This window comes from Podarcis pityusensis, assembly GCF_964106645.2.
Source record: "Podarcis pityusensis genome assembly, chromosome: 16".
In the NCBI taxonomy this organism is placed as follows: Eukaryota; Metazoa; Chordata; class Lepidosauria; order Squamata; family Lacertidae; genus Podarcis; species Podarcis pityusensis.
In genome coordinates this window covers 25,432,417-25,699,293 of record NC_138041.1, presented here as the reverse complement: position 1 = coordinate 25,699,293, position 266,877 = coordinate 25,432,417, and the positions used below count along the sequence as shown (strand labels likewise).

The following is a 266,877-nucleotide window of genomic DNA, read 5'->3' as shown; positions in this document are numbered from 1 at the left end:
TTGAGAACACTGTCTAACCATCTCGTCCGCTGTCGCCCCCTTCTCCTTGTGCCCTCCATCTTTCCCAACATCAGGATTTTTTCCAGGGAGTCTTCTCTTCTCATGAGGTGGCCAAAGTATTGGAGCCTTAGCTTCAGGATCTGTCCTTCCAGTGAGCACTCAGGGCTGATTTCCTTAAGAATGGAGAGGTTTGATCTTCTTGCAGTCCATGGGACTCTCAAGAGTCTCTTCCAGCATCATAATTCAAAAGCATCAATTCTTCGGCGATCAGCCTTCTTTATGGTCCAGCTCTCACTTCCATACATCACTACTGGGAAAACCATAGCTTTAACTATATGGACCTTTGTTGGCAAGGTGATGTCTCTGCTTTTTAAGATGCTGTCTAGGTTTGTCATTGCTTTTACCTATTTATCTTTCACTTGACGTGCTTTCGAACTGCTAGGTTGGCAGGAGCAGGGACCAAGCAACGGGAGCTCACCCTGTCGTGGGGATTCGAACCGCCGACCTTCTGATTGGCAAGTCCTAGGCTCAGTGGTTTAACCCACAGCGCCACCTGTGTCCTGTGCATGGTTCTACCCCCTCCTTATTTAATCTCCACAACGACCCTGTGGGGTAGGTTAGGTTGGGATGGACTAAGGGAGACCAAGGTTCAAATCCCTGTTCAGCCAGGAAGCTCACTGGGTGACCTTGTGGGCCAGTCACTGCCTGTCAGCCTAACCTACCTCTCAGGGGTGCGAACTTAAATAAAATATGGTGGGCCCCCACATAATTGCCCCGCGCCACATAATTGATCACAAGACTCTTCGCAGACACACCATTTGAATGGCAAAGCCCATCAACTTTGGTGGGTTTGGCCCTCTCAAATATTTTATTGAGGGGCAGCTGAAGAAGGGACCTTGGCCCCTAGGAGTTGGCTCCTGTGCTACCTCACAGGGTTGCTGTGAAAATGAAATGCAAACAGGATGGGATGGCGGAAGGCAGAGAACTGTGTACGCTCATCGGAGGAAAGAGGGGAGATGGAATGAAAAACCAGCTCATTAAAAATATAGGAGAGACACTGGCCTTGGAGGGTGCCAATGTTTGTGTGGGGTGTCTGAGAGAGCTACGATACACCACTTTGGGGAGCCCAAGTGCACTGACTGGAGGCAACCCAGAGGGCATTTTTGGGGTACATCAAAGGCAAATCAGCAAGGGATCAGAGCACAGCTTTGGGGACTGGCTCTGTTTTATATATACGTATATATATATATAATTTTTAATCAAATTTTCTGTTTTACAATTTCAAATACTCATTTTACCTCCTTAAGATATCCATGACTTCCCTTCTCCTCTCTCCATGGTTCATTTTACATATCTTAAATCCCTGCATATTTTACAAAAAACTATACCAATCAATATTCCATTATTGCATCCATCAAAACTTATTTACACCGTTGAATTTATCTTAATGCTGCCAATTATTTTCCGCATATTCAATAAACGTTTTCCAATCTTCTTTAAACGTGTGTTCTTCTTGTTCTCTTATTCTATATGTTAAGTCTGCAAGTTGTGCATATTTGGTCAACTTAAGTTGCCTTTCTTCTTTGGGACCTCGCTTGTTTTCCATTTTTGGGCTAAAGGACTGGCTCTGTTTATTTTAGGTGTGCTCTAAGCCTGAGGAAGAAGCTGTAGCTAAGTGACAGAACAGCTGCTTTGCATGCACAATGTCTCAGGTTCAACCCCAAGCAGCGTCTCCATGGAGGGATGGGAGAGGGAGGATCCCTCTCCAAAATCCTGGAGAGCTGCTGTCAGTCAGTGTAGACAGTGCTAAGCTAGATGGACCAGTGATCAGACTCAGTATAAGGCTGCTTCCTGTTTAATTCAGCTCTGGGTTTTTTGTTATAACCATAAGGACTAGAATCTTAATTTATTTTAGGGGAAGGGCTGTAGCAGCACAGACAACACTTCCGTTCAAAGGATCAGTGGTCTGATTCAGCCTGGGATAGGTTCCTATTTAAATCAGCACTTTGTAAGAACATAGGAAGAGCCTGCTGGATCAGGCCAATGGCCCAACTAGTCCAGCATCCTGTTCTCACAGTGGCCAACCACATGCTTGTGGGAATCTGGCAAGCAGGATTCTAGCACAAGAGCATTCTGCCCTCTGGTGACTGGGAGCGGCCGCCGAGACCACATAATACTGGTCTTGAAAGACCTACATTGGCTGCCAGCATGTTTCCGAGCACCATTCAAAGTGTTGGTGCTGACCTTGAAAGCCCTAAATGGCCTCGGTCCAGTGTACCTGAAGGAGCATCTCCACCCCCATCGTTCAGCCCGGACACTGAGGTCCAGCTCTGAGGGCCTTCTGGTGGCTCCCTCACTGCGAGAAGCCAAGTTACAAGGAACCAGGCAGAGGGCCTTCACGGTAGTGGCACCCACCCTGTGGAACACCCTCCCACCAGATGTCAAAGAGAAGAACAACTACCAGACTTTTAGAAGGCATCTGAAGGCAGCCCTGTTTCGGGAAGCTTTTAATGTTTAACAGACCACTGTATTTTAATACTCTGTTGGAAGCCGCCCAGAGTGGCTGGGGAAACCCAGCCAGATGGGCGGGGTATAAATTATAAATTCTATTCTATTCTATTCTGTTCTATTCTATTCTATTCTATTCTATTCTATTCTATTCTATTCTATTCTCCTGCAGTTCCCAGCAACTGGTATTCAGAAGCATTGCTGCCTCTGACGGTGGAGGCAGAGCCTGGCCATCTTAGCTAGTAGGGATTAATAGCCTTCATCTCAATGAATTTCTCCAATCCTCTTTAAAAGCCATCTAGATTGGTGGCCATCACTGCCTCCTGTGGAAGAGAGTTCCGAAGTTCAGAACCATGAGGACTAGAGTCTTGGTTTATCTTTACGAAAAGGACAACTGTTCTATAACAGACTGCCTACTCTGCATGGAGAAGGTCTCAGGTTCGATCCCTGCCATTTCCAGACTGCGGGGGACCTACATTTTTGGGGCCCCTGAAGCTTAAACCGTCATGGGGGCCCCCTTAGCAACCAGCAACGATGTCTGGGTAGCTGCTGTTATCTTCTTCAGTGGGGTTCTTCCACGACAGATCACCCCACCTTTGCAACATCTGTGCTACCATAGGAAGCAACTCCTAGGGTCCATGGTCCCTTCCTCCCCCCATAAAATATTTGAGGGCCCCGGGCCCCCCCAATTTGATGGGCATTTCCATCAAATGGTGTGTCGTGTCTTGTGATTGATCATGTGGGGCGGAGCTTACCTGAGCGCCCCCCCCCCAATGTTTTATTCAAGTTGGCACCCTTGTGTGCTACTGACTCACAGACTTTGGGATTGCTGAAATATACGGTATACAACAACAAAATTAATCAATATGAGTTGTGCGACTCCAGTTGAGTCTACTAGACCCAGTGCTTTTTTTCTATATAAAAAAGAAAATGTTTAGGTGTACTCTCATTTTTCTACTCAAATTGAAATAATGCTCCTGGATGAGGCCCAACTTAGATTCACAAAATGTTTAGGGGTTTGCATCCCCCTGCGTCCCACCCCCCCAGAAAAAAAGCACTGACTAGACCCAAAAATGTTAAGCCATGTGGACTTAAGTTGCTTCTGGGGGTCCTCTGGGATCGGGGCCCTCAAGATTAAGATTCATTAAAGGTAAAGGTAAAGGGACCCCTGACCATTAGGTCCAGTCGTGACCGACTGGGGTTGCGGCACTCATCTCGCTTTACTGGCCGAGGGAGCCGGTGTACAGCTTCCGGGTCATGTGGCCACCATGACTAAGCCGCTTCTGGCGAACCAGAGCAGCGCACGGAAACGCTGTTTACCTTCCCGCCGGAGCAGTACCTATTTATCTACTTGCACTTTGACGTGCTTTCGAACTGCTAGGTTGGCAGGAGCTGGGACCGAGCAACGGGAGTTCACCCCGTCGCAGGGATTCGAACCGCCGACCTTCTGATCGGCATTCATTAGATTCATTAGTTTCCTAGTAAAACTGCCCCTGTCTCCAGGAGACTCCCGAAATCGCCGGACCAGTCAGCACAGACTATTTTGAGCCCAATGGACCAGGGTTGTGACTCAGGCAGCTTCCTGTGGCCTTATGTAACCTCTTGTCTCCCTCTCTCTCTGTGTCCTGTGTTCCTCTTACGATCTGATCTTCCTTGCCAAGCACCAAGGGATGCTCCCTCGCTCCCTGACTGTCCCGCTGCAGCGGTGAAGCGGTTAAGTCCCAGAGAGCACTCCTGGGTCCGCTTCTGACCCTGGAGCCTAGGGCTGTCTTCTCAGCCACCGCCAGGGGGGCTCTGAGCTGTCAGCAGCCTCTCTCTCTCCCTCTCCCTTTCTCTCTCTGCCTGCAGGTGCCTTGGAAGTTTCATGCAGGACCCGGAGTCTCCCTCCGTCTTTCCCCAGCCTAAAGTTTTCGGGGGCTGCAGATGAGCAGCAGCTGCTGGCGCCGGAAGGAAGCCTTGCGGGACTCCGGCCAAGTTGGCACCTCCTTGGCCCATTTGGATCAATACTGCAGGGCTGGGGCGGGGGGGGGGGGGAGAGAGGAAACCCGGCCTCCCTCTCTGCAAAGACCCAGAAGTCCAGGCAGGAGCGAAAGCAGCCTCTTCCACAGCCTCTGCCTCCATCCGGCAGCTGATGCCAAGGCTGATGCCCAGTTCCTTGCGCGCCTCACTGCTCTCCCTGCCCAGGTAAGGCGAAACCCTCCCAGCTGGAGGAAGCAGGAATTAAGCGGGTAGGTGGGAAGGATGCAACCAAGAGGCTTTTCCTTTGCACCCCGGATTCTTAGTGTGTGTGTGGGGAGCGGGGGAAGGTGGAATCTAAGAAAATGATTCATTTCTTTTTGGAAATCTCAGCTAAAACACAGCTTCTGTGGTGCATATGATGAGAGATGCCTTGATTGAAATCTTCAGCTGCTGGTTGGGAGGGATAATCCAGCCTTTCTCTGTGTGCGCTCCCAAAAAGCTGCAGTGGTCCCCCCTCCCGTTGTTTGGGCTCAAAACCTCCCCTGCGCTGCAAACAGCTGTGCTGCAACAAGGACAACATTTTAATTGCTTCTCCCACCCCCCGCCACTTTCCCCCTTTTCTTTTAGTCCTCTTGCTCTCTGCTTTCCCTCTGACGGACTGGCAGGGACTCTGACCCGTCCGCTTCCAGCCGGGTAATAAACAGGATCCCTTGAAAGGATCTCTCTCTCTCGCCTGCGGTTCATGATGGACTCCGCTCCTGCGTAAATCATCCTTGGTGTGTGTCACCAAGTAGGAGCACAGGAAAGCTGTCTTGTACGGACTCAGAGCGCTGGTCTATCTAGCTCAGTATTGTCTACACTGACTGGCAGCAGCTCTCCAGGGGTTTTTTTGGGGGGGGGTCATTACCTGGAGATGCTGCCGGGGGTTGAACCAGAGCAGTGGCGTAGCGTGGGGGGTGCAGGGGGGGCCGGCCGCACCGGGCGCAACATCTGGGGGGGGTGCGCTCGCACTCGCAGCTCTCTGCCCCCTGCTAAAATCCACGGGTTAGGGGGCGCAAATTACTTGCCTTGCCCCGCTGACAACCCACGCTACGCCACTGAACCAGAGACATTTTGCATGCAATCAGATGCTCTTCCGTTGAGCTACAGCCCTTCCCGTGATGCACAGATGCATAGGAACCTGCTTTGTACTGAGTCAGAGAGTGGTGATCCTTCCAGCTCAATGTTGTCTGCACTAACTGGCAGCAGCTCTCCAGGGTTTCAGGCATCCCTACCTGGGGATGCTACTAGGGATAGAACCTGGTTCCTTCTGCTCAAAAGGCAGATGCTCTACCAAGGAGCTACAGCCCTTTCCTTAAAGACAAATCAAGATTCTAGTCCTTATTCTTCTTTTTTTTTTTTAAAGAGCTGAATTAAATAGGAAGCTGCCTTATATTGAGGCAGACCATTGGTCCATCTAGTTCAACACTGTTTACTCTGTCTGGCAGTGGCTCTCGAGCGTTTCAGGCAAGGTACCCTGCCCTGGGGATGGGACCTGGGACCTTTTGCATGCCAAGCAGGTGCTCTGTAAAGCCTTTGCCCAGAAAAAAAGGTCAGGAAGGGAAAAGTGAATTAAAAAGTCTTCTTTTTCTCCTGCCCGCCTCCATCATCATAAATTATTACAGTGGTACCTCGGGTTAAGTACTTAATTCGTTCCGGAGGTCCATTCTTAACCTGAAACTGTTCTTAACCTGAAGCACCACTTTAGCTAATGGGGCCTCCTGCCGCCGCCGCGCCGCCTGAGCACGATTTCTGTTCTCAACCTGAAGCTAAGTTCTTAACCTGAAGCACTATTTCTGGGTTAGCGGAGTCTGTAACCTGAAGTGTATGTAACCTGAAGCGTATATAACCTGAGGTACCACTGTATTCTTATTACTGTTAATAATAATAATAATAATAATAATAATAATAATAATAATAATTTAACAGCCCACTCCATGGAATTGCAAAGTCTTGTATTCTTAAACATCTATGCATCAGCCCAAAATACATGACCCAATTTTAGAAAGATGCTGAGCATTCTTCTGCGTGTTTCCTTGACTCAATGATGCCTCTGGGTGTGCCAGACTTTAAGGAGGGCAGTGTGTATTTGTGTGTGTGTGTAGATTCTGGCTGAGTATTGAAAGGACTCGTGGATTTGTTTGCTGGGGATCCCACCACTCCACAAATAAGACCACTTTGCTTGCTTCAGCCTCAAATATGCTTCCATTACCAGAGGATAAGCCTGATCCTTTAATGTACAAATGATGTTCTGGCTAGTGATGGGGGTGAAACTAGATTTAGTTTGCTTTTTGGAGGTAAAGTTTTTAATTATTATTCCATTTTACAACGTATATAAAACTGAGAGAAAGTTTAATTTGCACTGAAATATGAACTTTCCTAAGTCACGCCTCAGGACTGCAATACCTCAAGGACCACCTCTCCCCTTATGAACCAACCCGGACCCTGAAAACATCTTCTGAGGTTCTTCTTTGTGTGCCTCCTCCATGAGAGGTCTGGAGGGTGGCAACATGAGAACGGCCTTTTCTGTGGTGGCTCCCCATTTGTGGAATGTTCTCCTCAGGAAGCCTTTGTTACATATCTTTAGATGCCAGGCAAAAACATTTGTCTTCTCCCAGGCTAATTAAACAATCTATGACCTGTGTGTGTGTAGATTATTGTTTTTGTTTACTATGCATGTGCACGGGTGCCAACTTGAATCAAATATTTGGTGGGCAGGTAAGCCCTGCCCCACATAATCAATCACATGATGTGTTGCAAACACAAACACCATTTAAATGGCAATGCCCATCAACTTTGGGGGAGCCCAGCCCCCTCAAATATTTTATTGGGGAGGGGGCAAAGGCATCTTGGCCACAGGAGTTGGCTCCTATGTGTACGTTTGTGATTTTATATTGTAAACTGCCCTGTGATAGTTGGATGAAGGGTGCTATAGGAATTTAAATAATAATCTTGATATTTCTTCATATTTGGTATTTGATACTTTGATACTTGATCAAGTAATATCAAGTAAATATTAAGTACAGTGGTACCTCGGGTTACATACACTTCAGGTTACATACGCTTCAGGTTACAGACTCCGCTAACCCAGAAATAATACCTCAGGTTAAGAACTTTGCTTCAGGATGAGAACAGAAATCGTGCTCCGGCAGCACGGCAGCAGCAGGAGGCCCCATTAGCTAAAGTGGTGCTTCAGGTTAAGAACAGTTTCAGGTTAAGAACAGACCTCCGGAACGAAGTATCCGAGGTACTACTGTAAAAGTATCGGAGAGGAGATCTGTGTAAATGAAAACATGAGACTTATGGTTTGTTACATATGATTTTATTTTGGAGTTGTCTGCTTATTTTGGAGTTGTTTGCTGTGAAGAATGTATATTATGTGAATAAAATAAGAAAGGATTTGAGAGACAAAAAAAAGGAATTTAAATAATAATCATGTGCTATAATTGTGGTGGTCAGTCCCATGCAAGACTTCAGAGGGCCCACATTGCCTCTGCCGCCACTCAAAATAGCAGCAACTCATGCTGAGCTGCTTCAGGCAGCCTCCCTGAGGGCAGCGAATGCTTCTGAGTCCCTGTCTGGAAAGAGATGGCTTAGAGGCCCTGAAGGACTGCCCACCTCTGGAGGATCCCAGCGGAAAGGAGGTGGTCTCCGCAGGCCAGTGACTCATGCAGGAGGACTCCTCCTTGCCAGTCACAACCTCTGGGGTCTGCAAATGCTTTGGAGCTCACAGGAGGAGCCTTTAATTATTCAGCTTCGTTCAGCACATGACATATTCTCTCCAGGTGCACCATTAGGGTATCACGAAGGAAAGCAGGATTTATTTTCTCTTAATTGAGAAAAGTAGCGTTAAAAATGACAATGTGTAAAGCCAAAGTCAAGGTAAGAGGGATGAGGGATCTAATAAGGTTTCAAATATGTTTTTAAACATAGAGGGTTTTTTATATTAAAAAAGTACAAAACCTCTCCGACAGAAATCCAATGTTTTGGGAAGGGTGCTCCATGTGAAATGGGTGCCTGATGTAGAATCATAGAATTGTAGAGTTGGCAGGGACCCCAAGGGTCATCTAGTCCAACCCCCTGCAATGCAGGAATCTCAGCTAAAGCATCCATGACAGATGGCCATCCAGCCTCTACTTGAAAACCTCCAATGAAGGATAGTCTACAATAGGCATAGGCAAACTCCGGCCCTCCAGATGTTTGGGACTACAGTTCCCATCACCCCTAGCTAACAGGACCAGTGGTCAGGGATGATGGGAATTGTAGTCCCAAACATCTGGAGGGCCAGAGTTTGCCTATGCCTGGACAAATTCCCAAGGGAGACCATTCCACTGTCGAACAGCTCTGTCAGAAAGTTTTTCTGATGTTTAGTCGGAATCTCCTTTCTTGTAACTTGAAGTCATTGGTTTGAGTCCTACCCTCCAGAGCAGGAGAAAACAAGCTTGCTCTATCTTCCATGTCAGGGGTGCTGATGTGGCCCCAGGTCACGACATCATGTGCCCCACAGCCTCAGAACCTGACTTCTGGTGCCACAGGAAGTCAGGTTATGAGGTTTTCGCAAGGCCTCAGGCAGCATCTCTGAGGTCTCATGAGACCTTGGATGTGACCTCTGGCATGTGGGGGGCCCTGCGGTGTGGGTGCTGAGCACCCACAACAAAAACTTTGTGGATGCTTGGGCCTCTAGGGCCCCCTATAGTTGGTGCCCCTGTTCCATGTGACAGCCCTTGAGATATCTCAGTCTCCTCTTTTCCAGGCTAAACATACCCAACTCCCTCCACTGTTCCTCATATGGCTTGGCTTCCAGACCCTTGATCAACTTGGCCGCCCTCCTCTGCACTCATTCCAGCTTGTCAGCATTCTTCCTAAATTGTGGTGCCCAGAATTGGACACGGTATTCCAGGTGTAGTCTGACCAAAGCAGAATAGAGCAGTGTGGCGATCACACAGGATCCCCGGACGTTTGACGGTCTATTGATCCCTGTGCCACCACTATGATCACTTCCCCGCTGCCACCAACCCGTTTCTCTCGGGTACACACTGAGTCCAGACAGTTGCTAACATTAAAAACAAATAATCAAGTTTATTTTATAAGCATGAACAAGTTTATGGTTTCAGATAATTTTTCTTGTCAGTTTCTTATCCTTAGTTTCTATACCGGCCTATACCTTTCTAATAACTTCTAACTAATTATCCCAGCTGTCTATCTGACTCCTCCTAACAGTTTCTCTCACTCCCTCACAACAGAACTCGACCAACCCACAGACTTATCCTCCCTCTTCCTTCTCCAACTCCCAACTGACTTCCACACAACTCCAACTCTAACTCCTCCCCTTGGGTTCCCACTGGCCAATCACTTCACACTCATTTAACGATGGGATTTTGCTTCCTGAATGGAAATGGAGAGTGAGGCAACAGCAGCAGCAGCAGCAGCAACTGATAAGCAGAACCTAAGAAGACAGAAAGAGCCTGCTCGATCCGGCTGGTCTGTCCAAGAACGTGTCCTCTTCTCACAGTGGCTGCCCAGATGCCCCAGAAGGAAACCCACAAGCAAGACCCAATAATAAGAGAATTCTCTGCTCCTGTGGTTGCCGGCAATTGGTATTCAGAATCGTTGCTGCCACCAGCTGTGCGGGCAGAGCACAGCCATTGTTGCTAGTAGCATCAGACAGTTCAAGAGAACTGGAAGAGAATGAGGCAGCTTCTTTTCCTCCTGGTGGGGCTGCCTCAGGACAGTGTAAGAGAGGTCATAGCACCACAAGGCCAAAGGCACTGAGAGACTGTATACAAGTGTTTATGCACCAATGCTAAGAGCCTCTGAGGGAAGATGGCTGAACTGGAGCGCTTGGTCTTAGCAGATGGCATTGATAGGTAAAAGAAAACTGGTGGGACAGAAAGTACCCAGCAGTACACAGTTATCTCTGGAGATAAACTCTAGAAGAAGGACAGAGAAGGCTGTCCCGGAGGTGGTGTCTCTCTGTACATCAAAGACAACACTGAGTCCATCAAGTTTGACATTCCCAAAGGGGTGCACCCCTACAAAGGATCGTCGTGGGTGGTGATACTAGGCCCCAATAGTAATTTAGTGCTGAGGATGTGATATTGTCACCTCCCCCCCCCCAATCAAAACACTCAGGGAGATCTTGAGACGAAGACGGAAACCAAGGAAGCACCCAAAAGAGAAGGAGGTGTTATAGCAATGGGTGACTTCAACCAGTGGCATAGCGTGGGTTGCCAGTGCCCAGGGCTGCATGGAGGGGGGTGGGGGGCGTGAGAGGGAGGGAATGACAGAATATGCATATGCAACCCGCTGCCTAACAGCTTCCATGTCACCCAGGAGATCGCAGCCACAGAGATAAGAAAAGAAGAGTTGTTCTGTTGTCTGGAGAGGTCGTTTCTTGGTTCTCTCTCTTCTTTGTAATAATTTTTATTGAGATTTTACAATTTTTTTAACATCAAAATATCACAACATATAACAAAAATACCACCCCCCAATTTGCCCCTCCCCTCCACGACTTCCCTCAGCTCCCTCTTCTGATTTTTTGGCATATTATCTTTCCCTGCTTCTTGGTTATTTCTTATTCTCGAACTCTTTCAACATAATTATTCTTCTTCTCTCATCATTTTAACATCCTCATTCTATTTCCTACATTTATTTTATTAATTGCAAGTGTTTAAACAAACCCTGCAAGTGAGTCCATTTCTTTACATTGATTCTGTAAAAATAACATGAATGGTTCCCAGTCTTTCCTAAAGTCTCTATTGTCCTTGTCTCGAAGTCTTTCTGTTAGTTTTGCCATTTCAGCGTATTCCATCAATTTTCCTTGCCATTCTTCTTTGGCTGGTATTTCAACACTTTCCCATCTTTGTGCTAGCAATATTCTAGCTGCAGTTGTAGCATACATGAAATGCCTTTTCTTCTCTTTTGGTAAATCTTGACCTGAAATGCCTAGCAGAAAAGCTTCTGGACTTTTTACAAAGGTTATCTTAAACATTTTTTTCAGTTCATTCTAAATCATTTCCCAATACTTTTTGATCAATTTAAAATTCCACCACATTTTCCCTTACATTTCCAACCCTTATTGGAGCCTGTTTTAAACATTTTGCCATCTTTTCCTGGTTCTCATGGAGAAGCTGTTTTCAAAGGAGCCCAGCGACGGAAGCACATGGCTGTGTTGAGGCAGCACTGGGTGTTGAAATTTTGCACCTCCGAACAATTTTATGCCCAGGGCAATCGCCCCTGTGTCGGTCCCCCGCCCCCCATCCCCCCACTCTATGCCACTGACTTCAACTATCTTCACATAAGGTAAAGGGACCCCTGACCATTAGGTCCAGTCATGACCGACTCTGGGGTTGCGGTGCTCATCTCGCTTTACTGGCCGAGGGAGCCAGCGTACAGCTTCCGGGTCATGTGGCCAGCATGACTGAGCCACTTCTGGCGAACCAGTGCAGAGCACGGAAACTCCATTTACCTTCCCGCCGGAGCGGTACCTATTTATCTACTTGCACTTTGATGTGCTTTCAAACTGCTAGGTTGGCAGGAGCAGGGACCGAACAACGGGGGCTTACCCCGTCGCGGGGATTCGAACTGCTGACCTTCTGATCAGCAAGTCCTAGGCTCTGTGGTTTAACCCACAGCGCCACCCGCGTCCCTATCTTCACATAGACTGGCTAAATATGTGTTCCAGTCAGGACAAAGAGGCAAGATTTCTTGATACCCTTAATGGTGTCGTTTAGAACAGCTGATGTTTGAACCGAACAGAGAGGCGTTGACCTTGGACCTTCTGGGTAGATGGTGCCTGTTTAGCTTTGGCTGCTAGCCTGTGACCTGCACAGTCTTGGATTTCACAGCTCCTCAGATAAGTGCACCATAACACTCTGCACTTGTGAAAAGCCCTTTAGCTATAATTCCTGCATCACAGAGGGTTGAACTAGATGACTCATTGGGTCCCTTCTGACCCTGCAGTTCTTTGATAGGATGCTGAGAGAGGATTTTACTCAGAGGCTTCTATCAAAATATCCCCACTGCAATATTCAAAATGGTTTCCCCCCCTTTAAAAACATCCTTGGGATAAATATTTGATTTTTTTAAAAAATAAAAAATATAGCATGAAAAATCAAATATTTAGGGTCATAAGAATTGCCCTGATGGCTAGGGACCCTTGCAAGTCCTTGGCCAATGCGATCCCTCTTGGAAATGCATATTTATTTATTTATTGAACTTATATCTGGCCCTTCCACCCCAAGGAGCCCAGGGCAGCAAACAGATACGCAGTTTAGAAAAGAAAGCAGAAACATTCCGAAACAGATTTAAAACATTCTAAAAGTGCTAACAGTTAAAAACATCTAAAAGCAGCTTCTATTAAAAACATTCTAAAAGCCATTATAGTGGTACCTCGGGTTAAGTACTTAATTCGTTCCGGAGGTCCGTACTTAACCTGAAACTGTTCTTAACCTGAAGCACCACTTTAGCTAATGGGGCCTCCTGCTGCTGCCGCGCTACCGGAGCCCGATTTCTGTTCTCATCCTGGAGAAAAGTTCTTAACCCGAGGTACTATTTCTGGGTTAGCGGAGTCTGTAACCTGAAGCGTATGTAACCTGAAGCGTATGTAACCCGAAGTACCACTGTACAGTTAACAGTGTTCTTCCACCCACTGATCAACAGATTGCCAGGAATAGTCTTCTTCAGCCACCCAATGTCTGGGTGGACGGGAATGTTTTCAAATTCCTCTGGAAAGTTAATGGGGAGAGTGTTCCACAACTGGAGAACCACCACTGAAAAGTCCCCGTTGTGGTTCAGTACCAACCAGGCAGCCCCTGGCAGCAGCACTACCAGCAAGTCCTCACCCACTTTTTGTAGTGTCGTGTAAGCAAAGTTTGAGAGCCACAGTATACTGCTGTTGAACATGGGGGTTCAACTTGGCTATCATGAACGACCCATCCTTCTCACTGAGCTTGTTTAAGCATCTTAAACATCTGATGGCTAGCACTACATCTTGAGTGGAAGGGATTCCTATAACTTGTTCTGAACGAACCGTTCATCAGTTTTGTCAGGTGATCCCTGAATCCCTCTGTTTATATGGATGATAATAATAATAATAATGATAATGATGATGATAATAATGATAATGATAATAATAATAATAATAATAATAATAATAATAATAATAATACTTTATTATTTATACCCTGCCCATCTGGCTGGGTTTCCCCAGCCACTCTGGGCGGCTTCCAACAGAATATTAAAATACAATAGTCTAGTAAACATTAAAAGCTTCCCTAAAGAGGGCTACCTTCAGATGTCTTCTGAAAGTCTGGTAGTTGTTTTTCTCTTTGACATCTGGTGGGAGGGCGTTCCACAGGGTGGGCGCCACTACCGAGAAGGCCCTCTGCCTGGTTCCCTGTAACTTGGCTTCTCGCAGTGAGGGAACTGCCAGAAGGCCCTTGGCGCTGGACCTCAGTGTCTGGGCAGAACGAGGGGGCTGGAGATGCTCCTTCAGGATAAAGTTATCTCCAAACCAGCCTTCGCTAATCTGTTCAGATGTTGTGGACTACAACTCCCATCAGCCCCGGCATCAGCCAGCCCAAAACATTTGGAGGGGTTGGCAGGGACCTGGCGGGGGAAGGACGTCTCACACTGTGTGTGTGTGTGTGTGTGTGTGTGTGTGTGTGTGTGTCCTTATCAAGTCTTCTTGCTTTCTTCTCCATGTCACCTGCATTTATCTTGGCTCACCTGTTTCCGTTCAGAGTACTGGAGAAGTGCGTTTTATTGATGTACCTTGGACATCTCAATTGCATCTCTTGTTTAATGTTTAATTCGGGGAGATTGTTTCTAACTTGGGAAAGGAGATAAAGAGTTATCCTGACAGCACTTGCTGCTGTGCTGACCAGATCCAATCTGGAGGCTGCAATTTGCTGAAACAGCAGGCCAGGAGGAGCTGAGTGTGCAGGCAATATCTGTCCTCCAGCGGCCTCCTTGCCTCCTCTGCCAGCTGTCCCATGGCACTCTGGAGCCTGCAAGGCAGACATCCCAACCGCTTGAGATGCAATTAGGGATGAAGAAGAGGGGAATCTGTCAATTCCACTTTATCTCCATCTCTTATTTTGCCCATCTAAAGTGCCACATAAAAATTCACCGGCAGGTTTCTCCTAGTAATATGCATTTTTATATGGAAATTGCTCTAACATACACATTTTTGCAAGAACTTTTCACAAATTGATGCATCTTTCTTGCAAAATCCGGAGAAGGGCAAATTTTGACAGATGGCTCTCCAACATCTCTAATGCAGTCGTACCTTGGAAGTCGAACAGAATCCATTCTGGAAGTCCGCCTGACTTCCAAAATGTTCGGAAACCAAAGCACGGCTTCTGATTGGCTGCAGGCAATCAAAGCACGGCTTCTGATTGGCTTCCGAAAATCGTTTGAAAACTGGAACACTCACTTCCGGGTTTCGATCGTTCGGGAGCTGATTTGTTTGGGATCCAAGGCGTTTGAGATCCAAGGTACCATGCAGTTAACATCAACTGAGGAGCGATTCTGTCTGAATCAGCTCTGAGTGATGCTCATACATGATCAGGACTAGCTAGAAATTCTGAATCAACAAACACAAACCATTTCACTGTCTTTCTACTCATCCATCACCAATGTATACAGAGGCATCTGCTTCTGAACATGGGGGTTCCATTTATTGGTACAATTCCTGGTTTGGGAGGCCAGTGGGCTCAATGGGTCCCTGCCCTCAATGAGGTCATCTCCTTGCTGCAGCTTTTTGCTCACTGCTGCCTATGGGCTTAGGTGGTGCCACCTCCCAGAGGGAGTGAAGACAGAAGGTCCTTCTCCTTGCGCCTCTGCCTGCTCACACACTTGGAGTGGGCAGGTGAGGAAGAAGAAGAGGAACAGGACCACCGGGCTCTAAGGGTTAAAAGGGAAAGCTGTGTTTTGGGGGAGTCTGCCCAGCCTTCTTCCTCTTCCTATCCAGGAACTCCTGATGAACTTCCAAGGGACCGCAAGGTTCCTTCATTAGGATGGTTTGAAAGTCACTGGACCAGTCTTCCTCAACCTGGTGCCCTCCAGATGTTTTCAACTGCATCGCCCATCAGCATGGTTGTGTGCACATCTGCCCCAGCGTCATATGGCTGCTCTGGCTGGGGCCAGAGGGAATTGGGAGTCCAAAACATCTGAAAGGTGCCAGATTTTGGGGAAGGCTAGCCACACACTAAGGGACGCGGGTGGCACTGTGGGTTGAACCACAGAGCCTAGGACTTGCTGATCAGAAGGTCGGCGGTTCGAATCCCCGCAACGGGGTGAGCTCCTGTTGCTCGGTCCCTGCTCCTGCCAACCTAGCAGTTCAAAAGCACATCAATGTGCAAGTAGATAAATAGGTACCGCTCCGGCGGGAAGGTAAATGGCGTTTCCGTGTGCTGCTCTGGTTCGCCAGAAGTGGCTTAGTCCTGCTGGCCACATGACCCGGAAGCTGTACGCCGGCTCCCTCGGCCAGTAAAGCGAGATGAGCGCTAATGGTCAGGGGTCCCTTTACCCCTTTACCTTTTAGCCACATACTGGAGGGCAGGCAGACCCACACACCATACACCAAAACACACATTTAAATCACACGACTTCCCCCAAGGAATCGTGGGACCTGCCGTTTCCCCCAGGCGGAGTTAACGTTCCCAGGAATCCCGAAGAACGTTTAACTTTTCTGCTGAGATTTTTCTTTATTTTTAATTGCCCCTTCTGTTTGTTCTCTGCAAAGGGAAAGGGTATAAAAAGTGTGCGCTTCGTTTGACGATTGCTCAGGCTGCACCTGGGATACGGAGGTGAACTTTTGAGAAGTGCACTTGTTAGTTTTACCGCTCGCTAAATAGAACTTTTTGTTTGATTCAGGTCATGAGGGAAGGCCGAGCCTGGCGATGACCGGCGTAGACCGAAGGGACCAGCTGGAGAAGAGGTTCCTGTACCATGGTGGGGATGAATTGTGGCTCCTGATCTCTCCCTTGCTGGCTCGGGCACCCATGTCTGCCAAAGACACCGCTTTCTGACCCGCTTCTTCTTCTGGGACCTCTCTCTGCGTGGCTCACGATGGGAGGATGCTTCTCCAAACCGAAACCAGGTGAACTCTCCTGAATCGTCCCTCTGCTCAAGCCCTTCCACCTTTCCTTCTCTGTGCGGAACTGGGAATTAAACTAGGTCATGCACGCAGCAGGGCCACTCCGCGGAGAGAACTCTGCGGAGAATGTTAATTCTCTGGGCTTCTACGCGGAGGGATTATTAAAGCGATTGGCTAATCCTCCAAAAAAACCGAGCACAATGCACAGCGGTGACTTTAATGAAACATTTGGGGCTTGGAAAAGCAGCAGGAGGCATTGCTAAACAAAGAACTGGGACCTTGACTATGGGGTTGGGCAGCAGGGAAGGAATCTTTTGCCAAGAAGTTGCCATAGTCAAGGGCAAAATATGGGATCTGGGGTTCCTCCAGGCTCTTTCTGTTCCCAGGTGGGATCCAATCGCATCCCAGAAAATTCAGGTTGCGCAATTATAGTCGGTTGGGAGGTCTCAGCAAAAACAAGAGCCAGTGTTGTAAACAAAAATTGCCCTTTTCCCTTATGGGGTATCCAAGAGCCCATATAGAGTCCTTAAATAGGTTCCGTATTGGTAGGAGAGAATAACAGAGGCCAACCAGAGAATATCAAGAAGCAAAGCAGCTAGTAAGCTTGATCTTTATTGAACTGTTGCAACAGGGTGCTCCCCTCACCCGCAGGAGAGGAGGAGGAACAATGGCGCGTAAGGCCTTATAAAGACTTTTAAAATTGCCACCCTGTAGATCAAGACCACCCCCAGAAACATCATACATACATCACAGAAGAGGTGTAACCTAAGACCACCCCTCAGATACATCATACCTACATCACAAAATAGGCGGTCTAAACAGAAATTTGAATGTTGTTTTTCTCCTGTCCTTGTTTATCTCCTGTCTGGCAGGTCACTTGATTGGATTGCCTGGGTAGCCTGGCCAGTCTTTTGTAACGATAAATACTTAGTTCCAGGGCCATGTCACAGGCTCACACCCTATTCAAACACAGATATACCCTGAAGACAGGATTTGTGAAGGAAAAGACAATGGGGAAGCTTTTCCATTTTCTTTTGACCTTGCAGAGAAAACATATGGTCAGTTTGGGACAGTTTGGGAATCAAAATGGTTCCAGGTCGGTCTTCCTGTGCTGATCTATGTATGTGCTTGGTTGGTACACTTATGAACATTTAACATATATCTAAGACCTCAAAATTCCTATCACACCAGTGGCGGTGCAATGGTTAGAGTGCCAGGCTAGGACCCAGGAGACCAGGGTTCAAATCCCACTCAACCATGAAACTCACTGGGTGGTTTTGAGGGCCAGTCACTGCCTCTCTGACCTACCTCACAGGGTTGTTGTGGGGATTAAATGAGGAGGGGGAGAACTGTTTATGCTGCCATGAGCTCCTTGGAGGAAAAGCGGGATAGAAATGCAATAAATAAACAAACCAACTATGGTCAACCGATCACTACAAAACCTTTTTAAAACACACATTCTCCATCACAATGGCTGGCTGTTAACCAGAAGTTTGGAGATTTGAGCGGGTTGGACTAGATGACCCTCAGGATCCCTTCCGACACTACAGTTCTGTGATCTCTAGTAACCTTAGCTGTGCCAAAAAGCAACAAAGACCTGAAATTCCTCAAGCCGTAAGGGGTATGTCCACAATCATTTATGTCGCTTGTTAGTGGCCAAGAACAAACACCCAGCTGGCTTTGACTCTGGATTCCGTCAAATTAAGCTTCCTTAATTTAGCCCCGCATCGCCCGCAGCAATTATATGCCCCCTATGGAGTCAGCTGGCCCATGCCCTCATGTAGTCTCTCACTGGCATGTCAGACCGGAAAAGGATTTTCGTTACAAATATCCACAGTTTGGGGGTGGGCTGCATTTCCTAATGGGGAACTTCCCAGCGGTCGCATGGTGCCGATAGCTGGGAAAAGATACAAAGATGGTTTTGGGCATGGGTGAAAACTGGCGGGGCAGAGGGCAGGATCCTGTCTTAGTGCAATTGTAGGCAACAGCTCTGCAAAAGGCAGGGATTTCTGTACACAGGCACACACAAATCTCCATCCAGACAAGGAAGTGGCATTATCACAGGCATAGAATCGCAGGATTGTAGAGATGGAAGGGACCTGCGAGGGTCATCTAGTCCAACCCCCTTTCATGCAGGAACCACAGGTTCTCTGCCTTCCCATTGGATCCTCACCACAACCCTGCAAGGTGGGTAAGGCTGGGATTAAAACCGCCCTGCTCAAGAAACATCAACGCTCTAAGTCCTTTGACTTGAAAGGTGCTGGTTGGACCATTTTCGGCTTTTACCTTTTTTTTTTATAAAGATGTTTTTTAATTTGCAGGCTTCCCCCAAGTATGTAGAAACTACTCCCTTCTTCAAAGTGGCCCCCTTTTGTCACTTAAATGATTGTCACACCGCCACTGGAGTTTCCTGTTAGAAGGAATGATGTGGCAAGGAGAGAAAGCGTGTTGCTGTGTAATGATCTTTACTTCCCTTTCATTCATATATACATGGGACGCGGGTGGTGCTGTGGTCTAAACCACTGAGCCTAGGGCTTGCCGATCAGAAGGTCAGCGTTTCGAATCCCTGTGACGGGGTGAGCTCCCATTGCTCTGTCCCTGCTCCTGCCAACCTAGCAGCTCGAAAGCACGTCAAAGTGCAAGTAGATAAATAGGTACTGCTCTGGCAGGAATGTAAACGGCGTTTCCGTGCGCTGCTCTGGTTCGCCAGAAGCGGCTTAGTCATGCTGGCCACATGACCTGGAAGCTGTCTGTTGACAAATGCCGGCTCCCTTGGCTAGTAAAGCGAGATGAGCGCCGCAACCTCAGAGTCATCCACGACTGGACTTAACGGTCAGGGGTCCATACACACACACACACACACACACACACACACACACACAAATGTAAAATTATATTTTATTATATTTTCATCCTGCCATTCCTCCAAGGAACTCCTGCCATTCCTCCAAGGCTGCCCCCAACCATCCAACAGTGGAATGGACTCCCTCAGAAGGTGGGGAACTCTCTGGAGGTTTTAAAACAGGGTTTGGACAGCCTTCTGTGAGGGATTCTTCAGCCGTGATTCCTGGGTTGGAATTGATGACCTTTGAGGGTCCCTTCCAACTCTGCAATTCTTCACATGGCTGAGTCCTAGCCCAAACCTCTAACCACTGCAGCACGCTGCCTGTGCTCCCCCCCGTCTCAAGGTTGCTGCATTTCCCCCAAACGCCTAGGAGACGTGGCCTTGCGTGGGAAGGAATTGTGTGCTGCAGGGAGAGCTCTTGGTAAACGAGCCTTGCGTGTAAGGTTGCAGCCTTAGCTGCCTGGAATCGAGTTGGCAAGGCCGGTGCCGTTACTTATTCATCTTGGCCGTCTTTACTTATTTATCTCCATATTTTCTTAGCTCCAGTGGCGCTCTGCAGAAATGCAAAGGCCACCGGATGTCGCAGGTGTGACTCCAGCATCGAGGTTGCCTTGCGTTTTGGGCGTTCCTGTCCTTAATGCATTCTGAACGTGCCATTCCTCATCACATCATGGCAACTTAGCTTTAAAAGAGGACTAGGCAAGTTCATGGAGGAGAGGGATTTTGATAGCTACAGGCCATGATGGCTTTCAGTAATCCGGTTGCTGGAAACTACAGGAGGGAAAAGTGTTCAGGGCCTGCTTGTGGCATATGAGTGGCAACTGGGAGGACAGGATGCTGGACTAGGTGGGTCATTATTCTGACCCAGCAAGCTCTTCTTATGAGACAGACAGACAGACAGACAGACAGACAGAGACCACCTCTTAGGGGTTAGTGGAGGGGTGATATCAGCCAGATTTCAGAAACGCTGGATGAAGCCTGTTAAGTTGTGGGTGAACATATCAGACGACACAGCGATTCTTCAAACAGCTCTTGTTTATTCACAGGCCAGAACAGAACTGAACTGAAGGGTTCAGCCAGCCTGCTTATATAGAGCTCCAGTACAACGTAACTGTAACAATTTTCTAAAACTATCCAATCACTGAACGTCACTTTCGATCCGTTATTTGCATAACTATCTACAGTATCCCCCTGCTGGCCCAGGGTGAGAACTTCAGTACATAACAATAGTCCTGCTCTCTTCTCCCAGCTGGAGTCTGCCACAGTTTAAGAAGGATCTTGACAAGTAGGGATGTGTGCAGAGGAGGGCAACCAAGATGATCAAGGGTCTGGAAACCAAACCAAACAGTTGAGGGAGTTGGGTCTGTTTAGCCTGGAGAAGAGAAGACTGAGAGATGATATGAGAGCCATCTTCAGATATCTAAATGGCTCTCTTATGGAACATAGGGAAAGCTTGTTTTCTGCTGCTCCAGAGAGGCAGACCCAAACCAACGGATTCGGAGATTCCGACTAAACATTAGGAAGAACTGTCTGACGGTAAGAGCTATTTGACAGTGCAGCAGACGTTGGATGGGCCTTTCTCAGGGACATAGCTGTCAACTTTCAGATTTGAAAATAAGGGATCAGCAGCCTCAAAAATAAGGGATCAGCAGCCTCACCTGTCCCGGGGACAGTCTACGGGATATCTAACAATCCGGGATAGCAGTGGGAAGCAGCAGGAAACGGCGCTGGAATAAGGGAATTTCCCACAAAAAAAGGGAAGGTTGACAGCTATGCTCAGGGATTCTTCAGCCGTGCTTCCTGCCTTGCAGGGGGGTTGAACTAGATGACCCTTGGCGTCCCTTCCAATTCTACAATTCTCTGCGGCCTTTTGCTTTGCTTCATCTGTTGTTTTGCAGTTGGGCCTGCTTTGAGGGTAATAAAAAACACTTGCATCACAACTTTAACGTCAAGAGATTACAGCTGACTTGGACTCTGTGCTCATGAATCCAAATTCACACCTATAAAGTTCTGATGAGGCCCATTCTAAAGAATCACTGCCTTTAACTTTCCCTTGAATTGCTTTGACATTTTTTTTTTTTTTTTTAAACTCGTATTTCTACTTCCATTTTAGATCACTTTCCTTAAGGTGGGGTAAGAGCATTACGGCACTTAAGCCTGTGTGTGGGGAGGTTGTCCCATCAGGTGCTGCTACAATCCTGCTCTTGACACCGGAGAATAAATTTCTAAGAAGTAAGAGGTTTACCAAAACCACGTTCTTTAACTTTTCTTCAATCCGATTGGCAGGGCAGAGTTGTCCTTGGACTCTGTTCTGAGAGGTAAAGCCCTCTTTGGAGTTACTAGGGGAAAACGTTGGCTATGGGAACACAGCTGGCAAGTGTTTAATCCATGGCATGTGACTGTGTTTCTTTTTTTGCTTATTGGCCCATTGGCTGGCTTCTTTGAGGCCTCACAGGATTTAACTGGAGCCAGGGCTCACTCAGCCCTGCAATGCATAAACCAGCATTGCAGGGGATTGGACTGGATATTACCTTTGCGGGTCCCTTCCAACTCTCCAATTCTATAATTCCCATCTTACCCATACATGCAGATTTTGTACAAATTGGTGTCCTCTTCCAGCCTCTTTTTAAAGGGGTGGGGATGCATAAATGGCTACCCTACTGAGAGCAATGTGGCCCCTCTGCTCCCAGTCCTAAGGCCTTGGCCCAGCATACCTAAAGGAGCGTCTCCATTCCCATCATTGTTCCCGGACACTGAGGTCCAGTTCTGAGGGCCGTCTGGCAGTTCCCTCCCTGCAAGAAGTGAGGTTACAGGGAACCAGGCAGAGGGCCTTCTTGGTGGTGGCGCCTGCCCTGTGGAACGCCCTCCCATCAGATGTCAAGGAAATAAACAACTATCTGATTTTTAGAAGACATTTGCAGGCAGCCCTGTATAGGGAAGTTTTTAATGTTTGATGTTTTATCGTGTTCTTAATATTCTGTTGGGACCCACCCAGAGTGGCTGGGGAAACCCAGCCAGATGGGCGGGGCATAGATAATTAATTATTATTATGGTTATTATTACAAAAGAGGTGTCCTGTATCCCTGCACCTCAAATTGCTCCACCCAACTCCCTTGCAGCAGACTGCGGTCAGGCCCCTTCACACATTCAATGGGACACACGTTCGGGGCTGGTGAGGAGGATTGTGGGAACTTGTACCTGCAACTCAAATGTGTGTCTTAGCAAATGGTGTGAAATATTCCTGCTTTTTCTTTTTTTAAAAGGCTTATTCAAAGGAGGGGTGCATCACAATATATACACAAAGCCCCTTTCCAAGAGAAGGTGTGCTGAATCACCAGTTCACATTGCTAGCGAAAGAGATAAGCACTGAAGTACCCTACTCAATGTGGGGACACGGGTGGCGCTGTGGGTTAAACCACAGAGCCTAGGACTTGCTGATCAAAAGGTTGGCAGTTCGAATCCCCACGACGGGGTGAGTTCCCGTTGCTCGGTCCCTGCTTCTGCCAACCTAGCAGTTCGAAAGCACGTCAAAGTGCAAGTAGATAAATAGGTACCGCTCCAGCAGGAAGATAAACGGCGTTTCCATGTGCTGCTCTGGTTCGCCAGAAGCGGCTTAGTCATGCTGGCCACATGACCCGGAAACTGTACACCGGCTCCCTCGTGATGTTGTGACATTGCATGTGTGAGCCTCACACCTCCTTCCCTAAGCTGGGCAGAAGCTTCGCGGGCTTTGGGAAGGCTGTGCCAGGCCATAATACTTTAACTTACCCAGAACATTTAGGGGATTAGCCTAGTCCCCCTAGTCCACTGAATGCAAGGTAAAGGACCCCTGGACAGTTAAGTCCAGTCAAAGGCGACTATGGGGTTGTGGTGCGCATCTCTCTTCAGGCAAGGGGAGCTGGCGTTTGTCCACAGACAGCTTTCCGGGTCATGTGGCCAGCAGGACTATACCACTTCTGGCACAATGGAACACTGTGACAGAAACCAGAGCGCACAGAAACGCAGTCTACCTTCCTGCCGCAGTGGTACCTATTTATCTGCTTGCACTGGTGTGCTTTCAAACTGCTAGGTTGGCAGGAGCTGGGACAGAGCAACAGGAGCTCACCCTGTCGCGGGGATTTGAACTGCCGACCTTCTGATCAGCAAGCCCAAGAGACTCAGTGGTTTAGACAGAATGCACAACACTGCTACTCAAGCATCAAAACGTTCCTATCCCCGTTGTGAGATCCTTTTAGTTCGGGACCGGGAAAAGGGCAGAATGCAATGTTATGTTTTTAAGCTGCCTTATACTGAGTCAGACCGTTGGTCCATCTAGCTTAGTATTGTCAACACTGACTGGCAGCAGCGGGTTTCAGACAGGGAACATTCCCAACCCTTCCTGAAGATGCTGGGAGCTGAACCAAGTTCTGCATGCAAGCCAGCTGCTTTGCCTCTGAGCTACATCCCTTTTATGCCACATGGAGTATGTTCACTGTGTGCATACGGGAGCATCAGGCCAAAAGCCATTCTAGTCCAGCATCTTGCTCTCACAGTGGCCACCTAGATGCCCGTGGGAAGCCCACAAGCAGAACCTGAGCACAAGAGCCCTCTCCCCTCTTGTAGTTTCCAGCAACTGGCATTCAGAAGCATCAATTCCTCTTACTGCAGAGGCAGAGTATAGTCACCATGGCTAAGAGCCATCGTTTCCTACCAGGAAGCCAGCCAAGTTGGTGGCCATCTCTGCCTTCAGTGGGAGTGAGTTCCACAGGTTAATTACACGCTACACAGTTGGGCAAAAGGGACGTGGGTTGCGCTGTGGGTTAAACAACAGAGCCTAGGACTTGCCGATCAGAAGGTCGGCGGTTCGAATCCCCGCGACGGGGTGAGCTCCCGTTGCTCGATCCCTGCTCCTGCCAACCTTGCAGTTCGAAAGCATGTCAAAGTGCAAGTAGATAAATAGGTACCACTCCGGCGGGAAGGTAAACAGCATTTCTGTGCGCTGCTCTGGTTCGCCAGAAGCGGCTTAGTAATGCTGGCCACATGACCCGGAAGCTGTACGCCGGCTCCCTCAGCCAATAAAGCGAGATGAGCGCCGCAACCCCAGAGTCGGCCATGACTAGACCTAATAGTTAGGGGTCCCTTTACCTTTACCTTTACACAGCTGGGCAACTGAGAACTGCAGACCTTTTCTTATTGATTGTCCTCAGATAATCTTCAGGGGGGAACCTGGGTCAGCGTGTACTTTACTTACGTGGTAATCGGAAAAACAAAGATTGAAGTCAAGACACTCGCTCAGATCTCCACGGTGTCTAAAGTTTACTTTAGACTTAAGTGCAGCACCCTTTCACACCTCTTGTATTCTTAGCTGTTAATGTTTTATCTGTCTGCCAACCTGGTTACATCTGAAATGGAGAAATAGAAATGCAAGGTGGAAAGTCAAGGCAGTGATTTATTTGTTTGTTTAGAAGGGGGAACACCAGAACTTTACAGCCCGGGGTGGGGAAATTTGGATTCAAGGGTACAGAGTCTGATCCAGCAGAGTTCTTTTGTTCCATCATCGTATGATTCATTTGCTTCCTTGTAGAGACACGGGTGGCGCTGTGGGTTAAACCACAGAGTCTAGGGCTTGCCGATCATAAGGTTGGCGGTTCAAATCCCCACAACGGGGTGAACTCCCATTGCTCGGTCCCTGCTCCTGCCAACCTAGCAGTTCGAAAGCACGTCAAAGTGCAAATAGATAAATAGGTACTGCTCCGGCGGGAAGGTAAACGGCGTTTCCGTGCGCTGCTCTGGTTTCGCCAGAAGCGGCTTAGTCATGCTGGCCACATGACCCAGAAGCTGTACGCCGGCTCCCTCGGCCAATAAAGCAAGATGAGCACCGCAACTCCAGAGTCGGTCACGACTGGACCTAATGGTCAGGGGTCCCTTTACCTTTCCTTAGAGAAATCAGGGCCTTTGGAATTATACTTGTTCCGCATTTGTAAGAACTCAATCTTTTAGTGTTGAACTTTGGAACTCTCTGCTTATTGATATCAGGCAGGTGTTTTTGATGTACTCTTTTTGGTGCCTGCTAAAAGCAATTTCACTTAGACAAGTCTACCTACATGTTTAGAAAGTTGACGCGAATCTTACTCTGCTTTGAGTCTACCGCTTTTTAAAAACTTTATGAAAGTTTTATTTTATTTTTAAAATAATTTTTTATTGGTTTTACATATAATCACATTACGTAACATCATATCCTCTTATTTTATCTCTTTGGCTCAACTGAGCCTAACGGCTTCCCTCCCTCCCGTCTGATGGTTTACAAAATTTAAATTTGCATCTTTACATTTCGCTCCATTTCCTATCCTTGTTATATCATTACCTAAAATATTGTATTACTTACTTTATGAAAGTTTTAAATTAATGTTGTTAATTTTTCTTAGTGATAATGTTACTGTTTTTCAAAAATCACTTGAGGATTATTATTATTATTATTATTAATTATTACTGCCCTATACCCAGAGGTCTCAGGGCGGTTCACATAATAAAATCAAGATATAAAACCACAAAATACATAATAAAAATAAAAACAACAACCCAATAGCCCCCCTTTACCATGAAGTGGTGTGTAATTCTGTTAACCCAACAAAAGGTGTTGATGGGCCATCTGAAAGGACATAGGTGCTAACTTTCTGGGGGCCTGGGTGTGGTAGCACCCACAAAATTCCCCATGAAGGGGCCGGGCACCCACAAATTTTGGTGCCAGGGCCATGCACGCTGCATGGGACCCATGGCCCTGGGTACCTACAGCCAGGAGCCCAAGCTGACACTCCTTTGGCCCTTAGCTGTCAACCGTCCCTTATTTGGCGGGAAACTCCCTTATCCCAGCGCCGTGTCCCACTGCTGTCCCTTATTGATGATGTCCCTTAAATTTCCCAGGTTTCATGCTCGCCCGGCTCGTGGTCCTCCGCCGCGAGAGATCATGCGCTGTCACGAGCTGCCGCGTCTCCGTTTTCCCCCTCAGGGTGGCGGTGGGCGGGCGGACGGGCACCCCCTCTCTTGTGAGACTTCCGCTGCGTTGCCAGGGGAAGCCGAAGGCGGCAGCGGCGGTGGCAGCTGAGGAGGCGGCCTGAGGGAGGAGGAAGAGGAGGAGATGGGGAGGGATGCAGAAGGGCGGCACTTCAGGGCCACCGTGGCACCGCAACCGCCTCATGCCCGGCTCGCGGGCGGCGTGGGCGACAGTCTCCCTCCCTCCCTCTCGGGCGGGGAAGGGCCGATGGAACTCCTTGCGCCAGGACGACGGCAGCCCCGACGTGCTGCTTAGTATACCCTCCAACCAGTGCAGCATCTTAATGTAGTGATTTCCCCCTCTGCATCCCTTTCATAACTCTATTTTTATAAATCATTTGTCCATCCATAGTTCAAATTTTTACTACAAGTTTTCTGTCAATCCTACCAATGTATGTAACGTTTGACAATAGCTTTTCAAATAAATTATAAACTTTCCCCATTTTTTATTAAAGAGGTCCCCTTCCTGGTTTCTAGTTCTGCCTGTAAGCTTTGCCATCTGGACGTCGTTCATCAGTTTTGTCTGCCACTCTTCTTTAGTCGGAGTTGTAGACCCTTAGGATCATCTAGTCCAACCCCCTGCAAAACACAGTCAGTCGCAGCCAAAGCAGCATGGCTTCATCAGTGCCGGATTTATGTATAAGCTAAGCCAAAATCCCTTATTTTGGCTGCTTATCCCTTATTTTCGAGGCTGCTGGTCCCTTATTTTCAAATCTGTAAGTTGACAGCTATGCTTTGGCCTGGAGAGACAGATGTTGCCAAGTGATGGGGGTGTTTAAGGTGATGAAAAGGGAGTCTGGTAGAAGGGGTTCTGGGAAGAAGAACCAGAGAGAGAGGCTGGGATCCATCTTTTGGGCAGGCTGGCTGCAGAGCTGACTGGGAAAGATGCCTTGGAGAGTTCCTTAGCAGGGTGTGCTGGGAAGAAGAAGGAAGAAGATAGACTGGGATCCATCTTGGGCAGGCTGGCTGAAGGCTGGCTCCTGGCTGCACTGCTATAGGGGACAAACCCCTCTTGAAAGGACCATGCTGTAAGATCTGGACTCCCTCCATACAGATTGCAGGTGTAAATAGGTGAATAAACTCTCTGAAGCTGCGACAGTCTCCGCCGTGTCTCAATTCTCCAAAGGAACACAGATCCTGAGCGGCAGGCACCTGACTTTTGTAACAGCATTCTCATTTCAGCAGCGCCTCCGTAACATTCCTGCCCCAGAGGATATGAAACCGCAATCTACTAAAGCTGACCATTTTTAAATCCGCAGGACCGGATAACTCGCGCCCAAATGTTTTAAAAGAATTGGCTGAGGAGCTCTCTGAACCGCTGAGGCTGATTTTAAGTAAATCATGGAATACTGAGGATATTTCAGAGGACTGGAAAAAGGCTGATGTCAGTGTTCCAGTGTTTAAAAAAAGTAAACGAAATGAACTCGGTAACTATAAGTCAGGCACTGTTAACATCAATCCTGGGTGGAAATAATTAATGCATTAAAATGAGGATCCACTTAATCAAATAATTACAGGGTCTTAATACCAATAATTAGGGCTGGCAAGTGATTAAAGCCCTCTCCCATTGATTAATAATTTGCGTTTCATCCAATTCATTATTTGATTAAATCTAGATTTTTGCATATCAGCAAAACCTCAGCAGAAGTGCCTGTTTGAGTTCCTGGAGAATTTAGTTTAACAATTCATAGTTCAAAGGAATATCTAGAATTGATATGGCTTTTTATCATCCAGTACCTCGGGACCAAAAAAGGTTTGGAAAAGGTTTGTTTTTAATCGAAATTGCTCATTAAAATTGGCACCATCGTTGAATCAACCCAGTGGACTGATCAGCCACTGATTAATATCTCCATCACTGATGATCATGAAAATCAATAAGGTTTTAGTGGGGTGTTTTGCCCCTCCCAAGCAAATTTGATACACACTTTGAAATTGGAGTACAAACGTGATTGATGGAAGTTGCTGCTTTAACATTATACACCTCTGTAAAGGGTCTGAAACAACTCAGCATCCCATTCAGTTTGGTCCATCTAAGGGATAATATACCGTATTTTTTGCTCTATAAGACTCACTTTTTCCCTCCTAAAAAGTTAGGGGAAATGTGCGTGCGTCTTATGGAGCAAATGCAGGCTGCGCAGCTATCCCAGAAGCCAGAACAGCAAGAGGGATTGCTGCTTTCACTGTGCAGTGATCCCTCTTGCTGTTCTGGCTTCTGAGATTCAGAATATTTTTTCTTGTTTTCCTCCTCCAAAAACTAGGTGCGTCTTGTGGTCTGGTGCGTCTTATAGAGCGAAAAATACGGTAATTCAGTGCTTTATAATTCTGGATTCATAGAATTGTGGAGTTGGAAGGGACCCTGTGGCATAGCTGTCACCTTTTCCCTTTTCTTGCGAGGAATCCTATTCGGAATAAGGGAATTTCCCTTACAAAAAGGAAAACGTTGACAGCTATGCCCTGTGGGTCATCTAGTCCAACCCCCTGCAATGCAGGAATCTTTTGCCCAACATGGGGCTCAAACCCACAACCCTGAGATTAAGAGTCTCATGCTCTACCAACTGAGCTATCCCAGTTATAAATGTCAAGGTTGCCACTTTTTTTTATAGCATCCATGGGAGCCATTTAAAGCATGGATGGACTGAGAGTTGCTAGGAGACTCCTATTCATTTCCCAGTTGCTGGAAATCACGGGAGGGAAGAGTGCTCCTGTGTTCGAATCCTGCTTGCAGGTTCCAACAGGCATCTGGTTGGCCACTATGAGAACTCTTCTTAAGTTCTTATGCAAAAGCACCTAGCCATGGCAGTGAATCATTTCACCTGTTGTGTCTGAATAAGCAAAGGCTTTCTCCTTTCAGTTTTGTGTGTGTGTCCTCTCACCAGTTATGTGTGTGTGTTTCTGCTTGTCCCTTGGAGCAAAACATCAAACATCCTCAAAATAGCTTAAATTGCAGAGGATCTCCCTAAGTATTTTTTGTCTTACAGCCGAATCTCTCTCTCTCTCTCTCTCTCTCTCTCTGCCCTCACACACAAATTCATGTCAGAAAACTGTGCAAGGGTTATTCTGAGATGGAGCCAATATTTGAAATCAGTCCCCCCTTCTGTCTCTATTCCTCTCCCTCCTCCCTACCTCTTCAAGAAGCCCGTTTGTTTATAAGACCGTGATGTCAGGCTCTGGTTTAGTTTAATTTCCTGCTTGGGGTGTCACCCCCCTCCACCGCATTTCTCCCTTTTCCAGTCATAATTACTGGCATTTATCCAGCAATCTGTGATTTATTTCCCACCACAACTCCCAAACTTGACAGCATTTCAGTGTAAACTTCTCCTGATAAACACATTTTTGTATGCAGCCTTGGCTGAAAATATGCACATTTTTGCAAGCTATTTCCCTTAGTAATATGATGCATATTTTGTATGTTAATTTTCACTCATTTTTAATGCACATTTCCCACTGATACATGTATTAATTGGTTGGTTGCTGGAAACCTCAAGAGGAAAGAGTGCTGTTGTGCTTAGATCCTGCTTGTGGGATTTTTGTTTGGCCACTGTGAAAACAGGAGGCTAGACTGGACGGGCCGTGGGTCTGATCCAGCAGGCCTGAAACTGGTGAATGTTAAGACACTTTGCAAATTATCAGTTGAAATGGTAATTTTTTTGTTTATTTTTTTAAAAAACAAACAAACCCAATACTGCTTAATATCATTAAAAAATCTCTAAAGTGCTTTACAGGAAAAACAAACAAGCAACAATAATAACAATTAAAACAGCAACGATTTCACTTAATATTTTGAGCTGCTAATCTCGTTCAAAAAGAATTACTGCACTGTTCTGAGTTGAAAAGCTTTTGTGCCCAGGCTAATTCTGGGGAATAATTTTCTCCAATTCATTGGCGCTAATTGATATTGATATGGATAGATATAAAATATAGACCATGATATAATGTGCAGTTGGAAACATTGACATTAGGACCCATGGAGGGGATGGCAGGAGGTCTCGAGATTCAGAGAAAGCTCTTTATATGGAAATGTATTTGGTTTTGTTATAAATTTATATTTGGAAAATCAAATAAAAACGATTAAAAAAAAGATATTGTAACCCCATTTGCACAGGCAGTTAAACTTATTTAGTTGTAGTAATTTGGTATAAAGCTTATATGATCATTAAATGACAAAAAAGGCAAACATTCAATAAGATCACCATATATATATACACACCGTATTTTTCGCTCTATAAGACACACTTTTCCCCTCCTAAAAAGTAAGGGGAAATGCGTGTGTGTGTCTTATGGAACGAATGCAGGCGGGAGGCTCTGCTCAGCGCTCCCTTTAAAGAGCCACGTGGAGCATGTGTGCGACTCTTGGGGGGCTTTTCCCCGAGAGCCGCACACACGCTCCGCAAGCTATTTAAAGGGAGCTCAACTCTTGGGGGAGCCTTCATCCCCCTGCCCGGGAGAGGCTGTGCACGGCTATCCCATAAACCAAGACAGTAAGAGGCTATCCCAGAAGCCAGATCCCTCTTGCTGTTCTGGCTTCTGGGATTCAGAATATATTTTTTTCTTGTTTTCCTCCTCCAAAAACTAGGTGCGTCTTACGGTCTGGTGCATCTTATAGAGCAAAAAATACAGTATACTTGGTCCACCCAGCTCCATATTGCCTACGCGGAGTAGCAGCAACTTTCCAGGGTTTCAGGCAGGGAGTCTTTTCCCAAAGACGCCAGGGAATGTGTATCTGGGACTTTCTGCATGCAAAGCAGTTGCTCTACCACTGAGATGACCTACCGATGGGCAGAGCCCAGTGCCGGGAGGGACATTTGACCATGAAATATAACGGAGAGGGTTTCTCTTTGCTTCCGCAGTTGAAGTGAAAATCGAAGTGGTGCTGCCAGAGAAAGAGAGAGCCAAGGAGGAGATGTCGTCCAATGGGAAAGCCAGCCCCATCATCTACAAAGCCAATGGCACTTCTCGCCATTTCCAGCTCGAGGAATACCCGGTCGCCATCAACCCCTACCGGAACCTGAAGGATGTGGTTGAAGCATCTGTTTGTTATGTGAAGGACCTCGACAATGGACAGTGAGTGTAAAGCGACAACGTATCTTAGGCACATTGCGACTGTTACCATACCCTCCGAGATTTCACTGATGGAAATAGGGAAGTCCTATTCAACAACAGCAACAATATTCTAAATTGCAACCCAGCCAAGATGTGTGGGGTATAAATGATAAATTTATGATTATGATTATTAAATCAGGACACTTCCAATATTTTTATCTTTGCAAAATCCTTCAATCCAGTTGTTGTTTGCTTAAATTTGGACCTAAAAGTCCAGTGGGGTGTGTGTGTGTGTGTGTGTGTGTGTGTGTGTGTAAACTTAGCCAACAGATTCCTGTCCCATGCCACAATCTGCATTTTGAAAGTCCTCTCATCTTCAAAACTGGGTTGCTATCTGATGTGAGGTGCTGGTGTTTGATAAGCCCAAGCCCAATGCTTCCCTGGGTATTCAGAGCTACCTGTGTGGGTTTTTGTTCCAGACTTCCTTCAAATATCAGTGGTCAGTTTTTTGTTGGTTTTTTGTTTACCATTTGTCTGTGTTGTCTGTGTTGTCAAACACACTGTGGTTTTTTGTCTTGAATTGTAGCAGGGTCTCCTGTATGCCCCCCTTTCCTGGTGCGGGTTCTTTGTATAATTCTTAACACTATTTCTACAAGGTGCATTTATTTTCGTGTGTGTGTGTCTTTGTGTTATATATATATATATATAAAACATTAAACATTTAAAAAACCTCCCTATACAGGGCTGCCTTCAGACACCATCTAACGATTGTATAGTTACTTATTTCCTTGGCTTGGGGGTCGTGTAACTCCATACCCTCCAGCATTTCTTTGATGAAAATAGGGACATCCTAAGGAAAAGTAGGGCATTTCGGGATCAATTCAGAAACTGGGACGGCTTTTGTAAATCTGTAAACACTTGGAGGGTCCATGTTACATACCACCTGTCCCTCCTTATTTGCAAGTTAGCACATGAGATTTTCATTTAAATCAGCGCCTTCTTTTTCATTTCTTTCTTTTCTTTTTCCTTCTCTTTCTTTTGGCGATATCTCCAGCTTAGGTGGTTTACATGCAGTTTCTCACTTGAAGATACACCAGTATTTATAGTCCCATTTTGCAGATCAGGAGACTGAGGGATCATCCTGTCTTCACATTTCTAGGCACAGGTCTGGGCTTTCCAGATCTGGGTCCAAGCACTTTCTTTTTTTGCCCCCGCAAAAACCTGCTAAATCGGAACAAACAGCAGTCCCTGGGAAACCTAAATTGCCATTTGCTCCGATTCAGCAGTAAAGACTGAGTTTTCCTGTGGAAAGCGGCAGACCAAAAGAAAAGAAAAAAGTCCTTGGATACGGACCAGGAAAATGCAGACTTGTGCCCAGAAAGTGTGGGGCAAAAGGAAAATGTGGATAAGCTCCGAGACTGAAAGAGAGAAGCCTGAAGCCATCTCACAAGATCTGAGGCAAGATTTGAACTGTGGGCCTTCCTGGTTCCTGCTCCATTGCTTAGCCACAGAAGAGCTCCATGTGACTCTCATTCTCAGCAGAACATCCTTGACTTTGCTAGGCTCCCTGTTAATCGTGCACATGTAAAACTCAGGTTTCCTTTGAGAAAATATTGACGCTGTTTTAATTCTGCCTATCCAGGATGCGAGAGGTGGATCTGGGCTGCGGGAAAGCGCTTCTGGTCAAAGAAAACGGGGAGTTCTATGCCATGGGCCACAAATGTCCTCACTATGGTGCTCCGTTGGTGAAAGGTCAGTTTGCCCTATTATGAAAATGACACGTGTTCATTAAAAAAAACAAAACCTTTTCCTAAAACTGCAGTCTTGGGGAGTCCTTGTGCTTTCTGCGATTCTGTCACGGCAGTGCTGGGAAAGGTCGGAATGTGACTTGGTTGCGGAATGCAGAATCTTGGCTTTCGTTTTTAAAAATAAACATGCAAGTTTCTAGCCCTCAAGATGTGCTTGAAAGTGTTTGGGCAACAGCTGTTGAAGGCTTGGATGGGTGGCTGAAAAGAGTATTGTGAAGGCTTGATATCAGTAAGCAGGGAGATGCTGCCACACTAAAATATTGGGTTCTTACAAATGTGGGTGTTCTTTGGCACCTCCAGCAGTTCCGGTTCCATAGGGCTGGGAATGTCCCCTGCCTGAAACCCCGGAGAGCTGCTGCCAGTCAGTGTAGACAACACTGAAGAAAATGGACCAGTGACAGCTTCCTATGTTCCCATGTAGACTCATTTCGACTTGTGTTCCTCACCTTCTTCCTGCAGGGGTTTTGTCCAAAGGACGCATACGCTGTCCCTGGCACGGGGCTTGCTTTAACATCGGCACAGGTGACATTGAAGACTATCCAGGCTTGGACAGCTTGCCGAAATTTCAGGTAAGACCTCCAACTCAAGGGTTAACTGTTAGCATTGAAGTCAGTCAGCCAAGAGGGAGAGAGGGATGGAGATATTATTTGGCTTAGCAACCAGGCAGAGTGGCATGATGTTCCCTGAGATAACACTCTGATTGGCTATGTGGTACTGAGGGAGTTTCTCCTCTGTATGTTAGGTTGAATGTCTCTCTGCTCCGTAGAAGACCTGAAGTAAGAAAGATAAAAACCACTCTTTTCATTTCTCTTCAACTTATACACCATTTTGTTCACGTTCTTTGGGGCGCTTTTATATGACAGTTTGCAGGTGTGAATTGCTTTTGGTGGGGGAATGTGTGTGAGGTATTTTGCCAGTCTGTCTGAATCTCATTTGACATTATTATTATTATTATTATTATTATTATTATTATTATTATCATACCGCCCTTCATCATAAGATCTCAGGGTGGTTCACAGGAAAAAAATACAGGATAAAAACCAATAAATAATAAAAACAAATATGAAAAACTTTGATTATAAAACCATTTTTAAAAAGAAATAAATTTATATTCCTAGGTGAAAATCGAGAAGGAGAAAGTGTACATCAGAGCAAGCAAACAGGTGAGATGACCTTTGAGATCCCTGTAAGGTGAAACCTTACAGCATGTGCCTAAGCCTCTTTTGTTGTTGTTTAGTCGTATCTGACTCTTCGTGACCCCATGGACCAGAGCACGCCAGGCACTCCTGTCTTCCACTGCCTCCCGCAGTTTGGTCAAACTCATGCTGGTAGCTTCGAGAACACTGTCCAACCATCTCGTCCTCCGTCGTCCCCTTCTCCTTGTGCCCTCCATCTTTCCCAACATCAGGGTCTTTTCCAGGGAGTCTTCTCTTCTCATGAGGTGGCCAAAGTATTGGAGCCTCAGCTTCAGGATCTGTCCTTCCAGTGAGCACTCAGGGCTGATTTCCTTCAGAATGGAGAGGTTTGATCTTCTTGCAGTCCATGGGACTCTCAAGAGTCTCTTCCAGCATCATAATTCAAAAGCATCAATTCTTCGGCGATCAGCCTTCTTTATGGTCCAGCTCTCACTTCCATACATCACTACTGGGAAAACCATGGCTTTAACTATATGGACCTTTGTTGGCAAGGTGATGTCTCTGCTTTTTAAGATGCTGTCTAGGTTTGTCATTGCTTTTCTCCCAAGAAGCAGGCGCCTTTTAATTTCGTGGCTGCTGTCACCATCTGCAGTGATCATGGTGGACCAAGTAAAGCCTCTTTACTCAGAAGTAAATCCCACTGAGTCCAATGGATCTTGCTGCTAAGTAAGAACAAATGGGTTGTGCCAGTACAGAGCGCTGCCCAAAGCCAAAACTTTCTCAGGTTTGCTTTTCCTGACCAAAAACAATGTGTGTGTGAGTTGGCAGAGGAGTCGCAGAACTGTAGATTTGGAAGGGACCTTGTGAGTCATCTAGTCCAACCCCCTGCAATGAGGGGAATCACAGAAGTGTGAAAGGTTTTCGCTGACACCGTCTTCTTAATGGCCCCCTTCAGGCTCTTCAGACACAGAGGAGGACCAAGGTGATGGCCAAATGCATCTCCCTCAGCAACTACAACATCAGCAGCACAAATGTACTCATCATTGGGGCAGGTACCGTGAGCCAGAGTTGGGCTCCAAAAGCAGCCTGGGGTGGGATGGGGGGCAGGTGTTGGGTAAGGGGTGGCTTCACTGAAGAGACGGCACCCCCTTCAGGTCAGTTGCTGTACTGCAGGGAGGTTGGACCTTTTCCAGCTCGAGGGCCACATTGGCTATTGGGAAACATTCCGGGGGCCAGAAGTCAGTGGTGGGCAGGGCCAGAGGCAAAACTGGGCGGAGCATTAGATGTGAATTTTGCCATTATTGTTGCTGCTGTTGTTATCATTATTTTATCTTATATACCGCTCACGTTGCAAAATGGTTTGCAACTATACATTTAATCCATAATTAAAACACCAGGCGATCCTCGTTTTGTACGGGGGGACCGTTCTGGACCCCCACACATGTCCATGGGGCCTGCATATTACCCCACTCCACCCCCCATTCTGGCATTTTAGTGATATTTTAGGGGTGTTTTAGCCATGTTTTGGGGTCACTTCCGGGTTCGGAGCCATGCACACGTGTGTGATCGCGCATCAGTCGGACGCGCATCAATTGGCCGTTGCCTGTACACAATATTATCAAGGCATTCTAAATCAAAATATACAATTTATTATTTTATGTCGTGGTTAGAGTGTCAGGCTTGGACCTGGGAGACCAGGGTTCGAATGCCGCCACTCAACTAATGAAACTCACTGGGTGTGACCAGGGACCAGTCTAATCAACCTCACAGGGTTGCTGTGAGGAATAAAAATGAGGAGGGGAGAACGACATACAACACCTTGCTCTCTTTGGAGAAAAAAGGTGGTAATAATAATAATAATAATAATAATAATACACGAACAAATATACTTCTTTCACAGGCCCTGCAGGACTGGTGTGTGCAGAGACGTTACGGCAAGAAGGCTTCTCGGATAGGATTGTGATGTGCACGATGGACAGGAACTTGCCCTATGACAGACCCAAACTAAGTAAGGTTGGTATTCTCCAGTTCGTTCTCCTTGTATCCTAAACTTGGTGGAGGGCAAATCCTAATCGAGGGAGAGCTAACTTGGTGCCATCTAGAAATTGTTGGACTACAAATCCCATCAGCCAGCGTGGCCGATGGTCAGGGATGATGGGAGTTGTAGTCCAGCAATATCTGGAAATCCCCACATCAGCTACCACTGGCATAAGCTCTTGTAGACTACAGTCCTCTCCAGCAGATGCACGAAGTGTTATCTCGAGTTACTGGACTATAATAAGATGATATCGAATTATAAAGAGGTGAAGGAAGAAGTGGGACATTTGTCCTGCGATTTGCAGGCACGGGTCTGAGAGCTTCTTCTTTTGTCCTGCCGTTTTTCCTGGGAAAACTCTCTTGTTTACTGCTGAATCGGAACAAACATGAACCGGGTTTTCTGCAGATGGACGTTTGTTCTAATTCAGCACTAAACAGCAGAGACTCAGCTATGCAGTTGCAAATATAACATTTTAAGTGGGTTTTAAGTACAGTGGTACCTCGGGTTAAGATCTTAATTCGTTCTGGAGGTCCGTTCTTAATCTGAAACTGTTCTTAACCTGAGGTACCACTTTAGCTAATGGGGCCTATTGCTGCCGCTGCGCTGCCGCCGCGCGATTTCTGTTCTAATCCTGAAGCAAAGTTCTTAACCCAAGGTACTATTTCTGGGTTAGCAGAGTCTGTAACCTGAAGTGTCTGTAACCTGAAGTGTCTGTAACCCGAGCTACCACTGCACATTATACAAATGGGGCACTAGATGGCGCTGGTGAGCTTATGGCAAATTCATTTTTTCCCCCAAGACACTAAAAAAAAGCATTTTCACAGAGTATATATATATATATATATATATATATATATATGCGTCTAGATTCCACCCAGGTTTTCCTGGGGAAAGCAGTGAGACAAAATAAAAACCTGTGTCTTGAAATCAGGCACTCTTCCAACTTCCTCCCTCAGCTCTGGTAAGGAGGAAGTTGGAGCAAGGATGCTCTCAGTGGTGGAATTTGGGCTCTCAGATTTCAGCGATGCCCTGTGCGGTGCTAAAATTTGGTGCCCCCACCTCTTGCGCGCCATCTCACAGCATTGTTGTGGGGCCCAGTTCAGCCAAACTAGTTGCATCTATCTGCTCTCAGTTCTTTTTGAGGCTCAGATGAATACCATTGGATCTGACTGTTGAAGTTTGTATGTTCACATGTTCTTTCTTTCAGTCTCTTGAGGGGTGGGCTATGGGGGGGCTGATCTGGTGCGGGGTGGGGGTGGGGGTGGGGAGAGGGAGAGAAGTGATCAGAGGGGGTGGGCAGTCATTCAAATATCTAAAAGTGCCCTCTGGGTCAAAAAATAATAACCAGCAACCCCTGCTTTTGCTAAGGACAAAAATGGGTTTTCTTTTCAGTCGATGGATTCTCACCCCGATCAGATTGCCTTGCGACCGAAGGAATTCTTTCGTACGTATGACATCGAGGTCCTGACAGAAATGCAGGTTTGTGTGTGTGTGTGTGTGTGTGTGTGTGTGTACAAGGGGTGGAAGTTTTGCATCAGTGATATTCTATACTCCCAGTTTGAATTCTCAGCTTTCCTTGAGAGCTGCCTCATACTGTGTAAAACCATTGCTTCCATCTAGCTCAGTGTTGTTTACACTGGCCGGCAGCAACCCTTCCAGGGTTTTTTCAGGTGGAGGACTCTCCCAACCCTAACCCTAGAGATGTTGGTGGGAATTGAACCCAGGACCTTCTGCAAAAGTTTGGTCCTTAGCTTATTACGCTTTTGGATGTTCCTTAAGATGTTCCGTTGAATGATCCTTTGGAAATTGTTTCAGGTGGTGGCTGTGGACGTCAAGAACAAGACAGCCATATTCAAGGACGGGTTTAAAATGGAGTATAACAAACTGCTACTTGCCACTGGGAGCACGTAAGTGACGAGCAGGAAGTTTTTGGGCACCCAAAGTTTTGACCTTAAGAGAAAGGTCATGGATGGTTATTAATTTATTATGTATTATTTACTTCATTTATATACCACCTTTATCTCCCAAGGCCTCAAGGTGGTGTATATAGTTCTCCTCCCCGCATTCCATCCTCACAACAACCCTGTGAGGTAATAATAATCATAATAATAATTTATTATTTATACCCCACCCATCTGGCTGGGTTTCCCCAGCCACTCTGGGTGGCTACAAACAAAATATTAAAACACAATAAAACATCAAACATTAAAAACTTCCCGATACAGGACTGCCTTCAGATGTCTTCTAAAGGTCAGATAGTTGTTTATTTCCTTGACATCTGATGGGAGGGCGTTCCACAGGGTGGGTGCCACTACCGAGAAGGCCTGGTTCCCTGTAACCTTGCTGTGAGGGATCCGCCAGAAGACCCTCAGAGGAGGACCTCAGTGTCTCGGGCTGAACGATGGGGGTGGAGACGCTCCTTCAAGTAGGTTAGGCTAAGAGATGGTGACTGGCCCAAGGTCACCCAGTGAGCTTCGTGACTTGAGAGGGAATTCGAACCCTGCTCTCCCAGTCCAGCACTCTAACCATTAACAGCACATTGGTTGTGAGCTCTCTTTCCGTGATGCATTGAATGCAGCACAAGAAAGTATGAGACTGCCATATACCATATTTTTTGCTCTATAAGACTCACTTTTTCCCTCCTAAAAAGTAAGGGGAAATGTGTGTGCTTCTTATGGAGCGAATGCAGGCTGCACAGCTATCCCAGAAGCTAGAACAGCAAGAGGGATTGCTGCTTTCACTGCGCAGCAATTCCTCTTGCTGTTCTGGCTTCTGAGATTCAGAATATTTTTTTTCTTGTTTTCCTCCTCCAAAAACTAGGTGCGTCTTGTGGTCTGGTGTGTCTTATAGAGCGAAAAATACGGTACTTAGATCATTGGCCCATGTAGCTCAGTATTGTCCACACTGACTGGCAGCAGCAACCGTCAAGCGTTTCAGGCTTGGAGTCTTTCCCAGCCCTACCTGGAGATGCCATTAGGGGTTGGAACTGGACCTTCTGCATTCCAAGCAAGTGCTCTACCTATGTGGAACGACCAGTACTTTGTGGCCACCTTGGAGTGGCTGTGTATTTTGAGGATGTTTTTTCTGTGATCGGTATCTACATTATAAAATCTGGACGTCTGCCAGACTTTGATCTTGTAGAATTCTGTTTTGGCTACAGTCTTGCTCTGCCGTTCCATCTTTCCAGGCCCAAAACCCTTAGCTGCAAAGGCAAGGAAGTGGAGAACGTTTTTAACATCCGGACGGTGGAGGACGCCAACCGAGTGGTGAAGCTGGCCACCAGCAAGAACGCTGTGGTTGTCGGAGCCTCTTTCCTGGGTGAGCCTCTCTCTGCAAGGAAGGACTGTCAGATCAAAGAATTTACGTACCCGGGATAAGGCTTGGCCTGCCTACATTTTTGACTAGTTGCACAAAACAAATGAATTGCCGTGAAAATCCCTGAAACGAGAAGTAATCGACTAGAAATTTTATCTTATGGAAATAAACGAAATAATAAAAATCAAAAAGTTTAAGGAAAAAATTAGAAAAACCTAAAATTGAATAAAGCCTTAATGGGATGCCGGCTACAAACCGAATTTACAAAAAAGGGTTTGAAAACCTAAATGGCAAGTTTTAGACAAGTTTTAGAAATGCTCCCATGGTCTAGATGTTACTGCTGATGTTAAAGATCAGTCTTTACCCCTTTTTTGTAAATTCAGTATTAGAAACTGTACCTTTGAGTCCTCAATCCTTTATTACTGCGCTTTGCTTCAGCTAGGTCGAGCTAGAATTATAATACTTCAGAATTTTTGGGAGTTCTACCCCCTTTTTTTGAATTTTGGTCATTTAAGGTTTATGATTTTTCTATTGCCTTCTGAGGAAACTGAATAGTTCAGTGAAACAGGGTAAGGCTTTGTTCAATTTTAGGTTTTTCTAATTTTTTCCTTAAACTTTTTGATTTTTATTATTTAGTTTATTTCCATAAGATAATATTTCTAGTCGATTACTTCTCGTTTCAGGGATTTTCACGGTATTTCATTTGTTTTGCGCAATTTCTCGGTTCCATGACTGTCTTTTTTCTACTACATTTTTGACTAGGGCTTTTCATATTTCTTGTAGCTGTTGGAACATAACCTGTTGGTCCCTATAGCATAAAATGTGCTGCTTTTAGGTGTTTTAAACTGTGGCAGGGTGAGGTGGGAATCGAACCCTAGTCCACACACTCTAACCACTAATTGTACTGGTTCTTAAATCCAGTTTAATACATTTATAGACCTGACTGTGGATTATTACCATTATTATTTCAAGTCCTCGTGAAAATTCATCGGCGTTTTTATTGCACTTTCTCCTGCTTATTCTCCTACACAATTTGGTGTAATATATATGGGTGTTTTTTGTTTTGTGAAACAATATATCCTTATGTAAAGCATGTTAGTATTATATTTTCACAAATATATGCATTTCTTTCATGCTTTCCCCTAATACAGTGGTACCTTGGGTTACATACGCTTCAGGTTACATATGCTTCAGGTTACAGAATCTGCTAACCCAGAAATAGTGCTTCAGGTTAAGAACTTTGCTTCAGGATGAGAACAGAAATTGTGCTCTGGCGGTGCGGCGGCAGCAGGAGACCCCATTAGCTAAAGTGGTGCTTCAGGTTAAGAACAGTTTCAGGTTAAGAATGGACCTCCAGAACGAATTAAGTACTTAACCCGAGGTACCACTGTATATGCTTTGCTTATGCATAGTTGAAGAACTGCATCGTAAAATTCAGGGAAGTGAGAATTTTCAATGGATAGTTGCCCTTCACTTCATTGTTTCGGGAAGTGCATTCCTTGACATGGTTTCCTCCATGGAAAATTTTACTTTTTCTTGTTTCCGTTTCCCAGGCATGGAGGTTGCTGCTTACCTCACGGAGAAGGCGCATTCCGTCTCTGTGGTGGAGCTGGAGGAAGTTCCCTTCAAGAAGTTCTTTGGGGAGAAGGTTGGCCGAGCCATCATGAAGGTAGCAACAGATACGGAAAGTTAACCTGTGAGAGCTCCTAGAATCATAGAATTGTAAAGGTGGAAGGGACCCTGAGTGGTTATTAAACCACTTCTTTTAAAAAAAAATACATCTTTGGACCCGGCCGATACGGCCAACTATCTCCCAGTCTCAAATCTTCCATTCTTGGAGATTCCATTCATATGTCAAGGAAATAAGCAACTATCTGACTTTTAGAAGACATCTGAAGGCAGCCCTATTTAGGGAACTTTTTTAAGGCTTGATTTTTTTATTATGTTTTTAGATATGCTGTAAGTCACCCAGTGTGGCTGGGGAAACTCAGTCAGATGGGCAGGGTATAATAATAATAATAATAATTGTCAGAGTTGCTTCCAGATCCTAGCTCACAGAGGATCACGCTAGCCAGCGATCATTAAATAAAAGTCTTTATTGAGTTACAGTTTCCATTCTCAAGCTGCTGCGTGCAACCCTACGTCTAATGGTTAGATCGGCGAAGCTCCGTCTGAGTCTCCGCCCCTTGTACACCAACTTAATATCCTAGCCCTGCTCCACCTTTTCCGCCTGACTGTTCTTCTCTGGGTCCCTCTGCCCCCCGGGGTCTCTTCCTTCCGGGATTCCTCTGACGCTGACGCTGACGCTGACCCCCCTGACTCTTCTCCCTCCTTTCGGCGGGCTTTAGGACCTGGCTCCCTTTCCGGGCTGCCTACTGCGCCACCTTCCTGTGCATTTGAACTTGGCACGCGCGCCCAACCTTCCACCTTCCGTCTGACCGTTTCTTCGCTCCCCGATGGAGGTGTGGCCACTCCTGACTCGTGCCCTCCCCCCTGTTGTGAGCTGCCAGCGCTTCATCCCTGGCGCCCTTCCTCTTCCCTGCTCTCTGGCGGTGACGCTGGTCCCGATTTCCAACTGCTCCCCTCTGAGTCCCCTCTGGCTCTATCTTCCTGGGGTGTCCCCCTAGGCTCCCCCCTTGCCCTGGCCACTGGTGCTCCTTTCTGTGAATCTTCTGATTCACTGGAAAGACTCGGAGATCTCGGGTCGTCGTCATCACTCATCTTTTCTTCTGCCTCCTCCCCCTCGCTCTCTGTTTCCTCCCTTGCCCTTGCCTCTGCTCCTGAACCCCTGACAATAATAATAATAATAATAATAATAATAATAATAATAATAATAATGTCCAACCACCTTCAAGGCAGGAATATGTAGCTGTCCCATGCAGGGATCAAACCGGCATTATCAGAACTATTCTTTGGCCAACTGAGCTATTCAGGCTGACTGTGGCCCTCTTTTTGAAAAATGTCTGTGAGGAAGGGAAGTTTTGACCAACTGTTTGATAATTCGAGGCTCCATTATAGAATCTAGTATAGGGGGAATTTATGATTATTTTATTATCTTTATTTAATTTTATTCTGTAATATTTATATGCTACTTTTTATTTATTACAAACTTCTGATTTTTTTTTAAAAAAACCAATTACTAAGCATAAAGTGTTGTCTTCCAGGACAAATGCATGTACAAGTGTTAAGTCTTGTATGCAGTCATGCATATAAACATCAAAACAGACTTGGAAAATCTTCTACTTTACAGACTGAGCTCACATCCACACAACTTGATTGTAAAAAAACAACATCTGTGTGGTTGACATAGAGAATAAAACAATAACGTAATCAGTAAATACATTGAAAAGCAACTATTTTTTATTTTGTATACTTCTTAATGCCCAAAAATAGACTTCTAAGTGGTACAAAGTATAGAAGCAATAAATATATTAACAAGGCATAAAACCAGTTAGCTACACAAATTATTCAAATATAGAATCACATATTTGTGGAGTTGGAAGGAACCCTCAAGGTCATTGATCCAACTCCATGCAATGCAGGAATCACAGTTAGATAATCTCTGACAGATGCCCCCCCACATCTGTTTAAAAACCTCCAAGGAAGGAGAGCCCATAATTAAAATATGCAGGGAAGAGGGCTTTAACCCTTTGTTTCCCACTGTAGTCCTGATCTGTTGGGGGGGCAGCAATTTTATGTAACTGTGTGATTTGCTGCCACTATGTGACCATAGTTGTGTGAATGGTTAAAATCCCTCCACCTGCCATGCTAGGGTTCCGATCTGGATTGGGGCCCCAACTGCTGGCCATTTATCTTTGAAAAGAAAATCCTATGCTTAAGAGCACCAGTACAGAGCTAATGTATAATCTTCCCCCTCCCTCTCCTTCTCTGTCTGTCTGTCTGTCTGTCTGTCTGTCTGTCTTGCTTCCTTTCTCTTGGACAGATGTTTGAAAACAATCGGGTGAAATTCTACATGCAGACAGAAGTCTCGGAACTGCGGGAACAGGAGGGCAAGGTAGGTTTGTGTGCAATGACCTTTGAGCACCATCTGTTGGATTTCCAAGGGGAGAGATTGTGTAGGCACTGCTGTCTAAGTTTGCTTGTGGAGGTCTTCTTTTTTCTTCCTATATACATAGAAACGTAATGGTGTCGTCACGCTCAGCATTTTGCAGAGCGGCCGGTGGGCAGCCAATCCAACTGCAGCAAGGGTTAGCTGCAGAGATTGGGGAGGGGGGCTTCTCACACAGTGGTTGAGCCAGCTGTTGCATGAAGACCCTGCTTCCTTTAAGTTAGGGACGGGGTAGAGGAGGAATGGTGGCGGCTGTCACAAATTCTTTGCAGCGCTTTAGCAGAAATGCTCAGAGTTCCAGGTTCTTCAGCGCAGTATATTTATTGTGAGATATACCGTATTTTTCGCCCTATAGGACACACCGGCCCATAGGACGCACCTAGATTTTTTTGGGGGGGGGAATAAAGGGGGAAAAATTATTTCCCCCCCCCAGGCGCGGGGCTGGGGCGGGGGAAGCCCGAGCTTCCCCCACCCCCAGCCCCCAGAACGGGTCCCAGAACGATGCCGAAGCTGCGTTCAGCTTTAGCATCGCTCTGGGAGCTTGCGTGGCTGGGGGCGGGGGAAGCCCGAGCTTCCCCCGACCCCAGCCCCCAGAAAGGGTCCCAGAGCGATGCCGAAGCTGCGCGCAGCTTCGGCATCGCTCTGGGAGCTTGTTGGGCTGGGGGGATAGCTTCCTGAAGCCTGGAGAGCAAGAGGGGTCGGTGCGCACCGACCCCTCTTGCTCTCCAGGCTTCAGTGAAAGCCTGCATTCGCCCCATAGGACGCACACACATTTCCCCTTCATTTTTGGAGGGGAAAAAGTGCGTCCTATAGGGCGAAAAATACGGTATATATATAGGCTATAATTAACTAGCAATTCATACAATCAAACAGGGTACCTGACTGCACCTTAAGGCAAATATCTAGATATCTCTATCTCTCTGACCACACTCTCCTACACCACCACAACTACTGCTGGACAGGTTTCCTTTTTAAACTGATGACAGCCAATCAACTGATATCGCCCAGTCCTAGTGCAGGCACAGCCACATTTCTCACTAGATCCACGAATGGTATAACCGACAGCAGCCTTCCCAACCTGGCACCCTCCAAAGGTTTTGGACTACAACTCCCATCAGCACTACACAGCCATGCATCCAAAACACTTGGAGGGCACCAGGTTGGGGAATGGTTCATTGGACAACTTCTCCATTCTTTATTTCCTGGTTTCGCAGTGTGGGGTGGACTACCCTGTGAATGAAATAAAAGGGTGTAAGATCTGGGCAAAATGGGCTGCGGCTCGTCTTTCCAATTACTACCATTTCCTACTTTTTTCTCCCTCCCTTGAAGCTAAAGGAGGTTGTATTGAAAAGTGGCAAAGTCCTCCGAGCCGATGTCTGCGTCATAGGCATAGGTAGGTGGCCATGCAAAACTTTACTTCTCTGGAATCCTTCATATCGGGGTATGTGTGTGTGTGTGTGTGTGTGTGTGTGCTTGTGTGTGTGCGTGCGTGCGTCATGGGCTGCTATGCACCCTACCTGTGGACCATCCATTGCAATGATATCTTTTGCAACAAAACACTTTCACATTTCCCTTTCTCATTCATTGATGGAGAATGGTCGGAGCGGGGAACACAGCGGGAAATTTTGGCGCACCGCTGCTGTAAATTCCTAATCAACTAGGTTGCTTATCTATTTCGTAAAATTCATATTCCGATGGATTGTAAAATGGCGACAACAACGCCTCAAAGCGGTTTGCAAAAGGAAGAAAACGATAAAATGATCAGTAAAAACATTCAAAAAAAATAAAATCAGCAATAAACTAAAAGCAGATGAAAATATACAGCAATATTCTACATGTCTGGGTAGGTTTGCCTAGATGTTGGGGGTTTTTTTAAGCAGGTGCTGAAAAGAGTACAGTCAAGATGCCGGCTTTTGGCCAAGAAGCCGAGAACTGATGTTGGAGACAGGGGGCGGTCAGACTCTGGGACTTAGGGCCAGGCTGGTGGTGCTCATGTCAGCCTGGATAGCTCAGTTAATTAGAGCATGGTGCTGATCTTGCCAAAGCTGCAAGTTCGATTCCCGTTTGGGACAGCTGCATATTCCCGTGGGTTGGACTAGGTCATGGGTAGGCAAACTAAGGCCTGGGGTCCAGATCCGGCCCAATCCCCTTCTAAATCTGGCCCACAGACGGTCTCGGAATCAGCTTGTTTTTACATGAGTAGAATGTGTGCTTTTATTTAAAATGCATCTCTGGGTTATTTGTGGGGCATAGGAATTTGTTCATTCCCACCCCCAAAAAATATAGTCTGACCCCCCACAAGGTCTGAGGGACAGTGGACCGGCCCCCTGCTGAAAAAGTTTGCTGACCCCTGGACTAGGTGATTCAGAGAGTCCCTACCGACTCTAGAATTCTGTGATTCTATGGAGAAGTTGCTTAGGCACAGCCCTCCCACTGACAACATTCCGGTCTCCCTTTCTGGGCAGGTGCAACCCCAGCGACGGGCTTCTTGAAGCAGAGTGGCATTAACGTGGACTCCAAAGGTTTCATCGTGGTGAACAAGGTAAAACCGGGGCACGGAAGGCAGGCTGGAGCCCAGTGCAAGTGCTCTGGTATACGCAACAGATGTGCCGTCAACCCACGAGGTTCTTTCCTCCTCCCTTCCAGATGATGCAGACCAACATCCCAGGAGTTTCTGCAGCTGGTGACGCTGTTGCCTTTCCACTGGTGCTGAGGAACAACAAGAAGGTGAACATCCCTCATTGGCAGATGGCTCACATGCACGGTGGGTGACGCTCAGTTTCTTGTTTCTTCTTTTGTCATTTAAATTTTTCATTTTATAACGTATACAAAGCAGAGAGAACGGTTATAGCAACCGGTGGAAATTAAAAGATGAGAAATACGTAGTTGTGTCATTCAATTCTACTCAGTATTGATTCAGAGCAGATTCCAACATATAGTTAGCAGAGTAAAAACTTAAAACATGTTGCAAGATTCCCAAAAAATAGACCAGAGGCAATTGTATTTCATCCAGCAGAGCTTTATTGCTGCTGAAGGCAAATGAGCATAATGGTCGCAAATCCAATACATTCAGGATTGGCGCTGTCCATAAGAAATCCAGTTGCAGCAGACTTAACTTAAACTTACAATAACATATAATAAGTCTAAACCTTAACACTAAGCATACTATGTACAGAACACCACACCAGAAGGAAGAGAGATAGAAAGACTCCTTCTATCCTTATTTTTTATAGTCATCATAACCTTGAAAGAACGAGATAAGAGAACCAGTTTAAACCAGCTGTACTCAGCTTCTCTGAAGGGATAACCCAGACATCACGAACCTTCTGCTTGTTTCTTTCACACAGAGAAGCTTCCAGAACCCTCTTTAATTAATTAGAATAGGAAATGTGAGATAGTGGGTGGACATAGCAGACGACACAGCGATTTCTCCAAAGCAGCTCTTTATTTGTATGCTGGAACAGAACTGAACTGCAAACAGCTCAGCCGGCCTGCTTTTATAGGCAGCCGGCTGTCAACATTGTAGCAACAACAACCCAGGGTTTCCCCGCCTAAAGTAACTGACGTGGACCTGAGTGAAAACTATATACATGATACTCCTGGTGGCCAGGGTGAGAACTTCAATACATAACACCCCTCCCCACCGAGATAAGGCATTAGTTACAATCATAGTGGTTCCATTACATACAGCAATACTCTTATTGGTTTCAGTAAGGCACATAAGCATATTAATTGACCCTATTCACGAAACAGCTTTACATGTGCAGTTTGTCCAGTGAACATAGTCTTTTAAATACGGGCTACTGGCCTTGCGGATTTCCTGGGCGGAGAGTTCAGCAGCTTCTGAGGCCACGGCCTCCTCAATGGCTTTCTGCAGCGTGAGGTCTGCCTTGGCGAGGAGATGCCGTTGCAGACGGATGTCCCGGACCCTGCAGACGATTTGATCCATCAGGGCATCGTCTAAGTCTCGGAACTCGCAGTGCATTGCAGCCTGTCGGAGGGCGCACATCAGATCAATACTTTCTGTACTAAGAAATGCAAAATGACAAGTTACACACGGGTTAAAATAGCAAAGTCCAAGACTAACAGCTGGCCTAAACCACCCCTAAAAGAGAGGGCGATTTCAGATTCCAGGAGGATCTACACAGCTGGTTAGGGGAATCAGGGAGAGCTGGATTGCTGGGTGGCTGGTGCTGTAGATATCAACTGCATGGAGCATTGGGCAATGTGCTCTTCCTCCACATTCCAGGACGCATTGCCGCGCTGAACATGTTGGCACATGGGACCGAAATCAGCACAGTCCCTTATCTGTGGACAGCCATGTTTGGCAAGAGCATCCGCTATGCAGGTGAGTGAATGGCCCACCCACTTCTGACGGTAAGAGCAAGGCCAAGTCTTCTTCTCTGCAAGACTTTGGAGGAAGATCTATCCCTGGCCATTGGCTGTCATTGCTAGGGCGGTTGTACAAGTTCCTCACCCTTGCAATAAATCAGTGTTATTTCTCTTTTCATTTCCCAGGCCATGGAGAGGGGTTTGATGATGTCATCATTCAGGGGGACTTGGATGAACTGAAGTTTGTGGCGTTTTACACCAAGTAAGTGCTGCTTTGTCTTTCCAAAGATGCAACTGCACCCACGTTAAGTGAGGATGGGCATTTGCAAAAAGTGCTGGCTGTGCTCCACTTAATGGCATTCCGTGCATCCGCAACACGAGTCAGCAGTGTGATGCAGCGGGGGGAAAAGCTAATGCAGTTCTAGGTTGCATCAACAGAAATCTAACGTCCAGATCAAGGGAAGTAATAGTACTGCTCTGTTCTGCCCAGGTGAGACCCTAGCTGGAGTCTTGTGTCCAGTTCTGGGAACCCCAGTTTCAGAAAAATATTGACAAATTGGAGTGTGTCTTGATAAGAGTGACCAAGATGATCAAAGGGTTTGGAAACCAAGCCTTATGAGGAACGGCTGAGGGAGTTGGGTAGGTTTAGCCCGGAAAAGAGAAGACAGAGAGCCATCTTCAAATATCTGAAGGGCTGTCATATGGAGAAAGCTTGTTTTTTGCTTTTCCAGGGAGTAGGACCAATGGATTCAAATGACAAGAAAGGAGACTCCAACAGGGGTCAGCAACCTTTTTCAGCTGTGGGCCTGTCCACCATCCCTCAGACCATGTGGTGGGCCGGACTATATTTTGGAAAAAAATATGAGCAAATTCCTATGCCCCACAAATAACCCAGAGATGCATTTTAAATAAAAGGACACATTCTACTCATGTAAAAACACGCTGATTCCCGGACCGTCCGTGGGCCAGATTGAGAAGGCGATTGGGCCTTAGTTTGCCTACCCCTGAACTGAACATTAGGAACAAAGGTGCCAGCTTGCCTCCCACATTGGGGGGGGGGGCGCATCACATGACACGTCATGTGATGTCGCGTGACGCATCCACCCTAGTGGGTCGTGTGGCGGGGAGATGGAGGCGGAACCATCGGATGCTCCACCTCCCCACCTAATATCATGTGAGGAGAAGGGGGCGGAGCTCAGAGCTTAGCTTTGCCGCTGGGCCTCCTTCTCCCCATGGCATATGGGGGGTGGCATCACGGGGGGTGGGACATACGGAGGGCAATCTTCACCCTCGCTCATCCCAGCTCCCTCCTGGCTCCCAGGTGGAGGCTGGGGTGCACAGAGGGCACCAAACGGTGACAGAGGATGTCAGCCCCTCAATATTGGGAGGGCTGGGTTCCCTGATTCAAAATATTGAGGGGGCTAGAGCCCCCAGCGCCCCCTATACCTCGCACTGGCGATTAGGAAGACCTTTCTGATGGTAAGAACTGTTCAGCAGTGGAATGGACTCCTTCAGAAGGCTCTCCTTCATTGGAGATTTTTTTAAAGATTTTTTTTAAAGATTTTCTTGATTTACAGAAGTATGTGTAATGTCTCTCTCTTGTATTTTTTCCATGTAACATTTTTACAAATCAGTTTCATTTGTTGAGACATTAGGAAGAAAAGGGGAAAAGGGGGGAGGAAGATGGTTGGGGGTGGGTTCAGGTGGCGATGTTTCTATTTTACTTACTATATGTAGGGTTTGGTGTCAGCGTTGCTTGTGCAGGTTCTCTGCTGTTCACTTGTGTTCCTTTGGTGGTGAGAGAGGTTGGGGTTGGCCTTGTTTGTTTGTGATTGGCTGTGGTGATGTTTGTTTTCATCTGTGAGTGGGGTGGGTGGATGTTTTGGATCAGGTTAGCCATATTGATTTGTATGCTCTTGGTGGATTGTTGTCATTGTCTTGTTGGGCTGTGTATGTGATAAAGGGGAGCCATACGGGGTGAAGGCGTCTTCTTCTGTTTGTCCCCCTTCATTGGAGATTTTAAGGAGAGGCTGGGTGGCCATCTGTCAGGGATTCTATGATCTCAACCTCTCCTCCGTCAGCTTCCAAATCCTCAGATCTTTTGTTGCAGGAATGAAGAGGTGCTTGCCGTGGCAAGCATGAACTACGACCCTCTGGTCTCCAAGGTTGCAGATGTCATGGGAGCCGGCAGGGCCATCCGGAAAAGAGATGTGGAGTAAGTTGCAACCGCCGGTTTGAGACCGACCTTTCCCTCAAAGCACCCACTGGTTGGTTTCCTTTCTTTCCTCATTGCAAAGTTGATTGACAGCCCAAAAAGTAAAAGGGGGTTTCAACTGCTGATCCACCCCCAAGTTTTAAAGGGCATCAATCTGGCCTGGGCTGTCTGTGTCCCACAACTGCCCCACAAACAGAGCATAATGTGGGGTACAGATCTGGTGGATCTTGCCATTCATTTTAAACGCAAGGTTCTAGTCCTCAAGCTTGTGAGTATCAGACGAAAAGTTTACCTGCCGCTTCTTTGTTTTTCTTTTCTGGCAGAGCTCTTGTCCATTTCCCACTTGTGAGGCAGGTGAATCCACCCCCCCCCCCAAGGAAATGGATGTAGTGATATTGGTTGGGGGGAGCTCACTTCCTTGATCAGCATTGGGCCAGCACTGAGTGAAAAATCAGGAGCTAGGTTGGCTGATTTTCCGGTAGGAAGAGGTGTGAGCAACTTCCTGTCATAGCTGTCAACTTACAGATTTGAAAATAAGGGACCGGCAGCCTCGAAAATAAGGGATCAGCAGCCAAAATAAGGGATTTTAGTCAACCAGCAGCCAAACGAAGCCTCAAGTGGTGGTTCCCATAGCTCAGCAACCCAGTAAAGGGGATGCAGCAAGGAAAACCACGTCACCTCTCCGCTGGGAAGCGCTGAGCAAAGGCGAGTCCCCAGCAACGCGGCCGATTTGATCAGCACAAGGCATGCAAGTTCCACCCCCCAGTCGTTCTTAGACTCCTTATTGGGTGAGCAACACAGCCAAGCAGCACAGTTGGAGCCTCCCTCCTCCCTGGCCGGCAGGGAGGGAGGGAGAGGAGTTGCTTCCTTTGAAACCCGGGAAATTTAAGAGACATCATCAATAAGGGACAGCAGCGGGACATGGTGCTGGGATAAGGGACTGTCCCACCAAATAAGGGACGCTTGACAGCTATGCTTCCTGTGAGCAACGGTTATTGAATAAACTTTGGGGAAACACCCCCCACCAATATGTATCCTGCAAAACTTTTAAAGTGGAAGCAGAGATTATCAATATTATAAGCTCAGAATTTGGCCTATAATGTTGATAATTTCCATTTGAAAAACAAAGCCAAGTTTCTAGCCATTACGGTTGTAGAGGGAAGCCAGAGAAGTGGACTAGCTCTGTGCAGGGCTTTAAATTTTTTAGAACTGAGGAAGAATATGTAGTCCTGAGTGTGAGCTGTGAAGCCGGTCAGTCCCACTGGTAGCAAATATTGAGTCTCTTCTTCTCTCCTTTCTTACTTTCTTTTTCTTTCTCTTTCTTCACTGCTGCAATTTAAGGCTCTTCATCCGCTATGGCAAGTAGGTATATTTTAGTCAGTGTCTCTTCAGCTTGCTAGTTTGGGGGAGTTGTTCTCTTCCCCCAACCCAACTTTCACTTTTTAATCTGTTTAAATCAGTGGTTTTCAAACTTTGGGGGGTCGCTGCTCCCTTGCTTCCACAAGCTCACCCCCAGTGCCCCCTACCATGCCCTATAAAAAGAATTATTCACAACAGCAGTTTGGATGACCCACTGAGGAAAATAATGATAGAATAAAATTCAAAATGGTAAGGATTAAGTGCATGTTCATTCAAGATTCAATTAAAACTATTTGGTTTAATTCATAAAATAGATGAATTTGATCCAATGATATATTAGTAGGAACTTTCTGGCACTAAGAGCCGTTGGACAATGAAACGGATGACATCAGAAGGTGGTGGACTCTCTTTCACTGGAGAGGAACTTTAAAAACACTCTGCAGCAGCAGAGTGTGGATTATAGGTTGTTAAACCCTTTTGCTTATCCTGATTCATCTGCCTTAAAACTCTTGCCCCTCCCTCTACCTCTCTAGCAATGAACAGACCACACACTCTTAAGTAAGTTTAAAAGTTTTACTTACTAAATCCAAAGGTCTGATTCATGCATTGTTCCATGCAGCACCCAAGTTACTTTTGGGCACAAAATACACAATATAGTTTCAGATATGCTGTCTGAACTTGGATCAAGTTCAGACATGTCCGCCCTGGTCCATGGCTGGAAGAGAAGTAAGAGAAAGGAAGAGAAAACAGCTTTACTTCCTCCTTCATGGAGGAGAGGGGTCATGACCTAGCTGAGTCTAGGAACAGAACTCTGTGATCTTAACCCCTTCATGCACTAACTAGCGCTCGTGTGTAGTTATGTTTGACTGCAATTTCCCACACCTTCCAACTCGACAGTTCTATTTCTATGATTCTTTGCTCTTTGTGCTTTCAGTCAGCTTCAAAAACATTGCCTTCCTCCACTCCAGGGTTTGTGTAGCTGGTTTGGGAGTTGAGGAAGTATTCCTACAATAATCCTGCTTTGTTTGTTGGTTTTGTCTTTCCTGTAGAACTGGAGACATGTCCTGGCTAACCGGAAAGGGCTCCTAACATCCCCAGAAATCACTTGGCTTCCTACAGACCCTGCAGTCACCAAGGGCAAGATGCCACACACCTTTCTCCAGTGACTTTGACAAACCTGGCACTGTTTCCATAACCATTCTCTTCCTACGCCTTCCAAGGGCCCCATTCATGCTGAGATCAACTTCTGTAGCCTCAGAGTGGCTTAAACACACCCTCTCCCTGGAGCAACCGGAAGGAAAAGGGGCCACTTAGGGGTTCATTGAGTTGCCACGGCTATCTAGGGCCAAGTCAGATAAGTGCCGTGAAGTCAGCGGAGCCGTGGGGTGGGGGAGAGGAAAATGTGGGTCACACCTGCACGCTTGCTTGGGAGCAGTGGAGAGCTGGTGGACCTCAAAGACTTCCCTTTCTACAGGGAGAAATCTCCACGGATTGGTGTTGGCCGCATCCCACAGTGGCTGGCTGCGCTGCTCGCCGTCCACATTCCAACCGCCCTTCCAGTCTACTCCATTGCTGCTGCGGTTCTTTTGAACCACGTCCTTGAGGCGCTTCCTGCAGGCCCGTTAAGCCGTCTTCCTTTATGCAAGCCACAAACCTCTGTGTGTGTGTGTGTGTGTGTGTGTGTGTGAGAGAGAGAGAGAGAGAGAGAGAGAGAGAGCAGTGATCAAAGGGAAACTAATATGGAGGATTGGCTCACCTTTCTATGTTCCCTTTGGAACAGCTTTGCCCAAGCCTGCTGTGCCAAAGATCTGTTGGTCTTTTGCATAGGGATTGGGGGGGGGGGAGGGTGTCTGATTCAGTTCATGTTTCAAGGCGAACATACCCAATTGGCACATTCTGAAAACGGCAGGTGAACTGAACCACAGCCATCTTTCAAAATTTGTCCATCTCTGAATTTTGCAATGCAGTTCTCTGGTCAAGCACAGAAATCCATAGCTGTGCATAAATATACATATATATTAGAGGAAATAACACACAAGAATGCATTGTGTTGCAAAAACCAAACACATGAATCTTTGCAAAAACCGGACGCATGAAGCAAAATTGCAGAATAGAATGTTGCGTGAAAATGCTGGCAAATTTTCACAAGGACTTAAGGAACAGCAACACAACCACTTGTGGTGTGGAGATATGGTTAACTCCACTCAAGACTGGAAAATGAGGAACTGAAATGGATTCACCTATCCTTAGTGGGATCCATGTTTCCCCCCACATTTCCTTCCCCTGCAGCAAGCCCTCTCTTGCCAAGCCTAGCTGCGCCCGCTCTCTGCCTTTCTTCCGGAATGCAGAAGAGGCACAGGACCCGGCTTCCAGATCACTGCAACTTTTTCTTTCCTTTTGTTTTGCCTTAACCAGGTTTCTAGCCCCTAAGGATTGCCAAGATGTGCTTGAAAGAGTGCCAGAAGTCAGAGAGGTTGGAGGAGCAAGTGAGGGGAAGGGTCAGCAGCCTTGGTCACCCTCCAAATTAGTACGCCAGAATAAATTCTGCAATGCACTAATGCACGTGTTCCTCTGGCATGGTTTATTCAGACTGCAGAACTGTCTCTTCTCCTCGGCACGGGGTGTCGATTTTCTTTTTTGCAACGGGCAAAACAAACCCCTGAGTTATCACCTTGCTCATCAAGGGACAAGGGGACCCGAGGGTGATAGAGGCAGGCTGCACCTCTCCTAATAATCCAGCCCATCGAACCCTAGAATTGTAGAGCTGGAAGGGAACTTGAGGGTCATTTAGCCCAGCCCCCTGGAATGCAATTTCCTAATTCAGGGCAATCAGCTGTATTTTCTAGGAACCAGCAGCCACCATTTTCTTGCAACTCAGGGGCCGTGGAGGAGAACGTCACAACAGAAATGAGAGGGCCGTCATGGGTGTCAACACTAAAGTGGAAACACTTTGAAACCTGAAACTCCAGCTTCTCTTCGTGTGGCTGGAACATGCTAAATTTCTCTCCCCAAGCACAAGTCCCCTGGTGAAGTTGCAGCCGAAGCTCCTCCTCTAACAGGACTAGCCCCTTGCCAGACTTTGATGTTCCTCGCCACTAACAGGGTTGCCAATCATAGGCCTGCCATCTTCCACCTTCCTGACAGAGGCCTGGGGGTGCTTTAGAAATGCTTGCAGGCAGAAATTCTGCCATTGTGATGGGGTTTTTTGTTTTGTTTTTGGCGCTGTGGGGCTGGAGGAACAGGAAGCACCTGTTGAGTTCATGCGGGTGTTTTCTGAAGGGTGAAAAGAAATGCTGACTGGATTTTGCCCGCCCTGTGTTTCAACTGCCCACATTCGCTTGCGTTTCACTTGCTTTGCCACAGGATGTCATGCAAAATAAATTAGCCATCTCATGTTTTGCCCTCTTCCCCCACCCTCCTAGGTTATTAATAAACTCATGTATTAAACCACCAGGCTTGTGTGATAACTGCTCTGGATTGTGTGTGGATGCTTCGGCCAAAAATAGCCCCCTCCTAGGGTTGCTACCGTATTTTTTTGCTCTATAAGATGCACCAGACCACAAGACACACCTAGTTTTTGGAGGAGGAAAACAAGAAAAAAAATATTCTGAATCTCAGAAGCCAGAACAGCAAGAGGGATCGCTGCGCAGTGAAAGCAGCAATCCCTCTTGCAGTTCTAGCTTCTGGGATAGCCGCGCAGCCTGCATTCGCTCCATAAGACGCACACGCATTTCCACTTACTTTTTAGGAGGGAAAAGTGAGTCTTCTAGAGCAAAAAATACGGTACCTTTCTTTTTACTTGCCCTGTTCTTCTGCCTTTAAATTCTGCCTGATTTAACCAGGGCAAATGTCTTTCCCTGTAATTTAATGCTGGGGGCGGGGCAGGGAAAAGCTTTCTGAATTATTTCCTATAGGGAGAGTGTGGGTCCCCCCCCCCTTCAGTTTGCTTTTTGATGTGAACATAAATCTCACATCCCAAAACACTTTATAAAATGACACACAGATCTTCTTCCAACGTTGCACCTCTCTGAATTTTTTGCGATGCAGTTCTCTGGGGGAAAATGCCTGTTGTTTTTTTTTAAAGGAAATGGCTGTGTTGTTTTTATTACCAGTATTTTTTAAAATATTGCTTTAATTCTATTAGAGTTTATTTCCATTTTTAATGATCATCTTTGATATGTTTTTAGCATTTTGTATTTTATCTGTGTTCTTTTAATTTGTGTAAGCTGCCTGGAGTCCTCAGCTGGGGAAAAGGCTGGGTATAAATAAATATAATAATGGTGATGGTGATGATAACCCATAAATGTTCACAAATATGCATGTACTAGGGGGAAGCATGCCACAAGTTGCATACGTCAGTGAAACCAACAATACAAAAATGCATTATATCAGAGAAAAAAGCTTGCAAAGAAGTATTTATTAGAAGAAAATGTGCAGTAATGTGCTGATGAATTTTCTTGAGAACTTTTTTTTTCTTTAGCAAAAAAGTTGCAACCGAATGCAGAAATGTGGTGAACTGAATGCAAGACTGGGAAACTGAGAAAAATCTGAAACTGAGAGAATCACCTATCCCTACTGGGTTGATCCAATACAATTAAGAAAGTAAGAAGAGCCCTGCTGGATCAGGTCCATGGCCTATCTGGTCCAGCATTCCGTTCTCACTTTGGCCAGCCTGATATCTGTGAAAAACTGGCAAGCAAAATTTGAGCCCTCCTGTGGTTTCCAGCAGCTGGAATTCAGAAGCATTGCTGCCCCAACTGTGGAGGCAGAGCAAAGCCATCATGTTTAGTAACCACTGATAGCCTTATACTCGAAAGAATTTGTCCCATCCTCTTTTAAAGTCACCCAAGCGGGTGGCTGTCGCTGTCTACTGCGGGAAGCGAGTTCCTCAGTTTAACTCTGTCCCACATGTAGGACTTCCTTCCTTTCAGATAAACAGCTATCTGACTTTTAGAAGACACCTGAAGGCAACCCTGTTTAGGGAATTTTTTAGCGTTTGAAGTTTTATTGTGTTTTTAGTATTCTGTTGGAAGCCAGCCATATGGGCAGGGTATGTATAAACAAACAAACAAACAAACAAACAAACAAACAAACAAACAAACAAACAATTATTATACACAGCCACCTTCAGATGTTTTCGGAAAGTCATGCAAATTGGTTATCTGCTGGGAAGGGATTCCACAGGGTGGGTGCCACTACCGAGAAGGCCCTCTGCCTGGTTCCTGTAACTTCACAACTTGCAGAGGGAACCGCCAGAAGGCCCTCGGAGCTGGACCCCAGTGTCCGGGCTGAATGGTGGAGGTGGAGACTCCTTCAGGTTTACAGGACTGAAGCCATTTAGGGCAGTCTTTCTCAACCTGTGGGTCCCCAGATGTTGTTGACCTACAACTCCCATCCCCCCTAGCTAGCAAGGACAGAGCTCAGGGATGATGGGAGTTGTAGTCCAACAACATCTGGGCACCCACAGGTTGAGAACCGCTGATTTAGGGCTTTATAGGTCAGCACCAACACTTTGAATTGTGCTCAGAAACATACTGGGACCCAATGTAGATCTTTCAGGACTGGTGTTATGTGGTCTCGGTGGCCACTCCCAGTCACCAGTCTGGCGCCTGCATTCTGGATTAGGTGTAGTTTCTGAGTCATCTTCAAAGTTAGCCCCATATATGGCACATTGGTGTAGTCCAAATGGGAGATAACCAGAGCATATGCCTTTCCTTCAGTTTTTTCCCCCCCAAATGATATTTATTAAAGTTTCCGATAAAAAAGACACATCAGTAAAAAAGAATTTAAAAGTAAAAATATATATATATATATATACACAATACAAAAATAGACAATACAAAATACAAAAAAAAAGACAAAAGAAAAAACAGTTAAAAACAATACCATCTTTTCATCACCACTTTTGAATTTACTTATTTTCTGGACCTCCTCATACCTCCCTCTTTTGTATTCCAGTTCAATTTGTTTGTCCAGCAATTTCTTTCCCTCTTTTTTAATCCCAATTCTTAATCTTAATATGGTATAACATTAAATTCTTATCTATTAATAGCCAGTTTTCCGTTCTTTTAACCTTTTTATGCCTAATCCTTAATCTTAGTCTGTATATAACTTTAACGCCTGTACAGCTAGAAACCACTTAATTTCAATCCATCATCACTCTAACATTCTTTAATTTTGCAATGTTTCTGTAGGTAATCTTTAAATTTCTTCCAATCTTCTTCCACTGACTCTTCTCCCTGGTCACGGATTCTACCAGTCATTTCCACCAGTTCCATATAGTCCATCAGTTTCATCTGCCATTCCTCCAGTGTGGGTAGTTCTTGTGTCTTCCAATACTTTGCGATGAGTATTCTTGCTGCTGTTGTTGCGTACATAAAGAAAGTTCTATCCTTTTTTAACACCGATTGGACGACTATGCCCAGGAGAAAGGCCTCTGGTTTCTTCAAGAAGGTATATTTAAATACCTTTTTTAATTCATTATATATCATTTCCCAGAAAGCCTTAATCTTTGGGCACGTCCACCAAAGGTGAAAAAATGTACCTTCAGTTTCTTTACATTTCCAACATTTATTATCGGGCAAATGGTAGATTTTTGCAAGCTTGACTGGGGTTATGTACCACCTGTATATCATTTTCATAATATTCTCTCTTAAGGCATTACATGCCGTAAATTTCATACCTGTGGTCCATAACTGCTCCCAGTCAGCAAACATGATGTTGTGTCCAACGTCTTGTGCCCATTTAATCATAACAGATTTCACTGTTTCATCCTGAGTGTTCCATTTCAACAGCAAGTTATACATCTTTGACAAATTCATATGCCTTTCCTTCTGGATCCTTGTTAAAATCTGGGATCTGCCCTTTACCAGGGATCTGCCCTTTACCAGCAGCTGGAACATGCTGATGTGAGCAGATTGGCTGTGTTTATCTCTGCGCTGTGAAAATCTTCGTGGGCTCATCGCTGCAGATCTAGCTGTTCTTAAAGACTCAAGAGCAGAGCGGGCTTTCTGGGTGTTGAGATCCACAATTTCATCACAAGAGGCTTACAGCTGGGCTGGGCAGACTTCTGGGTCCCAGAATCCACTTGTTTTTGGTTATGCTAGCATCCTGGAATCTATCAACTGGAGTCATATTCAAGGCAAGCAGTTTGGAGGGAGGATGTCAGCATACTGGCAGAACGGAGGAATGGGGTGCCTCTGAGCATGCACTGAGCACAGGAATTTGTTGTCAGTTCCAAAACTGGGTTCAGAGTCCTATCACTCAAAAAGACATTCCTGGTTTCAAGCATTCTTCATCTCAGCAGCCTGATTTGGGAGAAGAAAAAAGTCTTTTTGGGGGGGTCAAGTTTATTGTTGAAAAGTTATTATTGCACATCCACCCAAGATAGACCAGTAGGTCAGTAGATCCCAATCTACTTCTGTCATGGCCTTGTTTTACACATTGCAGAAGGTCCCTGCTCTGAGGAGCTGGCACACTAAAATTTAAAGCAGAAGATCACCTTAAACTACAACTACCAACAACCCCAGCCAGCCCTACCCAGGAAAGAATTGCACTAGGTACCAATTACCTGCCAGGCTAAGGTGTTGGATTCTGGTTTATAAAGGCCTGTACAGCTCAGGACCAAGATACCTGAAATATCACCTCAGCCCTTATATACCCAGTCGATCGCTGCTCTGCTGGTGAGGGGCTCCTGCTGACAACATCTTATCAGGAGGTTTTCTCCTCACTGAAACAGGGCTTTTAGTGTGGTGGCACCAACCCTTTGAAATTCCCTTCCAATAAATATTAGGCCTCCTTTGTCTTCTCAGTGCCAGCTTGAAAGCATTCCTCTTCCAACAAGGCTTTTCAGTCGAGATCTCTCCCCTGTCAGCATCTGTGGTGGAGTTTTTAGATGTTTTAATTACTTTGTGTGCTTGAAAACCTGGGCTCCTTTGGGAGGAAGGTCGAGGAAGTAAACAACTACAGTCATACCTCAGGTTACAGATGCTTCAGGTTACGGATGCTTCAGGTTACAGACTCCTCAAACCCTGAAATAGTACCTCGGGTTAAGAACTTTGCTTCAGGATGAGAACAGAAATTGCACGACCCCGGCGCAGCGGCAGTGGGAGGCCCCATTAGCTAAAGTGGTACCTCAGGTTAAGAACAGTTTCAGGTTAAGAATGGACCTCCAGAACGAATTAAGTTCTTAACCCGAGGTACCACTGTATCTGACTTTTAGAAGACACCTGAAGGCAGCCCTGTTTAGGGAAGTTTTTAATGACTGATGTTTTAATGTATTTTTAAAGTTTTGTTGGAAGCCCAGCCTGGTGGGCGGGGTATAAGTAATAAATTGTTGTTGTTACTGTTATTGTTATTATTAAATAAATAACAGCCCGGGAGACTTTTGCATCCCTTGCTAAGATCCATAGGCAGAAAGTGCTCATAAAGGCATAGGAGCAGCGAAAAGTTGGCAACATCTCTCCAAAAATGCACTAGAAAAGGGGCAAAGAAAGATGTGATAACCTTACCCAGGAAACTTTTGGGTTTTTCCCCCTCACAGCACAGCCGGATTAACCTCCTCCAGCCATATGTCTGAGTGACAGCTGTGCTGCCCGATCTCTTAATGCAATTAGCAGATCTTCTTTCCCAGCGCTTCCTGATTCAGGTCAAGAGCAGCAGGGTGGGTGGGGGAACAGAAGGTGACCCCCCACACATTGGGGGTGATGGCCCTGCAGACTCCGCTGCCTCCCAACCTGCGGAGGGGGCTGACAACTTTCAGTGGGTCCCTCTTCATCAACAACAAGACTGGTGACTGCGGCCTGGCACAGAGCTACCACCCAGGTATGATGAGATTTGAGGAGTGGGCTTTAATAAGATCTGGGAAAGCTTTTAACCATGGGTAGGCAAACTAAGGCCCGGGGGCCGGATGCGGCCCAATCGCCTCAATCTGGCCCGCAGATGGTCCGGGAATCAGCGTGTTTTTACATGAGTAGAATGTGTCCTTTTATTTAAAATGCATCTCTGGGTTATTTGTGGGGCCTGCCTGGTGTTTTCACATGAGTAGAATGTGTGCTTTTATTTAAAATGCATTTCTGGGTTATTTGTGGGGCATAGGAATTCGTTCATTCCCCCCCCCCTTCAAAATATAGTCCAGCCCATAGCTGTCAACTTTCAGATTTGAAAATAAGGGATCAGCAGCCTTGAAAATAAGGGATCAGCAGCCTCACCTGTCCCGGGGACAGTCCAAGGGCTATCTAACAATCCGGGATAGCAGTGGGAAGCAGCGGGAAATGGCGCTGGAATAAGGGAATTTCCCGCAAAAAAAGGGAAGGTTGACAGCTATGGTCCGGCCCCCCACAAGGTCTGAGGGACGGTGGACTGGCCCCCTGCTGAAAAAGTTTGCTGGCCCCTGCTTAACATTCAACTGGGGCAAACAAGGATTCCGACGCAAGCCCTTCCCAAGGGGGTGGTCTCCATGGCTGTAGATCAGTGGCAGAGCATCTATTTACAATTTTATGATTCTACCATTCTGTGGTTCTATAGTTTATTTGATCTGATTTAATATTTGGAATAATCAAATCGTAAGAGTTGGATGGGACCACAAGGGCCATCTAATTCCAGCCCCCCCCCCCAATGCAGGAATCTTTTGCCCAACATGGGGCTTGAACCCATGGTCCTGAGATTAAGCATCTCATGCTCTACCGGCAGAGCTATCTCAGGAATGAGATTTCCAGCAACAAATGTTGAGCTCAAAGCGGCTCACAACAGCATTGAGAACAACAAACACTGCAATTGCTATAGCAGCAAAATGAGGCAGCATATTACGAAAGCAAAGAGCAGAAGCAAATTAAACTGTTGGGACTATGCCAAAATGGCAAAAACTGACCGGAAAGCTCAGGAACCAAGAAGACCAAAACTTTAACAAAGAATCGGGGAATTTTTTACAATTTTTCTTGGAGACCACTGTAAGCAGATGAAAACATTAGCAGGATTACAATAACACTTGTAAGGTAGCAAGAGAAAATGGAGTTATATAAAGTATGGACTATTGAAAAAGATGCAGTAGAAAAGGTTTAAAAATAGGACCCACTGAAGGGAAGGTGGGAAGTTCAGAGATCTGGAGGAATCTTTAAATGTGTATGTGTATGGTTGTATTATAATTTTATATTTGTAAAATCAAATAAAAATGATTTTAAGAAAAAAAGAAGAAAAGAAAGCAAAGAGCAAAAGCAAATTCATCAAAACAATTAATATGATTTAATAAAGTGGTTGTGATTCAGTTCAGTTGAATAAAATTCCTATATACCGCTTGATATACAACACTTCAAAGCGGTTTCCGAAAAGAATGAAATTACCAGTTAGAAGCAGCTGTTTAAAACATTCAAAAATAACAATAATAAGTCAACAATAAGTGACAACTCAGAGTAAAACACAGGTCAGCATTCTACATTTCTGGGTAGGCTTGCCTAAACCAAAGTGCTTCCCCCCCCCAATAATTTTTATTAAGTTTTAAACAATTATACAATTATAACACATACTGCAACAAACGTTGCACAACAAAAAAAACAACCCCAAAACAAAACAAAAACTAACAAAGGAAAAAGAAAAGAGGAAAAAAAACCACATCTGAAAAACAACAACAAACAGCTAAACAACACAAACAAACTTAGTTATTTAAAAATCCAACCTTATAAACATGTTACTTGACTTCCTATAGTCCCTCCCTTCTGAATTCCCTTGTATATGAATGTAACAGTTTTCCAATATCATTATTAAAACATAATATTCCAGTTATAATCAAATTTCTTCACTTTTCTTAATGTTCTACATCCCGGCGCGGCAGCAGCAGGAGGCCCCATTAGCTAAAGTGGTGCTTCAGGTTAAGAACAGTTTCAGGTTAAGTACGGACCTCTGGAACAAATTAAGTACTTAACCCGAGGTACCACAGTCCTGGGAAGATGCCTTCTTGATGTCAATCGGCAGGGAGTTCCGAAGTGCGGTTATCACTTAAAAACCTGTAAAAGTGCTAGTTCTGCAGATCAGAGCAGTTGAGGGGGAATGCAGGGGGCAAGATGGTCTCGTAGGGAAGCTGTAATCCAAACCAAGTTGACGTTTATAAGGGTGGGATATAAATTCAACAAGTTAAAAGCTATGCAAGAGCCCCTGTTTGTTTCACAGTCATTTTGAATGGTATTAACTGCCGACCTTGTATTCAACCTTTGGGCAATCCCTTGGCAAGCTGCCTTATCCAAAGCTCTAATGACAAAAAACACAACGCCATTGGCAAACGGGTCCAGAGGAGGCTGTTTTCTCCCTGAGATGCTGCTGCTGCAAACTTTTGGCATCTTTTCCAGACCACACGGTGCTTTCCAGTCTGCCGTTACAGATGATGTTGTACTTCAATGCCTTCTTCTCCCCGTTCTGGTGCCTGTCGGAGGGGGTCATGCTGGAACTGAAGGTAGTCAGGGTCCCCCCCCCTTTTCTTTGTACGTTTCCGAGCACAATTCAAAGTGCTGGTGCTGACCTTTAAAGCCCTAAACGGCCTCGGTCCAGTATATCTGAAGGAGCGTCTCCACCCCCATCGTTCTGCCCCGACACTGAGGTCCAGCGCCGAGGGCCTTCTGGCGGTCCCCTCACTGTGAGAAGCCAAGTTACAGGGAACCAGGCAGAGGGCCTTCTCGGTGGTGGCACCCGCCCTGTGGAATGCCCTCCCACCAGATGTCAAAGAGAACAACAACTACCAGACTTTTAGATGACATCTGAAGGCAGCCCTGTTTAGGGAAGCCTTTGATGTTTGATGCATTACTGTGTTTTAATATTGTGTTGGAAGGCGCCCATAGTGGCTGGGGAAACCCAGCCAGATGGGCGGGGTATAAATAAATTATTATTATTATTATTATTATTATTATTAACCGGAGCTGTAGTTCGGTGGAAAAACATCTGCCCTACATGTGGAAGGAGGAGACCCCAGATTCAATTCCTGGCATCTCCAGGTGGGGAGGGACAGACCAGCCTGAAACCCCAAAGCTGTTGGGATCAAGTCTTTTTTGGGGGGGGGGGGCGTCATCTGCTGAAGATTCTTTAGCTGTGATTCCCTGCATTGCAGGGGGTTGGGATAGATGACCCTAGGGTCCCCTTCCTACGCTACAATCCCATTCTTCTAAGTTAGAGAAAACACGATAGTCCTTTTCAACTAGTTCTCTCTCTTTCTACCCTCCTTCCAGTATAGCCTACTGCCCGCTTACTATCAGTTCCTGCTGGTCAGTGCATACCTGATGATCATCTCAGCCGAAGGCCTGCGGCTCTACCTGGGGTTTATCGGAAATCTGCAGGAGAAGGTAAGGCCTCAAGGCAGGGAGGACAAACCTTAGGGCTGAGAGCCAAGTGTGGCCCTCCATACCTCTTTGCCTGGCCCCCAGGATTTTCTCCAAGCCACTCCCCTCTCTTCTTCGCACCCTCCTTCTTCTTTTTTTTTAAAAAGGGGTTTTTTATTAATAATTTCAACATATCAAAAGATCAAAACATATCATATTCATTATTTCCCCCCTTTCTGCCCCCACCTCTCCATCAAGCCCTCCCCCCTCCCTCCCAGACTTCCCTCAGCTCCTCTCTCTGATTTTTCAACACATAGTATTCTCTGCATACTGTGAAATTGTAGAAATCCTTATATTATCTATCTGCTATGTTAACAATCAATAAATGTGTGTATGTTTGTTCAAAACCTGCCAAGGAGTCCAATTCATTTTGTTGTCTTTTTAAGTAATTGTAAAAAGTTCCCATTCTTCTTTGAAGGCACAGTTGTCCTTATCTCGCAGTTTATATGTTAGTTTAGCCAGCTTTGCATAGTTCATCACTCTTGTCCCTGTTCCTTTCTTCGCACCCTCCTTCAATGTGTTTTGCGCTGCCAGTCAGTGTAGACCATTACAGAAAACAAAAGAATTGCCGTGAAAATCCCTGAAACGAGAGGTAATCGACTATAGAATTGAATAACAAAAATCAAAAAATTTAAGGAAAAATTAACCTAGAATTAAACAAAGACTTAACGAGATGCCGGCTACAAAACTCTTTTCACTGAACTAATCAGTTTCCTCAGAAGGAAATAAAGAATTTTAAACCTTAAATGATTTTAAGCGATATCAAACAAACTCAAGAGTAGGTCTGAGATGCTTCCTTGAGTTTACAAAAAAGGTATAAAAACCTCAATGACAAGTTTTAAACATAGCCCTATTTAAGAGAACATTATAAACCTTAAATGGTTTTCAGTGATTTCCAGCAAACTCAAGAGCAGGGCTGAAACGCATCCCTGAGTTTACAAAAAAGGTTTTAAGAAAAACTTACTGTTATGTACTGAGTTGAATAGGATCCAAACTGCAGCAGTCTGATTGGGCCTAGAACAATAGGATCCAAAATGCAGCAGTCTGATTAGTCCTAGAACAATAGGATTCAGAATGCAGCAGTCTGATTGGTCCTAGAACAATGCAGCAGTATGATTGGTTGGCAGGAACCACCCAATCCTGCTCCAGATAGAAGTGAATCCACAACTTGATTGGCTTACAGTAGAATTCCGGAATTAGCCAATCATGTGCAGCCCATTGTGTAAATAATGTATATAAAGCAGATACTGTGAGGGGACTTTCATTCATTCCTCCTCACCACTATGAGCTGAATAAAGAGCATGAAATCACTTTGTGACTCTGAGTATATTTCACTTACAAAGGAATACGAGATAAGCTGTTTACGTTTCAAACAAACTCAAAAACAGGGCTGAAGCGCTCCTGACTGCTGATGTTAAAAACTGATACAGAGTGTTTCCAATCACAGGTTTTTATACAGTGGTACCTCAGGTTAAGTACTTAATTTGTTCCGGAGGTCCGTACTTAACCTGAAACTGTTCTTAACCTGAAGCACCACTTTAGCTAATGGGGGCTTCTGCTGCTGCCGCACCGCCGGAGCACGATTTCTGTTCTTATCCTGAAGCAAAGTTCTTAACCTGAAGCACTATTTCTGGGTTAGCGGAGTCTGTAACCTGAAGCGTATGTAACCTGAGGTTCCACTGTACTGTAAGGTGAAGGAATTTTTAAAGGGACAGAACATGATAAAGTTTGCAAAGAATAACAAGAATAATATTAAATAGAGTTGTAAGAAATTATAAGAAGGAACTGAAGTCAATATAAGAATTGAGACATATGGAGGGCCGAGGTTGAGGAAGTCTGGTGTAGGCAATACTGGGCTGGATGGATGGGTAAAAGGCAGCTTCCTCTGTTCCTTGGCTCCTGCAGGTCCCCGAACTGGCCGGCTTTGTCCTCCTCTCCTTCCTGATTGAGACGCCCGTCCTGTTGTTCATCCTGACCGACGAACACATCATCCGCCTGCCGCTGGAGACGGCCGTCCACCTGGTCCTCCTCCTCTTCCTTGCCTCCGAGATCACGGCGGCCGTCTTTGCTCTCAAGGGGATGACCAGGCAGCTAGCCAGGCAGTTCTACCTGAAGCAATTTGAGGAGGGGCCCGGCGGGCTGGGCCCGGGTGCGAGGGGCAGCCAGCAGGGGGCTCGGCTCTCCGTCAGCCCTGACTCCCCCCTGCTTTCTGCACAGGGGCGCTAAATGAGCGACGGGCGGGGGGTGTCTTCCCTTTGAGGTGGTGGTCCTCACTGAGGGCCAGCGTGCTGTCGTCGAGTAACATCTGAGAGACCAGAGTTCAAATCCTCACTCGGCCATACGAAGCTCCCTGGGAGACCCCAGGCGAGGCACTATCTCTCAGGCCAACCTGAGAGCCTCACAGGGTTGTTGTAGGGACTGAACTGAGAAGGGGGAGGGCTGTGTATGCTGCCTGGAGCTCCTTGGAGAAAAAGGTGAGATATAAATGCAATAATTATGTTATGTACTGAGTTGAATAGGATCCAAAAGGCAGCAGTCTGATTGGTCCTAGAACAATAGGATTCAGAATGCAGCAGTCTGATTGGTCCTAGAACAATAGGATTCAGAATGCAGCAGCCTGATTGGTCCTAGAACAATAGGATCCAGAATGCAGCAGTCTGATTGGTCCTAGAACAATAGGATCCAGAATGCAGCAGTCTGATTGGTCCTAGAACAATAGGATCCAGAATGCAGTAGTCTGATTGGTCCTAGAACAATAGGATCCAGAATGCAGCAGTCTGATTGGTCCTAGAACAATAGGATCCAGAATGCAGCAGTCTGATTGGTCCTAGAACAATAGGATTCAGAATGCAGCAGTCTGATTGGTCCTAGAACAATAGGATCCAGAATGCAGCAGTCTGATTGGTCCTCGGAAGCCACCCAATCCAGCTCCAGGTGAAAGTGAATCTGCAACCTGATTGGCCTACAGGAGAATCCCAGAATTAGCCAATCACATGGGGCCCATTGTGTAAATAATGTATATAAAGCAGACATTTTGGGGGAACTGGCATTCCTCACTACTATGAGCTGAATAAAGAGCATGAAATCCACACTCGACTCCGAGTATATTTCAAATAAAATAAGAAATAAATATGCAGGCAAATCCTAAAGATGTGGCACTCCCTCCTTACAGAGCTGCATCAGGCATCATCATTGCACATGGTTCATCGTATATCAAAGATGCTCCTCTTTATCCTGGCCTTTACACAGCATGGCTACATTTGAAGCTGTTTCATACTTCCACCAAAGTATCCTGGGACATGTTTGCTTGTTAAGGGTGCTGAGAGTTATGAGGCGAGCCCCCTTTCCCCCTCCCAGAGCTGCAATTCCCAGAGTTCCTTAGGAAGAGGGATTGATTGCTAAACCACTATGGAAATATGTGTGTGTGTGTGTGTGTGTGTGTTTTAAACTGTTTTTATTATTATTATTATTATTGTATATCGCCCTGAGAGGACTGTGTAGAAGGTGATTAATAAACTGATGGTGGTGATAATAATAATAATATATTAATTTTATTAATTGACCTGGGACCTGAGTACGTGATGGAGCACCTGTCGTCACATGGCCCAATACACAGTTTACAGTCAGAGAAAGAGAGAGAGAGACCCTTACAGAATCATAGAACTGGAAAGGGTGCCGAGGGTCATCTAGTCCAACCCCCTGCAATGCAGGGACCTTCTCGTCGTATATGCTGATCACCTTTTCGGGGAGGCATGGTGGTCTATAAAGGTAAATAAACGCCAGGAAAATGCACCAGTTCCCCACGGTAAGTAAAGAAAACCTGCAAGTCCCATAGCAAAGGGTGAAAAAAGCAGGTTTCATCTAAAAGTGATCTTTAGGCAGAAGCAGGAAGATAAACTAATGTGGGGAGGTTTTGATTCCCTCGACAGAAGTGTGGCTGAGAATTATTCCAATGGAATCTCTATATCTGAGAGAGGAAGAGAGAGGGGTAGGTTTGATGGGCTTCCCCCACCCTGGTATCTGAGACCCTTTATACCAGCTCTCCCCAAACTACAACTCCCAGGGTTGTTGGGAATTGTAGTCCCAAACCTCTGCAAGGCATCTATATCTACCTCTGTGTTGTTGCTACCCTCTGAAGGTTTTGGACTACAACTCCCATCAACCCCAGACAGCCCAGCCCTGGGGCTGATGGGAGTTGTAATCCAAACCACCTGGTTGGAGGAGTCTGTTTTCAAGCGATACCCCAGTTGGACACCAAATGCATCCAAAGCAGGGAGGAGAGATCTTGCCCGGCTGCTTGAGCATCTATCCCACATTAGGTCTCTCCTGAGATTTCTTGCCTGTGGTCTGTAGGGCTAGTTGGCTGCGTCAACTTTGGTTTTCGGTGGCTTTGCCTGGAAAAGCAGAACAGGGAACATATTAGAAAGATACTGTGGGCATTGCAAAAGGTTCAGAAAAGGGCAAGCAAAATGAAGAAGGGGACTAAAGAAAGGTTGCAGTGTTTGGGACTTTTTAGTTTAGAGAAAAGGCACACGAGACATGATAGAAGGGGACCAAAGCAGAGAAAAGTTTTTCTTCCTCTCTCAGAACACCAGAACTCATGGAGTGCCAATGAAGGTGAATTTTGGACGATTTAGGACAGAGAAGAAGAAGAAGAGTTTGGACTGTGATATGATTTTATGAAATAATGATATTGGAAACTGCTATATATAATTACTAAGAAACTCAGATGGAAGAGATTTGAGGAAGTCAAATAATATGTTTATGAAGATGGATTTAAATTAATTAATTAAGTTTTAGTTTATGTGGTGATTTGTTGTATTTTATGTTTTATATTCTTTTTTCTTTTTCTTTTTTCTGTTTCATTCTTTTTCCTTTATTATTGTTAACTTTTTCTTGTGTTATGTTTATGTATGGAAAATAATAAATATTATTGTGAAAAAGAAGACGAGTTTGTACTTGATATCCCGCCTTTCACTCTCCTTAAGGCAGGCATGTCCATAGTCCATTTCAGGGGCCTAATCTGGCCCTCTGGTCGGTTTAATCCGGCCTCTGTGGCAGTTTATTTCCTGGGGTAAAATCCCCCCAAAACCTCAACAACGTCAATCCTAAAAGAAGCTCAACAACTTTGGTTGGCCCTTTGGTCAGCCCCCACGGCCCTTCACTTTGTCAAATCTGGCCCTCTTTGAAAAAAGTTTGGACACCACTGCCTTAAGGAGTCTCAAAGTGGCTAACAATCTCCTTTTCCTTCCTCCCCCACAACAAACACTCTGTGAGGTGAGTGGGGCTGAGAGACTTCAGAGAAGTGTGACTGGCCCAAGGTCACCCAGCAGCTGCAGGTGGAGGAGCGGCGAAGCGAACCCGGTTCACCAGATTACGAGTCCACCGCTCTTAACCACTACACCACACAGAACAGGTTAAACTGTGGAACTGTCTCCCGTAAGGACCTCCAACTTGGATGGCTTTTAAGCATGATTACACAAATGCATGGGAGATCAGGCTATCAATGGCTCAGTGGAGGCACTGTGTGGCTGGAGGCAGCAATGCTTCTGGATTCCAGTTGCTGGAAACAGCAGGAGAGAGAGGGCTCTTCTGCTCAAATCCTGCTTGTGGATTTCCCATGGAGGCATCTGGTTGGCCACTGTGAGAACAGGATGCTGGACTAAAGGGGCCATTGGACTGATCCAGCAGGCTCTCCTTGTGTTCTTTTACTTTTAATATGCCCTCACGATCTGAGGGCTGTGTTACAGGGAACGAGGCAGAGGGCCTTCTTGGTAGTGGCACCCGCCCTCTGGAACGCCCTCCCACCAGATATCAAAGAGGAAAACAACTACCAGACTTTTAGAAGACATCTGAAGGCAGCCTTGTTTAGGGAAGCTTTTCATGTTTAATGGATTATTGTATTTTAATATTCTGTTGGAAGCCGCCCAGAGTGGCCAGATGGGTGGGGTACAAATAAATTATTATTATTATTATTATTATTATTATTATTATTATTATTATCATCATTGCATGCAGAAAAGCCTGCTTTTACCAGGTAAAAGGTAAAGGTAAAGGACCCCTGGATGGTTAAGTCCAGTCAAAGGTAACTGTGGGGTTGTGGCGCTCATCTCGCTTTCAGGCTGAAGGAGCCGGCGTTTGTCCACAGACAGCTTTCCGGGTCATGTGGCCAGCAGGACTAAACCACTTCTGGCGCAACGGAACACCGTGATGGAAACCAGAGCGCACCGAAACACCGTTTACCTTCCCACCGCAGCAGTACCTATTTATCTACTTGCACTGGTGTGCTTTCGAACTGCTAGGTTGGCAGGTCCTGGGACAGAACAACAGGAGCTCACTCCGTCACGGGGATTCGAACCGCCGACCTTCCAATCAACAGGCCCAAGAGGCTCAGTGGTTTAGACCACAGCACCACCCATGTCCCTCTGCTTTTAGAAGGGACACCCCCTTCTAAAAAAATGCCATGATGCCATAAAAAAATTTAAGTAAAGCCTTGGGGAGCCAGACACCTTCAGACACACAATCCCTCTCAAGATCCCTCTCAAGATCCCTGACCAGTCGCTGCCAGTCCCCATGGAGCACGAGGGGCTGCTGAGGTTGCGATTCCCCACAGCGGGACAATGGGGCGTGACAGCGAGTGCTAAATGGGACGGAACCGGAGCATGCAGGCAAGGCAGCAGCAAAGGGATGTTTACAGCAAAGGGCATGGTGGAGAGAGAGGGACTTCAAAGGCAGCCGCATCCACATAAACAAAGCAAGAGGCCAGATCAGCCCACATCCGATCACTGTTACCTCCTCGTATTTCTCGCTCCGATAAAATTCGGCTTTCGTATCGAGATACAGCAGGACGAGGTCACAAACCACGGCAGCCTAGGATGGCAAGAGTCAAGTACGACATCATTCAGCATCCAGACCAGCCTTGGCCAACACGGTGCTCTCTGTTTGTTTGGATCTACAACTCCCATCAGCCCCAGGGACATCGTACAGCTGCAAGGCCAGGGGCTGATGGGAGTTGTAGTCCAAAAGGGCCTTTTTTATTCTACTGGTCGTACTTACAGCTCCAAGGAAGGCAGCTCCTGTTCCCAAGTTGACAGCGGTGGGAATGATGCTGAACTTCCCAGCCTGAGTAATAAAAAGAGTGTAAGGTATTAGGGGAGGGGTAGTAACTTGGGGGGGGGTGGACACATGCTGCACTCCTTCTGGGGTTTTTTGTCTGTCTTTCATCCCCACCCTGCACTCAGCTCTCATCTGTGGCTCTTAGAAGCTGTCAGCACATGACAGAAACCACACCCTGGGAACGGCTTCGACTGGCTGGCTAAACCAGGTAAGGGTAGCCAACATATCTCAAATACTTGGTGAGTTAGGGATTTCCCCTGTATTATATAGAAAGCTATCACCTACAGTCAGGGAACTGCCATCAGTGCCGGAGGGAGAGAGCAAAAGCCAGAGGGATTCCAGAGAGCGTCCAGGGATTGGGAGAAGCAGCCCATCTTCTGGGGAAGAGAATCAGCGTAGCACCAGTGGAGAAGGGGGGCAGATGGGGGAAGCGGGGAGGCGGTCCCATGACTCCTTGCCGGGGACCAGCGGGGAGAGTAGGGGTCCTCCGCTGCCCACGCCCTCCTTGCACAGAAGGCTTTCGCGCAGAGAGAGTAGGAGGAGACTAGGCGTCAAAGAGCTTCTTTGCTGGAAGAAGTTTAAGAAATGCCCACTGACGGATTCTGCCAGCGGTTGAGTCAGCCACGGGTGAGTGGCTGTCCGGACAGAAAAGGTTCACTTAGGCAACCCAGCCAGGTGTTTGCACCCAGCCGGGGAGATAAGCACCGGCTTACACACGAGCAACCCCTAGAACCATTACACCTACTAAGTCAGGCCACTGGTGCACTGAGCTTCTGTGGTAAATAAAAGACACAAATAACTGGGAATATAAGCTCCCCCCCCCCCTTTCTGCCTGTGGTGCAACAGAATATTAAGGAGGTGGGCAGGGGAAGGACTAGACCATGTGAGAAATGAACATAATATTTTAGCTGCAGTTCACTCATTTTCAGCTATGTATTCTTGCTATTAAAAAAGCGTGCCTAGACATTCCGTTGTTGAGCCCATAATCTCGGTTTAAGGTGCCCTTTAGCTCCTAGCTTTCATATCTTAGTTTCTAACACTTGGGGGGCAATGAATGGGATCCCTGCAGAGCAACTCCTCCCCTAGGGATCCGCTGCACATGGGGCCTCAGAGGTCCTTACCTGGCCGTGGACCGAAATATCAAAGCGGATACCATAGAGTTTCAACAGGCTCCGAGACTGCTGGTTCAGGGGGTCCCGATAATAGGAGGCGGTTCTGAAGAAAGAAAGCAGGCAGATGAGCAGCGTACTTGCAGAAGCTGTGGCTTGGCCCACATGCTACTGGACCACGTTTGAGGTTCTTGTATCGACTGGCAGGGCCCTTGACAACTTGGGTTCAAGATACTGCGAGGAGTGCCTGACCTCTCATATTATTTATTTAGTTTTTTAATATATTCATATCCCTCCTTTCTGCCAAGTTGGGGTGCAAGTTGGCTTAAAAGCAACATAACGAAATGCAAAGTGATATCAATGAACTAGCTAAAACAACCATCAAAATACATCAGAACACATGCGGAACCAGCTATTTAAAACACCGTTTGCCCTGACAGCATCACCTGCGCTTCAGATTCCAAAGGCTTGTCTGAATAGGAAGGTATAGGAGCGCGGGTGGCGCTGTGGTCTAAACCACTGAGCCTCAGTTTTTTAGCGCAGCTCTTTCCCAATACATATGCAATTTCCCCCAATATACAAATTATTGCGAAGTAGTTTCCCCTGGTGCATTTGCGTATGTTCTTTTCTTTTGCTAACATATACATTTTTCTGCACATTTCTCGGCATTGCAAAATTCAGAGAAGTGTAGATTCCGAAGGGTTGCTGTGTTTCGTTTCACGTACTGTTTCACTAAGTGTGAATTGGGCATGTTCGCCTTTATATGCAAGCAGAATTGAATCCTCCCCCTGCCCCGCATCCCTACTTAAGACAGAACGGCTGGCTTGCGCACTGCTTCCTTCGCACCCTCCTGCCTGCTGCCCACCTGAAGTTGAATTTCTTTTCCAGCAGAGTGAAGGAATAGCAGGGCCTGCATCTGGAAGGAGGCTGGTCCAAGTCACAATCCCAGTCGATCCGCAGGCCGATAGCGCCCCCCTGTGTGGGATCCACCAAATGCCACAAGATTAATGGGGGAGATGAACAGAGGGCACTGGGATCTATTAGTACTGAGCAAATAATAAAAATAAAAATAAAAATAAATTATTTATACCCCGCCCTTCCCAGCCAGAGCTGGGCTCAGGGCGGCTAACACCAATAAAATCACAGTAAAAACATAATGGGGGGAAAGGGGGGGGGAGGAAAAGGGGAAAAAAACAATTTAAAATACAGGTTAAAATGCAATTTAAAATACGGCCTCATTTTAAAGTAGCTGATAAATCAAGACCATAAGGGGAGGGAAACATAAGGGTCAGACTGAGTCCAAACCAAAGGCCAGGTGGAACAGCTCTGTTTTGCAGGCCCTGCGGAAAGATGTGGAAAGTCCCGCAGGGCCCTAGTCTCTTGTAACTGGCCCTCCGCGCTTGCATTTGTGGGATGGGTTGCTGAAGCAAAAGGGGAGACCTACCTGGTGAGCCAGCTCCTCAAAGCTCTCCCCAGCTGCCTCGACCATGTCACGAATGCGAAAAACGGGGCAATAAGGGTCATCCACGGCATCATATCGACAACCCTTGAAGTAAGAGCCATCCGTCGTCTCCAGCGTGTTTGTCCTGAACGAAAGCATGAGAAAAATTAAAGTCTTTCGGAAACCTGTTGTAATAGCAGCTTGGGAGAAAGAGCCTTGGTGGCACCTTTATTTGCAATTGAATTGTTTCCTTTATTTATATGCCACTTAATGCTAAAATAGGGACGCGGGTGGCGCTGTGGGTTAAACCACAGAGCCTAGGACTTGCCAATCAGAAGGTCGGCGGTTCGAATCCCCGCGATGGGGTGAGCTCCCGTTGCTCAGTCCCTGCTCCTGCCAACCTAGCAGCTCAAAAGCACCTCAAAGTGCAAGTAGATAAATAGGTACCGCTCCGGCGGGAAGGTAAACGGCGTTTCCGTGCACTGCTCTGGTTCGCCAGAAGCGGTTTAGTCATGCTGGCCACATGACCCGGAAGCTTTACGCCGGCTCCCTTGGCCAATAAAGCGAGATGAGCGCCACAACCCCAGAATCTGCCACGACTGGACCTCTAATGGTCAGGGGTCCCTTTACCTAATACTAAAATAGTCACCAAACAGATGACAAAAACAGCAAATACCATGCGCACGGAGACACACCCCATGAAGTTGAAATGCTGCCATATCATACAGTGCACAAAACTGGGAATTATAGTGACAGAACTACTTAAATGGTATAGAAATTAATTTATGTATGCTACTACAGCAGCAAGAATGCTACTCGCTCCAAAATGGAAAGAAACAGAAGTCCCAGCAAAGGAAGAATGGATACAAAAACGTATGGAAAATGCAGAAATGGTGAAACTTACCGGAAGAATAAGAAATCAAGATAAAGTTTTTTTTTATTATAAAGGAACGGAAATGGTTTGTTGAATATTTACAGATAAAAACATTGGCAGTATTATTGTAATAACCTGCAGTTTCCAAAGAGTATATATTTAATGTAGATAATTAAATGAGCAAATTAAATGAATTTGGATATGCAGAAGATATTAAAAAATAAATTTAAGGAACCGCAGAAGGAGGGGGAAGGAAGTCAAACTTTGATATATTAAAATGATTGTAAAATTATTGAAATATATAAACCTGAAAAGTATAAATAAAAACTTTTTTAAAAAAACAAAAACATCTGCAGTACAATATAAAACAATAACATCCCCAAAAAGCAAGAACCTGAAGAGATTTTTTGTGGCACTGTTACAAACTTTGCAGAGTTTCTAGACCATACAGAAACCTGCACAACCTATCTAACCTGTGTCAAGAGTGGGCTGTGTGTTGGTGCCATGACTGACACTCCTGTTTGCAAACAGTATCCCAAACCCTCTGTGAAAACCGTCCCCACCCTGCTTTAAAGATCTCAGCCCTTACCTGGTAAAGTTAAACCTGGTAAAGTTGACAGTGTTTTTAATAAAGAGAGTGAAATTCTCCGCTTCAGCCAAGAGTGGTTTCCTAGGTGGAAAACAGAATAGGTGGGCCTATGAATGCATTCATGGAAGGAACAGGACCATTTGGTTTTTACAACCTGTAGGCTGTTGAAGAATAAGTTAAACTACCTTTTCATGAGAAATTGAAGTTTCTGGTGGATGTCTGATAATACGTGGTGGCTGATTTTTTATTTACTTACACATACATCATGGCATTTATATGTTGCTTGGTTGTAAGAAGTAGAAAAAAAAAACCCTCAAAGCAGTTTAGAAAAGAACGAATGAATGAATAAATAAAACAGTTAAAAGCAGCTATCTAAAACATTCAAAAAGTAATTAAAATCAAAGATTAGCTAAAAACAATGGCACCAGCCTACATATTTGTTAGGCTTAGCTAAACAAGTATTTAATTTGGTGTGGTTTTTTTAATAATTTGGGCAAAGTTCTCTCTTGGAGACCAAAAATAGTGTTAATTCCCCCCGCCCTTGAAGGTGGTTTGAAAGAGGAGTTGGTACCAAGTGCGATGTAGTTGCCTTACTTTTCCCTCTGACTAAACAGGTTCTCAAGGCTTTTGGTATCATCTGGGGGGGGGGGGGGACCTGCAATGCCTATTTGACCAGCAATTCACCTTGTGGGAGGGGCCACCTCTCTCAACCAAATGTCTTCTTTGGTTAGCAGCTACTGCCTGTTCCCCAGCTGAAGATGTCTGGCTGGCTTGCGGTGGGTTTGGGGGACAGAGATACAGGTAGCCGTTGAAACAGGATCAAAGAGGACAACTTGCATACCTGGACAAGGTCTTGTTTTCCACCGGACACCACCCATAGATCTCACAGGTATTATGGGATGCATCAAACGGGACACACTTCCCTGTTTTTACTCCTGCAAGAGAACCAAACCACATATCAGTTATGTCTTCTTTTTACTGAAGCCCTTTATTCCTTTCAAGGTGCACTGCAGCCCAACTCCCCCATGTAAAGCATGGCTTTAGCCTATATTTTTGGAAACCACTTAGAGGTTTTCTGACACTCAAGCTGTATGTGCATGCTGTTAAATAAATGAAATTGGGAAAAGCAGAAACTGAGAGATACTGAGATGGACGTATTTGCCCATTAGACCCCGGAAAGCTCAGATAATCCTGAGCTAGATGGGCAAATGGTTTAATTCAGTATGAGGTGGCTTCATCTGCTATATGTTTTAGAAAATATTCGCTATGCATTCCGACACCTCTTGGAATAATGTGGCCAAATTTTGCCTGCTGGTTCCTGAGATACAACTGGGTGCTGTTTAAATCAAGGTGGCTGACTGAACTTTTCCAAACTGCACTGATTTCCTTTTCCGACAAAATTGTATTAAATTTTCTGTTTTACATTTTAGAATATTCGTTTAAACAACCTTAAAATATCAATGACTTCTTCTCTTTCCATGATTCATTTTGCATAACATAAATCCCTGCATATTTTACATAAACTAAACCATTCAATATTCCATTATTACATCCATCAAAACTTATTTACACTGTTGAATTTATCTTAATGCTTGCCAACGTTTTCAAGTGTACATAATTTCCCCCATATAGTCAATAAACATTTTCCAATCTTCTTTAAACATTATGTTCTTCTTGTTCTCCTGTTCTATATGTTAGGTCCACAAGCTGTGCATATTTCATCAATTTAAGTTGCCATTCTTCTTTAGTTGGGACCTCACTCGCTTTCCATTTTTGGGCTAACAAAACACGGGCCGCAGTAGTGGCATACATAAATAACCTTTTTTGACACCTGGGAATTTCTGTCTGAATTATCCCCAACATAAACTGCACTGATTTCCAATTGGCATCGATGGTTTGGAATCCTTCAGCAACAACAGCTAACAAGGCTGCTAGTAAGAAATTGAGAGGTTTTTGTAACTTGTGGCACGGCTGGCTGCTTTTGGGGAATGGAGGAAAGGATGCAGAGGAGAAATGTAAAAACAAGCGGGAAGCTTCCCCCAACCCAGTGCCCTTCAGATATTCTTGGATTGCAACTTCCATCGGCAGGGCCGGCCCCGTACATTTTGCCGCCTGAGGCGAAACAGAAAATAGCTCCCCCTGCTGCTGGTTGTGGAAGGCTGCAAGAGGGAGCCTTGCAAGCTGTAACTGCTGAGAAACTGGTGCTAAATTCGGCGTTCAGATGTGGGTGATGTAGAGAGCAGGGGGTAGGGACCAGGACTGAAACAGACCTCCTTACCGTTTCCGTGGACCACCGGCTGTCCTGGCGAACAGTCCTCATCTCTCCTGCAATTCCCATCGGGGATGGAAGGATGCTGGAGGAGGAGAAGACAATTGTTGAGTAGGAAAAGCATCCGCAGAGGACCCCTGTGAGAGGGTCCGCTTGGCATGCCTTTATAAAGCGCTAGCAGGAAGGGACACCCACAGACCTGACCCAGGGTCTCAGGGCAAGTTGGCCGGCCCCTTGCTGCTGCGATGATGTTGGACAGGCATCCCCAAACCCGGCCCTCCAGCTATTTTGGGACTACAATTCCCATCATCCCTGACCACAGGTCCTGTTAGTTAGGGATGATGGGAGTTGTAGTCCCAAAAGAGCTGGAGGGCCGAGTTTGGGGATGCCTGATGTTAGAGTATCTGAACCGACACAGAATAAACTGCTGTGATGCCTAAAGGTAAAGGGACCCCTTATCATTAGCTCCAGTCGTGACCGACTCTGGGGTTGCAACGCTCATCTCGCTTTCCTGGCTGAGGGAGCTGGCATACAGCTTCCGGGTCATGTGGCCAGCATGACTAAGCCGCTTCTGGCGAACCACAGCAGCACACAGAAATGCCGTTTACCTTCCCGCCAGAGCGGTACCTATTTATCTACTTGCACTTTGACGTGATTTCGAACTGCTAGGTTGGCAGGAGCTGGGACCGAGCAACGGGAGCTCTCCCCGTCACGGGGATTCGAACCGCCGACCTTCTGATCGGCAAGCCCTAGGCTCTGTGATGCCTACAGTGATGCAATCTGGTCTATGATTTGGGCTGAGAGCAGGTGAATGTTTGAGAGGTGCTTCTGCGGGCTCGGGCAGAACTGCACAGCAGGGGTGAGGGAGCTCCAGACTGAATGCGGCCCCCAGAACTCTCCACCTGGCCCTCCTGAAGCCACACAATCCCTTCCAGGCCACGTCTCTCCCAGGCCCTGCCTTACACTCTCCTCAAGAGTTTTAGTCTAGCTGGGACATATCATTTTTTAAAAACAATAAAGGTTTGTTTTCATTTCGTTTAATACTGTATATAAAGAAGAGGACAATTATAATAACTGATGGCGATCAAAAGATGAAAAACAATACTTTAAAGTAGGGACACAGAATGTATACTGTTGCACGTGGGTTAAAATAACAAAGTCCAAGTAAAATCATGTATGAGCTAGCTGAGATTCCTGAATTGCCTGGGGTTGGACTAGATGACCCTCGGGTTCCCTTCCAACTACTGCAACCCCTCCAACAATTAAATGATATTTTTTACATTTGCAAAAGAGTGCAATACTACCTGTGTAGTAATTTCAATGAGTTTCAATGATTTTTCTGCAAGAAAACTGAAAGCAGATTTTGTTATGTACTGAAGTTAACCCTGGGCCAGCAGGGGGATACTGTAGATAGTTTTCACTCAGGTCCACATATGCAAATAAGGGATTGAAAGTGACATTCAGTGATTGGATAGTTACAGAAAATGGTTACTGTTGCGTTCTAGTGGAGCTCTATATAAGCAGGCTGGCTGAACCCTTCAGTTCTGATCTGGCCTGTAAATAAACAAGAGCTGTTTGAAGAATCGCTGTGTCGTCTGATATGTTCACCCACAACTTAACAGATTTTAAGGGTTGTGATTCCCAAATTCTAGTCCAATCCTTGGGAAGAATTTGTGTGTCAATTCTAATAATTTTTCTATTTGTGTATTAATCTAGTTCCCATATCTTTTAAAGGGGAGGGGTGTGTCCTTGAACCCTTGCTTGCCTGGATAGAGAACGGCATCGGATGTGATCTCTGCCTTGCATGTTACCTCTGCACTGGCACCAATTTGTTGTACAATGGTAAAATTTATGTTTGTTGCTCCACACACTTTTGCCTCTGGCCCCGCCCACCAGTCGTACCTGGCTCCAAAAGGTTCCTGCCTCCAGCAACTGTAGAGGAAGCAAAAAATTACCGATAAAGAAAAGCCAGCGACGTACCTCTGGACATGATCCTTGCACTTGCTTCGGAGTAGCAATGAAATTGGTCACCACAAAGAACACGTTTTCGCCCTATGAAATGTTTCAAAACACATACATTCAGTTGTTGGTTGTTGTTGTTTTTTAATGCCCCATATTATTTGTTTTGATATGCATCTTATTGGTTTTATTTTTGGTTTAATGCTCTTGTTTGTTCTTATATGGTACACTGCTGAATTTTTAAGAAACAAAGTGGTGTATAAAAGATTTAAAATAAATAAACAACACAACTTTCCCAGTATTAGTAACTTTACCACTACTTTACTATTGTTTGTAACTTTACTCCTAGTAGTAGTATTACTACCACAAACTTCTCCGTCTCAATTTTTCATATGGCCTGATCCAGATGGGTAATTCTTTTGTGGCCACAAGGCCAAAGAAAGGATACCTGAGGGGGTTTCACGTAATCTGCCACATCCCAGATTCGGTCCCCAAGCTCTCGGATGCGTGTGACCGAAATTCCTTTCAGTTTGGTGATCACTGAGATGTGAGGGTCAGTATCTTTCTCCTGGTAGCCCTTTTTGGCTAGAAACACCCACCTGCGAGGCAGCAGAAAGAACAGGGATCCAAGATGCTTAACATGCACACTTAAAAGAACCCTCCTTCCATGCTCCAGATATGTTGCCCCACCCTTGGAGATCATCTGCTACAATTGCCTCAGCATTTCCAGATGGCTACAAGGAGCGGGGCCTTTTTCTGTGGTGGCACCCCTGCAGTGGAACACCCTGACCAAGAAGCTCCTCAACCTTACTCATTTTCATCCCTTCAGAGATTAGACTGTTATTTAGTGTTCGACTATGTGTACAAAGGAGTCTGCCCTTTTGAAGGCCTTTTCCAACTTTACAATACCATAAATAAGCATGGATTTGAGCCTGCCTGTTCATTAAGGTCCTCTGCAGCAGGGAACCCCGGGAATGAATGCGGCCCTCCACTCCTCTCTATCTGGCCCTCGGAAGTCTCCCCAGCCACATCTCTCCCCAGCCCTGACTCATGCACTGCTTGGACTCTGCTACGTTAGTCAGAAAACAGCATCTTGAATGCATTATAAACATGCAACACCAGATGGCGCCAGAGAGCAAAAAAAATCTATGCGATTTTCTATAGCGGTTTTTTTCCTTTTGTTATAACAATTTAATTTCTGACTTCTTTATAGCATTTCCCCCCTGTGTGTAGATCCATCCCTTGAGTGTGTTTTGCCTGTCTTGAACACTGATCATGCCCCTTGTTTAGGAGGAAGGTCGTGAGAGCTGCACAAGTGTGTGTTGAAACTAACCTACTGGGAAAAGGGGAAATTTGCATTCGTTGCTCCACCCACTTTCACCTCTGGCCCCGCCCACCACTTTCATGTGGCCCTCAGTCATGTGGCCCCCATCCCTGAGCCTCAGCATGCACGATTGCAATAACTCATATCAGCTGGATGGGCGGGGTATAAATAATAAAATTATTATTAATAAGCCCGGAACTATTTCCCTTTGCAGCCTTTCTTGAACTCGGTGCCTCACAGTTGTTTTGGACTGGGGTTGCCATCTTCACTCAGCGCTGGCTGTGCTGGCAGAGGCTCATGCAAGCTGAAGGCAGCACACATTCCTGCCATGCACTTAAAGCCCAACCCTAAAAGACCCTGGGAGCTGTAGTTTGTTGAGGGTGTTGGGAATTGTAGCGCTGGGATGGGTAAACTGCAGTTCCCAATATGCTTGGGGGCGAGAGAGGGAGGCGTTAAATGTATGGTGTGTACCCAGCCTGAGTCCAAAAACTGCTTTGAGGTTTTGTTTTGTTTGACAGTCCAGGGTATATGAATGTTATGAAATAAATAAATAAACTTATTTACTCATTTCATAACATTTATACACTGCTTGACTGTAAAAAAACCCCTCAAAGAGGTTTATAAAAAAGATAAAACAATAAAATTATCACTAAGAATAATAAGATTTCCAAAAAGTTAAAATAACAAAAGACTAAAAGCAAATTGAAACTTTCACCAGCCTTCTAAGCACCTGGGTCAGCTTGTCTAAACAGGATTTATTTTATTAATAGCAGACATTGAAAAGAATACAGTACAGAGAAGGTGCCTGCCTTATGTCAATAGGCAGGGAGTTCCAAAGTTCCAGGGTGGAGAAGACTGTGTGTTGCTTCCCATTCAGCGAATTGGGGACTGCGAGCAATCTACCTGCTTTTACCACCGTGATTCATTTGGGCAAAAACTCCGACGTTGGCGTTAAAAGGCAGAGGAGCAGGGCTAGCTGGAGGAATGTGGCAACCCCAGGCATAGGTGGAACAAGGGTGGGATGTGTGAGGAAGCTGGATTCCTGCATGGCTGCAGTTCCTCCTGCAAAAGAGGCTGCTTCTAGGGCACTTAAAAAAGAGAGCCAGAAATCAGGCTTGAGGACCGTAAATCCACCCAATGCAGCAATTCACCAGCTCACCAGCAACGTCTCAGAAACGTCAGTGACTTGCGATTTCGAAGGCTTCTCAACACCCGTCTCGCTGCTTCCGCAGCTCTTACCCGAGGATGTAGCCCATGATCCCGAGCTGGATCAGGCGGTGCAAGACTCCGACCTTCCTATTCCTGGTGAGCGCAAACTTCTCGGTCTTATAATCCAGAAAGCCGAAGCAGGAATGGCTCCAGGAATCCCCCATGGCCGGCTGGCTGGCTGTGAAATCCCGGCAGCAGAAGCTGACGGAGGACGCCACATCCTCCTGGCCTGCTGCCCAGGTGGAGAAGAGCAGGCAAAGAGGCAACTTTTCAGAAAACGCCAAAGATGTGAGGATCTGTGTCAGCATCTTCCAAAGCAGCAAGGAGGGGAGGGTAAAATAAAGCTGGCCTGATAATGGGCGACTAAAATTGGAAAGGAGGGTCAACAAGGACGTGGCTGTTGTCTCCATGGGCTAACTGGAATCAGAACTGTAGAGCTGGAAGGGATCCAAGGGTCATCTAGTCCAACCCCCTGCAATGCAGGAATTTCAACTAAAAAACAACCTCTGCTGAAAAACTTCCAATGAAGGAGAGTCCTCCACCTTCTGAGGTACTCCGTCCAGTCCCCAGACACTGAGATCCAGCGCCGAGGGCCTTCTGGCGGTTCCCTCACTATGAGAAGCCAAGTTACAGGGAACCAGGCAGAGGGCCTTTTCGGTAGTGGCACCCACCCTGTGGAACGCCATCCCATTAGATGTCAAAGAGAAAAATAACTACTAAACTTTTAGAAGACATCTGAAGGGAGCACTGTTTAGGGAAGCTTTTAATGTTTAATAGGTTATTGTATTTTAGTGTTTTGTTGGAAGCCGCCCAGAGTGGCTGGGGAAATCCAGCCAGATGAGCGGGGTATAAATAATAAATAATAATTATTATTATTATTATTATTATTATTTAGGTTTGATGAGGCCCTTAGCTACTGAAGGTAATGGGGCCCTTTATATGTCCAGCTGCCCTTTGTCAACAACAAATTGTTGCTGTTTTTTATGTTGAATACAGTGGTACCTCGGGTTAAGTACTTAATTTGTTCCGGAGGTCCATTCTTAACCTGAAACTGTTCTTAACCTGAAGCACCACTTTAGCTAATGGGGCCTCCTGCAGCTGCTGCGCCGCAGGAGCACAATTTCAGTTCTCAACCTGAAGCAAAGTTCTTAACCCGAGGTACTATTTCTGGGTTAGCGGAGTCTGTAACCTGAAGTGTATGTAACCTGAGGTACCACTGTATATGCTGTATGGTAATTTATGGACTTAATATGTATCTAAAGCCCTTTGCACATGTTGCCATGCAACCAGTCCATGCGGAATGTAGGCACCCTATATATATAAAGGTAAAGGGACCCCTGACCATTAGGTCGAGTTGTGGCCGACTCTGGGGTTGTGGTGCTCATCTCACTTTATTGGCCGAGGGAGCCGGCGTTCAGCTTCCGGGTCATGTGGCCAGCATGACTAAGCCGCTTCTGTCAAAGAGAAAAATAAATACCAGACTTCCAGAAGACATCTGAAGGCAGCCCTGTTTAGGGAAGCTTTTAATTTTTAATAGACTTTTGTATTTTAATATTCTGTTGGAAGCCGCCCAGAGTGGCTGGGGAAACCCAGGTAGACCGGCGGGGTATAAATAAATTATTATTATTATTATTATTATTGCAAAATAAAATAGGAAATATCACCACAAATTAAAATGACCGCACTTTTCCTGGTGTTTTGGATTTCTGGGGGCAGGGGCATCCTGGCATATGAAATGTAATGGTAACATTTATTTCCCTTTATTGAAAACATATTCACAGTAATATTATACTGGGGGGGGGGGGCTATTGGGCTGTTGCTTTTATTTTTATTAGGCATTTTGTAGTTTTATATCTTCATTTTATTCTGTGACCCGCCCTGAGACCCCTGGGGTATAAGGCGGTATATAAATTCAATAAATAAAATTAATAAATAATAAATAAAATACTGTAATAATAACATAAAAGTGCTTTGTAACCCCGCAAACCAACCCTGAACCCCGTTTTCGAACAGATTACAATTTTAATTCGAAATAAGCCTCGGCGTTTCCGAGGGGGATCGAGCTTGCGAACCCCGGAGCAGCTCAGGACAAAGTTTCCAACTCCGCTTGACAGGACGAAGCTCGAAAGCGACCTTACGTCGCCCACAAATACTTGATAGGTTCGCCTAGTCACCTCCCCGTCCAATCGGCTTCCGCGATGCCGGGCTGTGCCCGCCCCTCCCTGGCGCGACGCCGTTGCCACGGCAACCGGCTGGTAGACTAGGCCCGAGCCGCGCCGATGCCGAAGCTGCCGCTGTCGCCGGTGCCCGAGCAGGAGACCGACGTCGGGGATCGCCTTCCCAGTCGCGGTACTCCTGCCCCCGCTCGTCTGGGCTCCGGCGGCTCAGCGGTGAGGAAAAAAGAACCGAGGAAGAAGGCCGCGGTCTTAAGGAGGAGCGGGAGGCCTGCGGGCTGGTGGGCGGGGGAACTAGCGTGTGACGTAGACCATGGGGGTTTCTGGGACTTGTAGTTTTAGAGGGAAAGGCTGGGGTCTGGGAAGCTCATGCAGCGCCTTTCTCTCAACGGGGCCGCTAAAAATAAGCAGCTAGGAAAAACCCACAGGCAAAAGGACACCGCTTGTAGTATTCCTATAGATGCGATTGGACTACAACTCCCATCATGCACAGCTGCCAGCATGGGCAACGATCAAGGATGAGGCAGTGCGGTATAGCGGTTAGAGCAGGCATCCCCTAACTCGGCCCTTCAGCTGTTTTGGGACTACAACTCCCACCATCCCTAGCTGACAGGACCAGTGGTCAGGGATGATGGGAGTTGTAGTCCCAAAATAGCTGCCCGGGCCGAGTTTGGGGTGTTTGACTAGAACCAGAAGGCCAAGGCTCATACCCCCACTTGGCCATGTGAAGCTCACTGGGTGACCTTGGGCCAGTCACTCACTGCCAGTTTAGCCTACCTCACAGGGTTGTTGTGAAGATTAATTTAGCTCCTTGGAGAAAAAGGTGGGCTATGAATGCCATGATTAGAGTGTTGGACTAGGTGAGATTTTAAAAGATTCAATCAATAAATCCAGCCACATCTGGTTAGCAAAGCAGGTGCCTTTTTGGATGTTGCTGCACTACAACTCCCATCATCCCTGGCCATTGGCCGTGCTGGCTGGGGCTGATAGGAGTTGAAGTCCAGCAGCATCTGGAAGGCGAGAGGTTCCCCCAATCTTGCTTTAGAGGACTCTTCCCCAACCTGATGGAACTCATACTCTCCAATGTTTCCTCGATGAAAAAGGGGACATCCCAATTCCATAATGATAATTTTACCGTTTATACTCCACACATCTTACTGGGTTGCCCCAGCAACTTTAGGTAGCTTCCAACACATATAAAAGTAAAGGGACCCCTGACCATTAGGTCCAGTGGTGGCCGACTCTGGGGTTGCGGCACTCATCTTGCTTTATTGGCCGAGGGAGCCGGCGTTCAGCTTCCGGGTCATGTGGCCAGCATGACTAAGCTGCTTCTGGTGAACCAGAGCAGCGCACGGAAACACCGTTTACCTTCCCCGCCGGAGCGGTACCTATTTATCTACTTGCACTTTGACGTGCTTTCAAACTGCTAGGTTGGCAGGAGCAGGGACCGAGCAACGGGAGCTCACCCCATCGCGGGGATTCGAACCGCCAACCTTCTGATCGGCAAGTCCTAGGCTCTGTGGTTTAACCCACAGCACCACTCGCGTCCCCTCCAACATATATAAAAACAGAATAAAACATTAAACATTTTTGCCTAAACAACTAAACAGCTGAGCCAATAGATTTATTAAGAGGATACAATGTTACGTATTGTGATTATATGTAAAACTAATAAAAAATATTTTTTAAAATAAATAAATAAACATTTTTTGAAAACTTCAGTGTGCAGGATTGCATTTAGATGGCTCGGGGGTCCGATAACTCCATACCCTCCAACATTTCTCTAATGAAAATGGGACATTCCATGTTCAAATCAGAAACCGGGATGGCTTCTCTAAATCAGGGATGTCCCTGAAAATATCAACACTTGGAGGGTCTGGCAACCATCCAGATGTTTTGGGCCAACATGGCCATATGATGTTGGGGCTGATGGGAATTGTAGTCCAAAACACGTTCTCAGTACGTCTGAACAGAAACAATGTCCTCCTGTGATTGTTCCAATTCATCACTCAGCACTCTGGCTGTTTGCTATCATTGTTTTCAAATCGACTTTCTCCTTAGTTCCCAGGGTTTGAGTAGATGAATTTTGACATGACTATTTGCTTGGAGTAAAATCCTATACGTATGTCTTTCCTCAGACTTTTTTAAGGCCCGCTGACGAGCCCCAGACTGTACATGAGGAAAGTGGTCCCTGTTACCCAGAGAATGCTGGAAACGATTCTGAAGAGGAGGAAGAGGAGGAGGAGGAGGAAAGGGATGAAGACTGGGACACAGACCTTGAAATAGAAGGTATGACTTAGAGGAGGGGGTGATGGCTGATCTGCGGCCTTCCAGATGTGCTTGGACTGCAGCTGCCTTTGGCTGGGCTTCATTGGGTACTCACTATTTCTAGAATTATGAGAGAGGGAGAAACAACTTATTTCTCGCCTTGTGACATGCAGTATAGTGGTACCTTGGGTTAAGTACTTAATTCATTCCAGAGGTCTGTTCTTAACCTGAAACTGTTCTTAACCTGAAGCATCACTTTAGCTAATGGGGCCTCCCGCTGCTGCTGTGCCGCTGCTGCACGATTTCTGTTCTCATCCTGAAGCAAAGTTCTTAACCCTAGGTACTATTTCTGGGTTAGCGGAGTCTGTAACCTGAAGCATATGTAACCTGAAGCATATGTAACCCGAGGTATCACTGTACATCTTTTGTGATTCTCAAGGTCACAATGCCCTTGGGTGGACTGTCCATTAACTGCAGATGCTTTAATGGCTTGCCTTACGTCTAAATAGCTTTCTTGCTTTGCAGAGTTATCCCTCCCTACGTTGACTCTTTTTTCTCCCTCCCAACATTAGATTCTAAGACATCCCATGACCCAACAGGAAAAGCCAAATATCTCAACACCTGCCGAATGCATGGCGTCGTTCCCATTTCATATTTTTTACGCCACATGAAAGATTCTGAACTGACCCTGAAGCACTATGGCCTTGGACCCAAGGTATCAATTCCCATCTGCTCCAGTAGACCGGGCTGTTTTGGACTACAAGTCCCATCAGCCCAAATGAGCGCTAGCCTTGATTGTCAAAGGCAGTGATGCTTTTGAATACCACAGGAGGGGAGAGTGCTCTTGTGCTCAAGTCCTGGGTGGCATTTGGGTGGCAACTGTGAGGACAGAAAGCTGGTCTAGATGGGCCATTGGGTCCTCCTATGTTCTTATGACCACAGCCATGTGTAAGAGCGTTGGACCCAATGGGACTTTGCCCTGATCCAGCATGGACAATCCATGTATTTCTTCACTTTTCTCTTCTGTATCTCAGGGAGCCAAAGCCCTAGCTCCTTCCTTGGCAAACAACACATCCATTGTGAAGTTAAACCTGAGTGACAACTGGCTGGACGGAGAGGGAGCAGCAGCCGTGGCCGAGATGTTGAAAGAAAATTGTTACATTTCAGGTGTGTCCCTTAATTTTGAGGTTTCGAGAAGGTCTTTGTAGCAAGGACGTGGCAAAATAGAGGCCTTGTGACAGACAGGCCCGAGCTGCTTTTGCTGTGGAGGTTTTTTATGGTATAGCACGGTGTTTGCTGACCTAGCGTCCTTCAGAAGTTTTGGACTACAATTCCTTTTTTAAAAAATTGGTTTTCACATCTTACTTTACAATACAGATGTACCAAAGCTGTTATGTACTGAAGTTCTCACCCTGGGCCAGCAGGGGGATACTGTAGATAGTTATGCAAATGAAGGATCGAAAAGCGACGTTCAGTGATTGGATAGTTTGTATGCAAATGAAGGATCGAAAAGTGACGTTCAGTGATTGGATAGTTTTAGAAAATGGCAACAGTTACATTGTTCTGGAGCTCTATATAAGCAGGCTGACTGAGCTCCTCAGCTTTAGTTCTGTTCCAGCTTACAAATAAAGAGCTGCTTTGGAAGAATCGCTGTGTCATCTGATATGTTCGCCCACAACTTAACAAAAGCCAACACCATTTCCTCCCCACCCCCCATACATTTACATTTCTATTTCCTCAATCCATCATATTGTTCTTTTCTCCTTCCTCCCACTTCCCTCTGCCCCCACTCGATTTCCTCCACATTATACAATTTACAATAATCTTTGCATTCTGCAACCTTCTCAAATCATCTATATATTCTTATTATCTTTCCTTACTAATTTTTCTTCCATCCAGTACTTCACATTTTAATCTAGGCATATTAGCATATATATTTTTGAGCAATATTTTGCCATATATTCATCAAAACATTTCCACTCCTTTTTAAATTTTTGATTCGACTGATTTCTTATTATAGCAGTTAATTTTGCCAACATTAAATATTCATTTAGTTTACAAATCCATTCCCCCTTTGTGGGTATAGTTTGTGACTTCCACCTAGTAGCAATCACTATTCTAGTAGCTGTACTTGCATATAGAAAAATTCTACAATTCCCATTAGCCCCAGCCAGCACAGCTACACACCCATCATATAGGCATGCTGGCTAGGTTGGATAGGATTTGTGGTCCCAAACATCTGGAGGGCACAAATTGGTGAAGACAGGTAAGAGTGGTTATAATGTCAAGACCAAGACCTGGGAATCTAGGATTCAAATCCCCCGTTAGTCAAAGCTCTGTAGGCCTCCCTGAGCCAGTCTCTGTCTCTCAGTCTTCCGTACTGTTACGGTAAAATCTGGGTGCAGGGTTACTCTGCCACCCAGCTCGTCGGACTAAGTCCGCGGGTCCCTGCGGAAGAAAATGAGCTCAGCCGGAGACAGGAGCAAGTTCCAGGAGACCCGAGTTTATTGCGCAACAGGTTCAAGGCGAGATTGAACAGCGAGAAAGGGGTGACATGAACTTTTGAAATTTCCCTCCATGTCCCAGAATACAGTGCAAAATACATCCCAGTTACATCATGAATACATTAAGAAGAGGTTGGGTTACACAGATTACATCACGAATACATTAGGAAGAGGTTGGGTTACACCGGATTAACATATGGAGGAGGGAGGGGGGAATATGCAGAGCTGGAGATATGCGCAGATAAGCACATCCTGAGAAGACAATGGTCCATGTATGCATAGTCTGTCACCTGGCATCGCCCGGAGGAAGGGCTTGGCAGAGCGATTTGACAGGATTAGGGTCTTGACACCTTGCTTGAGGGATTATGGAGGACAGGGGAGGTGTCATGGAGTCCTAGAGAAATTGAGCAAATTGGCACGTTGATTTTCTATGAATTTTATAGATTTTAGTCCCTTTTGACATTGGCAATTGGAAATAAATGGATATATTGTAGCGAAGAAGGTGAAGAAGAAGACATGCCCCCCCCCCCTTCCGTATCAGTACCTTGCAGGGTTGTTAGGAAATAAAACCAAACACACCCTCATGAGCTGCTTGGAGACGAGGCAGGAAATAAATGTAACAAATAAATACAAATAAAAGTGCCTAGCCCTCAGTGAGACCTAATAATAAGTGGAACAGCCCTAAGAAACCCATCCTCTCAGAGTTTATGTTCTGTATCCTGAGTGTGGTTATTCCTTTTTTTGTTTGTTTTCCAGAGTCCATGAGATAATATAATTGATATTTTTATGGCAAAGTGGGATTAGGGGAGGTGATTTTCTCCTTTGAGGAGCTGTCAACATGTTCAGTTTTTCAGAGGTGACCACTTCTTGACCTCCTCCGATCTGAGATTGTTCAAGGGGCCAACTGAAGGCCCTGGAAAGGTGGAAGGGGAATGGGTCTGAAATGAGAGACGGGTTTTATTTTGTGGGAGTCGGGGCTAAAAGTCTGTCTTGTTCTTCCCTCTCAGATGTTGATTTGTCAGAGAACAGGATTGGAGTGAAAGGGGCGAAGGCTTTGTCCTCCATGCTTGGGGAGAATAGGACACTACTAACCCTGAAGCTCTCTGGAAATGAATTAGATGAACGTGTGGCCAAATACCTAGCAGATGCTTTTGTGATCAACAACAAACTGGAATCCCTCGATCTGAGTCATAACATGCTTGAAGAGCTGGCAGGTAAAGCAGCTTCCCTTGCAAAGAAAGGCAGAGAACGGCCTTTGCCAACTTTGTGCTCTCCAGATGTTTTGGACTACAACATCCATCAGCCCCTGCCAACAGTAATGGCTCTGCCTGTTGAGGCTGGTCCTAGTCCTAGTTTCCCAAAAGAGCTGGAGGGCACGAGGTTGATGAAAACTTAGTTGTTCTGAACTTCCCCTTTAAGAAAGAAGGTATGGAGTGGGGAAACTTTTTCAACCCAAGGGACACATTCCCTTATAGGCCACGTGCCGGTGGTGGGTGGAGCTTGGGGCAAGAGTGGGCGGGGCTATGGGTGTGACTCCATCTGCACCAAACAGTACATTGGAAGCTGTATCATACCACTTTAAACAGCCATGGCTTCCCCCACAAAATCCTGGGAGATGTAGTTTGTTAAGGGTTCTGAGAGCAGTTAGGATACCTCTATTCCTTTTTAAAAATAAATAAATATTGATTTGGCTTTTCAGATTAAAATTTTACAATCATATATCAAACATAAATCATAACAAGAAGATTCCAAGGAATCTCCTGGACTTCCATCTTCCCCTTTGTGGGTCCTGTTATTAATCATTTCCTCCTGCATCTTTTATGATGATCCAAATCTTTTACATCTCCATTGTATCCAAATTCACCATTAAACTACAAGTGATATTCAATCCCACTAACGATTTTAACTGTTTACAATGGTCTTTAACATAAGTTATAAATTTTCCCCATTCTTTATTAATATTTTGGTTTTCCTGATTTCTGATTCTTCCGGTCATTGTAGCCATTTTGGCATAGTCCATCAACTTCATCTGCCATTCATCTCTGGTAGATGAAGCTCCCATCTCTGGGCAGGAAACCTCTATTCTTTTTCCAGAGCTACAATCCCCAGAGTTCCCTGGGAAGAGGGATTGACTGTTAAACCACTCTGGGAATTGCAGATCTGGGAGGGGAATAGGAGATCTCCTACCAACCTGGCATCCTCCTGATGCTTTGTACCTCCTCTAATAAAACCTCCTGTCAGGCCCAGTCAGTACAGCCATAGGATGCTGAGGCTGATGGGAGTTGTAGTCCAAAGCATTTTGAGGGCACCAGACTGGCAAAGTCTGCTTCAGGGACAATTAATATTTGATCAAAGAGCTGTGCTCCATTTACATCTGAGAACTCACCTGCATATTTTTGCTAGCAAAGGGATTTCCAGATGGAAATATCACTTGATCTGGGTTTTTTAAGTTATTTGCAAATGTGTGCTAACAGCTGTCAATATTATTTTCCAGGGTGCAACAGCCATGATTGTTCCCTCCTCTCCCTCATCCTCTGTACCAGCTCCTCTTCTGCTATTTCAATTTCTGCACCATTCTTGATTTCTTGCGCTGCCTCCTACTTCTCAGTCCCCTTTTGCTATTCTTACAGCTGCCTTTCCCTTGTCCTTGGCTCCTTCCCTGCTGATATTTGGCATTCTCCCCTTCGCCTCCCTAACTGAAGAAAACCTCCTTCTGTGGCTGATCAGGTCTTTCTCCCTTCCCATTTACCTTTTGATGAGGTCACAGGGAGTTGATGGAAAACAGGAGGGGACAGAGAGAGAGATTGAGAGAGAGAGCACAGGAAATAGCAACAGTCTAGGCTGAGTTGAGAGAGAGAGAGACAGAGAGAAAAAGGAAGAAAGGTAGGACTCAAAAGAGGTTTTAAAATTTATGTATTATTAATATTGTTTATTTATTTAGAGCATTTGTACCCCACTCTACAACCAAAAAGACTTCCCAGATAAGACACCTACCCACAGGCTTGCAATTTAAAAAACTACACGCAACACATAAGGGAAGAAGGAAAACATACAGACAATAATAAAAATGATTTTCATCCATGAACGGTACAAACAACATCAATGCAGTATTAAAAACTTTTAGGGCCTCGAGTTTATTGAGTATATGGAAAATAACTGTGTACAGCTGAAAACGCTGGCAGCATTAAGATAAATTCAACAGTGTAAATATTCTTTGATGGATGTAATAATGGAAAACCGATTGGTATAGTTATTGTAAAATATGCAGGGATATAAGATACGCGAAATGAACCACGGAATGAGAAGTAGTTGTTGATATTTTAAGTATGTAAAATGTTTATTTGAAATTGTAAAACAGGAAATTTAATAAAAATTATATAGATAAAAAAACTTTGAGGGCCTTGAGCTTGCACCAATTTCCTCCAAATACCTCCAAAGGCCCAAGAAAATTGGCATGTTTTAACTTCGCAGTAGAATCCCCAAACAGTAGTTTCCATCCGTCTGAGTGGAGAATGAGAGCACCCCCTGCCACCTGACTGCAGCTGGAAGAGCCAGGGTGGAAGAGCAGTCCTACCTACCCCATCCAAATTAACGCAGACACCAATCCACCAGGAAAGTCTCATCTGCAAGCCTTTGGGGTTTTTTTGGGGGGGGGGTTTCTTTCGGTGGAGCACCAGCTCATTTCAGCAGGGCTACTGCAGGAGATCTTCCCAGCTACAGCTTTTAAAACATAGAATAATAGAATTGTAGAGTTGGAAGGGACCCCAAGGGTCCTCTAGTCCAATCTAGTCCAATCCCATGGAATGCAGGAATCACAGCTAAAGCATCCATGACAGATGGCCATCCAATCTCTTGTTGGTGTTCCTTCTGGTTGGAGAGCCATGTAATCTGTTTTCTTTCCCCCAAGGTGCAGAAATCTGAAGTCCATGAATTCCTACATTGCAGGGGGTTGGACTAGATGTCTTTTTGGGTTCCTTCCAACTCTGCAATTCTATGATTCTTTGAACTCCCCTGAGGTTTTTTGCTTCATACATACCTGCTTCCTGCAGAATGCTTTCTCTTTGCTTGTGGTTTCTACTCGTCTCATCCCTCCCCTTTTTCTGCTCCATGGGTAGAGAGATCAGTAGCGTGGGGGGGATTTGGTCATGCTGATCTCTGATTGTGAGATTTCCAGCTCCTTAAGTCAGGGGGCACGTTGGCAAATGCTGGAGGGGACTTCTGGATGTTGCAGTTGCTCTTATCTAAGGCTTGTGCTTCTTGGCCCATTTTTTGTGTTCTGCATTTAACCAGGCGGGGTTCTTGGACCAGCAATTGCAGAAAACGTTGGGCTGAAGGAGCTTGATCTCAGCTGGAACCACTTCCGGGGCAAAGGAGCAGTTGCTATTGCCAAAGGCTTAGGGGTAAGAGAACTGCCTAATTACAGTTCGGCTACAGTTGTAATGTCATGTCTTAAGCATCTGTTCTGCATTTAGAAGGTCTCAGGTTAAATCCCCAGCATCTCCAGGCAAGAAGGCTACTTCCTGAAATCTTTGAGAGCTGTGGACAATACTGACCTAGCTGGACCAGTGGTCTGAAGTTTATAGTTCAAGTAGAAGCCCTGCTTTGCTTGCAGAAGTTCTCTGCTTCATTCCACAGCAGCATCTCCAAGTAGAGCCAGAAATGTCCTCCTGCCTGAAACCTTAGAGAGCTGCTGTCAGTGTTGCCAATACTGAGCCTGAATCAGTACAGGTCAGCTTTCTATGCTACTTGCCACTGAAAATATATTCTCACCAGTGCATGAAAAAACCTTGTGTCATGTTCAAAGGGATGCTTTGGTTCTCCCTGTTCCAAATCCTTCCAGATTACAGCATTCCTATTTCCTTATTAAAAGCTTAGGAAAGTCTGCTTATGCGTCTCTGTTGTGAATATAGCAAGGCAACCCCAACTGGCCCCTGGCATAAAGAAATCAGGAGTAGGGAGGGCCTTAGCACATTGCCACATTCTGTTTCAAAAAGGTTGGAGGAGGCAGAGGAGGAGACTTAAGCAAAACTATTCTTCCTTTCTGGATCAAAATAGACCGATCTGAGTGATCAGGGGTGGCAACTTGCAGGATGCCCTGAGACCCACCTCCCTCCAATGTAATAATTTTTATTTTATTTTATTTGCCGGATTTCTTACCCGCCCTTCACTTTAAGGTCTTAGGATGGGCTATATCATTATACACAAGTTTAAACAATTTGCAGTCAAGCAGAGTGGGCCCTAAAAACGTGCATCTCAGATGTCATATGATTAAAGCTGTACAGTGAAAATGCCAGATGCACTTCCGTGGGGAGGGAATACCTGGGCTGCCAAACGTAGTACACAAGAGGGTCTGGAAGGAAGAAGGTGGTCTTTTAGATATTTCAGATCTGTTTAATCCTAGGGTGTCTGAGCAGGTAGGACATCAGAAGAGGCCTCCTGAACTAGCCCATCCAGTCCTGTTCTCACAGCGACCACCCAGATACCTGTGGGAAACCCTCAAAAATGTTGAACCCAGAGCCCCAGAGGGTTTCCCCACCCAGAGCTTTGCTAAGGCTGCGTTGCTCCTTCCCTCCTCAGGCCAACATCTTCCTTCGGGTGCTGGACCTTTCGTACAACGGCTTTGGCAACGGCGGAGCGACTGCCCTGGGTGAGGCCCTGAAAGTCAACAACGTTCTGGAAGAGCTGAACGTTGGGTAAGCGCACTCAGCACCCAGGTTCTGCTTGGCATCCTGGGTAGATCATAGAGATAAGAGAAGGGAAAGGGAAATGAGACGGTTGCGATGGTTTCCTCTTCTTCTTCTCCTCAGGAACAACCGTATTTCTCTGGAAGGAGCCCTCTGCCTAGCTTTGGGCCTGAAAGAAAACAAAACCCTCAAGATCTTCAGCGTAAGTGGCTTTTCAGAGAGTGTCTGATCCTCTAGTGTAGTAATGGCGAAACTGTGGGCAGTGGCAGACCTTGGGGTCTCAAATTTCAGCGATGCCCAAATTCTGTGATCCCTGCTTCTTGCGATCCATTCTAAATAATAGTTGTGGTGCCCCTGAGGCTCTGTGCCCAGTGCGACTAAACCTATCGCCCTCCCCTAAATCCGCCTCTGCTGTGGGCCTCCAGGTGTGGTTAAATTCCAACTCCCAGAAGCCCCAGCAGGCAATGTCAGGGATGATGGAAGTTAGAGTCCAGCAGCTTTTGGAGAGCCACATGTTATCTGATCTAAGAAGTAGCATTCCATACCACATGCAAAAGATGGAGGAATTCCTCTAGTGAGAAGAGAGATTGCTTCTTCTGCAATCTGGGTGGAAAGTCTGCGACCCTCACCAGGTGTCATTGGACTCCATCTCCCATCAGCCCCAGCAGGCAGCATTGCCAATGGCAGTTGGGAGTCCAGTTGCCCAGCCCTGTTCTTAGTGCTTTGCCCTAAACAAACCCGGCACGTTTGTGTTCTGTGACCTGCAGGTGGCCAGGAACCCCATTCAGAGCGATGGCTGCATTGGGATCCTCAAAGCCCTCCAAGCAAATCTTAATGCTGCCTTGGAAGTCCTGGATTTTTCAGTAGGTATCAGTCAGTCAGTGGTTGGAAGAGAGGTGTGGTGTGCTTGTGATGTAGTGGCCCAGTCTTCACCAGCCTGGTGCTCTCCAGTTTTGTTTTGTTTTTACTAGAGCTTTCAGCAGTTCCACGGTCACAAAACCACACTGAGGCCGCTCGGAGTTGTAGTCCAAACCATCTGGTGCAGGCACCATCTTGACAAAGGCCATAGTAGGCAATGTGGGATTGGAGAAATATTTATGTACAGTGGTACCTCGGGTTACATACGCTTCAGGTTACATACGCTTCAGGTTACAGACTCCGCTAACCCAGAAATAGTGCTTCAGGTTAAGAACTTTGCTTCAAGATAAGAACAGAAATCGGGCTCTGGCGGCGCGGCGGCAGCAGGAGGCCCCATTAGCTAAAGTGGTGCTTCAGGTTAAGAACAGTTTCAGGTTAAGAACAGACCTCCGGAACGAATTAAGTACTTAACCCGAGGTACCACTGTATGCAGTGAATCTTCTCCAACAATTCCATGCAGGGACTGGTGTGCCCTGAGGACAGCACTTTGAATAGAGGTTCACATTTCATAGAAACTTAGGCTATAACTGCACAACCTGGATTGGCTGGAAGGTGATGGACTCCCACCCAAATGGAATAGGGGGATAAGACCCCCTGCCACACACCTCTTTGAGAACCGTCTCCACCATGCTCTTGATGTGGGAATGGAGAGGGTATCTTTTCTGTCCCTTTCAGGAGATTGTTGTCAAGCAGGACTTTGCAGGGCTTTGCGATGGCATCCAGGTAATTTTCCCGAGCCTTCAGATCAAGCACAACTGGAGCAGCCGCTCGTTCAAAACAGACCCGTCAAAGGTACAGAAAGCCCAACCCCTCTGCTGGGCTGCAGGGTCTTTTTTGATGGCTCTCGGTGGGTTCTCATCATCCCACTGCCGCCTCTGATCAAATGGGTTTTTCTAGCATAAAAAAAAGCAAAATACAGAACTTCCTGAATCGCAGGAGACAGCAGAGGAGAAAGGGGGAAAGGGGTGTCCGAAGAACAACGATGCCCCTAGCACACCTTCAGCTCTTGGGGGGACAGACCCAATTACGCTCTCTGTACCAGCCATTGAGCAAAATCCCGGGGGGGGGAATGTTAGGGGAAATAATGCAACACTTTCCCCCAAAGGCATTTCATTTGTTCTCCAGACCCTCCCTCCCTCCGCTAACTGGAAAACTTATGGTAGTGTCATAGTTGCTGGAAGTGGCATTTGAAGCAGTGGTCACTCTTAAGGACCCAATATTGTTAGCCTAACTTTCTCCACCCCCCATTGATTCCTGGGGCATGTCTCCCAGTTCTTTAGTCCAGAGACACAGGGGTCATCTTCTCCAACCCCCTGCAATGCTGGTCATGTACTCCAACTTGTCTGCACTGGGTTTCTACAGCTGGCCCCAGGACTCTCACACGACACATTGGTGGATATTAAGCCAGGGCTTTCAGCTTCTCTGGCTAGAGCCTGCCTTGGATACCTATCCAAGGGATTTCTCTCCAAGGGTCATTAAGCCAAATCTGTTGTCACTGACATGGGATCCTTCTTTTTTGTAGGTTTTCTGAGAAGACACCCGAGCTGCGGACAGCCCTGGGAGGGATTGCTCATCTTTCCTTCTTTGACTACCTACAAAGTGAAGAAGGAGCCCATTAGGCGACCCTTTGCTCTTCCATTTGCTGACAATAATGGTGTGTGTGAGTGAGTGAGTGAGAGAGGGAGGCTGTGCTGTTTCTCCCCGTCTTTTAAGCATCTGTTAAAAACACTTCGGTTTAGACATGCCTACCCAGATGTTTAGAAGGTCGATGCGAGTTTTAATCTGCTTTTGGTCTATTGCTATTTTAACTTTTTGAAAGTTGTAAATCATTGCTGTTAATATTCCTTATTCATAACATTTTATCCTCTTTGTAAATCACTTTGAGGGTTTTGGAGTTCTTGTTTCTTACAATCAAGAGGTGTATACATTTTATGCATAAAAATAAACTCACAGCCAAGGAACAGGAAAAAAAATCTTTATATTAATTGGCTTCTTTGCCACAAGCTGTCGCACAGAGCAGAGTCACAGCATGACAGGCGAAGGCAGTAGCGAGGAGGGCTACTGCTACGAATCTAGTGATGGGAGCAAGCAAGCAAAGGTCAGAGCACAGAGCAAAACAGCAGGCGCTGCCTGTGGGATTCACCAGCAAACCGGTGAGACATATGTGTGACAGAACCCAGTTTCCAGCGTCTCATAAGCAGCTGCACAACCTCCCTCCATCTGTGGGTGAGAGCAAGGAAAGACTTTTGCTCTCTGGGCTTCCATTGCCAGCAATCTGCAAGAAAACCCTGCCTTCCTTCTCAGGACCTCTCTTGGCCTCTCAGTGTTTTTGCCCTGGCCTGTGAGACAACAGAAGCTGATGCATCCGAGAGTCAGCGTGAGCAACAGGTAAGTGATGCCACCCCTGATGGCGTGTCAGGCACAGTGGCAGCGGAGGTCCCCAGGCAAACTTTTATACGGGAAAGATTGGCCCTTGGGATCTGCTTCTGGGAAAGCCAAATGCACACAGGTGAACACAGCCTGACAAAGTGGGGCTGGCAGTGGGTCGTGAAGGGCAGTTGCCGTGCTCAGATTCATGCTAAGCAGTTGAGCAAATACTCAGCCGGTTCTTTGGAGAAGGAGGGCAGCTTCACGAGAACAGGGAGGCCATTTTGAGATTCCTAAGCAGCCTGCGGCCTGTGCTATGGCAGGAGGTTTGGCCCTGAGTTAGTGTGTGACCCGGTGGGTGGCAGTATAAACGGTCCTTTTAAAAAGGCTGTGAAAACTTTGCCAGTCTGGTGCCCTCCAGATGTTTGGGACTATAATTCCCATCAGCTCCAACCTCCATACCCATTATGGACTATAACTCCCATCAGCCTTTGCCAACATGCAGAGGCATACATAGGCTTCCTTGCACCCTTGGCAATTGGTGTCCCCACCCCTCTCTGAAAATAAATACATGACATAATTCAGTAGTCACAAATGACTCTTAAACCGGGTGTTTTAACAGCACAATCCTATAAATGTCTACTCAAAAGTTAATCCCACTGAGTTCAATGGGGTTTACTCCCAGGAAAGTGGGTACACAGGACTGCAGCCTAAATCTGGCGAGCCAGAGGCAGGAATTTTGGACAATACTTTGCTTGCCTTCCTGTTACTTCTGGCAAGGTGCCAGCAGAAAGGCAGTAACTCGGAGGTTGCACTCCCAGTGCACACTTTACTCAGAAACAAGCCCTGTTGAAGTGTCCTGGACCGCTGAAAGGCATCAGCTGGGGAACCCCCAAGGGAAGAACGCTCAGGTCCTGGGGAATGGTGATGGGACAACAACGAATGGTCAGAGGGAGAAGACTGGGAAGAGGCAACAGGGCTTGGTGAGAGGAAGAGTCGGTGGCAGAGAGAAGCCCAGAATCGGAGGCAGAAGCTGAAGTGGGTGATGGAGAGAAGGGAGACCAAGAGGCAGAGATGAGTAAGGCTGGTGAAGAGTCATGTGTGTTGCCTCCTCCTGCTATGACAAGTTACCTCCACACCTTGTCTCCCAGAACCAGAAGAGAGCTGAAACGGGCAGAACAGTGGCATAGTGTCTGGTTGTTTGGAAAAAGCCGTGGAGTCGAGGGGACTTAGACAGCTGTGGGGAGGTGGGGACTTTCTGCAGCTGATTCATGGGGCCAGGCCTACTGGGGATGAGCTGCTATGCTTAGTAGACCCGGCACTTGGCCAACTCTCTGAAAATTGTGTTTTTGCTAGTAACAAGTTAACTCCAACTTTGCCGGTGCAATTTACAGCTGGCTGGTTCTTTGACACTAAGTCAAGGGCCCTTGCTTTCTGGGTTAAACCCACAGCGTCACATGCCCCAGAAATTGGTCAAGGCGGGAAAGAAACCAGGGAAAAGCAACTCGGCTGTGCTAAATGAAGAGCCTCGCCTGACATTTCTTAGCCACCACATCAGCTGAAAGTCCCTTCTGGGGGCACGCAGTGGGAATGGAGGGTGGGACACAGTGTAGAGAGGACAGAGGACCAGGCAGAGGTGTTCTCACGGGGAGCCCCACTGCACAAACTAACCGCCAGCGCTGCCAGGAAGGAGGCTCTGCAGGGCTGCTGTGACGGCGTCCAGATTCCTCTGCCAAGGCGCTGAGAGAGATGCCATTTTTGTGCCCTCTCTCTGCCTGTGCGGTTGGCAGGGGCCAACCTGGCCAATCCCTAGGTATGTCCCAACCAGCATGGCTGTGTTGTCTGGGGGCGATGGTGGTGGTCGTCCAAACCAAGCTGGAAGGCACCACATTTGAGGGGCTGAGCAAGTGTTTTCCTCACTCAAAATTGAACAAAACAATGCCATTTTTCAGAAAGACTTAGCAGTGCAGCCACTTCCATGTCTACTCAAAAGCAAAACCCCTCAGAGTTCAGTGAAACGTTCTCCCAGTTATCTGCTGCGAGTTATCTGAAGCAACCCCTAAGTTTTTGTGCTATGGAATGAATTAAAGACAAACCCGTAAGTGGCCATAGAGGAGTCTCCCTGCTGGATTTGTGCACGAGTCCCTGGCTGTGGCCTTGCCATGAGCCTCACCATTAGCAGGTGGGGTTCTCTAAAATAGGTACAATTGGATGGTTTAGCCACTGCTACTGCAGAAACCTGCCCTGGAAGAGTCTCTGACATGGAAACAGGGCAGATGGTCTCCCAAGGACAGGTATCTACTTTATGAACCAGTGGATTCAAGTCACAAGGAAGGAGATTTCAACTAAACTTGAAGAAGAACTTTCTGATGATAAGAGCTGTTTAACAGTGGTGGATTCTCCTTCCTTGGAGGTTTATAAGCAGAAGTTGGATGACCATTTGTCATGTATCATTAGTTGAGATTCCTGCTTTGCAGGGGGTTGGATTCAATGACCCTCAGGGTCCCTTCCAGCTCTACCATTGTATGATTTCACCTTTTTGTATATAGCCCCTTTCCACTGGAATATTTCCAGAATGAGGAATGGCCACACACACACTTAACTTTTCTAGTGTGATTTTTTTTAAAAGTACATGTCCAAGTTCAATTCTGGGAGCTACTAGTATTGTGGGGCATACTTGAGTTGTCACCAATTAAGGTATCGTTTGCCTGGCTGGCACCTGTTCAATCCATGCCATCTTTGAGCTGCTGAGAGGGGGGAGTTGGTTATCGAACACTAAAAGGCAGAAGGGGCTGAGAAATGGTAAATTGATTTGGTGGAGAAGGTGATAAATCCCTTCCCTTCTTCACCAACCTGGACTTTAACACCTACCCCCAAGCTCTTTTAACTTCCAGACTGGATTACTGCAATGCAGTCTACGTGGGGCTACCCTTGAAGACGATTTAGAAACTTCACTTAGTCTAAAACACAGCAGTCTGATTACTGGCTAGGATAATCCATTTAGATCTCCTGCATTTTAAAACAGATGCACTGGTTGACAGCTCGCTTCTGGACCCAATTCAAGGTGCTGATGTTGGTGTTTAAAGCCCGAAATGACTCAGGCCTCAAATACTTACAGACCACAGTGTTCCCTAGAGACCATCGGGTTCTGAGATCAGCAGGGCACTCTTGGTAGTTCCTCTGCCCTCAGGGGCTTGGGGTGGGGGCGGTCTGGGAGAGGGCCTTCTCTGTGGTGGCCCCTAAACTGGAGAAGTCCCTCCCCGCAGAAGTGCATCTGGCACCTTCATTGTGCAGCTTTTAGAGGATCCTGAAGATGCACCTCTTTACTCTGGCTTTTGACGTGAGGTGTATATTTTTAGGACCCAACTTATAGTTATGGTTGCAAGTTGTTTGAAATTGCTTTTAATGTTGTGTTTTAATGCCGTAAACCACCCTGGGACCTTAGGGTGAAGGGCAGGTTGTCAATCAATCAATCAATCATCATCACCATCAGGCTGTGCTGGCTGGGGATGATGACAGTTGTGGTCCATGCTTTCTGGCATACACAATCCACCAGGCATCATTGAGAGACAGACGCACTCACAGTGCGAAAATGCCTTCTGCCTCGTTCCACGCAGAGATACCATTTACTCTAGTGTATTTTGTGGCAGGCAAGAGACAGCTTTCCGTCAAAGCAGAGCCAACACAGTCTCGTCTAACGGTCTGGGAATGAGAACCGACCCCTGAAGCTGGCACAAGATGCCCCTCCCATCTTGCCCTTTTGTACGAACCCATCAAACAGGAGCCACCCCAAAATAATCTAAATTGGACACCTGGAATGAAGGTTGCAGGCAGCCAGGGCAGCAGCCTGGAGGAAAGAAAAGGGGGAAAACACGTAGATAATGGAATAGTACAAAGATAGCCCGCCCCCCGTCCGCTGCGGGTTGAGACGGACTGTCTGCAGATCAGCTCTCGGTTCCAAGCTGGAGGGCAGGATAGACTGGGCAGTTTTCAATGGCAAGATGGGTCCAGCTTTCCAGAGCAGAAATACAGACCAAGCAGGAAAGCAGAAGCAGTGGATCTCTGCTCAGTAGCACTCCCAGAGTCTTCCTGGCTGAGTCAGACGAGGGCTCCTTTCTGCCAAAACACTGGAGAGTGGTGGGTGGGCTGGGGGTGGTGGTCAAAGGGAAGGGTCTCCTCCAAGTTAGGCCTCTCCGCATCACCTCTTGGCTTCTTCCTCGCCTGCCATTTCCTCCAATCCCTGAGAGGGCTGAGTGCTGGGCTGCACAGCCTGGACTGTCTCTTCCAGGCTGCCGCTTGGGAAAACCACGTAGCGGGCACAGACTGAGTGTGCCGTGGGCTCCCGTAGGTTCTCTTTGCTGTGCCAGATGCCGTAACCAAAATAAACCAGCAAACCTGGAGATGAACGCACAGAGAGACAGATCAGCAGCCTTAACCCCCCAAACCCAACAGCAGAGCCCAGAATAGTGGCATGCATCTAAGACCAACATTCCCCAACCTGGTGCCCTCCCCGGGTGGTTTGGATTACAACTCCAGCCCCAGCCAGCTGGCACAGACTCTCATTGGCCCCTCTTGTTTCCTGGCAGATGGGAAAAGGACAGACTCTGCTTTTTCTACTTGCAGGCTTTTGGTGAAATACGATGGGCTGCTTTAAGGTAAAGGGACCCCTGACTATTAGGTCCAGTCGTGGCCGACTCTGGGGTTGTGGCGCTCACCTCGCTTTATTGGCTAAAGGAGCCGGTGTACAGCTTCCTGGTCATGTGGCCAGCATGACTAAGCCGCTTCTGGCGAACCAGAGCAGCGCACAGAAACACCGTTTACCTTCCCGCCAGAGTGGTACCTATTTATCTACTTGCACTTTGAACTGCTAGGTTGGCTGGAGCAGGGACCAAGCAACAGGAGCTCACCCCGTCATGGGGATTTGAACCACCGATCTTCTGATCGGCAAGTCCTAGGCTCTGTGGTTTAACCCACAGCGCCACCCGCGTCCCTTGATGGGCTGCTTTATATGTTACTAATTTCCTATTTTTTCTCAGTTAATGATTATCTTGCTGGTGTTGATTTCCTTGTGAGGTTGTGTAATTTTCAATACTTTGCAGAGAAATTGTTATTCTACAGTTTCGTTTTTGACTTTTTGCACTTTGTATTTCTGTAGGGAGAAAGGCGTCTAACAAATTTAATAAATGCTGATTCAAATAACATCTGAAGGGCACCGCTTTGGCTAACCCCCAGTTGCAATGCTTAGATCCAGCTCCACCTGCCATTATACATATGTCAAGGACCGCCTATCTCCAGATGAACCAACCCGGACCCTGTGATCATCATCTGAGGCCCTTCTTCATGTGCTCCTTCTGCAAGAGGTCCGGAGGGTTGCAACACGAGAACAGGCCTTTTCTGTGGTGGCTCCCCATTTGTGGAATGTTCTCCCCAGGGAGGCTCATCTGGCGCCTTCATTACATATTTTTAGGCGCCATGCAAAAACATTCCTCTTCTCCTAGGCCTCTGGCTAATTAAACAATCTATGGCCTTTTAAACTGTGTGTGTGGATTATTGTTTTTGTTAATTACTACAACTCCCATTAGCCGTAGCATGAGACAACTGCTGACTGAGGGTGATGAGAATTGCAGTCCAAACTGTCTGGAGAGCCCCAGGTTGGGGAAGACTGCTTTAGACATTAAGGGTGGGCAAATCTGTTAAATCTGGTTTCTCCTTTTCCCAGCCTTAAGTTCAGTAGTTCCCCACCTTCCCATAGTTGTCTGCAATTTATTTATTTTTTAAGTCCTCATGAACATTCATCAGCATTTTGGTGTGAATTTCTTCTCAAAGCCATTTCCCCCAATGGAATGGATTTTTGTCTGCTATCCTCTTTAATTACAGGGGAGCCAAGTAGAGGGGGGCAGCCCCACAAATTTCCAATGAAAGGGTCGGGGTTCCCAAAGTTGATGGGCATTCCATTCAAATGGTGTGTGTGCGCCATGTCATGTGATTAATTATGTGGTGTAGGGCTTACCTGCCCCCCAATATTTTATTCAAGTTGGTGTTAGGATATAGTTCCGTTCCACCTTAAAAGGGAACAGGCATGACTATTGTGTGTCACATGCCTGTTTACTTCCAGCGCTTGCTGGGAACTTCCGTTTGTATATACCTTTTGTATTGCTGCTGTTTTGCTGGAGACGAAGGGAAGCAGACATGTTTTTTCCTTTGTTCCTGCTGTAATATACTGCTTACACATGGCTCTGTCCGCCTCTTCTGCTGTGAGAAGATTTACACACTCTGCTGATAGAGCGTGCACGAGGCTTGTGTCCCTGTTGATGCCATTCCAAGGGAGACTGGTGATCGTCCGGCTGCCGGCAGGTGGCTGGAGCCAGCTGGGGGCCTGCCTGATGCCCCCGTTTCCCTGGCAGTATCCCAACAGTTGGCACCCCTGATTACAGTACAGTGGTACCTCGGGTTACATATGCTTCAGGTTACATACGCTTCAAGTTACAGACTCCGCTAACCCAGAAATAGTGCTTCAGGTTAAGAACTTTGCTTCAGGATGAGAACAGAAATCGTGCTCCAACGGCGCGGCAGCAGCAGGAGGCCCCATTAGCTAAAGTGGTGCTTCAGGTTAAGAACAGTTTCAGTTAAATACGGACCTCCAGGACGAATTAAGTACTTAACCCGAGGTACCACTGTAATTATATTAATTTTTTAGGCAAGTTTCCTTCCACATTACTTCTCCCGATTTTTCTCCTCGCTCCTGGGTGTGTCTGTGTGCACCCGATCCCCAAACTCACCCACGAGCAGCCACACAGAGAACCGGATCCAGGTCATGTAGTTGAGTTTCAGCATGAGGTAGACATTGATGAAAATGCTCAGTGCTGGAGTCAGTGGCACCAGAGGGAGCTGAAGAAAAAGAAGACCCAGGGAATTGAGAGCAGGAAAACGGGAGGATGCACTTAGTGGTCTTTTCCAGCAGGGCTGATTGAAAAAACACGGGGTGGGAAAAATGCCATCCCTTACATGGGTGGGTTAACCTTCTCTTAAGACTCTTTGCACCTCTTGTTCTCTGAATGTCCATTGATAACCGGTAGCCAGTGGTATCATGGTTTGCTGGTACCCGAGGTAGGATGAAAAGGAATTTGAAAACATTCCTGTTTATCCAGCTGTTGGGGGCTGAAGAATACTGTTCCTGGCAATCCTAAGATTTTTGGAAGGGAAGAATGTTTTTAACTACTATTAGATGTTTTAAATTGCCCTTGTCTTTAGAACATTTTAACTGTTTTAGAATTTTTATACTTTGTTCTTGTTTTTAATCTGTGTAACTGATCACTTCCCTGGGGCTCTTTTCAGAGAAAGGACAGGGTATAAATTTAATTATTGATGTTATCAATGATGATGATGATGATGATGATGATTATAATTATAATTATTATTCCTGTCTGGAGAACTAGCATTGCAAAATTCAAAAACGTGTGAATTTTGACAGCAAGCTGTGTTTCGGTTGGTGTACAATACAATCGTATCTCCCGTACATTTAACTAGTGCGATTTCAACCGTATGCAACTGGAGGCCAGCTACCGTATTTTTCGCTCCATAGGGCGCACCAGACCATAGGGCGCACCTAGTTTTTAGAGGGGGAAATCAAGAAAAAAATCTTATTTCCCCCCCAGCCCCAAAGAGCAGCGTACAGGCTGTGCGCAACCTCTCCCTGCCGGAGGGGTTGCGCACGGCTATGGCACAAGCCAAGACAGCGAGCGGGATGGATCCCGCTCACTGTTTCAGCTTCCTCTTTAGCTGCGCAACCCCTCCAGCTGGGAGAGGCTGCGCGGGGCTAAAGAAGCCATAGCCGCGTGCAGCCTCTCCCTGCTGGAGGGGCTGCGCGCGGCTATCCCTGAAGACTTCTGAGCACAGCGCAAGTTCCCGCTGCGCTTCTCAGGCTTCAGGTTCCTTTTGCTGAAGCCGGGAGAGCAAGACTCTCCTGGCTTCAGCGAAAGGAACCTGAAGCCTCCAGAATGCAGCGGTGTGCACCGACGCCTCTCACTCTCCAGGCTTCAGCAAAAGCAGCACGAAGCCTCCGGAGCGCGGAGGGAGCGCTCCCTCTGCGCTTCGGAGGCTTCACGTTGCTATCGCTGAAGCCAAGGAGCCTGCATTTGCTCCATAGGATGCACACACATTTCCCCTTAATTTTTGGAGGGGAAAAGGTGCGTCCTATAGAGCGAAAAATATGGTAATTAAGACGGAGCAAGTTAAACCTAAGCAAGGCAAGCAGCTTAAAAGCTCTTTTTTTGCACCATACCCACTTGGAGATACCTGGCATCCCAAGAGTCTTTAAGCTCTCTGCTTTGCTTGCTGGGCAAGGCCGGCTCCGTGTGCCGGCTCTGGGAATATGGACAATACTGTTTTATTTGGAGGGTGGGGTTGTTTTAAATCATTGTTGAATGTTACATGTTAATTTAGATTTTTGTACATGTGGGCTGGAGTATTGTCTAGGGGCTTTTGTTAGGGAGGGTATTGTTCATTAGTGTGTATACATTAGCACTGTTAATCGTTTTGATTATTTTTATTATGTATTTTGTGCTCCGCATATTGCAGCTTTGTGTTGTGAACAGCCCTGAGATCTACGGGTATAGGGCAGTATACAATTAATAATAATAATAATAAATGCAAACGGTGTCAAATCTCGCCCCCATCTCTACCTGGAATGTCTGGGTGCTTTGCTGTTGCTGATGAACGCTGATGAGGACCACGCTGAACACAAAGGCCAGGCTGAAGAGGAGGACCAGCAAGGCGTAGCTCCAAGTGGGGAGGTGGAGCTGGTTCTGCCCAAATACCAGGATGGAGGATAAGCAGATTGCTGACACCATAAGGATAATCACGGCCACTGTGACCACTTCGCCGGGGTCAAAGTCAGCCAGGAAGCCTAGGTAGGGTTCAAAAAAGGCCTTCATCTGCCCCCCTTCTCGCCTGCTTTTTGACTTCTCCTTGCCCACCAGGTGAAGCTTATCTGAGAAAGACTCGTATTCCTTGGGTTCTGTGGCACCAATGCTCTCGGTGGACGCCGGGGCAGAAGCCTCACTCCTGGCGGATGCGCTGGAAGCTTCCTCCGTCTTGACCCGCTGGAAGCGCAGAATGATCACGCTGGCAGCCACAAAGGTGTACGCCAAGAGGGTGCCAATGGACAGGAACTGGACCAAAGCCTCCAGGTCCAGGCTGAGGGCCAGGAGAGACATGAGGACACCAAAGACCACAATGGCCACCACGGGGACCTGCGTCCGAGGGTGGACACGCGAGAAGACCTTGAAGAAGAGCCCGTCCTCTGCCATGGCGTAAACGATGCGAGGGAGAGAGAAGAGGTTGCTGAGGAGAACGGTGTTCATGGCTAGAGAGAGTGAGAAGAAAGGGAAAGGGCAGGTGAGCCAGAGAGATGCCACCCACAAGGCAGGCAGTCCCTGTTAAAGCTTGCTGGAGGAGCAGGACAGCCCTGGGCAGGCCCAGACCGGGGGGGGGGGGGGTCATATGGGCCACTTGGCCCGGGCCTCCAATTCCAAAGGGGGCCTCGGTCAGCATATTCACTTAAAATAATCCTTTCCCCTATGTATTTTTAAAAAGCACTATTGTATATCTATATTTTCCATTTTGTCTTTATATGCAGATATGGTTCAAGCCTTGAAATAAAATTATTTGTCAGCATAACTTTTGTGAAAATTATTTATATACTTACTTATTTATAAGACTTCAGTTATCCCCAGGGTAAAACAAAGGGGGGGGCACATTATCTACCTGGCCCGGGCCGCTGCCTAGCTCTGCAAGGCCCTGGCCCTAGAGGGATGGAGTAGGGAAGTCAAAACAGAGGACCCACCCCATCCCTTAATGTAGCCGGCTAGCACCTTAGACCCATAAAGGCAAAAGGCATCCATAGGTCACAGCAGCCATCACGTTATGTCACCCAGTGAGCCAAGACAACAACAACAACTATTATTATTATCTGCTGTCGCTCGAGGCTCAGATGGCCTTAGTGGCCCAGTGGCCTTCCATCAGCTTTGGCTGGTAGCCCAGCTACACCCCTATCTGGACATGGCTAGCCTAACTACTGTTGTCTATACTCTGGTAACCTCAAGGTTAGATTACTGCAATGCGTTATATGTAGGGCTGCCTCTGAAGACGGTTCGGAAACTTCAGCTGGTGCAGAATTCAGTGCCAGGTTGCTCATTGGGGCAAGATGGTTTGAACATATTACACCTATTCTGCTCCGACTACACTGGCTACCAATTACTTTCCGGGCCCAATTCAGAGTACTAGTTTTGACCTCTTACAGCTTAACTTACCCCACACGGTTGTTGTGGCTGTTAAAAATGGAACTTAAAAAATGGAAAGCGTAATGCTGGTGGTCAGCAAAATAGATTCAAAGACTCTCTCAAGGCAAATCTTTAAAAAGGTAGTATAAACACCGACAATTGGGAAACACTTGCCTGCGAGCGCTCCAATTGGAGAACGGTCTTTACCAAAGGTGTCTTGGAGTTTGAAGACACTTGAACTCAGGACCAAAGGGAGAAATGTGCTAAGAGGAAGGCACGCTTGGCAAACCCTCACCATGATCAACTCCCGCCCGGAAATCTATATCCCCACTGTGGAAGGAAGTGTGAATCCAGAACTGGCCTCCACAGTCACTTATGGACTCACTGCTAAGACTGTGTTCATGGAAGACAATCTTACTCGGCTACGAGTGATCGCCAAAGAAGAAGAGGGGTTCTCCTAACAATTCTCAGCCCCCTTAACAAATGAGAGCTCCCAGAATGCTTTGGGGGGAAGCCATGTGCATTTAATGGGGTATGATTCTGTATGTGTGGCATGATTCTGCCGTCTCCCAGGCCAAAGCCCCCACCAGCCCTGCACTTCTTAAGTGCTTTTATCTGGCTGGAATGTCTTCCAAAACGGCATCAAAGCCTTTTTGCTAGCGTGGAGAGTTCTGTCCATTCCTCCACCCACTTTTGCCTCCGGCCCTGCCCACCGGTGGTGTGCGGCCCCCGGAAAGTCACACACGAGGGAATGCCGCCCTCAGGCTGAAAGAAAGCTCCTTCATCCCTGGTTTAGAAAGAGCCCACATGCTGGAAATGCAGCTCTGACTCACCGCAGATGGACCCGGCAGCCACGATGAAGCCAGCCCAGGAATAGCCCCTCTGGTAAAAGGCGTCGGCCAGCGCCGAGTCGGGATTCAAAGAGTGCCAGGGCACCATGAGCGTCAGCACCATGGAAACCAGGATGTAGGCTCCCGTGGCGAGGCTCAGCGAGATAGCAATGGCTCTTGGGATGGCCCTCTGTGGGTTGCGGGCCTCCTCGCTGCAGGTGGCGATGACATCAAAGCCCACAAAGGCGTAAAAGCAGGTGGCCGAGCCGGCCATGATCCCCGAGACGCCGTACGGAGCGAACCCCCCTTCGGCAGCCCCCCAGTTTTGAGGCCGGGCCAGGACGAAGCCCATGATGAGGATGAAAAGGATGACCCCCATGCTGATGGCAGAGAAGACGTGGTTGAGCCAGGAGGAGACGCGGGCGCCGAAGGAGATGAAGGCCGTGGCCACAAGGAGGATGCCAAAGGCCAAGAAGTCTGGGTAATGGGCCAAGAAGGGGATGTGCCAGCTGCCCACATGAGTCTCTGTGAAGTTCTTGATCCGGTGGTCAAAGATAGCATCCAGATAGCCACTCCAGGCCCTTGCCACAGCCGCTCCACCTATCATGTACTCCAGGATGACGTTCCACCCAATCAGGAAGGCCCAGATCTCACCTACGGAGACATAGGTGAACATGTAGGCCGAGCCTGTCTTGGGCACGTGAGCGCCAAACTCAGCATAGCAGAGGGCAGCCAGCAGCGAGGCAATGCCAGCGATGATGAAGGACACGACGATGGCCGGCCCAGCCGTCTCCTTGGCCACTGTGCCCGTGAGGACGTAGAGGCCGGAGCCCACCATGGCACCGATGCCAAGGAGCGCCAAGTCGACGGTGGTGAGGCAGCGGTTGAAGGACGTCTCCATCATGTCGTCCTCCAGGGTCTTGACCCGGTTGAGCTTCTGGCAGAAGCGGGCCAGGTCCGCCGAGCGAGGGAGGCGGGTCACCATCTTGCCGCGAAGGACGGAGGTCCGTTTCCTCCGCTTGAAGGTTCGGGGGGAAGGCAGAAGCGTCTCCGACTCCTGGGCAAAAGTGAGGAAGGAAAGGGTTGTGTAATCAGAGGTGCTCATCAGGGCTTTGACCAGCTGTAGAAGCCAGCTGGGGCAGAGATTGGGGCTGGAGGTTGGAAGTTGAATAGAAGCAAACCAAGGGCACTGTGCCTAAGTTCCTGCAAAACAGGTTTGGCTTTTTAAAATATCCTGTTTGATGGGCTAGAGTGTTCCTGTGCGGAAAGTTTTCCTTCCAAGCTGGTTGTGCGAGGCCCTGGGGGAAGGGGGAGATTGGAGAGGGAGCCCAGCACACATAGGATTTCAGTGTAGAAACTCATTTTCACTATCATAGCTTGCCTTCAGCATGCAGGAACAAAAGCACAAGAGACCCTCTGCCACTGCACACTTATACTTGTGTGCTGCCCTAAATTCTGTACAGTGGTGCCTCGGGTTAAGTACTTAATTCGTTCCGGAGGTCCGTTCTTAACCTGAAACTGTTCTTAACCTGAAGCACCACTTTAGCTAATGGGGCCTCCTGCTGCCGCTGCACCGCCAGAGCACGATTTCTGTTCTCATCCTAAAGCAAAGTTCTTAACCCGAGGTACTATTTCTGGGTTAGTGGAGTCTGTAACCTGATGCGTATGTAACCTGAAGCGTATATAACCTGAGATACCACTGTACTGTGTGGGTGACACTATGGGTTAAACCACAGAGCCTAGGACTTGCTGATCAGAAGGTTGGCGGTTCGAATCCCCGCGACGGGGTGAGCTCCCGTTGCTCGGTCCCTGCTCCTGCCCACCTAGCAGTTCGAAAGCACGTCAAGGTGCAAGTAGATAAATAGGTACCGCTCCGGCGGGAAGGTAAACGGCGTTTCCGTACGCTGCTCTGGTTCGCCAGAAGCGGCTTAGTCATGCTGGCCACATGACCTGGAAGCTGTACTACGCCGGCTCCCTCAGCCAATAAAGTGAGATGAGCGCCGCAACCCCAGAGTCAGTCATGACTGGACCTAATGGTCAGGGGTCCCTTTACCTTTACCTTACCACTGTACTGTGGAATACTTTTTTCCCTTTTCTCTTTACCTGCTCTGTAACAACCTGTCTTGCACTGGCTGTTCAACTTTATTTTTTAAAGGAACTATTAGCAGTTTTTAGGAATGCACACAGCCTTGGAAGCCTTTCCACTCACGGCTTGGTGTTTTGATATGAGGATGCATCTGTCTCTCACACCCCCCCTCCAAGACACTTAAATCCTAGAGGACGAGGTTGAAGGCCCATAGCTTGGTGACAGAACCTCTGTCTTGCAAGCAGAAGGCCCCAGGTGGCAGCAATCCCTAATGGCAGCATCTGCAGGTAAAACCTGGAACGTTCCCTGACTGAAACCCCGGAGAGCAGCTGCCAGTCAGAGTAAGAAACACTGCGCTAGATGGACCAATGGCCTGACTCAGCATAAAGAACGAAAAGACAGATCACAGACAGAACCCAGTAAAAAGGGATAGCAATATAAGCAAGTACATGAGAAGCCAAGGCCACTGTGTAAACAGCAGAGCAATTCTCCAAACAATAAAGAACACTCATTTTTTGTACTTCTTCAAATGTCAATTGCAGAAAGTGCATGGGCGGTGGATATTAACCCTTTACTGCCTCCATTTTTGTTCCTGGATATTTTTTTTTCTTCCTTTCAAGGGAACAGCATTGGATTGAATTTCTGTCCGGCGCTTCTGTGCATCTGAGCATAAACAGGAAGGTTACAACTCTCCACGTACTGTGGTCCAAAATGGAAGAATTCTCCATTCATAGATGAGGGGCAGCAAATGTATTTAAAAGGCTATAATGAATATAACGCATCTGCTGTGCATGGAAGTTCAGTCGCCCATGGCATCTCCGGGTAGGGCTGGGAGAGAAACTTCCCTAAAGCTGCTGCCAGTCCGTGCAGGCATTGCCAAGCTAGGTGGGCCCACGGTTCTGACTCAGTAGAAGACTGCTTCCTATATTCCCGTGAAGCTTGCAGAATAGCACGGACACAACCGTACACACTTAACACTGTTTTGTTTTTTTTAGAAAGACTGACACAAAAGGCAAGGTCGTCAATCCAAAGAAAGCTGTTGACCTGGGATTGGGGCCAGAAGATTGGAGACTGCCCCTTGGTAACTGGGGACCAGTTTGCCTGAAGAAAGAAAACTCTTTCCCAAGGGAAGAATCCTCAGCAATTATTGTGTGATGTTTCAAATGAAGTCAAACCAACCATTCATGTTTTGCTAGATAGGCACATGATAGGAGCTGAAGCTGACAGTGCTTTTCTGTAAGTTTGCTGGAAAGAACTCTGCAAGAGACACTTCCACAGTGCCCTGACAGGGGGTGGGCATTTCTATATATTCGATGCGGGTGGCACTGTGGTCTAAACCACAGAGCCTAGTGCTTGCTGATCAGAAGGTCAGCGGTTTGAATCCCCGCGATGGGGTGAGCTCCTGTTGCTCAGTCCCTGCTCCTGCCAACCTAGCAGTTCGAAAGCACGTCAAAGTGCAAGTAGATAAATAGGTACCGCTCCGGCGGGAAGGTAAACGGCGTTTCCGTGCGCTGCTCTGGTTTTGCAGAAGTGGCTTAGTCATGCTGGCCACATGACCCAGAAACTGTCTGCGGACAAACACCAGCTCCCTTGGCTTACAGAGCGAGATGAGCGTCGCAACCCCAGAGTCGTCCACGACTGGACCTAATGGTCAGGGGTACATTTACCTTTACCTGCATGGGTATGTCCTCTTTTCCATCTCTTTCCACCTTATCCCACTGTGTCAGCAATGTGAGAGCATCTGCTTAGTCTGAGCTCCAAGCTCAAACCACATTTTGAGCTCAACTTAGGTATGCCTTTGTAACTGAATTACCATTTTAAGCCTCCTGAATCTGTTACTCCTCTGAGTAAGTAAATGTTATATTTTACATTTTACGAAACTGTTTGTGTGATTATTGTTTGAGGGATGTGGGGAGGAGGAAATACCAGGAGAGTCCACTCTGCCTTAAAGCACTCTGGATTACTTAAACTGAAAAGCTCAAACTAGACTATCTAAGCTTCCGTTCAAGCTACAAAGGGGCGGCACTCTGCTGAAATCGCACATGTGAAGGAAGGAAGGATAATACCTTATAAATATATCCTCTCCTAGCATCTATTCCTATCTCAACAATAATAGCAGCTTGGGTGGGTGGGGCTGCAGGGATGTCAACAAAGCAGGCATGAAGAAGACTGGGTGTAGAAGAAGGGGAGAAAAAACAACTCCATGGAAAAGGGGTGGGAGGTCGACAAGAAAAAGAGAAAATACAAAATTGTGTTTTGACTGCATATGTTAAAAATGTTGAAAGAATTTTTTTTTTTAAAGCAGGCATGAGGGAATTATGTGCTTGGGGGTGTCATTTAGGGAATCACAGAAATAGAGTTGGAAGGGACCCGCAATTGTCATCAAGTCCAACCCCCCGCAACTGAGGAAGTGTTGCCACCTGCCCACCTATTAGACTACATGTGTTTATTTATCAGGAGAAGCAAGCATATTTCTTGGATTATAAATTATGTGTATCTACGTGTATATTTATACACGTTAAAATGCTCTTAAAATTGACTCTTTTTACAGATGAATATTGAATATCTCTTTTTTTCCATATTCCATGTATTCTGCAAACTGTGAATTCCCTCCTCCCCACTGAAAAGGTCGCCCCCTGCCTCAAATCCCCACACTTAGGCATATGTTCACAAAAACAAAAACAAAAAACCCTCTGGGAAAATATGTCGAAGGCCTTGATGGCAAAAGAGTCTAGCCCTGAGTCAAGGGTGTGTGTGTGTGTGCGTTTTACATATCCCCAAGGGACCCCTCTGACATGCAGGGCACAATCTATGTCACATCTAGTTTGACCGTAGATCTAAAATGGTCCCTCTCCCCCCTTCCCCCTTGCCCCAAATTGGACAAGTGACAACTGGTGCCCACTGGGATTGGTAGGGCGGAAGGCAGGGAACCCAACAGTAGGGGGCGCCAGAGCCAGTGACAGACAGAGCCAACTCAGGCTAGTTTTCTTCCCCCCTTTCTCCCTGCTAGGTTCTACAAAGGCAACAGGAAAGACTAAGGAGGAAGGAGCTGACAGGAGGTGCTGCCACTCCTTGGACTGGATGGCACTAAGAAGGCAGGCAGGTGAGAGAGCAGGCTGAGGTCTGTGGGTCAGTGCCCCCCTTTTGCCTTAATGAACTGGTGAGCAGTGCTCCCTTTTTAAACAGGGGCGGGGAGAGGTGCTGGAGCTCAGAGCTGCCTCGGGTTTATGCCTTCCTTCCCCAGAAACCGCTGCCTTTGACCCCCGGTGCGCAAAGGGGTGTCAGCTCTTCAAGCTGACAGGACAGGAGCGGAACTCTGCACATGCTCCGATGCACCGCTTTTGCCACACCTCCCAGAAAATGGGGGCTTGTTTTGGATCACAATTTCAGGGCGGTGGACAGAAACGTCTCCGCTGGCGGTGGAAGTCAGTGGCAGAGATGGGCGTTTTGGGTAACCAACTGTGAGTATGGGAGGAGGAAGGAAAGCAAGCGGCTAAGAAGACTGATGTTGAAATTAAACACAAGCGAAGTCACACAGGAAGCCTTAGACCGAGTCAGACCGTTGGTCCATCCAGCTCAGTATTCCATGCACTGGTTGGCAGCAGCCCTCCAAAGTTTCAGGTAGATTCTCCACCATCTTTACCTGGGAATTGAACCTGCATCCATCTGCATGCAAATCTGGGGCTCTGGCCCAGTGTTATTTTCCCCATTGAAGACAACCCCCCCATCCAATTTGAACCACAATATTTCCATTTTTTTGCCCTTGGGACAAAATACCTGTCCCCGTCCCCCAAATATTAAAGACAGGAGGAGGAGGCCGCCTCGGCTCAGCACTTGCCCCACCCTGGACAGCTCCCCGCTCTCCCGAAGGCAGAGCACCGCCTGGGTTAGTGGAAACACCTGTGCGGATGCTCAGCCGATCCCAAAAAAGGCACCCGGGACAGCTGCTCGCGGTTAGACACCCTGAGGCAGGTGCTGGAGGTTAGGCTCCCGGAGGCGGACGCGGGCCGATGGCGCTGCCCTACGGGAGCCTCCGCCCAGTCCCGGGCCTCCTGCTGCCTCTGCTCCTCCTCACCTGCCAGGCTGGCGGATGCAGGCGCACCTGGCGCCGGCCGGGCAGCAGGTGGGACCCTTCCCGATGGGGATCGCCCTGCAGAGCCGTCCCGGGTCGTCGTCCACCCCCCGGTTGCTGCTCACCTGCTCCGCTCCCTGCACCCGGCGAAGGCCTTTCCTGCTCGGCGGCAGCGGCGCCGCTGCGTCACGGCCTTATTTGTTCTCCAGGAGAGGAGGGAGGGAGTTGCTTTTAATCCGCCCCCCCTCCCGCCGCCACCGGCACCAGCTGCCCAGGCGAGCCCGGATGGGACTCAAAAGGAAGGAGGTGGGGGGGGGGGAGATGCTCTGAAGCAGCCCAGGTATTGGGGAAGGGGGGGTGCTCTGCAAAGGGGGGGCGGAGATCCTTCAGGGCGGGGCTCTCTGCAAAGGGTGCCCATCCCACTCCAGCCCCCAAACCAAGGACAAACTCCCTACCTGCGGTTGCCACTTTGCCCGGGGATTCTTGTTTGCAGAGAAAGTGGCAGAAATCCAACCGGTGCAGCTTTCTCTCGCCCGCTCCCCTGGGGAATGGCGTGGGAAGAGGTGAGGAAGCCAGACGCTGTGCTTTTGAAACGGCCTTCTTGGTTATAATCCTGAGCTCACTGCCTGGGGAGTAAGCCCCATTGAATTCACTAGGCCTTAACCTATGATTAAGGTTACCAGATTTTTTTCAGTAATTCCGGGGACACTTTTCAACATCAATGGATTTTGTATGGGGACTGATTTGTAAATCCAGGGACATCCGGTAACCAAGGGTTAAGACTGCCTATGGGAAGTGTGTGAGGTGAATGGATTTCTTTAAACATGCCCTGGCCAAATTGACTCCAGTATGGCTACTCAAGAGTAAGCCCTGCTGTGTTCAGGTAAGCCCAGAGGCTCAGCCTTCCTTTTCCCTAAAGTCATCCCCACCAATGTTTGGGAGGTGGAATGGTAGATTGCCTTTCCCCCTGAGGTGGCAAGATGGCTTTTAAAGCAGCTTTTAGGGTAGCCTTTGACAACCAACCTGGTCTCCTCGATATTTGGGTGACTGCCACCGCCATCACATGGGAGTTGGAGTCCAAAATGTCTGGAGGGCAACAGGCTGGCAAAGGTCAGAACATGCTTGGCAAACTGATGCTTTTTAGCTGATCAGTGCTACGTGGTTTGCTCTCTTGTGAATTTAGTGTTTGGAAGCAAATGTACAACTTGAATTTGTATACTGGATTAAGACCTATTTGGAGATAGTATGAGGAGTGGCTGAATAAACTTTGCATTGGTGTGGGCTCTACAATTTGATGTTTATTTTAAAATCATTTATATATGCCTATTGATTGTTGGCTAGGGAATATTTTCCTTTTGTCTGTGTAATCCCCCTCCCAAATTAGACAATTTCATGGAAGTGGATCTATCAATGTATATTAGTCTTCAGTTAAATGGTGCCCCCACATTCAAAGGCAGTCTACCTCACAATGTAGGCTGCAAACAGGGAGATCTTCTTCACATCCCACCTTTGAGCTCTCCAGAGGAACCCAAAAAACTGGATGAGACGTTCTGTTACCTACTCTGGCATAAAGGAAACAATTCTTCTATTTATCGATTTGCTTAGCCAAATAATTCTCTTAAGTGGTACAGAACCAAAACTGTAGATAAAGCACGACTACGATTCACCAAACATTCCCTGGCACTAGACCAGGCAGAGGGTCTTCTTAGTAGTGGTGCCTGCCCTGTGGAACGCCCTCCCATCAGATGTCAAGGAAATAAACAACTATCTGACTTTTAGAAGACATCTGAAGGCAGCCCTGTTTAGGGAAGTTTCTAATGTTCGACGTTTCACTGTGTTTTTAATATTCTGTTGGGAGCCGCCCAGAGTGGCTGGGGAAACCCAGCCAGATGGGCAGGGTATAAAAAATAAATTATTATTATTGTTATTTCCATCCTGAGCTTTGGCTTACAAAATGTTTACTACGGAAATCTTTATAATATCTGTAATTCTCAATAGAGGTCTTGAAAACTCCCAAACTAATAGCAGAAGCGACTTGGCTGAGCTGATTTCTCCATTTAAGATACAACACCCCTCCAGTCAAAGACAAAAAGCATTTTCCTCAATATCAGCCATCTCCAATTGATGACCAGCAGGGGAGGCCCAGCTGTTGGTGCTTCCTGACTGGTACTGACAGGGCCTTCTCAGTGGTGGTTCCCAATTTGTAGAATGTCTTCCCTGGCGAGATGGTCAAAGAAACCCTGCTCTAGCGGTGCCCAATCAAACATTGAGAAATTATCCTGCAAAGCTGACCTTGATTGGCAGCATAAACAGCCCCCTTCAGGGTGGACACACCAACCCATTGTCTTCAAGAATCTCAAAAACAAAAATCCACTGTTGCAATAAAGAGAGGTAGCCTTGCTGAGGGAGTGGACACTTGACGGCCTTCCCAGAGCCAGACTATTAACCCCCTGGTAAGCACTCTGAACCACAGGTCCAGTATCCCCACCCCGTCATCACCCCCAAACCCCTAAACTAATGCTGCTTACTGCCTTCTTTCAAGCTCAGAATTCCTTGGTCACCACTGCAAAACATCAACCTTGAGATATACGGAAAATCCACAACAGCTATATGTGTGTGTCGTGTGTGCATATATATATATTTTTTAAAAACAAGATAGATAATAAACAAACAAACAAACACAAGTCAAACCGAACTTTGGGGCTTCCTTGGCTGTTAAGACAGCAGCAACCCTGCTTCCACCCCACACTGAAAAAAGGGGGCAACTCTCCTCCCCCACCCTACTGAGCCTCTTTTCTTCTGAGGTCTGGCAAGGGAACTGGCTGTGCCAGCCTTTATGTATCTATATAAAAACACTGAGTAATCTCGTTCAGCACTACTCCCACAGAGGATTGTGGCTAGAAAAGAGGGAGAGGGGGGAAAAGCAGTTATTGTGCCCTTCTGTCCTTTGCTCAAGAGAAAGGCTTTCTAGATTGTGATTCCTTTTGCTGCAGTTTTCGGATCAGCTCCAGCAGATTCATCTGGAGAGTCAGCTCCTGTAAACAGAAAGCAATTGGTTGTTGTTTTTTTACACCACAAAGAGTCCTTTTCTTCCACCCACCCCCAAACGGTCAATATTAGGGTGCAATATGAAGTTATCCGTTGGGTTGGGAAGCAGCCAAAATGCACCAAGCCTTAATGCAGTCTCTCTCTTACGTAGCTGCTTGGCTAGTCGCTTGTGGAATCATCTCTAGACAACCAGGAAGGTGTCCCACCCCCTACTTTGAGGGCTCAAACAACTAACATAAACATGTAGACCATGGATTTATTTTGCAAGGCAGCTATATCCTTGGATTACACAGGTATAGGGCAGCATCTGTGGAAAAACCCACCCCATTCTACACACAGACCTGCGGGTTTGTCGTGATATAAAAGCCAGAGACGCCAGCTTTCTCCAGCGTGTTCTGCTGGTCAACAACTTTCTGATCCAGTTCCAGGACAATCTTCTCGTCCATCATCTGCTGCTCATCATGAATCCGCTGCTCCAGGGCCTGAGTTAAAGGTGGAAATGGGGGTGGGGTGTAAAGTGCAGAAAACCCGGCTGAGAAAGAGAGACATCTCAGAATCGAACGAGAGGGGGAAACACCAGCCAGTTCAACACAGCTCGCAGTGAAGGACTGCCTGCCATTGTGGTCACAATGGGCTTCCCTTGCCAACGAGCCAAGCTGTGTACTACAGAGGGAGGGTAATGCCCCAAAGCAGCCGCTAGCTAATCACTGCACAAGCACGAGAGGCAACCTTCAAATAGGGAGACTGCTCTCTCAAGAACATGAAGGCCTTACCTCCAGCTCCCTCTGCTGAGCTGCTTTGAGAAGAGGCAAGTTGTGAGGCTTGCAGCCTTGCTGGGCTTCTTTGTGCTTATACAGCATCTCCTGCTTGAGAACTGTGGAAGGAACAAGCAGCAAAACATTATGTTTTAGTATTGTGGGGGGTGCGGAAAGGCTCTGCTCCAAGCTCCTAAAGACCAGTCCGCTCCCCCCCGCCCCGGGAACTCTGCCAAATATGAACAACATCCCCAACTGCTCCATTTTTCTCTTCTGCAAAGTGTGTCGTGTGGGAGAACATACGTGCCTCTCTCTGGTCGTGCACAATAATTTGGAACAGTCACCAACCACTTCCTGATCCTGTACTCATCAGCTGGAAGACAGCCCTTGTCTCACTCATTCAGAGGATGAGGAGAAAATCGCTTCCTGTATTTTAACCACCCCTGACTGGCGACTGAGAGAGGCTGTTTGATGAAGGCCTGGCCAATTCCTACAAGGGATCGAGCCCGTCTTACCTCGGTGCTCGTTGTGGAGCTTGAGCCGCTGGTTGTAGAGGTTTCTTTCCATCAGGTGCTGGATGTCGAGCAGGCCCTGGACGATCTCAAAGACCGTCCCATCAATGAGCGCCATGGCCAGGTCACTGAGGATGGTATATGACAGCCTCTGCTGGGAAGAACTGCCAAGAAAGCACAGCACAGAGTCAAGGGAACATCGGGCACCCCTGTGCCACTCAGAAGTTGGTGTCAGGGTGGGAAATTTGTGGTCCTCCAGAGGCCGCTGAGCTCCAACTCCCATCACGTCTGTTGACTCTGGTTTAGGGGTAGAGATGCCTCAACACAAGGGTGGCTTGTGCCCACTGGGACTGGTAGGGCAGAAAGCAGGGAGCCCAACAGTAGGTGGCGCCAGAGCCAATGAAAGGCAGATTCAACCGTTAATGAAGGAGGCGGGGCTGGTTGTTAAGTAAGAAGGCTGGCCAATTGTGGCTGGCTGAGGGCAGACCAAGGTTGGTGGGGGCACTGCGGCAAAGCCCCCCATTTTTCAAGATGGTAAAGGTTAAAGGACCCCTGGATGGTTAAGTCCAATCAAACTTGACTATGGGGTTGTGGCGCTCATCTCGCTTTCAGGCCGAGGGAGCCGGCATTTGTCCACAGACAGCTTTCCAGGTCTGATGGCCAGCATGACTAAACTGCTTCTGACACAACAGGACACTGTAATGGAAGCCAGAGCACATGGAAATGCCGTTTAGCTTCCTGCCGTAGCGGTACCTATTTATCTACTTGCACTGGTGTGCTTTCAAACTGCTAGGTTGGCAGGAGCTGGGACAGAGCAACGGGAACTAATCTGTTGCGGGGATTCGAACTGCCGCCCTTCTGATCTGCAAGCCCAAGAGGCTCAGTGGTTTAGACCACAGCACCACCCGTCCCTAATCTCCAGATGGACCAGCCTGCCTCAACAATAGTTCATAACTATTTTCATAGCCAGCATGCTCTTTTAGGTAGTCCCTGAGATTATGATGAAAATATGCTAAAGAGGAGGTAAAGGTTTCTTGTCTCTTTTCAATTTAGAAACTGAAAGCAACTTGCCTTTTCAGCAGCATAAACAGCTCCAGCGGAAACATCAGAAATTTTTTTGCTCCCCTATGCAATATTTGAGGCTTTTGAGTTTTTAGGTTCTCTAATGGCACGAGAAAAGGAGAAAAAAATTATTTCTCCACCCCATGCATAAATTTATCCACCTTCGCCTATCCTTTGCCTTATTTGCTTCCCCTGCCTAAACAAAAAAGCATCAAATATCACCACCTTTCCCCATAGGGGTGTTGCTGCAGCAGCCACGAACTTTTTAACAACAAATCTGCCACAATTAATATTTTTATAATATAGAAATAAATGATAAACCCGTTAAATCCTGAATGCATCCTCTGATGGCCTTATGATGATTTTGCTGGGCCTTTTTCTGCAGAACTGACTTCAGTTATAAGTTGCTTCGAGTCGTTTTTACGTAGCGAGCAGCTAATATCTGTAATAGCAGTAGTAATAATAACAATTAACAGTTTTGTGCTTTTATGTTAGAATTGTGAGCTGCCTTGAGTATCATTTCTGCAGAAAGGTGGAGACACAAAACACTGCAACAGAATTATTTACTATTTGATTATTATTATTTAAATATGCATAATAAATGCATATTAAGCATTTACACCTCATCTTTCCCCTAAGGAGCTCAAGATGGCTTCCTCCCCAGTTAATCCCCACAACAACCCTGTGAGGTTGGTTACTGGTCCTACGTCACCCCAATGAGTTTGATGGTTGTGCAGGGATTTGGTCTCCCGTGTCCTATTTTGATACTCTAACCACTACACTACACTAATAATTACAATTTGCTGGTTTTGTATTAAAGCAGCGAATTGCCTTGCACAGTTTCTGCAGCAAGGTGGAAACACCACCACCACCAACTTGCCACTTTGTGGTTTTAAAACGAAAATGGTAAGCTGCCTCAAGGGGGGTTTCTGCAGAAAGGCGAGACACCAACCATCGCAATTAATTATTATTATTACTACTGTTACTACCACTGTCTGCTGCTTTGCGGTTTTCCAGATTAACATTGTGAGCTGCCTCGAGTGCCATTTCTGAAGGCAGAAACACAGTACACTGCCATCATCATTATTATTACCACCTGCAGTTTTGCATTAAAATTGCGAGATGCCTCCAGCAGTTTCTGCGGAAGGGCGGAGATGCATACCAGAGCAGCGAAATAAGTAATAATAAACTATGAACGGAATGTAATTGAAATTAGTAAGATTTTGGAACGCAGAATTAAAGAAAACCATCAAACCATCCATTCTAGCATGCGGGGGCCCACCTTATCTACATTATACCATTCACTATTTGATCGATTGGTATTTAACGGTATTATAAATTGGTATTGTTATAAGGAGGCTATTATTGGATTGTAATGGAAAACTGATAAAAATTATTATATCTGAAAGTAAATAGTAATAATAATTCACAGTTCAGTGGTGGTTGTTTTTTAAATATTGAAATCGTGGGCTGCCTCCAGTCCCGTTTCTGCAGACAGGTAGACGAAGATAATACAAATAATAATAATAATAATAATAATAATAATAGGATGCAATATCCTCCAGCAGCATCCTGCCCCCTTTCCCTTCCCCCTTTTTTATTGGGGGGCTTTTCCTTCTTCAAGCCCCTCAGGTGTGGGGATCCAAGGAAGAAAAGCCGTCCCCCTGTCCGGCCCGGGCCCTTCCCTGCGCGCTGCCCAGCCGGCGAGGGTCCTAGGCGGGGCGGCCTCCGCTGCTTCTCCCCGCACCTGGGCAGGTCCTTGACGAGGGCCTGCAGCTCGGAGAGGAGCTGGTAGTGGCGCTCCTGCTGACGGGCCAGCCGGTCGCCCCCGCCGAAGCCTCCCAGTCCCCCGGCTCCGGCTCCTGCTGTTCCGGCTCCGGCGGCCAGGCTTTCCCCGTCGTCGTCGTAGGCGAAGCCCGCGCCGAAGCGCGCCATGGCTGAGGGAGGCGGCTAGGCCCAAGCGCCAGACTCCGCCTCCCCGAGCGCCTTCCCCTCGCGCGCGCTCCCTCCGAGAGGGGCCTGCCCTTAAAAGCCTGGCGCTTCTTGCCGTGCCCGCCCACGGTGCCTCTGGGCGTGGGCAGAGGGCTGTCCCTCTCTCCTCCGCCGAAGCAGAACCTGCCCTGAAGTGCTTCGCTTTTGGGTGTACAGAATGAGGGCTGGGTGCTTTTGAGCTTGGGCAGAGCGCCCTTCTTATCCTACCCCCCCCCCCAGCAGAACCTTAAGTGTTTTCTCTGGCTTTTGGGTCTGCAGAATGAGGGCTGGGTGCTTCTGAGCATGGACAAAGCGCCCTTCTAACCCCCCTTCCCCCAAGCAGACCCTGAAGGGTTTTCTCTGACTTTTAGAAGTGCAGAATGAGGGCTGGGTGTTTTTGAGCATGGGCAGAGCACCCTTCTAACCCCCCCCCCCCAAGCAGAACCTTTAAGCGTTTTCTCAAGCTTTTAGGTGTGCAGAATGAGGGCTAGGTGCCTCTGAGCATGGGCAGAGCGCCCTTCTACCCCCCCATCCGAACCTTAAGTGTTTTCTCTGGCCTTTGGGTGTGCAGAATGAGGGTTGGGTGCTTCTGAGCATAGACAAAGCGCCCTTCTAACCCCCCCCCCCCAGCAGACCCTGAAGGATTTTCTCTGGCTTTTAGAATGAGGGGTAAGTGCTTTTGAGCATGGACACAGCACCCTTCTACTTCCTACCCGCCCCCCAACACAACCCGATGTGTTTTTTCTCCCTTTTGCCTGGGCAGAATAAGGACTGGATGCTTCTGAGCACGGCCTGAATGCCTTGACACCACCCCACCCCAAAAGCAAAATAAGCACGATGTACTTTTGAGCATGGGCAGAATGCTGTCGCCCCTAAAACCAAAACTGAACAATTTCTCTTCCTTTTGCGTATGCAGAATAAGTACATAATGGCTAAGTGTCTCTGGACACGAGCAGAGTGTTCTCACCCCTTAGCAGAATAGCAGGGTTTTGTGACATGAGGATACAGGAATGAATTATTTCTGAGCATGTACTCATAAGAAGTAGCATTTAAAAAAATAATCACGGCAAGCAGAGAGAGTATTTGAGCAGAGTTCTACTCAGAAGTAAGTCCCATTGAATTCCGTGGGGTCTACTCTTGGGTAAAAGGGGTTAGGACTGCATCCTATTGTGTTCAGGTTTGAGGCCTACCAGCCTATATTTATCACTCAGGCCACTGAGTGTTGAGTAACCTTTGCCCATGTGTCTACTTTGGCATCCCCTGGGCCACTGCTGGCAACCACAGGCTGTGCCTTTTTAACGCTCTCCTGCTGCCCTGGTGCCCATCAAAGTCTCCTTCCTCCAACTTGTGTTGCCTCTTGGAGTCATCCTGACTCCAGGGAAAAGCCTCTCCCTTTCCTTACCCACCAAAGGATATTGTAGCGTTGGAAAGGTTTAACAAAGTGCAACCCATATTATCAAGGGGATGAAGAAAGGTTGTGGCGTTTGGAACTTTTGAAAAGGTAAGAGCTGACATGGTAGAAGTTTATAAAATGATGCATGCTATCATTTCTCTCCCTCTAGAGGTGGTGGACATCCAATGAATGTTGGAAGATTCAGGACAGATTAAAAAAAAAGTCCTTCATGCAACACATAGTTAACCAAGGAACTCTCTCCATGGATGGCTTTAAAATCGGATTTGCACATTCGTGAAGAGGGCTTTCAGTGGCTACTAGCCGCAATGACTGTGGTGGAATCTACACACATTCTTAAAAACACTGTGAATTTTTTTAAAAAAGTTTTTTTTTGGGGGGGGGGAGGAAAACATTGAATTTGCCATAGCTCACTGTTACCATCTAGTGTCACATTTGTATATGGCACACTTAAAACACACTTAAAATGCTTTATTTGCAGCTGTATAGCTGAGTCCTGTCTCTGTGGTCAGAGGCAGCAATGCTTCTGAATACCAGCTGATGGAAATCACAGGAGGGGAAAGCACTCTTGCGCTTGAATCTTGCTTGGGGGTTTTCCACAGGCATGTGGTTGTCCACTGTGAAAACAGGATGCTGGACTAAATGGGCCATTGGCTTGATCCAGCAGCCTCTTCTTATGTTCTTAAACCTCTCAGATCACCCCTCTGACTCCCTTTGCACTTTGTAGACCACTCTTCCCTAATCCAGTGCCCCCTGAGGCTGATGCCCCCAAGCAACCAAAGGGCACCAGGTTGGGGAAATCTGCTGTCGGCTGTATCGAGTCTCCCACAATTCATTGCACTCCTCTCTCCCCCTCCTCTCCCCACAACCCCACTCAATAGCTACCAGATGTAGGTCCCAGGCGTCTTCCTAATTCGTCTGGCAAGAGCCTCCGTGCAGTTCTCGGCTGCCTGCCTGTCTCTGGGAAGGGCTGGGTTCCTTGTGGGAACCGCAGCGGTGCCCAGAGATGTTTAATTTGGCAAGGAGCTTGCGGGGTACCGCTAGAGTAACACTGATGCCTCTTGCAGGCCTTGTTGAGGTGCTCTTGGCAGGCCGGGGCAGAGAGATGGTGGTGAGACAGTTTGGCCTAGCAAAATGGGAGAAGCATTTTAGAAAATGTGCTCAGTGCTGCGTCTTATTTAAATCCCCGGTATGAAGATCACCAGGGACGCGGGTGGCGCTGTGGGTTAAACCACAGAGCCTAGGACTTGCCGATCAGGTCAGCGGTTCGAATCCCCACGACGGGGTGAGCTCCTATTGCTCGGTCCCTGCTCCTGCCAACCTAGCAGTTCAAAAGCACGTCAAAGTGCAAGTAGATAAATAGGTACCGCTCCAGTGGGAAGGTAAACGGCGTTTCCGTGCGCTGCTCTGGTTCGCCAGAAGTGGCTTAGTCATGCTGGCCACATGACCCGGAAGCTGTACACCGGCTCCCTCGGCCAATAAAGCGAGATGAGCGTCGCAACCCCAGAGTCGACCACAACTGGACCTAATGGTCAGGGGTCCCTTTACCTTTTATGAAGATCACCAAAGTCAGAGGCAGTAATGCTTTTGAATACCAGTTGCTGCAAACCACAAGGGGACTGGGATAATGCTCTTGTTCTGCTTGTAGGCTTTCCCCCCTGCAGGGCCAGCGCTCCAGCAATGCGGGGCCTCTCTGCTCCTCAAAGGTTGAACGGAGGCTTGTGCTAGCATCTTCACAGGCCCACTCACTCTGCACCTTTCAAATCTCAGAATGGATAGTTCCTTCTGGCTATGCTCTGTCTCCACGACCGAAGGCAGGAATGCTCCTGAATACCTTGCTGGAAGCCACAGGAGGAGAGAGCATTCTTGAGCTTGGGTCTTGCCAGTTTCCCACAGGCATTTGGTTTGCCGCTGTGACAACAGGATTCTGGACTCGATGGGTCATCGGCCTGATCCAACAGAGCTCTTTTTATGCTCTCCCAGTGGCTGGCTTTTTTCAGGGGCGATGCTCCACCAGGAACCAAACAGACTTTGCTCACTCACTTTGGAGGCTCCTGCATACAACCGGTTTATACAACATTCACCTTGATTTGCTTGCACAAAGCAGAGAATGGAAAGGTGTTGCTGCGCTCCTGCGTCCTCCACAGCACATATTTTGGGTAAGGAGGCCAAGGCATCAGCTGAGGCGGCTCACGTGGGCCCTAATGAAAGCCAGACCCTGCCATAGTGATGACATTGGGCTGTGATTTGTGCTCTCCTGCACAGACTAAACAGGCAGGGGGGGAAAAAAGGAACTTTGGCACAAGCCACATCTCAGCTCCAAATATAAACCAGGAAGCAGCTGACGGCTGCCCAATCTCCAGCAAGGGGGTCTGTCCATCTTTTTCCGGTTTCAAATACTCATTGCCTCAGCTGGATTTTGATGGCTACAGAAAAGGGTGTGATCATTGCTCCGAATCTTGCTTATAAACCCAGGAAGGGACATGAAGAGCCCATGAAGGAAGATGGCAGCGTTTGGGATTTTTTTTTATTTTCATTTAGAGAAAAGGCAAGCAAGAGGCGACTGGATGGAAGTTTATTTAATTATGCCTGGCATAGATAAAGTGGATAGAGTTTTTCTCTTATAATGCTGGAGCTCGTGGACCTCCAATGAAGCTGAATGTTGGAAGATTCAGGACAGGCAGAAGAAAGTAGTACTTCATGCAGAGCACAGCTGACCTATGGAACTCCCTTCCACAGGAGACAGTGATGGCCACCAACTTGGATGGCTTTAACGAGGTCTGGGCAAATTCATGGGGTAGAAGCCTGTCAGCAGTCACCAGCTAGCTATGATGGCTATGCTCTGCCTCCACAGCCAAAGGCAGAAACACTTCTGAATGCTAGTTGCTTGGTGCATTTGAGGAGAGGTTGCTTGGAGTATTCTGTAGCATGTCAGGGGTGTATATGTATATGGGTGTGGTGGGAAAGGCCATTTCTTAAGAGTTTGGTGATATACAGTGGTGCAGTGGTTTGGGGACTTGGGGAGTTGAAGCCCTGTTACTATTTCTGCAGCAGGGTCCCCTGTCTCCAGCATCCTAGAGCCACCCAATCAGCATGAAAGGGAAGCCTTTTAGCCACTGGGAGGAAGCCCCTCACTCTCTTGTGCTGGCTGGAGCCCATCAGGAGGCAAGTCAGCCCCTGAGAATGGGCTCCTAGGGCCACTCCGGGGGAAGACATGCAGGGAGAACACTGAGTTGTTCTATACGCTCCAGAGCGAAGCATCTAGGAACCCTGAAAATGCACGGTGCTTCAGTTGCAAGAGAACAGCGAGTACAAGTTCCGCTCCACACAGTAGAGCTTCACGTTAAACACTACTTGGGTCTCTCTGGGAGAAGATACTGGAGCACTAAAAATTATTTGCCTGTGCGTGTGCACAGAAAATAGCAAATCTATCTTTAAGGCAACACATGGAGATCTGCAATGCATCCCTAATTATTGGAAGAGTAGCAGATAATCTTGCATGGCTGTGACTATCATGAAGGTACCCTGCACACCTGAGCCTGCAGCTACTGGCAATATAGCCCTGCAGGGCTTTTATAGTTCTGTGAAGCTGAGGATGTGTATATTTGGCCACATACCTGCATTTGGGTCCATTTAACTCAGGAGTCACCAATCAGGGGCCCACCAGGTTTCTGCAGAATACAATTCCCCATCTTCCCTGGCCATTGGGGTATGCTGGCTAGGGCTGATAGGGCTTGTAGCCCAACACTCATGGCGGTTGTCACTGGCTGTGGCTCTTCAGGATTTCAAAAAGGAACCTAGTCCCAACATACCTGGAGACACCACTTGGTTGATGACCATAGCCTTCTAATAAAGGGCAGCTCTTCTTCTCGGGAAATGGCTCCTGGGTCGAAAAAAGTGGAAAAAGTGCATTCTAATGGACCTGGACATGCTTATGCACTCATCCTTGCAGCAGCAGTGGGCTGCTGTAAGGCACCATTTGGAATGGCCAAACCAACATGGCAGTTGCCCCAGGACACTGTGGGAGATTCAGCACAGTGGCTCTCGCCACCCCACCTGCCATGGTTCCTTGAGGGTGCTGATCTCAGGTGTGCTGGAGGGCCAGCCGACTCTTACCAGATTGCAGGGAAGGGCCCAAACAGTTGGCAGGAGAGTAGACAGCTGCCAGGAGAAGAGGTCAGGAAAGGCCAAAGCACAGGCACCGAAACCACACACGGAGCTAGAAATACACCGTTTCTTTTTAATGGAGGAAGCTTTAAATGGAGACGCTAGACTTGTGTACCAAACTGCCCTTGTCGTAGCCAGGACAGGAGGCCTCTTATGGTGGCCAGAACCACTGATGCAAAAAAAGGGGGGCAGGGTGTCCATCGAAGCCAGCTCGAGGCAGCACAGCTGCAAGGGAGGACGGTGCCCATATTGGCACCACAGGATGAAAAAGCTCCAGCAGAAGGCGTGCCCAGTCAGGTCTGGGATGCTATCCCAAGACTGGGTGTGCTGAAGCTCCAGGCCAATGCGAGGCCCGCACACATGGCCAGCTTGAAAGGAAAGTTGCCTCCTGCCTCTATGCCCACAGAGCAGCCTCCTTTGCCAACCTGATGCCCCCTTGCGCACCTCTGGCCTGTATCTCCCATCAACTGCTAATGCAATTCTAGGCTGTGGCAAGAGAAGTCCAGGGTTGAGATCAAGGGAAGTCATAGCACCACACTATTCTGCCTAGGTCAGACCCCACCCGGAGTCCTGTGTCCACCACAGTTTAAGAGGGATAGTGGCAAGCTGGAATGTGTGCAGAGGTGGGCGGCCAAGATGATTGAGGGTCTGGAAACCAAGCCTTATGAGGAATAGTTAAGGGCATGTTTAGCCTGGAGGAGACTGGGAGGTGACCTGAGAGCCATCTTCAAATATTTGAAGAGTTGTCACATGGAAGATGGGAGCAAGCTTGTATTCTTCTGCTCAAGAGAGAAGGATCTGAACCAACAGATTCTAATGACCAGAAAGGAGATTCTGTCTCAGCATTAAGAAGGACTTTCTGACGGTGAGATCTGTTTGACAATGGAATGCACTCCCTTGGAAGGTGGTGGGCTCTCGTCATTGGAGGTTTTTAAAACACAGGTTGGATGCCCATCTGTCAGGGATTCTTTAGCTGTGATTTCCACAGGGCATTGAATTGAATGACCCCCTTTGGTCCTTTCCAGCTCACCAATTCTATGATTCTACAACCAGCCCTGGTCAGCATGGGCCCATCACAGCCCAACATCAGGTGGATGTTTAGCTTGGGGCTTTATGTGAGCGATAGCCCAGGACGTTGGGAAGCAGGGCAGCAGATTGGCAAAGGTCTCTGCCCCGTGGAGCTTATGCCATGACCTTTTGCGACCACCATGCTCAGAACCTGAAAGCCAGCGACTCCATTGATGCAGGTTATAGCAACTTGGATATCCCTAGGGGAGAGAAGCATGGCATACGCAATTATAATACTGGTACAAATAAAAGCCACCCAACCCACCCTGCTAAGCCCTCCCCCTCCCCAAGCCCCAGGCGCCCAGCGCTTGGTCCACAAAATCCCTTTCCCGCTCCACAAAGGGGGGAGCAAAATCAGAAGTGCTTTGGTTCTGCTGTCGGTGGGGGGTGAGGGAGAAGGCCTCTGTTGTCAATAGGGTCCGCGTCTCAGTGGGGGGAGCACACTCAAAAGAGTCTTTGCCAGTCTCCTGGCTTCCCCCGAGACAAGTTCTGTGCTTCCCCCGCAACCCCCAATCCTCACTTCCTTTGTTTGTGTGTGTGTATGTGTGTGTGCAGTCCTCTCTTAGTAACATGGCCACCTTCTACTGCACGGTTTGAGGTGACGTGGTGGCCGCTTTGGGCTGCTGCTCCATGGCGGCTTCTCTGCTCTTCTTCCTGGGGGGCTTTTTGATGGGCGTTTTCTTGACCACCTGGTCCCCGGCCACAGGCGTCGTTGGCTCTTGGCTGCCACCGGAGCTGGGCTTTTCCGCCTTTCTGGGCTCGCCGGCTGGCGCCTCCGCCACGGGGCTGATCAGTTTCTGCAAGTTCGGGGAGGTCGGCAACACGGGCTTGCTGGACTTCTGGCTGCCGGCGGCCGCGGAGCGCTTGGCCTTCTGCGGCGGGGTGGGCTTCTCCCTCTGGGCCGGCAGGGGGCTTACCCCGTTCTGCCGTGTGCCCCCATCACCCCGGTTTAGGCTCTGAGTCTTTTCCTTCAGCTGTGCCGCCAGCAGCGTGGCTGCCTCTGAAGACAGGTGGGGGTGAATGACTTCGGAGCGTAGTTTGCTGTGACTGGGGCTTTTGGGGACATCGCTCCCTTTCCGGTCCGGAGGGTAACTGCCCATCTTCTTGATCACGTTCTGGACAGCTCCGTTGATGTTCTCCATCTGCTCCGCGCTGGCCTTGTGCCTCTGCTTGAGCTTGGACGGGGACAGCTGCTCCCCGGACAGGGAGAGGGCCTTGCCTTCAGGGGAGCTCAGCTCCCTCGGGTGCTTCGGGGCTTTCTCTTTGCCCCTGGCGGCAGGCACCTTGCCATGGACCCCGGCCGACGTCTCGCTGGGGCTCCTCTTTCTCTTCGCCAAGCCCTGTTTGTGCTCCGTCAGGTCAGCCATCCCGATGGCGGGCAGGGAGTTGGACTGGTTGGAGCTGTACTTGCTGTGGATCCAAGAGACTTTGGGCTTTGTCGAGGGGTCTGGCGGAGGGGGCTTGGCTCTCTCCGGCGACGGGGGCTTGGCGGCACCTGCGTTGTCATCCTCGTCTCTGGACTGCTTGGAGAGGCGAGCGATCCGGGCGTAGAGGGCCCCGCTGACCGAGCCAGACCCGGAAGAGGAGCGCTCGCTGTCAGAGGATTTGAGCAAGGGCGTCTCGCTGCTGTCCGCTGGGATGGAGGGGCTCTCTTTCAAGACGGTGTACTCTCCGGCTTCCTCCTCACTGATGGGTGGTGCCACCTTCTCCACTGGGTTGCAGGGAGCGGAAACTCTGTCCTTGCTGTCGCTCACACTCTCTGCAGAGGGAAAGCAGGCGGGGGTCATTAGGGGTCAGTGTGGAGCCATGTTTTAAATATCCCACAAGGATGGAGGACTCTTGTGGCTCTCCAGGTGTTGTTGGGATGCTAGGGACTGACAAGCGTGCAATGAGGAAAGGGGGTCTGGAGTCTGTCTCAGGAGAGAGGGGGCAGTGATTTGTGGGGATCTGTATCAGCCAGCGGGCAAGAATCAGAGACTGGAAAGATTCAGAGCTGAAGGAAGAGGAGGAAGTTGCAGGGCTGGCAAGTGAAGGGCCGGGTGCTTCCCCACCCTCTCCTGCACACCTATCTCCCAGAACCAGGAGGGGACTGAAGAGGGAAGAGCAGAGGCAGTTTCCACGCAGGTGTAGTCTCCAGCTGCATGCATGCAGTCCACCAGGAGGAGGTAGTTAACTATCTGCTGTGTCTGGGGTGCGCCTGTTACATGGGACTACAGATGGGATTGCTGCAATGTGCTCTAGGTGGGGCTGCTCTCGAAGACGATTTCAGCCGGTTGAAAATGCAGTAGCTGAGTTTCTGGCTGGGTTTCTGTTTAGATCTCATATAACCCCTGTTTCTAAACAGGTGCACTGGTTGCCAAGTTTGTTTCCAGGTCCAATTTATGGTGCGCATGCTGGTGTTTAAAGCCCAGAACAAACTTAGGCCCCAAATATCTGAAAGGCAAACTCCTTCCGGACAGAGCCTCTCAGTCGTTTCAGCAGAGGGGGCCCTCTTGGTAGTTCCAGTAACCTCAGAAGCTTGCAGCTATCTGCAGTTTGGGAGAGGTTTTTCTCTGGGGCAGCCCCTAAGTTGTGAAACTCTCATCCCACAGAGGTGCAGCTGCCACGTTCACTGTACAGTTTTTGTTGAGTGCTGAAGATGCACCTCTTTATCCTGACCTTTGGCACTTGAGACGTATATTTTCAGGACTGAACTTATTCTGATGACTTAAAACTATTATTAATCTTTTATTTTAAATAGCTGTGGCTCATCCTGGGCCCTCGGGGTAAGGGCACATAATAAATGATACATCATACCCCTGACTATGCTGATTGGGGATGATGGGAACTGGAGTTCAACCACATCTGGAGGTCATGGGTTTCCCATCCCTGGCATAAATGAAGCTATGAATGAATTAGGGAGAGTGCAAGCTCCTCCCCACCTTCTGCTTGAAGGGGGGGGCACTTGATCCATCCCCCCCCCCATTTTGTAAGATGTGTTAAGGCAGCCTCTCTCAAACCAGTGGCACTTCTGCTGTTTTGGACTACAACTCCCATCAGCCATAGAGCTCAGGTCCTGCTTTTGGGCTTTTTAGGAGAGGCATCTGGTCAGCCACAGTGAGAACAGGATGCTGGACTAAATATGAGCCTTTGGCCTAATCTAGTAGCCCCATTCTTTGGCTGGGGCTGGTGGGAGTCCAATGGGGGAGTTGGGTGCCTCATTGGTTTTTTTTCTACCTGTGGAAATAAAGGACTGGGATCCCAGGAGTTAATTTCCACTGGTGGGAAACTCTCTGCCTGGCAATTATGGTTTTCTGTTTTCTTTTTTCTCCCTCTCTTTTGGAGTCACGCATGTGTGGCCTTAGAATTCTTTAGTCATTACAGGGCTATTTCACGAAGGCCTGCTATTTGCTGCAGAAGGGTTGCGGTGGAGCTGGGCTCAGGCCAAATTCCTTTGCTCTGTAACGATTGCCAAAATTAAAGGAAGAGGGAAAAGAAAGGAGCTCCGCGGCTGGTATAGCAATTTAACCTCCTGGCTATGGTTAGGCTGCAAGATGGGAATGTGGACTTCAAGCATTGTAAGCACTGATGCACCCATCCCAGTTCCAGACAACCCCAGCTCTCTTTTTTAAGGGTTCTAGTCCTCAGTGCCGCAGATGAAAGCTTAGAGATGACATCAGGGTCTGCTGACGTCATCTTCAGAAAATATTCATTGCAATGAATGGGATAATTCCTTAGGTACAGTATGAGAGTCTTAATCTCAGGGTTGTGGGTTTGAGACCCATTTTGGGGGAAATAATTCATGAATTGGAAGGGGTTGGGCTGGATGGTCTTCGTGGCCCCTTGCAACTTTACAATTTTATGAGTCTCTGACTTAAGGTAGGAATGTAGGAAGCAGACAATTGGGCCCATCAAGTTCAGTATTGTCTACACTGACTCGCAGCTTCTTTGCAAGATTTCAGGTGGGGTCTCCACCAGCCATTAGGGATTGAACCAGAGACCCCGTGCAAGCAAAGCAGAAGCTCTACAAGTGAACCCTTCCCAATACTAAGTCATATACTGAGTCAGACCATTGGCCCATCTAGTGCAGCATTGTCTGCACTGACTGGCAGCAGCTGCCCGGGTTTTAGACAGGGTTCTCTCCCAGCCCTCCCTCGATCAGCCACTGAGGACTGAACCTAGGCCTTTCTGCATGCAAAGCAGATGCTGTACCACTGAGCTACATCCCTCCTCCCCAAAGCAGCCGTATTCATTAATTTAAATGGGTCAACTCTGAATATGACATTATTAGCTACGGCTCAAAATATTTTTTCTACATTACAAATGTTCAGTGTGTCACTTGACTCATCACCTCAACACACACAAGGAAAACCAGATATAGTTATGCTCCGGTTATCTCCCGCTTAGACTACTGCAATGCGCTCTATGTGGGGCTGCCTTTGAAGGTGACTTGGAAACCACAACTAATCCAGAATGCGGCAGCTAGACTGGTGACCGGGAGTGGCCACCGAGACCATATAACACTGGTCTTGAAAGACCTACATTGGCTCCCAGTACGTTTCCAAGCACAATTCAAAGTGTTGGTGCTGAGCTTTAAAGTCTTAAATGGCTTCGGCCCAGTATACCTGAAGGAGCGTCTCCACCCCAATCGTTCAGCCCAGAGACCGGGGTCCAGCTCCAAGGGCCTTCTGGTGGTTCCCTCACTGCGAGAAGTGAGCTTACAGGGAACCAAGCAGGGGGCCTTCTTGCTAGTAGTGCCCTCCTTGTGGAACACTCTCCCATCAAATATCAAGGAGATAAATAACTTTTAAAATACATCTGAAGGCAGCCCTGTATCAGGAAGTATTTAATGTCTACTGTTTTACATTTTTTTATGTGTTGTAAGCTGCCCAGAGTGGCTGGGGAAACCCAGCCAGATGGGTGGGGTAAAATTATAATAATAATAATAATAATAATAATAATAATAATAATGAATTGTCCTGGCCTAAAGATCTAGGGTGATGTAGTGGTTTGAGTGTCAGACTAGGACCTGGGAGATCAGAGTTCAAATTCCCACTGGGTGCGACCTCTCAGCCTAACCTACCTCACAGGGTTGTTGTAGAGCTTAAATGAGAAGGGGAAGAAGTACAGTGTGTGCCACCTTCAACTCCTTGGAGAGGAATGGTGGGATATAAATGCAATAAATTAAGTTCAACTAAGTTTTTTACTTTGGAAGAAGCCATGGCAGCAGGGGATGCTGTAAGAAGGTGGCAATTTTTTATGGCAGATGCGCCCGTTGAGGCTCAAAAGTCTGGACTGCCATTGTACTGGGGTTCCCCAGAGTGCTGCCTTTCTGCCCTGCTCACCTTCGTGTGGCACGCAGTACACGGGGCCCTCATCCGTAGTGTCGAAGGACGAGAAGGAGCCCCGGGAGGACCACGAAGGCGACGGCTGCTCCACCACTGATGGGGGCTCAATGAAGCTGCAGTTCATGGTATTCTCCAGGTCATGATGAGCCACTGCAACACAGAGAAAAGGTTGAGAAAGAGGTTCTTGGTCTGCATCTGAAAAAAGCAGGGCTGGATTTAGGTTTGATGAGGCCCTAAGCTACTGGCGGTAATGGGGCCCTTTATATGTCCAGCTGTCCTTTGTCAACAACAAATTGTTGCTGTTTTTGTGTTGAACATATGGTAATTTATGGACCTAATAGGTATCTAAAGCCATTTGCATATAACAAATAGGAGCCTACACAACACAACACACTGTTGCTGTACGTAGGTTTTATTTTATTTGTTTTTTAATCTTATATTTTGGAAATGTACATCCAGTTTTATTTCCTTTAATTGGGGGGGGGGCAAGAGAGTGGGGCCCTAAGCTATAGATTGTTTAGCTTATACGTAAATCCAGCACTGGAAAAAAGCAATGAAAAGAAGAACAAGAGGGGGGAAAGTAGCCATGTTGGCTCAGAAGGAAACGAAATCCACACCCGAGAGACCAGATTCCCTTGATTATTAGGCCAACTGAAATCTCACCAAAAATTAGTGTGCAAGCTTTTCAGTTTTCCACAATTCTTCATCAGGCTAGAACAACGGTGGGGAACCCATAGCCCTTATTGTGTGTGTGTGTGTGTGTGTGTGTGTGTGTATTACTGATTTTTTTTGCTTTTTAATTGCTTTGAGATTCTGTTTTTGTTTTACAATGAAGCAGTGTACACACACACACACACACACACACAATGTATATACTGCTTGATTGCAAAATAAAAAACAAAATCTCAAAGCAGTTAACAAAGAACAAAAAAAATCAATAAAAAATATTTAAAGCAGCCAAAAATATTTATTACAGATGTGGAACGGGTATTATCTGGCACCTGTGACAACCACAGTTCCACAGATCGAAACAGTCGAGTGGGCCTATATGGGGGAAAGCAACCTCACAGGTAAACTGGTTCCAAGTTGTTAAGGGCTGTATATACTAATATTAACACCTTGAACTTGCCCAGGTAGTAAGTTGGAAACCAATGCATATCTCTGAGCGCAGGTGTTATATGCTGATGAGGCCTCATACCCTCTGCTGGGCAGAGATGATGGCAGCTGTGGACCAAAACATCTGAAGGCCATCAGGTTGAGGAAAAATGGCCTATGGTGCCTTCAGGTTGACGCTGCCCGCAAACACTGTATCCTTCAAAGGTGTTTCATCTCTCATTTGGTTGCTGCTTTTTGCACCTCTTCCAACCAGAAGTTTACATTCAGTATTGGCAAAGTAGCCACATTGGATTTCCTTCCTTCCATGCATTCTAAGAACATCTCTTTAAAACCCCAAGAAAGGGAGGGAACCTAGAATATATCACAAACTCCTGCAACACTTCTTGGGTGGTTCCCCTTCCCTTTTGTACCAGTGCAAGGCATTTGGGATGGATGAAGAGCCCCAAAAGGAGAGAACTCATTTGCATCATGCTCACCCAGAGGCAGAGGCAAGAATTACAGGCCATAGATAAGCATCTATCTGGACCTCGCAGACACTGGCTTCCAAGAGAGTTGAAAGTGGTTTAAGGGAGTGGTGCTGTTTCTCACGGCGTGGAGACATGCACATCCGTCTCTTTTGACCCACTGCAACCTGCAGTCAATGTTTTTGGAATAATACACAAAACCTGCAGAACTTACTCAGCCAGAAGCAAAAGGGGGGTGGGGTCGGCGTATGCACCCATAAATAGCAACCTCTCATTTCAGCTGCTGATGGGAGTTGCAGTCCCTGATTGTTAATTCTTAATATTGTACTGCTTGGTATTTTATATTAGTACTTTGATAGGAGTTTCATTGACAGCATTTACCGTATTTTTTGCTCTATAAGACGCACTTTTCCTCTCCTAAAAAGTAAGGGGAAATGTGTGTGCGTCTTATGGAACGAATGCTGGCTGTGCAGCTATCCCAGAAGCCAGAACAGCAAGAAGGATTGCTGTGCAGCACTCCCTCTCGTCGTTCTAGCTTCTGGCTTAGCCGGGCGCAGCCTCTTCAGGGCAGCAGGGAGCCTTCATCCCGCTGCCCTGAAGAGGCTGCGCAGCTAACCCAGAAGCCAGAACAGTGAGAGGGATCACTGCGCACCCTCTCGCTGTTCTGGCTTAGCCGCGCTCTGTCCCTTCCCCCACCTCCCGCAAAAGCCCCCAAGAGCCGCGCTCCCTTTAAAGAGCCTGGGATGCATCCAGGCTCTGCTCAGCGCTCCCTTCAAAGAATATTTTTTTTCTTGCATTCCCCCTCTAAAAACTAGGTGCGTATTATGGTCAGGTGCGTCTTATGGAGCGAAAAATACGGTACGATATCTGTGTTAATTTTTAGATTGCACTGCTCGGTATTTTCTTGTAATAATAATGATTCTGGATTTTTACCAAGAGTATTTTCATTAACCTCCCCACACACAATCAGAATGAATGCAGTATCCATTCAGTACAATTTCCATTTAATGCAGTTGCATTAGCCTTGAGAAGAGCCTGCTGGATCTGGCCAGTGGCCCATTTGGTCCAGCATCCTGTTCTCACAGTGGCTGATCAGACGCCTCTTCTGGGAAACTCACAAGCAGGATTCGAGTGCAAGAGCACCCTCCGCTTTGGCGAGGCCAGGAATTGGGCTAACCTCCACAAAAGCTTTGTGCGACCAAATCAGGTTGAATGTTTGAATAAGCAGGCTGGCTTCGAGGAGGAACCGTCATCCTAAACTCAAGATGATTAAGAGAGACCCAGAAGTCCTCAGAAAGAAAAGAGAAACTTTTAATTTATTCTAACAGCAGAGGGTGCCATCTCCCTTTCTGGCTAAGGACTGCCTCAGGAGGGTTTATGCCGCCTGCTGAATTTGGCTGTCCTAGGAAATGAGAGGGTGCACACAAGGCACTGAAGCTTATCCACAAGAGATAAGAAAATTGGGCTGAAGGGGATGTGAGGTCAGGGGCAGCAATGCTTCTGAATCCCAGTTGCTGGAAACTATAGAGCAGGATATATTGCGCTCCTGAATCTCAACATCAAAAAAACTAAGATCATGGCCATTGGGCCCATCACCTCCTGGCAAATAGAAGGGGAAGAAATGGAAGCAGTGAGAGATTTTATCTTCTTTGGCTCCATGATCACTGCAGATGGTGACAGTAGTCACGAAATTAAAAGACGCCTGCTGCTTGGGAGAAAAGCAATGACAAACCTAGACAGCATCTTAAAAAGCAGAGACATCACCTTGCCAACAAAGGCCCTTATAGTTAAGCTATGGTTTTCCCAGTAGTGATGTATGGAAGTGAGAGCTGGACCATAAAGAAGGCTGATCGCCGAAGAATTGGTGCTTTTGAATTCTGGTGCTGGAGGAGACTCTTGAGAGTCCCATGGACTGCAAGAAGATCAAACCTCTCCATTCTGAAGGAAATCAGCCCTGAGTGCTCACTGGAAGGACAGATCCTGAAGCTGAGGCTCCAATACTTGGGCCACCTCATGAGAAGAGAAGACTCCCTGGAAAAGACCCTGATGTTGGGAAAGATGGAAGGCACAAGGAGAAGGGGACGACAGAGGACGAGATGGCTGGACAGTGCTCTTGAAGCTACCAGCATGAGTTTGACCAAACTGCGGGAGGCAGTGGAAGACAGGAGTGCCTGGCGTGCTCTGGTCCATGGGGTCATGAAGAGTCAGAAACGACTAAACAACAACAACATATTGCGCTCCAGTCCTGATTTTGGGTTTCCCATTGAGACATCTGGTTGGCCACTGTGAGAACAGGATGCTGGGCTAGATAGGCCATTGGCCTGATCCAGTAGGCTCTCCTTATGTTCCTAACTGATATGCAGAGGCACACTGCCTGCAACAGTGTAGACAGAGCACAGCCGTCATGGATAGGCTTTTCCTCTGAATTTTTCTAGCCCTCTTCTAAAGCCATCCAAACTGGTGGCCATCCCTGCTTCTTGTGGGAGCAAACGCCATAGTTTAACTCTGTGCTTTGTGAAGAAAAACAACAACACACTTTTTTTTCATCTGTCCTGAATCGTCCAGTGTTTATCTTCATTGGATGGGTCCTGTATGGTTCTGGCATTATAAGAGAGGAAGGAAAACTCTCAGCAGCTGGCATAATGATGGATTCTGCCAAAATGGCTAAAATGACCGGAAGAATCAGAAATCAGGAAGATCAAAACTTTAATAAGGAATGGGGGAAATTTATAATTTATCTTAAAAACCATTGTAAACAGTTAAAATTGTTAGTAGGATTGGGATATCACTTGTAGTTTAAGGCTGAATTCTGGACACAATGGTGATGTAAAAGACTTGGATCACCATAAAAGATGCAGGAGGAAATGATTAATAATAGGACCCACAAAGGGGAGGATGGAAGTTCAGGAGATTGCTTGGAATCTTGTTTTTATGATTTACGTTTGATTATATCTCTGTGGAATTTTAATTTGGGGGAAAAAACCAACAAATAAATTTAATGGAAAACTCCCGGCAGCCACTTTAGAGTGAGAATGAAGATGCTGGGAGAACAAATCGCCGCGCACTCGCACAGTAACATGGCCGCTGAGCCTTCCCCTGCCGCATAACGCTTTGCAAACGAGACTGGGACCTGCCTGCCTGAACAGCCCCTGGGCCAAGGAGACCCCAAACAGGGCGGCTTCTGTGCAGAGTGAGCCCCCCGAGGGATGCAGAGTTTCCTGTAGCTGCTCAGCACTCAAGACATCTGGTTCTGGGTGACTCGTTGCCAAATAAATCATGCCAAGAGCGGCTGCAAAAGCGCCGCGCTGCTTCCTGCGGGCCTCTCGCTTCCAACCAGCGCCACCCCCCCCTCCCAGCCACAGCGTTTCTCCCCACAGATCCCCGTTTTCACTGGCCTGCCTCCTGGGCCCGCGCTAGTCAGAGGAGGTCTCAGCCCTTGTTTCCTTAAAGTTAGAGAAGAAGGGCAAGGGCGGGTGGGGGGGGCAGGATAGCAGTACATCCGCTTTGCATGCAGAAGGTCCCGGGTTCAAATCCTGGCATCTCCAGGTAAGGCTGGGAGAGACACCTGAAACTCTGGAAAGCTGCTGCCAACCAGTGTCAACAATACTTGGCTAGATGGACCAATGGCGTGACTCAATGTAAGGGAGCTTCCTGCCTCCTTATCGACATAGATATCTCCAGACTTGCCATATGTTCACAAAAATTCTTTGGATAAGATACTTAAGTTTTCTGTAAATATATATTTTTTCATCAGGCTGATGTTTTTAGTTTCCTCCGAAATATTTATTTCTGTTGTCTATGGCTCTGGTAACCTTTTTTGGTTAGATTACTGCAATGCATTATATGTGGGGCTGCGCTTGAAGGTAGTTCGGAAACTGGTGCAGAATTCGGCAGCCAGGTTGGTCACTGGGGCAAGATGGACTGAGCACATCACATCAATTCTGGCCCAACTGCTCTGGTTTCCAATTAGCTTCCAGGCCGAATTCAAACTGCTGATTTTGACCTATAAAACCTTACGTGGCTCAGGACCCCAATACGTTAAGGACAACCTCCCCCCATACAAACTGGCCTGGACATTGTGTTCATCATTTGAGGCCATTCTTCGTCTGCCTCCTCTATGGGAGGTCCGGTGGGCGGCAACACAAGGAAGGGCCTTTTGAGTGGTGGCTCCCCACTTGTGGAATGCTCCCCACAGGGAGGCTTGCCTGGTGCCATCATTACAAGTGCCAGGTGAAAACATTCCCTTTCTGCCAGAGCTTTGGTTTATAATTTTTCTGCAACCTTCTTCAGTGGGTGGAATGTTTTAATCCTGCCTTGAAAAAACAAGAATGTCTTTTTAGATTTTTCTATGCTTTGTTCTATACCGGTTTTAATGTATGTGCTTGTTTCTATATGTATTGTAAGTTGCTTTTGTAAAAAAAAAGGGGGGGGGAGCAACTGATAAATTTAATAAATAATGTAAACCTATAGTTTTCATAATATTAAATTTCCATTGTTTTTAATATTTATACAGCAGTAGGCATCCACAATCCTTTTAACTCTTTTGGTTTTGTGCCTTAACTTCCAATGAAGAACAGTTTCAGCATTTGGGACTTTTTAATTTAGAGAAAAGCCAAGTACGAGATGACATGATAGAAGTTTAGAAAATGATGGAGAAAGTGGAGAGCGAAAATTTTCCACAATGCTAGAACTGGTAAAAGGTAAAGGACGCATGGATGGTTAAATCCAGTCAAAGGTGACTATGGGGTTGCGGTGCTCATCTCGCTTTCAGGCCAAGGGAGCTGGCGTTTGTCCACAGACAGCTTTCCGGGTCACGTGGCCAGCAGGACTAAACCACTTCTGGTGCAACGGAACACAGTGATGGAAACCAGAGCGCACAGAAATGCTGTCTACCTTCCTGCCGCAGCGGTACCTTTTTATCTACTTGCACTGGTGTGCTTTTGAGCTGCTAGGTTGGCAGGAGCAACGGGAGCTCACCCCATCGCAGGGATTCGAACCGCCGACCTTCCGATCGGCAAGCCCAAGAGGCTCAGTGGTTTAGACCACAGTGCCACCCGCTCCTCCCCGCTAGAGCTGGTAGACATCCAGCGAAGCTGAATGTCGGAAGATTCAGGACAGACAAGAAGGACCAGCTTCTTCACACCTAGCATAGTTAAACACCCTCCCACTGTAAGCAGTGATGGCTACCAACTTGTATGGCTTTAAAAGAGGATTGGATAAATTCATGGAGAATGGGGCTTCCATCGCCTACGGGACAGGATGGCTATGGCTCTGTTTTCCACAGCTGGAGGAAGTAATGTTTCTGAAGATCAGTTGCCAGGATCTGCAGGAAGGGAGAGAGCTCTTGTGCTTACAGGTTTCCCAAAAGAGGCATGGTTGGCAACTGTGTGAACAGGATGCTGGACTAGGTGTGACTAGATGCACTGACTTAAGCCAGCAGCCTCTTCTGATGCTCACCCTATGGCATGGTCCATAGTTGCTGCACCAATGTTGAAGCCTTGTTGCTGGATTTGCTGTTCCAAAGAGAAGGCTGGCACCATCTTCCATTTCCTGCTCAGGGGAGGAGGAGGAGGAGCTGTCGGGCAACCCACCACCACCTCCTTCTCCTCCTCACTTCCCTTCCTCCTCCTGGGGAAACCGAAAGGCCTTCATAGTGAAAGCGCCAACAGATCAAAAGCAGCTTTGAAGGCCACAGGAGAGCTGACCCGCTCCGGGCAGAACAAGCAACTTCCTCAGCTACTGCATAAACAGAGACTTCCTTCGCCGTCAAACAGGAAGGTTAGGCCTGTTCAGGAGTCTGCTTCTACCTCACAGAGCCAGGGCAAGTGGGCACAAGATCTGGGAAGGGCACTCCAGGGCAGACCCTGTGCGAGCCTGGAGGTGGGTGGTGTTTATGCATTGAGGGGCATTTTTTTAAAGCTCCCAGGTGCTTGCAGCTCATGCTTTTTTTTGCTTGCTACGAGCGAAGAGATAATCACCTCCCCCCAGTGAAACCTCCATGTGCCAGGGCAGTCTATCTTGGAACACCAGACGCTGGAGACAAAGACAGGAGGGCTGTTGCTGCACACAGAGGAGGTCATAGTGTGTGAGAGGGAGAGGCAGGCAAGTTGCTCTCTCACGCAATAATCTTGCTTGGGCTGCGCTGCTCAGCTCCATCCCAACAAGGGGATGTGGCAGCCCTTTCCGCCATTTTGAAAAAGAACTTTTGGTCAATGTGTTGAGACTTTCTAGCGGGATAAGAGCGTGCCTTTCTGGATGCATCCCATGGCAGGACAAAAGTACAGTGGTACCTCGGGTTACATTCGCTTCAGGTTACATACGCTTCATGTTACAGACTCCGCTAACCCAGAAATAGTACCTCGGGTTAAGAACTTTGCTTCAGGATGAGAACAGAAGTCATGCTCCGGTGGCGTGGCGGCAGCAGCAGGAGGCCCCATTAGCTAAAGTGGTGCTTCAGGTTAAGAACAGTTTCAGGTTAAGAACGGACCTCCGGAACGAATTAAGTACTTAACCCGAGGTACCACTGTAATCTCATTTCAGAAAATGGCCTTGAAGATACCTAATGGTAAAAGTCCGGAAACCTAAATCTATTATAAGTAGCTGTATGAACTAATAAAAATAATTCATGTGCTGGTTCTGGGCACCCAGGAGGCATGCAAGATCCTGCGCCTCCTTGCTCGGAGCACTAACACACAGAAAACCCACAATGTGTTGCTCTATCTAGCTTAATATTGCCTACACTGACTGGCAGCAGCTCTCCATGGGTTTCAGGCAGGGAACATTGGAGGTGCCACTGGTGGCTGAACCTGGAACCTTCTGCATGCAGAGCAGACGCTCAGCTACTGAGCTGCTACGGCCCCTTCTGCAGATCGTGGGCTGGCTTCTTAAAAACTGTGCCAGTTTTGCAGAAAGAAAGGAGGGGTGGGGAGGGAAGAAATGGAAACCTAAAAGGGGTGAGTGGGAGAGATGGTCTGCTTGCCCTGGTCTCCCAGTGGCTCCAGTCTGCAAAAAACCCCCCCCCCCGGCCCTTGACTACAGCTGCGCGGGACCTCAGCCCTCCGCAGTCAGGGATGGATAAAAAGAACATATGGCGAAGCCTGCATGCCAAGGCAAACAAAGGAGCCTGTGACCAAAGCATTTCATTCCAGTGAAATAACAGCCCCTCTGGCAGTCGAGCGAAGCCGCGGGAAGGAAGAGCAGCCTCCGAGAGGGTGTCCGCAGACAGGAGAGAGCGAGCAGATGCAAATCGACTTCTTCATGTCACAGGGTCTCGGCTGCGAGGGTGGGTTGTCTGCTTTCCAAAGTGGGCGCGTCCCCTGTGGGGCAGTGGGATTCCCTGGGGGTGCGTGTGTGGCAAGGAGGGGCAAAGGGATGCCGGAGGCGCAAATGACTATCACAGAACCATAAAGACTAGAATTGGAAGGGACCTCCAAGGGCCATCAAGTCCAACCCCTTGACTTTTCCTCTACACCAGACATGTCCAACCGTCCGTCCGTGATCTACAGGTAGATTGCCGGAGTGCTCCAGGTCCATCGCTGGATTAAGAAAAGTTATCGCCTGTTTGCTCCTGATCAATCGTGCCGTGCCCCACCCCCGCTCTATGTCCCACTGCCGCTGCTACAGCTGTGAAAACTTGTCTTCCCAGCGGCGGTGGCATAGTGAGGGAATGAGGGAGGGCGTCGGACTGTTTAGTGATTGATTTAATGCAATCCCACCCCCGCAAATAGCTCAACAACAAAACCTCAACCACTCTTGTCAATCCTTCTTAAAAGGCTCAGCAACTCTGGGCAATGCTCCCCCCCTAAAAAGCTCAACAAATCTGGTCTCCCCCCCAAAAAAACCTCTTGGCAATGACAATGGGTAGATCATTGCCAGTTTTATTATACAGTGGTACCTCAGGTTAATAACTTAATTCATTCTGGAGGTCTGTTCTTAACCTGAAACTGTTCTTAACCTGAGGTACCACTTTAGCTAATGGGGCCTCCTGCTGCCACCGCCATGCAATTTGTGTTCTCATCCTGAAGCAAAATTCTTAATCCAAGGTATTATTTCTAGGTTAGCGGAGTCTGTAACCTGAAGCATCTGTAACCTGAGGTACCACTGAACTGGGAGTAGATCGCAGTCTCTAGAGAGTTGGACGTGTCTGCTGTATGCTAAAAACTCTCAAACTCTGCAAGCTTTCCTCGCCGGGGAATCACTCCATCCCTTGATGGTTTTGGTCAAACTTTCCTGAACCTTTTCCAACTCGACCTCAGCCAGGTAGCCAGGAGGTGAGGTTTCCCACGCCGGAGCGGTACCTATTTATCTACTTGCACTTTGATATGCTTTCAAATTGCTAAGTTGGCAGGAGCAGGGACCGAGCAACGGGAGCTCACCCCGTCGCGGGGATTCGAACCGCCAACCTTCTGATCGGCAAGCCCTAGGCTCTGTGGTTTAACCTACAGTGCCACCCGCGTCCCGTGCTAAATTAAACTAAATTTAGCAGACAGCAAAAAGCATTGAGGAGAGGGGGGGGGAGGAGCAGAGCTGCTCTGAGCTGGGCTATCCGCTCTTGCATAAATGGTCTTTCACCCCCTTTGGGAATAATAATAATAATAATAATAATAATAATAATAATAATAAAATTATAAGCTACCCATCTGACTCATTGCCCCAGCCTCTCTGGGCAGCTTCCAAGAAATTAAAACACAGTAAGACATCGAACATTAAAAGCTTCCCTATACAGGGCTGCCTTGGGTGTCTTCTAAACAACTGTATAGTTTTTTTTATTTCCTTGACATCTGATGGGAGGGCATTCCACAGGGCGGGTGCCACTACCGAGAAGGCCCTCTGCCTGGTTCCCTGTAGCTTCGCTTCTCGCAATGAGGGAACTGCCAGAAGGCCCTTGGAACTGGACCTCAGTGTCCAGGCTGAACGATGGGGGTGGAGACGCTCCTTCAGGTATACTGGGCCAAGCCCGTTTAGGGCTTTAAAGCTCAGCACCAGCACTTTGAATTGTGCTTGGAAACATACTGGGAGCCAATGTAGATCCTTTAGGACTGGTGTTATATGGTTCCAGTGGCTGCTCCCGGTCACTGATCTAGCTGCCACATTCTGGATTAGTTGTAGTTTCCAAGTTGCTTTCAAAGGAAGCCCCATGTAGTGTGCATTGCAGTAGTCCAAGTGGGAGATAACCCGAGCATGTACCACTCTGGCAAGACTGTGGAGGCACGTAGGGTCTCAGCCGGCATATCAGATGGAGCTGGTAGACGGCTGCCCTGGATACAGAATTGACCCAGAAGTGCCTCTGTCCAAACCCAGGGTCCTCTTCGCTGATTCCGGCAGAGGCAGCAGTCAGAAGCTCCAGCCTCCAAAGTCAGCAGAGGCCAAGAGGGGAGCCTCTCACTGCCCCGTTTATACAAAAGCCCCAAGCAGCAGGGAAGTGCCAGGAAATGGGGAAACACAGGCCTATTCAGCCTGGGCCTCTGCTTCACAGAAGGAGCCTCTATTCAGAGAAGAGGGGGGGAAACTCAGCCCAGCGGCGCTTCTGTAAACACAACGCTTGTTATCGTTTCAGTGGGGAAATGGTTGCTGCTGCTCTGAGCCGCAGGCTTTTCAGCGCCAGGGATGTACCACTGTGCTCCCCTGACCGAGATGGGGGGGTGGATGGGGAGGCAGCTCTCAGAAAAGCTGAGTGCAAAAGAATCCTGACCAGCTTGAAATTGCTTAAAAGACGGGACAGGATCATGTTTCCACCAGAGCTGAGCCAAAGATTTCACAAAGTTTAATATTTGGAGCAAAGACTGCGGCAGAGAGGTCCATTACCTCCCCCTTTTTTTTGCACATTTCCCATGCCTGTTTGCAAGCCATGGTTTCCCTGGTCTGCTGCTGCTTTGTAGACATTAACCCCTCCCCAATAAAATCTAGAAAGGGCTTCCTCGCTGCTAAAATCCCAGCCAATCAGGGACCACATAGTGATCACGTTGACATCACAGTGCCAGGCAGCCTGTTCTATGGTTGTATTCTCACCCATATTTAAAACACGGCTGCCTCAACTGTGGTTTGTTCAAGCCAACAAACCATCAATCGCCTCGCAGACCAGCCATAGTTTCTGTTACCAAACCCTCTTGCCTTGTGCCTCTGTAGCTTGATTGAGTATCTTGGTGGAGCAAAAAAACAACAACCCCAACCCCCCCCCTCCACAGTCAGTTAAGGCTGACGATGCATTCTGACATAACACAAAATCGTAGCTAGGAACAAGCCATGTTTTGTGAGATAACAGCAAACCATGGCTTCACACTGTGGTTTGTTGCAAACCCCCCCCCCCCGATTAATTCTACCAGGCTGGGCTTAGCCATTCAAAGACACGACACAGGGGCGCTGACTGAACTGTCAGAATGGATCCTGACACATTTGCAAACCTAGTTTAAGCCTCTGTGTCACCGTGACAAGAATTCTGAATCTCGCGCGCCTGTTCATCATTCGTTTGTCTACACCGGGATCATGATGCCACACAGTCAGACCTGCAAACCATGGTTAGCTATGGGGCCCTTAACAGATGTGGGGAACACATAATAATGGAGCTTGTGGGGGGGGGGGAGACAACCGGAGCTGGGACTTACCTACAACCTTTGGCAGCTTCTGGCGGCGAAGAGGGATGCGTGGAAGTTTCATGCTGATGCGGCTGAACCTCCCACAAAGACGCCTTGGGGATTTCTTATGGGGTGGGTCCTGGTTTGAGCTGCAGGGGAAGATGTGCATTTTGGGTTAGACTCCTGGCAGAAGTTAACAGCGTGGATGCAGATGGACTGGGACCAGGGTTGTCCTGGTGGGTAGCATGACGAAGGCCCCCATCACTTTGCTTTACTGTCCTCTGTTAGGGTTGCCCCCTCTTTCTGCATTGCAGAAGCTTGGAGTAGATGCTCCTCCAAGTCTACAATTCTATGATTCTCCTGGCACTGTGTCTGGTCAACATGGGCAAGCACAATGAGGAAGTAGTAGAGTCTTGAGGTGGCAGAAGGGGCTATACTACTTCCAGCCTTCTCACATGTGAATCCTTCCTATCCTCTTTTAAACCCTTCCAATTTGTCAGACATCACTGCCTCCTGTGGCAGGGAGTACCATATCTTTGTAAATTTATTTATTTGGTTTTTGCAAATTAAAATTTTTCAATCACATATCAACATACAATATAAAAAAAAAACAAGATTCCACAGAATCTCCTGGACTTCCCTCTTCCCCTTTGTGGGTCCTGTTGTTAGTCCTTTCCTCCTGCATCTTTTATAATAAACCAAATCTTTTTGCATCTCCATTATACCCAAAATTCACCATTAAGATACAAGTGGCAGGGAGTACCATAATTTAAGAAGCTACGCGAAGGACTCAAATTTTATCTGTCCTGAATCTTCCAACATTCAGCTTTGTTGGGCGTCCGCGAATTCTAGGGTTTTTTTTAACCTTTAAAGGCCTATACGGCCTAGGACCCTCGTACCTACGGGACCGCCTCTCCTGGTATGGCCCACAGAGGAACTTACGGTCTTCAAACAAAAACATCCTGAAGGTCCCAGGCCACAGAGAGGTTAGGCTCGCCTCAACCAGAGCCAGGGCTTTTTCAGCTGTGGCCCCGATCTGATGGAACACTCTGTTGCAAGAGACTAGGGCCCTGCGGGACTTGACATCTTTCCGCAGGGCCTGCAAGACAGAGCTGTTCCACCAGGCCTTTGGTCAGGGCACAGCCTGACTCCCTCCTTTGGCAATCTTCACAGAACTTTGGCCCAATGGTTGCCATCAATTGGATTTGAATTACTTTTATAATGAAATGATTTTAGAATGTTGTACTATTTTATTGTTGTTAGCCGCCCTGAGCTCGGCTTCGGCTGGGGAGGGCGGGATATAAATAAAAATTATTATTATTATTATTATTATTATTATTATTATTAGGGTGATGAGAGAGGGAGGAAAACATTTCTCCGCCTGCCATGTACAATTTTATTCATTATCATGTGGCCTCTTGCTCACCTTTTCTCTAAACTGAAAAGTCCCAAATGCAGACACCTTAGGCAGAAGCAGACCAGACCCCCTCAATCACCCTCCCTCCTGCCCAGCCTTGGTAGCCCCCCTGCCAATGGGCTCAGGGTTCCCAGCACTGATGCTTACTCCCGGGAGTGGTCTTTCTTGCGGCAAACGCAGCAGCAACACAGGAGGGAGAGGAGGAGGAGGAGGAGGAAGGCCAAGAGGGCACCGGCTCCAATGACACCCATCCGCTGGTTAGCCTCTGAAATGGAATCAGGAGAGAAACAACACCCCCCCTCTTGTTTTATTTTATTTAATGGAATTTGTACATTGCTCCATTGTAAAAAAAACAACTCTCAGCAGTTCCCAGAAATAGAACATGCATTGAAATGATTGATCAAAGTCAGAGTTACAAATTAAGCAGAAACAACAGCCCCCCCATATTAAAAAATATATAGACATTATAAAATAAAATTAACCTATTAAAATGCATGTCAGCTTTACACATCCAGGTAGGCTTGCTGAAATAAGTAAAATAGGTTTTTGGCAGGTGTTGAAAAACAATAACACAGTGATGGCATCTACCTGATTGTAAAGGGGCAGGGAGTTCCAAAGTATAGGTGCTGCCACACCAAAGGATTAACTCCTTGAACATGCAAAACAGACACTGCAGTTCTAAGTGGTTCGGCAGGCATATAATTCCAACTGCTTTCAGTTTCTCAATCTTAAATTCAGTTCTCCACATTTCCACATCAGTTTTTTTTTTTTAATAATAAGAAAGTCCTCATGCGAATTCAACAGCATTTTAGAATGTCTTTCTACTTAAACTACCGTATTTTTCGCGCCATTATGACGCACTTTTTCCCTCCTAAAAAGTAAGGGGAAATGTGTCTGCATCTTATGGAGAGAATGCAGGGGGGAGGCAGGCAGGAAAAGCCCCCAAGAGCCGCACACAAGCTCCACACGGCTCTTGCGGGCTTTTCTCCAGGAGGGAGAAGGGACTGACGCGGCCAGTCAGTCCCTTCTCCCTCCTCGTAGAAAAGCCTGCAGGAGCCGTGCGCTCCTTAAAGGGTGCGCGGCTCCTATGGGCTTTTGCGGGAGGTGGGGGAATTGCCATAGCCGCGCGCAGCCCCTCTGGCCAGGAGAGGCTGTGCGCAGCTATGGCTTCTTTAGCCGTGTGCAACCTCTCCAGCTGGGAGAGGCTGCGCGCGGCTATAGCAGAAGCCAAGACAGCGAGCGGGATGGATCCTGCTCGCTGTCTTGGCTTCTTTCCTCTTTGGGGCTGGGGGGGGGCGCGGAACCCGGGCTTCCCCCGGCAACCCCAGAAGTTTTGGGAGAAGCGGACAGGCTGCGTGCAAAAAAAAAAGAAAAAAGATTTTTTTTCTTGATTTCCCCCTCTAAAAACTAGGTGTGCCTTATGGTCCAGTGCGTCTTATGGAGCAAAAAATACGGTACATTTTTGGACTCAAAATTGCTAACGTGCATATTTTGTCAAAACAGTCCCCCCTAATATGATGCATTTTCCTATGTCACCTTCACGAACTTATGCATTTATCTGACTTGGCTGGAGAACTGCATTGCAAAATTCAGAGAAGGGCAAAAATTTGTAGTGTTTCGACTCACCTATTATTATTATTTTTTAAATAAAGGGTGAATTTAGTTAAGTTTGGATGCAGATGGAATCAATTTTATCTCTCATCCCTAGTTAGGTAGGAAGGAAACTAGTCCCGAGCTGTTAGCCTGCAGAGGGAGCCTTGCCATAGAACTCTGCAGACTCCAAATTTCCCAATGGGAACAGTTCGGAACTAGCAGCCCAGGACTCGACTCAGCTGATGGATGTTGGTGATGTCTGTTCCCCCAAGCCACTTACCCATGTGGCAAGATCCGGTCAGTGGGTCGCAAGAATCTTCGTGGCACTTGCAGGATTCTGAACAGTTCACTCCATAGTGACCAGTTTGGCATGTCACGTTACACCTGTGGGATGTGATACATAAGTAGCAGTCAAGTACAAGATTCCTTGTTTGCCTAGAGTGGACATGCAAAGGGGATGTTTGTTCCAGCCAGTCGAAAACTTCCTGTTTCCTCCTGGGCTGGGACATACTTCCTTTTGCATATGACTAGAGGTGGGCGTGACCTTACCTGTGCAGGTAACAAAAGCACAAGGCACATAGCACACACTCTCTCTTTGACTTCCTCTCTTCATTGGAGCAGCTTTTTTCAGAGGACAAAGAGACTATCTCCATATGGGATAGACTCACATGTATACAGTGGTACCTCGGGTTACATACGCTTCAGGTTACATACGCTTCAGGTTACAGACTCCGCTAACCCAGAAATAGTACCTCGGGTTAAGAATTTTGCTTCAGGATGAGAACAGAAATCGTCCTCCGGCGGCGCGGCAGCAGCAGGAGACCCCATTAGCTAAAGTGGTGCTTCAGGTTAAGAACAGTTTCAGGTTAAGAACAGACCTCCAGAATGAATTAAGTTCTTAACCCGAGGTACCACTGTATATCTGTAACTAAATCTGCTTTCCGGGATCCAACTGTGAACTGATGGTGATGTGAGTAAACTTCTTTTATATACCTTAAATAAGATTGTGGCGTGTTTATTCTTTTAATAGAGAAAGAAGGGATCTTATCAGGAATCTATACTGAGAAGCTTAAACTAGCTTGCAACCAGCTACCCACTGTGTGTTTAAAGGGGAATGTTAAAACTCTGCTAAGTTATAGAACTTGCTAGCTCAAGTTAAACAATATATCCTCTCCTACTTCCCTGAACATTCCCACAACATCTGAGGAAGGAATTATCAGGTGAGTGGGGGAAAAGAGAGAGAGAGAAGGCAGGCAAGTCACCCTTTGCTCTCCCCTCCAGAAGCAGGGGTGGCTATTAAATCACCCAAGGGTGTCCTAATGGAAAGCATATTGGAATGTCGTCGTTTCCAGCTGGTGCCGAAAGACAAAATAAGGGTTAGGAGAGACAGAAGGAATTGGAATGATAAGACCATGCCTGGCCATGAGGACTAGAAACATGCTGAATTTCAGAAAAGAAAACTGATAAGGCCACAATCCAGCCTTCAAGGTCTATGATCACCTGTCTAAAGCTGACCAGAGGCAGCATTATTCTCAATTTACAATGGGGTGGAAGGTTCGTAGGCTAGGAAGGACTTGCTCACAAATTTATTGACAGCTGCACGAATTATGATAGCTAGGAAGTGGAACGGGCAAGCAGACTATAAAATGGAAGAATGGTATGAAGAGGTGTGGGATATAGCTATTGATGATAAATCAACATGTGCCATTAAGGTAAGATGGGGGGAATAAGCAGGAGAAATGATTTTGAGGAGATACGGAGGGTGTTTGTAGAATTTGTACTGTTAAAACAGAAAGGGGTCAAACCATCGCAAGGGGTGTTGAAATTTTGGGAGGTTGGATGGTTACAATGGAATGGTCTTGGTGGTGGTGGGGCATTTTTATTCTTATTTATGTATGATTATTACTTTGTCAAACATAATAATAATAATAATAATAATAATAATAATAATAATGGTCTATGATCACCTGCCTGTGTGTAGGAACGGGTTACATCCCAATTAAATGTGTGTCAGTTCAACACTAGGCCACGGGTTGCTCCCTTTCTCTCCAGCAAAGCTATGCAAAGACAGCTGACAAAAAATGAAAAGGCATTCTGGAGAGGTGCTGTCCGTCAGTGCAGACAGTATTGAGCAGGTTGCATGTGAAGGCCTGCTGCTGGGAATCAGCAGTGGGGAAGGGGCTGCCCTCGTGTTCAGGTCCTGATTTTGGGCTTCCCATAATGGGTGTCTGGCTAGCCACTGTGAGCAGAGGATACTGGGCTAGTTGGGTCGCCGGTGTGATCCTGGTGGGCTCTTCCAATGTTTTTAGGGATCAAGGTTCTGACTCAGTATAAAGCAGCTTCCCATATCGCTACGATTCCTTTATTGTATCTGGTTGGCACAACATCTCTCAAAAGGTTGGGTGGTCACCTGCCAGGGTGCGATTGCCACATTGTGTGGGGTTGGGCTGTGTGGCCCTTGGGTTTCCTTTCAGCTCTGCAATTCTGTATTTCAGCTAAAGGAAGGTCCAAGCTGCAAAGCTGCTGGCTGAATGTCAGATGAGAGCAGCTGCTGCCATTCCACAGCCATCAGATTCTGTCAGGGATTTTCATGCTTCTTGAACATCCAAAGCTCTCCTGCTGGCTAGGGTCCCTGCCTCCCCGGTGCCACGTGCCTCTTGGCAGAGAAAAGGGTAGGGGCCACTCACAGCCCACAGAGCAGCTGCAAGCAGGCCTGCTCTAAAGGACTTCTTCGCACAACGTGGAATTTATTTGCAGAACCTGCTGTCACAAGAAGTGGTGACGGTCAGGAGTCCAGGTGGTTTTCAAAGCAGGATATGCTGTGGGCTAAAAGGATGCTTTTAGCCCAGGGATGGAAAGAAGACAAAGTCCCTACCAGAGAGGAATGGCAAACTAAATTGCTGGAATATGCAGAAATGGCAAAAACGACTGGAAGAATCAGAAATCAAGAGGACGAAAGCTTTCACAAAGAACGGGGAAAATTTACATTTTATCTGTAAACAAATGAAAACATCAGCAGGTTTTTAACAACACTTGCAACGTTAACAAAAACTTTGGATAATAAATTGAAAAAATAGAGGGGGAGATAATAAGCAGTTGAAAAGGATAACATAAAGATCCATGGAGGGAATTGGGGGGGGGGGAGTCTGAGAGTCAAGAGAATCTTGCATTTTGAGTGTAATTGTGATATTGTTGGAATTTTGTAGTTGTAAAATCAAATAAAATGTTTATATATATAAAAAACAAAGCAATCTTTGCTCATCCGGCGCGCACCGGATGTTTTGGACTTTGTCTCCCATCAGCTCCAGCCAGTATGGCTGTATGGTGCTGGGTTGATGGGAACTATAGTTCAAAACATGGTGCTGAATGGAGAGCTGCTGCCAGTCAGTGTGGACAAAACTGAGCTGGGTGGACCAATGGTCAGATTTGGCAGAAGGCAGGTTCTTATGTTCCCATTTAAACCAGGTTTTTATTCTGAACCATGAGGACTAGAATCTTGGGGAGGCATCCAGTTAAATAGAGCTGCTAACGCAGTATTTCCCAAACTTGGGTTTCCAGCTATTTTTGGACTACAACTCCCAACATCCCCAGCTAGCAAGACCAGCAGTCAGGGATGATGGGAACTGTAGTCCAAAAAACAGCTGGAAACTCATGTTTGGGAAACACTGTACTAGTGCAAAGATCTTTGCTTGCACAACAGAAGTTCCTCTCCCTCTCCTCCCTCTTTGCCACCCCAAATCTGCTCCAGAGGGTTGAAGGAACACCCAAAACAAATTTGGAGGGTCATCGGAAGAAGGACGCTCAGCTAAAATGGAAGCAGGTCTATTTAGATGGATATTGCCCTTTATTTTAAGAGGAAAGAGAGTAAGCCCCAGGGTCTTGTGTTATTGTTGTTGTTTGTTCTAGAAAGGGGCAATATATATATGAATTCTGATCAATAAATAAACAAAACAGCAGCTTGGCACAAATTCTGTTCAGTGCAACGGCTGCATGACGGGAGGCAATGAAACCATCCGTAGGAGGTCTATGAACTATCCTTTAGCTTTTTGTGATGGAAAAACAACAAAAAGCCCAAATCGAAACAAAGAGCCCTCTTCAGACAAACGGGACACTTTGCTCTGTGTTCCTTTCCAAGGAAGCTGTGCACAAATCCCTGCTTCCAACTTTCGTGGTGGAGAGGAAAGAACCGCAAAAGGAAGAGAGGAAGAGCTTTCGCTTGCAAAACAATCACACCACGGAGCCCGTTTGAACACACAGTCATTCTCAGTAGCCAGCAAGCAAGCTGATGAGTAACTCCTGACCAAATCTTATTTTTAGCCTCCTCAGGGCTTTCCATTTGCTGACGCAGCTCTGAAGCCACGCAGGTTCCTCCATTTGCCAGGGCTGCTGTGGGCAACAAACATCATCATCTAGCCTAGTGGTGTCAGCACTGACTGGCAGCCACTCTCCAGGCAGGGATTCTCGCTCAACCATACCCGGAGATGCCAGGGACTTAACCTGGGACCTTCTTTATATAAATCTTCCCCGTCACTGTATAAGGCAGCCTCACATCATTGGTCCCTCTACCTCAGTATCGCCAACTCTGACTGGCAGAGGCTCTCCAGGGTTTCAAGCAGCGGGTGCTCCCAGCCCTCCCTGGAGGTGCCATTGGGGATTGAACCCGGGATCTCCTGCATGCAAAGCGGATGCTCTAACCACTGAACAATGCTCCTCCTGAACGCTAGAATTGCACGTGCTGGATACGAGGACTCTTAACATCGCACAACCACAAATGGAACGGCTCTCATCCGGTGACAGACAGATGACTTTTGGCACATATACTAAGATCTGAGAAAGTGGGAGAGTTCCCATATACACTTCCAGAGAGAAGTGCTTGCTGTGCTGAAAATATACCAAGTATTTGTCAAGAAATGGAAAAATGCAAGCAAGGCCCCGCTGCAGATTGGAGCTGACAGAGGAAGTGATGAGTAATGGTCTGAAGGCAAAACTTGCAGAGTGGGCTGTGCTAACAGAGTTAAGGAAGAAGACAGCGAGACGCCCCGGTGGAACTACCCTCCCCCCCCAAAAAAACCCTGGTATGGTTCACTGAGCCCAAATTGAGCCTTGGAAACAGACTAAGCAGCCAAATGTAATCAGGCCAGCTCTCGGTAGAACAGCAGCAGCAATAAAAAGCTGGTTTCTCCCTTAATTCCCAGGAGACGAGAAATCCAGATCCGGAGGCAGAGAGGAAGAACATGATGCCGTTTTTGAAAATGTCTTTTAAAAAGATTTATATCATTGGGAAATGACTTGGGATTCAGTGGGCAAACTTGCAATTTGCAACTTTGCAATGTTTCCAGCGCACAGTTAAACTGCGGAACTCACTGCTACAGGAGGCAGTGACACTCACTAACTTGGATGGCTTTAAAAGAGGATTGCAGGATAGGGCTATCAGTGGCTACTAACCATGATGACCATGCTCTGACTCTGCAGAAATACTTCCGAACTTAAAAATGGTAAGCGTAATGCTGGTGGTCAGCAAAAGAGGTTCAAAGACTCTCTCAAGGCAAATCTTAAGAAATGTAGTATAAACACTGACAACTGGGAAACACTGGCCTGCAAGCGCTCCAATTGGAGAACAGCCTTTAACAAAGGTGTCATGGGTTTTGAAGATGCTCAAACTCAGGACGCAAGGGAGAAACGTGCTAAGAGGAAGGCACGCTTGGCAAACCCTCACCGTGATCAACTCCTGCCCAGAAACCTATGTCCCCACTGTGGAAGGATGTGTGGATCCAGAATTGGCCTCCACAGTCACTTACGGACTCACTTTTAAAAAATGGAAGACAATCTTACTCGGCTATGAGTGATCGCCAAAGAAGAAGAAGGATGCTGGACTAGATGGGCATTGGCTTGATCCAGCACAGCTTTTCTTATCCTCTAAAAAGGTAAAGGGACCCCTAACCATTAGGTCCAGTCGCAGACGACTCTGGGGTTGCGATGCTCATTTCGCTTTATTGGCTGAGGGAGCCGGCGTACAGCTTCCGGGTCATCTGGCCAGCATGACTAAGCTGCTACTGGTGAACCAGAGCAGCACACGGAAACGCCGTTTACCTTCCCGCCGGAGCAGTACCTATTTATCTACTTGCACTTTGATGTGCTTTCGAACTGCTAGGTTGGCAGGAGCAGGGACCGAGCAACAGGAGCTCACCCCGTCACAGGGACTCGAACCGCCGACCTTCTGATTGGCAAGTCCTAGGCTCTGTGGTTTAACCCACAGTGCCACCTGCGTCCCTCTATCCTCTTATCCTCTAGAAACTAAGAAAACGACACCGGTGATTTTCTGGGGGACACTCTGCTCTTCCGAGTCATCTTTAAATGAGTGCGAAAGAAAGCAAAGTGCAGAGGGTCAACTGTGAAAACACTTTCATTTCTTTCCCTGGGTTGGTGTTTGTTGGGGGGGGGGGAAATCACGAGATTTTTTTTTTTTAAAAAAACCCCCAAAACAAACACATTATTATGGCCTGGGAGGAAAAAGCCCAATGGCAGCACAACTGATTCTATAGGGCGCTTTTTGTTTAACTTTTCACTTTTTTCTGGTTACCCCTGACCCACACCAAAACCTGGCAGAATAGACTTAAGAACATAAAGGCATCAGAAGTGCCTGCAGGATCAGGCCAGTGGCCCATTTAGTTTAGCATCCTTCTCTCGCAGCGGCCAATGTTCTCATACATGGAACGGCTTTTCCTTTCAAAATTGCTTCTACGTACCTTATGAGAAGCAATTCATAAATGGTGTCAAATAAATGATAACTGTTTTGTGAAATATCAGCCGAACAATTGTAGAAAGGGTTTTTTTTTTTTTTTTTTTACAGTGGTACCTCTGTTTAAGAACTTAATTCGTTCTGGAGGTCCATTCTTAACCTGAAACTGTTCTTAACCTGAGGTACCACTTTAGCTAATGGGGCCTCCTGCCGCCGCCGTGAGATTTCTGTTCTCATCCTGAGGTAAAGTTCTTAACCTGAGGTACTACTTTTGGGTTAGCGGAGTCTGTAACCTGAAGCCTCTGTAACCTGAGGTACCACTGTACTTCATTTAGTTGAATTTGTAATATTTAGCATTTTAAACTTATCGTACACAGATTCAAAGAGTTGGAAAGGATCCTGAGGATCATCTAGTCCAACCCCCTGCTATGCAGGAATACGCAGCTGTCCCAAAATTGGGGGTCAAACCTAAAATCTTATTATTATCAGCACTGCACTGCAACCAGCTGAGCTATCCATGCTGCTTCTTTGTGAAGCAGGGGGCAGGTCTGTACAGGAATAATTAAAAGAGCAGAATGGAGACCCTGCATTGGGGTGCTGAGTCACTTACCAAATTCCTTGGAAGCCTGGCCGGCAGAGGCAGCGCCCCGACTCGAAGTCGCACGTGCCATTGAAACAGTCGTTGCAGACAAAGGCGCAGTTCTCGCCGTAGGTCCCATTGCGACACTTCGTCTCACACCTGGAGGAAGTTCAAGATGGTGAGCGGGCAGTGGGGGGCAACAAGAAGGAACATCCGCTCTCAGAACAGCTTTCAGCACTACAGCTGTTGTACGTTTCTGAGCGCAATTCAAAGTGTTGGTGCTGACTTTTAAAGCCCTAAACGACCTCAGTCCAGTATACCTGAAGGAGCGTCTCCACCCCCATCATTCTGCCCAGACACTGAGGTCCAGCGCCGAGGGCCTTCTGGTTGTTCTCTCACTGCGAGAAGTGAAGCTACAGGGAACCAGGCAGGAGGCCTTCTTGGTAGTGGCGCCCAGCCAGTGGAACGCCCTCCCATCAGATGTCAAGGAGATAAATAACTATACAACTTTTAGAAGACATCTGAAGGCAGCCCTATTTAGGGAAGCTTTTAGTGTTTGATGTTTTGTCACTTTATTATTATTATTATTATTATTATTATTATTATTATTAGATTGGGAGCTGCCCAGAGTGGCTGGAGAAACCCTGCCAGATGGGTGGGTACATACAAACAAGCCATACTGCAACCAACCAAACACAACCAAGCAAACCCTGGACCCTCCAATCTCTCACAACACCAATAAAAAGATAACTATATAAATAAAGGACCGACCCACGAGACACTGACATAAAAACCCTGCACAAAGACTATGCTATAGAATGAACAGATAATCATCCCCCAACCCCCTCTCTCTTCTCTCTTTCCCCCCAAAATCTATGACAATAGTGCCCCATTCCAAATGTAAACAGATTGTAAAAAAGACCCAAGATCTGAACGCGGAGGTGCTATACTGTGTGTACTTTTCCTTATTTGTTTGTTTGTTTTGTATCCGAATTTTTTTTAATAAAAACTTTTTTTTTGTAAAAAAAACAGCTTTTTGCTTCTGCTTCTTAGCTTACTGACACGGCTTTTTCACATTACCATCTCCAACAGTGCATTGCCTTGACCACAAGCGGGTGGAGAACAGATCAGGATCTGCCGTTAGATCTCTGCCTGATTTGCAGTAGATTAGTAAGTGTTTCCAGCTCTTGATAACAGCAGCAGCAACATTTATATATTTCTAAATCGGGCTGCCGAAATTGAGAACCGAACGTCGGAAGATTCAGGATGGATTTTTATTTATTTATTTTGAAAGCACTTCTCCCCGTGCAGCACGTAGTTAAACCGTGGAACTCGCTCCCACAGTGACGTTGGGTGGCTTTGAAAGAAGAATGGACAGATTCATGGCGAATTTGGATAGCTATTAGCCATGACGGTTATGCTCCAACCATGGAGGCAGCAAGACGTCTGAAGACCAGTCACTGGAAACTGCATGCAGGAAGGGAGAGTGTTCTTGTGCTTGGGTCCTGCCTGCCTTCTTGGCTACTGTGCAAACAGTATGATGGACTAGATGGGCCTGGCACTCTTTTTATGTTCTTAACTCTAACTAGGAGTGGACGTTTGTATCTCCACTTCAGTACCCAGCTTTGGTACTGAAAACTAATTGTTGGGCTCAGAATGTGCTCAGAGCAATTCTGCGCTTGAATCCTCTCTGTCTTTTAAGGTTATGCTGAATCAGGCCACCTAGTCCAGTTTCCTGTTCTTACAGGGGCCAACCAGATGCTTCAACCTGCCCCCCCCCCCCAGTTGGCATTCAGAACCATCCTGCCTCTGACAATATGCATTTTGCACCAGGTGTTTCAGAGGTTGGAAATCTAATATAAAACAAAGTAGAATTGGCAAGCCTGAAATCTGCCTGCCATAACCATCAGGCAAGCAAGTACAGAGTGTTGGCATGCAGAGGGCCGGGAGGCCAGCCATTCCTTTCCAGCCGTCCCGCTGCGAAGACCATCACCTCTGCTCCAACGTAAATGAGCAACCTGGGCTTATTCAGCCAGGGCACACTATCAGCAGATCGAACTGTGCACACAGAATAGGTGTGAGGCTTGTGGAAGCATACTACAACTACAGATTTATTAATCATAAATCAGGACAAAGAAACATGTCGTCTCTCTCTCATGTCGTCTCAGAGAGAACAGCTAACAGCAAAAGCTATACACACAACAGAAGTTCCCAGCATACTGTGCTGGAATGTAAACAGACATTTGACACGTAACAATTCCATGTCTGTTCCTTAAGGTGGAATGGAAATGTCAACACAGAGATCATAATTACTGTTGTTGTTATTGTTATTGCTCTACCACTGCACTGTGGTAATAAAAATGGAGGTAGGGCAACTCACAGCCTGGTGCTCTAAGGGCCTTTGACAAGCCCATGCCAAACTCCCTTGCTAGACTCACCTGTCCCCGATCCAGCCAGGATTGCAGTGGGAACACTTGCCGTTGATGTGGTTGCAGGTGTGGCCGTCCTTGCAGGGAGGGCAGGTCTGGTCACAGCCCTCCCCGTAGAAGCCTGCCGAGCAGATCTGGTCGCACTTGGTGCCGTTCCAGCCAGCTTCGCATGCCAGGCAGCGCCCATCCGCAATGGTGCAGGGCTGAAGCTCCTTGCATTGCCCACACCTGGAAAAGCCACAGAGAGGCAGGTCAGTCAGGAAGGAGATCAACAAAGCCCTGCAAAGCAACTGGTCCTCCCCAAGTGTAGCAGGCTGGGGTCACAGGGGGTGCAAGGCCTGTTACTATTTCTGCAGCAGGGTCCCACCCTCTAGCATCCTAGAACTGTCCAATGAACATGAAAGGAGAGGGTTTTTTTAGCTACAGAGAAGACGCCTCCCCTTTTAGTACTGATGGGCGCCAATCAGAATTTAAGGCGGTGAGTCAGCCACTGAAGATGATCTCCTAGGGCAGTGTTGGCCAAACTTGAACCCCAAATGCTTTGGAACTACAACTCCCATCATCCCTAGCTAACAGGACCAATGGTCAGGGATGATGGGAATTGTAGTCCCGAAACAGCTACAGGGCCAACTTTGGCCACCACTGGCCTAGGGTGGCTCTGGAGAAGATGGATGGGGTGAGCCAAGGAGGACTTGTTCTGTGCACTTCAAAAAGCTAAGCATTTAGGAACATGGAAACCCACAGTTTCCAGAGATTGGGCTAGATAGGTACCTTTTATCACATGTGGTGGCTGTGTAAGGTAATAAAAGCATTCTGGGAAATGATATATAATGAACTGAAAAAAATGTTTAAAATAACTTTTGTAAAACAAAACAAAACCCAGAAGCTTTTATATTAGGAATTGTAGGTACCAAGATTGCAAAAAAGCAAAAAAGACTTTTTATGTATGAGACAACAGCAGCATGGATGCTACTAGCCTAGAGATGGAAGTCCCTACCAGAGAGGAATGGCAAATTAAGCTGTTGGGGTACCCCAAAATGGCAAAACTGACTGGAAAGCTCAGGAACCAAGAAGACAAAAACTTTAAGAAAGAGTGGGGGAAATTTGCAACTTATTTAGGAAGCCACTGTAAGCAGATAAAAACATTAGCAGGATTTTAATAACACTTGTAATGTAACAAATGCTGTGGACAAATATGGAGAGATATTAATATATGGATTGCGAAACAATATGTAGCTGAAGATGGACCCACGGAGGGGAGGGGGGAAAGTCGGAAGTGAGAGAAATCTCAATGTATGGTTATCTACTTGGTATTGTTATAACTTTGTGTTTGTAAAATCAAATGAAAATTATTTCAAAAAGAAAAGAGAAAAAAAGATGGGACCTTTTTGGCCTGAACCAGGTACAAAGCTCTTCTCACATTCTAGTTTACAGGAAAGCTAAATAGTAGTAGTAGTAGTAGTAGTAGTAGTAGTAGAAGAAGAAGAAGGGGAGGAGTTTGGACTTGATATCTCGCCTTTCACTCCCCTTAAGGAGTCTCAAAGCGGCTAACGAAACCAGAGCACTGATCCACCTTTCAGTGCATGAGTTTCCGCTAGGCATGATTTGCAATTTCGCCACACATGTTTCGCAGGGGACTCTTGGCTGGGGGATTGGACCAGATGATCTTTGGGGGTCTCCTAAGGTTCTATGAGGGACGCGGGTGGCACTGTGGGTTAAACCACAGAGCCTAGGACTTGCCGATCAGAAGGTCGGCAGTTCGAATCCCTGCAACAGGGTGAGCTCCCGTTGCTCAGTCCCTGCTCCTGCCAACCTAGCAGTTCGAAAGCACGTCAAAGTACAAGTAGATAAATAGGTATCACTCCGGAGGGAAGGTAAACGGCGTTTCCGTGCGCTGCTCTGGTTTGCCAGAAGCGGCTTAGTCATGCTGGCCACATGACCTGGAAGCTGTACGCCGGCTCCCTCGGCCAGTAAAGCGAGATGAGCACCGCAACCCCAGAGTCGGCCATGACTGGACCTAATGGTCAGGGGTCCCTTTACCTTTACTAAGGTTCTATGATTCTATGACCGCTGCCCCCCTGCCTTACCTCCTCCGGCAGCCTTGCCCGTAGAATCCGGCCGGGCAGGGCTCTCTGCAGAACTTTCCCCGATATCCCGGCTCGCAGGTGCAGGTCCCATCCAGCTGGTTGCACTTGCCCATGTGGCACTGGCAGTAGCGGTCGCAGCGAGGGCCGAAGGTGCGCCCCCGGCACTGGCACCGGCCCGTGAACTGCTCGCAGGGCGAGTTGTTGCAGGAGCACTGGTTGTTGCAGCTGCGGCCCCACCAGCCCGGCTGGCAGATGCAGGTGCCCACCTGCTGGTCGCACTGGGAGTTGAGGCTGCAGTAGCAGGCGCTGGAGCACTGGGGGCCCCACCAGTTGGGCTCGCAGGTGCATTTGCCGGTCTTCTGGTCGCACTTGCCGTGCTTGCACAGGCAGGCGTTCTCGCACTTGGGCCCCCAGCGGTTGGCGTTGCAGGTGCACTGGCCCGTCACGTCCTCACATTGCCCATTGGGGTGGCACTGGCACATCTCCTTGCAGTCGGGGCCCCAGAACTGGCGGGGACACTCTGGGGGGGGGAGGGATGGGTGAGGATGACGACAACAAGGTTAGCGCAGGGGCTGGAGGAGCGGGAACCTGTTTTTTTTAAAAAATCGAGACCGAGGGCCGCATTCGCTCCTTCTGAGGGCCACATGATGTGGTGGGCAGGGCCACAGGCCAAAGTAGGCAGAGCAACAGGTGTAAATGTAGAGGTGTGTACAGTGCGTTGTATACTGGGCATGACTAAGCAAGGCCTGTGAATTTCAATGGGTCTACTCTGCGTAAAACGTGGATGACTACCACCCAGTAGGAGAGTCTTGTTTAAAATATATTTGATGTAGTTGTGTTTTTATGAACAGTATAATAATAATAATAATAATAATACCCACCCATCTGGCTGAGTTGCATAAATCGTCTTATTTAGAAGGCAATTAATAAATCAATGATAATGATAATAATATAAAACATTCAATACAGCCCTTAACATAAAGGTTTTGTTGTATATATATTATGGAATACGGCTTCATATACAGTGGTACCTCTAGTTGCAGACACGATCCGTTCTGGAGCGCTTCTTCGCATGCGCAAAGCGTGCAGAACGCTTTTGCGTATGCGGCGAAACCTGGAAGTATACACTTCCGGGTTTGCCGCAACCCGAAAATCCACAACATGAAGCGAACGCAACAAGAGGTATGTGTCATTTCAATTTTTAAATGTTCAGTATATGCATATTCAACCTTGAAGAATTGAAATGTCACAGGTCAACTCTGAATAGCCCTTTTATTTTATATTTAACAAAAATGAGATACCATGTACCAGAACAGAAGGCCTATAAGCCGTTTACAGTGGACCGCTTAGTCAAACCACAAAGGTGCTAAAAATGCTGTCAATTTAAACACACACACACACACACACACACACACACACTCACACAGCTTCCCCTCCTCATTTAATTCCCACCAACCACCCTGTGAGGCAGCTCCGGCTGAGAGGCAGTCACTGGCCCTCAAGCCTCTCCTGGGTCCTAGTATGGCGCTGTAACCACTACACGGCCCTGTCCTCTGTACTCACTGGTTTCACAGTTGGCACCAAAGTAACCATGGCGGCAGCGGCATTCGTTGGGCCTCACGCAGACCTCATTGTCCTTGCAGGTGAAGTTCCCCTCGCACGCAGCTACGAGGGGGAGAGAAAGAGAGGGGATAATTGAGAAAACGGGGACATGTGGAACTGACGGCTGGCAGGACACCCGTGCGAAGAGGGTGGGAGCCTCTCCCCCACCCTTGCGCACTCAACAGAGGCGCCACTAAGCCAGAGACCCCCTAGCGGGTGTCAGCAGGTGACTAACTTGGCTGGAGTGTCAGTTCAGAGAGGGATGAAAGGCAGCTAATTGGAAGAAACACGCCAAACAAACCTTGAAGGAATGCCTACAGAAAAGGATGCCGGTTCGCCAGCTATGACCATTCCTACACTGGCATAGCCTGGCCTCAGCTGCCCATGCGCTAGTCACCTTCTGCTTGACTACTGCAATGCGTTGAATGTGGGGCTGCCCTTGAAGACGGCCTGCAGGCTGCAGCTAGGGCAGAATGCAGCCGATAGTGGCGCATATTCTTGAAAGGAACATGCATCGCTGCTCCTGAAAAGGCTGCACTGGCTGCTGCTGAACTACCAGGCCCGATTCAAGGCCTAGTACGAGCGTATCAAGTCCTAACTGAATTGGGGCCTGAGTACCTAAATGGGTGCTTTCCCCAATATCAACCATCTTGGACCCTACGATTAGTAGGTGAGGACTCGTTGGTGCTACCCAGTTGGCACTGACCCCCCTGGCAAGACCTCTTCAGTGGTGGCTCCCTCTGTGGAACACCCTTTCTGGTGAGGTGCGCCTATCTCCCTCAGGACTGGCATTCAGGAAACGTTTTAAAACATTCCTGCTCACTCAGGCATTGGGTGTCTGCAAGAAACTGTTCCTGACAAACCTTGAGAGAATGGCTTTAAACCTTTCGTAATAGCGCTTTAAACTGTGTTTAGAATGCTATTAGCAGTGCCTAGGTTTTCAAGAACGTATTAGCGCGGCTGGGTCTGGGTCACTCTGGGCTCCTGAGAGAATTAATTACCAGAAACAAGTTTACTTGGGAGTATGTCACGTTGTGTTAATTGAGGTTTGCTCCCGAATAAGTGTGCACAGGACTGTCTTCCTGACGCTGGAGTCTCTGTGGAGAAACTCCAGCAGATAATAGCAAAGATGGACTGCAATGAATAAATGCAGGGGGTCAGACTAGATGGCCCCTGGGGTCCCTCCTTCTGACTCTTGGTTAAAAGAAGGTAGCTCACTTTGGGCAGACAATGCAGCGTTTTAAAATGCAAACTAAGAGAGTGACAGGGACAGTTTTGGAGGAAGGTTTTTAATTTGATTTGGTATTCTAACTTTTGTCAGTGTTATAGTAGGGTTGTAATTTTTTCTAGATATGACTGTTTTATAAACCACTTTGAGGCATTATTTCTTTTTTTACTATCAAGCAGTGAATCAATTTTATGAAGCAAGCAAACAAACAAACAAAAAACCTGAGCGAAAATAAAATAGGCTTTGGGGTGGTAAAATGGCTCCAAGTAAAACCAGGTGGGGTGTGTCAGAAGCTAGAGAGTTTTTAGCTTCTCTGGGTTACTTTGAAAACCAAACACAAGACTTTTTTATTTTTTACCTCAACAGGTTAATAATAGTGGGGTAGGCAAACAAACACCACCCTATTTGTAGAAATCGGATGGTTTTTTGGGATGTGTTTCGTTTACAGAAGAAAAACCGAAAATGGAAAGTGGTTGAAATTTGGGGGCGCTGTTTTCTATTGCTCAGCCAGGTGACAGGAACCTAAAAAGGTTGTGTTGTAGGGCTAGTTCACTTACAGCATCATCAACCTTCCTTCATGAGGGCATGGGTCTTTGGCAGGCTGCACACTGAAGATTTCCAGACTAGGTCACTCATGGGACGGGAGACTGCAGGCAGAGGCAACCCCCCCTGCCCCAATACAAATGGAAGAGGCTGCTGAGAACACCATCCTTCCTTCAGGTTTCCAATTCAAGCTTTTGCTTCTTAAGAACCAGACTAATCCCTGAGAAAAGTGCCTCATTTTCCCGCCTGGGAACCACCACTGAAAGGACATTGACAGGTATACAGTCCCCACATGGGAAGGAGGCAGAAGGTTCCAGAAAGCCCAAAGACGGACACCAGAAAGAAATCTAGAAAAGCACAGAGACATTATTAGGCGGCAGCAGGCTAAGAGTTTAGCATGCACACAGGAAGATTTTTTAAAATAAAAAACCCCCACAGAAACCCAGAGAACACCCAGTTCCCAACACCTGTGAGATGGCAGGCAAAGCACTTACTTACCCCATGGACGGTGGAGACACTACTCTGGCCCCAGCGGAAGTGCTTTGGGTAGGATCCGGCCAAGGCGCTACAGACATGCAAAGGAGGAGTTGAGGGAGGGGGGAGTTAGTCAGAAGAACTCTGAGGTATTAGTTGGTTATTCAGCCTTTTAAATACACAGGCAAAATGCAGTGGAGCATCGCTAGCTTTCCCTTGTGGCAACGGTTTCCAGAGGGGGCGGCAAAAAAGAAGAGTCCTGGGGCACATTAAGGACTAAGGAATTTGTGATGGTACAAGCATCCGGGGACCGCTGTCCCTTTCATTTGTGAAAGCTTAAGACTTTTTTTTATTTTTTACCAGCCTTCAGCTGTTTTGGACTAGAACTCCTATCTGCCCCATCAGAATAGCCTACTGGATTGGGCCAATGGCCCACCAAGCCATGGCAGCTAGACCAGTGACTGGGAGTGGCCGCCGAGAACCTATAACACTGGTTCTGAAAGACCTACATTGGCTCCCAGTACATTTCTGAGCACAATTCAAAGTGTTGGTGATGACCTTTAAAGCCCTAAATGGCCTTGGCCCTGTATACCTGAAGGAGTGTCTCCACCCCCATCGTTCAGCCCGGACACTGAGGTCCAGCTCCGAGGGCCTTCTGGTGGTTCCCTCCCTGTGAGAAGTGAGGTTACAGGGAACCAGGCAGAGGGCCTTCTCGGTAGTGGCACCCGCCCTGTGGAACGCCTCAGGGAAATAAACAACTACCTGACTTTTAGAAGACACCTGAAGGCAGAGTCCTGTTTAGGGGAGTTTTTAATGTTTGATGTTTTCTCGTGTTTTTAATATTCTGTTGGAAGCCGCCCAGAGTGGCTGCGAAAACCCAGCCAGATGGGCAGGGTATGTATGTATGTATGTATGTGTGTGTGTGTGTGTGTATATATGTACAGTGGTACCTTGGGTTAAGAACTTAATTCGTTCTGGAGGTCTGTTCTTAACCCAAAACTGTTCTTAACATGAGGTACCACTTTATCTAATGGGGCCTCCCGCTACCGACGCCGCGCAATTTCTGTTCTCATCCTGAAGCAAAGTTCTTAACCCAAGGTACTATTTCTGGGTTAGCAGAGTCTGTAACCTGAAGCGTCTGTAACCTGAAATGTCTGTAACCCAAGGTACCACTGTATGTATGTATAAATAAATAAATAAATAAAGGAATCGTAGAATTGTAGATTTGGAAGGAACCCTGAGAATCATCTAATCCAAGCCCCCGCAATGCAGCTGTCCTTACGGGGAACGAACCTGCGACCTTGGCATTGTCAGCACCAAGCTCTAACCACCTGAGCTATCCACTTAGTCCAGCATCTTGTTCTCACAGCTCCCATAGGTCTGTGGGAAACCCACAAGCAGGACCTGAGTGCAACAGAAACTCTTTCCTCCTGCGGTTTCCAGCAGCTGGTATTCAGAAGCATTGCTGTCTCTAACTGGGGAGGCAAGCACGGCCCTTGTGGCTGGTACCCATCAATAGCCTTTTCCTCCATTAATTGGTCAGATTCTCTTTTAAAGCCATCTAGGTTGCTGCCCATCTCTGCCTCCTGTGGGAGGGCGTCCCATAGTTTTGCTCTGCCCTGAGTGAAGGCCTTTCTTTTTTCTGCCCCGAACAAACATCACCAGAGGAGGAAGAAGCCCCTCGGCTTACAGCAGGTCTGCTGCCGACCTGGAGATTTGAACACTGAGCTGGACAATTGCACAGATGCACGTGCGCACGCACACACATATATGCACACACACACACACACAGGCTGGCTGCTCCCGAGGCCAGGAGGCGGCCGCTGTTGATCAGCACCGAGAAATATTACTCCACAGGAAAAGAAGGGGGGCCTCAGCCAACTGGAACGGCGGCGGATTTACTAGGCCTCCAAAAATAGCTCTTCCAAGTTTCCCAGCAGCGCCTTGGGACTCCAAGTCCCGAGAACTTGTGCAGCCTCCCTCTCCCCGCTCAGCCGAGTTCTACAAAGGATTCCAGCCGGAACCTGGGGATGCCAAGTTCCAGCGCTGAGAGGGGACCTTCTGGCTACGGACAACAGAGAACAGTGAAGGAACGGTGGAGAAACTGCTGCTTCCTTTCTTCCAGCTTTTTGCCTGGGCAAGCGACAACTCTGCTAAGAGTGAACGGGGGGGACGGACCCTGCTCCCCCGAACCCGGGCTATTCAGGGGGCATTTGTTTATTTATTGTACTTCCACCCACCCCTTTTGTCCAAGTGGCTCAAAGTGGCGTACCTGGATCTGCTCCCCTTCCTCATTTAATCCCCAAAATGACCCCAAGAGGCAGCGACTAGACCCCGAGATCACAGGCGGTGAGCTTCATAGCCAAGTGGGAGGATTCGAACCCTGGTCTCCCAGGTCTTAGTCCGACACTCAAACCCCTACACCACCACTGGCCTTGCCTCGGAGGAGCCTGATTTAAAATAAGGTGTATTGGGGGATTTGTTTACAGTGGTACCTTGGGTTAAGTACTTAATTCGTTCTGGAGGTCCGTTCTTAACCTGAAACTGTTCTTAACCTGAAGCACCACTTTAGCTAAAGGGGCCTCCTGCTGCTGCCGCGCCGCCGGAGCACGATTTCTGTTCTCATCCTGAAGCAAAGTTCTTAAGCTGAGGTAATATTTCTGGGTTAGTGGAGTCTGTAACCTGAAGCGTATGTAACCTGAAGCGTATGTAATCTGAGGTACCACTGTATTTACTGCATGAATAAATTGCATACATGGAATTGTATCTCACCTTCTTTTCTCCTAGGAGCTCAAGGTGGTATGCTGGCTCCCCCCTCCCCACTCCTCATTTAGCCCCCACAATAACCCTGTGAGGTAGGTTAGGCCAAGAGGCAGAGACTGGCGCAAAGTCGCCCAGTGAGCTTCATGGCCAAGTGGGGATATGAACTCCCAGGTCCTGGTCTGACACTCTAACCACTACACCACCGCTGCCTCTCACATATGGTGCGTCCTCGTTTGTTCCCTCAGGTGGTCAAGAACCAGGGCTGCACGCCACGCACTGGCAAAATTCAAATTCTGCAGCATGAAAAGCTAATTCTCCAAACTGCACCAATCGTGTGAAATTTATCCACTTTCTACCAGCAATCAGGGTAAGAGCAAGGAGCTAGAGAGCAGTGAAGCTGCCCCCCCCACTGAAAACCACCGACAAGCTTCCTCTGCAACCTGTCTGTCTCCTGAGACTTCTCCCAGGTGATGCCCTCAAATTTCCAGGCAACTCTGGGCAGTCATGAGGACTACTAACTTGATTAAACATGGCATGGAGAAAACAGATGGAGCAGTTTTGTGTGGTTAGTGGACCAGGGGGACTAGGCTATTCCCCTAAATGTCTCCAGTAAGTATTAAAGCATAGCGCCTCCTTTCCCAAAGCCCGGGAAGCTTCTGCCCACATAGGGAGGGAGGTGCGATGCTCCTGCGAGCGACATCCCCTCACAAGCTGCTGCCTCTGGCCCTCACTGATCCTCTGTGAAAAATTTCACTGCATACCACTGAGATAGAGAAAAGTTTTCCTCTCTGTCTTGCAACACTGGAACTCATAGGCACCTAGTGAAGCTGGGCGTTCTACCAAAAAACCATATCAGAACGTTGCCATTTTTAGATGATGGCAAAAAGCAGAACATGGGTTAGGAGAGAAAGAGGGAAATGGAGCAATAAAGCCATGTCTGGCCATGAGGACTACAAACATGCTGAGTTTTTGAAATGAAAGCTGACACACCCAGGGTTTTCGTCAAGTTGCTAGAGTCTGCATTTCAAAGCCCAACCCAACCTTCATGGCGTGGCTACAATCCAGGGCTTCCCCCCCTCCCAGCCAGAACTCGCCGGAACTGAGTTCCAGCACCTCTCAGGTGGGCACCATTGCAAATATAACAAGGGAGGTGTTAACGGTGAGTTCTGGCACCTCTTTTTTCTAGAAAAGGAACACTGATGATCACCGGTCTGTGTGTAGGAAGGCATTAAAGGTAAAGGGACCCCTGACCATTAGGTCCAGTCGTGGCCGACTCTGGGGTTGCAGCGCTCATCTTGCTTTATTGGCTGAGGGAGCCGGCGTACAGCTTCCGGGCCATGTGGCCAGCATGACTAAGCCGCCTCTGGCGAACCAGAGCAGTGCATGGAAACGCCGTTTACCTTCCCGCCAGAGCGGTACTTATTTATCTACTTGCACTTTGACGTGCTTTCGAACTGCTAGGTTGGCAGGAGCAGGGACAGAGCAACGGGAGCTCACCCCGTCACAGGGATTCGAACCGCCGACCTTCTGATCGGCAAGCCCTAGACTCTGTGGTTTAACCCACAGCGCCACCCGCGTCCCATTGTAGGAAGGCATTACATCCCAATTAAACAGCATGACAATCCAACACAAGGCTACAGGCTGCTTCCAATTCTCTATAGCAAAGCTGTGCAAAGACAGAGCCATCGGAAAATTTGCAAAGGCATTCTGAAACCCAGGAGAGCTGCTGCCAGTCCGTGCAGACGATACTGAGCAGTAGTAAGAGTTGACATGAGAGAAGATTGTTAAATTTTGCACGGCATGGAGAAAGCTACCAGAGAAAAGCATTTCTCATTCTCTCCTGACTCTAGAAGTCATGGGCAGCCAGTGAAGTTGAATGTTGGGAGATTCAGGACAGACCAAAGCAAGGAGTTCCTCACACAGGCTCTTCTTTGGCCCATAGCTCCCATCAGCCCTGGCAAGCACGATCCAGTAGCCAAGGATGATGGGAATTGTAGTCCTACCTGGAGGAGCAAAAGTTCCCCACACTTGATATGAACTACCGTATTTTTCGCTCTATAAGATGCACCCGACCATAAGATGCACATAGTTTTTAGAGGAGGAAAACAAGAAAAAAAAATGTTCTGAATCTGAGGCACCTCCTCTCCTTGCGCTATGCATTCGAGCCCTCCTGTGCCTTGCCAGGGGCTGCCACTGCTGCTGCTTCCAGCACGTCAAGGGGCTTGCGAGGAATAGAGCCAGGCAGCCGGCTTAGGGGGCAGCCGGGCTCTCGGGTAGGCTAGAGAGAAGCCCGAGGCAGGTGGGGAAAAGAAGAGGAAGAGGAAGGAGGAGGGAGGATCAGGCTAAGGAGCTGCCGGTCCGTCTGCCCATAAGGCTCCCTTCCTTCCCTCATCTTGCTTCGCTGGGAAGGCAGCACAATATGAGGAGCTGGGCAGCTCTCCCTCTTGCTCTGCTGGCTTCAGCGATAGCTGTGCAGCCTGCATTCGCTCCATAAGACGCACACACATTTCCCCTTACTTTTTAGGAGGAAAAAAGTGTGTCTTATGGAGCGAAAAATACGGTGCCTGAAAATGAAACAGGCAAAGTAGATGGAGAGAGAGAGAGGGAGGGAGAGAGAGATATCGGTGGAGACAAGCGAACGGCATCTCTGTTTTGTTCTGACTCGGGACAAGGCAGCTTCCGGCGGACCCTCAAGAAGGAGGGCATCAAACTGAAGGCAGCTGTACATGCCAAGGGACCATTACCTACAGGCTCTTGGGAGATGGAAGGGAAAGGACTCCCCTCCTCCAGGTGAAAAGGGAAGGGGTTATTCCTTCGGGCAGCCTTGAACCTGCTTAGAGACGGAGGAGAAAAGCGGGGGAAGGCTCGCTCTTACCTATCAAACATTCCTCGCCCTGTTGCCTCCATCCTGAGCAGCAGACGAATCCAGCAGAGCTGTAGGCAGAGAAAGAGAGAGGGTTAGAAAAGGCTCGGCGTGGGAGGAAAAAGGTAACCTTCCCCCCCCCAGTTCAAGGGCCGCACTCCCCCAAGGGTGACTTTATGGGGGCCGCATGTCAGCGGTGAGAAGGGCCAAACGCACATGAGCCAGGGGCAGTGTAGTGCTTAAGAATGTCAAACTAGGACCTGGGAGAAGCCAAGGGTTCAGATCCTCCAACCAGGAGATATAAATGCAGTAAACAAATAAAATAGCAGGGGCAGAGGAGCAGATGTGGTTCTTTATGCTGCGTTTGGGGGCTGGAACCCTCGTCTCCCAGGCTATAAAAGGTAAAGGGACCCCTGACCATTAGGTCCAGTCGTGACCGACTCTGGGGTTGCGGCGCTCATCTCGCTTTATTGGCCGAGGGAGCCGGCGTACAGCTTCCGGGTCATGTGGCCAGCATGACTGAGCCACTTCTGGTGAACCAGAGCAGCGCACGGAAACACCGTTTACCTTCCCGCCAGAGTGGTACCTATTTATCTACTTGCACTTTGACGTGCTTTCGAACTGCTAGGTTGGCTGGAGCAGGGACCGAGCAATGGGAGCTCACCCAGTTGCGGGGATTCGAACTGCCGACCTTCTGATCGGCAAGCCCACGGGAGCTCACCCCGTCGCGGGGATTCGAACCGCCGACCTTCTGATCGCCCAGTCCTAGGCTCTGTGGTTTAACTCACAGCGCCACCCGCGTCCCTTCTCCCAGGCTATAGTCCTCATTTAATCTCCATAACCACCCTGTTCCTTAAATGTGCATAAGGGAAATTCACCTTTAATTGGGAATGAAACTGAATTTTTGCTGCATTCCGAGTCAGTCCCAGGGGCTGTTTCCAGATCTCAAAAAAGGTCATGTGAAACCCCCTTCCCAGATTATGTCTGGGTGCACACCCCAATAAAGCGCTTACAATGCTGATATAAAGAACTGCTCATTTCACATAACTGGCATCAAGCTGGTTAAGCGACAAGATTCCCGCCAGCTAATGCCCACAATGATGTCACTGGCTCCCTCTTGAATTACGCAGGCTGCATTTTCCCACTCAACATCGAACGTATATATTAAAATCACATGGTGAGCCCCACATCCTGACCCCATGATGTTTTGCTATCCCAGAAAAAAATATTCTTAGGGGAACCAGGACAGAAGTGGATGACCCAAAAGCAAGTGGTGTGGGAATTTGGGGGCGGGGGGGGGAGGGGATTCCCAAGCAAATTAAGATAGAGTAATTTTTGAATTTGCATTGGAAGATTTCCTGACACCTTAGAGAAAGATCTCATGCAGCATGTTGAATTTAGTAAACAGATGAAAGATTGACTAATATGCCATTGTTTTAAACCCTTGGTGTTCACAGCTCTCTCTGATGCCGAAAACAGAGGGGGAGGTGAAAACTCTTGAGGATTTAAAGAAAATTAAAATGAAAGGAGGCTGGTACTGTGTTTGAAACTGCCATTTGTTCATTGCTACTAATGAACTTCGCATGGGACGCGGGTGGCTCTGTGGTCTATACCACTGAGCCTTGGGCTTGCCGATCAGAAGGTTGGCAGTTCGAATCCCCGCAACTGGGTGAGCTCCCATTGCTCGGTCCCTGCTCCAGCCAACCTAGCAGTTCGAAAGCACATCAAAGTGCAAGTAGATAAATAGGTACCGCTCCAGCGGGAAGGTAAACGGCCTTTCCGTGCACTGCTCTGGTTCACCAGAAGCGGCTTAGTCATGCTGGCCACGTGACCCGGAAGATGTATGCCGGCTCCCGCGGCCAATAAAGCGAGATGAGCACCGCAACCCCAAAGCCGTCCGTGACTGGACCTAATGGTCAGGGGTCCCTTTACCCTTTACCTAATGCACTTACAAAATGGATTTTCCCCAAATTTTGGAAAATTATTTTCCATCCAAAAGGAGCACTCCTGGCCTTCCAGAATTCCTGAGGGGCACATCTGGGAGGATATGGAACTGCAGGATTGAGCACACAACATAGACTGGCAGCAAGCACATCAGTGGTGGCTTGGTATGTACCACATTAAATACTGTACAAGCAAAACACAACTTATTTATTTATCTGTTGTGTTTATAGCTCACCTCTGTCTCCACGGACTTCAAGGTGGTGCACATGGTTCTTTCCCTCTGCAAACCCCCCCAGATAATAGCTTAATTGGTTACAGCATGGTGTTGACAATGCCACGGTTGCAGGTTTGATCCCCGCATGGGACAGTCTCATTGCGGGGGGTTGGACTAGATGATCCTCAGGATCCCTTCCAATTCCATGATTCTAATTAACACCCCGCAACAACTCTGTGAGGTAGGCCAGGCTGAGAGGCAGTGGCTGGCCCCCAAGGTCACACCCCGTGAGCCTGGTGGCGGAGTTCGAACCCTGGTCTCCCAGGTCCTGGGCAGACACTCCTACACAACAGAAAAATAACTCATCTAGGAAAGAGATTGCAGGGTGCTCCCAAATGACCCGTTTATTGAGCATTCATCCTGATTTTCTTGTACAACGTTTGCAAGGAGTATACGTGCCATTAGCTCTTTACTGAGTGATCATTCTGATTTGTTTTCAGGGAGGTAATAATAATAATAATAATAATAATAATAATGTATTATTTATACCCCACCCATCTGGCTGGGTTTCCCCGCCACTCTGGGCTGCTTCCAACAGAATATTAAAATACAACAGTCTATTAAATATTAAAAGCTTCCCTAAACAGGGCTGCCTTCAGATGTCTTCTAAAAGTCTGGTAGTTGTTTTTCTCTTTGACATCTGGTGGGAGGGTGTTCCACAGGGAGGACACCACTACTGAGAAGGCCCTCTGCCTGGTTCCCTGTAACTTGGCTTCTCGCAGCGAGGGAACCGCCAGAAGGTTAGACGATGTTGCATCAAAAGTGTTATCCCACAGCTTTTTTTTAGGGGGGAGAGAACAGAGGTGTTGAGCTTTTTTCTTTTCTTTTTTCCCGGTCGCTCGCTGAAGATCACGCGATCGACCAGGGGCAGCCCGCAATCAACTGGTTGGACCGCCCTGAGACCTTCAGGTATAGGGCGGTGTAGAAATAATAATAATAATAATAATAATAATAATAATAGTCTATAACACTCTCTTCCAGGAAGGTTACTGAAAACTGAGAGGAAATTGGAGGGGAGTATGTGGGACCAGCTTCCACAAGACCTCCCTGGCTGCAGAGTTCCATCTCATCAAACATGTGCTGTAATGTGGGGAGGGGGGGTGTAGCCCAGAGCTCTTTCTCTGAATGGAGCCATTATCCAAAGACCTGCGCGCACACACACAAACACACAGGGATGGATGACTCTTGTCAATTTTTGGTCTTTTCTCTTTCTCAAATCTTAACCTCAGCTCTCCATATTTCTTCAGCCATTTGCAATTTAAAAAAATATATCATGGAAATCCATCAACTTTTCAGTCCAAATTTTCCCTTAATAATACACGTTGTTTGCCAGCCATTTCTCCCTGAACATAATGCAATTATTTGGAAGTGAACTTCACAAACACGGGCATAATTTAACCTGAATATAACACATTTCCAGCTGTAGAGCTGTACTGCAAAGTGCACTATAGTGTGACTTTTCAAAGAGTGGTTTGTGTAGCCTTTCAGAGAGTTCAGGAAGATTGCCTTTAAATGGGACCCAAACTGGCACTGTTACAGCCACCAAATAATACCCAAACCACGACTTTTAGTGTTTTAGCACCCAGACATTGGAACTCTCTGCCTCTTGATATCAGGCAAGGAGATTTTGCTGTCCTTTTTTTTCACCGCCTGCTTAAAGCATTTTTGTCCAGCAAAGGCTACCCCAGGCTGCCCTCCAGATGTTCTGGCCTACAATTCCCATCAGCCCCAGAATCACACTGCCATGCTGGCTGGGGCTGATGGGAGTTGTAGTCCGTAAAACATTTGTTAGGCAACAGGTTTTGGGATAGCTGCTCTAAGCACATGAATTGTCTGGAGCACCAGAATGGAAAGCTTCCAGTTTTCCATACAAAAACCCACTCCCCAAATATTCTGCATTTCGACAAGGGGGAGAGCTCAGTTGCCGTTACTGCTAAACAACTGGAAGTCCGAATGTTTGGGCACTCTAAAGAAACACGAAAATCTACTAACAGGTTTCAAGTTGAGGCAGGGTGGTGCTGCAGTTAGAGAGTCAGACCTGCGAAAGCAGGGTTCAAATCCTCACTCAGCCACCAAACTCACTGGGTATGAGGCCAGTCACTGCCTCTCAGCCTATCCAACCTCGCAGGGTTCTTATGGGGATTAAATAGGGGCAGGGAGAGCCATGTACACCGCCTTGAGCTCCTTGAATAGGCAAGAATTAAACACGATAAATGAAATAAGCTCCTTTCTGATCTCCCCTAGAGTTAGAGGCAAATTTTGATACTGGGGTTTGAGGTTTGAGGTTTGGGCTGCCATACATTTAAAACAGCCATCTCGCAAGAATCCCAGGAACCGTAGTTTGTTAAACGCACTGGGAACTGTAGCTCTGTGAGGGGTAAAGGTAAAGGGACCCCTGACCATTAGGTCCAGTCGTGACCAACTCTGGGATTGCGGCGCTCATCTCGCTTTATTGGCTGAGGGAGCCGGCGTACAGCTTCTGGGTCATGTGACCAGCATGACTAAGCCGCTTCTGGCAAACCTATGGAGTGGTACCTATTTATCTACTTGCACTTTGACGTGCTTTTGAACTTCTAGGTGGGCAGGAGCAGGGACCGAGCAACGGGAGCTCACCCCGTGGCGGGGATTCGAACCGCCGACCTTCTGATTGGCAAGTCCTAGGCTCTGTGGTTTAACCCATAGTGCCACCCACATCCCTCTGTGAGGGGTAAACGATGGTTATTTTGGGTCTGTGTGCTTTAACTGTAGGGAGAATCTTTTGGGGCCCTTCAGCCTGTGAGCAGCTACAGTTAATCTGGCTTTGTGGATTCCGCTGTTTGATGAAGCCCCCCTCGGAGGGCGCCCACCCAAATACCCTAAAAGAAGAAGAAGAAGAAGAAGCTAAACCACATTTCTGCCCCTCTCCCATCGAATTGTGACCAGCTTTTCCCTTTATCACAAAACAGACTTTGTCTCGGTCAGGAAAAACAAGGACCAGAGAGCATTTCTGGGGTGTGTGTTTGTCTGTGTTTTGGGGGGGGGGCGGTTATGGTAAAAGCGCGAGAGAGAAACCTCATCCAGAAATTCCACAGCAGAGCCTGCAAAGCCCTCTCGCCTAAGCGAGCTTGTTTGCAAGAGTTTAAATCGAAAACAGATGTACCGTCTCTTTCCATCGGGTTTTAAGTTACACTTGGAAGGGGGATGGCGGGTGGGTTTCTCCCCCCTTCTTTTGGCGTGCCGTTTTGTTCTTTGATGGAAAAAATGGGGGGTACCTGTCAAGAAAGGGAGGGGATCCCCTGAAATGTCAGAAATGGTTTCTTGCTTCTGTTGCCATAATTTTTATTTGGGGGAGCAGCTCTGGCACGATATGGCTCTCAGTGGGCAATGTGCCCTGTGTGTGTGTGTGTGTGTGTGTGTAAAGCGGTTACCTTGGCAAGATGGGGGAGGAAGGGGGAACCGAAACCCCCACATCTTGAGACCGTTAAGTATAGGATGGGGTTAATCCTCTGGAAAGCGGTTTTTGCTGGAGGGTTAGGGGAAAGCAGAGGCTTCCAATGAGAGCCTGTTGCTGCTGCTGCTGCTGCTGCTGGCATCATCCAAAGCCTAAATACAGGGTTCCAATAGACTGTCTCAATTAACACCCACCACCCCGAGGGCCCCCTTTAATCCCAGTGAGGTGGGGGTGGGCTTCAAGTTAACCTCCCCCCCCCCGCCCATCCTTGCAAGCAAGCCTAAAAGTGACCATCGCATACCTAAAAGACGGGATTCTCTCAACTCTCGAGGGATGCCCCCTCCCGAGAGGCAATTGGTTCAAGCAGGCACGAGAGGTCTCCAAGCGACGAGGGAAGGGGTTTGGGAGGAAGCTGTCGAAAATGCCTGAAGGAAATCCACGCGGGACGACAGTGGGAGTGGGGAGAAAGCCTGTCCAGCCAGCATGAGGGAGGGAGGGGATATGGACCCCTTGTTTGCACCCCCCCCTTTGGAAAGGAGCACACAACCCAGCTGACATGATGGGGAAGGGTGTGTGTGTCACCCACCTGTCCCAAAAGCCACCAGCACTGCCTCGTAGCCCAGCAAGGAGAACTCACCAAACTTTTTTTTTTTTAAAGGGGGACGTAATGGCAGTCGGGAGGCCCTCCATCAATCTCCACATCTGGTTCAAGAAGGGACATCTTCTTTGCCCCGTCTCTCCTCCCACACACGTAGCATGCCAAGAGACTCTGGTTGCTGGGGGTGGGGGAGAGAAGCTTGCGGGACGGGTGGAAGAAAGAGACCCCCCTCTTCCAGGAAGTTTGGGGGAGCGGGCATCATGTACGGAAGGGATTAGAAGGCATATCCTATCTCCTTAGAAAGGCCGGGGGCCAGATGTGGTGCGTGCAGCATCACACTGGTGGACCAGGATTCTATCCACCCAGCCCCAGTAATAAAGGAAAAAGCAGTAACCCTGAGCCATACTGAAGACACCCGCGCCCCAAATGAATGTCTAACATAACACAATAGCGCCCCTGCGCCTCTTCCAAGGGCGCGGACGCACGAGACGAAACGAAATCCAAGCCTTTGGCTGCTTCAAACGAGGCGGGTAGGGGGAAAGTGGCTTCCCAGAAGCGCCCCAGCGCACCCCATGGAGCAGAGCCCTCTCCGCGCGTCTCCATTCCCCGCGCGTAAAAACTTGGCAAGGGGGGTCTCGCTGGCGCGCCCTGGACCTCTCTCCCCGCGACGGCTCGCTCTTGCTTACCCCGGCGCCGGGCACACGTTCCTCCCGCGGGGATTCAGCTCCTGGGCGGCCGCCGCCGCCGCCGCCCCACAACCCAGCAGGAGAAGGAGAAGGAGCAGTAGGGAGAGGAGGAGCGCGCTGCAGCCGACGGCGGCGTCTCCATCTCCGGCGCGCCGGGCCCTCCGCGGCGGCTTCTCCATGCGCTCTGGGGCCCTTCTCGGGCAGCCTGGCTCCCCAGCGGCGGCTCCGGCTCCTCCTGGCTGCTGCCTGCTGCAAGAGCCCGGCCGGAAGCTGCAGTGCGAGCGCCGCCGCTGCCTCCTGCTCGCCCCTCGCGGCGGCGGCAGGAGGGGCGGCCGGCCAGACAGGAAATGCCGCATTGGTTCTCCCTCCTCCCGGGTCAGGCGCTCCGGCGGCGGAGAGAGAGGGAAGGAGATCCAGGGACGGAGGCAGCTGCTGCTGGTCCGGGCTGCAGCTCCGAAGGAGGTGGCTGCGGTGGGGGTCCTTATTTGGGGGCCTTCAGTGGGGTGCATAGGAGCCAACTCCTAGCCCCCCCAAACTAATAGGCATTGCCATTCAAATTGTGTGTGCGCGCCACGTCTTGTGATCGATTATACAGGGTGGGGCTTACTCCCCCCCATCTTTTATTCAAGTTGATTCCCCTGGTGTGGTGGCGTCCTGGTGTGGGGGGCGGGGGAGGCCCAAGCGCAGTCTTAAACTCCCTAGTTTAGGATCGCACGGTTTGATTCACCGCCAGTGGTTGCGGCCACCTCCCCAGTCGATTCCCTAAACTCATCCCCAGTGCCCTCTACCCTATAAAAAGCGTTATTCAGGATAGCAGTTTGCACGAAGGAAGAGAATAACGCAATGAAATTTCATACAGTAGCAACTGGTTTCGTTGAATGAAAATCCAATTAAAACTCTTCAGTTTAACTGATTCAGCAAAACTGATGAACTTGATACAGTCATACCAGCTTTTCACAGTCATTTGCACCTGTGGCATCCTCTTGCATGCAAGAAGTGGTAGGATGCTTCTGTTCAGAGAGCAGGATTCTTCAGCCACTAAATGCACCTGGGTAGAGATGAATACTTTCATACTCCTCCTAGAGCTGGAAGGGGTGCCAAGGGTCATCTAGTCCAGCCCCCCTGCAATCACAGCTAAATAAGCCCTGATAGACGGCCATCCAATGTCTGTTTAAAAACCTCCAGCGAAGGACAGTCCACTCTCTTCCAAGGGTATCCTTTCCATGGTCAAACAGCTCTTACCCTCAGAAAGTTCTTCAGAAAGTGTCAGAATCTCATTTCCTGTCATTTGAATCCATTGGTTCGGGTCCTCCCCACTGGAGCAGGAGAAAACAAGCTTGCTCCATCTTCCATGGGACAACCCTTTAGATATTTGAAGATGGCTTTCATATCACCCCTCAGTCTCCTCCAAGCTAAATATAGCCAACTTCCTCAACCATTCCTCATAAGGCTTGATTTCCAGACACTTTTATCATCTTGGTCACCTTTCTCTGCACACATTCTAGGTTGTCAATATCCTTCTTAAACGAAGGTGACAGGAAACTGAAAAGTGAATACAGTCATACCTCTGGATAAATACGCTTCAGGTTGAGCACTTTTGGGTTGCGCTCCGTGGCGACCTGGAAGTAACGGAGCACATTACTTCCAGGTTTCACCGCTCGTGCATGCGTAGACGGTCAAAATGATGTCACACACATGCGCAGAAGTGGCGAAATGCGACCCCCGCACGTGCAGTCACGTCTTATGTTCTGCTCGGGATGCAAACGGGGCTCCGGAACGGATCCCGTTCGTATCCCTAGGTACCACTGTAGAGTAGTACCTTGGGTTACAGATGCATCAGGTTACAGACGCTTTGGGTTACAAACTCCGCTAACCAGGAAGCGTTAAGAACTTTGCCCCAGGATAAGAACAGAAATCACACTACAGCAGCAGGAGGCCCCATTAGCAAAAGCGCGCCTCAGGTTAAGAACCGTTTCAGGTTAAGAACAGACCTCTGGAACGAATTAAGTTCTTAACCCAAGGTACCACTGTAGTGATGGAGACAGGAGCAGCTCACTAGGGAGGGCATTCCACAAATAGGGAACCGCCACCAAAATGGCCCTGCCACAAGGCAGCGCTCACTGGGGAGACCACCAAGCCTCGTGTCCCAATCATAGGATGAACTTTGAACTGGCTCACTGTTGAGTATTGTCTGGTTCCCTCTTTCAACATCAGCCAGCTTGCGTGCTTCTTTCAGCTCTTCAGGTGCCAAAGGACTCAAGCTTCCATCCGTCCCAGCCAGCATGACCAATGGTTAGTGTCAGGTGGCAGTGGATCCAACCCCCACGGCAGGTCGCCAGGAATGGATAAGACAAGCAAAAGTTCTTACCAACTGCTTTTTATTCAATATTCACAGAGAGATGCTTGGAAATGCAGTCTCTTGGAAATAATGGCATTGCCCTGAGTGAGTCTCCACTAACTCCCTCTATCTCTTCATGCGTCATCACTATGGGTGCTGAGAAGTGCCCTTTGCCTCTGAGCCCTTTGCTCTCCTGCTTTCAATGCTTGCCGGTTTCTGGGAGGGAGGGGCGGTCTGCAATGCTTTCTAAAGACACTGTCTGCTGTTCCCCATCTGGTGCTTCTTCTCCCTTCTCTCCCATTATTTCCCAGCTCCCCCCACCCCTTATCTGCCTCTGAGCTGTGATCTCCCTCAAAGCCCTGTTTTAATTCTGAACTGTCATCTTCTTCTCTGAAAGGGTCAGGCTGGGCAAGCGGTCTCTAGCATTCCTCCTCTGCCCAGTCCCTGACAGTTAGGGATGCGGGAAAGTTGAGTCCAGCAGCATGTATAGGGCCACAGATCCCCCACTGCTCATATAATGCCAGATGGATGTGTGTGTGTGTGTGTGTGTGTGTGTATGTATAACAATATAATCTCTGTTGCGGGGAGTTGTGCTCTACTGCCTATAGCTCAGTGGTACAACATCTGGTCCTAGGTTCAATCCCTGGCATCTCTGGGTAGGGCTGGGAGAGACCACCTGAAACACTGGAGAGCTGCTGCCAGTCAGTGTAGACAATACTGAGCAAAATGGACCAAGGGTCTGCAGCAGCTCTCCACTGGTCCATATAGCTAAGGAATGTCTATTTGATGGATAGCCAACATAGCATCCTCCAGATGTTGTGGAATGCCTTTCACCAGCCAATAACCAGGTACGATGGGAGTTGTAGTCCAAAACATCTGGAAGGCTCTACGTTGGCTGCGCCTGGTCCACACACAGGACTCTCGCTGGCACTGTGAACGGTGCAGGGCTTTTTCAAGTCTTGCTGATGTCACGCAAACCATTTATGATCGCTGTACAATAAAATTGGAACACGCTTAATCTCCTCTGCCCTCTGCTGGACAAGATTTGTAACTTTAAAAAATGAAATGCTTTGAGAGATTTTGCTTTCGCGTTAAGGTGAAGGTAAAGGGACCCCTGACCATTAGGTCCAGTCGTGACCGACTCTGGGGTTGCGGCGCTCATCTCGCTTTACTGGCCGAGGGAGTCGGTGTACAGCTTCCAGGTCATGTGGCCAGCATGACAAAGCGGCTTCTGGTGAACCAGAGCAGCGCACAGAAACGCCGTTTACCTTCCCGCCGGAGTGGTACCTATTTACTTGCACTTTGATGTGCTTTCGAATTGCTAGTTTGGCAGGAGCTGGGACCGAGCAACAGGAGCTCACCCCGTCACAGGGATTCGAACTGCTGACCTTCTGATCAGCAAATCCTAGGCTCTGTGGTTTAACCCACAGTGCTACCCGCGTCAGGCTGCTTCAAATAGGGATCTTCATTGCATACCACTTTCATTTGTAATGTTTCAGTTCCGATACTTTGCAATACTCTGGCTGATGTTTTAAGATCATGGTGCGGGAGAGGCCATGCCAGCCCTCATCCAACAACCAAGGAGCAGTATCTGCTCCAACATTCACTTTCCTCTTCCCTTCACATCCCCTTTTCCTCTTGTATTATGTCTCTTCCATAGTGAGCTTGCAGGCAGGGATTGTTATCTTCCACACGCACAACACTGTAGAAAATTTAAAAGTGTCAAACAAAAACGCTGAGCCATAGCCAACATTATCTGTCCGGTAGTGCAAGAGTCCTAGCGTTAGGGGATGGCAAGGCTTAATAGCTGAAGAAGAAAGGAATCCAACACAACAGCTGCAAGAGCAGAAGCTTCTTCTGCATCCATCTTTGGTTATGCCTTTTGGTTTCCCCTTGTGCAAAGGCATTCCATCAACACAGCACATATACCATTAATTGAGGGCTGGATCAAATGCAATCCCAAATCCCTGTGCTCCTGTTCCCCCCCCTTCCATCCTACCCTCCCTCTCCCCGATCTGTTCCCCCACCTCTCAAGTCAGCCATCATTCCATGCTGTTGAGATCTTAGGAAGCTCTTAGCATGGGTTCCCCCATTTTTCTGAACATTTTTGGTACTTTACCTTGTGCAAAACGCCGCCGTCGCCAGTACCTCTCTAGTGGCTGGGTACTTTTGGTTGCATAAGCGGAAGTTCACATTAATATGCAAACAGGCATAGCTTGAAACAAAAGGGTTGCAGCATGGAGTGGTTTCCAGGCACACTATTCCATCCCCTCTTCCCATTCATTCATTCGTTCATTCCATTCTTATCCTATCCTGCAAGGAACTCAAGCTGGTATAGGCTTCCACCTCCCCATTTTATATGGGATGCGGTTGGTGCTGTGGTCTAAACCACTGAGCCTCTTGGGCTTGCCGATCAGCTCCTGGCGACCTAGCAGTTTGAAAGCACACCAGTGCAAGTAGATAAATAGGTGCTGCTGTGGCGGGAAGGTAAATAGCATTTCCGTGCACTCTGGCACTCATCACGGTGTCCCGTTGTGCCAGAAGCGGCTTAGTCCTGCTGGCCACATAACCCAGAAAGCTGTCTGTCGACAAACACCGACTCCCTCAGCCTGAAAGTAAGATGAGTGCTGCAACCCCAGTCGCCTTTGACAGGGGTCCTTTACCTTTACCCCCATTTTATGCTCACACCAATCCTGTGAGGTAGGATAGGTTGAGTGAGCAATTGGCCCAAAGTCATCCACTGAGCTTCATGGCCAAGTGGGATTCAAACTCTGGTATCTCAGCTTCTAGCCTGAGAATTAACAACTCTGGCTCCTCAATTTATCAGTATTCTGCTTGTCCTTTTGAGTACTTCTCTCTCCCTTTTAGGTGTTTGTGTGTACAAATGTTGGCAAATTCCAGCACATTAGACCACTAGATACCAAGACCTCAGGAGCATTCAAGGAAGCTCAACAGTGGAACAGGCAAAACAAAGTACTTCTTCACATACCACCTAGTGAAACTATGGAACTCACTCCCACAGGATGCAGCCATGGCACACCTGCTGCATACAAGGCACAAGTGTTTTTATTTTGCAGCTTCCCCACAATGGCAACGAAGTGCAAACTGATATTTCAGCATGCCTCCCCATTCACATTTATCCCATTTCTGCTGGGTGAAAGCACAACTGTTGCCAATGACTTGTTTGCAATATTAAGCCAACCTCACCCTGCTTGCAAATCTGGAAGCTCGCTCAGTGTGCCAGAGGCCTCAGAGAGACAATGGGTGGGAGAGAGACCTGCCGACAGGAGTAAGAGGCCCAGGCTGCACCCGTCCCCATAAGCGTATCAGAAAAGCCTTGCTGGATTAGGGCAAAGGAGGTCTGTTCAATTCAGCATCCTGTTCCCAGAGTAGCCAGCCAGAAGCCTTTTATAGAACTCCCACAAGCAAAACAGCTGTGAGGCAGCAATGCTTCTGCATACCAGTTGCTGGAAACTGCAGGAGCGGGGAAGAGACGCAGTTGTGCTCAAGCCTTGCTGGTGGGTTTCCCACAGGGATCTGCTTGGCCACTGTGAGAACAGGATGCTGGACTAGATGAGCCATTGGCCTGATCCAGCAGTCTCTTCTTATGTCCATAAGTAGTACAACAGTGCTTTCTCCACCTGAGATTCCCAGCCAGCCTTTACTGCCCCTGAAAGTGCAGGCAGAATATAGTCACTGTGACTAGTAGCCACTGATCGCCGTGGTTCTCCTGCGATAAACCTGTTGAGGTTTGAGTTTTATGGATGCAAAACTTTCTCACAAAATGCTTGCAGCTATTGTTTATCTGCTTAGTCTGTGAGACTCAAGGTCAATGCTCAGAGGCAAGGTAATCAATCTACCACTGAGCAGTTCTGTATTCTTTTCTATGTTTATCATGTTTTGCTTTTGTAGCAGGGTGCACTTTTTTGAGTTGAGGTTTTGTACCTTACTGGGGAGATCCAGCAAGACCTTTTACGCTTATAGTAATAAGACTATTACTATAGGGATGCGGGTGGCGCTGTGGTCTAAATCACTGAGCCTCTTGGGCTTGCCAATCAGAAGGTCAGTGGTTTGAATCCCCGCAACGGGGTGAGCTCCCGTTGCTCTGTCCCAGCTCCTGCCAACCTAGCAGTTTGAAAGCACACCAGTGTAAGTAGATAAATAGGCACCACTGCGGCAGGAACGTAAATGGTGTTTCCATGTGCTCTGGTTTCCATCACAGTGTCCCATTGTGCCAGAAGTGGTTTAGTCCTGTTGGCCACATGACTTAGAAAGCTGTCTGTGGATGTGGCGTTTGCCTCCTAGGTGCATCATAAGGAAAGGATTAAATGAGTGTGATGTGATTGGCCAGTGGGAATGCAAGGGTGGAGTAAATATTAGAGTGGGAGGTTTTGAAAGTCAGTTGAGGTTTGGGAGTTGAAGAAGGAAGAGGGAGGATTAGGTGTGGGTTGGTAGAGTTGTATTGTGACAGAGTGTGAGAGGAATTGTCAGGTGGAGTCAGATAGTTGGGAATAATCACTTTGAAGTTGTTAGGAACTAAGATTTAAGAAACTGACAAGAAAAATTAACTGAAACCATAAGCTTGTTCCTGCATTTAAAAATAAACTAGATTATTTGTTTATGTTAACAACTGCCTGGACTCCGTGTGTCCCCGGGAGAAATGGGGTGGTGGCAGGGAAGAAAGCAACCGCAGTGGTGGCACAGGGTCAATAGACGGTCAAACGTCCGGGGGCCCTGTGTGATCGCCACAGTGGATAAACGCCAGCTCCCTTGGCCTGAAAGCGAGATGAGCGCTGTAACCCCATAGTCGCCTTTGACTGGACTTAACCATCCAGGGGTCCTTTACCTTTTACCTAAACTATTACTGATGAATTCTGCTGCCTTCGTGTGTCTCTCTTTGAACTCAGCACAGGAATTGCAGTCCACGCACCCAGCTATTCTGCTGCTTTCTGCCCATGCTCTGGAACTGCTGTACAGAGGCATGGAGACAGGGATGTGAGACTGGATTTGCACACCAGCCTTGTCAAAGCCTGGGCTCACATTCAGGAGGGCTGGGAGTCCTTTCCCCACCAACGCCCATAACATTAACATTGCAACAGACCGAAGAAACTTTAGTCGAGTTAATTTTATTGAGCGACAGCCATCTCCATCTTAGGTGCTACAGAGCCTAGGGTTAATCCCAGAAGTGGCGAGTGGTGCTCAGAGGTGATCCTTCCTATCTCCCTACATTCCCACATACACGTAAACACTCAAAATCCATCAAATGGCAAAAGGCAGGGCACCTTGGTGCCGGAACAGAAACTTCAATTCTTGCATGGCAAGGGGGAACTACAAGGTTCACCCGCTCCTCTTATGTACAATCCCAGCAAACAACACACCCGGACTGCTGTAATGTCCACTGCCAACTGGGACAGCACAGTCACTTTGTTTTTTTTAAAGAACGGCAAAATGGCATTGGATGCTTTCAAGCCTTCTTTACCCCGCTGGCGCACCTTTGCACCAACGGTTCTACCCTAACCCACCTCCCCAAGGAAGTGGGACCCGGAAGGCAAGTCTACGGTAAAGCTGGGGCTGAGAGAAGGGTTCCCGCGAACAACCGCCTTTTCAGCTCCATCCAGAGCAGGTCTTGCTCCTCCTTGGCTCTTGCCATGAAGCCTTGATTCTCCTGGGCTCTCCGGGAAAGGTAAGGGAGGACTTCGTTGACGGGCCCATAAGGAACGTACTTGTACACAGGGTACCCCGCCTGACCTGAAGAACAAAAGAATGGGAGTTGGTGCAGGCACAAGACCTCAGTACAGGCCCATCCACAGTGCTGGATGAGCAGATTCGAGGACAAACAGAGCTTCAGGAACGCTGCATTCTATGCTTAAGGCAAGGGTGTGGAACTGGCATCCTGCGAGCCTCATCAGGCTTGCCAGACTTTTGCCCCACAAGCTGGGTATCAGGGGTTTGCAAAGTTATGTGTGTAAACTCTATTTTTTCATATATTTTTTTTAAAGTTGGTAGTTTGCTCATTCCCTCCATTTCTTGGAGAAAAAAAATACTGTGGTACCTCGGGTTAAGAACTTAATTTGTTCTGGAGGTCCTTTCTTAACCTGAAACTGTTCTTAACCTGAGGTACCACTTTAGCTAATGGGGCCTCCCACTGCTGCTGTGCCGCCACTGTGCGATTTCTGTTTTCATCCTGAAGCAAAGTTCTTAACACAAGGTACTATTTCTGGGTTAGTGGAGTCTGTAACCTGAAGCATATGTAACCCGAGGTATCACTGTATTGAAGTTTTCACAGTACAATTCAAAGAAGAAGCTGATCTACCAGAAATGATATACAAGAAATACAGTTGCACCTTGGCTCCTGAATGCCTTGGCAGTCGAACATTCCAGCTCCTGAACTATCGAAACCTGGAAGTGAGTGTTCCGGTTTTCGAACGTTCTTTTGGAAGCCGAACGTCTGACGGGGCTTCCGATTGGCTGCAGGAGCTTTCTGCAGCCAATCAGAAGCCGTGCTTTGGTTTTTGAACCAAACAGACTTCTGGAACGGATTCTGTTCGACTTCTGAGGTATGACTTTAATGTAGAAATAATGGCAGTGGCACCTGCCTGAAAGGTGCCGGAACTCAGTTCTGGCGAGTTCTGGCTGAAAAAAAGCTCTGGTTTAGGGGAACCCTTGGTTCACAGTGACAGTTCTCTAACTTGGGGGTCCGTGAATACACACATGCTCACTTACCAAGAGGGAAGGTGATTTGGTCACACATGCCCAGGAGCTGCCCAAAGTAGATCTTGTTCTCTGAAGGGTGGATTCCGAGATCTGCCATCCTGCATAAGGGAAGGGAAGAGGGGCAATTAAGGTCTATGCAAAATGATGCCCCTTCAAGAGGCTTTGCTGGCCTGGGGGGCTCCCAGCTGCCAAGCGGCACAGGGGCTACAGTGTGTGTGTCTCCCCCCAATCCCCAGTACCTGCGAAGTGTGAACTTGACTGTGTCTTTGTTGTGGGAAGCCACCATCACGTTGGCCTTACGGCTGTGCCGGATCTCCTCGAGGATGTAATCCAGGCATCTGCAAGGAATCACAGTATTGTGGAGTTGGAAGGGAACCCCAAGGGTCATCTAGTCCAACCCCCCTGCAAGAGGGGATTGGAAATCATGCCATTGCTCATGAGCCTGCCTTTTCCCTCCTGTGGCTCTCAAAAATCTGAAGATGCACATCACAGGAACACCAGAAGCTGCATTTCCACAGACCGTTGGGGTACATCTAGTTCAGTACTGCCTGCACTGGCTGGCAGTGGCTCTCCAAAGCTACAGGGAGGAGACATTCCCAGCCCGACCTGGAGGCGCCATTTGAGACTGAACCTAGGGCTGCCTGCATGCAAAGTTGGTGCTCTACCGCTGAGTCTCAGCCCTTTCCCTAAAAATAAGATTCTAGTCCACATGGTTCAAAAAAGAGTTGAATCAAATCGGAAACTGCCTTATACTGACTCAGATCCATCTAGCCCCGTACTGTCTACACTGACTGGCAGCAGCTCTCTGGGGTTTCAGGCAGATGATATGCCCAGCTTCAGCTGGAGACGCCAGTGGGGAATGAACAAAATAATAAGCAAAGCATAAAAGGAAAAAGGATTGTGGAGGGGAGAGGAAAGCGAGCATTGGAACGGCAAATCCTCTGCCTCTGAGCAACAGGCCCACCTGTGGTACATCTCGCTGGTCGCTTGGTAAGTCGGATTGATTGGATCCTCGTAGCCCACTTCGGCTGCCCGGCTGCGCTCCTGCTCCATGTAGGCGCCTCTCACCAGCTTGGCACCAAAGTGCCAGCCTTCCCGGCGTGAGAGCTCCACGTCCACCGTCACCGTGTCGTAAGCATCCTGCTCACAGGGAGGCAATACAGAGAAGATGCCTGACGTTGAGTCCGACCAACCACTTTGCCTACAATCAGTACATTCAGTATTGCCCACACTGACTAGCAGCAGCTCTCCCAAGGTTTCAGGCTGGGGTTTGAACCCGGGACCATCTGCATGCAAAGCAGGTGCTCAACCACTGAGCTAAGATTCTGGTCCTCATGGTTCCCAATCAAAGAACAAAGCTCCTTTAAACTGAGTGAGGCCATTGGGTCCCTCTACCCTAGTGTTGCCTACACAGACTGGAAGTGGCTCTCCAGAGTTCTAGGGTCTGCCGCACAGAATCTCCTGCATCAGCCGCAACCTTGCACTGATCCTGAGGATGCCACCCCCATCCACGTTGTGTGCAAGAGCAAGCCCTCTTGAACCCACTGCCTGCCTGGTGCCTCACCTTCAAGTAGCACTGGTAGGTGTTGAAGACGGAGGCTCTCTCCTGGTTGAACTTCCGCTGCATCTCCAGGGTGAGGCGGCTGATGGCTGGCTGGAAGTAGGTTTGCTCAGCATCCACCATCAGCCTCACGCCTGTCTCTACGGCTTTCTGGAAGCAAGCAAGGCGGTGGAGTGAGTCGCAGCAGCACAGAGGACATTACCAGAGGTCGGTTTTCTGCTACCTAACCAAAGCCACTGTCAGAGATGGTGGAACCTTTCTGGCCCGGGGCTGCATTCCCCTTCTGAGTGAACTTCTGGGGCCACATGCCATTAGATAGATAAATACAGTGGTACCTCGGCTTAAGAACTTAATTCATTCTGGAGGTCTGTTCTTAACCTGAAACTGTTGTTAACCTGAAGCACCACTTTAGCTAATGGGGCCTCTTGCTGCCGCTGCACAATTTCTGTTCTCATCCTGAAGCAAAGTTCTTAACCCAAGGTAATATTTCTGGGTTAGCAGAGTCTGTAACCTGAAGCGTCTGTAACCCGAGGTACCACTGTAGATTGATAGATATGTGTGTGTGTGTATGTATGTATGTATAATTAAATTTCCAAAAACTTCACACAGACATCATAATTTTTCCTTTCCTTTTGTCGACTCCCCATTCCATTTTCCACGGTGGTTTTTTTTTTAATTCCTCCTGCTTACTGCACCCTGTCTTTCCTCCTTTATATCGTAACAACACAACAATCTCTCATTCCTTCTGTCGCTCCTAGTTCAAATCCTGCTCGTGAATTCATCATCCTGTAATATTTAAGCAGGCTGATAAAGGCTTCCATTCTTCCATAAAGCAATCGCCGTTAAGTTCTCTTATTTTAGAAGAGTTTGGATTTGATATCCCGCTTTATCACTACCCAAAGGAGTCTCAAAGCGGCTAACATTCTCCTTTCCCTTCCTCCCCCACAACAAACACTCTGTGAGGTGAGTGGGGCTGAGAGACTTTAAAGAAGTGACTGGCCCAAGGTCACCCAGCAGCTGCATGTGGAGGAGCGGGGAAGCGAACCTGGTTCACCAGATTACGAGTCTACCGCTCTTAACCACTACACCACACTAGTTGTTAACTTGGCTGATTTCAACATAGTCCTTTACCTATCCATTCTTCTTTGGCGGGAACTACTTCATCTTTCCATTTTTGTGGGCCGTGTGCTATTTTTAATGGGCGCCAGCTTCTCCACCTCACCCAAACAGCCCATCTCTCTCTCTCTCTCTCAGACCCAGGAAGAAGAGAAGAAAGCGATGAAAAACCCTCCCCAAATTCTTACCTTGGCAAGAACGTCCATCCTCTGCAACATTCGCTTCATTTGGCGCTCTTCCTCCTCAGTGAAGCGAGAGAGAAGTGGCTCCAGCTGCCCTGTCTGGAAGAAAGGAAGACACTGAGGATGTGGGGCAGATTTTTTTTTTTGGGGGGGAGGGCAGGGGACCCTCATTGTACCCACAGAAAGAGGATTGTACATGGCAGCAAATCACTCTGCCACTGAGTCAAGGTTCTGAATAAAGCGATTTTTTTTAAAGGTATCAGGATTCATAGAATTGTAGCGCTAGAAGGGAAAACACGTATACTCAAACTGTTGGAAAACCCAAAGAGCTTTTAAGTGCTCCACCTTGCGTGGGATTAATCTGTGCAATTTCAACCGTGCAAGGCTGAAATTGCTCAGGTTAAATGAGTGTAAGATGCAATCATATAGCACAGTTTTTTGGATCCAGGATACCCTAAGGATCCCTTGCATATCCCAGCTTGATCACGGAGATGATCCGCAGCGACATAGCTAGTTGCTCCCTGTGTTACAGAGGCCTGGCTGGTCTTGGCCACAAGTTGGGTATCTGGTTTTGCCAGTCCAGTGTTGTGGAACACTCTCTTAGCAGAGGCACACTCCTTGCTTGCATCTCAAATATTTTTTAATGCAGTTGTCTAAAATCTCCCGAGTAGCCAATTTAATTTTGGGACTGCTTTGCATTGCTTTTAAATGTCTTTATGATCCTGTACCCCACCCTGGTGTATTGTGAGACAGCAGTATGTATGCATGATTATTAATAATAAAATATTAAGCACAGTTGTACCTTGGATCCCAAACTCCCTGGAACTCAGATGTTCTGGCTCCCGAATGCCACAAACCTGGAAGTGATGGTTGCAGTTTGTGAACGTTCTTTTGGAACCCGAACGTCTGACGGGGCTTCCACGGCTTCTAATTGACTGCAGGAGGTTCCTGCAGCCAATCAGAAGCCCCGATTTAGTTTTCAAATGTTTTGGAAGTTTAACGGACTTCCAGAATGGATTCCATTTGCCTTCCAAGGTACCACTGTAGTAGTACTAAATAAAAGAGAAAAGTGGTTTTGTAATTTGCTGGAAGCCACAGAGTGTCTGGGGCAACCCAGTCAGATGGGTGGCATATAAATAATATAAATAATACATACATACATTTATTTTTATTACTATTATTATTATTAACAACATCTCATAGGTAATTGGATAACTAGCTGCACTTTCCAGAAGCAACTGAAGACTTGATCCAACAGGATTTCCCAGCTGAATAAACGGGTCTACAATCATTCAACTTCTTAGGGTTTTTGTCTTGCTTTCAAACTATGTGCCATTTTTGTCTTTTAAAAGTTATCAGAAAGTGATTAATATATCAAAGACAATAGCAATAATAAAAAGCAACTAAGGGACGCGGGTGGCGCTGTGGGTTAAACCACAGAGCCTAGGACTTGCTGATCAGAAGGTCGGCGGTTCAAATCCCCATGACGGGGTGAGCTCCCGTCGCTCGGTCCCAGCTCCTGCCAACCTAGCAGTTCAAAAGCACGTCCAAGTGCAAGTAGATAAATAGGTACCGCTTCGGCGGGAAGGTAAACGGCGTTTCCATGCGCTGCTCTGGTTCGCCAGAAGTGGCTTAGTCATGCTGGCCACATGACCCGGAAGCTGTACACCGGCTCCCTCGGCCAATAAAGCGAGATGAGCGCCGCAACCCCAGAGTCGGCCACGACTGGACCTAATGGCCACGGGTCCCTTTACCATTTGAGGAACTGATTAATGTGCTTTGCAGCCAAAAGAGGGTGCCAGCCAGGCACCAGCTCTGGGATCAGCCCTGCTGCTGATAGCTGCTACCCAACCTGGTTTTTCCCTCAGCTGGAGAGGCGAGATTAAGGCACAGCTGGTGATATAGAAACTGGATGACTGTTAACATGCATAGGCAGCTCTAGTGCAGCCTTGGCCAACCAACTGGTCTTCAGCTACTTTGGATTAAGCCTCAGCCACTTATGGCATATGATGATAAGGAGTGACAGAAGCTGAAGTCCAAAATAATAATTTATATACCGCCCATCTGACTGGGTTACCCCAGCCACTCTGGGTGGCTTCAAACAAATTAAAACACAGAAAAACCTTTTCTCTATCCACTTCCCCTGTGCCATGCATAATCATATGCTGCCTCTTCCTTGCCTTTTCTCTAAACCTTGCCTTTTCTCTAAACCAGCTATTCCCAAACTTGGGTCTCCAGCTGTTTTTGGACTACAACTCCCAGCATCCCTAGCTAGCAGGACCAGCTGTCAGGGATGATGGGAACTGTAGTTCAAAAACAGCTGGAGACCCAAGTTTGGGAAAATTCCCCAAACACTGCAAAGTTTCCTCAGAGTGGGAGACGCTCCAACTGTCAATCATTTCAGATGCCCCAATGATCTCGCTGCTTCATTTTTGATAGTGGGGAAGATGACAGGAAGGGTTACTTTTTCCAGCAACCTAAGGGACTTATGTATGTTCCCCACCCCCACCCCTCCTTGCAAGCCATTTACCTTAATGTTTGGAGTAAGCAAGAGTTTGGAGATTTCCGTCCGGGAATCAATTAGGCTGTTCCAGTCGAGCAGGTCCACTGTTCTGGGGGTGAAGGGAAGAAAGAGAAGGAAACTGTTGCACGACCAGGCTTTGGCAGGCAGGTAACTTAACAATAATTTTATTATTTACATGCAGTCCATCTGACTGGGTAGCTCCAGCCACTCTGGGCAGCTTCCAGCAAAATATTAAAATACAGTGGTACCTTGGGTTACATACGCTTCAGGTTACAGACTCCGCTAACCAAGAAATAGTACCCCGGCTTAAGAACTTTGCTTCAGGATGAGAACAGAAATCGTGTTCCTGTGGTGCGGCAGCAGCAGGAGGCCCCATTAGATAAAGTGGTGCTTCAGGTTAAGAACAGTTTCAGGTTAAGAACAGACCTCCAGAACGAATTAAGTTCTTAACCTGAGGTACCACTGTACTTTTTAGGAGGGAAAAAGTGAGTCTTATAGAACAAAAAATACGGTAATATAGAACATGCAGAGTTTCTTCCATCATGTGGTCCATCCAGCTCAATATTGTCAACACTGACTGGCAGCAGCTCTCCAGGGTTTCATGCAGGGAGTCTCGCCCAGCCCTACTGATTGATTTCTGTTCTTATCCTGAAGCAAAGTTCTTAACCTAAAGCACTATTTCTGGGTTAGCGGAGTCTGTAACCTGAAGCGTATGTAACCAGAGGTACCGCTGTAAGGGGAAAGGTGTGTTCGTCTTATGGAGCGAATGCAGGCTGCGCAGCTATCCCAGAAGCCAGAACAGCAACAGGGATCGCTGCTTTCGCTGCGCAGCGATCCCTCTTGTTGTTCTGGCTTCCGAGATTCAGAATATTTTTTTTCTTGCTTTCCTCCTCCAAAAACTAGGTGCGTCTTATGGTCTGGTGCGTCTTATAGAACGAAAAATACGGTAGTTCCCTACCCTTGTGATGACATTTTCAAGATTCATTCTAACCCCTTTGTGTTCATGTCCCCAGACGTGGCAGCCATTCCCCACTGCCCCAGAAACAGCCCAGCAGATTCCCCAACATGTGTGTTGTCCTCGTCACTGCTCTACAAAGCCACCCCCATAGTCTTGTTCCTTGGACTCAGAAGCGAGGGGGCTTACCCTGACACGCCCAGCTTCTCGCCTGTGAACCAGTGCTGACTCTCCGCCTTAGTGGCAACCCCCAGCTTGGCCAGTGCTTCCTGCCAAGAAACCAAAACGAACCCATTTTAATGGTTAGATATGAATATTTAAGACATTGTTATGCTGTTTATCGCTCCCCGAAAGGGATTCCAGAATAGCTTGACAAGATCCATGATCGGGCTTGCAATCGCTTAAAAAAAGAGGAACATTGGGGGGGGGAGGAAGGCACAACACAAAAGGAAAAAGGATTGAGGAGGGAGGAGGAAAAACGAAAACAAGGCACCACTTCTGAAAATTACAAGGTTCTATCTGATGTCAGCCTTACTCAGATAACCCACTGAAGATAATTTCAGTGGGTTGACTGAGCAACCAGCTGGGGTGGAAACAATTCAAGCATCTCCCAAGTCCTGTGTCATAAATTTATCTCCCCTCACCGTCCCCTCAAACCTTCTCCCTCACACATGGTGCTAAGAGCGGCTTTGTAGGGGTGGACTTTCGAGTAGGGAACAGACACAGCTTCTCAAAACCAAGTTGGCTTTGAATAAAGAAGAGAGCCGGAAGGGTTTGCTGCAGATCTCCTGAGCCCCAGAAGAGCTCCCTCTTTCATCAGAGACTCACCACAGCTCTGCGCACCAAGATAGGAATGTGAAAGCCAGCGGTGAATTCCAGAAATAGTCTCTCCTACCTCCCCCCTCCGCTCCTTTTACAGAAGAGGAATGAACCCCCTGCCAAATCACACCCAAAGGTTTACTATAGTTCAGGCTCTTGATTCTATCTAACAGGCGCCTCCAGGAAAATACTACAGATGGCGCATGGCGGCCGAAAACTACTCACACCCTCCCACTATCAGGTTTTCAGAGATATGATGCTTCTATGCGTGGAGGTATGATTTTGCTACCGGAACTAATAAGGCATCAATAATCCATCTGCTCTAGGTAAGGGGACCTCAGCTTGTTTCAGGTTCAAGTTTGCTCTTTGTCTGAAGCCAAAGAGAGCATGCTTTATCGCAGCAAAGGAAGAATGGATACAAAAACGTATGGAATATGTAGAAATGGCGAAGCTTACCGGAAGAATAAGAAATCAAGGTAACAAACTTTTTATAGAAGAATGGAAATGGTTTTTGAATGTTTACAGATAAATTGTGAACAGATAAGAACATTGGCAGGATTATTGTATTAACCTGCAGTTTCATAAGAGTATATATTTAAAGATGTACAGTGGTACCTCGCAAGATGAATGCCTCGCAAGACGAAAAACTCGCAAGACGAGTTTTTTGAGTTGCTTCGCAAGATGAATTTCCTTATGGGCTTGCTTCGCAAGACGAAAAACGAAAACGTCCTTTTTCTTAAAACTGTTCAATGCATTCCTATGGGAAACCGTGCTTCGCAAGATGAAAAAACTCGCAGAACGAATTAATTTCGTCTTGCGAGGCACCACTGTATAAATGAGCAAATTAAGTTAATTTGGATATGCAGAAAATATTAAAAATAAATTTAAGGAGCCGCAGAAAGAGGGGGAAGGAAGTCAAGTTTTGAAATGTCAAATTGATTGTAAAATCAGTGAAGTGTACAAACCTGGAAAGTGTGTGTGTGTGTGTGTGTGTGTGTGTGTGTATGCGCATGCTTTTTCTTAGCGTTTTTAACGTTTTGGTTTTAAATGCTTTGGCTTTTTAAAAAATGAATAATGTTTATTGTATTTTGCTTGGTGCCCAGTTATTTGCCATGTGGCACTTGCACGCTCCGCCCTGGGATCCTCCAGTGATGGGCTGCCTGATCAACCCGGCCAATAGAATCACAGAATTGTAGAGATGGAGGGGACCCTGAGGATCATCTAGTCTAACCCCCTGCAATGCAGGAATATGCAGCTGTCCCATACAGGGATCGAACCTGAAACCTTGGCGTTATCAGCACCACACTCTAACCAACTGACCTAATAAATGAATGAATCAGAGGTTCAAGCATGAACAGGCCTTTTCTGCAACCCGAAGCCCTCTGGATGTCTTGCACTACAACTCCCACCAGCCCCAGCTTCACATGGCTGCATGATGCCAGGGCTGATGGAAGAAGCACAGTACCGGCTGGGAGCTGTAGTCCAAAATGGCTGTGCTGCCTGGGGTCTGATGGGAGTTGTAGTCCAACAACATCTGCAGGGCACCAGGGCTGGGGGAAGTCTGGCCTAGCACCTTTCCGGAGAGGCAGTGAGGGCTGGATTTTGGAGCCGAAATGCTGCCCCTGATCTCAGCCCCGTTTTGTCCGCAGAGAAATGAGGCAGGGTCCTCTGGAAGAAACTCCATCAGCCCCCGCTGCTCCCCCCAACCATCCCACCAGGGACCAGAGCACGAAGACTCACCTGCAGCTTCTCCACCTCCAGCTTGGTCTCCAGGGCAGCCAGACCCACCTTGCCCTGCTCGGCGGCCAGCTGGTGGAAAAATCGCCTCCATTTCACCAGCACCTCTGAGAACTGCAGCTGGAAAAAGAGGGAGAGAGAGGAGCATGTCAGTTACGTGCTGGCATCAGCAACGTGGCCTTTCCAGGGGAAAAATCGGAACTGCAAAATTTCACATGCACATTTTGTCGGTTCTGCTTACCAGGAACTGAGGCCTCCCCAGTGCGGTCAACTTAATGGCAGAAAAGCCGTCTTCCGAACTGCCACCTGCCAAAGAAAGGCAAAGCATGGTCACCCTCTCTGCCCCTTCCTCCATGAAGACGCGGGCAGCACCCTGTGGGGGTAGCCTGCATTTCGTCCTCAAAATAACCCTAAGAGGTAGGCCAGGCCAGGTCGAGATTAAAATCCAGAGTCTAGTAGTCCATATCGGCCTCTTTTAGCCACAACATCACATTGGGCTGCTTTGTGTATCACAATTATGAAGACGTTGTGTTTACTGCAGAGGCGGCTAGCCGTTTTGTGGACAGCGAGCCACATTCAACGTTAGCCAGCCCTCTGGGGGCTCCAAGGCAGCCGCAGCTGGAGCGACCACAGGCAACGCCATCTCAGCTGATCCGTGCAGATCAGCTGCTGGGTTTTTGCATGTCTCCTAAGTGGCGTTCCCAAAGCAAAGGAAGGATTGGACTCTGATTAACAGAATACACACGAGGCTTGACCAGCAAGACTCTGGGAGGGGTGCCAATAATAATCCCTCTCTCCACACCCTGTGGCCCAGATCGTTTTATTCACAAAAGAACTTTTTACACAGTGTTAGTAAGAACCAATCAGATTTCGTCTGAGCATTTCAAAAACCCCACGTGGAACAAAGTCAGATCAGAAGAAATTCTTCTAACTACAAAGAAACTTATTTCCTACTTGAGCATGCATGTGTAGTTCAGAATAAATAAAAGAGGAAGCAAGGAGGAATGCTTTTAGGAAACTACGGAGGTCATAAACAGCAATAAACAGGAGAGAAAGGATGGCAAGGAAAGATTAGGCATCTTTATCACCTCCATGTGAAACTATTTCCTGGCCCTAAGATTAACAAACTACATCAAAGTAACCTACTACCTTTATGCACTGAGGATGTCTGATGAAGCAACTGGCCTGTGTTTCAGAATGCTTATACGTGCCTGTCAGGTGTAGAGAAATCAGAGATGCAGAAGCTTGTGGGATTTGATCAGAAACTATTGTCAATGAATCAAACCCAGTCAATGCAATGCTTTCATCGTGGACACAATGGCTCGATGCATATTTTATAATTCCTCATAGTAATCCCATCTGATCACTACATCCTAAACCAGGACTTGTTTGGTGCTCCTGGTGCAAGGTAGGTGTGATTCAGCTATGTGTGCTTACACACTGCTTGTTCATTGGGAAGAGCAAACCACGGTTTACTGTGATATGAAAAAAATCAACTCCTTGGCTCTCAAAAGGGTACCCAAGCATGGCTGATATGAAGTGGAGTTTACACCATAATATAGCAAATTTGATTTCTGGCTCATCTCCCCAAGCAACCCGTTGGCTGTCCAACTAGGCTGTTGCAAGAGTCAGTGCAGGATTTATTATGTTACTGTTTCCCAGAGGAGCTTATCCTGCCTACCAGAAGCCTCGATGCATCGCAGGAAGGTGTCCATGTGCCGGTCGCATTTAGCTTCATCCGCGTAGAAGTAGGTGCGGGCACTGATGACCCCATCCCGCCGGTCGCCAAACTTGCGGTGCACACTGTAGCGCTTCTCTCTTTGCTCTGGGGTGGGGGGAAGAGAGAGAGACAGGACAGGAAGTGAGAGCAAGTGGACTACTGCAATGCGCTCTACGTGGGGCTGCACTTGAAGACAACTTGGAAACTTCAGCTGGTCCAAAATGCAGCCACTGAATTACAGACTGGGGTTCCATTTGGATCTCATATAACTCCCTGTTTGAAAACAGCTGCACCAGTTCTTTTCTAGGCCTCTTTGACACTTGAGGTATACGTTCTTAGCAACCCCTTAGTCTTAGGGTTCTTAGTTGTTTTAAATAGATGAAAGGCCTTTGTTTGGTGGCGGCATAGCTACTCCACTTGCCAAAAAGTCGTGGGGCTGCCTCTGCCAATCAGTGCTGATACTACCTAGCTAGATAGACCTTTATTTTAGTAAATAAAATGGCTGTGTGGTTTTCGTTGGCCTTCGGGACACCCAATTAAAAGGAGATTCCTCTATACCAGGCACAGGCAAACTCGGCCCTCCAGATGTTTTGAGACTACAATTCCCATCATCCCTGACCACTGGTCATGTTATCTTGGGATGATGGGAGTTGTAGTCCCAAAACATCTGGAGGGCTGAGTTTGCCTATGCCTGCTCTACCCCAAAGGAAATACAAAAACGAGGTTGTTCCATTTTTCTGCCCTGGGAAAATTTCACATTAATGAAGACCCGGGGGGGGGGCGGGGGAGTGGGGAGCGATCTGGAGAATCAGGGGAAGGAAGAGAAGGCAAACACTAAGGACTAGAAACATGAAAGCTGCTTTACTTACTGCCAGTCTCCTTCTCAAATGCAGAGGTACAGGAGCTGAAACGAAAAGATGAACACAAGCCTTATTTCAGCAACCAGAGGCAGGCAAACGGTAGGTCTCTGTGTGGCTTGCAGCAGATTTCTGACACCCAGTTGTTTAAACGCAGCCTCCCTCCCCCCAGCTAATCTGCTGCCTCTTCCAGATGTTGGACTCCAGTTCCCATCAGCCCCAGCCAGCACGGCTGATGGTCAGGGATGATGGGAACTGTAGTCTGACAGCATCCAGAGGGAGCTAGGCTGGCGAAAGCCTACTGAACGTTAGCAAGAAGGTGGCTTCCTTCACCCCTTTTCTAAGTTAGCCTGCTGAGATCAATAAAGCTTGGTGGGAAATCCAGGAGTGGATTTTTGCACGATGGGACTGAGTACACAGCTCTCAGATCACTTCTCATCCACTTGTGCTTGGAGGACCTTGTGGTTCTAATGAAACAATAACGTAATAAATCCTGCAAGCCTGAAGTGTGCTCGCCCCTGTTCTTTGCAGACTTGCCCCAGGCGACTGATGAGTCACTGCAAATAGCAAGTCCAGCCAAGCCATGCATGGGAGGGTGCAGGCAGGCTTTACACACTCTGGGCTTCGCGTGGGAGCAGCCAGCATGCTGCTGTCAGTGAAAGCCACAAGTGCCTAACCAAGGTCATCAGCAACATGCAAATCTAGCATGCTCTGAGCTGCTACATTTGAGTTGCAATCATATAGCCCAGGCTATAGGATTGCACAATAAGAATCAGCTGTTGCACAGTTTGTGCACTGAACTCCTCTGCTGTGCAGTTTCTAAACGCTGCTGCCCCATGGTGCAATTTGTGGACAGAGAATGCTAGATACAGCCCACTAAAATCAAGCATGGTCAGGGATGCACTCATCTAGGCTTTGCAAACAAAATGACAACTCTTCCCCATCCCCATTTAACTTTTCTCCTGCTTGCTCAAGCACAAAAGTTCCCAAGTGGCCGGGATTCCATGTGCTCGCAGCCAGCTTTTCCGCTCTGCAGAACGAATTCCAGAATGACAGGAAGTGTGTGTGTGGGTGGGGGGCCCTGCAGTTATGAAACAGAAGGGAAGAGTTAAAGGAACCAGCGAACTCAAGTTCACTGGATGGAAGCCTGCCTTACAGAGAGTTTGCAACCCAAGCACTCGGCAGAAACCTGACCTGTTCCATTATTGTAAGGTTGCCCCTGTGACAAGGATTAGCGAGGCTGGCCGAGCTCATAAGCTTGTACCTAAGCAGAAGGGAATTTCAGAGGGTGGGAGAAGAGGAAGGGAGGCAGATTTTAGAGCAAACTTTAGTAAGGTAACATGGAGCAGTTTAGTGGAAGAGCATAAACTCTGAACACAAAACGTCTTGGGTTTATTCCCCAGCAGCTGACACTAAGCAGCCTTATACTGTGAGTTTGTGACAAACCACTGGCCCATCTCAGTATTGCTTAGACCAGTGTTTCCCTAATTTGGGCCCGCAGCTGGTTTTGGACTACAATTCCCATCATCCCTGACCACTGGTCTTGCTAGCTAGGGATGATGGGAGCTGTAGTCAAAAAACAGCTGGATCCCAAAGTTTGGGGAACACTGATCTATACTGACCAGCAGGAATGATTTTAGGTGGAGATGAACGGGAAGGACAGAGGGAGAAAAACTTATCCCTATGCGCTCTCCATGCCATGCCCCATTTAAAAAACTGTGCAGCAGCACACAGTAGCCATCAATTGCCTCAGCCTCCCTGAATTTGTCCAATCCTCTTAAAGCCACCAAGCTGGTGGCCATCACTCCCTCTTGTGGCAGGGAGTTCCACAGTTCAACTATGCAGCACATTAAGAAGTCCTTACTTTTATTTGTCCTGAATCTGGGATAGCTCAGCTGGTAGAGCATGACACTCTTAACCTTAGGGTTGTGGGTTCGAGGCCCACATTGGGCGAAAGATTCCTGCACTGCAGGGGGTTGGACTAGATGACCCACAGGGTCCCTTCCAACTCTACGATTCCAGGATTCACCTTCCTTACATGTGTCCTGGTTCTAAAGAGGGAGAAAAAGCTTTTCTCTATTCACTTCCTCCATGGCATGCATGATTTTATAAACTCCTCTCCTGCTGCCTCTTACTTGCCTTTTCTATAAACCAAATGTCCCCAAAGCTGCAACCTTTCCCCTCCCCACAGCCTCCCCAGCAGAGGCTGTCACACAGCCTCTGCACATGTTACAGGCAGCTGCTCTGTTTGCATAAGGGACCCGCCTTCCCATCAGCAGACCAAACGAAAGGGGAGGCTCGCCCCTATCCAATCACGCTGCCCCCCGAGTGTTTGGATTCCCTCCCCTCCTTTTGGCAAGCCCCAAGTTGCACATTGCGTACCAAGCAGAGAGAGAACAATCCACCTTGTGACGCAAAGGCAGCTTTGGTTTCACCATGGCCTCCTGCCAAACAGCTATGGGAACTGGGTTCATAGCCTCATAGAGTTGGCAAGGACCCCAAGAGACCCCCAAGCCCAAGCCCCTGCAAGGCGGGAACCACAGCTAAAGAATCCCTGACAGGTGGCCACCTGACCTCTCTGTTTATAGGAGAGTTTGAGGTAGTCCTTTCCACTGCCACACAGCTCTAAGTGCCAGAAAAATATTCCGAACGACAGCCTCTTATCTTGCCATTTGAATCTGCTGGTTTATACCCTCCCCTCTGGGAGCATCAGAAAACAGGCTTACTCCATCTTCTGTGTGAGCTTTCCAAACTGTGCGTCGGCTGCAGCGTGTAGCCGTGTCATGCGAACGCTCCCTGCATTCCTCCCGGGGCTGGAAAGGGGCTAGTTTAACCTCCAGTTTGTTAGGAAAACCGAATTGCTGTGTCACAAAATGATGCACGTCTGAAAAGTACGGAAGGCTGTGTTCTAGTTTCCGGCACTGAGCAAACATACCTGAGAATGGCAAGGATTGAACTTGCACACTAAGCAAGTGCTCTTACCCCCGCCCCCCGCCACACAGTGGTACCTTGGTTCTCGAACGGCTTAGTCGTCGAACAAATCGGCTCCCGAACACCGCAAACCCAGAAGTGTTCCGGTTTGCGAACGCTTTTCGGAAGCCGTGCCTTGGTTTTCGAATGGTTTCAGGAGTCGAACGGACTCCCGGAATGGATTAAGTTTGAGAACCAAGGTACCACCGTACAGACTACTCATCCAATGAGCTCAGCACTGCCTACACTGACCAGCAGCCCCTCTCTCAAGGTTTCAGGCAGGAGACATTTCTAGCCTTGTAACCTGGAGATGCTGGGGACTGAACGGGAGACTTTCTATGCACAGAGCAGATGTTGTATCACCGAGCCACGGCACACCCCTGTTTTAAGCTCTCCTGTCAATCATCTCTTTGGCATGGCTTGTGTTTCCAAAAACAATCCACGCAAAGCGTATTCGTTTCCCTCTCCACCCTGCCTGAAGCCTCGAGATATGTTTGCAAGGAAGATAAGTTTGCCGAGAGAGACAACGCACAGGAAAGGGAGCAGGAAGAAAGGGGTAGGTATGAACTTGGCCGTTGCACATTGCTGAAATAGTTGACTTGTGGATCCCTCTTCCGGCACTGTCCCCTGGGCAGCCCCAAACATGCACACCACCTGGATTCCATCATCACTCAGCCTGTCTTCGGCTAAACATCCCCCCAAACCGGTCCTCCTCCTTGCTGTGGGGCAGTTTCAACCCGTTGCAGCTGCCTGCAGCTGGGGAAACCACCCGCCAAAACCACTCCTATCTTTCAGCAAAGGTGACAGAGCAAAGCAGCTGACCTATCCCTTGCAAGCAAGTCAACACTTGGAAATTACATAAGCCACTTCTTCTCCCCAACCAAGGACACACACCTCTCTCTCATGCAAAGCCAAGACCTCTTTACTTTCCTGCCCCCATCCTCTCACATTTCCTTCTCATGCAATGCAACACGCCCAAGGAAGGAAGCTCCCTTTGCAACATAGTAAGTGGCTTGAGCCCAGCCACACACAAACACCCCTCCAGCTGAGCCGCCACAAAGCAGCCTCTCACTCACTCCAGTTCCTTCTTCTCAGCTTCCTCTGTGGTCAGGTCCTCTTCCACGCTGTAGTCCAGCACGGAGCCCACGCCGCAGGCGCTGTAGCGCCGGATGAGAGGCTTGATGGCCTCTTGGTCCTCGCCGGCCACAAACTGCCCGTAGAAGGTCAGTTTCATCAGCTTCTCAAAGAGCCACTGCCCCAACAGCTTCCGGCTGAAGCTCATCAGCTGTAGGACGCAGAGTCAGGGGGTTAAAATGGAGGAGGAAGCAGAGAGGCAACTTTGCTCTAAAAAGGGCCTTGCTAAGCTTTCGAAGGCGTACTAGGAGTCATTGGGGCTGCGGCCACAGCAGGGCTGGCGGCTTCCACGAGCATTTATTTTCACAAAAACTGACATGCAAGCCATCTAGCTTTTTCACTTGCACATAGGTCAGGGGAAGAGCAGATAGCATTACTTCACAACCGCTCAGGAAGAAAAAAAAAAATTCAGGACTTTTTTTTTTTAATAACATTGCAAAATCAAGGAATTGATTGTCTGCATGTGCTTCTCTGTCCTCATCTACTTTTCTTTTTGTGTCATGACTTTTTAGATCATAAACCCTAGGGAAAGGAGCCGCACAGCTTTTATGCATTTGTAAGCCACTCAGTGGGGTTGGGTGGGGGCAGTGACTGAAAGGAAAGGTGCAAATGCTTTGAACAAACACATGTATTTTAATATAAACCTACAACATTCAGGGTTTTTATTGTTCCCCATTACCCACTTCTAAAAAGGCAACTTGGGACACGTCTTATTGCATTTGTATCCCACCTTTTTCTCCAAGGAGCTCAAGGTGGCAAACATGGTTCTCCCCCGCCTCATCTTATCCTCACAACAACCCTGTGAGGTAGGTTATGCTGACAGGAGCAGGCTGGTACCGTAAGCTTCATGGCCAAGCGGGGATTTAAACCCTGGTCTCCCCTCTTGCCACTGGAGGCTGCTCTGGTAGGGCAAATGCAGGTGCTGTCCCCCCAATCTCAGCTGCCGCCACCCCACCTTCCTTTCGACTTACAAGGAGCCCGAGGGGGGGGGGGGCCTCTACCTGCCATTGGCTCTGGCACCACCTACTGTCGGTCTCCCCACCCTCTGCCCTACCATTCCTGATGGAGCATCAAAGGGCAATCAGGTTCTCATGGCAACAGCCTTTGTGTGGGAGGCATCAATTTGCCCTTAGGAGAGTGGCCGGCAATGGGAAGGAGAGAAAGGGAACGAAAGATGGAGAAGGAAGAAGGGGTGAAAACTTGAATAAAATATGGGGGGGGGGGGGAAGCAGGTAAGGCTCGCCCCGTATAATCAATCACAAAATGCGGCACGTGCACACTAGCTAAATGGCAATGCCCACCAACTTTGGGGTTGCCCACCGCCTTCAGGGCTCCTACGGAAAGAAAGAAGGAAGGAAGAAAGAAAGAAAGAGGAAAAGAAAGGAATTGACGAAAAGAGAGCGGAGAAAGAAATGAATAAGAGATGAAAGGAATTGGTAAGAGAAAGGAAAGCGAAAGCAACGGAGCGCATATCCTGCGCGGCGCCCCTCGCGCGACCGCCTCCTCACCTTGTCGCCATGCTCCACCAGCGGCTCGAGCGAGCAGAGGCCGAGCACCAGGAGCCCCCGGGCCAGCTCGCCGCTGCTCTTGCTCCGGAAAGCCTCTTGCGCGTCCGCGAAGTCCACCGCGGGGGGCGGAGGCAGCGGAGTCGGCGGCTGCTGGAGGCGCGCACCGGAGGATGAGGCTGGCGGCGGCTGGGCAGGGTCAGCCAAAGGCTGCTCCGCAGGTGCCGGCGCCGGCGCCGGAGCAGCGGCCGTGGCAGAACGCGGACAGCTCCGCGAGGCGAAGGACTGGGCTGCGCGCAGCGCCAACAAGGCGCCTTTGGAGGTGCGACAACGCCCGGCCATGGCTGCTGTAAAAGACGGCGCCACAGCCCCGGCGAGTTTAAATAGGCTTCGTCGTCCTCTGGCAACGCCCACCGCGCCATTCCATTGGCTGGAGCCCACGCTGGGGGGGACACCGCCCTCCGGTGCCGCGCCCAACCGCTTCTGGTTGCCCACCCGGCAGCTTCCTTATTGGTTAAAGGAGACTCGCCCCTCCGCGAGACCACGCCCACCGCGAGCCTTCTGTAGCGCAACAGACCCGCTTGACGTTTGCTGCGCTTCACGTGAATCTGGATTAGAATGCGTAGCTTTAGGACCGGAACCCAAGCAGACTCGCCTCTGGCATCTGCCAGGACGTCGTCACCCACCTGCGAAACTGCACTCCTGCCTCATAGGGAAGGATTGACAGCACTTTGCTCTATCTGTGGACCAGGGAAGGAGCTGCTGTTCTGATGTTTGCTTTCTTCTTCCCTCCGCGGTCCCTTTTCCTTTTGTAACATGTCTACTGAATCGAGAGCCTGCGGGTAGGGACTGTTTTGTCTTCTAATAAAAAATGTACTGTGTGTGTGTGAGAGAGAGAGAGAGAGAGAGAGACCAACCTTTTTTCTTCAAAGAGCTCAAGGTGGCCTACACTCCCCCCCTCCTCATTTAATCCCAACAGCAAACCTTGTGAGGCTGAGTTGCCCTGAGAGGCAGCGACTGGCCCAGGGTCACCCAGTGAGCTGCCTAACCAAGTGGGGATTTGAAACCAGCACTCTCCCAGGTCTTAGTCCCACACTCTAACCACTACAGAGCACTGGTGACTTGTAATTTAAAGGTAAAGGTAAAGGGAAAGGGACCCCTTCCCTGGAAAAGACCCTGATGTTGGGAAAGATGGAGGGCACAAGGAAAAGGGAACGACAGAGGACAAGATGGTTGGATAGTGTTCTCGAAGCTACCAGCATGAGTTTGACCAAACTGCGGGAGGCAGTGGAAGACAGAAGTGCCTGGCGTGCTCTGGTCCAGGGGGTCACGAAGACTCGGACACGACTAAACGACTAAACAACAACAACCACAAAGGGGCCCCTGACCATTAGGTCCAGTCGTGAGCAACTCTGGGGTTGCGGCGCTCATCTCACTTTACTGGCCGAGGGAGCCGGCGTACAGCTTCTGCTTCATGTGGCCAGCATGGTTAAGCCGCTTCTGGCAAACCAGAGCAGCGCACGGAAACGCCGTTTACCTTCCCGCTGTACCTATTTATCTACTTGCACTTTGACGTACCTTCGAACTGCTAGGTTGGCAGGAGCAGGGACAGAGCCACGGGAGCTCACCCCATCATGGGGATTCGAACCGCCGACCTTCTAATCGGCAAGTCCTAGGCTCTGTGGTTTAACCCACAGCACCACCCGCGTCCCGACTTGTAATTTAGGTGACTCATAAATGCTGTTTCATTCATATGGGCTTGCCACCAGCAGCTGACCAGGTTCGGCTCTGGCCAAGGGCCCCAGGCTCCCACAAGGGCCCCTCACTGACCTGACCTAGCTGTGCTGCCTCTTACTGTCTGACAATACTCAAGTCTTGCTCATGGGCTTCCCAATGGGGCATCTTGTTAGCCATTGTACAAACAGAACACTGGACTTGATAGGTACAGTGGTAACTCAGGTTAAGTACTTAATTCATTCTGGAGGTCCGTTCTTAACCTGAAACTGTTCTTAACCCGAAGCACCACTTTAGCTAATGGGGCCTCCCACTGCTGCTGTGCTGCCGTTGTGCAATTTCTGTTCTCATCCTGAAGCAAAGTTCTTAACCCGAGGTATTATTTCTGGGTTAGCGGAGTCTGTAACCTGAAGCGTATGTAACCCGAGGTACCACTGTAGATCCAACCTAGATCTAACCCCTGCACAGTCTCATCAGGACTGACCTTAAGGCAATTGGAGCAATTGGGCCTAATTGGGCGCCATGGGCTGCTCCTAAGGGGCCCCCTGCCCCAGGGCAATCTAGTTGGATTTTATTTATATCTATAAGATTTTGCAGACTGGGGCCTTCCAAAAAAATAATAATAATTCAAGTTGCGCCCCACTGCTTCAAATTGGGCCCCACCGGCCAGCCCTGAGTCTAATAGTTGCTGGGCCTGAGTTTCCCTGCCCTCACATGAAGTCTTGGGTTTGCAATTTTGGGAGAGGGGAGACTGCGGCACTGGGGAGCGGGAGGGGTGGCAAGGCCCCCAAGATTTAGAGGCCCTAGGCCTCAGCCTACTTAGCCTACACATAAATCTGGTACTGCTTGTGGGGGTGCCTGCTTCGTGCCCCCTCAAAAAACTGCACCTGGGGTCACGGCCTCTCTGGGCCCTCCACGCTACACCCCTGCCATCTAGTCTAGCCTCCTGGTGGCCACTGAAATCCCTGTGGGAAACCTGCAAGCGGGATTCACAAGAGCACTCTCTCCTCCTGTGTCTCCCGGCACCTGTTATTAAGAAGCATGTCTGCCTTCAGCTGTGGAGACTGAGCATAGCCTTGGTGGCTGGTGGCCATCGATAGCCCTCCCCTCCATGAATTTGTCTAATCCTCATGTAAGCTCTTTTTATATGCAATAACAGCAGCAAGAATATTATTGGCCCAAAAATGGAAGCAAGAAGAGTTACCGACGATTGAAGAATGGAGGATGAAGTTAATGGACTATGCAGAATTAGATAAACTAACAGGAAGGTTTCGAAACCGGTGGGACCAGAAATTCACGGAAGACTGGAGTAAATTTACGGACTATTTGAAAAGTAATTGTGAAGAACAGACGACGTTTGTAGGGTTGCAAGAAGTTTTGTGAGGAGTATTATTAGAAGTATTGTAAAAATGGAGAAGGGGGAGGATGATTTGTTAAGAGATGGAAAGGCAATATAAAGTTAAGAAATGCATAAGAAGTGGTTAAAACGGTGGATCATCAGAGGTGCTGATGGAAGTCTAAAAAGATTGTATAAGTGATAAGTTTTGTGGTACATTTTATAATTTATATGTTAAAATTAATAAAAAATATTATATAAAAAAAGAATTTGTCTAATCCTCTTTTAAAGCCATCCAGGTTTTTGGCCATCACTGCCTCCTGTGGGAGGGAGTTCCGTAGGTTAACTCTCCTCTTAGCTTCTCCCCCCACTGCCATTACTACCTTCCCCGCCTGCCCCACTGTGTCAAAGCTGGCAAAAGGAAATGCAGGCGTATTTGAGCAGGAGGTTATCTGTGCTCCTGGCTCTGGTATCGCAACACCCTTGGGAGGTGGAGAGGAGATAAGGGAGGAAATCTCTTTGCACTGGCGTAATCTGAAGGTCATTCTGTGAAGCAACCCGGTTAGGTCATCTCAACAGAGAATCAATATAGACCATTTTGAAGTCTGGTCTGGAAAAGGTGTCATGTCCAGCCTTGACCCTATTAAGCAGACAAAAGCACTTCAGACTGGTTGGTTCCAGAGAATGGAGTATACAATCATGCCAGACGGGAGATAATAAAAGGTGTTAGTGAACTCTGGTTCATGAGGGCAAATAGAAGCACCGCCCCACCAATTTCAGCCTTGATTCTGCCAAGTCCACCTGCATAATGGCACATCCATAAGTGTCATCTTCTTCTTCCTCTTCTCCTTTTTCTTCTTCTTTTTCTTCTTCATTAGATTTACAGTGGTACCTCAGGTTACATACGCTTCAGGTTACATATGCTTCAGGTTACAGACTCCGCTAACCCAGAAATAGTGCTTCAGGTTAAGAACTTTGCTTCAGGATGAGAACAGAAGTCGTACTCTGGTGGCGCAGCGGCAGCAGGAGGCCCCATTAGTGGTGCTTCAGGTTAAGAACAGTTTCAGGTTTAACAGAACTGTTAGATCCCAAAACTAAGAACTTGTCAAGAATGTATAACTTGCTGTTGAAATGGAATACTCAGGATGAAACGGTGAAATCAACTATGATTAAATGGGCACAAGATGTAGGACATAATATCATGATGGCTGACTGGGAACAGTTATGGACCACAGGTATGAAGTTTACGGCATATAATGCCCTAAGAGAGAATATAATGAAAATGATCTACAGGTGGTACATGACACCAGTCAAGCTTGCAAAAATATATCACTTGCCCGATAATAAATGTTGGAAATGTAAAGAGACTGAAGGTACATTTTTTGTGGACGTGGACGTGCCCAAGGATTAAGACATTCTGGGAGATGATTTATAATGAAATGAAAAAGGTATTTAAATATACCTTCCTGAAGAAACCAGAGGCCTTTCTCCTGGGCATGGTCGGCCAATTGGTGCCAAAAAAGGATAGAACTTTCTTTATGTATGCCACAACAGCAGCAAGAATACTCATCGCGAAGTATTGGAAGACACAAGATCTACCCACTCGGGAAGAATGGCAGATGAAGGTGATTGACTACATGGAACTGGCGGAAATGACTGGCAGAATCCGAGACCAGGGAGAAGAGTTGGTGGAAGAAGATTGGAAGAAATTTAAAGTTTACTTACAGAAACATTGTAAAATTAAGGAATGTTAGAAGGATGTTGGAATGAAGTAAGGTGGTTTTAGCAGAGATGCTGTAAAGGATTAAGAAAAAACAGATTGTTAAATGGTGAAAGGAGGGAAAGTAAAGTTACATTATATTAAGATAAAATAGAGGTCAAAAATTGGAAAAGATGGAAAGGACTTGCTGAAATAGCTAATTGAACTAGAATACAAAAAAGGGAGGTGTGAGGAGGTCAAGGAAATAAGCAAATGAAAGATAAGTTATGGGAAGATTCATTGTATTTTTTTTCTTTTTTCTTTTTTTCTTTATTGTGATGTGATGTTCTGTTTTTGCTTAGTATGCTGTTTTCTATTTTTTCTTTTTTGTAATCTTTCAAATCTTAATAAATATTATTAAAAAAAACAAAAACAGTTTCAGGTTTAGTACGGACCTCTGGAATGAATTAAGTACTTAACCTGAGGTACCACTGTACAGCCCTTCATCAAAATATCTCAGGGCAGTTCGCAAGATAAAAACACAAGATGAAAGCACAAATAAATACAATGGTACCTCGGGTTAAGAACTTAATTTGTTCTTAACCTGGAACTGTTCTTAACCTGAGGAACCACTTTAGCTAATGGGGCCTCCTGCCGCCGCCGCGCTGCCGCTGCGCGATTTCTGTTCTCATCCTGAAGCAAAGTTCTTAACCCAAGGTACTATTTCTGGGTTAGCAGAGTCTGTAACCTGAAGCATCTGTAACCTGAAGCGTCTGTAACATGAGGTACCACTGTAGTCAAAACAGAAGCAACAAAACACTAACCTTTCCCCCCCCATTTAAAATACTGTAGAATAGTAATCAGCCAAAGGCCTGGTTGAAGAAGAACGTTTTTGCCTGGTGCCTAAAGACACGTAATGAAGGTGTCCAGCGAGCCTCCCTGGGGAGAACATGCCACAAACAGGGAGCCACTGCAGAAAAGGCTACTTCTCATGTTGCCACCCTCTGGACCTCTCATGGAGGAGGTACGTGAAGAAGCGCCTCAGAAGATGATCTCAGGGTCCAGGTAGGTTCATATGGGGAGAGGCGGTCCTTGAGGTATTGCAGTCCTGAGCTGTTTAAGGCTTTATAGGTCAAAATCTATATAATTATAATCAGTGCTTTTTTCTGGGGGTACCCCTAAGCGGTTTGTGAATCTAAGTTTGGCCTCATTGAGGGGCAGTATTTCAATATGAGTAGGAAAATATGAGGAAAATGAGAGTACCCCTAAACATGTTATTTAGAAATTAAGAACTGATTATAATTAGGGGTGCACTGCAAGGATCCATGGTGGGTTTCCATCACCATTAATTTATTAAATTTGTTTACCACCCTTCATCCATAGATTCACAACATAAGAATACAATATAAAACACCCAAGATGACCAGGAGTGCAGTTGGAGGCTCCTGATTGTTGATTTGCAAGGCATGATTTGGTACTCGAACGGCTTGGCTCCCGAACAAATCAAATTCTGCAAACCTGGAAGTAGGTGTTTTTAGGAAGCTGAACGTCCGACGTGGCTTCTGATTGAGTGCAGGAAGCTCCTGCAGCCAATCGGAAGCCACACCTTGGTTTTCAAATGGTTTCAGGAATCGAACGGAGTCCCGGAATGGATTATGTTCGAGAACCAAGGTACTTACCTTTTCCTGCTCACCTCATGCTGTATGTGACAAGTGTACAGTCACATCTCCTGTTGTGTTTGCTTCAGGTTGAGCGTTTTCAGGTTGCGTCCCGCAATGACCCGGAAGTACCAGAAAGGGTTACTTCCGGGTTTCGCCGCTCGCGCATGCGCAGATGCTCAAAATGACGTCACGCGCATGCACAGAAGTGGCAAATTGCGACCCGCGCATGCGCAGATGTGCAAACGCAGGTTGCGTTCTGCTCATAGAATCATAGAATCATAGAGTTGGAAGAGACCACAAGGGCCATCGAGTCCAACCCCCTGCCAAGCTCCGGAACGGATCCCGTTCGCAACCAGAGGTACCACTGTCTGTTGTTTTAGACTGGAAGCTAAACAGAGCGTGCTGAAGGCCAGACAGAGGGGTCTGGACCATTTCGACTCCCAAGCCTGAGGTTTCCCCACCCCAGTATAAAGGGCCGTGCAGATAATGTGATGCAAAGCATATTGAACTTTCAGCAAAACACCGTGATTCATTAACCAACGCTTCAGAAATGCAGTGCTAAATTTCTAAATGTGCATTCCTGTGCTGAGAAGCATGACATCTCCCTCTGCTAAACTGGCTTCCCGAATCCCCTTGACCCTTACCCTCGCATTTCTAACCTCCTCACCTTTGCTGTGATAAACGTCAAGGGCTAAGCTCCTTAATGCCTGCTGTGGAACCCGGCACATACTTGCACATGGCTCCCCAAATCAACACAGACTGTGGAAACTTCACACTGGACTTCAAGCATCTGGCATTGTGTGCCTCCCCATTCTTCCTCCAGACTCTGGGGCCTTGGTTTCCAAATGAGATGCAAAAGCTGCTCTCATCAGAAAAGAGATTTGGGGAGCCATGTCATCAGCTGGTGTTGGTCCACTGTGCTTCATTAAGTCCAGGGTCCACGCAGCTGTCTACCAGGAGATTTTGGAGCACTTCATGCTTCCTTCCGCAGACGAGCTTTATAGGGATGCTGACTTCATTTTCCGGCAGGACTTTGGCATCTGCCCACACTGCCCAAAGTATCAAAACCTGGTTCAATGCCCATGGGATTACTGTGCTTGATTGGCCAGCAAACTTGCCTGACCTGAACCCTATGGAGAATCTATGGGGCATTGCCAAGAGACAGATGAGAGACATGAGACCAAGCAATGCAGAAGAGCTAAAGGCTGCTACTGAAGCTTCTTGGTCTTCCATAACACCTCAGCAGTGCCACAGGCTGATAGCATCCATGCCACGCCGCATTGAGGCAGTAATTGATGCAAAAGGGCCCCAAACTAAGTACTGAGTACATATGCATGCTTCTACTTCTCAGAGGTCCAATATTGCTCTATTTGCAGTCCTTGTTTTGCTGATTTCATTTAATATTCTAATTTTCTGAGATTGTTATTTTGGGGTTTTCATCAGCTGTACGCCATGATCACCACAATGATAACAAATAAAGGCTTGACATATCTCGCTTTGCATGTCATGAGTCTGTCTCATATATTAGTTTCACCTTTTAAGTTGAATTACTGAAATAAATGAACTTTTCCACAATATTCTAATTTTCCGAGTTTCACCTGTAAAATGATGATGATGATGATGATGACTTTGCCCTTTCCTTTTTACCAGTCTCCTGCTCATCCCTGACCAAAGCAGGACTTGCTGTCTGTCTGCACGGACAGCAAGCCTTACTTGCCAGGGAACAACCAGAAATGCACTTTAAGGCTCCATATTGTTGCTTTGCAGTCACATTTTTACCTTTACCGGCCCACCTGAAGTCACATAGGAGAGGTGGGTGTGGTTTTGGAAAAATGGCCTCGTGGGCCAAATTAGAATCTCTGCTGGGCCTAATTTGGCTTGCAGGCCGGAAGTTCCACACCCCTGCCTTAAGAGTAGTTTTTACCAACCGGTTGCCTTCCGGCTGGTTTGGACCACAACTCTCATCACTCCTGGCCAGCATGTCTGTGCTGTCATCAGCCCTAGGGAAATACAGCTGGGGAGCTGTGGTTCAAAACATCTGGAGGGCACCAGGTTGGGGAAGGCTGGCACAACCCTTTCAAATGGGACCTTCTGCTTCCTAGGAACGGAATCTAGAATCCTAAGCCACAGTCTAGAGAAGAGCTTTCCAAACTTTCCATACTGGTGACACACTTTTTAGACATGCATCATTTTGCGACACATTTTGCGGGTGGTGCTGTGGGTTAAACCACAGAGCCTAGGGCTTGCCGATCAGAAGGTCGGCAGTTCGAATCCCCACGTCGGGGTGAGCTCCCGTTACTCGGTCCCTGCTCCTGCCAACCTAGCAGTTCGAAAGCACGCCAAAAAGTGCAAGTAGATAAATAGGTACCGCTCCGGCGGGAAGGTAGACGGTGTTTCCGTGCGCTGCTCTGGTTCGCCAGAAGTGGCTTAGTCATGCTGGCCACATGACCCAGAAGCTGTACGCCAGCTCCCTCGGCCAATAAAGCGAGATGAGTGCCGCAACCCCAGAGTCGGTCACGACTGGACCTAATGGTCAGGGGTCCCTTTACCTTTTAATGTAGTTTTACTAGCAAACCGGAGGTTAAACTAACCCCTTTCCAGCCCCGGATGGAGCGCAGGAAGCGTTGGCACAACACGAATACACACCGCCACCAATACACTAACGTGTCAGGAGTGGACACACAGTTTGGAAAGCTCTGCTCTAGTGTCAAGAATCGGCCAAGGTAAGATTAATTTGATTTGGGTGACTTCTAGTGGTCAGAATGTGAACATCAGCAAAGGGGGGGGGGGACAATTTTCACAAATGGGTAGAGAGGGAGTGATATCTTTGCAACTCTTTCCACCTGAGAGAGGAAGAACAGGAACAGCTATCTCCAATTGAGATATTCACTCTTGATTAGGAATGTCACCTTCGGATAAAAGGCTGTTAAGACCAGGGGTACATGGGGCTGCCCTTGAAGACGACGTGGATAACAATAACAACAACAACTTATTACTGTATTTATACCTGAAATATACTCGGAGTCCTGCAGTGATTTCATGCTCTTTATTGCAGCTTGCAAAACAGTGACTGAGTTTCCCCCCAAACCTCAGGCCTTTATATACATTATTTACACAATGAGTCCCATCTGATTGGCTGGTTCTGCTTCCCTCCTGAAGCCTGATTGGTCTTCTCCTGCAAGCCAATCAGTTGTTGCATTCTAGGATCCTACCTGCCTATTGTTCTAGGATCCAAGCTTAGTACATAACAATACCCCACCCATCTGGCTGGGTTTCCCAAGCCACTCTGGGCAGCTTACATAAAAAATGGTAAAACATCAGACATTGAAAACTTCCCGATACAGGGCTGCCTTCAGATGGCTTCTAAAAGTCAGATAGTTGTTTATCTCCTTGACATCTGATGGGAGGGTGTTCCACAGGGCAGGCGCCACTACCGAGAAGGCCCTCTGCCTGGTTCCCTGCAACCTCACTTCTCGCAGTGAGGGAACCACCAGAAGGCCCTTGGAGCTGGACCTCAGTGTCAGGGCTGAATGATGGGTGGTGGAGACGCTCCTCCAGGTATACTGGGCTGAGGCAGAAACATCATTTGGTCCAAAATGCACCAGCCAGATTACTGGCTGGGGTTCCATTTAGACCTCCTGTTTTAAAACTGCTGGTCTGGTTGCCAGTTTATTTCTGGACCCAGTTCAAGGTGCTCAACATTGGTGTTTGAAGCCCTAAATGACCCAGGTCCCAAATATCTGAAAGGCCACCTGCTTTCCTACAGACCCTCTTGGGTGCTGAGATCAGTAGACTGAGGCCTCTTGGTTGTCCCTCCACGCACAGATAATCTGGGTGGGTGAGGGTAGCAGCCTGAGACAGGACCTTCTCTGTGGTGGCCCCTAAGCTGTGGAACCCCCCTCCCCACAGAGCTGAATCTAATACCTTCCGGTGAATACCTTTTACCCTGCATTTTGACACTTGAGGCGTATATTTTCAGGATCCACCTTTTTATGATTGTAAGCTGTTTTAATATTTGTTGTGTTTTATTGTTGTAACCCACCCTGGTACCAATTACCCTGAAAGGACGGGTAATTAAATAAGAATAAGTAATATTTTTCTGGGGGGGCTAATTTCATATTATAACTATATACTGCATGAAGAAGTCCTTTCTTTTGTCTTTCCTGAATTTTCCAACATTCAGCCTCGTTGGCTGACCATGAGTTCTGGTGAGAAAAGTTTTCTTTTCTGTATTTGCTTTATCCATGACCATTCATTGCAATTTTTGCTTACTTACAGCAGCATTTCCTCCTCCCTGGTGTGGAGACCAAGTTGATTCCTGAGGAAGGGATTTTGCAATATTGGGTGGGGGATTTTTGGGGGCAACATTTAGCCATCTTAAGCAGGGCCGGATTTAGGTTTGATGAGGCCCTTAGCTACTGAAGGTAATAGGGGCCTTTATATGTCCAGCTGTCCTTTGTCAACAACAAATTGTCGCTGTTTTTCATGTTGAATATATGCTATATGGTAATTTATGGACCTAATAGGTATCTAAAGCCCTTTGCACATGTTGGCATGCAACCAGTCCATGCAGAATGTAGGCACCCTATATATAGAAATGAGCAAAACAGTGATATATTAGGGAGCAGGCTAGCAGGTGGGTCCCATTACTTACCGTATTTTTTGCTCTATAAGACTCACTTTTTCCTTCCTAAAAAGTAAGGGGAAATGTGTGTGCGTCTTATGGAGCGAATGCAGGCTGCGCAGCTATCACAGAAGCCAGAACAGCAAGAGGAATTGCTGCTTTCACTGCGCAGCGATCCCTCTTGCTGTTCTGGCTTCTGAGATTCAGAATATTTTTTTTCTTGTTTTCCTCCTCCAAAAACTAGGTGCGTCTTGTGGTCTGGTGCATCTTATAGAACGAAAAATATGGTACATCATAGGAGCCTACACAACACAAAACACTGTTGCTGTATGTAGGTTTTGTTTTATTTATTTTTTATTGTATATTTTGGAAATATACATCCAGTTTCTTTTCCTTTAATTTTTTTGGGGGCCCCCAAGAGAGTGGGGCCCTAAGCTATAGCTTGTTTAGCTTATACGTAAACCCGGCACTGATCTTAAGCCAGGGATGGTTGGGCAGAAGGCGGATGATTTTGTGCTGTGACATCAGCAATGCATCTCCTAAGCCAAAACCCGATTCCTCTTTCTGCATCCACAGCACCTTTCCCAGAAAATCCCCAGCTAAGTTTCAGACAACTATATTATGGATATCTTGGGAATCAATCACAGTTTCTCCTTCTCTTAAAAAAATAAAAAGAAGAATTTTGATTCTAGACTGACCTGCTGCTGCAAGAGGCTTCAAGACTTGAGTAGGAGAAGGTTTGGGAAGGGAGGAGAGGCATCCTTACCATACATATTTCATAGGCTGTTTGCTCTCAGCCTGACGTGGCAGAAACCTGCCTCCCTCCCCCCCCCCCCAAAAAAAACCAAGCAATGTCTGGCAGATGGTGAGAAGTTCCAGGAATCCCACCTGGGAGAAGGAGATGGATGAGGCAGAAATGCCTCCCTTTGCATTTCAGCAGAAATGTCAAGCATGCCTGGAAAGTACAGTGGTACCTTGGTTCTCAAACGCCTTGGTACTCAATCACCTTGGTTTCCAAACACTGAAAACCCGGAAGTAAGTGTTCCAGTTTCCGAACGTTTTTCGGAAGCCGAATGTGGCTGTCAGCTATTGTTTCCGGGGCACCTGCACCAATCAGAAGCCGCGCCTTGGTTTTTGAACATTTGGAATGGATTAAGTTTGGTGTTTTTGCTATTTATTTTGTGTGAACCCAGTTCAGCTACTGATGGATTGATTGTGTGACTGTGGAGATGGATAAAAGCCCCCCCATCCAAACAATGACTATCATCAGCGCAGGTAAGAAAATTTTTTACTTTTAATTTTTAGCATCTACAATACTGTCTTATTTATTTTATAGTACAGTACATCGATTATTGCTTTCATTTTATGGGTCAACAATCTCGTTAGATAGTAAAACTCACATTAAATTGATGTTTTAGGGGTTGTTTTTAAAAGTCTGGAACAGATTAATCCGTTTTGCATTGCTTTCTATGGGCAAGCACACCTTAGTTTTGGAACGCTTTGGTTTTGGAACGGACCTCCGGCAGGGATTATGTTTGAGAACCAAGGTACCACTGTATGTGCATGCGCTCTCTCTGTCTCTCTCTGTCTCTCTCTCTCACACACAGTGCGACCGCATTTGGAATGATGTGCACAGTTCTGGTTGCCTCACCTCCAAAAGGACATTGAAGAGTTGGAAAAGGTTAAGAAAAGGGTAACCGGGGCAGAGGTGACAAATCTACTGTCCCACAGGTCAGATCAGGCCCGCAAAGCCATTCCTAGCAGCCCATCAGCTCCCATCTTCGAAGCCACTCGCACGCTACATTTAAACTGCGGGACTTGACATCTTTCTGCAGGGCCTGCAAGACAGAGCTGTTCTGCCTGGCCTTTGGTTTAGACTCAGTCTGACCCTTATGTTTCCCTCCCCTTCATGGTTTTGATCTATGGGCTACTTTTAAAATGAGGCTGCATTTTAAATTGCATTGTAACCTGTATTTTAAATTGTTTTGTTTCCCTGTTATGTTTTTACTTTAATTTAGTGGTGTTAGCCACCCGGAGCTTGGCTCTGGCTGGGGAGGGCGGGGTATAAATAAAATTTACTATTATTATTATTACAGTGGTACCTCGGGTTACATACGCTTCAGGTTACAGACTCCGCTAACCAAAAAATAGTGCTTCAGGTTAAGAACTTTGCTTCAGGATGAGAACAGAAATCATGCTCTGGTGGCACAGCAGCAGGAGGAGGCCCCATTAGCTAAAGCGGTGCTTCAGGTTAAGAACAGTTTCAGGTTAAGAACGGACCTCTGGAATGAATTAAGTACTTAACCTGAGGTACTACTGTATTATTAAAGCACTATCATGCCACTTTTAACAGTCACAGCTTTCCCCAAAGGATCCTGGGAGCTGTAGTTTGTTAAGTGTGCTGAAAGTTGTTAGCGGACCCCCTCTTTCCTTCCTAGAGCTAAAATTCCCCGTGATCCCTGGGAAGAGGGGTCGATTGTTTAAACCACTGTGGGGGAGAGACAAATGCCATTTAAGAAGGATGCTAAAGATTGGTAATGCCATTCAGGAAGATCACCAGCAGGTGGCAGCATTGGAACAACTATAAAAAATCAATTTTATTTTTACAAATAGTGGGTGGGTGGCTGGGGTGGGGGGCGTTGTAAGGTGTATTTTTTCCCTTAGAAAAAGATCCTATCTTTGTACTTGTCTCTCCCCCTGTCCCTCATGCCTCCGCTTCCAGCTTTACACTAGTTTCTCTGTACATTGCATATATTATAGCATGTTCTCTTCTGATGTCCCCAATTTCTAACCACCTCCCTCTCCCGCTGCTACTTGTTAGGATACCCCCTAGTCCCCCCCAAGAGCTACAATTCTCATAGTTACCTGTGAAGAGGTAACCACTATAACCACTATACCATAAAGGTAAAGGTAAAGGTACCCCTGACCATTAGGTCCAGTCGTGACCAACTCTGGGGTTGCGGCGTTCATCTCGCTTTATTGGCTGAGGGAGCCGGCATACAGCTTCCGGGTCATGTGGCCAGCATGACTAAGCCGCTTCTGGCGAACCAGAGCAGTGCACGGAAACGCCGTTTACCTTTCCGCTGGAGCGGTCCCTATTTATCTACTTGCACTTTGACGTGCTTTCGAACTGCTAGGTTGGCAGGAGCAGGGACCGAGCAGTGGGAGCTCACCTCGTCACGGGGATTCGAACCACCGACCTTCTGATCGGCAAGTCCTAGGCTCCGTGGTTTAACCCACAGTGCCACCCGCGTCCCTTCCAGGGAGGGAACAGGTCCCGTAACAACATCCAGTTCCCTTAACATACTACAGCTCCCAGTATTTTTTGAATCATACTCCTTTAAAAGTATGGTGTGAATGTGGCCTCTGTTATAGGAATTTTAAGGTCATATATATATATATATATATATATATATATATATATATAAAATAAATGTTCATAAATGTACAAGGCGAACACATACATAAGTATATAAACCACGTGTCTGAAATAGTACAGGAGAGCAATCCTGAAGCCATTTTGACTCTCCCAAATTGACCTCAAATATTTCTCTGCAAGGAGGAAGGAAATAGGAAAAGCTTTCCAATTGTCTTTGGACTGGAGGGGTTTACACCTCCCTGCAAATACAGTCTGGCAAGTATTTGTTAAACTATCAATAGGTGTAAGAGATTCAGGAAGGAAAGTGTTTATCATCTCAAAGGAATGGCCAGGCTACCCAGAAAATGCAGTCAAGCAAGGCATTATTCTGGTAGACAGGAGAGAAGCAACACACTCAAATTTCTGCTGGGGACCGCCTCCTTCTGTGATGTATGTATGATGTTTCGGGGAGTGGTCTTTAGCTACAGGCAATTTCAAACGTTTATATAAAAGCTTGTGCACCATTGTTCTGGGTTCCTCCTCTCTCCTGCCTGTGGTGAGTGGGGACCCTGTTGCAACAGTTTAATAAAGATCAGGCTTACTAGCTGCTTTGCTTCTCAATATTCTCTGGTTGGCCTCTGTTCTTTCCTCCTATAGAAAACCTACATAAGGATGCTATACAGGCTCTTGGGTACCCCATAAGGGATAAAGGAACTGTTTTTTCTTATAACAGCCTCATATTTCAACCTGATAGCCTGATATTTCAACATTACCACAACAGGCAAACCTTTACCAGGGAGAATGGCTAATCGCTGCATTCCCATCCCTGGTAATCATAGAACTGTAGATCTGAAAGGGCACCCCAAGGGTCATCTAGTCCAACCCCCTGTAATGCAGGAATCACAGCAAAAGAATCCCGGACAGGTGTCCAACCAACCTCTGCTTAAAAACTTCCAAGGAACAAAAAGCCATTACCTTCATAAAATGGAACATACTCCCTTGGAAGCTCTCCTTCCTTGGGAGGACTTCCAACAGAGGTCTGATGGCCACCTGCCAGGGATTCTTCAGCTGTAATAACAACAACAACAACAATAATAGTAAGAATAATAATACTAATAATAATTTATTATTTATACCCTGCCCATTTGGCTGGGTTTCCCCGCCACTCTGGGCGGCTCCCAACAGAATATTAAAATACAATAGTCTATTAAACATTAAAAGCTTCCCTAAACAGGGCTGCCTTCAGATGTCTTCTAAAAGTCTGGCAGTTGTTTTTCTCTTTGACAACTGGTGGGAGGGCGTTCCACAGGGCAGGTGCCACTACCGAGAAGGCCCTCTGACTAGTTCCTTGTAACCTCACTTCTTATAGTGGGAGGGAATCGCCAGAAGGCGCTTGGCACTGGAACTCAGTATGTGGGCTGAACTATGGGGGTGGAGACGCTCCTTCAGGTATACGGGGCTGAGGCCGTTTAGGGCTTTAAAGGTCAGCACCAACACTTTGAATTGTGCTCAGAAACGTACTGGGAGCCAATGTAGGTCTTTCAAGGCCAGTGTTATGTGGTCTCGGTGGCTGCTACCAGGCTAGCTCATTAGGAGGGGTTGGAGTAGATGACCCCTGGGATCCCTTCCAACTCAATGATTCTGTGATTACCAGGAATCTGTGTGCAGACCACAGGCATCACCCCCCAGCTCCAAAACTCTTGACATTCTCTTTCCGTGCCTCCCCTCATGTAGCAGGTGGGCCTGGAGTCTGGGCAGACAACCTGTCTTGCTGCAGCCCAGCCGGCGAGGCTTCCCCCTGCCCGGCAAAGGAAATGCCTGCAAATCTATAAATAAGCAATTAGCGCTTCTTCTCCCATCAAGAGGGGCATGTGGTGGGAATGCGGGCGCTCCCCCCCCGCTAAAGATCCTCGCTGGCGGAACAGACAGCTGCATCTGTGCAGCGTTTCGCAGCCGCTTAATATTCCCCAACAAAAGTCCTTCCACAACGAAAACTTTAATTGCATTAATCTTCCAATGGCTGCACATTTCCAACCTCCCTCCCAACCCAAATCCACATCTCTGCTTCTCTTCCCCTGACAACCCGTTAAACTGAATCTCCCTGCTAATCGCAGCTGCCAAAGCACAATAACGATCTCGCGCTGGACGTGCGTTTGCTAATTAGACAAGCGTGGAAAAATAGCTGCTGGCCGATGAGAGTGAGGGCCTTTCATCTTGGAAGAGGGCCAGCTGTCACCCTTCCACTACGTGACGTCCGGCTTCAGGAAAGCCGCCTTGTATGCAGTCAGATCAATGGTCTCTCTAGGCTCAGGGCTCATCCACACTTAGCTTCCGGCAATTTCTTGGCACAGATCCATACTTTAAAGCTCTGCATCTGAGCGCTTCCCCCTCACTGCTTTCTGCAGGAAAACCTGCTCTTTAAAGCTGATTTGGAACCAACGGCTGTTTGGGTTTTCTGCAGAATGCTGTTGTAATAAACAGAAATCTGCCCTTTTCCCTCATGGGGTATCCAAGAGCCCATATAGAGTCCTTACATAGGTTCCCTATTGGTAGGAGAAAATAACAGAGGCCAACCAGAGAATATTGAGAAGCAAAGCAGCTAGCAAGCCTGATCTTTATTGATCTGTTGTAACAGGGTGCTCCCCTCACACGCAGGAAATGAGGAGGACCCAGAACCCAGGTGTGTCTGCCCTTATATAGACATTTTAAACTGTCTGCCCTGGAGTTCAAGACCACCCCCAGACACATCATACCTACATCACAGAAAGGGCCGTCTACAGCAGAAATCTGAGTGTGTTGTTTATCTCCTGTTGTTGTTTATCTCCTGTCTGGCAGGTTACCTGTTAATGCTTATTTGATTGGATACCCTGGGGAGCCTGGCCAGTCTTTTGTCATGATAAATACTTAGTTCCTGAGCCAGGTCACAGGCTCACACCCTATTCATATCTTAAATGTGCCCTTAAGACAGGATTTGTGAAGGAAAAGACAATGGGGAGGCTTTTCCATTTTCCTTTCAGTTTGGGAATCAAAAATGGTTTCAGGTCAGTCTTCCTGTGCTGATCTAGGTACGTGCTTGGTTGGTACATTTATGAACATTTATTATTCATCTAAGACCTTAAAATTCTTATCATACTGTTTGCTCCGATTCAGCTGCAAAGAGCGGCATTTGCAGAAAGTAGCAGGGGGGAAAAAACCCTTGGATACAGTGCTTCAAAGGGCAAACCTGTGCTTAGAAATGTGGCACAAGGTGGTGGACATGTACACTAGTAAAAGCTTTCTGGGAAATGATCTACAATGAATGAAAGAAAATGTTTAAAAATACATTTGTTAAGAAACCGGAAGCGTTTTTGTTAGGTATAATAGGTGAAGAGGTACCAAGAGAAGATAAAAGACTTTTTATGTCTGCAACGACAGCAGTGAGAATGCTACTAGCCCAGAGATGGAAGGAAGGAAGAAGTACCAACAAAAGAAGAATGAAACTGATGGAGTGTGCAGAGATGGTGAAACTGACGGGGAAGATCAGAAACCAGGAAGATCAAGTACAGTCATACCTCATGTTACGTTTGCTTCATGTTACACTTTTTCAGGTTGTGTCCCGCAGTGACCTGAAAGTATCGGAAAGGGCTACTTCTGGGTTTCACTGCTTGCGCATGTGCACAAGTGCAAAATCTCACTTCATGCATACGCACAAGCGCCAAATTGTGCGGCACACCTGCGCAGATATGGTGCTTCAGGTTGCGGGCTTTTCATGTTGCGAACAAGCCTCCGGAACGGATCCCGTTCGCAACCAGAGGCAGCACTGAATTGTTAAAAGACTGGAGTCAATTTTTAATTTATTTAAAAGACCACTGTAAACAGTTAAAATCCTTGGCAGGGATGTAATGACACTTGTAACGTGAAATAACTATGGTAATTATGGAGATATATATATATATATCTATATATATATATATATATATCAGATGGATAACGGTAAAAGATGCAGAAAATTTAATCATAAATATGGAACCCATGGGGGGGGGGGAGGGAAGGAGGTCCGAAGCTTCAAAAGAACCTTTTATTTTAATGTTTGAAATAGTTAAAGTTAAAATGTATAAAATTGTGTAAAACCAATAATTTTTTTTTTTTTTTAAATAGAAATGTGGCACAAAGAGGAAGTCTGGATGAGCCCTCAGTGCTGCCTACAATGACTGGCAGTGGGTCACATGAGAACTGAAGAGGAGTGTTATGTACTGAAGTTCTCACCCTGGGCCAGCAGGGGGATACTGTAGATAGTTCAGGTCCACATATGCAAATAAGGGATCGAAAGTGACGTTCAGTGATTGGATGGTTACAGAAAGCTGTTACAGTTACGTTGTACTGGAGCTCTATATAAGCAGGCTGGCTGAACCCTTCAGTTCAGTTCTGTTCTGGCCTGTGAATAAACAAGAGCTGTTTGGAGAATCGCTGTGTCGTCTGATATGTTCACCCACAACTTAACAAGGAGCCTGCAGGATCAGGCCAGTGGTCCGTCTAGTCCAGCATCCTGTTCTCCCAGGGGCCAAGCAGATGCCCTGATGGGAAACCTGCAAGCAGGATTCAAGCCCAAGAGCCCTCTCTCCCCCTGCAGCTTCCAGCAACTAGGATTTGAAAGCATGGCTGCCTCTGAAGGTCCTTACAAATCCCTTGAATCTGTTTCAAGTCACCACACTTCCACGTTCTCGGTCAGAGAATCAGCTAACAGAAAGACCAGCCAACCCCCAGCTGCTACCACACCATTTATTCCTGTTGATATGCATTTACAATGCGAATGCAATACAAATACTAACAACGTCCACCAACCTGGACTGCTTCCAAGGAAGATTAGAGAAATTCACGGAGGAGAAAGCTAACAACAGCGATGCTTCTGAATACCAGTTGCTGGAAAACGTGGAAGGGGAGAGCTGCTCTCGCACTCAGGACCTGTTTTCCTTTTGGGACATCCGAGTGGCCACTGTGCGAACAGGATGCTGGACTAGGTGGGTCATTGGCCTGATCCTGCGGGCGCTTCTTATGCTCTTACGTTCTTAGTTGGCAGGCACCGTGTGTACATTTCAGGAAATGACTGCAGGGTAAACGGGCGAGGATTAAATTTGTATGATACGTTGTAAGAGGCGTAATTATTAACTTCATTCAAAGGGTGCAATTATGCTGATAAATCTCACCGGGCCGCACTGATCAGGAAAACAGATGAGCATATTTGCGTGTCCCTGTCTCCTCCGTCCCTCCCTCCTTTCTTCCCATCCGAAATGGGTTGAATTAGTTAAGTCTTGGGAAGAAAATGATTTGCCTCCTCCCTTAATGGTAATAAATTTTGTCTCTCTCTAATATAATCGCTGTTGTGTTGTTACTGCCTGTGAGAAACCATTTATCGCTTGCAGTTTTCTCCCCTGAAAGAGACAGGTTGTGACCTTCGTGAAGGTTAAAACTAATTAGAGAAGCAATTCAGGTCTGGTCCTGGAAATAAATTCTAACAGGTTGCTGGGTGGTTGTTACAGCAATGATTCAATGGCAGGCTCTGTTTCATTGCATCTGAAGCAGTTTTAAAGCGGGAGGGGAGCTGGAGGGAGGGGGGCAAAGGGACCTTGCATTGGGAGGGAGCTCTGGAAGAAAAGGGCTCAACTCCACCTCTGACCTGAGGTGGGGGTGGCCAGATCTGTCATTTTTACTTTCTCACAATTTCTCATTTTCCCGGTCTTAAGCTCTCCACATTCCCTCATTATTTAGTGATTCTTCTTCAAAAGCATGTAATGAATATTTGTCAGATTTTTATTATTGCTATTATTGCTATTATTATTAGGTAAAGGTAATGGGACCCCTGACCATTAGGTTCAGTCGTGACCAACTCTGGGGTTGCGGCGCTCATCTCGCTTTATTGGCCGAGGGAGCCGGCGTACAGCTTCCGGGTCATGTGGCCAGCATGACTAAGCCACTTCTTGCAAACCAGAGCAGCGCACGGAAATGCCGTTTACATTCCCACTGGAGCAGTACCTATTTATCTATTTGCACTTTTACGTGCTTTCGAACTGCTAGGTTGGCAGGAGCAGGGACCGAGCAACGGGAGCTCACTCTGTTACAGGGATTTGAACCGCCGACCTTCTGATCGGCAAGTCCTAGGCTCTGTTGTTTAACCCACAGCGCCACCTGCGTCCCATTATTATTATTAGTGTTCATTTATTACCTGCCCTTCATCCCAAGGTCTCAGGGTGTGCTGTTGTGTGTTCAAATGTTTCCCAAGGGAAACTCAATTCCTGCTCCCCCCCCGACCACCAACATTAACCCCGTGATCTCAGGAGACAACAGAAGAGTGTGCCTTCACAGGTAAAGTCAAACCATTGGAGAGTTACAGTGCTTGTTGTGGCTGCTGTAGAGACTGATAGCGGAGGAAAGACATGTTTTGTTGCAGCTGGGGCAGATGAAGGCATCTGGTTTTGCTGCTGCAGATGCACTCTGGGGTTTCTTCTCTCTGCACTCCTCCCAGTGATCATTCCTTCTCTGGTCACTGTTGTCTCCAGGCACTGCGGTCATCTGCAAGGGATTGCCAAACCTTCATGCCACGTTTGCAGACATCTTTGTAACACAGAGTTGGTCTGCCAATTGACCTGGTGCCAGAAGCCAGAAGCTCCCCAGAGAGCATGTCCTCAGAGATTCTGCCACCTTCCATTCTGCAGACATGACCAAGCCAGCGTAGACGTCGCTGAGACAGGAGTGTGATCATTCTGGGAATGTGGGTTTGGGAGAGCATGTCACGGTCCGGTTCATGGGTGATCAAAGTCCCAGCAGGGGACGTCAGGACCGGGGGCAAGGTGGGAGCAGGAACGGGGGTCCAAAAGCCAGGATTCAGGAAGCCAAGGGTCTGAGGGTCAGGAAGCAAGGAGTCACAAAGTCAGGGGTTCAAGGATCAGGAAGCAAGAAGCCAAACACAGCAAGGCAGGAAGCGTGTTGCTGTGGCAAAGAGCTAAAGGGAAATGCTGACCTTATAACCCTTCCCAGCTCTTCTTACCGGGAGCTGTGAGTTACCAATTGGCCTCACCTGTGAGGCCGCGCCTTGCCTCTTCAGAACAAACTTAGGAAGGCCCCAGTCCTGCAAAGCCCTATTGGTCACAGGGCCTGCCTCCTGCATGCACACCTGACAGAGCACCTCTTTGTCCTGTCTTGTGGGGCTGCCTTTGACATAACTGTCAACGTTTCCCTCTTTTAAAGGGAAATTCCCTTATTCCGAATAGGATTCCTTGTAAGAAAAGGGAAAAGTTGACAGCTATGACCTTTGAAGGTGACACAGAAACTGCAACTAATCCAGAATGCGGCAGCTAGGCTGGTGACGGGGAGTGACCGCCGAGACCATATAACACCGGTCCTGAAAGACCTACATTGGCTCCCAGTATGTTTCTGAGCACAATTCAAAGTGTTGGTGTTGACCTTTAAAGCCCTAAGCAGCCTCGGCCCAGTATACCTGAAGGAACGTCTCCACCCCCATCGTTCAGCCCAGACACTGAGGTCCAGCTCCAAGGGCCTTCTGGCGGTTCCCTCACTGAGGTTACAGGGAACCAGGCAAGGGCCTTCTCGATACTGGTGCCCACCCTATGGAACGCCCTCCCATCAGATGTCAAGGAGAATAAAGAACTATCTGACTTTTAGAAGACATCTGAAGGCAGCCCTGTTTAGGGAAGTTTTTAATGTTTGTTTTATCGTGTTTTTAATATTCTGTTGGGAGTGCCCAGAGTGGCTGGAGAGGTCCCTCCAGATGGGCAGGGTACAGTGGTACCTTGGGTTAAGAACTTAATTCATTCTGGAGGTCCGTTCTTAACCTGAAACTGTTCTTAACCTGAGGCACCACTTTAGCTAATGGGGCCTCCTGCTGCCGCTGCACGATTTCTGTTCTCATCCTGAAGCAAAGTTCTTAACCCAAGGTATTATTTCTGGGTTAACAGAGTCTGTAAACTGAAGCATCTGTAACCTGAAGCGTCTGTAACCTGAGGTACCACTGTATAAGTAATATATTATTATTATTGTTATTATTTCTGATGCAGCACATGTGAAAAGGCATTCAGGTGTCGCTCCTGGGGGTATAAATTCCCCACGACTCATTTCCACAAAGCAGCGTGCTTCACATGCAACCCTAGTAGACCTTCATCTTGATATTGGCTGTTAGCATTCTCCCATACCCTTTTGGAGAGGCGAGCCACTGCCGCAGCTGCCTTGCTAATACACATGTCCAGCTCAGCGACGATGGAAAGGTTGCTGGTTATGGTGTAGCCCAGGAAGACAAAATCACCTATCACCTCAAGCATGAGGTCACAAGTGCTGATGAGTGGAGTGCTGGTGACGTCCCGAAAGGGGTGGACTTGGGTCTTTCAAATTTCAGTGGCACCCTGTGCAGGGCCAACCTTGCCTCTCGCCTTCTTTTCTGCTCAGTTCCCCACATCATAGTTGGAATTCCCCATAGTGGTGCTCCCCACGGCTTGGCGCCCAATGCAGCAGAACTGGCCGCGCTGCCCTAACTCCGCCTCTGGTCTTGACTCAGGATATTGGTATTCATCAGAATGATGGTGAGGCCGAACTCCAAGCGGCTGATGCGTCTCTGTAGAGCTTCCTCAGAGTGTTCTGTCGAGGCTGCGTCATCTGCAAACAACATCTCAGGCCCCAGAGAGGGTTACAACATTAGCACATTTACTACACGTTTCTCTCAATGCACGCCTTTTTACAAGCAATTTTCTCTAATATAGTTTATTTTTGTATGTTATCTGCACTGATAGATGCATTCTTATACACATTTCTACCTACACGCACACATTCTGCGTGCCGTTTGCCTTAATATAGTGTATTTTTTTGCATGTAACGCCAATGGCTGGGAGTTGCAGCAGGGGAGAGTGCTGCTGCTGTTATCAGGTTTTGCTTTTGGGCTTCCTAGAAGAGGCATCTCAGTAGCCACAGTGAGAACAAGGTGCTGGACTAGATCATAGAGTCATTTAATCACAGAGTTGGAAGGGACCCTGAGGATCATCTAGTCTAACCCCCTGCAATGCAGGAATATGCAGGTGGCCCATACGGGGATCGAACCTGCAACCTTGGTGTTAGTAGCACCACGCTCTAACCAACTGACATGGCCCCTTTTTGGTCTGATCCAGCTGCAGGGGGTGTTTTCCAGTAATTTGCCAAACTTTAATTTGTTTTAATTTGTTTTTCATATCACCTTTTAAAATTGCAACAGCCCTTCCTCGGACCTTATGGGGAAGGGCAGGTCATCCACCAACCAACCAACCAACCAACCAACCAACCACAACAGCAGAAGAAATTTCCATTCTAAGAGCATGAAAAGAGCTCTGCTCATCTAGTCCAGCATTCAGAACTAACCTGGGCATGCAGCCCTTTCACAAAAAAATCCATGCCTGGTCATCCTTCTTCATTTCAGCAGCTGGATTTCAGTGGAGAAAGTCCTTTGATTGCTTCTGCTATGAGAGTGTAGGGAAGTGATGCCAATCACTCTGAGATCTACCAGTACATCCTGATTGACTTTCTGCCTACCCAAAGCCTAAAGTAGTCTTTGCAAACCTTTTGTAGTCCAAAACTACTGGAGGACTGCAACTTCCAGCATCCTCGGCCAGCACAGCTGGATGATGCAGGTTTTTCTGACCACAAGTAGGGTTGCCATATGTCCTCTTTTTCCAAGACATGTCCTCCTTTTCAGGTCTGGTTGCCGTATGTCCCCAATCCTCTTGGCAGAAGCACCCCAAGGCATCCCATGGGCAGCACCCCACTCCTGCCCACTTGGGGGAAGAGCCAGCTGCTGTTCCCTGGCACGGCACACATCGTTCTCCAGACCGGATCAGCTCCTCCAAGTGGATGTTTAAGCAGGCCTGTCTGTTTGCTCGAGGGATTGGAGCCTGACATGATAGGAAGTGATTTAATAATAGCAATATTTTCTTCAAATATTTGCACTGTGCTTTATTTCTCCCCGAGCAGAGCAGGCAAGGAAAAGAAGTTGTCCTTCAGATCGCGGGGACTTTCCATTGTGGGTTGCGTTGAGGCGTGGCCAGCCAGACTTGGCTTGTCGGCACAGTTCGCCTTCATGTCTGTACCGCCCCCCCCGACCCTCTCACTTACCTGGAGTGGGACATCACACAATATAGCATAGTGGGGAATGTGGCTGTTGCACTCAGTTCCTGTTTGTGGGCTTCCTTAGGAGGCATCTCAGTGGCCGTTGTGAGAACAGACTGCAGGAATAGAAGGCATACCCTCCCACATTTCTCCAATGAAAATAGAAACATCCTATTCTATAATAGGGACGTGGGTGGCACAGAGCCTAGGATTTGCTGATCAGAAGGTCGGTGGTTCGAATCACCGCGACAGGGTGAGTACCTGTTGCTTGGTCCCTGCTCCTGCCAACCTAGCAGTTCGAAAGCACGTCAAAGTGCAAGTAGATAAATAGGTACCGCTCTGGCGGGAAGGTAAATGGCATTTCCGTGTGCTGTTCTGGTTCGCCAGAAGTGGCTTAGTCATGCTGGCCACATGACCCGGAAGCTGTATGCCAGCTCCCTCGGCCAGTAAAGCGAGATGAGTGCTGCAACCCCAGAGTCGGTCACGACTGAACCTAATGGTCAGGGGTCCCTTTACCTTTACTTTATTCAGAATAACAATAGCAATTTTATTATTTGTACCCCACCCATCTGATTGGGTTGCCCCAGCCACTCTTGGAGGCTTCCAAAATACACGGTGTGACCGGAAAGTTCGGTAAATGGTCACAGAAATGGGTTTCTGATGCCAATTGTATGTTCGAATATTTCACAGTGTCCCGTGTGCCAGAAGTGGTTTAGTCATGCTAGTCACTGTTACCATAAAGCACCAATGCTGCAGCAAGCAAAGGCTCTAGCAGCTCAGCCAGCTGCTTGTGGCTGGAGAGCCAGACAGGATGTTTGTGACTGTTGCCATGGGAACAAAGGGGCAGTCCATTCTGTACTGAGCACCGGATGTTAGCTCAGTGTGTGTGTGTCATATGACGCGTACTGGATGTACTTGGGAGGAGTTTCTTCTTGCTGTTGTTGAGTGCAGACATGATTCTCTGTACTGATGTAAGAGGCAGAAATAAATGATGTAAATAGTTTTCTGTCTGCTTCTTTCCCCTCCCTGGGGACACCAAAGGGGAGAGAGGAAGAACGGTGTGTTCCTCTCATACATCTGAGAAGAATCGCCGGACCTCGCCTGCTTATCAGCAGAGTAGAGACGCGGGAGGTCGACAGGAATATCTGCCGGTGCCTACGCTGTGGCACATTCCTCTGACCCAGGCAGAATTCCAACAGTGGCAGCCTTCGGATGGTTGCGATTCATCGGACATCTGCATGAGAGGCTGGTGGATTGTCCTCCTCTGCTCCAAGGAGGAAGAGAAGCGTCTGAAAACAGCCAGAGGCTCCACAGACAGCTGGTGGAAAGAAGAGGTGTTTTCCAGAGCAACAAAGTTCAAGGTATGCTGCATTTCGGGCTAAAAGTGTGAACGCAGGAAGATTAATTCCCTGGTTCACGGAGCTGCGTTTCAAAGAAAACAAGAGCTCCGGGAGAAGAGGCCTGCAGCTTGAAGGCTGAAGCCTGCATTCCACAAATTTTTGTGGTAGATAAGATGTCTTATTGAAATGCATTGTTGCTAGGTAACGGTCCTGGAAAGTTACTGGCAAAGGGGCTGGACTCTGAGTGTAAGCCTGGGAAAGCGAAACAAAACCAGAGAATGTTTTGGCTACAAGGTTTACGAGCTCTTGGAAGGGACTTTTCAATAGCAGCCTGAGTTTAGCTGCCAGGTGCAAAGAGCGTAAACAATTTGCAGTTTGCTGCGTGAGAAAGGAAAAAACAACTGTTGGATTTTACAGCTTGTTTGAAAGTAAGAGAGGCTTGGATTCAAAATGGATGCCAAGAAAGGGGGAGGTTTGCCTTGCCCTCCTCCCTTAACCAGTGACAATTATTCATCTTGGTCTGTAAAGATGAAGGCCCTGCTGCAGAATCAGAGGCTTTTTGATGTAATTGAAAACCCCATCCCTGCAGCACCAACCAGAGGTTGGGAGTCACAGAAAGTAAGGGCCAGGACTGCTATAATTCTGTGTGTCTCAGATGATCAGTTGGTGCATGTTCAGCATTTAGAAAATGCGAAAGAGGTATGGGACACGCTGCGTACAACGCATCAGAGAGATGCTGGTTCTTCAGCGTTGCTGTATTTTGAGAAATTGACCAATCTGAGACTTGCGCCTGATGGAGATGTTCAAGCGCACCTGACAGAAATGAAGTTTCTGCGTCAACAGATGGTGGAACGCAATTTCCGTCTTCAGGAGGAAGTGTTTTGCTTCATGATGATAAACAGCCTTAGCCGCACCTACAAGGTTGTTGCCAGTCAGCTTGGTTCCCTACCGGCCGCGCAGCTGACCGCGGAGAGAGTTTGTGCTGTGGTCCTGAATGAACACGACAGACTTGCTGCACTGGAAGAAAAAGACAGGGGGAGGGAAGAACAGAGTTCTAATTCCCCCACTGCTGATGCTACTGGAGAGCATGGTGTAGCATTGAGTGCTGTCCGATGCTACAATTGTGGACAGACTGGGCATCTACAGCGAAACTGTAAGAAGCCGCGCCAGTCAAGAGGAGCAAAGAGCAGCTCTACGAAGCCTCAGGCGTCAGGCAAAAGCCGTACCAAGTGCCAGGTGAAACCTGCAAAGGCTATGATGGCGAAAGGAACCACGCCAGATGTTGGGAACGCATTCATAATCGACACGGGCTGTACAAAACATTTGTGCCCGCACAGAGGACTATTTTCGACGTTGAAGAAGCAAAGCTTCACTGTGAAACAGGCCAACGGTCAGGAGTTGGAAGCGACTGGAATTGGGACTGTGTATCTTGAGAGTCTGAACTTGACTATAAGTGATGTTTACCTGATTCCAGAACTGAGATTTAATCTGCTGAGCGTGTCGCAGATTGCAAAGAAAGGACTGAAACTGTCCTATGATGCTAAAAGCTGCAAGATCTACAAAGATGGAGAACTGTTTCTTACTGCCAGAGAGAAAGATGGACTGTATTTGTTGACTTTTGATCAAAGTGATTACATGAAATGTAATTCCTCTGTTTCTAACGAAATCTCTCTTGCAGGTGTGACCAGTGTGAGCACCAGGAAGGTGACTAAGACCAAGAAGGTCGACAGAGCATTTCAGCGGGTGTATGCTGATGTGATTGGTCCTCTAGAACCATCTAGAGGCGGTGCACGATTTTATCTTGTGTGTGTGGATTGTTTCACTAATTATTCTTGGGTTTATATGATGGAGAAACCGCAAGAAACTTTAGAAAAGTTTCAGGAGTTTTGTGACAAGGTTAAAAGTATGCATGATGCTAACATTGATTGTCTTTTCACAGATGAGAAGCAAATTTTTCTGTTACAGAAGTTTCAGAAGTTCCTGGATGGAAAAGGGATAGACCACAAAGTGGCAGTTTCGCAAGAAGCGTGGAACAGGGGGGTCTGTGTAAAAGTGAACAAAGAATTGCAAAAGGGAATGAATGCGCAATTGCTGAGTTCACATTTGCCACATGAATATTGGGCCGAATCACTAGCGTCCTATCTTCATGTGTGGTTGAGAAAAGTCTCAACAGAGTTGGGATGTTCTCCTTTTGAGAAGCTGTTCAAAAGAAAACCTTCTGTTGCCTACTTTAAGGTTTTCGGGTCTCAAGTGAGAACAGAAGCTCCAGGTGGTGTAAAGAATGCCAGAGGCATTTTTGTGGGTTATGAAAAAGGTCTCTACAGAGTAATTTTGTCTGAATCTGGTCAGGTGATTCTCACAAGGTTTCTAGAGAGTGCTCCTGAACAGGAGAGGTTGATTGTTCACGCATTTCCCACAGAGGATTCTGATGATGATGATGATGATGAGTTTGATCTTATTGAGTTCAGTAGTACTGATGATGACACTGATAGCTCAGAGAGTTCAGTTGTCACAGTCATTGAGAGAAAATCTCACACAATGGATAGACCTTCACAGATGAAGAAAGAACCACTGATTGCTACTGGTTCTCAACAGAGTCCAAAGGTTGAACCAGTGAGCACAGAGGATCAGAACCTCATACGCAGGTCTGAGAGAGCAACGAAGGGTGTACCACCCAAGAGGTATTCAAAGGAGTTTGCTAACCTTGCATATGTTGCTATTGTAAACGACCAAGGACAGATTGAAGCTGTGTCTGAGTCAGAGACAAAGGCACAACAGAGAGTTGTTAACCGAGGTAATGCGAAGTCACACAACCAGAGAGGTACATTGGTTAAACCAGTGGCGGGTAGTTCCAAGGGTGGAACTGAAACAACAGGGGAATGTTATAAATATAACAACTGTTTGTTTTCTTCTCTGGATGACGCTTTGCTCGCAGCACACATTGATACTTTAGGGGGAGTATGTTACCATAAAGCACCAATGCTGCAGCAAGCAAAGGCTCTAGCAGCTCAGCCAGCTGCTTGTGGCTGGAGAGCCAGACAGGATGTTTGTGACTGTTGCCATGGGAACAAAGGGGCAGTCCATTCTGTACTGAGCACCGGATGTTAGCTCAGTGTGTGTGTGTCATATGACCCGTACTGGATGTACTTGGGAGGAGTTTCTTCTTGCTGTTGTTGAGTGCAGACATGATTCTCTGTACTGATGTAAGAGGCAGAAATAAATGATGTAAATAGTTTTCTGTCTGCTTCTTTCCCCTCCCTGGGGACACCAAAGGGGAGAGAGGAAGAACGGTGTGTTCCTCTCATACATCTGAGAAGAATCGCCGGACCTCGCCTGCTTATCAGCAGAGTAGAGACGCGGGGAGGTCGACAGGAATATCTGCCGGTGCCTACGCTGTGGCACATTCCTCTGACCCAGGCAGAATTCCAACAGTCACATGACCTGGAAAGCTGTCTGTGGACAAACACCGGCTCCCTCGGCCTGAAAGCGAGATGAGTACCGCATCTCATAGTCGCCTTTGACTGGACTTAACTGTCCAGGGGTCCTTTACGTTTTTTACCTTTTACTTATAATTATAGGCAACCAAATTATGGCCGACTCTACCTGACGAGATGTTGTTCGGCTCCGCTTCTCCCCCCACCCCCAGACAATTGTGGTTGTAGTTGGAGTTCATCCTCCTATCCTATGTTGATAAATCTGGGGTTGGAATTCTGAACATGAAGTCAGCTCCATGTCATTCTCGCTTTGCTTCAGCTGCCACGTAATTGTTGGCAGCACTTTTAAAAAAACCACCAGGGAGCTCTTTGGAAACCACATGCAAAAGGAAATCAAGTTTCCACTCTGGAGTAGGAAATTGAAAAGGAGGTGGTGGGGAGGGGGGGAGGAAGAGGGGAGATGTTTATGGAACATTTTCTCCAGCTCTTCTTCGATGGCGCAAAAGTGTGGCTGTCACTCACAAACTATTAATTTTAACTTGTTACTTTGTTTTGTGTGTGCGTGCGCGTTCATTTCCTCTGCTTGCAAACACCAGAAGACAAGGGAGGATTGGCTGCTAACACCAGCGAGTGCTGCTTTATCCAAAGCATGGGTCATCCAATGAAGGAAGATTCAGGACAGATTTTTTTTTAAATCCTTCTTTACGCAGCACATAGACAAACTGCGGAACTCACTCCCACAGGACACAGTGATGGCCACCGACTTGGATGGCTTTAAAGATGGTTTGGGGGTGGGAAATTCACAGAGGATAAGGAGATCCATGGCTACTAGCTGCAGTGGCTATGCTCTGGCTCCATATTGAGAGAAAGTGTTGCTTCTGAATGCCTGTTGCTGGAAACCGCTGGAGGAGGGAATAGGGGAGGGTGTTCTTGTGATCAGATCCTACTCAGAGGCTTCCCTCTGAGACTTCTGGTTGGCCACTGTGAGAACAGGATGCTGGTGTCAGTCTTCAGGGAATCCAATCCCTCTCCCGGGGGCAGCCAAAACACAGAGAAACAAGAAGAGTCCTCACCACGTAATTTATTCAGTATTCACACAGAGAGATGGAGGAAGGCAGTCTCTATCAAATAATGGTGTTGCTTCGAGTAAAGTTCCACCCCCTCTGTCTCTCCTTTTATACGTCATCCCTACGTTGGCGGATCTTTGCTTTTTGCCTCTGAGCTTTCTGTTCTACTACAGTGGAACCTCTACTTACGGATGTAATCAGTTCCGGAGGTCCGTCCGTATGTCGATCCGGGTCGCTGGTAGAAGTGTCGTGCGCAGGTGCATTCAATGGCAGCGCGCTTCTGCGCATGCACAAACAGCAGAAGCTGCTTCTGCACGTGCGCGAATCGGGGTAAACCCAGTATTTACTTCCGGGTTTGCCGCGGTCGCAACTTGGGTTGGGCCCAAGTAGAGGCGGTCGTAAGTAGAGGTTCTACTGTACTCTCAATGCACGCTGGGTCCTGGGAGAAGGGGGGTCAGGAATGCTTTCCAAAGACACCGAGTCTGTCAGCTGTCTCTCCCCTGGTGTGTCTTCTTCCTGCTGTTCATCTCCCAATATTTCCCAGCTTCTCCCCTCTGCAGCCTCTAAACTATGTCCTTCTGTAAACCACTGTTCTAAATCTATACTGTCCTCCTGTTCTCAGGAAGGTTCAGGAGGAGGAGGGGTGGCCCCCACCATTCCTCCTCAGTCCAGCATCTGACAGCTGGACTAGATGTGCTCCTTTGGCCTGATTCAGCCAGGTCCTTAATTCAGCCCAGGGGCTGAACACAGTTCACAACCCTTGCTTCACAGCCTAGGGTATTTATTCATTTATTCCCATTTACACCCCACCTTTTTCTCCAGGGAGCTCAAGGTGGGCCACACCATTCTCCTCATTTAGTCTCTGCGACAATCCTGCAGGGTAGGTTAGGCTGAGAGGCAGTGACTGGCTCTCCAGGACACACCCAGTGAGCTTCATGGCCAAGTTTGGATTAGAACCCTTTCTTAGTCACACTCTAACCACTACACCACACTGTCTCCGGGCTTTCCCTCCCCTGACTTCAAAGGCTGTTTACCATTGCTGCGATATTGCCACGCAGACGCTAGGTGTCCCACTTGCCATTTCCTCGTGCAAACAGACGTGGCCGAAACCACCGGTGGAATGCTAAGATGGGTTTGTTCCAGAGAAAAGAAGAAATGGACATTGAAAAATGGGTGTCAGATGTTCAGGACATAGAGAAATATTGTCTCCTGATAGGGAACACCCCCCCTTACAATCTGAGAACCCATCCATCACCAAATAAATAAAAATTATAATCGAAGAACAGAGTGACTCGGAAACCTGGAAGGCAGGTGATAAACTCACTTTCCGCGAGAGGCGATAAATCAATGAGCTAAACTTTTTTATTCGCTGTTAATGCCCAGGAACTGAGGCCCCGGGTAAGCGGAATAGACAAAACTGCGTTGCAAGAATGGGGTGCCAAATGGTTTTCCCCGCCTCCTTCCTATAATTGGAGGCGGCATCCCTGAACAGGCAGCATCGCTCAATGGACACCATCCAAGTGCTGGAAGGTTTGTGGTGTCACTGCTGAGCCTAATGGGGAGTTGCAGGGAAGGTGTTGGGTTTTTTTGGCAAAGTAATAGCATTGTTGAAAGCAGTTAGGATCAAGGGTGGCTTGTCAGCGGTGTGGCTTTCAAGGCAGGCTGCAGAGCACAGAGGTTTCCTTCTCTGGACTGGATGCTGTTCGTTGGCCCAGGTGCTGCTCTCCCAGGAAAAAGATTTAAAAGTTAGCAAAATAGGAAACAGAGAATCAGGCTTTCTGGGAGGTTGATTTAACAGGCTGACTTAAAAAGTTGGGATATAAATGCAATAAACAAACATATAAAATTCAGCAAGTGGTGGATTATATTCCTTCAGACCAGACCCTGAGAGTGACACTGAGGTCCAGCTCCAAGGGCCTTCTGGCGGTTCCCTCCCTGTGAGAAGTGACGTTACAGGGAACCAGGCAGAGGGCCTTCTCGGTGGTGGCGCCCGCCATCAGATGTCAAGGACATAAACAACTCTCTGACTTTTAGAAGACATCTGAAGGCAGTCCTGCTTAGGGAAGTTTTAATGCTTGATGCCTTACTGTGTTTTAATGTGTTGGAAGCCACACAGTCAGATGGGCAGCAGCAGCAACAACAACAACAATGATAAAAAACCAGAAAAGGGGGTTATTTTGTCCACAGAAGCAAGAAGACCAAGGAAGAGGGGAGATGGAGAGAAGGTAGAACTTCTCAACTCATATTTCTGCCTTGGTCTTCTCCAATGAAGGGAATTGTGTTTAGTCTGGGGAAAGTACACTAACAACCATATCCCCCTGATTCATTGATCAGTGTTCACAATCTGGGAAAGCATGGTGGTAGTGTAGACTTCTGCCCCCTACAAGAAAAATTGTAGATATGGTGCTCGTCATGCCGAAGATAGGGCAGGCTTTTTCTCTGCTGCTGTGCACACACAGGGCTAGAACCCTGGGTGGACATTGTGGGGAAGGAGATTTCCGTTTGATGGCAGGAGAAGCTTCCTAGCAGTTAGAGCTTTTCTGACAGTGGAGCAGTCCACCTCAGCAGGCAACGGCCTCTTCTTCCCTGGTGGTATCTAAGGAGAGGCTGAATAGCTACCTTGCCACCTGTTCTGTCAATGCACCCTACATGGCAGAATCCGCAGTGAGCTGGGGGTTGCTATAGATGTCCTCTGGGGTCCCACCCAGCCCGATAATCCTGCAATCCCTTCTCTGCAGCTGGCAGTGCATCCGATGGAGACAGAAACTCTCTTTTCTCTCTGTGTTGCACATTTCCCAACTTATTAATAGGAGGAGGAAGCAGCTGATCTGTTGACCTCAGATTCTCCATCCACTGGCTAATTGAAGCTCCGGCAGCAGTCCGTGGCCCTGGGGCGTTGCCACGAAGGGAGTAAATGATGGAGAAGAAGCTGCAATTTCCAGGGATTGGGGAAGTGTTCTTCGCCTCCTATTATAATGTGCGAACAATGGTCAAGTGCCTGAGTCCCCCGTCAGCAGACGCAGCTCTGCTCCTCACCTTCCAGAATGAAACGGATTACAAGTGTATCATTAATACACCGGGCCCCTGACAGTGCTCGACAGATTTAATTTTGGTGCTGAGATGAGTGGCACTGGGATTCTCCCTCACCTCCACGCTGGAAATGAAAAACAGATTCCGCTCGCAACCAGTAAATATTGGGGGCTTAAGCAAATAGAAAGTCAAAAAGGAAAAAAGCAATTTTCCTCCAGCTTCAGTCTCAATATGTCTAATGTGAAAGGTTGTGTGCTGCCTGATGGATTCATCTTCAATTATATCATGCCTTTGAATTTATGTGGCCTTGGCTCTTTAAAAGCAGATAGAGAGGGAGAGAGAAGCAGAGTGCTGAGATCGGGCAAGGCTTTCAGGTAACCTAGGGATAGACTCCACATGGAGCTGCCCTCAAATGACTCAGAAACTTCCCTTGGCCCAAAATGCAGCTTGGTTTCTGTTTAGTTCTCATCTAATTGCTGTTGTGCTCAAGTTCTGCTCCCATTGGAACATGTGGCTGGCCACTATGGGGCAGGATGCTGGACTGATCCATCAGCAAGACTCGTCTGAAGTTCTCCTCTATACTTTTTACCTGGATGTAGCTTTTGAAGCGTGGCGTATTATTTGCTACAAGGAAAACATCAGCAAAACAATTACACGGGAGGGATGAACAGGTTGAGATAAGGGAAAAATTCTAGCTGCTTTTTTCTCCATCTCATCACATCACCCCCTTTTGCTGCATCTCTCATATCTCTGCCTCCTTCATTTGGGGGGCTTTGTTTTTTTTCAAAGGGAAGACACACTACGAAAGAGAGAGGATGACTGGGTGCAGGTGGGAGGGGGGGTAGAGGTGAGCCTTGAGCGCTCGACATCACCCCCAGTTACAGGAAATGATAATGATAAAACTCAACCTGATCCTTTCAGAAAAAAAGGTTGATGGGGCCATAAACAACTCAATCCCATTAGTTAGGAGAGCTTTACAGCTCCGCCTGGTCAAAACTTCAGGAGCGAGAGCCACGGTTCAGAGACCCAATGGCTGACCTCAATATGCGCAACCATGTCTCAGTTTTATGGGTTGGGATTACAGCTTGCGGACGGCTGAATTGGAAAGCCTGAAAAAAAGCAGAGTGCTCAGCAGAAAGGAGGAGGAGGAAGAAGAAGAGGAGGAGGATGCACAGGTGGTGGTGGTGGTGGGATGACCTCTTAACTGCTGCCCCCCACTGCCTACGACCACTGGAATGGGGGAGCAGTGGCTGAGTCAAGAGGTCTATCTTCATTCTCAGCTTCAGCTTCACCTCTACCCCTCAACCACACGGTGGTTATAATGCAAGTTGAGATCACCCTTATGCTGCTCGTCTAGTCTAAGGGGAAGGGGAGGCTGTCTAGTCAAGAGACCACCCTTCTCCTCTGTCCGGTGCGATTGTGCAGGGGGGAAGGGCCACCCCTCTACATCTCTGGGGCCACAGGGCAGGGGGAGACTGCCAGGTCAAGAGGGTGACCCAACACCACTAGGGCAGGGGGAGGCAGCTGGGTCAAGAGGCTGCCATTGCATCATCTGGCTCTGGTCTGTCTCCACAGTGGCTTCCGAATACCAGTTGCTGTGGAGCCTGAATCCTGCCTGTGGGTTTCTCTTTAGGTCATCTATTGGCCCACCATGAGAACAGGATGAAGGACTAGATGGGCCACTAGTCTGATCCACCAGGATTTTTCTTGGTGCTATAGGGAGCTGATAGCCCCCACATCTGTCTACTTTGCCCTAATCCCCTATGACATTTGCCAGCTGCATTCAAAAGTGCTTTTAAAGAGAGGAGAGGGGGAAGGAGCTATGCTATGGAAGGTTTAGGGAGGCCGAGACTTGGCCACTTGTTCATGATGATTACTGCTGATAGTGGCAATAGGCCAGTTATACATAGTTCTGCTTTCAGTTTTGGGGCTGGCTGGGGCTGATGGGAGTTGCAGTCCAAAGCGTCAGGAGGGCATCAGGTGGCAGAAAGCTGTGCTACCATCATGACTCTTCCTCAGTCACATTATTTCGCCACTCCAAATTCCCTTCCTTGGACCCTCCTCCTCCTCCCTCCATTAATAATCAAACTCTCCCAAGCCTTAAATCATTGTTAAAACCACCTGGTTAGAACTCCCCACCCCCCTTTCCCAGCCTGAAACTTCGAATAAAGAATCCCTGTTATAAATAATTGGGTACAAGCATGAATACTAAGTGGCTTGGCATATTTCACAGGAAAGGGATAATGGGGGATCTGTCTGCTCCTTGTCTTGCTTAAAGCACAGAGAAATCCCGGGCCTCGTAGATCAGCTAGGTCCAACAATTCCCTCTCATGTTCTTCTGTTTCACAGCATGGGAAAGGGGAATGAAGGAAACTTCTTGAGGGTTTCCCACAGGCAACTGGTTGGTGACTGTAAGAAGGCGATGCTGGACTAGGACCCATGTACCTATGGGACCGCCTCTCTCGGTATGCCCCGCAGAGGACCTTAGGTCCATAAATGACAACATTTTGGAGGTCCCAGGTTGCAAGGTGGTTAGATTGGTCTCAACTAGGGCCAGGGCCTTTTCAGTACTGGCCCCGACTTGGTGGAATGCTCTGTGACAAGAGACTAGGGCCCTGCGGGACTTGACATCTTTCCGCAGGGCCTGCAAGACAGAGAGCTGTTCCACCTGGCCTTTGGTTTGGACTCAGTCTGACCCTTATGTTTCCCTCCCCTTATGGTCTTGATTTATCGGCTGCTTTAAAACGAGGCTGCATTTTAAATTGCATTTTCACCTGTATTTTAAATTGGTTCCCCCCTCTCTCCCCCCCCATTATGTTTTTACTGTGATTTTATTGGTGTTAGCCACCCTGAGCCCGGCTCTAGCCGGGGAGGGCGGGGTATAAATAAAATTAATAATAATAATAATAATAATAATAATAATAATAATAATAATTAGGTGGACCATTGAGCAGATCCAGCAGGCTCTTCTTAGTTCTTATGTGTTGTGGTCAGTGCTCCCCTCCCCCCAAAATAGGTGCCATAACTCACCATGAAGTTGTTACAGTAAATTGCTGGGCGACTCGGGGCAGCCCTGAACAGATGCCGGTTTGACAACGTTCACTGCCCGCAGAGGTGCTAAAAACTATGGCAAGCTGTCTCCCTAGCTGGTTTGGAAGTCAACCTTAGTTCTGGTGCAGGTCAAATAACTGCACCACTGCCTCCCTTATTCTCTTGGATTCAGGCAGATGGCTAGGACAGCTCGGAAGGGTCCTGGCACAAACACATGTGCAGGCCATGGTAGAGACGTGGCTGGAAGGCTTAAAGCCCCCTGCCGCTACACAGGAGATGGGGTGAAAGAAAAGAAATACAAATTGGCCCTGCCCTGTAGCTTGACCAATTGTAGCTAGGAGCTAGATCTAAAGACAAAAATCGGGTTGGGGGGGGGGAGCATTGGCTTACAATGGTTCCCTTCTGAGTGGTGCCAGACCTACACTCCAGCATGCTCCAGCTGGCAGAAAAAAAAGCACTGGTTGTGGTTTTATAGTTTGCTATTCTACATTTTGTGATTGTGTTTTAGTTTACATAACCCACCATTTGAGGGCTACTTGCCCTCCTGCCCAGCCACTATGATCTCTACAAGGGGACCTCCTGGTGGTACCAAGAGCTCGCTGGGTCCACCGTAGCAGGGCCTTCGTTGTTGTGGCCCCTTTGGCATGCAATTTGTAACAGCTGCAGATAGGGCGTGCTCAATTGTCTCAGGCTGAAGAAGGCCTCAGCATCTGCTACCCAGTACTTTGAAAAAGTGGAGAAGTTGAGTATTGGTGAACGTGTGCACTAAAGGAGACTTAAATTCTGTGCTAAGGTAATCTAAATTCTGTGCTTTAAAAAGAAGAGAGAGTTCAGTTCTGGCCATGGGGAGAGATAAGGCGCTATGCAAGCTTCTGAAAGCACTCCTCCCATGCATTTTGCATTTTATACAAAAACTCCAGCGGCTTCCGAGGACCCTCTCCCCTCTCCAATCGTCGTTTGCATACTTTCAAACATAGCTTCACAACATTAAGGACTAGAAACTTGCTCTATTTTTTTTTTTTTAAGGGGGAAGATTCTCATGAAGCTGAATCCCCAGCTGTGAGTTTTCTGTGCTGCTGGAGAACTGTGGTTCACACACAACCTTGCCGCCGGGTATTTAAATTCAGGAGGCTTTCAAGTGGATTTCCATATGAATGAAGCATTACCACAGCTAGGAGGGCGCTGTGGAAATGATTGCCCGGACGGCATCGCTGGCGCGATAAAACGCTGCTCATGCATTTTCATCCTAAGGCCACCTGCCACCAAAGACAGGCTTTCCATTGCTTCCCACCACATGCCTGATATCCATCTCTGGAATATATTGCCACCTCGATAAGGCACCGGTCGGGAGGTGTGGGTCCGTGTCTCGAAGCTGCAGAGATACTGCCTCTCATGCCCCAATTAGGCAGTGTCAGACGAGGGGTTATTTATACCCTGGAGTGCAGGGCGTAAATCTCCTCTACCGTTGCTTCTCTGTGGGCTCCTTTGCACTGCCAAAGAACACACAGGACTGGACGCCATTCCTTCCGATCTCTCCCCTTCCCCTCCTCATTAATTGTTGTCCGCTCTGAGACACCCCACCCCAACCCCCCACCTGCAAACACTGCTAATTTCCCCACAAACTTCCTCTCCAAGTTTTGACATTGTTAATTATTAGTTACTGATTGCATTTATATCCCGACTTGTTTTTAGTTCAAGGTGGCGTACGTGGTTCTCCCCGCCTCATTAAATCACTGGCCGTGGTCCTGAAACGCGCACCTAGACCCCTGTCCAAGGTCATGATCTCACATCACCTTCCTTGATTTCTGCTGCTCCAGAGGGTAGGGCCCGAACCAATGGATTCAAATGGCAAGAAAGGAGATTCTGACTAAACGTTATGACGGACTTTCCGGTGGTAAGAGCTGTTCGATGGTGAAACAGACTGCCTTGGAAGGTGGTGGATTCCCCTTTGTCAGAGGTTTTTAAACAGAGGTTGGATGTCCCTCTGTCAGGGATCTTTCAGCTGTGATTCCTACATTGGCTGGGGGTTGTACTACTACTACTACTACTACTACTACTACTACTAGCACCACTACTACTACAATATTTTTTATACCCCTCCCATTTGGCTGGGCTTCCCCAGCCACTCTGGGCGGTTTCCAACAAAATATTAAAATACAGTAATGCATCAAACATTAAAAGTTTCCCTAAACAAGGCTGCCTTCAGATGAGTTCTAAAAGTCTGGTAGTTATTTTTCTCTTTGACATCTGGTGGGAAGGCGTTCCACAGGGCAGGTGCCACTACTGAGAAGGCCCTCTGCCTGGTTCCGTGTAACTTGGCTTCTCACAGTGAGGGAACCTCCAGAAGGCCCTCAGAGCTGGACCTCAGTGTCCAGGCAGAACGATGGGGGTGGAGAATGTGTCCTTTTATTTAAAATGCATCTCTGGGTTATTTGTGGGGCATAGGAATTCGTTCATTCCGTCCCCCCCAAATATAGCCCAGCCCCCCACAAGTTCTGAAGGACAGTGGATAGGCCTCCTGCTGAAAAAGTTTGCTGACCCCTGGAATGATCCTCATGACCCCTTCCAACCCTACAGTTTTATGATTCTACGATAGAAGGATAGAAGGTAGAGGAAAAAGGTTTTCTCCCTCTCTCATAACCCTAGAATCCAATGGGCACCCAATGAAGTTGAATGAAGCTGGAAGATTCAGGACAGACAAAACTCTTTCATGCCATACATTGTTAAACTGTGGAACTCACTTCCACAGGAGGGAGTGATGGCTACCAGAAGTGCTCTTGTGCTTGTGAGCTTCTTTTTGGGGCATCTGGATGGCCACTGTGAGAACAGGAGATGGGCCACTGGCCTGATCCTGCTGCCTCTTCTGATGCTCTCAATAGGCAGAGCGATCAGTATCCTGCTGCTCACTGTATTCCTTTAAGTTCTCCAGTTCCCCATATCGCTCATCTGTAACAAGAAGCAGATATTTATTGACACGTCTTCCAAGGATCCTCTGGATTTATTGAGCTGAGAGGCAAATATTGACAGCTCTATGTCCCATTGAGACATGGAGTCGATTTGCATATTATTTCTTCCCTCATTTGTTTTCGTTCGAGATCAGTGAAAACCAATCTCGCCCCGAGCTTTTCGGTAGCCTCGTCTCCCACCCCCCTCGAAGCTGAGAGAGAAGAAGAGGCCAATTTTATGACCTTTGCAGATTTAGGAAAAGGAACTTTTGCTAAGCGGGTTTATTTAGAGATGTTTGTCAGGCTCAGCAGGGCCCATTGTTATTGCTGTCCTCATTATTTTACTAATCTGCCCCAATTTGCAATGAAAAGTGTTTTATTCTTCATATCTCCAAAAAGCTCTCTGTAGGAGTTATGATTCTGTCCGAGGGGCACACAATCCCCTACCGAGGACTGAGTCTATTCAAAACACACACACACAAAAACACAAATGGCAATTATGAACCTCTTTTTTTGCTTTCACATGGATGTATTTTAATATAAGATGCTTAGAGGATGTAGTTATTCGGAGGCGTCATATAAATACCCCTGAGAAATGCATGATAAATAAACCTGCGTAGTCCAATGTCTTTGTTATTCTGCATAATTTAGGCAGGTTTTGCTACGCACAGGAGGTCAAGAACAGCAAAGCCCCCTCCCCAACTAATGGAAATGTAATTCCATCATCTCTGCCTGCACTTTTCCATGCAGATCTCTGCAACCTTAAGGACTGGAAACTTGATTCTTTTTAAATACAAAATGAAATATGAGTTTCCCTGAAAGCTGAACTCCACATCAATTCCATTTTCACAGCACTGCTCTGGAATTATTAGGACAGCTTCCATAGGCCTGCATATATTGACCATTTGTTCTGAGTTATTCTCCTGCTAGTACACAATTGACAAAAGAGTAGATTTGATCGCACTTAAAAATCCCTCCAAACTAAAATAAAAAAGCACCAAGGTATTAACAGAAAAAAGTACTTAAACAAGATTCAGTCTTACCTACTAACTTGTGAGCTGGCATGGAAATGCCTTTTCATTAACCACTATAACCACTATACCATAAAGGTAAAGGTAAAGGTACCCCTGACCATTAGGTCCAGTTGTGGACGACTCTGGGGTTGCAGCGCTCACCTCACGCTATAGGAGGAGGGAGCCGGCGTTTGTTCACAGACAGCTTCCGGCGAACCAGAGCAGCACACGGAAATGCCGTTTACTTTCCCACTGGAGCGGTACTTATTTATCTACTTGCACTTTGATGTGCTTTCGAACTGCTAGGTGGGCAGGAGCTGGGACTGAACAACGGGAGCTCACCTCGTCACGGGGATTTGAACTGCCAACCTTCTGATCGGCAAGCCCTAGGCTCTGTGGTTTAGACCACAGCGCCACCAACATCCCTATCCACTATACCACACCGACTCTCAAATAATAATATAAGTAGATTTGCCTTGAGAAGCTGGGTTGAAAAGCAGGTTATGATTTTTAACACTAAAACAAACAGGGGAATATGTATAGTTTTTTTTTTTTTTTTAACTAAAAGCTCAGGGCCAGGTGGGAGGTAAAGGGCCAAGGAACAGCAAAAGTTGTTGAGCTTATTTTGGGAAATCATAGCTAACTATACCCCCCAGAAGGGGACATTATGGGAGGCAGGCTTCTCCTGGGGGCGCAGAACCTCCCCTGCTCCCCCTGGCTATGCCCATGGCGACCACTCCTTCCCCTTGGCAGCATCTCTGCTTGAAACTGCACCCTCCCCTCTGCTCCTTAGCAGTTGCTCAGCAAAGACCCGGATTCTGGGCTCTGGGTCCCTGCTGAATCCTGCCCAGAGAGTGTAATTGGAAATGTCATAGAAAAGAAGCGAGCCTGGCAAAGGAGTCTCTGTGTAATGCAGATGCACTTCCTTCAAAGAACGCCTCTTTAATGAGATTGAATTCTAAGGAGAGAGATAGGCATGCATGAGAGAGAGGACAGTTACTATAGCAGATATTTCAGCACAAATGCCAGAGAAGAAAGAGAAATGGAGCATTGTGAGAAGCCTTTGTGTTATTGCCAGGCTCTCCAGTTTCATTGAACTGAAAGTGAGGCTGCATTGAAAGAGATGAGAGAGAAGGCAGAGGAGGTGGTGGGAGTGGGGGCGGGGGGAGAATTGACAGCTTCTCATCCCCACCCCCATTTTATTTTATTATTATTTTGCCCACTAAAATATCACACTGCTTTTCTTTAAACTTTGTAAGCTAAGTGGGGATGTTGGAAACACAGAAGGTATTCTGCACAATAGCCCAAGCGCGAGAGGCCCTTTCCTCCATAGTACTACCACATCAGGGGAAGAGTTCAATGGTAGAGCACCTGCTTGGCATGCAGAAGGGCCCAGGTTCAATCCCAGTGGCGTCTCCAGGACTGGGAGAGACCCCATCTGAAATCCTGCAGAGGAACTGCTGGTCAGAGGAGACAATGCTGAGCTTGAAGGACCAACAGCTTGACTGAGTGTAGTGGATTGTTGTGGCTCAGTGGAAGAGCACCTGCTTGTAATGCAGAAGGAGCCAGGTTCAATCCCTAGTGGCATCTCCAGGTAGGACTGGGGGAGACAAGGTCTGAAATCCTGGACAGCTGCTGTCCATCAGTGTAGAATTTCAACAGGGGAATTTTTAATCTTTGTTGGAAGCCGCCCAGAGTGGCTGGGGAGACGCAGCCAGATGGGCGGGGTACAAATAATAAATTATTACCAGTATTCTTCTTTTTATTATTCTTATAAGGAGGAAAGGCTGCTGCCCACCCCCTTTATCCTGAATTCCTGAATGCTCAAGTCTAACTTTCAGGCTTCCCATAGAGGTGTCTAGTCAGCTGCTGTGAGAACAGGATGTGGAACTAGATGGGCCATTGGCCTGATCCAGCTCTGGGCACCATAGTTTGAGGGGACATTGACAAGCTGGAACACATGCAGGGGTGATCAAGGGACTGGAATCCAAACCATATGAGGAACAGTTGCAGGAACTGAGCATGTTTAGCCTGGAGAAGAGAAGACTGAGAGGTGATATGATCTGAAGGGTTGTCACGAGGAAGATGGAGCAAGCTGGTTTTCTCCTGCTCTGGAGGGTAGGACCCGAACCAATGGCTTCAAGTTGCAAGAAAGGAGATCCCAGCTCAACATTAGGAATAGCTTGTCAGTGTTTGAAAAAGAAAAAGGTTCTGACCTCCTTTTCACTCCTTTGCCTCGTCCTCAGACCCTAGTTGGCACAAAGAGTCCTTAAGAAAGAGTACTTTGCGGAATGCTGCTTTTATTCTTAAAAGGTCTTCTTCTCCAACCACAACTGACAGCTTTTACACACACCAAACGCAACCAGCTTTCTACCAACCAACCAACCCACACCCAACACTAACAACTGACCACTCTATATATACAGGTACAATTTGGTGAAAGGTTGCATGAGTCATTGTAGGCCGCTGACTCATGCTGACTTAGTTCTTTTAGCATTAAAGAAACAGCGGCCAATTTTTAGCCGTGACATAGCTTTCTGGCAGGAAGAGCTCTTTGACAATGGAATGGACTTCCTCGGAAGGTGTTGGACTCTCCTTCCTTGGAGGCTTTTAAACAGAATCTGGAGGGGCGGCATATCTGTCAGAGATTCTTTTGTTGTGATTCCTCCATTGCAGGGGGTTGGACTAAATGACTCTTCCAACTCTATGATTCTGTGACTCCTGACATCAAATTTGCAGGCATTCTGGAGGGTGCGGTGGGAAAAGGAGTTGAGGTTCTGTGTGACAGAGTGTGCTGTAGGGAATGTATCCGAGGGAAAACACAAGACATTAGCTTGCTGGTTTTCTCATTTGGAGGAAATGTACCCAGTGGCCCCAAGAGGCCTTGCGATTCATCTTGGCCAGTCAAGGGAGAGGCTCAGAGGATGGAGGCTCCATTTACCGGTTGGACTAGCAAGCAGCGCATGAATATTCATGTCCGAGGTTCTCGCCTGAATAATGATAGTATCCTTAGCCCGATTAAGTGGGGCATGCAGATACATTTGTTAGCCACTTTTGAGGTAACACCAACCCCTGCACAGGGCACATTAAGTATTCCAGGGATCATGGAAGGAAGGTGGTAATTAAGACATGATATGCAACGGGATCTGCTGGAGAGCAAACACAGGGGAGAGGCAATTCTGGGCTTCTGAGCAAGAATTTCTCATTTTGCTGCTCAGTGCTCTAAGTTTGGGAGACATCTTTTTTATATATAAAAGGACATAGGGGCAGGCAAGGGGAACATGATGAGATATGGGCAGACATGGACTGGGGCAGAGGACAGCAAGCAAAGCTTGATGGGGGCTTTCCTGGAGATGAAGGTGCCCATTACTAGACAGGATAGATAGACAGACAGATAGATAGATAGATAGATAGATAGACAGACAGACAGATGATACATAGTGTATAGGTCCCCCCCCCCATTGTGAAGATTGCAAAACTTTTCTATTGTGCAGGGAACATATAAAAATATACACATTGAGATTAAGATAAAATATCCAAAATATTGGCTAGGTACCTCTTAATACCCCTTTATGGATCACTGCCTTGTCGTGGCGAAGGGGCTTGAATAACTCAGAGAAGCTATGAGCAGGGCCACCCAAGACGGACAGGTCATAGCCGAGAGTTTAGACTAAATGTGATCCACCTGGAGAAGGAAACTGGCAAACCACTCCAGTATTTTGCCAAGAAAGCTCCATGGACACAAAAAAGGAGAAGCTTTGAGAAGAAAGTGAGAGTTTCCAAGGCATGCTCTGGTTCATGGGGTCACAGAGAGTCGAAGATGACTAAGACAACTAAACAACAACCTCTTAATGCAGTTATTTTGCATGGTTAAAATGTGGAACCCGCTGCTGCAGGAGGCATCCAACTTGGATGGTTTTGAAGAGGGTTGGACAATTTTTTTTAGGGAAGAAGGCTTCTGAGGGTCACTACTTGCAATCGCTATGCTCTGCCTCCACGGTCAGAGGCAGCAATGCTTCTGAATACCAGTTGCTGGAAACCGCAGGAGGGAAGAGATGCTGTTGTGCTGGGGTCCTGGCTTGCAGGTTTTCCCACAGGCATTCAGTTGACCACTGTGAAAACAGGATGCTGGACTAGACAGGCTATGGCCTGATCCTCCCTGCAGGCCATTCTCACGTTCTCCGGATGTGGTTGGTCTAAAGGTCCAGTGATGTATGTGAACTGTTCATTGAGTCTGCCAAAGTTCACCCCTTCACCAATTGGCATTTCATGGAGGATGAAACTATCAACGGCTGCTGGCTGCAATGGCTGTGCTTTGCCACCACTGTCAGAGGCAATATGTCTCTGAAGGCCAGTTGCTGGGATCGTAAGTGGGCAGGGTGCTATGGCACTCAGGTCCTGCTTGCAGGGTTCTCCTTGGGGCATCTAGATGGCCACAGGTTGCTGGACTAGATTGGCCCTTGGACTGATCCAGCTCCTTATGTTGGTGGGCTTGAACCCACAACCCTGAGATTGTCATGGACTGGCTGGATGCAGAGGAGAGGTGGGAGACACCAGCCCAGGAACCCCCTGGGGAACTCCCAAGGGAAGAAGGCTCTGAATCAAGGGATTGGTCGTGGGACGGCACAGTAGTGAGTAGCTAAAAGGAGAAGAGGGAGCAGAGTGGGAGGAGGAGGTGCCGGTAGAAGAGGTGACAGGGTTTAGGGAACAGGAAGAGGCTGTGGCAGAGAGCAGTTCAGACTCTGAGGCTGAAGCAGAGGCTGGAGGGGAGGGTGGCCAAGAGGCAGAGTGGAGACAGGGAGTCTCCCCCTCCTGCTGTGACCAGCTCCCCTCCCCGCTGGTCTCCTAGAACTTGCAGAGAAATAAAACAGGCAGAGCACAGGGCGGGACCTTCAATCCTCACAGCTGATTCATTGGGGCAAGACCCATTTGAGACGACTAGCCTTGAGTTGTGGTTGTCTCCTTAAATTCACAGTGAGTGAACTTCATTGGCCTCGAGTGAGTTATCGCTTTGCTGATGACCTAGGCCTGACTCCAGCCCTAACACTCTACCAGCTGAGTTATCCGAAGAGTGTGCCATTCGGGAATGTTATGTTTGTGGCTGTAAGTGGTTTTAAACTGTTGCTCTGCTTTGGAAGTTGGAACCTACCTTGGAACCTTAAAGGTAAAGGGACCCCTGACCATTAGGTCCAGTCGTGGCCAACTCTGGGGTTGCGGCGCGCATCTCGTTTTATTGGCCGAGGGAGCCGGCGTACAGCTTCCGGGATGTGTGGCCAGCATGACTAAGCCGCTTCTGGCGAACCAGAGCAGCGCATGGAAACGCTGTTTACCTTCCCGTCGGAGCGATACCTATTTATCTACTTGCACTTTGATGTGCTTTCGAACTGCTAGGTTGGCAGGAGCAGGGACCAAGCAAGGGGAGCTCACCCCATCGTGGGGATTTGAACTGCCGACTTTCTGATCGGCAAGTCTTAGCCTCTGTGGTTTAACCCACAGCGCCAGCCGCGTCCCTCCTTGGAACCTTAGGGTGAAATAAATAAGTAATCTGGAGGTACTCCATCCCAGATCTAGAAGGTGCTGCATGACTCATTTGCCACAAAAGGTTTTGATGGCTCCATCCCTTAGAATCTGCAATGGTTTTGCAGGGCCACCCCAAGTCATCCATTGCCCAGAAGGTAACACATTGTACTTGAACTAGAAGCTTAATTTTGGTTGCACAGTTGCTGACAGGAGTGAGGCCTTGTCAGTGTAGAACACCTGGTTGCCCATTTGCTACTGGGCCGAGTTCAAGGTCTTACTATGAGTCTATAAAGTCCTTAAGAGCTTGGGACCAGTTTGTCTATGAGGTCACCTCACCCCATATTTGCCCCCTCAACCACTTTGATCAGTGGAACTGGCATTGTTACAGGTGCCACAGGATACCAGTTCTGCATCTGCAAGAAATCAATCTTTTAGTGTGGCAACACACGAACTCTGGAACTCCCTGCCTATTGATATCGAGCAGGAGCCTTCACGGTACTCTTTTTGGCACCTGTGATAAAACGTTTTCGTTCAGGCAAGCCCAGATGTTTAGAAAGCTGATGCAAGCTTCAGCTGAGATGGCTCAGCTGGTAGAGCATGAGACTCTTAATCTGAGGGACATGGGTTCGAGCCTACCTTGGGCAAACAATTCCTGCATTGGAGGGGTTGGACTAGATGACCCTTGTGGTCCCTTCCAACTCTATGGTTCTGTGAAGTTTTAGTTTGTTGTTATTTTAAATTTTTGAAACTTTTAAATTATTGTTGTTAATTTTTCTTGTTCATAATTTTATTGCTTTATCTTTTTTTTGCAAACCGCTTTGAGGGGATTCCTTTTAAAAAAACCCACACTAAACAAGTGGTGTATGAATTTTATGGAATAAATAAATGATAAATAATTGGATGAATGCCCTTTGCATGGTGCCCTAATGACCCTCCTCTTGCTGGGTCATGCTGGTATCTGCAGGCAAGGTGTCTTGGGCAACATGGTGCAGCTGTCTCGCCTCGGCGTTTGGGCCCAGCCTGATCTGATCTGACAGAAGCCGAGCCCAGATTACATTCCAGACTGGAGGTTAGTGTGATTTATTATCCCCCAAGCCCCTTTAACACGACAGAGCTTGCAAGCCGGTCCCGCAGAAAATGGCCTGCGTTTCCACCGCTCGTATAAATCATTTTACAGCGGGAGGAATGCAGGAATGGAAAACGTTAGCGCAGAATAAAGAATCCCCCAGGTTTCTCGCTAGTAAGCAGCAAGACAAGATAATCAATTTCTATAAGACAAAGCACCGGAGTAAAAAAAAAAAAGGAGGGGCAGTTTGAGAGGGGGAAGGAGAAAGGACAGAAATAAAAACGAAGCAGCAAAACAAATCAAGATACACAGCTCTCTCCCCCCACCCCTCAAATTTGCTGTAAAAATGCCTTATCTTTGCATTGCCTGTCAGAAATGAGAAGCAGTTAAGAGAGAAAGGGGAAGAAAGAGCTCAGGAGGGAGCGAAGGAGAGATCCATTGGGGCTGGCAGGCAAAAGTGCTGTCCGTTTTGCCCAAACACGGTTTGAAGCCTGCCAACATTTTTTAAAAAAACTTTTTCACAAGCAGGGGTGGAGCAGGAATCCGCTCAGTCCAGTTTCTGCCGTCGGCGGAAGTCAGAACTTCTACTGATTCAGACAACGTTCGCCCATTGAGTCCTGCATCGTCAGCACTGGCTGGAAGGGGTTCTCCAGGGTTTCATGGGATCGGAGAACCGTAGAGATGGAAGGGAACCAAAGGGACACCTAGTTCAATCTGCGGCACTGCAGGAATCAGAGCTAATTTCAAGCAGGGGACGTCTCTAGCCGTCCCTGGAGATGCCACCCCTCTGGACCTCTCAAGGAGGAGGCACATGAAGGAGGCCCTCAGAAGATGATCTCAGGGTCCGGGTGGGTTCATATGGAAAGAGGCGGTCCTTAAGGTATTGCGGTCCTGTGCCGTTTAAGTAAGAATCAGAATCCTGTTCTCATGTTTTGGAACAAAAGGATGGTTTAAACAGGAACACAGGAAGTTGTCTTATACTGAATCTGACCATTGCAGCAGCTCTCCAAGGTCTTCTCCTTCTCCTTCTTCTTCTTGTTTCCCAACCCCTCCTGCAGATGCCATTTGGGATTGAACCTGTGATGCCATGCAGATGCTCTACCACTGAGCTAAAGGCCTTCCCAAAGAAGAGCATAGGAAAACACCTTACAATTGGGTACAGCTGGTCATGACTACAAAAGGAGGAAAAGTTGCAGTTTGAATTTTGCCTGCAGACAGAAAACACCTACAAGCTTTGTTGTTTGTTGTTTTTGTAATAAAACCTTTATTTGATTGTTTTACACCAGCCTCGTGGTGTCGTGGTTCTGTCATCTGCCACCAGAAGAAAAACCCCCTCTAACATGCAAGGCAGCTGCTCTCCCACCTGCATAGATTTCTGTCTCTTCGGCCAACTCACACCACTCACTGCCTCTGGGCCAGTTTCATGGGGACCTCGCTGTGACGGCTCTGCAGCAATTTCCATTTCAAGCCAATGATTTTGCAGCAGGATCCATCCCCACGGAGCCTGCTCAGCAGCTACAAGCGCTAACAAGGTAGAGTTAGCCTTCTCAGCAAGCTTTCTGGGCATCCTAGAGGTGGCGAGAAACATCATTTCACCACGGCTAACCCTTTCAAGGTCGCAGGTGGCGCTGTGGGTTAAACCACAGAGCCAAGGACATGCTGATCAGAAGGTCAGCAGTTCGAATCCCCACAACGGGGTGAGCTCCCGTTGCTCGGTCCCTGCTCCTGCCAACCTAGCAGTTCGAAAGCACGTCAAAGTGCAAGTAGATAAATAGGTACCACTCCGGCGGGAAGGTAAACGGTGTTTCCGTGCGCTGCTCTGGTTCGCCAGAAGCAGCTTAGTCATGCTGGCCACATGACCCGGAAGCTGTACACCGGCTTCCTCAGCCAATAAAGCGAGATGAGTGCCGCAACCCCAGAGTCAGTCACGACTGGACCTAATGGTCAGGGGTCCCCTTTACTTTACCTTTAACCCTTTCAAATATTTCAAGTTGGAACCACTCACAAAGCCAAGGACCCGTATATACTGCACAACTGGTTTAAGCCTTACAGATGCTTTCTAAGCAACCCTGGGAACTGCTCTTTTGTGAGTCCTGGACAATTCCTGGACAATCTGGGAAGGATGTTAATGCAATTCAGTTTTTATTAAATGCAGTAAAGTAGATAATACTCCTTGCATTACAACAGGCTGAAAGCAGCACAAGCTTGAGCATTATCATCAAACTTATTATCCCCAAACATTACAAAAATACCCATTTTCCCATAAACCTATTAGGTTGGCTTATAAGCATTCTGTTACAATAAGTTCATTTAATCATTGTTACTATAGAGTGGATTTTTTCCCAGACAATTCACATATAAAAGGAAATATGCTGCCCCCTCTCCCCCCAGTTTTTAGCTATCTTCTCAGCAGTTATAAGATTGAATACCAATTTTTTGGGTCTTTTTCTGGGATAACATCCTTCAGATAGCTGAGGGTCCATTTTTTAGGTTCTAAGGGTGTGTGTGACAGCCCAACATGTCGGAAATGTGGTTATTGGCAGAAGACGAACTGCAGCGGAACGGGAACAGTTTTGCATGCATTGGGTATCGGGCAGAATGGAAAACATGCAGAGCTAGTGTGGCTCTCGTACTGCAAGGTAGGAAAAGTGTGTGCTAACATTCCATGTTGCATGGAAGGACTCATGGCGTTCTGAACATAAGAGTCTACTGGATCTTTGGTTCATGTAGCCCAACCTCCTGTTTTCCCAGTGGCCAATCAGCATAGCTGTCAACTTTTCCCTTTTCTTGCAAGGAATCCTATTCGGAATAAGGGTATTTCCCTTAAAAAGGGGGAAACGTTGACAGCTATGCCAATCAGATGCCCCAATGAGAAGTTCACCAGCAGGACCTGACCTCAAGAGCCTTCTCCCCTCCTATGGTTTCTAGTGAATGGCATTCAGAAGCATTGCTACCTCTGACTGCGGAGGAACAGCATAGTTCTTTACTTTCTGGTTGCCTACATGCTACGTGGGCACATTTTTGGGCATCACAAGATTGCGGCAGTGTACATGAGCTAGAGACCAGCCTGGGCACGGAAATAACACAAGGCCAAGAGGCAGCATCCTGCTCCAGAGATGCTTCAAAGCTGGATGAGTGGCGTTTGCAGCTAATTGGATCCAGAGGCCGTCAGTCATCTGGGGGTTCATGTGTTTGAGCTCGCCTCCTTTCCCCAGAATCTTTCTTCCCTCTCTTGGAAGGCGAGATCCCTGAGAAACCACTCTGGGGCCTGTGCTCCCTTTCATTCCATTCAGGCTCTCATCTTTTATTGCTGACTTTGCCCTGCTGCTGTATTTTTAGGCTGGCCAAATGCGGCAGACTCTCCTCTGCCAAATTGGCCCCTTCCTATTGTCCGCTATTAACAAGACTTTCCTCCCCTAATTGGAAGTCTCTCTCGTTCGCCAAGCCAGACTGTTGCTTTGTGATTGTAGGAGATGCTCTCTCTCTCTCTCTCTGTGTGTTCGTGTGCTATGCTGTGTGCATAAGGCAGAAATTTGTGTCTGAAATGCACCATAAATTCTCCGGCTGTCAACCCTGCTCTAGATAAGCACTTTGAATGCAAAGATACTGAAATCCACTCGACTGCAGACTTTCCCCGCTTGCGTCACGCCGAGCCCCCACTTAAGGGGCACTTGCGAGGCAGCTCAGCCTTCAGGGCTGGGTGAAAGCACTGAACAAACCACACTTGGGTCCTCTGGGAATGGACTTTGACATTCCAAGCAGGGGTAACTTCTGGAGTGCCACAAGCAGAAGGTGCTTGCGATGGCCTGGGAATCGGATTCAGAGGCTGAACCTGAGGAATCCCAGCCTGCACAGGAGTCCCTGCCTCCAGGATCAGCTGAGCCGGGGTTGGGGCTTGAACCTGAAGGGCCCTCACCTGTGCCGGATCCGCAGGAGCAGACACCAGCTGAGTCTGCTCTGGCTCCTGAAGTGATGGAGGACCCATTGCCTGCGGGTGCTCCACTCTCAGCCCCGTCAGGGGAAATTGAGGTTGCCTCTGGGTCCAGTAACCCTCCAGCCTCTCCTGAGCTGCAGAGGCTCAGGGCAGAGAGGCAGAGGGAACTAAGTTCCCGCAGGAGGAGTGCTCGCCTCCAGGCCAGGAGAGGCGAGTCACCTGTGGACCGGGGCCGCCCTATGCCTCGGGGCAGATAAAAGCCAGCCAGCCCCAGTCCCAGGTTGCGGGAGCAACATTGTTGGTAACCTGTTTCTGCTGGCACCCTGTCCTGCTCTTCTGCCAGAGTTCCTGACCACACCTGACTCCTTGCCTTGGACCCCTCTTCTGCCTTGACGGACAGCCTCCATAGCACACCCTCAACCTTGGACTGGACTCGGACCACGCCGCACGGTAACCCCCTGGGACCAGCACAGCGCTCCTCTGTTGACCAAGCAAGGAGAAATGGAACACAAGGACAAAAAGGAGCTGCTTTATCCTGAGCAGGCTGCTGGTCCATGTAGCACAGTATTGTCTACACTGGCTGGCAGCAGCTCTCAAGGGTTCCATTCTTCCCTGGCCCTACCTGAAGATGCTGGAGATTGAACGTGGGGCCACCTTCAAGCAAAGCAGATGCTCTCCCACTGAGTCACCATGGTTATGCTCTGCCTCCATGGGTGGAGACTGTAGTGCAGCAGGCATCCCTAAACTCGGCCTTCCAGCTGTTTTGGGACTACAATTCCCATCATCCCTGACCACTGGTCCTGTTAGCTAGGGATGATGGGAGTTGTAGTCCCAAAACACCTGGAGGGCCGAGTTTGGGGATGCCTGTTGTAGTGCTTCTGAAGACCAGTTGCTGGAAACGGCAGGAGAAACTGTGGGAATCTTCAGGGAGGCAGGAGAGGATGTGTTGTTTATTAATATCCTTCCTAACTTGCGTTAGCAAGTTCCTTTACTTAGCAGAGTTTATATTCCCCTTTTAACATGCACAGCAGATAGCTGGTTGCATGCTTGTGCAAGCCTCTCACTATTTTATACAATTCAGCACTGAATTCTATATTCCTGCTAAGTTCCTTTTTATCCCTCTTAAAAGAATAAACACACGGCAATCTTATTTAAATTCAATAAAAGAAGTTTACTCACATCAGTTCACAGTTGGATCCCTGAAGGCAGACTTGGTTACAAATATGTACATTTGGATCTACCCCATATGGGAGGTTTAATCCCAGTGCTTCTGCTAGCTGAGAAGCTAGCAGAGCATTCCTATCTAAGAAAAAGAGAGAGAGTGTGGACAGGTAAGGTCACGCCCACCTCTAGTCACATGCAAAGGAAGGATGCTCCAGCCAGGAGGAAACAGGAAGTTTTCAACTGGCTGGACCAAACATCCCCCCGCATGTCTTCTCTAGCATTACAAGGAATGTTGTACTTGACTGCTTTCAGTGGATTACATCCCACGGAAACTGCTACTTTGCTCAATTCCTGCTTGAGGCATCTGGCTGGCTACTGTCCATTGGTCTCATGCAACAGGCTTTTCTTATGTTCTCTGGGGCATGGGACGGGGACTGCCTCCCTGGTAATATTTATTGACTCAGTGTAAAACTCCCCCTCCTTTTTTTATCCTTTGCTAAAATAAATTCCAGGGCAGTCTACAGGTTCCTAGAAATGACTTCCGAGACACCATTTCTCAGGTCCTGCCTCTTCCAGTTCCCCTCGGTCCAGTTTTGAAGAAGCAGGACTGGCAGCTCAGAATTCAGTTCATGATTCACATCAACCCAGGCAGCCTTTTGGATTCTCTACATTTTCCAGACGGGGGAGGCTTAGCATTCCCAAATAAAGCGATTCGCATCAACCTCATCAGCAGATCCATTGAGAAACCATAGGACACCTCCACAAATATAGGCTAGCTCCAAATGCCATTATGTTCCAATAGGAGCAATTCTCTTCCTAAGCCATAGGTCAGGAGCGGGGGAATCTCTCCACCCCCCCAGCCTGAGGGCCACACATAGAGTTAGGTTTGTGTCTGAAATTTTGCAACTCAGTTTTTCCAGTTTTAAGTTCAGCTCTCCTCATTTCTGCATTACTTCTGCCCCCTTCGCTCCCTGCTCTGATGACTTTGAGAAGTAATGCATTTTCCCTCTTCCCTCCCCGTCCTCTTTTCCTTTTCTGCTGCATCTTGTAGATTACAAATCTAGGGGCAGGGAGTGCCTTTCTTTGATTGGTTAAAACCTAAGCTGCTCTGGGCACCTTGACTCCCACTCTTAGATGAAAGACTTAGGCTCTGAGCTTTGGAAAACCCAACTATGACAGGTTTACTGCAGCCATGGGCGTAGCCACAGGGGTGTGGGTGGGGATCTGCTCCCACACCAAGTAAATAAATAAAAATATTTAACTAACTGACCAATCACATTACAGATAGCTCAGTTCTGCCCCCCCAACAAAAGTCTTGCCCCCACCAAGAAAAATCCTGGCTGTGCCTATGATCATGCAGTCCCAGGATGTGAGGTTCAAGGTTCAACACATCGTCAGAGCTTCTCATTTTTTAATTGTAAGTTAGGCTCTCCACACTTCTGCCTAAGTTTTCTTTAACCGTAATAAAAAGTCCTCATGAAAATTCATTATCCCTCTTCATGCAAATGTCTCCTAACAGATGCATACATTGTGTGCAATTTTGCCTAATACACACAGTTTTTGCAAAGCAATTTCCCCTTCTACAAAGCATTTTTCGTATGCTGTTTCCACTCACGTCTTTTTGTACCCACTGCTCGGCCACGAAAACTGCATTTGAAAATTCAGAAAAGTGCAAATTTCAAAGGATGGAGGAATTTCAGCTCATGTATTGTTTCAGAAAGCGCAGATTGGGTAGGCTGGCCAGCAAATGAGAATGAATTCTCCCTCCTTGCTCTCCATCTCATCCGCAGAAATTGCTTGAGGCGAGCATCACAGGGAAAGGAGGGAGCTGCACAGAGACAGCTATTTGCATAAATCTGCATGTGAGGGTGAAGGGAACATTTGCAAATAAATAGCCTGATACCTAACAACAGCAGGCTGATTGGAAAACAAACTATTCTCTGGAGAAAGAAACAGAGGAAGAACATCAGAACATAAGGAGAGCCCTGCTGGATCAGGCCCCATCTGGTCCAGCATCCTGTTCTCGCAGGGGCCAATCAGAGGCCTCTGGGAACCCACAAGCAGGAGTTGAGCACAAGAGCATTCTTCCCTCCTGTGGACTCCAGCAACTGGAATTCAGAAGCTTTGCTGCTTCTCACCATAGCCCTCCTTGAATCTGTCCAATCCTCTTTTAAAGCCATCCAAATTGGCAGCCATCACTGCTTCCTGCTGGAGTGGGTTCCACAGTTTAACAATGCACTATCAATCCATCTCTCTTGTCTACTAGGGACGTGGGTGGTGCTGTGGTCTAAACCACTGAGCCTCTTGGCCTTGCTGATCAGAAGGTCAGCGGTTTGAATCCATGCGACGGGGTGAGCTCCCGTTGCTCTGTCCCTGCTCCTGCCAACCTAGCAGTTCGAAAGCACACCAGTGCAAGTAGATCAATAGGTACCACTGTGGCGGGAAGGTAAACAGAATTTCTGTGCGCTCTGGTTTCTGTCACGGTGTCCTGTTGCACCAGAAGCAGGTTAGTCATGCTGGCCACATAACCCGGAAAGCTGTCTGTGGACAAACACCAGCTCCCTCGGCCTGAAAGCGAGATGAGCGCCACAACCCCATAGTCTCCTTTGACTGGACTTAACCATCCAGGTGTCCTTTACCTTTTACCTTTACCTCTCTTGTCTAGTGCTGGTCATCTTCTCCTCCAGAAAAGCCCCCATTAAGTCTCTCTCCCTGTTTTGAGGGCTTTCTGTCCCAAACCATATCTGCCTATATCTTATCACTTGCCTTCTCCCTTATTATTATTATTACACATTCATACCTGTGGATATGAATGGGATCTGTTCTGGAGCCCCATTCGCATCATGAGCAGAACGTAACCCACATCTGCATGTCTGCATATGCGCGGGTCACGATTTGTTGCGTCTGCGCATGATGTCATTCTGAGCGTCTGCGCATGCGCATGCGGCAAAACCCGGAAGTAACCCATTCTGTTACTTACGGGTCACCGCAGGACACAACCTGAAAAGATTTTACCTGAAGCGTCTTTAACCCGAGGGGACGCGGGTGGTGCTGTGGGTTAAACCACAGAGCCTAGGACTTGCCGATCAGAAGGTCGGCGGTTCGAATCCCCATGACGGGGTGAGCTCCCGTTGCTCGGTCCCTGCTCCTGCCAACCTAGCAGTTCGAAAGCATGTCAAAGTGCAAGTAGATAAATAGGTACCGCTCTGGCGGGAAGGTAAACAGCATTTCCGTGCGCTGCTCTGGTTTGCCAGAAGCGGCTTAGTCATGCTGGCCACATGACCCGGAAGCTGTACACCGGCTCCCTCGGCCAATAAAGCGAGATGAGCGCCGCAACCCCAGAGTCGGTCACGACTGGACCCAAAGGTCAGGGGTCCCTTTGCCTTTACCTATGACTGTATTAAGAAGTTTCCTAAACTTAAGAGCACTGAGCGAAGGTATGGTGTGCAGGTGGTATGCCTGGGAGGGCCCACATCAAGGAGATCAGGAAGGACGGCATGCTGGATCAGGTCAGTGGATCAGGCCCATGTAGTACAGCATCCTGTCCTCACAGTGGCCAACTCACAAGTAGGGCTCCTGCACAAGTGCACAATCCCCCTCCCAGTGGCTTCCATAATCTGGGGTTCAGAAGCCCTACTGACTCTGACTGCAGAGGCAAAGCATAGCCATTGTGGCAAGGAGTCATTTGGAGCCTTTGTCCCACGTCCTCCCATGGGAGTGTGTTCCATAGTTTATGTTAGAGAGCTTGCATCTTGGGATTGTGCGCTGACTTCTTAAATAAAACCTTTGGGCTCCCACCTGCTGCCAAGAGTATGAGTCTCTCATTTGAGAGTGGGAACCAGTGTCTCTGGAGCATATTAGATTACAACCAATTAAGACAAGGCAATCTACAATCGAAAAGACACAGCACAAAAGGGAAATGGGACAGGGAGGGAAGAGGAAAAATGTAAACACAGGCATCAGTTCTTAAAGTGATCATTCTTGCAATGGCCAGGTGAAAGGCAACTGATGGAATGAGAGTACCCTGCCTCTCATCTTATTTTTCCAGTTGCCGGTTGTTTTAAACAGTTTTTAATATTGCGTTTTCATTGTTGTAACCTGCCCTGAGACCTTAGGGCAAAGGGTGGGTAATCAGTAAATCATCATCATCATCATGTCTCTCAGAATGAGTTCTGCAGTGAGTTCTCCTTCTTGCAGGCTGGAGTCAAAGTTGGATATCAGGCTCGGAAAGGTGGAAAACTATTAGGGGTATTAAAAAAAAACAACACAGGAAGGAATGTGTGTCGAGGTAGCCCAAAAATAAAGGAAAGGGAAAGTTGTAAGGGCCAAGTGGTGCCAGTAGGGGGCAGTATTGCACAACTCTGAGACAGCCTCTTTCTCTCTAAGAGAGACCGCAAAGGGATAGCCGTGTCTGCAGCAGGGGAAGAGAAAGGGACCCTAAGCTCATTAACGAAGGATAGGGAGGGAGTCTTCCCTTTCTATGCAGTCTTCTTCCTCTCCCCGCCCCCCCACCCCGCAATCTCATCTGCAGTAGAACAGCAGAACTTACAGCTCCAAGAGCAAGAGATGGCCTTTCCCTTTTCCATCGACAAAGAGGAGGTACCAAAAGGGCTGCAATGAAGATGTGCAGCTTAGGAAAGTTCGTCCACACAGGGAGAGGAATGGCATAGATGCTGAATGAGGATTTACCGATCAAGGGAAGCAATAGTCCTGCTCTGTTCTGCCCTGGTCAGACCCCAGTCCATCCAGTGTCCAGTTCTGGGCACCACAGCTTAATAAGGATATTGACAAGCTGGAATGTGTGCAGAGGAGGGCGACCAAGGGTCTAGAAACCAAGACTTGGGCATGTTTAGCCTGGAGGAGAGAAGACTGAAAGGTGATATGAGAGCCACCTTCCAGTTTCTGAAGGACTGCCACATGGAAGATCGAGCAAGCTTGTTTTCTGCTTCTCCAGAGGGTAGGCCTGGCACCCCCAAACTCGGCTCTCCAGCTGTTTTGGGACTACAGTTCCCATCATCCCTGACCACTGGTCCTGTTAGCTAGGGATGACGGGATTTGTAGTCCCTAAACAGCTGGGGGGCAGAGTTTGGGGATGCCTGGGGTAGGCTCTGAACCAATGGATTTGAATGAACTTTCTGACAGCAAGAGCCACTTGATAGTAGAACAGACTACAGTGGTACCTTGGGTTACATGCACTTCAGGTTACAGAGCCTGCTAACCCAGAAATAGTACCTTGGGTTAAGAACTTTGCTTCAGGATGAGAACAGAAATCGTTCTTTGGCAGCGCGGCAGCAGCAGGAGGCCCCATTAGCTAAAGTGGTGCTTCAGGTTAAGAACAGTTTCAGGTTAAGAATGGACCTCCAGAACGAATTAAGTTCTTAACCCGAGGTACCACTGTGCTTTGGAAGGTGATGAACTCCTCCTCTTTGGAGGTTTTTAAACAGAGGTTGGATGGCCAGCTGTCTGGGATTCTTCAGTTGTGAATCCTGCATTGCAGGGGCCTGGACTAGGTGACTCTGGTCTTGAGTGCTGCTCAGGAAACTCCAAGGTTCTCCGAAGAAACAGACCTGGACATGTTCAGCAGGGCCAAAACGCCCATACGTCCAGGGAAAAAAGTTAAACAATTAGGAGTTTGCCTGAAAAAGCTCAACAGCTTTCGGGTTTTCAATCATTTGGTGGTTTCCTTAAAAAAACAACAACTTTCAGGGTGTCCTGGTTTTTACTTTTTGAAATATGGCAACTCCAAGAATGCTGTGCTTGGAGAGAGCGGCTGTCTGAGATCGTCAGGGAATGCTCCTATTCGAGCACCCCTCTTAGTTGGGAAGCTACACTGCAACATTTCATTGCAGATCTGATGGATTTGTACCTAGTGATAAAAGCTGTGAATTTTTAAAGCTACTCAGGATGGGAGTTTTAGATCCATCATGCTTGCCTAGGCACTGTAAATACCCAGAAACCTGATTTTCTGCAAGCATGGGGGAACCTGCACACCCTGCTTTGTAAAGCAGTACTTCCCATTGCCTTATTATTTTTGCTTTGCTGGGGGAATCATTTTGGGGCGAGGCTGGCAGGGGATAACTGCTTGCCTGGCAGAGCATGTGGAGGGAAGCTGGTCTCTCCTGAAGGTTAACTGTCCTCTGAGCAGCTGTTGATGGCAGCCGCTGCGGCTGATTCTGGGTTTCTGGATGGCACCTCATTTAGCTTTACATGTGTTGCCACTTTGCTTTAATAATAAAATGAGGCACCAAATGAACGCGGTTGATGCAATTACAGGAAGAGCGCCTTGTTTCCCAAGCACTGAGCGCCTGTTTATGGCATGTACAGCTTGGCGATGAGCCACCTATTATGACCGGATTAATGCACCGCTAATTAGACTGAGAGTGAGGCAGCCAATTTTTTTATTCCTTTAAACAGGTGTCTGGACAGCCGTAAGCACATGATGATGCTGTCCTGGCATTCAAGGCAATGCTGAGCTATGGTTTGGTTCTGTGCAGGGTTGGGCCGTAGCTCAGTGACAGAGCACCTGCTTATTATTTTATTTATTAAATTTCTATACTCCCCTTCGTCTGAGGATTAAAGGGCGATTTACATTATAAAAACCCATGAACAAGGAATAATTTTGTTGTTGTTGTTTAGTTGTTTAGTCGTGTCCGACTCTTCGTGACCCCCTGGACCAGAGCACGCCGGGCACTCCTGTCTTCCACTGCCTCCCGCAGATTGGTCAAACTCATGCTGGTAGCTTCGAGAACACTATCCAACCATCTCCTCCTCTGTCGTCCCCTTCTCCTTGTACCTTCCATCTTTCCCAACATCAGGGTCTTTTCCAGGGAGTCTTCTCTTCTCATGAGGTGGCCAAAGTATTGGAGCCTCAGCTTCAGGATCTGTCCTTCCAGTGATCACTCAGGGCTGATTTCCTTAAGAATTCCTTAAGAATGGATAGGTTTGATCTTCTTGCAGTCCATGGGACTCTCAAGAGTCTCCTTCAGCACTAGAATTCAAAAGCATCAATTCTTCGGCAATCAGCCTTCTTTATGGTCCAGCTCTCACTTCCATACATCACTACTGGGAAAAAATAATAATCATAGTAACAAACAAAAGGAATACCCCGCAATAGTATAAAAGGCCATAGCTTGTTTAATTCGCCAAAGGTCTGGGAGAAGAGCAGTGGTGAATATTCACTGGCCAATCCCTGAATATTTGGAAAGCATTTAGTATTTGGTGTTGGCATCTGACACGCCAATATTTTGCAGAGGACAACTGACACTGGATAGGTGCTGATGGGTGACAGGCATTTTACAAGGACTCGGGGGCTGTGCGTCCAGGACTGACCATGTCTGACAGCTGGCCTCCAGAAGCAGACAGTGTTTGACATCACCTTGATGCCTCGTCGTCCTCTGACATGCTCTGAGCAGGGACTTTGCCCAATGGTGTCATGTCCATTCTGCTGACTTCGTATAATAATAATAATAGACCAGGCAAATTTCATTGGCACAATGAGATCCTAACATTCAAAGGATAGAATCTAGAGCAGAATGTACACCCCCCGCAAGCTTGAAATCTGAAACATCAGCAGATTCCAAGCTTCTGATCCAGCTCTCTCCCCTCAAATCTAGGTGTGTGAAAATAGGATAGCTGGTTTCTCACATCTGTACATGCTATCACACCCAACTTGTTGTTGCTGCTGCTATTTATTTGCATAGAAGACTTATAAACCCCTTGATCACAAAAGGTCTCCATACGGGGTACAAATATGGCCACAGTTATTTCTGCTGCCCAAGCCACAGAGAAAGGGGGAAGGAGAACAGGTCAAAGAGAGTAGCAGAAAAACTCCAAGGGCTTTATCTCATTAGCATCTGCTTTGCATGCAGAAGGTCCCAGGTCCAATCCCCAGCAGCATCTCCAGATAGGGCTGGGAAAGATTCCTGCCTGAAACCCTGGAGAGCCATTGCTGCAAGTCAGGGCAGATAATACTCAGCTGGGCGGACCATTGGTCTTCCTCTGTTCCTGTCATTATGGATCTTGGCTGCCCATCCTTTCATCTGGACAATACTGAGCTACATAGACCAGTTTCATGGATCAGTATAAAGCATCTTCCGAATTTCTACGGGAGACTGGGAGAATGGTTAATGTGTTCATAGGATGGAGTAGGAAGCAAGAGGATGTCCTCTGTCCCATCTTCTGGTGAGCTGAAGTTCTTAGGCCTTGGAGCAGGCAACAAGAGGAAATACAATAGCTGAGTTCCTAAAGCTCATTACAGTGGTGCCTCGCAAGACGAAAAGAATCCGTTCCGCGAGTCTCTTCGTCTAGCGGGTTTTCCGTCTTGCGAGGCATTCGTCTTGCGGGGCACCACTGTACACACTCTCTATATTCTCATTTCTAAGACAGTCATATATCCTAATATAATAGTTAGTGTTCCTGTCTGTGCCTAGTAAAGGGACCCCTGACAATTAGGTCCAGTCGTGGCCGACTCTGGGGTTGTGGCGCTCATCTCGCTTTATTGGCCGAAGGAGCCGGCGTACAGCTTCCGGATCATGTGGCCAGCATGACTAAGCCGCTTCTGGCGAACCAGAGCAGCACACGGAAACACCGTTTACCTTCCCACTGGAGTGGTACCTATTTATCTACTTGCACTTTGAGGTGTTTTTGAACTGCTAGGTTGGCAGGAGCAGGGACCGAGCAACGGGAGCTCACCCCATCGCGGGGATTTGAACCGGCGACCTTCTGATCGGCAAGCCCTAGGCTCTGTGGTTTAACCCACAGGGCCACCCGCTTCCCTTTCTGTGCCTAGTTTTTGTTGTTTAGTCGTTTCGTCGTGTCCGACTCTTCGTGACCCCATGGACCAGAGCACACCAGGCACTCCTGTCTTCCACTGCCTCCAGCAGTTTGGTCAGACTCATATTTGTAGCTTCGAGAACACTGTCCAACCATCTCGTCCTCTGTCGTCCCCTGTCATCTGTGCCTAGTAGGTATGGGCAAATATGTCAGTTTCTAATCTTTAGATTGGTTCTCACATCAGGGGGAATTTCCAGGGAAGCATAATAATGTAAGAACATAAGAAGAGCCTGCTGGATCAGGTCAATGACCCATCTAGTCCAGCATCTTGTTCTCACAGAGGCCAATCAGCACAGGCGTTTACTTGCCCCCCCCACATCGAGGAGGGTCGGCATCATGTGACCCATCCTGCCCCCACTTGGTGGGCTAGCGCTCACCCAGGGTCAGCGAGGGATGGCTGTCCCCTCAGTATTGTGGGGGACAGACTCAGCCTCCTGCCCAGAAATATTGTGGGGTCTGGAGCCCCTTCTGTCCCCTATAGTTGGCGCCCCTTCCAACCGGATTCCTGTGGGAAACCTGCAAACAGGACGAGAGGACAATAGCCTTCTCCTCTCCTCTGGTTTCCAGAAATGAGTATTCAGAAACATTGCTTGCCTCCAGAGGTTGAGGCAGAACACAGCCATCATAGCTTATAGCCATCAGATAGCCCTCTCCTCTTTGAATCGGTTTAATCCTCTTTTTAAAACTACCTAGGTTGGTGGCCATCACTGTCTCCTGGGGCAGTGAGTTCCATGGTTTATGTGTTGTGTGAACAGGTCTTTTTGTCATGGTCCAGTTCACGGGTGATCAAAGTCCCAGCAGGGGACGTAAGGACCAGGAGCAAGATGGCGGGGTGGGAGCGGGAATGGGGGTCCAGAAGCCAGGAATCAGGAAGCCAACAGTCCGAGGGTCAGAGAGCCGGGAGTCAAGAAGCCAAGGGTCCGAGGGTCAGGAAGCAAGGAGCCAAGAAGTCAGGGGTCCGAGGATCAAGAAGCAAGGAGTCACAAAGTCAGGGGTCTGAGGATAAAGGAGCAAGGAGTCAATAAGTCAAGGTCTGAGGATCAAGAAGCAGCGAGTCAAAAAGCCGAGGTTCAAGGATCAGGAAGCAAGAAGCCCAAGGCAGGAAGCGTGTTGCTGTGGCAAAGAGCCGAAGGGAAATGCTGACTTTATATCCCTTCCCAGCTCTTGCCACCAGATGCTGTGAGTTACCAATTGGCCTCACCTGTGTGGCCACGCCTTGCCTCTTCAGAACAAACTTAGGAAGGCCCCAGTCCTGCAAAGTCCTATTGGTCACAGGGCCTGGCTCCTGCACACACACCTGACACCTTTCTCTTTTATCTGCCCTGAATTTTCCAACCTTATTGGATGTCCACGAGTTCCAGTGTTAAGAGAGAGGGGAAAAACCTTTCCTCTCTCCACTTTCTCATGCCATGCCTCATTCTGCAAACTTCCATCACCTTTTCTCTAAACCAAAAAGCCCCAAATGCTACAACCGTTCTTCATACGCGAGTCGCTCTACCCCCTCGCTCATTTGAGCTGCCTTTTTCTGAAGCCAAAGGAGTTTCAATAAGACTAGCACAGTGCTTTGGAGTCGGGGCCCAAACAAGAACTGGCTGTGCTTGTTTTCATCTGGTACCAACCCAATTTATACGCATCCCTAAGTTTTAACGCTCTGCTCCAACCTTTTCCACTAAATAGGCTGGAAAAAGCAACAACAGTGTGTGGTTGGTACCTAAGTGGGAAAGAGGCTTCCAGTTTAAATTGGAGCATTGTTCTTTGGTGGGTGCTTAAGAATAACAACAGATGTTGGAGTAATCAGGAACGATTTGCACACCGTTCGGGAGGAGAAAGAAGAGCTGCCTTTGCAAGGAAGATGATTTCCAAATAATAGATTGA

General features: G+C 47.7%; 8 protein-coding genes and 2 long non-coding RNA genes across 17 annotated transcripts; 4 read left to right on the top strand and 6 right to left on the bottom strand.

The window, feature by feature from the left end:
* Positions 1 to 4,306: 4,306 nt before the first annotated feature.
* AIFM3 (AIF family member 3) lies at positions 4,307 to 55,246 on the top strand. Of its 5 annotated transcripts, none has more exons than XM_080986293.1 (22): positions 4,307 to 4,692; positions 16,387 to 16,612; positions 27,743 to 27,892; positions 31,331 to 31,544; positions 33,166 to 33,275; positions 33,791 to 33,900; positions 34,450 to 34,494; positions 35,423 to 35,519; positions 36,368 to 36,480; positions 37,898 to 37,984; positions 38,321 to 38,412; positions 39,693 to 39,823; positions 41,374 to 41,489; positions 43,764 to 43,835; positions 45,219 to 45,282; positions 46,355 to 46,431; positions 46,536 to 46,653; positions 48,139 to 48,237; positions 48,408 to 48,483; positions 50,332 to 50,436; positions 51,778 to 51,798; positions 52,845 to 55,246. In XM_080986293.1, the coding sequence occupies exons 2-22, from the start codon at positions 16,582 to 16,584 to the stop codon at positions 52,882 to 52,884; spliced, it is 1,968 nt and encodes a 655-aa protein (XP_080842419.1). In that variant the 5' UTR covers positions 4,307 to 4,692; positions 16,387 to 16,581; the 3' UTR covers positions 52,885 to 55,246. The 5 variants fall into 5 exon arrangements, with proteins under 5 accessions (XP_080842419.1, XP_080842418.1, XP_080842420.1 ...); XM_080986292.1 differs by having other exon boundaries at positions 27,743 to 27,910; XM_080986294.1 differs by lacking the exon at positions 51,778 to 51,798 and having other exon boundaries at positions 4,308 to 4,692; positions 27,743 to 27,910.
* Positions 55,247 to 60,191: 4,945 nt separating this feature from the next.
* Positions 60,192 to 66,860, top strand: LOC308465982 (transmembrane protein 17B-like). The gene is made up of 4 exons (XM_080986501.1): positions 60,192 to 60,618; positions 63,132 to 63,235; positions 64,002 to 64,115; positions 66,057 to 66,860. Exons 1-4 carry the CDS (start codon positions 60,501 to 60,503, stop codon positions 66,375 to 66,377), a joined length of 657 nt encoding a protein of 218 aa, XP_080842627.1. The 5' UTR covers positions 60,192 to 60,500; the 3' UTR covers positions 66,378 to 66,860.
* Positions 66,861 to 67,677: 817 nt separating this feature from the next.
* Positions 67,678 to 82,588, bottom strand: P2RX6 (purinergic receptor P2X 6). Of its 2 annotated transcripts, XM_080985419.1 has the most exons (12): positions 82,072 to 82,588; positions 79,957 to 80,107; positions 79,530 to 79,601; positions 77,559 to 77,634; positions 76,122 to 76,215; positions 75,281 to 75,361; positions 73,821 to 73,962; positions 73,242 to 73,351; positions 72,389 to 72,482; positions 71,208 to 71,273; positions 70,944 to 71,021; positions 67,678 to 68,545 (listed from the first exon to the last, which is right to left on the bottom strand). In XM_080985419.1, exons 1-12 carry the CDS (start codon positions 82,449 to 82,451, stop codon positions 68,507 to 68,509), a joined length of 1,383 nt encoding a protein of 460 aa, XP_080841545.1. In that variant the 5' UTR covers positions 82,452 to 82,588; the 3' UTR covers positions 67,678 to 68,506. The 2 variants fall into 2 exon arrangements, with proteins under 2 accessions (XP_080841545.1, XP_080841546.1); XM_080985420.1 differs by lacking the exon at positions 75,281 to 75,361.
* A 1,672-nt stretch (positions 82,589 to 84,260) lies between these two features.
* LRRC74B (leucine rich repeat containing 74B) lies at positions 84,261 to 100,572 on the top strand. Its single transcript, XM_080986384.1, has 11 exons — positions 84,261 to 84,431; positions 86,354 to 86,504; positions 87,056 to 87,198; positions 87,518 to 87,650; positions 89,995 to 90,201; positions 93,278 to 93,387; positions 94,565 to 94,680; positions 94,795 to 94,873; positions 95,439 to 95,534; positions 96,265 to 96,381; positions 97,112 to 100,572. Exons 1-11 carry the CDS (start codon positions 84,321 to 84,323, stop codon positions 97,118 to 97,120), a joined length of 1,272 nt encoding a protein of 423 aa, XP_080842510.1. The 5' UTR covers positions 84,261 to 84,320; the 3' UTR covers positions 97,121 to 100,572.
* A 987-nt stretch (positions 100,573 to 101,559) lies between these two features.
* SLC7A4 (solute carrier family 7 member 4) lies at positions 101,560 to 115,758 on the bottom strand (the record flags this gene model as incomplete). 2 transcript variants are annotated; one of them, XM_080986289.1, is made up of 5 exons in its annotated part: positions 101,560 to 102,351; positions 104,736 to 104,844; positions 106,638 to 107,320; positions 109,070 to 110,123; positions 115,680 to 115,758. In XM_080986289.1, 4 exons carry the CDS (start codon positions 110,049 to 110,051, stop codon positions 102,155 to 102,157), a joined length of 1,971 nt encoding a protein of 656 aa, XP_080842415.1. In that variant the 3' UTR covers positions 101,560 to 102,154. The 2 variants fall into 2 exon arrangements, with proteins under 2 accessions (XP_080842415.1, XP_080842414.1); XM_080986288.1 differs by lacking the exon at positions 115,680 to 115,758 and having other exon boundaries at positions 109,070 to 110,171.
* Positions 115,759 to 117,837: 2,079 nt separating this feature from the next.
* On the bottom strand, positions 117,838 to 122,652 carry DGCR6 (DiGeorge syndrome critical region gene 6). The gene is made up of 5 exons (XM_080986494.1): positions 122,349 to 122,652; positions 119,543 to 119,703; positions 119,046 to 119,146; positions 118,614 to 118,754; positions 117,838 to 118,259 (listed from the first exon to the last, which is right to left on the bottom strand). The coding sequence occupies exons 1-5, from the start codon at positions 122,534 to 122,536 to the stop codon at positions 118,176 to 118,178; spliced, it is 675 nt and encodes a 224-aa protein (XP_080842620.1). The 5' UTR covers positions 122,537 to 122,652; the 3' UTR covers positions 117,838 to 118,175.
* Positions 122,653 to 128,203: 5,551 nt separating this feature from the next.
* On the bottom strand, positions 128,204 to 178,305 carry LOC308465886 (scavenger receptor class F member 2-like). The gene is given in 13 exon segments (XM_080986239.1): positions 128,204 to 130,977; positions 134,543 to 134,695; positions 146,727 to 146,845; positions 148,261 to 148,378; positions 149,987 to 150,090; positions 157,056 to 157,184; positions 159,464 to 159,682; positions 161,542 to 162,061; positions 163,105 to 163,206; positions 171,027 to 171,085; positions 177,947 to 178,197; positions 178,199 to 178,284; positions 178,287 to 178,305. Coding segments are annotated over 13 exon segments (3,054 nt in total). The 5' UTR covers positions 178,303 to 178,305; the 3' UTR covers positions 128,204 to 129,799.
* Positions 178,306 to 178,898: 593 nt separating this feature from the next.
* On the top strand, positions 178,899 to 185,763 carry LOC308466053. Its single transcript, XR_013980642.1, has 2 exons — positions 178,899 to 180,861; positions 180,893 to 185,763. It is a non-coding gene; the product is annotated as an uncharacterized lncRNA (long non-coding RNA).
* PRODH (proline dehydrogenase 1) lies at positions 185,395 to 204,441 on the bottom strand. Its single transcript, XM_080986370.1, has 14 exons — positions 204,082 to 204,441; positions 202,516 to 202,724; positions 198,482 to 198,516; positions 197,574 to 197,717; positions 196,134 to 196,198; positions 195,896 to 196,012; positions 193,526 to 193,605; positions 192,388 to 192,469; positions 189,864 to 189,956; positions 188,563 to 188,709; positions 187,963 to 188,138; positions 187,238 to 187,336; positions 187,008 to 187,096; positions 185,395 to 186,032 (listed from the first exon to the last, which is right to left on the bottom strand). The coding sequence occupies exons 1-14, from the start codon at positions 204,418 to 204,420 to the stop codon at positions 185,839 to 185,841; spliced, it is 1,869 nt and encodes a 622-aa protein (XP_080842496.1). The 5' UTR covers positions 204,421 to 204,441; the 3' UTR covers positions 185,395 to 185,838.
* Positions 204,442 to 235,754: 31,313 nt separating this feature from the next.
* On the bottom strand, positions 235,755 to 249,588 carry LOC308464866. 2 transcript variants are annotated; one of them, XR_013980169.1, is made up of 3 exons: positions 249,430 to 249,588; positions 243,266 to 243,474; positions 235,755 to 236,170 (listed from the first exon to the last, which is right to left on the bottom strand). It is a non-coding gene; the product is annotated as an uncharacterized lncRNA (long non-coding RNA). The 2 variants fall into 2 exon arrangements; XR_013980170.1 differs by having other exon boundaries at positions 235,755 to 236,165; positions 243,270 to 243,474.
* Between the last annotated feature and the right edge of the window lie 17,289 nt (positions 249,589 to 266,877).

Coding starts and splice junctions, on each gene's coding strand:
- LRRC74B (XM_080986384.1), top strand. CDS start 84,321: ATGCCGAAGCTGCCGCTGTCGCCGGTGCCCGAGCAGGAGACCGACGTC. Junction 86,505..87,055: donor CACAGACCTTGAAATAGAAG/GTATGACTTAGA, acceptor TCCCAACATTAG/ATTCTAAGACATCCCATGAC. Junction 90,202..93,277: donor CATGCTTGAAGAGCTGGCAG/GTAAAGCAGCTT, acceptor GCATTTAACCAG/GCGGGGTTCTTGGACCAGCA.
- AIFM3 (XM_080986292.1), top strand. CDS start 16,582: ATGGGAGGATGCTTCTCCAAACCGAAACCAG. Junction 27,911..31,330: donor AAGTAAACGAAATGAACTCG/GTAACTATAAGT, acceptor TTGCTTCCGCAG/TTGAAGTGAAAATCGAAGTG. Junction 36,481..37,897: donor ACAGACCCAAACTAAGTAAG/GTTGGTATTCTC, acceptor TTTTCTTTTCAG/TCGATGGATTCTCACCCCGA.
- LOC308465982 (XM_080986501.1), top strand. CDS start 60,501: ATGGCCCTGCAGACTCCGCTGCCTCCCAACCTGCGGAGGGGGCTGACA. Junction 60,619..63,131: donor GGCACAGAGCTACCACCCAG/GTATGATGAGAT, acceptor CATCTTTTCCAG/ACCACACGGTGCTTTCCAGT. Junction 64,116..66,056: donor TCGGAAATCTGCAGGAGAAG/GTAAGGCCTCAA, acceptor TGGCTCCTGCAG/GTCCCCGAACTGGCCGGCTT.
- P2RX6 (XM_080985419.1), bottom strand. CDS start 82,451: ATGGAGACAACAGCCACGTCCTTGTTGACCCTCCTTTCCAATTTTAGT. Junction 80,108..82,071: donor ATCATGGGCTACATCCTCGG/GTAAGAGCTGCG, acceptor GCTGCCTCGCAG/GTGGGTGTTTCTAGCCAAAA. Junction 79,602..79,956: donor ATTACGTGAAACCCCCTCAG/GTATCCTTTCTT, acceptor AACATTTCATAG/GGCGAAAACGTGTTCTTTGT.
- PRODH (XM_080986370.1), bottom strand. CDS start 204,420: ATGGCCGGGCGTTGTCGCACCTCCAAAGGCGCCTTGTTGGCGCTGCGC. Junction 188,710..189,863: donor GGATGGACGTTCTTGCCAAG/GTAAGAATTTGG, acceptor GCTTGCTTCCAG/AAAGCCGTAGAGACAGGCGT. Junction 187,337..187,962: donor ACCAGCGAGATGTACCACAG/GTGGGCCTGTTG, acceptor GATTCCTTGCAG/ATGCCTGGATTACATCCTCG.
- DGCR6 (XM_080986494.1), bottom strand. CDS start 122,536: ATGGCGCGCTTCGGCGCGGGCTTCGCCTACGACGACGACGGGGAAAGC. Junction 119,704..122,348: donor CTCGTCAAGGACCTGCCCAG/GTGCGGGGAGAA, acceptor CTTTCTTGGCAG/TTCTTCCCAGCAGAGGCTGT. Junction 118,755..119,045: donor CTCAGCAGAGGGAGCTGGAG/GTAAGGCCTTCA, acceptor CCTTTAACTCAG/GCCCTGGAGCAGCGGATTCA.